Source organism: Anabrus simplex, chromosome 1, assembly GCF_040414725.1.
Source record: "Anabrus simplex isolate iqAnaSimp1 chromosome 1, ASM4041472v1, whole genome shotgun sequence".
NCBI lineage: Eukaryota > Metazoa > Arthropoda > Insecta > Orthoptera > Tettigoniidae > Anabrus > Anabrus simplex.
The window spans coordinates 27152621-27424692 of NC_090265.1; the positions used below are offsets into that span (position 1 = coordinate 27152621).

A 272072-nucleotide genomic window follows, 5' to 3' on the forward strand; every position below is an offset into this window, starting at 1 on the left:
ACTCTTGCTACGAGTTACACGTGTTATTAGTCAGCAAATAGTTTTCGACTATCCAAGGACATTCTCATTGGAACAGACTATCTCATCAAGATAGGATCGAATGTGTATATAGGACTCTCATTTTGTATAAATGTATATACGCCACAGACCTTCAGTCTACCTTTTAATATCAGCATTAACTGCGTGTCATTAATCGAGCTTCAAGAAAAATTTAGTTATATTTCTTGTAAATACTGTATAAAACTATTGAAGCAATAAACTTTATGTTGTGTTACTGTATACTAAGTTCCTTGTATACAACAACACAATAAAAAATAAACTGATTAGCGCATAACTATCAGCTCTCAATATCAAGCCAACAAACACCTCATTGCAATCACATTCCAACATTTACGATAGCAAAACAATATGAATAGAAAGGGCACTAGGAAAGTTTTGCAATACGCAAAAACGGTTGGCTGGACACTCCTGTTATGGTGAGGGATGAAAAGACGGGTGAAAACCGGTCTAGAAGACAACAAGGCGCGACCTTCACACCAGTTGTTACCAAGCAGTGGGACTGAAAGCAAGTTAAGATATCAGTGTGGTCTAAAGGTGGATATCGCGTAATTATCCGCTACAATTTTGTTCGTGGATTAACTGTTGACCAGTGCCTGGAGGAAGACTCCTGTGCTGGGGAAAGACTGTCCACATCGGACAATAATTTTCAGCTGGTACAAAGAGTTTCAGAGGGGAAAGTTTGGGGTTGAAGATGATCCTCGTTTTGGGCGACCGTGTGAATCAGTGACTGAGGAAAACATTGAAGCTGTGAGGAAAATGTTGCAGCAAGAGAGGCGGTTGACATATCGGCAGATAGAAGAGACCCTCCACATCCCTGCACCAGCTACTCATTCAATTCTGCACGACCATCTCCATGTTAGGAATGTTTGTTCCCTTTGGGTGCCCCATTCACTTTCAGAGGAACAAAGGGCACATCGAGTGAAATGGTGTCGAAAAATGCTAAAACAGTTTGAAAATGGGACTTCACGTAACGTCAATAGCATCGTTACTGGTGACGAAACTTGGCTTTATTATTACGATGTCCCAACAAAATCCCGGAACAAGGTGTGGCTGTTTGAATATGAGGGTACTCCTGTGGCTGTGCGAAAGTCAAGGTCAGTGAAGAAAAGGATGATTGCAGTATTCTTCACTAAACGGGGCATCCTGGCTCGGGTTGTGCTAGAAACACACAGGACAGTTACTGCGAAGTGGTACAGTGAGACTTGTCTGCCTCAGGTCATCCAGGCTCTCAAGCAACTCCGTCCAAGGTCACGGCTCAACACTTGGCTCTTGCATCACGACAATGCTCCAGCACATCGTGCTAATGTAACAATGGATTTTCTTGCCAGATCAGGATTGCCTGTTCTTCATCACCCTCCATACAGTCCTGATCTTGCCCCATGTGACTTCGCACTCTTCCCAGAAGTGAAGATGAAGTTGAAAGGGGGCGGATTTCATCCAACGAGGAGCTTCTGGCAACATGGGATCAAGAGTGTGAAAATGTAACCGAAGAAAAGTGGCAGAGTTGGTTCAGTGACTGGTTTCGACATATGGAGAAGTGTATTGAGTGTGGTGGAAAGTAATTTGAAAAAGTCTAAAGCGTTCACTCACATTGCAAAACTTTCCTAGTGCCCTTTGTAAAACTGGAAATGCGGTAAATTGCGGTATGCAGCTTCCTGTCAATGACTTAGGATACCAGCGCTCCAGCGGCATTATGGTGAAACTTTCCAATTACAGCTTTCTGCTGGGCTTCACAAGCGATTGTCAAGGCCGGTGTAAGGAGCGCAGAGAGGGATCCAGTCCGCCGTGGTCTATTGCATAACTTCCTTAACCCTCCGACCGGCGGGCATTGCTATAGGTGGGCCGGCGTAAGGTTGAACATGACAGCTGAGCACAATGTTGGTCACACTGCAATGGCGCACGAAGCGAAGTTGCCGCCGCAACAACAGCTGATTGCACGACACGTGAGGTTTTTAAAACATGGGAGAAATGTTTTTAATATCATCGCGTTGATACACAATACAAATGAAGTCCGCCTACAGAAATCGAACTTTCAACTCACATATTATTCATCACACAAAATGATACGAGATAAATATACTACGAAGTTCTTATTATCGCGATGTTAGAGAATATATGGTGCAAAAGCATCACCATTTTCATTGTTATAATTTGCGGTAAATTGTTTCCGCTATAGTATGTATAGCCGAAGTGATCGTCCACCAAATGAACATAATTACTTTAAATTTGCCGTGCTAGGTATTGTTACTAAAGTGTTCATCTCGTTAGGTAGGCCTACATGGTGTGTTGCACTTTGTTCGCGCGCGCGCCTGTCCATGTAGGTAATACCGGTATTTGATTCGCCGTTCTTTCATCTTGTTTAGCTTTTATAACTCTGTGTGAATGTATTAAAAGTGTTTACTACTAAAGGTTATTGTTGTAATCAATTTGTGGATATAACTGTGGTTATTTCCTCCAATCAGCTCGTGCATTGTTTCTAACACAAGCCGAGCGAGGTGTTTCAAAGACGCAGACTGAAATTGTGTCATAACTTACGTTAATTATTTGTAAATCATTTCCATGAGTTTGTGTATCCACTGGAGGTAATAAAACACTTTCTGACTGCATTTCCCGTCATTAAAATTCCTGGAAGAAATGTATGTGGCACAAAGTGCAACGCGCGCCCACTCTGGTAACAAATAAATATGGTTATAGTAAAGCGTATATCAAAATAAAGGCAGAAATAAATAACATTAAATTGAGTGAGGGTGGCAGAGAATGTTTATTTCCTTAATTTCTCTTTAACCTTGAAAACCGACTTAATTATGAATATCCTGATTGACCATCTACTTGGGTAAGGGAACCTCCATTATTCATGTTCACGTCTCATGATATGAACTAGTCATGTTGGCAGCAGTTATGTGCCATTTAAAAAGAAGAACAGGGCGGAAAATTTGCTTTTTAGTGCACAGCCTTATGTGTCGAATACTCTACTTCCCACTTATCGCTTGCCTGGCCAGCAAAATGTTATGGAAAAATAACAAGCACGAAACAAAAATCCGCTAAATTCATTTCTCATAAATGAAAAGGAGTGTTTCTATCTACCAGAAGAAGTATAACCACTAAACCCCTACATGAACATTATATTTTTTTAAATCTCCTGCTGCACCTGCCATAATTTCTTATGAGAAAGTGTTAAGGGTACCTGGACATCAAAAACCTGCATGTAACTTCAGTCTGTCGAAATCACTCATTATAACCAGAGATGGGAAGCAAGTGAGTAGTACAAGTAACTGAATTACTTGTAACGATTACTTGTTTTAGTAATTTTTACTCGTAAACGTTACACTTCACAAAGTGTAACTCTTACTCGTAATTTACTTCTGGAAATAAAGTACAATGGAGAGCCTCGGAACTTTGGACCCCAGTACTCGCTCATCGCAGGTTCTTGTGGTGGACGACACGGTCACCACTACTAACTAATAGTTACATTAACATTCTAATGAGTGAGACATAAACACTTTCAGTCTGTCAAACACACAAAATTTCAATATAAATTGTAATACTATAAACATACACACTACTATACAAAGAATCACATGTTTCGTTCTACAAGAACGTCCTCAGATTCTATCAAATCACTTAAATCATGCGTATATATGTACAGAGTGTCCCAATAAAATGTATAGACTCTTCAAACGACTGTAACACTAACAATGATTATAATACAGAAAAGTTACAAAAATCAAAATAATGTGAACAAATGTGGAAACCAGCTAGTTATCGAAAGTGTTCGAATTTTTGGGCATTGTGGTCTAAGCATGGCTAATACCGCTGACTGATTGAATCTAATACGTTCTTAATTATTTCAGTTGGTATTTCGGCACAATGGTTGCTCTCAACTCATTGATTGTAGCTGGTTTTCTGGTGTAAACATTGTCCATGGGGGTCAAATCCGGTGAGCGTGGAGAGTACTCGATACTTCCTCTTCGTCCTACCCATCTGTTTGGCAGGTGGCCGTCAAGATAGGCCCTTACATCCCGATGATAGTGGGGAGGTTCTCCATCCATCTGGAAGTACCATTCTTCGTTCCTAAACATCTCTTGGACGCGTGGCATAGAGTATTTTTTGTAGCAAGTTGATGTAATTTGCACCATTAATGGTATCATCAAAAAAGAAAGGTCCAATTAAACCAAATGCTGACAAACCACATCACACTGTAACTCCAGATAAGTTCACATGGTGTTCCACTGTCACATGAGGATTATTAGCTGCCCAGTACGTGCAATTGTGACGATTAATGGAACCATTTAATTTGAACGTAGCCTCATCACTTCAAACAATCTTGTATGGGAAATGATTGCCCTCTGAAGATTTTGCTTGGTACCACTCACAAAATTCAATTCTCCTGTCTAATCATCTTCATTAAGAGCGTGGACTAATGCAGGAATAACACTTCTCCATTGGGCAGGCTTCAAAATGCGATGGACGCTCGATTTTGGAATTCCTGTCTCACGAGCCGCTCGCGGAACAAATTTTTTAGGCGATTGCTAAAATCGCGCCATGATTTCTCTTTCTCTTGTGGCGCTGGTGTATGATCGTGGTCTTAAGCCTCTTACTGACATCCTTAACAGCTCCTTCTTCCTCAAACTTATCTCCCAAACGAGTAATTGTGAATCTCGTTGGTGCATCGCGTTGAAACTCCATTCTAAACCGTCTTCGCACTTCACTTGTCTTCTCAATCTTCCAGTAGCACTTTATAATGTTTTCTTTCCTCAAAGTTCAGTCTAAATCCAGCCATTGTTTCAAGCAGCCACGACTAAAAAAAAAAATAGTATGGTTGTTATGAACTGTCAAAGATTGTATACAATTTATTGGGACACCCTGTACAGTATTGTTTACGTTGCGTAAACTTGTTACTGATAAAGAGTTTGCTGATTAATAAACAAGTTTTAACAAATAATGATGATTTTATATGTACTCAACCATCATTATGTTCATTATTTTAATACCATACCTTGTGCGAAGATATATGACAGGCCCACAAGAGGGCACGCAGTTCCGGCTGGCGCTAACAATGGACCTTTTCGCACAATTTCGATTAATTCTTTTAATATCTACAACCGTCATGTGGGTAGAGTGGGCATGTATCCATTCAAAGAACTGGCCCGGCTCGTGAGTTTTGAGACTGGTCCAGTTAAAGAAACCTAATGAGTCCTCTTCTTGGAACTTGTCAATTTTGATACTCGTGAGTTTTACGAGGGCTGATCAACAAAGACTGAGACTGGTTTTTTCCCACAGATGTTTATTACTCCATTTCAATGTTTACATGATCTTTTTTCAAAGCAGTCCCCTCGACGACGACGACAACGAACCCGATCTTTATGGCTTGTCGACCGATACCGGTCTTGAATGTCCTGTCTTGAATTTGTCCCCTGACTGAATGGTTTTTGGTTGCGGGTTTGTAGATGGCGTTTTGTTGTCATGGCTGACCAGTGTGTGATCTAGTGCAGTGCGCTGTCCAATTCAGGATACCTTGGGCCTCTTGTATTTGAGGTCTTCGGTTTCGTAGTTGCCGAGTGATGTAATTAGAGGGTTACCCGCAAGGGGTAGCTTCGTGTAAAATGTTTCAGCCATCCTCCGCCTTCTATCCCTAAGGGTTGCAATGTGACATTGCGCACGTACCAATCGGCACCCGTGATAAGGCGAAGTGCCCGGTTCTGAACGGCTTGCACCCTATTCAGGTGCCAATCGGCGGCAATGCCCCAAATAGGGCAGGCATACTCCAGTAGCGGTGGTACAAGTGATGTGTACAGTACGAGTTTGTTTCCTGAGGATAGGCTGTTTTCAGCTTTCAATAATGGAAGTAATTTAGAAACCCTGTTGTGGGTCATGGCCGAAATTTGTGGTATATGTTGCCGAAAGGTCAGTCCTAGGTCCAGGGTGACACCTAGATATTTCGTACTCGAAGACCATCTGATGACGTCTCTAAAGAAGCGCAGACCGCCCTCGAGCCGGCCCATAGGTTTAGTGAATAGGGTGGCATGGCGCTTGTTTACATTGATTTTGATTCCCCATTTCTCTACCCAGGGCTCGAGAATGGAGAGGCTTTCCTGAAGGTACTGTAACAGTAAATATGGTACTTTGACGAGCATGAGTTAGACGCAGGGCGTGTACCATTCTGATTGAAGTGCTTACAGAGGAAGAGGTATTTTTGAAAAATTTCTTAAGTTTTTTTTAAAGTTCTGAATTTACTAACAAAGTTCAAAATTATATCACCTTCATGCAGCAAATATGCAGGAAATGATCCTTCCCTCATCCAGGCTGGTGATGTACGCTCTCCTCGTACTGCCATCAGTCTCCTCTCGGCACCAAGGAACCACGATTTCTCCCACGATGGAAATTCTCGAAGTTATGGAATATCCATACGACGACCAGAAGATCGAGATAACGTAGTAATGTGAACATTGAGATTTGGCTGCACGGAGAATGACTTATGACTGTACACAGTAGCACCTGGGACACGGAAAGAATTTCTTGAATAACAGATTTGAGTGTTGAACGAAAGAGTCACTCGTAGTGTAACGTAATAAAATGTCAATAAAATTGATTAAAGAAAACGTGATACTTGAAACAGTTTGAAATTATCACACACGAAATATTTGTTTAGGGCCACGTGCAATTTTAACTCAGTCACTTGAAAAGAAAACGTTTCACTTGTAAACCGATTTGGTTCATTAATTTGAAATTAGATGAAATGGATTTCACTCTTCCACAGTCCGTGGTTTGATCACACACATAAAAATACTGTCTATTGAAAACCCATAGTTTAAATGCACAGTTCATTGCTTAGTCATGAATAAACAATTAATTTCATGCTAAATATACACCTTAAACACAGTCTTATGTCTACCATGAATGCAAAGTTCGAATACGTAATTCACTTCTTAGCACAGTTCGATGTCTACCATGAATGCACTGTTCAATTACGTGTTTCATCTCTAAACACAGTTCAATGCCTACCATGAATGCACGGCCTAAATAGATATACACAGTCAGTCATTAACACACAGCTCATTGTCTATAGCGAATGCACAGTTCAAACAAGCGTTCACAGTCTATCATTTACTCACAGTTCAATTGAATGCGTAGTACACGGATTGGAACTAATCACAGTCAAATCTCTACTCTGAATGCACGAGATATTGCGATGACACAGTCATAGATTGAAATCAATTCATTAATTAATCACTTGTCACAATCTGAAAAGTTCTAAATCTGACACACAAAATTTGCGAAATACACTGACTGACAGAGCAAATGCAACACCAAGAAGGAGTGGTCAGAACTTTATGCCAATTGCAGGGTAGACTGACGTCACTGAGGTATGCTCATGATGTGAAATGCGCCGCTGTGCTGCGCACGTAGCGAACGATAAATGGTACACGGCGTTGGCGAATGGCCCACTTCGTACCGTGATTTCTCAGCCGACAGTCATTGTAGAACGTGTTGTCGTGTGCCACAGGACACGTGTATAGCAGTGGCGACTCGTTTGGGAGGCGCTAAGGCGCGCGCCCCCCACGGGGTTCCATTAAATTCGGGAATTTTAATCTTAAATATTAACAAGGGATATATTTTACTATAAGATTATTATTATCAAGGGCGCGAGTTGTACTGTGCTGCGGCGCGATGCGCTGCTGGCCCTACGCAGGAGGGCGCTCTCTCACAGCGGACCAAATACTCCCGAGTCTCGCTTGACTGGCCTTGAGGGAGCCAATCAGAGGCGCAGTAGAGAGGTGCTGTTCTACGGAGATTCCGGCGCGTTTCTGCCGCGGCCCATCGTTGCATCCAACCTACCCGAAACATTGGTGATCTGATTTCTATTTAACAGGGGTCAGTTTATGCCATTTCTCTCCTAAAACTAGGAACTATTTTACTGAGGTACTTACCCGAGTTAAATGTGCCGGTATACATTTAAAATAGTCTTGTAATTTTTAGGATTATTAACTAACGAAACGAGTAACGACTGTAACTACTGGCTCCTCGCACTTGACTCATGTTGGCCATACTCACTGGAGAGCGTGATGTTTAGCTGTGTGTTCATGAATGATCTCGTGAGGTGACTGTGACGAGGTGAAATTAGGAGAAAGGTTGTGATTTATATGTAGGCGTAGTGTTATGTTTCCTCTTCGTACAGTATGATTACCGTCGAACATATTAAAGAACTAACGTTTTCTTCCTCTTTCTATCGAGAAGAAAGTCGAACTGAAGGAGTGTTTTAGGCCGACACCAGACTTCTTGTTGAAAAAGAGACTAAGAAAAATGAAAATAGGGTTTTCCAAAGACAAATTAGTTCTCCTGACGTATATAACAAGAACTCGCGGATATGTGAAAGTGCTATCTCAGAAACCTTTTACTGCTTTCCTTGCCTGCTATTCTCCCGTTCTAGGAAAGGAGATAAATGGATCACCACAGGGGTGATATCAATAGTACCATGGACTTTGAAATGCTTGGTGAAGTCAATGTCGTGTCTTGTGTAAGTGATCACTACAATGAAACTATTCGTAAACATAACTCGATGGTGGACAAGAACAGGCAAATATTATTATTATTATTATTATTATTATTATTATTATTATTATTATTATTATTCATAATAATTATATAATGTAATAATAATAATAATAATAATAATAATAATAATAATAAATCTGTATGTATGTTCAGTCTTCAGCACTAATGCTGGTTGGATCCTCAACAGCTCTGCCATCAGCTGTCATAGATGGCCTAGGCATCACTGAAGAGGCATACTACGGAAATGAGGAGTGAGGTAGTTTCCCGTTGCTTTCCTCACTGAGCCAGAAGTTGCTGTTACATATCAGTCTGCCAAGCCCACTGAAATGCACGCACCAACCGACCCTATGAGCAAAATTTTCACACCATTCATAGCAGGGACTGGCTGCAGAAGGAATGGACTTACTAGCATCGCTCATACCTCAGTCACTTTCATATTGTCAAAGCCAAGGATAAGACAGAGACAGGGCAGTTAAAGTAACAAAATTGCTCTAGCCCACACCAGAAGACATAGTGCACTGTAAACACTAGGTCCTGCCAGAAAAGGCATATAATAATAATAATAATAATAATAATAATAATAATAATAATAATAATAATAATAATAATAATAATAATAATAAAAACAATTGCATATGCATTGCACCTTATAGTGTTCGAAGTGTGTATCTTGATAACATGTTTTGAAGAACTTGAGATATTTTGTGGAATTATGAAACTAAGGTGCGCCCCCCACTGCTGATATCCACGAGCCGCCACTGGTGTATAGCTAAGAATGCCAGGCCGCCGTCAACGGAGGCATTTCCAGCAGACAGACGACTTTACGAGGGGTATGGTGATCGGGCTGAGAAGGGCAGGTTGGTCGCTTCGTCAAATCGCAGCCGATACCCATAGGGATGTGTCCACGGTGCAGCGCCTGTGGCGAAGATGGTTGGCGCAGGGACATGTGGCACGTGCGAGGGGTCCAGGCGCAGCCCGAGTGACGTCAGCACGCGAGGATCGGCGCATCTGCCGCCAAGCGGTGGCAGCCCCGCACGCCACGTCAACCGCCATTCTTCAGTATGTGCAAGACACCCTGGCTGTTCCAATATCGACCAGAACAATTTCCCGTCGATTGGTTGAAGGAGGCCTGCACTCCCGGCGTCCGCTCAGAAGACTACCATTGACTCCACAGCATAGACGTGCACGCCTGGCATGGTGCCGGGCTAGAGCGACTTGGATGAGGGAATGGCGGAACGTCGTGTTCTCCGATGAGTCACGCTTCTGTTCTGTCAGTGATAGTCACCGCAGACGAGTGTGGCGTCGGCGTGGAGAAAGGTCAAATCCGGCAGTAACTGTGGAGCGCCCTACCGCTGGACAACGCGGCATCATGGTTTGGGGCGCTATTGCGTATGATTCCACGTCACCTCTAGTGCGTATTCAAGGCACGTTAAATGCCCACCGCTACGTGCAGCATGTGCTGCGGCCGGTGGCACTCCCGTACCTTCAGGGGCTGCCCAATGCTCTGTTTCAGCAGGATAATGCCCGCCCACACACTGCTCGCATCTCCCAACAGGCTCTACGAGGTGTACAGATGCTTCCGTGGCCAGCGTACTCTCCGGATCTCTCACCAGTCGAACACGTGTGGGATCTCATTGAACGCCGTTTGCAAACTCTGCCCCAGCCTCGTACGGACGACCAACTGTGGCAAATGGTTGACAGAGAATGGAGAACCATTCCTCAGGACACCATCCGCACTCTTATTGACTCTGTACCTCGACGTGTTTCTGCGTGCATCGCCGCTCGCGGTGGTCCTACATCCTACTGAGTCGATGCCGTGCGCATTGTGTAACCTGCATATCGGTTTGAAATAAACATCAATTATTCGTCCGTACCGTCTCTGTTTTTTCCCCAACTTTCATCCCTTTCGAACCACTCCTTCTTGGTGTTGCATTTGCTCTGTCAGTCAGTGTATTTCAATTAGTTGGCAAGGTGAATATTATTCACAATTTATCACTGTTCGGATTGTTTAATCAATCATGGGTTATAAACACTCGTAAGAAATGTAAGTTTGAAACATCTGTCCGAATAAATCACCATTAAAGTTTAAATCAGTCTTAAATGAGGCTAGATTCTATCACTCGTGAATCACGGAAAATTTTCAAGTCCACACACAGTGTTACAAAGTTTTAAAGTCGTTGACTCGGTAAAATAAGACTATCACTTGCAACTCGCGGAAATATTTGTAAGTTCGAATGTGGAGTTTAAGTCTTGAACTCGGCGAAATGAGATTATCACTCGCGTAGCGTCGAAATTCTTTTAAGTCCGAACTCAGTACTGTGGAGTTTAAGTCTTTAACTCGGCGAAATGAGACTATCACTCGCCTAGCGTCGCGGTCCCCACGAGCCGACCGACTATGGCATAGAGGATTCGTGTTCTCGCCTGCTGCTCGCACGAACTCCACACACACTGTTCTGCTGAGGGAAGCAGCTCTCAATTTATACACGATCCAAGGCAAAATATGTCTTTACATTTCGCTCAACAATTTCGTAGTCTCTTTCTGGATTTTTACCGAACCTTGTAGGAATGGAGATAAAATATGGGGCTACATGATGATGTGGTTGATTTTATCCAGCTATTACTGTGAGGAAGGCTATTAGCCGAAGAAACTTTTGGAACATTCCATACTGACCGTAGGCTCTCTGTGTCACGGGGAGGCAGGCTGTGACGTCAACCCGCTCTACGTCACACGCACAGGTTGCTCTCTGCCCCTGACCGTCTTCTGCTGCTGAGCCGGCGCGTAGCGCGAAGTTTTAAATTTTAATTGCGGAGACTTATTTCTGTACCGCTGTTCCCGGTTCAGTACTGTTCGACTCTAGGTGCTTGCCATGAGACCGAGGAGAGAGCCGTGTCGTTAGCATGTATATATAACTTAGCCTTTGGAGGTTTGGGCATGTCGGATATATAGATTTTGAATAGGATAGGAGCGATCACGCTGCCTTGGGGTACTCCAGCTGTGATTTCCCTGGCAGTTGAAAAGCGCCTTCCTTACAGAGACGTGAAATTTCCTCTCAAGGAGGTAACTCTGGATGAGAGTGGTTAGATAAGGAGGGAAGTCGAATTCTTTCATTTTGTAGATAAGACCGTGATGCCAGACCCTGTCAAAGGCTCGTGAGATGTCGAGGAAACAGACTCCGGTGTACCTATTGTCAGTGTAATTCTTGGTAATGTCTTCCACTAGTCTTAAGAGTTGGTGAGTAGTGGCGTGCCTCTTCCTGAAGCCGAATTGCTCGTCCGGCTCAAATGAAGCTCGTCAACAATCGCCTGGAGTCGGGATAGGAGGATCATTTCAAAAAGAGAGGAGTGAGATAGGCCTGTAGTTCTGTGGGAACGTCGGATCAGATTGCGGTTAGGGTAACATTATCCCTTTCGCAACTTTCCAGCTACCAGGAAAATGTGCGAAGCGAAAAATGGCGTTAAATAGTTCGGACAGAAAAGTGATTGTCTTCTTGGGAAGGTTCTTTAAAAATACCGCTGAGATCTCGTCCTGGCCGGGGGTTTTCCTGTTTTTAGCCTTTTTATGTGGGACAGGACATCAGACGGTGAAAGGAATTTGAAGTCAACAGGCGGGTGAGGGTCGTCTGTTTCAAGCAGATTTTCCTCCACCTCGTCGATAAAGTCGTCATTAGAAGGTTCGTTGGGAGCGCACGTTGCTTTCAACGTGTCTGCCAGCGCCTCAGCCTTCTCCTTGTCTGAGTATGCTAGTCCCTGTTGTCCGTGGAGTGTGGGTATGCCTGTCCTAGTACCTGTAAACCCACGAGCCATGCGATAAACAGAGCCGTCAGTAGTGCTTAATTCGGACAGCCTTGATTGGAACGCAGCTCTACGATGGTGTTCCAGCATGATCCGTAGGTTGCGTCGTTGACGATGCCAGAGGTATTTGAGACGCAGATCTCTGGTTTCATTCCATAGCCGACGTGTCCTGTTTTTAATTTTGATTTGCTGTAGGATCTCTAGTGGGAGAGTCCTAGTCTTCGGCTTATAAATTGTCGGTCCCACGGTGGAAGAGGTAGCTGCATTCCGTACTGAGTTGGAGAAACAAGTAGCAAGCATGTCGACATCATCCTTGGAACGATTGCTGGGATTGCCATTAATGATGTCATTTAAGGTACAGCGAAAGAGTTGCCAATCTACAGATCGGAGATGTAAAGGAATTATTTCAGCTTCGTGGGTAGGCGCAACATCAAGTTTGAGTAGCACTGGTTTATGATCAGAATCTAGGAAGTCTTGAGTGAGTAGGCTGGGGTATAGCTTTACATTCCTGGACAGGGCTATGTCTAGGTATTCGGGAAGAACTTTGGAGCGGTAGGAGAAGTATGTGGGTTTATCAGTAGAATGAATTAGGACGTGTTCCTATCGCAGTACCTGGCAAGGATTTCGCCTCTAAACGTAGTCATTCGACTATTCCATCTGGTGTGCTTGCAGTTTAGGTCTCCCGCGAGAATTACTCTTGGTTTAGCTGTCAGTAACTTATTAAAGTCCTCTGTATTAAGCGCTACTTTAGGCGGTAACACGAAGCAATCGTTAAGGGTCCTTTTTTTCAAGCTGCTTTACGTCGCACCGACACAGATAGGTCTCATGGCGACGACGGGATAGGAAAGGGCCAGGAGTAGGAAGGAATCGTCCGTGGCCTTAATTAAGGTACAGCCCCAGCATTTGTCTAGTGTGAAAATGGGAAACCACGGAAAACCATCTTCAGGGCTGCCGACAGTGGGATTCGAACCCACTATCTCCCGATTACTGGGTATCGGCCGCACTTAAGCGACTGCAGCTATCGAACTCGGTGGCATTTGATTCAATCAGCCATTCAGCTATCTTACAAGCCTTAGATGAACAGGGCGTTGAAGTGGCTTTTATCAGAGTTCTCATTAACATCTACAATACCTCTTCAGCCTTTGTTAATGTCGGTGAAGCAACTTCAGAAGCTGTTCTCAGCTGTTTTGGAGATGGCAATGTCGAAGTTAAATTGGGAAGGAAAGGGTATAAGGGTCAATAGCAGAAGGCTTAACAACTTTGAGATTTGCTGATGACATTGCATTACTGGCAAACGACAATGACGAACTCCAGATATTAGTTACTGGTCTTGCCATGGAATGTGAGTAAGTCGGCCTGAAGATGAACCTTTCCAAAACAAAAATCATGTCCAACAAGTGGGTCACAGCAGGAAATGTGCACATCTACAACACGCCGTTAGAGGAGGTGAAGGAATATATCTATCTGGGCCAGTTGATGAACAGGATATACTGTAAGACCAGAAATTTTCGAAATTTTTCGGCGCATTAAGCTAGGATGGCAGGCGTATGGAAGAAACTCGACTGTCTTCCAGTAAATATGAACAGAATAGTTTATGATCAGTGCATTCTACCTGTGCTGACTTATGGCTGTGAGACTTGAACACTGAACTAATTTACCAAAGGAAAATTTGGAACAGCGCAGAGAGGCATGGAAAAGTCAATGCTGGGTTTTAAAAGGAAAGATAAAAAGAGAACAGATAACATCAGATCAGTCACTAAAGTTGATGACATTCTTGAGAAAATAGCCACCTTAAAATGGCAATGGGCTGGACATATTGCTCGAAGGGAAGATGACGGACGAAGCTTTAGTGTTAGAATGGAGTCAAAGAGATCACCAAAGGCCTAGAGTAGGACCGCCAGACAGATGGGACAAAGTCATCAAGAGAATAGCTGGTGCTTCCTGGCAGAGAACTGCTCGAGACCGTTCCACCTGGAGAGTTCTGCTAAAGACTTAACTGAGTTCACGACTTAAAGAGGCCACATCATGTAATGATAGAATTGGCTGCTGCTGCTGGTGGTGGTGATGATGATGGTCAAATTTGCCAAGCAAACTGACCACCAGTTGTTATTAACTAAGACATGGTAAGAAAAGAATTTATAACTGTGAGTGTCATGCGCAGAAACACCATACAGAGCTGTGATGTTCCTCAAGCACCACCCTCCGCACCCGCGTACCTCAAGGCGAAAAACAAATGGAAATGAGAAGGGACTGGAATCAACAGTTAATTTCCCGCTTCATTGCAGAATTATTCTCCGAAGCGGATTCAGAATTCTGTGCAAGAAAATACCAAAAGTGAAACCGCCGCAAAGAGTGTTTTTAAATCAACTAGTGAATGAAATAGGAAAATACGTGTTTACACCAGATGGGCGTGTTTTGTTTTATAAAATGTACAGGAGCACATGAGAAAAACATCACAAACCTCTCACGACTGCGAAAAACAGATTTCCCCAGGTTCTTCGGGGGCAAAGTGCTAGCACTACATGCAACATCTTTTCTTTTTTAACAACTGGCTTTACGTCGCAGTGACACAGACAGGTCTTATGGCGACGATGGGATAGGAAAGGACTAGGAGTGGGAAAGAAGTGGCTGTGGCCTTAATTAAGGTTCAGCCCCGTCATTTGTCCGGTGTGAAAATGGAAAACCGCCTTGAGGGCTGCCAACGCAAATCATTATGTCCATATTATACAGCGTGTTTCAAACATACACGGCATAATTCAGAGTTGGATTCCTCACAGGTAGGTAAGGGTAAAAGCAGGGATGCAGTGGTGCCGGAACTGAGTTCGAAACCTGCCTGGAAAGGGGGAACGCAGTCTGAAATCCATTTCCTTTTTACTTGGCTGAAGTTCCTTTGTTTTATAATATGCTAATGTTTTAAACCTCCCACACTGAACTCCCCTATCTAATCAGTATTGACAATTGTACTTTTACCTGCACTGCTTCATAAATCTGTGATACTAATTACTACTTCAAACACCCAAGTGCGAGAGAATATTTTTAAATTGACGTAAATATCTTCATTAATGTTTAGCTATTATTAATAATCTTCTTCTTCCACTTTCCCACATCTGTAGGGTCGCGGGTGCGAACTATATAGCACATGTGGATTTGGTCCTGTTTTATGGCCGGATGCCCTTCCTATCGCCAACCCTATGGAGGGATGCAATCACTATTACGTGTTCTCTGACCGTTCAGCCAGCAAGTAGGACTTCTGCTATTATTATTATTATTATTATTATTATTATTATTATTATTATTATTATTATTATTATTATTATTATTATTATTATTATTATTTATTAATTTTCATTTTTTACCAGATACTCTAAAAAATTAATAAGACCTATAGTAACTAATTGATAGTGCTAGTGGTAAATATATCTCAATATAGAAACCAGCTACAACTTACAAAACTATTTTAAATAGGTGATCAGTGATCACCCGTTGAGTTAAGCTAACAAAGCACAATTTGTTCTAACGTTTAGCTATAGCTGTGGTGTGCTGTTTTCTTGCTCTTCTGATTTTGCATTTTCTTCAAATAAACAGAGGTATATTAACATATACTGTATAAATATTTACAACTAATTTAATACAATGATCTTCCTGTTTTAATTGGTTCGAAGCCCTTCTAAGCAACCCGTTCCGTGGATGTTCATATTTAATTTTGTCATTTCACGAGTGAGTCTGAAACCTATTTCTATTTCCACTACAACCCTGGGTAAACGTACGGCAATGCGTACTTTCCCAGATATCAGAATCTGTCGTGGTAGTGTGGGCTAGCGGTGATTATTGTTTTACGAGGAAGCACAACTAAACAACCATCCTTTACAAAACACTAACCAGAGAGAGAAAAATGGAAGGGATCCGACACTTCGAAAATGAAATCATCGGCTAATGAAAGACAAGGACGTGAAAATGAAAAACTCCCCAGGATTCACAAACCTAATACCGTCGGGGTCGGAAAAGAACAAGAATTGACCGAGGGAAGTCGGATAGGATAGATGAAAGCGAGGAGCCTAGCACTAGTAAGTGGAAGCAATGGCAGGACTCAGCTGATGGCCCTGTGGTCGCCAACCCACGCTCCCAAGTTTAGAGCCGGTGGGGCCCCTTTTACTCGCCTCTCACAAGAAGAGCTGTGCTGTGAATAAAACAGGGATATATTACTTTAAAGTCCATTGTTACAATCACCAGAATTGGGTTTGGTAAAATATTTTAATTTAAAGTCTCTTTTACTTACTTTATATAATTTTGCCTTAAATTTAAGGGCATTTCATTGATCATTTTCAGTGATTTTTCAGGTCAACAACATCCGGCCCCTAGTTATGACTGTAACTCTGTTCGTTCCAGCAGCAGGCTCGCAGTAGCGTAGCCAGGTGGAGGCGGAGCAAGGAAAAGGGTCCACAAATCGCAGGAAAATATTTATTTGCGTCTTCCTCAAAACTATTTTTGAACCTTATACTCGAGTCACAGTTTGCCCGACTGGTCAGCGTTGAGGCATTCGGTTCAGAGGGTCCCGGGTTCGATTCCCGGCCGGGTCGGGGATTTTAATCGCGTCTGATTAATTCCTCTGGCCCGGGGACTGGGTGTTTGTGTTTGTCCCAACACTTTCCTCGTCATATTCAGACAGCACGCTACACTACCAACCACCACAGAAACACGCAATAGTATGTACTGTATATCCCTCCATAAAGGGTTGCGTCAGGAAGGGCATCCAACCGTAAAACATGGCCAAATCTACATGTGAGACACAGTTCGCACCCGCGACGCCACAGATGTGGGAAAAGCGGAAGAATAAGAATAAGATTCTCGAGTCACAGTTTACTGCAATGAAGTGGTACCATACAGGTGTTCATCAATTCACAGAGAACAAAAGTTGTTATGGATGTTATGTCAATATGTTCTGATTTGCGTAAAAATTTTCTATCTTGTGTAAAAGGAAAAAGGAAACATTAATATTTTAAAGCCCAAATACCAATATCACGGATTGCACCTACAGGCCAAATGCGAATTGTGAAGTGATATGGATGATGAACCTTTGGGCAAAATACCACTGGAATTAAAAAAAATAGTATTGTACCGGGAAATTTTTAGTAATGCAACAATTAATTTCATGAAATAATCAATAACTCACGAAATATGCGCGCATATTACTTGACATTTTGAAGGTAACTTATGCTTATAAAATTCAGAATAATTGTGTTAGTGGTAAAAAAATTGTAGTGATATGAATAGTTTCAAACTTCAATCATACCTATACTTATACTTCATAAATAAAAATGTGAAATTATTGCTGTACACACGTATATGTACATATGTATATAATACATAAAGAACATACAAAACTCATAAACAATTATCAAAGTTTCACATTATGTTCTTCGCTGGGCTGTTCCCAATCCCAGCGCGTTGTAAGGCTGACGCCAGACTTGAAATGTATCATCACGAACATTTCCGCTCTCGTGTGCACCCTGCCGCGGCGATATTTTGTACACGAGGATATTACCATTATCTCTCCAGGGATAGCCGCTGTTTGCTTACACAATTTTGCCGTTCTTGCTCTCGCCATCCCGTTTAGTACTCGACTTCACTGTTTTCCTCAGTAGACATTGCACCTTCCGGTATATAGCAAACACTTTCTTCACTACTTGGGCACCTCAGACACATACCTTGATGCTCCCTTCCTTTCTGCAGGTGGTCACATAACTTCGTGTCTGAGTTGCTTCTCTTTCTTATTCTGTGCTCTCCTCCACCCCACTTCTCTTTCAAAGGAACCCCTGCTGGGATCCTATTAGCGTCCTTAATATTACTCATCATCCCATAATACACTTGGACCACGGGGGTCTGTGGTTGATAATCCCCATGAACGGTCTTAATGGATTTAACTGGCTCTACTTTCCGTTCTTGATTTATATTTCCTTGGTTGGAAGATTTCTCTAGATCGCCAGGACGACCGGCTACCCTATCGTCTTTTACATTACGCCTAGATGGATCATTAATCCCCTCGGACTGAGTATCGAGTGGATCTCTATCGAATTGATCTCTATCGAACTGACCTGGAGGCCGTTTTGCTGGTCCCCTCTCCTTCTGCTTGGGTTTCTCTTTCTCTTTCTGGACAATAGCACCGCATGGTATTACTTTATATAAAAAGAAAGCAAAGAAAATGCATAATAGAACAATTGCAACTATTGCGCCGACGTATGGCCAACGGTTGTCTTTCTTCCTCATGTCGTCCTTGGCAGAATAGGCTGTCTCAAATGACTCAGGTTGTTGAACTCTCCAATCGTCGTCTTCACATGGAGATGCTCGAGCTTCCTCACTGCTGTCGTCTGGTCCAAAGATTTCATAATGGTCGTCACTTTTAGCTGACGACTCTGCCCGATCACTAGAATCTCTGACTGAACTATCCAACTTCGTATTGAATATTTGTTCTTGGAGTTTGTCTGGGTCAGCGCTCAGTTCACCGTAATCGCTATCATGGCTTATGCCTAACCGCTTCATCGTTTCCAAGATTTTTAGAACTCCTCCAAATGCAGGATACCACTTTTCATCTTTCAGATGAGGCAGAACTTCTTGCAGTAGCCATTTACGGAATTTCCAATTAAACTTCATAATATCCTTCTGAGGAACCCCGCGAGATATTAAACACCGTGTACCCGCTACGTAGTACCTCACGACCAAATACTGTGAGGATGGAGCGTCTAAACTATGTAGACTAAGAGTCTTCAAAGGAACGGCAACGGAATGCGGCGTTTTACGATCGTCAAGGAAAGGGATGGGTATAGCTATGCTGTTAGACTGAGCGTTTTCAGTTTTTATAGCCTTTTCGTTTTTCTCATACGTTATAAAATCAGCACATGCATCTGTACATTTTGGTGGAGGCGTAATTTGTAACGGATGGACTCGAACGTGGTTATGATACATATTTATTGGCGCCCTCCATTTCGCGCCATTTGTTTTCAGAATTGACTTCATATCTTCAAAAAGTTCAAACAGTTTATTTGCTTCTTCATATCTAATAATCCCAGTATAATAAGCCTGTTTTGTTACTGGTAGGAGGTAAGCTCGCAAGTAGCCTCCTATCGCGTCAGATAAGGCTAAAACCATAATGTGTTGAGATGCACCCGCCGAGGATGAACGAATATTTTCAAAACAGTTCATCACATACCTAATAAACACTGACACATAAAAATCGTTCCGTATTTTTAGTATAGATTTAGGAATAAGTTCTTGCATGATGTATCGCGCACTTAATAATGAAATACTATCTTTGGTCCAACAAGTTTTGTTTACATCAGCGTCATGAAACAACACGGTGCCAACGTTAATTGCAAGAGGATCTGGGCGAACGTTATGGATAAGTGAGACGACTATTGTTATGAGCACAATAAATTGAAACATAATAAATTTGCGAGTACTCACAGGTGCATTTGCTCCTGTCTCTATTTTGACATTTCATGCGGTAATTTATTGTATACTTGGCATCCGCACTCACGGAAAACATTGTTAGTCAGCGCCTCCTGAGACAAAGAGATTAGAAGGCCAGTATCTGCTAATACAATATCTTAGAACCAGGCCACTATGTAATATGGAATGAGTTGACACCGTTGAACTACACAAGGATAACTGGAGTTACTGATGGCTACGAGAGAAGTAAAGCCTCTTATCAACTAGTCATGTCTGGTGCTGCACGGCAAGAACACGCTAAGCGCTTATGATGTGATCTACTGCAACTTGTGGAATTTCAAAATATCAGAACACTCCCTCATGTTTTTGGACCTTACCCTCATGGAGAGATGCTGCGGAACGCCAGGCATAACACTATTTGGTCCTTTATAGCAAATTCCCTCAGAAAGAAAATATATAGGGTCGTCGAAGAGGTATCCGGACTTGCCGATAACGGTAGTAGTAGGATAATTGACATCATAGCCTACAAGGAATCAGGGGGTGTGGGATATATAATAGACACCGCAGTTCGTTTTGAAATCTCCATTGACCAGCCAGAAGACGTTGATATAGAAAATAAGCTTATTTATGAACCGACCATAATTTATTATAAAGATACATTTGGATTGAAGGACATTAAAGTGATGGGATTAATGATAGGAGCTCGAGGGACTATACATCGTTTCTTTGTGAATTGTTGGAAGCAGTTTAGAGGTTCCGGAACTAAAAATTATGTCTTTGTTAGCTTTACGAGGTTCCATTTCATTACCGAGAAGTCATTGCTATATGTTATCTTATAATTTAAATACATTACAAGACTAATGTAATCAACAAATATATTGTAAACCAAAATTATATTTTCATTTGGCTCGTTATGCTTTGTCCATTATGGCAACCTTCAACTGTGGGAAGTTTTGTAAACAATAACATTTAAAAAATAAATAAATAAACTGACAGACATTCGTTAAAATATCATACCACATTTGGTTCGCTTAGATGGCTTATTTTTATGTTATGGACAAGGATATTGTCTTGTGTCTACTCAATTACGATTTAAAATATTTAGTCAGTTTACTGCCCAAGTTTGGTTACTCCCACCTCTACCGCCTCAAGGGCAGTGTTCTGGAGGGCGAGACGTTTGGTCCGGGATACTACTGGTGAACTGGAGAGGAGGATTAACTGGAGGAAAATAAGTGGAGTACTGTGTGATAAGGTCAGTTGAGGTAATGAAAACTCTACAAATCTGTGGTGAGACCTGCGATTCTTTATAGTGCAGAAACTTGGCCGATGACAAAAGCTCAACGGAGAGAGATGGAAGAGGCAGAAATGATAATGTTAAGACGGATGAGTGGAGTTACAAGAATGGATAGAATAAGGCATGATTACATCAGAGGGTCAGCGAAAGTTGGACCCATAGGAAAGAAGGTTCAATATTAGGCTAAAATGGTATGGGCATATGCAGAGAAGAGGGGAGGACTACGTGGGGTAAGGGTTGGAAATCTGGAAGTTGAGGGTCGAGGTCACAGTACGAGAGTAGTTACTGACCTTGGCCTTATACACTGATCAGCCAGAACATTATGACCACCTACATAATAGCCGGTATGACCACCTTTGGCACGGATAACAGCGGCGACGCGTCTTGGCATGGAAGCAATGAGGCCTTGGTAGGTCGCTGGAGGGCGCTGGCACACTATAAGGACAGATAAGTCACAGAATTCCCGTAAATACCGGAGAAGGGGGCGATGAGCTCTGACGCCACGTTCAATCACATCCCAGATGTGTTCGATCGGGTTACGATCTGGTGAGTTGGAGGGCCAGCACATCAATCGCAACTCGTCACTGTATTCCTCGAACCACTCCATCACACTCCTGGCCTTGTAATATGGCGCATTATCTTGCTGAAAAATGCTACTGCCGTTGGGAAACATGATCGTCATGAAGGGGTGTTCGTGGTCTGCAACCAGTGTACAATACTTCTCGGCCATCATGGTGCCTTGCACGAGCTCCACTGGATCCATGGATGCCCTCGTGAATGTTCCCCAGAGCATAATTGAGCCGCCGCCAGCTTGTCTCCGTCCTGCAGTACAGGTGTCAAGGAGCTGTTCCCTTGGAAGACGACGGATTTGCTCCCTCCCATCGGCAAGATGAAGGTATCAGGATTCATCAGACCACGCAACGCTCTGCACTGCGCCAACGTCCAGTAACGATGGTCACGTGCCCATTTCAGTCGTAGTTGCCGATGTGGTGTTAACACTGGTACATGCATGGGTCGTTGGCTGCGGAGGTTCATCCGTAGGTGTGTTCGATGCACTCTGTGTTCAGACACTTGTATTCTGCCCAGCAATAGAGTCTGATGTTAGTTCCTCCACAGTTCGCCGCCTGTCCTGTTTTACCAGTCTGCCCAGCCTACGACGGCCGATATCTTTAATGAGGGGTGGGCGCCTAACCCCTCGACGTTTGGACATGGTTTCACCTTGGTTTTGCCACTTGGTGAGGACACTCACCACAGCACTCCTGGAACACCCGACAAGTCGTGCAGTTTCCGAAGTGCGCGTGCCGAGTCTTCAGGCCATCACAAAAGGCCCTCCGGTCAAACTTACGTAGATCGCGCGCCTTCCCCATTCTACACACGGACAGCACGCCCACTGATACCACATGAGCCGTGCGTGTGTCTGACTAGCAGTCATTCCTCGTCAGGTGACGTTACTATCGCCTGGACGGGTTTATATTGATAGTAGGTAGGTGGTCATAATGTTCTGGCTGATCTTGGTATGTCTATACCCTACCCTCTCTGGCTGTCTCGTGATAATTCTGGAACGTTATGTGTCACAGCCAGGTGGTGGGTATCGCCCGTGCTGTTACGTAACTTGAGGTTCGTTCTACGTGTTTATGTTGTGGTCTGCATCTCTTAATCTATGTATGATAGGCATCCAAGAATTGCTGATTTTATGTCCTTCTGAATTCATATTGCTCGGATGTTTCTTAATTTCGATAGCCTTACGAATTTTCGTTTTGAGTTTCCAGGGGATAACTGCTAAAATCTTGGTTCTCTCAAATGATATTTCGTATTTTGTTTCGTAGGAATGCTTGGCTACGGTTGAAATATCTATGTCCAGGTTCTTGGTGTGTCAGATATGTTCTTGAAGGTGGGTAGAGATCAGACGTTCTTTGGTGAGCCCCAAAACAGCGACACTTCCTTACATCAGAAACACGATATAAACACCATCTATAAACCACACCGGAAGTTAACCCGTCATAAGACATGATAGAATTACAGGCTCCTGGAGTCTACTATATTGAATGTAACTGCGAAACGTGTTACGTTGCGAAAAACCGAGCTCGATAGCTGCAATCGCTTAAGTGCGCCCAGTATCCAGTATTCGGGAGATAGTAGGTTCGAACCCCACTGTCGGCAGCCCTGAAAATGGTTTTCCGTGGTTTCCCATTTTCACACCAGGCAAATGCTGAGGCTGTACCTTAATTAAGGCCACGGCCGCTTCCTTCCCACTCCTAGCCCTTCCCTGTCCCATAGTCGCCATAAGACCTATCTGTGTCGGTGCGACGTAAAGCAACTAGCAAAAAAAAAAAAAAAAAAAAAAAAAAAAAAGTTGCGAAAACGAAACGTGGGTTCACGATCACGGTTCTCCTAGCTGAACACTTACTTGAGTTAGGCTCCTCACTTTCACCTATGCTATACGACCTCCCTTGGTCAAATCTTGCTCTTTTCCAACTCCGACGTTATTAGGCCTAGGCTTTCGAGTCCTAGAGAGTTTTCATTTTCACGCCGTTCGTGGCCCTTCTTTTGATGGTGATTCGTTCTTTGAGCAGACCCCTTGGTGTTATTGGACAAGAGCAGGCTACGTGCCGGCACCGGGTTCCCCCCTCTCCCTACCTTATTATCATAATTATCTCACATCCAAACGCGCAAGTCGCCCATGGGAGTCAAGTAGAAAGACCTGCACCAGGCGAGCCGAACATGTCTTCAAACACTCCCGGCACTAAAAGCCATGCGATAAGTAAACCTCGAGAAAGAGCCAGCAATTCCCACAGTGAGACGAAGAAGCGTGTAAGAAGATAAGGCAGATAATGTTCAGTCTTTTACGATAAAAATGTGAGCCCATTCAACGTGGTTGTAAATGATGATAGACCTACTGTAGGTATTCCCTCCATATTAAAGCGACGATTGACCTAGAAGTGCATTTTAAAAATATTGCCTAACTACCAGTAGCAGAAAAATTAAAGTTGATAATAGGATGTGGAGTCCAAGACGATCTGAAGTGTGACAGATGAATTTGAAACTCTGGTACCGGTAAGTGATCTTAGTAGTTATGAAGAGAGTAGTAGAGTCTTTATTTTGGGGAACCTTCTGAAAAGAGGAAGAAAAAAAAAAGCCCTTGTGTTAGCCTTTGAAAGTAGCGTTAATAATTAAAGTGATCTGTGCGAGTGTAGTGTTCCTTCGACAAAAATTATAAATGTGTAAAAGTTGCGGCCAATATTTTTATCAACTATACGAATGTCTTAGATGAAAAGAAAATCTCCAAAGAAATTGCTAAGAAACTTCAAAAGCAGGCAACAGGAGGAACTGGTTGTTGGATGAATGCAGTCAACTTCAATATTTTAGTGGATGATAGATGATGTGCTAAAGGGCGTGCTGCCTTAACTCCTCGCCATGTTCCCTTTGGCCCGATACAGAAGCCATGTTTTTTCTGCACTGAGGTCAAGGACGAAGCGGTGTCCTCTTTGGACAGGACGGCTGCGATTGCCGCGACATCTTGCGGTGAACTTTTGTGTTCAGCTGTGTAAAGGCGGTAAGGAACATGTCTTTGAACAGCTGTTTCCTAGCCGTGCACTTATAAAACTCACTGTGATAAAGACGTGTAATCACATATTTCCTTGCTTTATACAACAAAATTGGTCTAAATTATGTAGGACTACGGTAATCAAATTTTATAAAAACCGTACTTGGAACACTTGATTGTACAAAATACTGTTACGTGCCAGCCCCGTGGTAGCTCCTTTCGGTACTTCGAGGAAGGAGCTGGTGACTCAGACGACCTGTAATCACCCAGCCGGCTTGTGTGGTGGGGTCGGCCTTCCCGTGTATTGTTCTCGTCGGCCGGCTTACCTGTGAGTCTCTTGGAGACTGCCGCTAGTGACATCGCGAAAACCCTGGGCCAAATCACGCGACCTACAAAAAAAGGAGGCTAACCGCGGACAGTCAGAGTTGGACTCCGTGGGGGGTGGGGGGGGGGGAAGGGGGGGGGTTCGGTGGCTGGGCTGAGGGCGACAGAGGTGTTGGCTGTCGCACCGAGGTCTAAACGAGGTGCTGTTGTTGTGGTGTCGGAGAGACCAGTGAGTGTGTAACTGGAGGCGACAGAACGGTAGGCTGTACGGTGTGTTCGTGTAATTCTGTGGATTGAGAATCGCCGTGAGCCAGCGAGGAAACGCGCTATCGTGAGTGCGAGGATAAATGGACCTGTGTTAATGTTCGTCGTTGTGAAATATCGTCCTACTGTTGAACTGTTCAGTCGTTCACTGCATCGGACTGTGTGAAGTACATCTGTGGAGCCAAACCAACGAACAGTCGTCGTGTGATGTATAGCCAGTGCAGTGGCGTATCCTGGAATCTCCACCAAGAGGCATGCAACTAGTAACCATGCAGTAACACAATGTATTAAGTAAATTTCAATACTACTCACCCTAATTACATGTAGGTGAACTCGACTCTGCGATTCTTTTTGCAGAATTCCTTGGTGACGTCACCGTAGAAGTCCTCGCGTGTTTTCATCTCAACAAGAAGATCCTTCTCTATAGACATCATTCCTAATGCAGAGAGACGATTTTGACTTTAAGAATTGCGGACGAAAGATTTTATTCGCTTTACGACCGAGAAAGAGCGTTCAACAGATCATGATGTAGCGGGAATAGCTGTAATCAATGTGCACAACTTATAAAGCTCGGGAAGACCGCTGTGGAGACCACTAGTCAATAGGAATTTATGGATTCGAGCCACAGTCTTATCTTTGAAGTGTTCAGAAGTGAACATTGCCCTCAATTCGGATTTAAGTCGTACTATATCAAAATATTTTCCACAAACTTCAATCATTTTACTGAATTGCTCTTCAGGAAAACCCACCATTATGAACGTATTTGAGGACAATAGATAACTGCGAAAAGTTCGAAAAATCAGAAGTCTCATCGATCATAATTCCTCTGAATTTAGCTTCCTCAACCTGAATCTTTATTTCAGCGGTCATTACGGTGCAGATGCTTTGAATTAAATCGTTCTGAATGAGTGGAAAGAGTCCTGTAAATACACTCGCTGTTGTGAAGTGACTGACTAATTTATCATCAAACTCGGCTAACAATTTAATTAGTTCTGTGTAATTCCCTCTGTTGTTGGATTCACTAGCTTCATTGTGCCCACGGAATGGTAACTCTTGCTTCCCCAAAAAGCATGTCACCACAGCCAGCTGTTTCAGAACTTCCCTATTTTACTTAACGACTTCGTTGTGCCTTACAACATGCTCCTGCTTTTGCTTATCCAAATGCAAATCTATCCTAATTTTACCAAAGGTACCTAAGGATATCCATGCGTGGATACGACAGTCTGATTTCTCATGCCTCACAATAGCAGTGTGCAGATTGATTCGATCTGCATATCCATGTTTCTTGCTGTTCCAAGGGGAATTTTCAGCAACAAACAATAAGCAAGGCCAACATAATAATTTGTTTAGTGACTCAGAGCCGCACAGCCAAACAGTTTTACTGTAAGTTTCTGGATTGAACGTGCGAACGCAATTCTTGTTTTCTGTTTTTAAATTTGCGAGGGAAGGGAGAGGACTCCCGGCTTTAACTATTTGAAACTTTTCATCAAACGAACGTCCAGTAAATGGCTTTTCAAACAGATTACAATTATATCCGTTTTAGAAATGAAATGGCGTATGGCTTTTAGTGTCGGAGTGTCCGAGGACATGTCCGGCTCGCCAGGTGCAGGTCTTTTGATTTAATTCCCGTAGGCGACCTGCGCGTCGTGATGAGGATGAAATGATGATGAAGACAACATATACACCCAGCCCCCGTGCCAGCAAAATTAACCAATGGTGTTTAAAATTCCCGACCCTGCCGGGAATCGAGTCCGGGACCCGTGTGACCAAAGGCCAGCACGCTAGCCATTTAGCCATGGAGCCAAACATCCGTTTTAGACTCATCCATCGTTAATACCACATATGCATAAAATATAACAAAACACCGAAAACGACGAATTGTACAGGAACCGCACACACAGAATGAACTCATTAATCAGCAAAACACAATAAATGAACTCACTAGTCAGCCAGAACTCAAGCACTGGAGGTAAGTCACCCCAGTGGCATTGGTCGGTTTCGTCATATTGGGTTCTCGCTGGGGGGTAATCCGTGGGTCTCGTTCGCTGTAACTTTCTCCAAGTTGCTAACAGATGGCAGACGGTAGCCCGTGTATGGGGTGACAAAGTCTGACCAAGTTTCAATTACAGCGACATCATTCGGAGGGTTTCAGAACTATGTCTGCCACCGAATGCAATTTTAAGATTGAATGCCTTACATCCTTAACTCCTCCATTTGTTGTCTCTATCTTTCTAGAGTGGAATAGGTGGCGAGACTACACCAGCACCACACGTAGTCAAGCAACGGAACTAGTACAGTTGCGCGTAACTTTTGAACTTCTGAGAGATGAAATCGTTAATACACTGACTGACAGAGCAAATGCAACACCAAGAAGGAGTGGTTCGAAAGGGATGAAAGTTGGGGAAAAAACAGAGACGGCACGGACGAATAATTTATGTTTATTTCAAACCGATATGCAGGTTACACAATGCGCACGGCATCGACTCAGTAGGATGTAGGACCACCGCGAGCGGCGATGCACGCAGAAACACGTCGAGGTACAGAGTCAATAAGAGTGCGGATGGTGTCCTGAGGGATGGTTCTCCATTCTCTGTCAACCATTTGCCACAGTTGGTCGTCCGTACGAGGCTGGGGCAGAGTTTGCAAACGGCGTCCAATGAGATCCCACACGTGTTCGATTGGTGAGAGATCCGGAGAGTACGCTGGCCACGGAAGCATCTGTACACCTCGTAGAGCCTGTTGGGAGATGCGAGCAGTGTGTGGGCGGGCATTATCCTGCTGAAACAGAGCATTGGGCAGCCCCTGAAGGTACGGGAGTGCCACCGGCCGCAGCACATGCTGCACGTAGCGGTGGGCATTTAACGTGCCTTGAATACGCACTAGAGGTTACGTGGAATCATACGCAATAGCGCCTCAAACCATGATGCCGCGTTGTCTAGCGGTAGGGCGCTCCACAGTTACTGCCGGATTTGACCTTTCTCCACGCCGACGCCACACTCGTCTGCGGTGACTATCACTGACAGAACAGAAGCGTGACTCATCGGAGAACACGACGTTCCGCCATTCCCTCATCCAAGTCGCTCTAGCCCGGCACCATGCCAGGCGTGCACGTCTATGCTGTGGAGTCAATGGTAGTCTTCTGAGCGGACGCCGGGAGTGCAGGCCTCCTTCAACCAATCGACGGCAAATTGTTCTGGTCGATATTGGAACAGCCAGGGTGTCTTCCACATGCTGAAGAATGGCGGTTGACGTGGCGTGCGGGGCTGCCACCGCTTGGCGGCGGATGCGCCGATCCTCGCGTGCTGACGTCACTCGGTCTGCGCCTGGACCCCTCGCACGTGCCACATGTCCCTGCGCCAACCATCTTCGCCACAGGCGCTGCACCGTGGACACATCCCTATGGGTATCGGCTGCGATTTGACGAAGCGACCAACCTGCCCTTCTCAGCCCGTTCACCATACCCCTCGTAAAGTCGTCTGTCTGCTGGAAATGCCTCCGTTGACGGCGGCCTGGCATTCTTAGCTATACACGTGTCCTGTGGCACACGACAACACGTTCTACAATGACTGTCGGCTGAGAAATCACGGTACGAAGTGGGCCATTCGCCAACGCCGTGTCCCATTTATCGTTCGTTACGTGCGCAGCACAGCGGCGCATTTCACATCATGAGCATACCTCAGTGACGTCAGTCTACCCTGCAATTGGCATAAAGTTCTGACCACTCCTTCTTGGTGTTGCATTTGCTCTGTCAGTCAGTGTATTTGATTTGAAACAACCTAAAATCGTACTTCAGACAGTTCTTTGTGTTATCATAAAGCATGCAATGAATGCCTTGCATTCAAGGAGAATACGCCCCTGAGCCAGTGGCACTGTGTTCAAATCCAGCTCCCTATGCACAACGGCTGTAGAAGGTTACTGGACTTTGGGAAAGTAAAAGTTAGGATTAGCGCCCCAGGCAAAGGAACGGGCTGGACCCTTGCAGCGCCATTAGGTAGAAACATTTGTAAATAGACTGGTAATTAGTGTGGCCATTCATAACTGGTTAGAATTGCTTGTGTTTAAACATGTATGTGTGTGTGTGTGTGTGCGCATTTATTAGGCCATCCTGAAATAAATTAGAGTAATCAAACAGATGGAGTTTTATTCATAACAAAAGAGTAGCGTTACAAAAATGTTGCAAAGTTTGGGTTGGGAAGAACTGAGAGAAAAAAGAAGAACTGCTTGACTAAGTGGTATGTTGATAGATGTTGATTCCCATAGGGAATCTGGAAGTCTTTGTTCCGAATGAGTAAATTTATAATACCAATATAAATGGTCCGTTATTGGACATTATAAATTTTCCAGCTAACTCATTCCTGGTTGCCAGCGTTTCGCCCTCGTGTGCTAGGCTGGGCTCATCAGTTGGTACCTAGCACACCTACCAAGACGCTGGCTAGTGCATACCGTGGAGGCCACTGCGTAGGCTAATTGTAGCCACCGGCAGTGCCAATGCACTATGAGAGACTTTGTCTCATTATCAAAAATTGATGCCTGCTTGGCCATCAGATGATAGATGTTGATTCCCATAGGGAATCTGAAAGTCTTTGTTCTAGGGCGAAACGCTGGCAACCAGGAATGAGTTAGCTGGAAAATTTATAATGTCCAATAACGGACCATTTATATTGGTATTATAAATTTACTCATTCGGAACACAGACTTCCAGATTCCCTATGGGAATCAACATCTATCATCTGATGGCCAAGCAGGCATCAATTTTTGATAATGAGACAAAGTCTCTCATAGTGCATTGGCACTGCCGGTGGCTACAATTAGCCTACGCAGTGGCCTCCACGGTATGCACTAGCCAGCGTCTTGGTAGGTGTGCTAGGTACCAACTGATGAGCCCAGCCTAGCACACGAGGGCGAAACGCTGGCAACCAGGAATGAGTTAGCTGGAAAATTTATAATGTCCAATAACGGACCATTTATATTGGTATTAAGTGGTATGTTTCGAGCTGTCAGCGGAGAGATGGCGTGGAATGACATTAGTAGACGAATAAGTTTGGAGTGGTGTTTATAAAAGTAGGAAAGATCACAATATGAAGATAAAGTTGGAATTCAAGAGGACAAACTGGGGCAAATATTCATTTATAGGAAGGGGAGTTAGGGATTGGAATAACTTACCAAGGGAGACGTTCAATAAATTTCCAATTTCTTTGAAATCATTTAGGAAAAGGCTAGGAAAAGAACAGATAGGGAATCTGCCACTTGGGCAACTTCCCTAAATGCAGATCAGTATTGATTGATTGATTGATTGATTGATTAAAAGTACATTATTTATATTTTCTTTTTAATTAGTGCACATATTTTGTATGGAGGGATGAGATCAGGTAAATGAAACACAACTTATTACTTTCTTTGTACCAATAGAGTGTTTAATAGGCTAACATTCATAAAAATCGACATACTGTACAGAAAAACGTCAGTGTAGGTTATATGTACAGTACCGGTATTTAATAACATTTATTAAAATGAGAACACTGTACAGAGACACGTCAATTTAAGCAAGATGCACAGTTACAAACTATCCACTTCATGCCCGTATGGATATGACAATCTAAGAATCAAATAATTATTTAGTCACCTAATCGATACCTTTATTTGCCTTTGGCAATTGTATAAAATCATTAATAGTACATGTTTCAACTGCTTTGTAATCATCAGCTACATTCACGTATGCTTAGGTATTAAAAAAGGTGAAAGTATGCACTATATATGTTCTCGTCTTATCTTTCTTAATCTCAAAAATCAAAATCTCTTTATTTGCAAATGAGGTGTCTACCTCGGTGGCAAATGGTACACTAAAATACATTATTGTCAAGCACTAAATATTAAATTAACAAGAGAAGAAAATTTTTCCTATAATACAATATTATACAATTTACGCTAACAATGTTTTCTATTAAACACACAGCTCATCCTTAATAAATTTATATTGTTTACAAAATTCTACTTATAATATCTCCTGTACTACTTACAAATATAGTCAACTGATATACAGTATGTGGAATTACTTCAAATGAACCTATACAACTGGTATAACATTAATATTTACATTGCATTTATTTATTTACTTTTTTTTTTTTTTTTTTACCCGTTCTGGATCCTAAGTAGCATAACGACCTGCTGCGTCTTAACCAGAGCCCCTTTTGCCACCACTTTTCAGAGTTCCTGAAGGGCCTTCACAGCTACCGTAGCGGTCCCAGGGCCCTCGAAGTCCCCACTGTACTTCACCCCTACAGGCAGTCCCCTACTTTGGCTGTCCAAACTCCTTAGACCAGGGGATGGAATTAATTTATTCACACACATATTTTTATTTACAATAACCTGCACTGGTCGAATGCCCTCTAACACTTCCTTTATTTTCTCTGTTGCTGTTTATTCTCTTCTTGAATATCTGTACAGATTTTGGAAAAGGATCAAACACTACCCCTGGTAAACTGTTCCACTCCTTCACACCCTTCCCAAGGAATGAAAATTTACCCCAATCGCTTCTGCTAAAATTCCTTCTAATTTTATATTTGTGGTCAGTCCTGCCGATATAATTATTTTCCAACTGAAGCCTCTCACGGATATCTCCCCATGCTTCTTCTCCTGTATAGGCTCTATATAATCCTATAAGTCTAGTTTTCTCCCTTCTCTTACTTAAAGTTTCCCACCCAAGTTCCTTTAACATTTCTGATACACTACTCTTTCTCCTGAAATCCCCTGTTACAAATCTTGCTGCTTTCCTCTGCACACTATCTATTTCTTTTATTAGGTATTCTTGGTGAGGATCCCAAACACTGTTTGCATATTCCAATAATGGACGAACCATACTCAAGTAACTTTTTTCTTTTAATTCTTTGTTGCATCCTTTAAGTAGCCTCATTATGACATGTAATGATCTGTATGCTTTCCCAACAATGTCATCAATATGACCCTTCCAGTGCAAATTACTTTCAAATCTCATACCTAAGTATTTGCACTTGCCATCTTTTGGGATAACTACCTCATCCAAAGTATATTCAAATTCAGTTTTAAAGCTCCTGTTTGTAAAAGTTGTAACAGTTGATTTGCCTCCATTAACCTTCATATCATTTTCTTCAACCCATTGTTGGATACTTTCAAGGTCCCTTTGTAATTCTGAACAATCCTCAATGTTGTTTATTTCTCTATAAACAATTATGTCATCTGCATACAATCTTATTTTTGATCTTATATTGTTCCCTAAATCATTTGCGTATATTAAGAAAAGTTATGGACCGATTATACTACCCTGTGCAGTTCCCTTCCAAACTTTCTCTTCCTGAGATTCATTATTTCCTACTTTGACTTTCTGAACCCTTGAATTTAGAAATGCTTTTATCCAACGTGTAACCCTTATGTCCAATCCTATTCCCTCCAATTTCTTTAATAATATTCCATGTTCCACTCTATCAAAGGCTTTGGAAAGATCTATGGCTATGCAATCTAACTGACCTCCTGAATCCAACTGATCTGATATGTCCTGCTGAAATCCCACCAGTTGTGCCTCACAAGAAAATTTCTTTCTAAATCCATACTGGCTCCTCATGAACCAATTTTTATCATCACATATCCCTCTGATGTACTTCGATATTAAACTCTCCAGTATTTTACAAACTATACTGGTCAGGCTGATTGGTCTGTAGTTCTCTGGTTTCCTTTTATCACCCTTTCCTTTATAAATTGGTATTATTACAGATTCCTTCCATTCCTTTGGTATTACACTATTATTTATGACATAGTCAAAGAGAAATTTCAAATAAGGCACTATGTACCACCCCATTGTCTTTAATACCTCCCCAGTAATTTGATCACTTCCTGCTGCTTTTCCTTGCTGAAGCAGTTGGATTTCTCTGAAAATATCTTCGTTTGTGAATGAGAAGCTTCTTGTTTCCCTCTGTCTCTCTCCCTCTCTATCTTCTGTTTCGGTTTCCAACTCTTGACAATCATCTACTGAATCTCTAAATTCCCTACTAAATAGGTTTGCTTTCTCAGTATCTGTTAAATAGTGTTCACCCCCTTCTCCCACCATTGTAGGGTTTTGGATTCCTTTTCCTTTTTGATTCCTGATATATGAATACAGCTTTTTCCATTTCCCTTTGTGGTCATTACCCTCTTGAAGTATGCCATTCATATAATTCTCTTTTGCTTCCTTTTTCACTCTATTCAGTTCCCTCATTAGCTGTTTTCTAGTTTCTCTACTCTCCCTACCCTCTTTGATTTTCCTGTTTACTATTCTACATTTTCTTTTTAATTTTCTTATTTCCCTTGTATAATAAACAGGATCTGAGGTCATTTTACCCTTCTTAACAGGTACAAATCTCTTCTCTCCTTCCCAAATGATTCCTTTAAATTTAGCCCAAAGTGTATCCACATTATTCCCTTCACTTATCGAACAACTGAATTGTGATTTAAGGTAAGTCCCAAATTCATCAACTTTAGTTTTTCTGTACAATTTCTTGTCTTGTGTAACCCTCTTATTAAGCCTTTTTGGTACGAGTCCTACATCCATTATTACAGCCTTATGGTCTCCTATTCCTTCAATTACCTCAGTTTTATCAACAATTTCCCATGGTTTAACCAAGAATACATCTAGTAAGTTATTGAGACGAGTCGGTTCTTGTACTACTTGTGTAAATCCTCCCTCCCAAATTAACTTATTTGCCAGTTTCTGTTCATGGGCTTCACTTGCAGCTCCTTTCCATTCAACTTCAGGCAAATTTAGATCTCCCCCAATTATTACCATATCATTATTATTGTTTTTACGAGTATAATCTATTATTTTTTCAAAGATTTCCATGTCTCTTTCCTCTCTTCCAGGCCTGTATGTTCCTATAATTCCCACCTCCTTCATATTATCACAAACTAATTTTATCCCTAATATTTCATCCCTTTCATCGGTAAACCATTCATGTGAACAGTAAGTTTCCTTCACCAGAATCAACACCCCCCTCCCTTTTTATCTCCTCGGTCTCTACGATAGACTGTGTACCCTTCTGGAAATACTTCTCTATTACCCACCCCTTCTTTCAATCACGATTCCACTCCTATCACCACATCAGTCTCATAAGATTCCATCAATGTACCGAATTTTAATTGTTTATTTACTACACTTTGACAGTTTACCAAGAGCAATCTCAGACCCCCTTCCTCCCTAAAACTTGACTGTTGCAATTGGGTAACTTGAAATTCCTTACTATCCTGAGTTTCTTTTTCTAGTTGACTGAGCCAGCTTGAAGTACAGCTGGCTCTTTCTACTAGTTTTCCTGGTCAGTATTATAACTCAAGGGAGTTGCCTGTTTTACAGTACATACCGGTATCTTAAGATTAATAAAATCTAGAACAATATTTGCTATCTTTCGTTTACCTGAATTGTGTAGATGGAGGCCATGTTTTGTATAACAGTATCTCTCAAAACTGCTGCATTCAATAACCTGAGTATTCCGAAAATGTTTACAAATTTTAACAATATCTGTATTGACCTTGTCCACTTCAATGTTCACACACGAGTCTCTACTCAAATCATGCCTGTGGGGCACGTTCACTACAAAAACGTTAGTGTGGGTCAGCTTCCCTAGTGTATGTTTAAGTTGTGATCTTACATTCTTGGCGTCGCCGCGAGCTACGTCGTTCGTCCCACCGATGATAAGCACTGCATCGCCGCTCCCGAAGTTCCTAGTTGCTGCTTCTACGTTTTCCACAACACTGCTGATAGAAGCTCCTGGATATATTTCTCCGGTTGCTGCTATATTCTCGTCGTTAATCACTCCCGCAGTTCCCCTTCCTTGGCTATCACCAAACACAGCTACCTTCGCTGATTTAGGCCTAACTGGGTCTTGAATCTGAATTCTAGGCCTAAATTTTAAACTCGGCACGGCAACGGATCGCGATGATTTGGTTTCATGCGCGCGATCTCTTTCTTCCAGGATTAAATTATTTAGGGCAGAAAACCTATTTCTAATGTTTATTTCCGGAAATTCAGTTGTAGATTTCTTCTTAGCCGGCCATCCACGAACTACTTGACACCACGTGCTCGAGTTTGTTACTTGTACCGGTATATCACTCGAAGAATGGTCAGTCCAGTGGCGGTTTCTGGTATAGCGCAATGGAGCAATGAACCTCCAGTTTATATCACATTGTACTTAACTACTTAATTTTCACAACTGCCTTGTTAATCTCTAAGCCTTTGCTAAGCTCATCTATCCGTAATATACTCGTACTGACTTTCAATTCAAGCGTGCCGCGCGAAGTCCTGGCTGGATACTCGTCTGGAATGCACCCCCTATGCAAAGCCACATCTCCGTCCGTACCTGGGTGAAGGGTGTGGTGAGGTGCGGGGAGATGCCGACCAGCACGTAGACAAGACCAGGATATCGCAGAAAAGAATATCCGTGATTTACGCATGCGCAGTATGTCACTCTCTCTCTCACCCGTCTTCGTAATCGCAAGACGTGTTGTTGGGGTTAGAAAACTAGTACATGCCTGCCATCTGTTGCCCTTACAGGAATTTAACTACGGCAGCAGAGAATAGTACGTAGTTAACACAAGTGTTGGAAGGCATCATTACTACCAAAAGTCACATTAAACTGCCAAATTCCGATTGATATTTTGCCCCAAATATATTACTAATACTTACTGAATATCTATTCATTTGCCTTCTTTGGAGTAATTACTTCTTGGAGAGAAACTTAACTTAAAAGTCATTGAGGCAAAAAATAGCGGGAAGATAATACCAATGAATATGCTAACTGCCTAGCCCACACGAGTTAGTAAAATTAAGTTACCAACGTTGTCAACAGTGCGAACACACATCCCGTAAGTTTCCTTCTGTTTTTTAAATGTGATACTAGTGTTTATAAAACTTTGCAGTATTTATCATAATTCGTTATATTATTGTACGCTGTGCAAGCGTGTCAGTGTACTGTTGTGCCGTACAGAAACTTAATTTTGAGAACATAAAGAAGTTACAATCTCATGTTCGTGTGTGTGTTTTTGTGCATTGTGGTTGCGTCCACAATCTTTGTGCTCGGAAAAGGTCAGGAGCTACAAAATGAGTATGAACAGTGTCCAGATACCTAGAAAGACAAAAAAATTTTCTCTCTCTCTTGAGCGCAAACTTGAGATTAAGAATGCCGGCCGCCCACTGCCTGATCTTGATATAACGATGCAGATTACAAGTAGCGAAATCGTGCGTAAATTCAGAATGGATATAGGCCCTATGCAAAATAATCGAGTGGATGGTGGGTGCGAAATTACCAACAGGATGTTTTGTTTTCCCTGTTTATTTTTTGTGAGTGATGAAAGCGAAGGGACTTGGACCAAAGTCGGTGTGGTAGTATGTGGGGGCGAAGGGGGGGGGGGGCGTCGGCACAAGAATTCTTCCTTCTGTTGAACCCCCAGTGACGAAAGTCACGCGCCGCCACTGGGTCAGTCCCAAATTCTAGCGATCGCAGTCTTTCTTTTAATTCTTGATTTTCAACTTTAGGAGTCTCATTGTCCTTTTTTAGAATGTTTATAATTTCTAATGCACTTTTATATTCCTCATCGACTGTTTTCGGTGCTTCGTCAACGCCGTCCCCAACAACAACATTCCGAACACACTGCTTACAAATCCAGTCAACATTTTCATTAGTTTTTACGTCTTTAGGGCAATTTCCGCACTTATAATGCCACCATCGATCACATGAATCACACAACATTCCATTTTTCACTAATTTTCGACATTTTCCGCACTTTTCGTCACATTTTACGGTTAATTTACTCGGAGAATAAAACACTACGTCGTCATTACCGGGCGCCATTTTGAAAAAACCCTCCAGGGTTGGCTTTTCCCTCGGACTCAGCGAGGGATTCCACCTCTACTGCCTGAAGGGCAGTGTCCTGTACCTTCAGACTTTCGGTCGGGGTACAACTGGGGAGGATGACCAGTACCTCGCCCAGGCGGCCTCACCTGCTATGCTAAACAGTGCCCTTGTGGGGGATGGGTTTGGAATGGAGAGACAAGGAAGAGGGAAGGAAGCGACCGTGACCTTAGGTAACATCCCGGCATTTACCTGGAGGAGAAGTGGGAAACCACGGAAAACCACTTCCAGGATGGTTGAGGTGGGAATCGAACCCATCTCTACTCAGTTGACCTCCGGAGGCTGAGTGGACCCCGTTCCAGCCCTCGTACCACTTTTCAAATTTCGTGCCAAAGCGGGAATCGAACCCGGGCCTCCGGGGGTGGTAGCTAATCACGCTAACCACTACACCACAGAGGCGGACGTAATTAACTTTTTAAGTTTTTAACTTGTTAACTTTTAAAAGTTTTTGACTTTATACCTTATTTTTAATTAGTGCACTTATTTTGTGTGAGGGGAGGTCAGTTAAATGGGACATAACTTAATATTATTTTCTTTGTACCAATAAATTATCTAATAACATTCACTGAAATCGATATACTGTACAGGATTCAGCTAAGGGGCCCGTGGTCGCCAACCCAGGCTCCCAAGTCAAGAGCCACTGGCACCCCTTTTAGAGGCCTCTTACGATAGGCAGGAGATACCGCCCCCACCCACAGGGAGTATTTTCCTGCACAGTATGATGTTACTAAACACTGTACATTTTGCTTAAATTGACGTGTTGCTGTGCTGATTTCAATTAATCTCCGGCTCCATGGTTAAATGGTTAGCGTGGTGCCCTTTATTCCAAGGGGTCCCCGGTTCGATTCCTGGCCGGGTTGGGGATTTTAACTTTCATTGGTTAATTCCGATGGTTCGGGGTCTGGCAGGTCGCCCATCAGGTGTCAAATCGAAAGACGTGCAGCAGGCCTCTCCGGAGGCAACAACCCATTATTTTATCTATTTATTTCAATGAATTGTACATTATTAAATACCGTACTGTACATCTAGCTTACATGGACGTGTTTCTGTACTGTTAATTTTTAATGAATGTTATTAAATACCGGTGTCCGCCTCTGTGGTGTAGTGGTTAGTGTAATTAGCTGCCGCCCCCGGAGGCCCGGGTTCGATTCCCGGCTCTGCCACGAAATTTGAAAAGTGGCACGAGGGCTGAAACGAGGTCCACTCAGCTTCGGGAGGTCAACTGAGTAGAGGTGGGTTCGATACCTCCTCTAAATGGTTTTCCGTGGTTTCCCACTTCTCCTCCATGCAAATGCCGGGATAGTACCTACCTTAAAGTCACGGCCGCTTCCTTCCCTCTTCTTTGCCTGTCCCTTCCAATCTTCCCATCCGTCCACAAGGCTCCTATTCAGCATAGCAAGTGAGGTCACCTGGGCGAGGTAATCGTCCTCATCTCCAGGTGTATCCCCGACCCAAAGTCTCGCGCTCCAGGACACCGCCCTTGAGGCGGTATAGGTGGGATCCCTCGCTGAGTCCAAGAAAAAAAAAAACCGACCCCGGAGTATAAAGAAATTAAGAAAGAAAGAAAGAAGATTAAATACCGGTACTGTGCATATAGCCTGCACTGACGTTTTTCTGTACAGTGTGCCGATTTCAATGAGTTATTAAATTAAATAACATTAGTTGTCTATCTCATTTATCCAAATCCCTTCCACTAATTTTTTTAAAAAAGGATAAGCAATATATTTTTTAGTGTTCGACTCGTTGGCTGAATGGTCAGCGTACCTTCGGTTCAGAGGGTCCTGGGTTCTGATTAATTCTTCTAGTTCGGGGACTGGGTATTTATGTCCATCCCTACACTCGACTCTTCATATCCACACGACACACTACACTACCAATCACCGCAGAAACACGCAATAGTGATTATATATATATATATATATATATAGTATATATAGTTGGCGTCAGGAAGGGCATCTGGCCGTAAAACAGGGCCAAATCCTCATGTGCGGCGCAGTTCGCACCCGTGACCCCACTGATGTGGAAAAAGTGGTAGGCAAAGCAGAACAAGAAGAAGAAGAAACAAAATATTTTGTAGTATCAAGTGTTCCGAACACGTTTTTTTATAAAATTTGATTACCGAACATAATTTAGACCAATTTTGTTATATGAAGTAGGAAAGTATGTGAATACACGTCTTTATCACGGCGTGTTTTATAAGTACCGGTACACGGCTAGAAAACAGCTGTTCAAAGACACACCCCCTTCTCGCCAGTACACAGCAGAGAACAAGAATGTTTACCGCAGAACGTCGTCGTGATCGCAGCCGTCCTGTCTACACCGCTTCGCGTGGTCGCGTGGTCAAGGTGGTCTTGCAAAAGGACAGACGTCGATGTTTAATTGGTTTGAGCTGTGATTTTTCCTGCTTCATAATTTGTAAGATTTGGGAGTACGGCCCACGGAAGCTGTCACGAAGGCAGTGTCGGAAGTTTTGGTCGGATGTTATATCAAAGCGAGCAGTTGGATATGCTGATTTAAATTCTCTAGTCATAGCAACGTAAACAAACATGTAATACGGTTCCAAACTTCCTTGTCAAAGCATCATATGAAGGAGTATATTTTATTAAGGCTAAATAGAGTAAGATATCATGACAGTACTGTTACTGACGACAAAGGATAAGCCTTATTACAACCACGGGCGTAAAATCTACAGACGTAAGTGTTTAGGCATGTTTGTTAGTATTACATATTTAATTATTTTTGATTTTATTCTTTTGGAGACATGAATAACAAGGCATGTTAGTTTTTTGGGGTTATGTTGTATGAAAGGAGACAAATTACCGGAACTGACATTCTGACAGTTTAAGAACAGGAGTGAATTTTTCCGACGAAAGACGCAAATATCTTTGCAAAAATTCCAGATGTTTTTGGCAGTAGGTCCTGGCAGATCTCTCCTCTCATCTAATTTAGGTACCGTATAGTTTCACATCATTTTTGCATGATTTTCACCTTCCTGAACTACCACTGGCAGCAGTTTATCTCTAAACTTTTAGATCTGATTATTATATTACCTTATGGATAAAAAACGCCATACATAAAAATATGTTTTAAACTTGAATTATTTCATTCACCTCCTTTAAAAGTAAAATAATTTTTTAATGCAGTAACTTACATGATTTTCGTTATTCTGTAAATGAATATCCAACTTGTAAGATGTATTTTTCAGCAATCAGACTGAAAATATTCACTCCAAATTAAACCTTTCATCCTGCGTTAAAGCCTAAACTGTTGGGTAGGAGATAGGGATTTGCGCTCGGATGGCCTTCATTTAAACCGCAGTGGTACGTATAAGTTAGGAAATTTGTTTGGAAGGGTAATAGGGAGGTACATTCAGGGAAACGGGATGGCTTAGGGGGCGGTGATAAGGGAACAGGGAACTGGAAATCAAGTAGGGATGACATAAAATTGTTAGTGTTGAACGGTAGAAGTATTGTAAAGAAAGGAATAGAATTAAGTAATTTAATAGATATATACACACCAGATATTGTAATAGGAGTTGAATCATGGCTGAGAAATGATATAATGGATGCAGAAATTTTCTCACCGCACTGGAGTGTGTATCGTAGAGATAGGATAGGAATGGTGGGAGGGGGGAGTGTTCATTCTGGTGAAAGAAGAATTTGTAAGCTACGAAAAAGTTAAAGATGAGACACATAAAATTCTAGGTGTAAGGCTCATTTCTAAAGATAATAGGCAACTTGATATATTTGGAGTGTACAGATCGGGAAAGGGTAGCACTGATGCGGATTCGGAATTATTTGATAGGATAATCAGCTATGTGGGAAACAATGTGGAAAGAAATGTGACTGTAGCGGGAGATCTGAATTTGCCAGATGTCAATTGGGAAGGAAATGCGAATGACAGGAAGCATGACCAACAAATGGCAAATAAGTTAATATGGGAAGGACAGCTGATTCAGAAAGTGATGGAACCAACCAGAGGGAAAAATATCCTGGATGTGGTGCTGATAAAACCAGATGAGCTCTATAGGGAAACTGAAGTAATAGATGGTATTAGTGATCATGAAGCAGTTTTTGTGGTAGTTAAAAATAAATGTGATAGAAAGGAAGGTCTTAAAAGTAGGACTGTTAGGCAGTACCATATGGCTGATAAAGCAGGCATGAGGCAGTTTCTAAAAAATAACTATGATCGGTGGAAAACGGTAAATAAAAATGTAAACAGACTCTGGGATGGGTTTAAAGAAATTGTTGAGGAATGCGAAAACAGGTTTGTACCTTTAAGGGTGGTAAGGAATGGTAAAGACCCACCTTATTATAATAGAGAAATAAAGAGACTAAGATGGAGGTGCAGACTGGAAAGAAATAGAGTTAGAAATGGCTGTGGAAGTAAGGAGAAATTGAAAGAACTTAGTAGAAAATTGAATTATGCAAAGAAGGCAGCTGAGGATAGCATGATGGCAAGCATAATTGGCAGTCATACAACTTTTAGTGAAAAATGGAAGGGTATGTATAGGTATTTTAAGGCAGAAACAGGTTCCAAGAAGGACATTCTAGGAATAATTAATGAACAAGGGGAGTGTGTATGTGAGGATCTTCAAAAGGCAGAAGTATTCAGTCAGCAGTATGTAAAGATTGTTGGTTACAAGGATAATGTCGAGATAGAGGAGGAGACTAAGGCCAAAGAAGTAATAAAATTTACATATGATAACAATGACATTTACAATAAGATACAAAAGTTGAAAACTAGAAAAGCGGCTGGAATTGATCAGATTTCTGGGGATATACCGTACTAAAGACAATGGGTTGGGATATAGTACCATATCTGAAGTACTTATTTGATTATTGTTTGGTCGGAGGAGCTATACCAGATGAATGGAGAGTTGCTATAGTAGCCCCTGTGTATAAAGGAAAGGGTCATAGACATAAAGCTGAAAATTACAGGCCAGTAAGTTTGACATGCATTGTATGTAAGCTTTGGGGAGGCATTCTTTCTGATTATATTAGACATGTTTGTGAAATTAATAACTGGTTCGATAGAAGGCAATTCGGTTTTAGGAAAGGTTATTCCACTGAAGCTCAATTTGTAGGATTCCAGCAAGATATAGCAGATATCTTGGATTCTGGAGGTCAAATGGACTGTATCGCGATTGACCTGTCTAAAGCATTTGATAGGGTGGATCATGGGAGACTACTGGCAAAAATGAGTGCAATTGGACTAGACAAAAGAGTGACTGAATGGGTTGCTATATTTCTAGAAAATAGATCTCAGAGAGTTAGAGTAGGTGAAGCTTTGTCTGACCCTGTAATAGTTGAGAGGGGAGTTCCTCAGGGCAGTGTTATCGGACCTTTATGTTTTCTTATATATATAAATGATATGAGTAAAGGAGTGGAATCAGAGGTAAGGCTTTTTGCGGATGATGTTATTCTTTACAGAGTGATAAATAAGTTACAAGATTGTGAGCAACTGCAACGTGACCTCAAAAATGTTGTGAGATGGACAGCAGGCAATGGTATGTTGATAAACGGGGTTAAAAGTCAGGTTGTGAGTTTCACAAATAGGAAAAGTCCTCTCAGTTTTAATTACTGTGTTGATGGGGTGAAAGTTCCTTTTGGGGATCATTGTAAGTATCTAGGTGTTAATATAAGGAAAGATCTTCATTGGGGTAATCACATAAATGGGATTGTAAATAAAGGGTACCGATCTCTGCACATGGTTATGAGAGTGTTTAGGGGTTGTAGTAAGGATGTAAAGGAGAGTGCATATAAGTCTCTGGTAAGACCCCAACTAGAGTATGGTTCCAGTGTATGGGACCCTCACCAGGATTACCTGATTCAAGAACTGGAAAAAATCCAAAGAAAAGCAGCTCGATTTGTTCTGAGTGATTTCCGACAAAAGAGTAGTGTTACAAAAATGTTGCAATGTTTGGGTTGGAAAGAATTGAGAGAAAGAAGAAGAGCTGCTCGACTAAGTGGTATGTTACAAGTAACTATTCTCATTTTGGTTCCGTATTGAAGTTGACGTATGTCTCAAGTATTATAACAATATTATAAGTCCACCTGTTTAATACAGTACAGGTGGACTTATAATATTGTAATAATACTTGAGACATAAGTGGTATGTTCCGAGCTGTCAGCGGAGAGATGGCGTGGAATGATATTAGTAGACGAATAAGTTTGAATGGCGTTTATAAAAGTAGGAAAGATCACAATATGAAGATAAAGTTGGAATTCAAGAGGAGAAACTGGGGCAAATATTCATTTATAGGAAGAGGAGTTAGGGATTGGAATAACTTACCAAGGGAGATGTTCAATAAATTTCCAATTTCTTTGAAATCATTTCAGAAAAGGCTAGGAAAACAACAGATAGGGAATCTGCCACCTGGGCGACTGCCCTAAATGCAGATCAGTATTGATTGATTGATTGATTGTTGTGGAACATGTTGCATTAATGTTTTTATTTTATTCTTGATTGCTTTACTGCTTTAACTGTCACTGCCTTCACTCATCAATCAATCACCACTGATCTGCATGTAGTGCTGTCACACAGGTGGCATATTCCTTGCCAGTTGTTTATGTAATCATTTCTTAAATGCTTTCAAGAAAAAGTTTGAAATGTATCCAACATAGGGAATTTGATCCCGGCCCTTATTTCTAATCCCGGGATTTTGGGATTACACTTGGTCAATCCCGGGATTGAAAATTACAAATAAAAAATAAGATATTCCTACAGAAATCAGCTGTTTAATCAGCAAATCAAAATTTGGACAAAATCAACATATTTTGCGGTATACACCTGGCTAATCTAATCACTAACTAATCAGACTTAGAGTCAGATTAACCAGATTTAAAATCACTCAGTTTCTATGTTAAAATTATTCTCTTCCAAGAATCAGTGAGATCTCTTTAAACTTACATAAATTTTAAAAAACCCCTTATGTAACAAACTATGCAAATAAACTTTGAAAATTAACAACAATCTCTCTGAACATAGACTAAATAGACAACTTTCATGTAACAACATATTAAGTAGGTAGAACATTTCTTAGCTAAAAGTATTTAAAAATAATATTAATCAGTCACATTTCACATTTCTCGTAAATATAAAGAAAACTAATTTAATAGGAACACTCCAATTTGATTTGCGAAAATATGATCTGAGAAATAATAATGCGTCCAGTGTCTCATCACCAACTCTGCTTCTCAAATTGTTGCACATGTATGCAGCTGCTGAGAAAGCACGTTCAGGTTCGATGGAAGTTCGAGGAATCGTTAGTAAATACTTATAATCCTGCTCTAGGTTATAGCTCCGAGTAGAATTTGAAGACTCGCATAGGTTCAATTCCTTCTTAACAATTCTGGAAAATTCATTTTCATTTAATGCTTCAGGAGACATAATTTTCCTGCTGTTTTCTATTTCCAGCTGAAGCTTTTCTTTGAGCATCAAATAACTTTTTTCTGTATTTGTAGACTCAGTTTGCATATTTTGTTCTTCCTCTTCACCATTTTTTTACCATTTAATCTCTCAATTAAGGAAACAATCTGTTTTTTTATCAGGACTTTGCTCGTACTTGAAAATGTATGCTTTATTTCATCATCGAACGCCAACGCCACATTGTCACAGTGAGGATTTTGTACGTAGCAGAATGCAAGATCGAGGCTAGTGTATGAGCTTACCAGGGAGACCTTCTTAATAGAGGATCTGAGATGCGAGCTCATACTTCAAGCTAGTACCAGCTTCAAACAGCTTATACAAGATCTGCATGAGAAGAAAAACAACATACCAGAGGACTTCTATGCAACATCTGCTATGCAAGACAGGACCTAGATGGAAGCTAATCATGATACGCGACACTTGACTACGAGATCGGCGATCCATGGTTTCCACCACAAGGTGTGCTGCAACAAATTATTTCATGAACCAAATGACGAATGTGTGTGTGAGTTGTGCTTGGAATTCTGTGATAGATACCATATTGTAAAATGCAGGAATAGACAGAAATCCATCGTAGCTTATAGCAAAGAAAAGTAATGTGTATGTAATGTAATGGTATTCTGCACGGCATGTGCTCATTTTTCAGTAATAAAAATAAAATAATATGCCACTCAACTCATTTCTTCGGCGATCTTTCATGCACTTTTGTAAATGTATCTTGAATTTAGAAGCGAACTTGGAGCTACTGTCATTTAACTGCTTTAGAAGAAACTTAAGGGCAGCATCAGCTGTGCATAAATTCACATCAGTGCGGCAGAGTGCTTCTACAGTTAATTTGATTGGAGCCAAAATTTCAATGATTTCATCGATGAGCTCGTAATTGGACTCTTCCAACTGCACTGGATTATTCAAATCTATAAGCGCCTTTTTGACGCTAAATTTCAAGAAGGTATTCACTCATCTCACTCACACGGGAGAGGAAATGTACTAATGCACGCATTGTGGTCAGACTTTCATGCACATAGGGGATGAACAATACAGTCATGCGCTAAACGAGAACAGGTATTTACACACCGAAAAGACGCATAAATAACGCACTGAGAGTTTCGCTTCATGCAGTCTATTTTGCAAATTTTTAAAAATGATATCAATCCCAAAATTCCCGGGATCCTGAAAACTACGGGATTGAAAAGTGGTCGGGATCCCGGAATCCCAGTTTTTGGCATCCCGGGATCAAATCCTCTAATCAAACATCTTCCTTTCCAGTTAATAAATTCTCTTCCTTTAAACAAATATCTGCCACAATTTGTCTTCCTGAATTTCTGTTATCTTCATATTATGAACTTTTCTACTTTTAAAAGCTCCTATCGAGCTTATTTGTGTACTAACATCATTCTACGCCATCTCTCTACTGACACTTCTGTATGGTTTAGTCGAGCAGGTCGTCTCCTTACTCCCAAGTTTGCAACATTTTTGTAACATTACTCTTTTGTTAAAAACCACCCAGAACAAGTCGTGCTGGTGTCCTTTGGATCTTTTTCAGTTCCTGAACCATTCTTAAGAGGCACTGTAAAACTTCAGTCTTTTGTTCTCTTTAACATTTTTGTAAAGATTTTTGTAAAGATCCTCAATTTTCTTCTTCCACCATGGACTGACTATGTGTTCATTTCTGCTGGAGCTGTACCTTAATTAAGGCCACGGCTGCTTCCTTCCCTCTCCTAGCCCTTTCCTTTCCCATCGTTGCCATAAGACCTAACCGTGTCTCTGCGACGTAAAGCAAATTGTGAAGAAAAATATTGTTCCTCTTCTTTTCTTGTTCATTCTGAACTATAGAGTCTCCCACAACCAGATGTAGTGTCAGATCTTTATCGCTCTCTTACTATAGGCTACAAGATTTTATTTTGATTTCTTTATCAAGCCCATTCGGTTGGATTTATTTCCCAAGATATTTAAATTTTCTGCTCCTGAGTGTTTGTATCCGATGTAATCTGTGGTTTGATTGGAGGTCTTAAGTCCTACTTTCTTTGTTTTCTTTCAAATAATTGTTATGTTATTATAAAAAAGGTAAAAATATGACATTTTGAAGGAAAACATCTCGTATAGTTTTATTTTATGTAAAGTAGCTTATTAAGGGTGAGAAAGCCTATCTAGGCTTTATGACTGTTTTGGTTGTACTAGCCTTTCACTCCCAGATGGGTTCAGATTTTCCTTGACTGTGTGAAAGGGACAAAGGGACGTGCAAGTTTTAAAAAGTTTTATGTCTATTATTTTCCTTGTCTCTTCATAGTGCATGATAAATGTGGTGTACGCAGCATGTTTATTAGTCCTTTATATTTGGTTGAGAGGGAACAGGCATTGGGGAGGTTGGGTATATCGTAGAACAGTGTCACAGCATATATCGTGGAAATGATGCGTTTATGTTTGAACGCAGGAGGTCGGACGTGGTGTATCGCCGGTTGTGCCCTTGCAGCCTGTATCACTGTGTTGACTTGGTTCTGGAGCTGGTACGTTCCAGAGATGTGTGTGGTCAACATTCTACAGCCAGTTCGAAATGTGAGCCGGGAATTCCTTAGCGTTGCTCTGGACACTGGCTTAATCCAAGATGGACGTATACATTACCTGAGGTACGTTGTTTAATCTGAAACACTTCTTTCTGAGTCTCTCATTAATTGGGTAATTATAAGAAAAATTCTTATCCACAATGTCGACACAATGTCCTCTTCTTCTTATTCTTCATTGCCTTAGCGTTTTCTTGCATATCGATGAACACCATCTTACACGATTTTGCACATTTCACTTATTCCAGGAAAAAAGCAGATGGCAATTTTTTTTGGTTTTGTGATTTTTGCACTAACCTCTACTGAACAAATAGCCAAATTTTACTTCCAGATTATTCAAGAATATAAAACAGTTCCTAGTTTTCTTGAGTTTTCTTGTTAATATTCTGAATATTGTTAATAAAAGTGGCTTCAACCAGGTAAGTCAGTATTTCTTATGTGTAGTATATTTTCTGTGGTTATTGTAGACATGGACATAATTATTTTGTATTTGAAATATTGGCAGTGAATTTACACAGCTGCTTCTGTTAAAGAGAACTATTAAATTTTACCAGCTGACAATACACACACGTGACTGGTCCACATAAGAAAATAGTGCATGGTCAATATAGGGCAAGTCAGTTTCATTCACGATCCAAAGCAAATACCGGTACTTCATTATTCAAAAAGTTGTTTCACATAACACAGAATGGTGGAGACTATCCTCATTTTTTCCGTATTGAAAGTCTGTTAAAAGGAGAACAATAAAATTTTGATTTCCACCTATTCAGTGCATTAAAAGCAATTATGAAATTAGTATCTCATCCTTATTTTATTGCTTAAATGTTAAAACATAGGACACGTTTCATTCATATTTTGAACATCTTCACCTATAAATATTCTTACAAGGTTAAATTGATGGAGGTGACATTCTACTCACAGCCATTACCAAAGAGGAACTACAGAGCTGCGTTCAAAGATGGAGTCAATTTGGCCTGGACCTGGAATCTAACCTGAGCACATTCCAATCAAGGTCGATGGTAGTGAAAACTAGCTACTTCCAGTATTCAGGATTCTGCCTGCCGAGCAATGATGGTATTGATCAGGGACTAAGGGCAGCACGGCTTCAACAGAAAGGAGTCGCAAGAGCACTCTGTATGCCGGTCCACATGAAGCGCACTACGACTATGAGCTTGTCAGTCACCAAAATTGTCGAGTGACCTCTGGGCATCATGAAGAATGTCTATGGAGTTTCTTTCCAACCAACAGAGGATGAGAGTTGTTCCTATTGAGCAAAAAATGAGAGAAGGGTGCCTGAGGTGATATGGATATGTCCTAACAGTTCCGATGGCTACACAACTGCACCACCACCAAGACAATAGTAGCAGGTCATGAAGGTCATCAACTAAATCACTACCGGGCGAGTTGGCCGTGCGCGTAGAGGCGCGCGGCTGTGAGCTTGCATCCGGGAGATAGTAGGTTCGAATCCCACTATCGGCAGCCCTGAAGATGGTTTTCCGTGGTTTCCCATTTTCACACCAGGCAAATGCTGGGGCTGTACCTTAATTAAGGCCACGGCCGCTTCCTTCCAACTCCTAGGCCTTTCCTATCCCATCGTCGCCATAAGACCTATCTGTGTCGGTGCGACGTAAAGCCCCTAGCAAAAAAAAAAAAAAAAAACTAAATCACTCATCCCAGGGATTAACAAGATAAGTAAAAAAATCAAACGTCTCAGGGGAAGCATTTATTTTGTTTTTAAACAATACAAAATCACAGATTCACCGAATGTAAAAAGGAGAACAATAAAACTGTGATTTCCACCTATTCAATATGTCAAAAGCAATGATAAAATTAGGATCTCACCCTTAATTTAATTGCTTAATTGTTAAAACATAGGACATGTTTCGTTCATATATTGAACATCTTCAGCTATAAATATTCTTACAAGGTTAAATTGGCAACATTGTTCTAGAACTTACACTTATGGTTTGTCATTAACAAACTTATCCATACTAAACTTTAAACAACCTCTTAAATATAAAACGTTTATATATTACGTCGTCTTATTGAAAATTATATGACTATTGAGATTGAAACTTTAAAACCTTATTCTAATATTTAAAATACATCTCTGTGTAAATACATTTACAATCTGTTAAATTGCTAAATGTTTTAAAAATTGTTGTATACAAATTAAAACATTTTGTTACAATTGGACGTAAACTTTTTCTCACGTTGTACCATATGGAATTGAAATCTTAAGTAGATGACTGCTTGTAGTTTCGTTCTATGACAAGTAGAACGACAAGCAGTCATCAAACAGCTGAGTGCACTAGCGTAAATACAGGCAGGAGTAAGAGGGATATGTCAACAGTCAAACGGAGCCAGTTCTTCAATAAGGTGATATGCATCTGTGTCTTTAAAGAATAGTGTGAACTGTGTCTTATCAAGTAACTTTCAATTCAGCAAATCACTCTAAAACTTTACAGCAACTTTAATTCTCATTCAATATGATTCCGAACTCCTACATTCCAGTTTTTCAAATGACTTGCTATTTCTTAAAGCCAGTGTAATATTAAGTTGTACCGACAAACTTCCTACGACAAACTACACTGGCGTCAACAACAATTGCCCAGCATTTTGGAATGTTTTTTCTTTATCTTTTATATTCATTAATGTAATCTTTTTCATATTCTTGGACCTCATATTAACGTGTTATTCTACTTATGCATCAAACTCTGACTACGGCTTTAAGCCATCAACTGTCACTCATAATTATAAGATACCTCCATTTTTAAGTGTACCACCTAAGAACCTACTATTTTAATATCATTTAAATGTATTGTATATTTTTAATGAAATGATTTTATATGCTTTCCACTATGTATTTAAATTTAATATTGACTAAGGCTTCAAGCCATCTTCTGTAATACTGTACCATCCTCTGACGTCCTTTTCATCAAGTGAACAACACACGTTTTCATCACTACGATAGAGTTTTAGTTATTTCATGAACATTTGTATAATAACTGTAGAATATTTGGAAACGTTGTCTGACAGAAATAATAAGGTTTTGATTAGTGACTGAAGATGCCTCAAAATATGAGGTGAAACATGTCTCACTTTTGAAAATTGTTTTAAGTTAAATGTCAATATCTTATATTGTATTGGATAGGTGGAAATAAAATTGTAAATATTTTCCTATATACTTAACATACCATTTAATCGAGCAGCTTGTCTCCTTTCTCCCAATTCTTCCCAGCCCAAACATGGCAACATTTTTGTAATGCTACTCTTTTGTCAGAAATCACCCAGAACAAATCGAACTGCTTTTCTTTGAATTTTTTTCCAGTTCTTGAATCAAGTAATCCTGGTGAAGGTCCCATACACTGGAACCATACTCTAGTTGGGGTCTTACCAGAGACTTATATGCCCTCTCCTTTACATCCTTACTACAACCCCTAAATGCCCTTATAACCATGTGCAGAGATCTGTACCCTTTATTAACAATTATATTTATGTGATTACCCCAATGAAGGTCTTTTCTTATATTAACACCTAGGTACGTACAATGATCCCCAAAAGGAACTTTCACCCCATCGACGCAGTAATTAAAACTGAGAGGACTTTTCCTATTTGTGAAACTCACAACCTGACTTTTAACCCCGTTTATCATCATACCATTGTCCACCGTCCATCTCACAACACTATTGAGGTCATCCTGCAGCCACTCACAATCTTGTAACTTATTTATTACTCTGTACAGAATAACATCATCTGCAAACAGCCTTATCTCTGATTTCACTTCTTTACACATATCATTGATATACATAAGAAAACATAAAGGTCCAATAATACTGCCTTGAGTAATTCCCCTCTTACTTATTACAGGGTCAGATAAAGCTTCGCCTACTCTAATTCTCTGAGTTCTATTTTCTAGAAATTCAGTCACTCTTTTTTCTAGTCCATTTGCACTCATTTTTGCCAGTCGTCTTCCATGATCTACCCTATCAAATGCCTTAGATAGGTCAATCGCAATACAGTCCATTTGGCCTCCTGAATCCAGGATATCTGCTATATCTTGCTGAAATCCCACAAGCTGAGCTTCAGTTGAATAACCTTTCCTAAACCCAAACTGCTTTCTGTCAAACCAGTTATTAATTTCGCAAACATGTCTAATATATTCAGAAAGAATGCTTTCCCAAAGCTTACATACAATGCATGTCAAACTGACTGGCCTGTAATTTTCAGCTTTATGTCTATCACCCTTTCCTTTATACACAGGGGTTACTATAGCAACTCTCCATTCATTTGGTATAGTTCCTTCAACCAAACAATAATCAAATAAGTATTTCACATATGGTACTACATCCCAACCCATTGCCTTTAGTGTATCCCCAGAAATCTTATCAATTCCAGCTGCTTTTCTATTTTTCAACTTTTGTATCTTACTGTAAATGTCATTGTTATCATAGGTAAATTTTAATACTTCTTTAGTGTTACTCACATCCCCTATCTGAACATTATCTTTGTAACCAACAATCTTTACGTATTGCTTACTGAATACTCCTGCCTTTTGAAGATCCTCGCAGACACACTCCCCTTGTTCATTAATGATTCCCGGAATGTCCTTCTTTGAACATGTTTCTGCCTTAAAGTACCTATACATACTTTTCCATTTTTCACTAAAATTTGTATGACCACCAGTTATGCTTGCCATCATGTTATCCTTAGCTGACTTCTTTGCTAGATTCAATTTCCTAGTAAGTTCCTTCAATTTCTCCTTACATCCATGACCATTTCTAATTCTATTTCTTTCCAGTCTGCACTTCCTTCTTAGTCTCTTTACTTCTCTGTTGTAATATAGTGGATCCTTACCATTCCTTACCACCTTGAAAGGAACAAACCTATTTTCACATTCCTCAACAATTGCTTTAAACCCATCCCAGCATCTGTTTACATTTTTATTTACCATTTTCTGGCGATCATAGGTACTTTTTTAAAACTCCCTCATACCTGTTTTATCAGCCATATGGTACTGCCTAATAGTCCTAATTTTAATACCTTCCTTTCTTTCACAATTATTTTTAACTACGACAAAAACAGCTTCGTGATCACTAATACCATCTGTTACTTCAGTTTCTCTATAGAGCTCATCTGGTTTTATCAGCACCACATCCAAAATATTCTTCCCTCTAGTTGGTTCCATCACTTTCTGAATCAGGTGCCCTTCCCATATTAACTTATTTGCCATTTGTTGTTCATGCTTCCTGTCGTTTGTATTACCTTCCCAATTGACATTTGGTAAATTGAGATCACCTGCTACTATCACATTCCTTTCCATATCATTTCCAACATAGCTGATTCTTATCAAATAATTCTGAATCAGCGTCAGCGCGACCCTTTCCCGGTCTGTACACTCCAAAGACATCAAGTTGCCTATTATCTTTAGAGAAGAGCCTTACACCCAGAATTTCATGTTTTTTCATCCTTAACTTTTCCGTAGCTTACAAATTCTTTCACCAGAATGAATACTCCCCCTCCTACCATTCCTATTCTATCTCTACGATACACACTCCAGTTCCATGAGAATATTTCTGCATCCATTATATCATTTCTCAGCCATGATTCAACTCCTATTACAATATCTGGTTCCGGCAGCCCTGAAAATGGTTTTCTGTGGTTTCCCATTTTCACACCAGGCAAATGCTGGGGCTGTACCTTAATTAAGGCCACAGCCGCTTCCTTCCCACTCCTAGCCCTTTCCTGTCCCATCGTCGCCATAAGACCTATCTGTGTCGGTGCGACGTAAAGCAAGTAGCAAAAAACAATATCTGGTAAGTAAATATCTATTAAATTAATTCGATACCTTTGTTTACAATACTTCTACAGTTGAGCACTAACATTTTTATGTCATCCTTACTTGATTTCCAGTTTCCTGTTCGCCTAACACCGCTCCTTAGGTCACTCCGTTTCCCTGAATGTACCTGCCTATAACCCTTCTAAACACGTTTCCTAACTTACATGTACCACTGCGGTTTAAGTGAAGGCCATATGGGCGCAGATCCCTGCCTCCTACCCACCCATTAGGATCTAGAAATCTCACTCCCACTTTCCCACATACCCACTCCGTAGTCTCATTTAAATCCCCAATCACCTTCCAGTCAGTATCCCTCCTACAGAGTATTCCACTGATAACAATCTCCGTTTCCTTAAACATCATCCGTGCTGCATTTACCAGATCCCACACATCTCCAACTATGTTGGTACTTATACCTGCTTGCCTTACATTGTTAGTACCAACGTGAAACACTACCACCTTCTCCTTTCCCTCTTCCTTCTCTTCTACTTTCCTCATCATCTGCCTCAACCTAATTCCTGGATAACACTCTACCCTGGTTCCCTTTCCTCCACACACTTTCCCCACATGTCTAACGATGGAATCCCCCATAACCAGAGCCTCAACCCTACCCACTTCATTTGATCCCCTCCCCTCCTGGTCAGCCCTATCTTCTCTCACTGCTGCAGAAGCTTCCTCCTCCTCCCTTTTCTCCATGACCCTCTTCCACCTGTTTTTTCCTTTCCACTACACTACACTTCCCTTTCCTACCTTTTCCACACATCTCAGCAACAGTTCCCTGTTCCTCATCTTCCGTCGGTTGTTGTACGTGCAGTGACTCGTACCGATTTCTAACAGACACCTGTCCTGAATTCTGATTCTGAACAGAGCCTTTAGCCTGCAATCTCCTTCCCGAAAGTGACCGAAAACAGACGTCAACAACTACCGAGGAATATCACTTTTATCTGTCACGTATAAGATTTTTTCTAAACTCCTATTGAACAGACTGACACCGCAAATTGACCACAAGTTGGGAGAGTATCAGGATGGCTTCAGGAGAGGGCACTCTTGTCAGGACCATATCCTGAGTCTAAAAATGATAATCAAATATTACATTGTGTGGCCAAAGAACATCTTCATCTCTTTCGTTGATTTTCAAAAAGCATACGATTCAATAGATAGAGACACATTGATGGAAATTTTGAGAGAATATGGCATCGATCAAAAAACACTCAACTGACTTAGGTTAACACTAACAAACACTATATCCAAAGTGAAATTTCGAGGAGAGATCAGCAAACCCTTCCAGATAAAAACAGGTCTGAGACAGGGTGACAGTTTATCCCCAACACTCTTCAACGTGGTTCTAGATAAGGTCATGAAAACACTGTGGAAACATAATGACTCAGGTGCTATAATAGGTAGTAAAAATAAACATGTCAAACCCAAGTGTTTGGCCTTTGCTGATGATTTGGCACTCTTCGCTGAGACAGAACAGGAAGCAATAACACAGATAAATGAACTACAGGAGATAGCCGAGAAAACAGGTTTAAAAATCTCCTTCACGAAAACAGAGATGATGAGCACGGACAGGAATTATGTGAAGAGAACAGTGAAGACGAAATATGGCGAAGTGGAGGTCACAAATCAGTTTAAATACCTGGGAGATATTATCAGCAGCAACGGGATGGATAAAGAGGCCATGGAAAATAGAAGACTTAAGTTGGAAAGGCTAAACATTGCCACCAAAGCCATTTACAACAAAAAGAATCTCTCCATCAATGCGAAACTAAGACATTATGATGCTGTGGTAAAACCAGTGATTCTGTATGGGGTGGAAACAGCAACACTAACGAACCTGGAAAAACTACTAAAGATTGAAAGGAGAATATTGAGGAGGATTTACGGCCCAAGGGTGGTAGAGGGAAACTACAGATTACGCTCAAATAAGGAGATATACAAAAGAACAGAAGACCTGGAAACAACAATAAGGAAAAGACGGTTGCGATTCTATGGACACATGGTCAGAATGGATCCAACAAGGTTAAAGAAACAAATTTTTAATAAAATATACTACTTGAAGAGCCAGGGGGGATATGCCAAGCAGATGAAGGAAGAACTCAAGAGGTTAGGAATTGCAGATGAAGAATGTCATGATAGAGACCAATTCAGGAAAAGACTTTCCATCATAAAAGTTCTGGTTGAAGAAAAGAAAGAGCGTAGAGGGGGAAGATGGACTGAAGAGAGAAGAGCGCAACGTTCTGAAAGAATGAAGGCACTGTGGAGAAAGAGGAAGGAAGAAGGGATGATTAGAAGGAAGTGAAGTGGTATTGGCATGGTCCTAAGTTTGGCCGGTTCGCAAGAAAGAAATAATAATAATAATAATAATTGTTACCGTGTTTTTGCGGTAGTTAGAGGTGAAAGAAGGTGCGGATGTGAACGGGTCTCAAGCTACAAAATTAGAGTTCATGTAAAATTTAACAAGGTTATATTCTCTTTCCAAAATTCAGAAATAACACGAAAGACAGGTACAGAGTAGCAAGGCAATAAAAGTACAATTACAGTATTTACAGGACTTGGGCTTCGAGCCCCAACCTCATAATTCTTGAGCAATTAGCCCAGTTTTACCCCAAACACAAGTTTCAACAGAGGGGCAGAAAACCCCATTCATGCCTAGGTGCACTTGCTCCAAATTACACAGTAAGGCCTCCTTGAGGCGCGCAGAAAACAAAATTTTCAAGAAAGAGCAACTTGCTCTCAAATTTTAGGCCTGTCAAAGGCCACACCTAATTCCACCTTCAAGCTGTCCTCTAAGGACATATACACAGGGGTAAAATACCCAACCTACGGAGGTCTATTAGGTGAGAAAAAGATTAATTACATGACCTCTAAAATAACAATTTGAGAGGAGGCGAACTTGCGCTCCTAATACACTTTGTTTAAAACCTACTTGGCACTAGGCCGTTAATACAAGGGCTAATCCCATACTAAAGAGGTGACTTAAGAAAGAAAGAATTTACATCACGTTAAAGAAGAATAGGTTGAGAAAAAAAATAAGTTCACCTCAAAACAACATGAGTGGGAGCTCGAGAGGGTTAAGCACTCTCTATCCCGATATGCAGTTTAAAGATAGAATAGATACCAAGGGTCTTTACATTTTAAGGAAGGTTACATTATGGAAAAACTTCGGACCCGCCCCGAGAGTTAAACTGCTGAGCTAGCAAAGAAAGAAGTTATTAATCGGCCATTACCTTGTTGTTGACCGCTGCCGAAGAAAGAGGCGCTTCCCGCCCCCTGCTATGTACTTTACACATTAAAAGATGGAACAGAAGTGGTGCAGAGACCCAAAAATCAGCAGTTTATATACTCTCGCGGAAAGTTCGAGGCGTTTTAGGGAAGAAAACACCCGCCCACAATCACAGGGGATTTCAGGAGAAAGAGTAGTGTATCAGAAATGTTAAAGGAACTTGGGTGGGAAACTTTAAGTAAGAGAAGGGAGAAAACTAGACTTACAGGATTATATAGAGCCTATACAGGAGAAGAAGCATGGGGAGATATCCGTGAGAGGCTTCAGTTGGAAAATAATTATATCGGCAGGACTGACCACAAATATAAAATTAGAAGGAATTTTAGCAGAAGCGATTGGGGTAAATTTTCATTCATTGGGAAGGGTGTGAAGGAGTGGAACAGTTTACCAGGGGTAGTGTTTGATCCTTTTCCAAAATCTGTACAGATATTCAAGAAGAGAATAAACAGCAACAGAGAAAATAAATGAAATGTTAGAGGGCATTCGACCAGTGCAGGTTATTGTAAATAAAAAAATGTGTGTGAATAAATTAATTCCATCCCCTGGTCTAAGGAGTTTGGACAGCCAAAGTAGGGGACTGCCTGTAGGGGTGAAGTACAGTGGGGACTTCGAGGGCCCTGGGACCGCTACGGTAGCTGTGAAGGCCCTTCAGGAACTCTGAAAGGTGGCAAAAGGGGCTCTGGTTAAGACGCAGCAGGTCGTTATGCTACTTAGGATCCAGAACGGGTAAAGAAAAAAAAAAAAAAAAGTAAATAAATAAATGCAATGTAAATATTAATGTTATACCAGTTGTATAGTATCATTTGAAGTAATTCCATATACTGTATATCAGTTGATTATATTTGTAAGTAGTACAGGAGATATTATAAGTAGAATTTTGTAAACAATATAAATTTATTAAGGATGAGCTGTGTGTTTAATAGAAAACATTGTTAGCGTAAATTGTATAATATTGTATTATAGGAAAAATTTTCTTCTCTTGTTAATTTAATATTTAGTGCTTGACAATAATGTATTTTAGTGTACCATTTGCCACCGAGGTAGACACCTCATTTGCAAATAAAGAGATTTTGATTTGATTTGATTTGACTTTATTGGTTAGGGATAAGCAGCATATTCAAGTTGGGGGAAGATACATCAGATTGGTCAGAAATTAATTAAAGAAATTCGGGATTGGCTAAATACAAAACAAGGGGAAAGAGAGGGGTATACAGCCAACTTAAACAATAACAGAAAGAAATTTAACAAGAAACAAACTTTTGAAACAAAAATTTCTCCAAAAAACAGTTCTTTCACATCGCACTAGGGTGCACCATTGTAGTTTTTCGGTAGTGTCCTCTAGAAGAGAAAGTTCACACTTCTTACTGCCGGTAAAACAAAAATACATCAAAAGTGGCACAGTTCAAAAACTCCAAACTTTCCAAGTACAGTAGAGTCTCGATTATCCGACCTAAACGGGACCTGGAGTACGTCGGATCACCGAAAATGTCGGATAATACAGAATAACTTCTAAAATGAACTGAAACAATCAGCAAGGCTATACTCTAGTACTAAAACAAGGACATGTTTTACGGTACTCTGTTTATTGAATTATCAGTTCAATTGTACAGTACATGGAGTATTGAACGAAAACATTCCAGATGTCTTACGAAAAGAAACTTTTCTCCACAGATATTAAGCTGCCTAATGCCGTACAGTTTTTTCTATCGATCAAGCCAACCAGCACTGGCAGGAAAATTAGGGCCCCCTTCGTTAAACTCCTTCTGGAAATACACAGCCTTTTCCTGCAGAATGGGGCCAGATATTGGCTGGTCTTCTTCCCGGTGTTGAGATAACCAAATAAATAGTGCTTCACTTACTTTCTCGTACTCACATTTTTCATTTCTTCTCTGCTCCGGTAGAGCACCACTTTTCAATTTCTTCCCTCTGTTTTTCCAGTCTCCCACTGTAACACATCCAACACCATAATCTGAAGCCACATTTTGAAGAATTTCCCCTTTGTCCAGTCTCTTTAATGCACTCAACTTGTCTTCCATAGAAACAATCACTTTCTTCCATTTACTCGCTATACTCACAGAGGATATGAAAACTATAACATCCTCACCCAACCAATACTACAACGAACAATGACTGAAGGCTCACTGCACCTGACCTTGAGAAAAAACTGTCCTACCGCCAGCGGTCAGGCCAGTGCTTGTCCCATGGTCGCACCCTCCACAGTGGGTGTGCCTGAATTTAGTCTCCACCAAAAGTTCAAATTAAGTTTACCATTGTCGGATAACACGGAATGTCGGATAAGCGAAGGTCGGATGAGCGAGACTCTACTGTAGTGACATCTTCTGAGAAACTTGAAAATTAATACCCTCGATAAAGTTCAGACTTCCTCCAGCAGAGGAGTTTCAACTGGCGCACATTTTAAATTAGCGGCGTGGAGGTGTACCGCCCGGTACAGACCTCCCCCCCCAAAAGTTCCTCCAAGGGGTAACACAGAAGAACATAAACTTTTGTTCGAAAATAAGGTCCAAGTTTTGATGTTGATATGGAGATTAATTGCAGAAGTATTTATAAGATTTTCTTAATTTGGTTTGATTCAGTTTCAAAATTTTTGTTGTAACTGGTGAAGTAAAGTCTTTATGTTTGTAGAAGTTGAATTCAGAAGGAAAACTTTAGTTTTTAAAGTTGAGGAAAATTTTCAAAGTCCACCAAATATTGCTGTTGAATTCCCAAGAAAAGGTAGTAAAGTTGAACTGGAATGTCCATATAGCTGGATATGTACTTCAAACATTGATGATTTTAACGGCCAGACCAGCCGCCACTGCTTGCGTTCAGAGGAGGCCGCCCGGGCCCCTCAAGTACCCTGAGATACCGCTCGCCCGCACTATGAGGGGAGCAGAGGTGTAGAAGCACGCCGCGCCCGTGGTGAACATATACAGGCTGCGGGCCAGTAGCAGGTCGTGCGCCGCACATCAGCCTTGGCCGGGAGGAGAGCTCCGGCTCGCCGTGCACATGCCGTCCTCGCTGGGGTCGAGGGGGCCCTTCCTCTATCCCAGTCGCTGCACGGCGCCGCGCGGCTGCGGGGGCACTGAAACATTAAAGCTAGGCGGCAGAATTGTTGGACCATCATCCTTTTTTTTTTTTGAGGGCACAGGCTTGTGGAGAGGTTGAGGGGCCAGCGGCGTGCAGATATCCATGGCATTAAATAAGCCACTGTGTAGAGTGGAGCAGGAGACGGGAGCGTGGTAATGGCCGTGGCAAGGACAGGATGGCAGTTTAACGGTTCGGGGCAGGTTTTACAAAAATGCATACATATAAAACAAAATATTATAGAAGGGGCAGAAAGCCTTAAAAGTGAAACTCAAAAAAAATATAACCTTCATATTCCTTTCAAGATAATATGAGGCAAGTTAGCACAGAAATTATACAGGTTTCACCTGCGACAGGTGAACCCTAAATATCCTCTCGGTGGCTGGATTACTTAATAACAACGTAACCGGCGTAAGGAAATCGAGAATGATACACGGCCCATGAAATCTGGGGGCAAGCTTGCCCGCGGGAACAAAATTCTTGACCATCACTTGGTCGCCTACCTTCAAACTGGTGGGTCTCCGTCCACGATCATACCTTTCCCTAACCTTTTCATGAGACACTTTAAGATTGGCTTTAGCCTTCTTCCAAAGATCTTTAATGTTGTCCGGATCTATTGTCTCAGGTAGAATGTCACTCAGAGACCAGAGGTTAGAGAGCGGCTAGTTGGGAACAAACTTGAACATCAAAGAGTCTGGAGTAAATTTATGTGATTCATGAACCGCCGAATTCAAAGCAAAAGCTAACCAATGCAGGGACGTGTCCCACCTGGAATGATCTTCATGATGACAGGCAATAAGCGCGGACCTGAGATTACGGTTAACCCGTTCAGCCAGAGATGGTTGAGGGTAATAAGCAGAAGTAGTCACATGAGAGATGGACAGGTCAAAGCAGAATTTACGAAAAAGATTTGATGTAAACGCCTTAGCATTGTTAAAAATTAAATAACTGGAGGTTCAACCTATTCAATACTCAAAAGAAAGAAACGTAGCAATCACATTTCTATTTAAATGGGACCGGTTTCGACCTTAGTCTAGGTCATCATCAGCCATAAAAAACATGTAAAATGTTTAAGAATGTTGGAGGTCAGTTTTTCACTGTTAGGCACAAAGACACGACATCACATTCTGTTCTGCACAAAGTCACAACATTAACAATCAACTTGCGAAGATCAAAAAGGCTTGAATTCGCAGACGAACAGATCTGTAGATGAAAGCCGCCAGCTCCCGGTGACTACGTGGCACACTCAAGGTCACGCGCTGCGGCCAAACACCAAAGCAGAGTGGAGAACGTTTCGAAGGTCCAGAACCTGTCACGGCTGCGGGAAGCCAAGTACGTATATAAAAATGTACGATGCCAATTAGTATAACCGAATGAGCACCCGTACTCCAGCTAAGATCTTGGTAAACAGTTGATTTGAAAAAACAATTGTAGAGAGAAGAAAAAAAATGTAGTAAAAAGCGCAATATCGGAAAACAAATGAAAACTTATATGCACAGTGCGCTATTTAAAAAATTTTTTTTTTTTTTTTTTTTTTTTTTAGGTTATGATTGAAGTAGTCGAAGTTGGCGCAAGACAAAAATTTTTGAAAGAGGAGAATAAATTAAACGAGGAAGAGTGAATTTTTGTCTTGCGCCAACTTCGACTACTTCAATCATAACCTAAAAAAAAAAAAAAAAAAATTTTTTTTAAATAGCGCACTGTGCATATAAGTTTTCATTTGTTTTCCGATATTGCGCTTTTTACTACATTTTTTTCTTCTCTCTACAATTGTTTTTTCAAATCAACTGTTTACCAAGATCTTAGCTGGAGTACGGGTGCTCATTCGGTTATACTAATTGGCATCGTACATTTTTATATACGTACTTGGCTTCCCGCAGCCGTGACAGGTTCTGGACCTTCAAAACGTTCTCCACTCTGCTTTGGTGTTTGGCCGCAGCGCGTGACCTTGAGTGTGCCACGTAGTCACCGGGAGCTGGCGGCTTTCATCTACAGATCTGTTCGTCTGCGAATTCAAGCCTTTTTGATCTTCGCAAGTTGATTGTTAATGTTGTGACTTTGTGCAGAACAGAATGTGATGTCGTGTCTTTGTGCCTAACAGTGAAAAACTGACCTCCAACATTCTTAAACATTTTACATGTTTTTTATGGCTGATGATGACCTAGACTAAGGTCGAAACCGGTCCCATTTAAATAGAAATGTGATTGCTACGTTTCTTTCTTTTGAGTATTGAATAGGTTGAACCTCCAGTTATTTAATTTTTAACATCAATAATTTCAATACGGAACAATGAAATTTTTATCTTTAAACGCCTTAGCATTATCAGACACAATATATTGGCACGGACCAAAAGAGGCAAAAATAGAATTTAAGCAAGTAATGGTGGACTGAGTCGTAGCCAGCTTAGTCGGAAATAACCAGGAAAATCTTGTAAAACCATCTACGCATACAAAGATGAACTTGTTAGCATTTCCCTTCGACTGGGGGAAGGGTCCTACATAATCAATATACAGGCGTTCCATGGGGCGCGACGCTTGATGAGAAGACAAAAGGCCTACCTTGGTGGACATGGTTGGTTTACTGAGCAAACAAGATTTACAAGCTTTTACTAGTTCACGGATTTCACCGTCCATACCCTTCCAGATGAACCTTTCACGAATCTTTTCACGAGTTTTAAAGATTCCAAGATGCCCCGCTAATGGGGTCTCATGATAGTACTTGAAGATCATAGGCACAAGAACAGCTGGAACGACAACCTTCATCATCTTATCATGCCTCGAAGGGCAACATAGAACACCATTCCTCAGAACATAAGGGACAACATGTTCCCCAGAAGAAAGGGTTTCCATTAGCGGAGCCAGCGTCGGATCTTCACGTTGGTATTTCTCGATATCCCTAAAGAGCATGGGAGCATCTGTTAAGATGGCATTAACATCAGATAGTATTGACTCGGAAGGTGATGAACTGTCGACCGGTTCATGGGTCTCGACGTCGTTGGAAAACATACGGCTGAGTCCATCAGCAACAACATTTTCGGTACCTCTGATATGCCTGACATCGAATTGGAAGGCAGAAATTCGGATGGCCCAACGGGCTATACGACCAGTACGATGCGGCCTACCTAAGACCCAGCTTAAGGCTTGATTATCTGTCTCCAGTTCGTTTGACATGTTCCAGATAGAGACGGAACTTTTCTAAGGCGAATAAGACTGCCAAACCTTCAAGCTCATAGATAGAATACTTGGCTTCTTGAGCCGATAGAGTCCTAGATGCATAGGCGATGGGTCGCCTCCCTAGTTCAGTCTCTTGAAGAAGGACTGCAGCTACTGCTGACGACGACGCGTCGGTTTGGACGATGAATTTCTTCGAGAAATCAGGCATAGCAAGTACAGGGGCATTACAGAGAGCTAATTTAAGATCTTCAAAAGCGGCTTGTTGAGAAGGTCCCCACTCGAATTTGATGCCTTTCCTACGAAGAAGGTTCAAGGGCGCCGCTCTATTAGCGAAGTTAGGAATGAACTTCCTGAAGAAATTCACCATGCCAATGAACCTGGCGATACCTTTGATGTCCTTGGGAGGTTTAAAATCACGGATGGCCTTTGTTCTAGAATGATCGACTGCAACACCATCAGGTGACACAATATGCCCTAGGAATGACATAGAGGGCTTAGCAAAGGCAACCTTGGACAACTTGACAGTTAACCCAGCCTTACGAAGGCGATTGAGAACTTCTCGCAGATGATCTAGATGTTCTTCAAAGGTCTCCGAAAATACAACGACATCATCCAAGTAGTGATACAAGTACTCAAATTTGATGTCGGAGAAGACCCTATCTAGCAGCCTAGTGAGTACAGCTGCTCCCGTGGGGAGTCCGAAAGGCACGCGGTTGTATTCGTATAAATTCCAGTCCGTGGCAAACGCTGTAAGATGTTTAGACTCTTCCGCAAGGGGAATTTGATTGTAGGCCTGATTCAGGTCCAAGATAGTAAAGAACTTGGCCTTACGAAACCATGAAAAACAAGAATGAAGGTCAGGAAGGGGCACAGATTGTAACACCACCTTCCGATTGAGAGCCCTATAATCAATGACAGGCCTGAAGCCCCCTTGGGGTTTCGGGACTAGAAAAATAGGTGACGAATACGCCGACTTAGAGGGCCTAATAATACCATCCTTCAACATCTGATCGATGATTTCTTTCAGAGCCTTCATTTTAGGCGGAGATAGCCTATAAGGTGGAAAACGGACAGGAATTGAATCCGTGACCTCAATTTTGTATTCAATAAGGTCAGTAACACCAAGAGTATCAGAGAACACCTCTGGAAATGACTGACATAATTTACGAATACTATTAGCCTGCTCCTCAGGTAGATGTCTAAGGTCTAACAACATCTCATCCTGGGTAGGCGAAATAGATGAACATGATACAGAATTACACTTTAACAAGGGAATTTTACAATTGGACGCAAATTTGAATGTGCACGACTTACTCTGAAGATCGAGCACAAGACCAGTGTGAGAAAAGAAGTCAGCTCCCAATATGATGGGGCAAGACAGGTGCTTAGCCACAAACAATTTGATTTTCCATGTAAATTTAAAAATACGAATTTTGACATTTACAGAACCTAGGATTTCCACTGGAGATGAATTAGCCGAAACATATTGAACAGGAGATGAGACATAGTCAGGTAGTTTACAAACAGATTTCAATTTAGAATACCATTCAGCCGAAATAATCGAACAAACACTGCCTGAATCTAAAAGAGCTGTTACAGGTTCATTATTTAACTCAAGTTTGAGAAAAGGGACCGGTGCGGGGGTATCCGCCGCAATCCTAAGACATTCTTTGGGGCATTCAAAAGATAGATTTGCAGATTGAACATTCCCTGAATTTACGACCTGTTTGCCAGGGGCTGAGCCTCGGGAAGATGGATTAGTCGACTCAGCCGAAGCCACTAGTCACTTTTGATTGTTGTTGGAAGTTGCACCTGAAGTTGAGCAGGAGGGGGTGCTATTCGAATTGGGACAATTCTTGGCGATATGTGAGAAAGCCCCACATTTAAAACAGCCTTGTGATGAACCAGTTCCATTCCTTGTCCCACTAGACTTGAGCAATGGGCACTTGCTCCGAAGATGGTCGGGCGATCCGCAAGCATAGCATTTACGAGGTGTGACTGGTCGGCGAGGAGGAGGAGGAGGCCGAGGATTACCAAAAGAAGGAGGGGGTTCTTTCGCGACACGCAAAGAATCGGCGTATCTAACTCCTTCCGCTGAGACGGCCAATGCTTCAAGTTCAGAGAAGGTTTGCGGGCACGCCGCGAAACACAAATATGACCTATAGGATGGTGAAATTCCTTCTACAATAGCCTGTACAATCTGATCTTCAGGAAAATGAAGGGCAAACACCCTAGTATAGAATTTAATATCTTGGATGAAGTCTGCTAAGTTTTCATCCAAACGCTGTACACGATAATAGTACTTCTGAATAAGGGAGGACCTGGCCCTAGCCGGGATGAAGTTAGCTAGCAAGTGGGCGTGGAAATCCTCAATAGATGATTGCTCGGCAATGGCTCTTACTATTTTGTCTGAGAGAATACCAATTGCATAGGGATAGATGATTTGCAAAATCTGACATGGGGAAAGAGAAAACACAAGGGCATGATCCTGAAATTCAACTAAAAATCTTAAAAATGAAATTACGTCACTGGTGGTATTAACGGAAAACTTAGAGATACCTCTGAGCAACATTGCCAATGGATGAGGCAAGCTGCTAAACCCGGGTGACATAGTAGGTAAAGGTTTCAGTGGCAAGGAAGTTAATTCAGAACGTATATTATTCAACGATGCACGGCGTTCAGACTCATTGTCCAATGGGGCAGAGATAGTTTGAGCAGCAACGGTTATCCTATTGGCTTCTCCCTTAGGAGGCTCTTCCTCGCTACCTACATTCATCGTGGTGGGTTGATCAATTTTGGGAGGAACTTCCCCAGTTAACAATTGAGTGACCTTGCTAGATAATTCAGAAATACTTTCAAGCAACGTACTAGCTTCCTTCCTCTGAACGTCATTCAACTTCAGAGACAACAGATCATTAACTCTATTTGAAAAATGATATAGCCTGGCTTGCACACGCTTAATTTGATTAGGAGAAGGATCATTTTCGTCAAAAAAACTAACTACCGATGCTAGCCCAGTAGTATTCTCGGTGATCGTGGAAAGAGAGTCATCAATTTCTTTCTCTCCCAAATTGGGGATGGAAATGGGCAAATCAAGGGACTCTCTAAGCTTGTTGGTGTCTATCGCAACCGTGCCTCCAGATTGCACATTTCTGATAGTTAACTCATAGATCAACTCCTCCTTGTGCAAATAGTTAAGATGGAGAACATCGCGAGGGCCGGGCATGATGACAGAACAATTTTGAAAAAAATCAGAAAATTCCAGCAACTGAGAAAATTGTTAGAGTTCGAATCAAAACAATGTTTAGCCGTCAAAAGGGGCTAAATAGAGACCCATTCAACCACGCTCTGCTACCACTTGTTACCGTGTTTTTGCGGTAGTTAGAGGTGAAAGAAGGTGCGGGTGTGAACGGGTCTCAAGCTACGAAATTCGAGTTCATGTAAAATTTAACAAGGTTATATTCTCTTTCCAAAATTCAGAAATAACACGAAAGACAGGTACAGAGTGGCAAGGCAATAAAAGTACAATTACAATATTTACAGGACTTGGGCTTCGAGCCCCAACCTCATAATTCTTGAGCAATTAGCCCAGTTTTACCCCAAACACAAGTTTCAACAGAGGAGCAGAAAACCCCATTCATGCCTAGGAGCACTTGCTCCAAATTACACAGTAAGGCCTCGTTGAGGCGCGCAGAAAACAAAATTTTCAAGAAAGAGCAACTTGCTCTCAAATTTTAGGCCTGTCAAAGGCCACACCTAATTCCACCTTCAAGCTGTCCTCTAAGGACATATACACAGGGGTAAAATACCCAACCTACTGAGGTCTATTAGGTGAGAAAAAGATTAATTACATGACCTCTAAAATAACAATTTGAGAGGAGGCGAACTTGCGCTCCTAATACACTTTGTTTAAAACCTACTTGGCACTAGGCCGTTAATACAAAAGCTAATCCCATACTAAAGAGGTGACTTAAGAAAGAAAGAATTTACATCACGTTAAAGAAGAATAGGTTGAGAAAAAAAATAAGTTCACCTCAAAACAACATGAGTGGGAGCTCGAGAGGGTTAAGCACTCTCTATCCCGATATGCAGTTTAAAGATAGAATAGATACCAAGGGTCTTTACATTTTAAGGAAGGTTACATTATGGAAAAACTTCGGACCCGCCCCGAGAGTTAAACTGCTGAGCTAGCAAAGAAAGAAGTTATTAATCGGCCATTACCTTGTTGTTGACCGCTGCCGAAGAAAGAGGCGCTTCCCGCCCCCTGCTATGTACTTTACACACGAAAAGATGGAACAGAAGTGGCGCAGAGACCCAAAAATCAGCAGTTTATATACTCTCGCGGAAAGTTCGAGGCGTTTTAGGGAAGAAAACACCCGCCCACAATCACTTTATTGGTTAGGGATAAGCAGCATATTCAAGTTGGGGGAAGATACATCAGATTGGTCAGAAATTAATTAAAGAAATTCGGGATTGGCTAAATACAAAACAAGGGGAAAGAGAGGGGTATACAGCCAACTTAAACAATAACAGAAAGAAATTTAACAAGAAACAAACTTTTGAAATAAAAATTTCTCCAAAAAACAGTTCTTTCACATCGCACTAGGGTGCACCATTGTAGTTTTTCGGTAGTGTCCTCTAGAAGAGAAAGTTCACACTTCTTACTACCGGTAAAACAAAAATACATCAAAAGTGGCACAGTTCAAAAACTCCAAACTTTCCAAGTAGTGACATCTTCTGAGAAACTTGAAAATTAATACCCTCGATAAAGTTCAGACTTCCTCCAGCAGAGGAGTTTCAACTGGCGCACATTTTAAATTAGCGGCGTGGAGGTGTACCGCCCGGTACAATAATAATAATAATAATAATAATAATAATAATAATAATAATAATAATAATAATAATAATCATCATCATCATCATGATAATTCCCGGGCACTGTTGGTGACCCTTGTCCACTCTGTTTCATTGAGACACATGGCCTCAAGCATTTCAGTTTGATGGCAGAGTAAACTGAATCTCTCTTGGATGTCGGAAATGAAAATAAAAATCCACAGCCTTTTTCCACTTACTCGACCGGGTCAGGAACGGAACAAATGGAGCCCCCATCTGGCGGGGAGGATAGGAAATGTGCCGGCTGCGCTCCTCTGGGGTAATGATTAATGACTGACAATTGAAACGTTAAGGGAGAGTGTTGCTGGAGCGAAAGATGACCAGGAAAACCGGAGTACTCCGAGAAAAACCTGTCTCACCTCCGCTTTGTCCGGCACAAATCTCCCGTGCAGTGACCGAGGTTTGAACCACGGTGTCCAGCGGTGAGAGGCCGACACGCTGCCGCCTGAGCCACGGAGGCTTCTTTTGGATGTCTGTTGCTTTTAATTAAGTTTTGTACGTGTTTACCAGATATCTTTTACATGCCGACATCATACGACATGGACTTTTTTCTGCCCTTCAAAAATCCGACTACCTCTGCCGGGTTTGATTCTGCTGTTTTGGGATCCGAAGGCTGACACTGCTGCTGATAAACAAAATTTAAACATGAATATTTCTAAATTTCTAAACAATTTTTGTCATTTTATAATTTAAAATATATTATATAGAATCTGATGTTATTTCAAGAACAAAACATATCATTTTACAGGTATGTTACATGTGTTATAATAGTGTTTGATAGACTGAAAAGCATTAACGTTATGTTGACTGAGTTGACACTCGAAAGTATGGCTTGACCTTTAACAAGAACAACAATAACAAAGAACGCTTTGTTCACCAATAATGGTGCATTATTAAAAACATTGGGGACAAAAACTGAAATATTTGTGATTCCATGTAAAATTTTTGCTGGACAGGCTGAAATTGAAAGAAATTTTCTCGGGTACACCCATTTTTCTTTGTCGGTAACACTCCAATCAATCAGAGATGTGTGATAGAGCTCACCAGTCGGACATACTCGTAGCTTGATGCGAGTTAAAGCTTCATCACGTGACCTGAAACCACTGGCATATTTAGATATGTCCCTCATATTTAATGAACATGATTTACATGCATAAACTATGAATCTAGCAAATTTGTAATAGACGGAGCAAGTGGCTGCGAAGTTTGGGTCGCGTAGCTATCAGACTGGGGTTCTTACCCCACTGTCGGCAGCCCTGAAGATGGTTTTTCCTGGTTTCCCATTTTCACACCAGGCAAATCCTGAGGCTGTACCTTAATTAAGGCCATGGCCGCTTTCTTCCCGCTCCTACCCCTTTCCTATCCCATCATCACCATAAGACCTGTGTTGGTGTGATGTTAAAAAAAATAGTAATATATTTCTATGACTCATCACAGTTTATGCAATAAGCAAAACAGTAAAACTTTTCACATTGATGGCGATATATCCATATAAAACAACTTAGAAGAGTACTGTAAACTTAGATAATTTCTGTTACTATATCTTATCTGCCACAAATATAACCAGAAACTGAACTGCTGTTATTATTATAGTCAGTGTTGAAGGCAGGGTAACAATCAGAACCCTGATTTAAATTTGAAATAATAAGGAAGGAAAGAATATTCCAGTTACACAATATATAAAACGTTCTATCTACTCGACCGATTTGTTTCATTTTTGTTTTATTCTTTTCAGAATTACTTGCTGGTGAATAATGAGGCATTGATAGGTCTCTAAGTTCAGCCAGTTCCAATCATTACACTTCAGTAGTTGCAGGAGAAGGCTTACCCTAATGCGCAGTACATTCTGCACTTAACAGGTCGACTAACACTTTCATTAATATTCTGATATGTGTGATTTTCACCCTGAGTAATGTCATTGCGTGCAGCCATGTTTGATTACTACCTGTGAAGCTAGAGACTATATACCTGATCACGGATGAATACTGTTCCTTGCTAGATACTCTTTCATTCTCTAACCTTTCTCAGCTTCCAAATATATTCAACAGATGGGAGAGTGTTCCTAATAATTTACATGCTGTTAAGAGAAAAAGGACCGGGCGAGTTGGCCGTGCGCGTAGAGGCGCGCGGCTGTGAGCTTGCATCCGGGAGATAGTAGGTTCGTATCCCACTATCGGCAGCCCTGAAAATGGTTTTCCGTGGTTTCCCATTTTCACACCAGGCAAATGCTGGGGCTGTACCTTAATTAAGGCCACGGCCGCTTCCTTCCAACTCCTAGGCCTTTCCTCTCCCATCGTCGCCATAAGACCTATCTGTGTCGGTGCGACGTAAAGCCCATAGCAAGAGAAAAAGGTCTACGTACAAACAGATTCCATCATGACATACGCCTTAGACGTTATCTGGGAGCACCTCTTGAAAGATAATCTACCTACTCTAGAAAGAGTGAAGGCCATGGATCTTATAAAAGTTCTCTGCCTGGCTAAAAATGTTCCTTTCAGACTACCGGTAACCTATGAGCTCACAAGACAACCGTTCTGTATAGAAGAACTAAGATTTAAAATACCGTTGCCTTCTACGACACAATGTCAAGCTTTACATCAGGAACTGCAGGATAAAAAAGAATTGAATATATGGATAGATATTAACCAAACAGATGGCATGATGACATCAGAATGGATGAATTCTGATTACAAACTGCGGCATACCATAGCGCGCTTCTTATTAAATGTTCATAAAACCATTGAAAAGGCAGGCAAAACAGTATGACTATGGCAGCATATCACAATGATTTACGACTGCTGTGAAGCAGCATGGGTCCTCGAGTAATTTATGACAGTGTTCACTGTTGTCTGCTTGGTAAGGATATTAATACCCGATACGTCTTTCCTTGGTGTCAAGTTACCACAATACAATAACTTCCCATGTATATGTGTCAGTGTTTCTTATGATGATGATGATGATGATGATGATGATGATGATGATGATAATAATACCTCTGTAAATCAGTGGTAGAATGTCTGCCTCCAGATCCCAAGATAGCGGGTTCAAACCCAGCAGAGGTAGTCGGATTTTTGAAGGGTGGAAAAAAGTCCATTCAACACTCCATGTCGTGCGATGTTGGCATGTAAAAGATCTCTGGTGACACATTTGGTGTTTACCCGACAAAATTAATTAAAATCTCCACCGTAGACGCCCAAGAGAGTTTCGGTTTACTGTGTGTGCCATCTAGTAGGCCTAGAGTAAAGCAGAATGTTGAAATTGACGAGCAGACAGCCAGATGGCATCAAATTGAAATGTCTGCACACGGTAGCTGAGGCCATACTATTATTATTAAGATCTGATTACATGGCAATATTTCTAGAGATGAAAGAAATACACAAAACATACTTCTCTTGCGAGTGTAAGTGACATAAAGGATGCATTTCATGTCATATCAGTGAAGCCATCTCTTTTCAGTTTCAACTCAGTTAATTTATAAATGTTAGGCTCTTCCGTCTGCCGAAACTAACTTTGAGTAAATACATTCATAAACTACCTGAAAGAGAAAACATATGGTTTGGCCGGTACCAAAATACGTCTCTCCTTGAAACATGGAAACTTCATTGTCCAAGGAAACTGCACAAACAGTGAAAAAGTTGACTTCTAAACTGATTAGGATAGAAGGCACAGAAACAAGACAGAGGGAAGGAGGAAGTACAGTGAAGACAGCTATTGAAGTGTTGCAAACAGAACGCAAAGTCTTAGAAGTAAGAAGCTGCGCAGTGGATCTCCAGGCTGTTGTGTGACTTGTACAGTGGCCCTGTAAGATGCTTCTTGTTAAACAAGTTAATGATTTAGAAGTATTTGTTTTGATGAATGACGACGATTATGTTTTTCACTACATGTGATAAAATTCATTTTTGGGTCCATATTGAAAATATTTGTATTAAATAACACTTGAATGTTTTATTATTCGTCCACCTATTCAATACAATACAGCATAGCAGGTCGTCCGGCCCGTTGCTAAACCTGGGGAGACTAATCCTTACTTTCACTTCCCCAAGTCGAATCACCTCATATAGCATGTATTGTATTGAATAGGTGGATGAATAATAAAACATTCAAGTGTTATTTAATATGTTTTTCATGCTGATTATATGCAAAATATTGGCTAATGAGAAGAGTTTCCTTTTCTATTGAATTTATGCCGTAAGTTTTCACTTTATGTTCATTCCTTGATATGTTTTCACCATTTCAGACTTCATGAAATATCTACTTTTTATTTATATTGTTATGAATAAAACAGTGTCTATTTTATTACTCTAATTTATTTCCAGGATGACCCAGTAAATGTACACACACAATTATTATTAACCATGAATGGCCACACTTATTAATTACTGTCTTTTTACAAGTCTCTCTTCCTTACGGTATAGCAGGTCGTCCGGCCCGTTGCTAAACCTGGGGATGCTAATCCTTACTTTCACTTCCCCGAGTTGAATCGCCTCATATAGCATTTGTGTGTGGAACACTGGATCTGAACACAGGGCTATGGGCCACTCAACACGTGACGACTGTTCGTTCGACTCCACAGGCAGTCCAGTAATTCACAGTCACATGCAGTGAACAACCAAATAGCAACAGCTCAACAATATTCAACAGCAAATATAAACACAGGTCCATTTACCCTCACACTCATGAGCGCGGCTTCCCTCGCCGACTGACAGCGACCCTCGGTCCACGGAAATGCACAAACACTCGGTAATCTCGGGTAGTACACAGTCTCTTTGACTTCAGTCTGGCTGTCTGACACCATAACAACTCCTAGTTCAGATCTCGGCGGGACACTAGGGACAGCCAACACCTCTGTCATCCTCAGTTCAGCCATCGAACCCCAACACACTTGAGTCCAACTCTGACTTCACCATGGATCCCGTCTCCACTCTCACTGACTGTCCGTGACTAGCCTTCCTTTTTATAACTCGGGTGATGTGTGCCAGAATATTCGCAAGCCTGTTGGTGCATTAACAAAGAAAAAGACAAGTTAATCTGTGCAGGGAAAATTATTTTCAATGTAGATCCTGTACATTAAGAAATCTCATTTTTTTTGTCTAGAAAGAAGAGCAGTAAATATGTGTGACCTGCTATGGTGGTGGAGATGTGCCTTTTGCAACAGATATAGCAAAATTTTTGCCAGAGTTTTAAGTTGACCAATGCAAAATTGTTTTGTGTTCAGTATACAGGGCCTCTCGTATAAACTACAACCGAACGCATGGTGTTTGTACTCTGCGCTATGGCAGTTGCCTCGGCCGAACTTGGCCACCCGGCTTTAAGTGTGTGTACAATCTTGTATGAAATCTTACCTTATAAAAGATGCCGGAAGCATCGTCCTTCCTGGTTTATACAGGAATTCTGGCTGACGCGAGTGAGTTCTGCTGCTGTAATGTTTTCTTTCAATTCCTCCAATATGTGAGGCTACTTGGTGACAGTCCCCAAGACAGGAGCACGAGAAGTCGTGGCAGCTTGTAGGTGCTACACTAAGCTAAGTCGTGATAAACAGTGCGAGCTCTCTGAAAGAGATGTGTACTTACAGTAAATGTGTAACCAAAGCGCAATTGCACTACCAATTTGAAACTTCAGAGCCCCACCTTCATTCACAAGAATCACCATGGATGGAAGCAATGTATTTTTAAAGACTTGAGCTTGGCACATGCGCATCGACCGTGCTTACCCTCTGTACCCCTTACCGTGCGTGCGCGCGACTTCTCGTCGGAGGACCGTAGTGTCTATTGTGCGATGCGTAAACACGTACAACCATCATTTAGAATATTTTTATTATTTGTCCGAAAGCATCATCTAATTCACAGACAATATGGGCTGCAAGAAGGGCGAGCCTCCACCTGAAATAATGTAAAAGTTTAAGAACTTACAAAATAAATAAAACTTTAAATTAAACTCACAACAATAATTCTAAAAGTACAAGAAGTTTGTAAAATATCAGTCAGTGTCACTATAAAATATCCACAAAAATTCACTTGACACATTAACAGGTAATATAAATCCTAAAAGAAACTTTTCAAAAAAGTACCAGGGCAACACATGGAGCAATTTCATATCAAGACCTGTTATTTGACCTATTTATAATGAATGTTATAGGAGCACCATGGGCCCTCTAGCAGAAAGCTCTACTTGTGCTAATTTTGTGAGTGATTTATTTGATGACCCTTCAAGATTCGCGCCAGTGTCATGTAGCTTTTTCTCTGTTAAAACTGTTCATGTGCGCTCATGCTTTTTATTGAGCACTGAGCTTCACCAGGAAATTGCTGAACAGATGCATCAAGTACCCATCGAGCCGACTCGTACTTAAACTTTTACATACAAAAGTACGGTGTTGCAATGATAATTGTCTCACCGTGTTAACAGCTGAGATTCAGACTGGTGACTGGTGCTCGTGCACGCTGCTTGCACGCCTCCAGTACTGCAGCTTATGTTTCGGAGAGTAACAATGCCGCTTGATCGGTCTTAGTTTAATTGAGAGACACTGTATCTTCAGATAATTGTAACCCATAATCGCAGGTTTTTAATTCAGTTCCTCATTATTACGGTTTTTTTTTTTCAGTAAATATACAGTAAGTCACTCGTTAAATTGTGATGTTTGAAAAAGACTGTATCTAACCAGTCTACCCATACAGTATATCTCAAAAACGTAACATGTAACAGATGTGAAAATTGGTATTTGGAATCTCCTCTAAAAGTAAAGAAACATAGATGATTTGCTTTTGGAAAATCCACTTAACGGGAACTGAGAAAGGGGGTGAATTTTTGAAATGAGCACATCTACAGTAGGCTATGTCTCAAAAACTTAATATGTTACAGACATAAAATGGTATATTTAATCTGTTATAGAAATAAAGAAGCATGTATAATTATTTTTGGAAAAATCATTTGGAGGGGCGGTGGGGGGCGGCTGAAAACTGGGTTGGGGTGAATTTTTTAAGATGAGCATATCTACAGTACATTTCAAAAACTTAACATGTTACAGATGTGAAAATTGGTATTTGTAAATTTAAAAAAATAAAGTAACCTGTATTTTTTGTTTTCGGAAGAAACACTTCAAGGGAGTGGTAAAAAGGACTGAAAAGGGGATTGAACTCTTTCTAAGAGGTTACTGTTATCTCAAAAACTGTATATGTTACAGACGTGAAAATTGGTATTTGGAGTCTCTTTTAAAAATAAAGAAATACGTATTACTGTATCTTGTTTTTGGAAAATCCACTTAAGAGGAGTAAATGAATTGAAAAATTAGTAGAATTATTTGTATAAGGAAAGTTATGAACAAAGAACCTAAAGATGTTACAGATGCGAACACTGGTATTTGGAATCTCCTTTAAAAATAGACACGCATTTTGGAGTGTGGAGGTGAGAAATAGAAGTTGAAATCTTTTCATGAGGATTTCTTTTTTAAATGCTATTTGTTTGGGGCGTCGACCCATGTGGATCTTTTGCCCATGCTGGCACCATATTGTATGAACCTGCGTGTAATTGGAATGGTGGTAGTGTGGAATGTTGTGTGTGAGGAAAGAAAGATTAAGGATGTCACAAACACCCAGTCTCCAGGGCAGGGATATTAATCATTACAATTAAAAACCCCTGACCCAGCCGGAAATTGAACCCGGGGCCGCCAAGTGACAGGTGGATGCGTTGCCCCCTACACCGTGGGGCCGGACTTTCTAAAAAATTGAAGATAATACAGTCACGATAATTGGAATTTGGAAGCTCCTTTAAATCAAGAAACATGTATTTTTTTTGTTTTCCAAAAATACAGGGGCGAGGGGGTGGAAAGAAGTGAAGAAGAAGTGTTATTTTTTTTTTGAGGATAGTTAAATCTCAAGACCTAGCGCAATATGTGGACAAAATTGACCAGATCAGTGACAGGATAATTAAAGTTAGACTTGGACTTGAGAGTGGAATCAAGAATTTTATACAGGTTTAAGTACCCCAATCAGGGAATTCAGATGAATGATTGGAAGAGTTTCTATAAGAAGTAGAAAGTTGTATTGAAGACAAAGAGGTTATAATAATGGGATTGGAATATCTTACCAAGGGAGATGTTCAATAAATTTCCAATTTCTTTGAAATCATTTCGGAAAAGGCTAGGAAAGCAACAGATAGGGAATCTGCCACCTGGGCAACTGCCCTAAATGCAGATCAGTATTGATTGATTGATTGATTGATTGATTGATTGATTGATTGATTGATTGATTGAGACATGAATGCACATGTTGGAACAGACAGACATGGAAAAGAAGAGGTAATTGGCCCCTGTAGTTATGGAAACCAAGATGAAGAAGAAGATTTAGTAATAGATTTTTGTAGAAGGAATGAATTAATTGTTGGCAATATGTGGTTTAGAAAAAATAACTAGATACGGTTAGGGAGATAGAAAGACAAAGACAGTGATTGATCTTATTCTGGTGGAGAAGGAGAAATGTAGACAACTGGAAGATGTGACAGCAATGCCAAGAGCAGATTTCAAAGGAAAATGGTGGTAGCCAAATTAAGACTTGGTAAAATAACGAAGTTAATAGACAAAAGGGAAAGAAAAATAAAGGGATGCAAGTTAAAAGAGAAGGAAATAAGGGAAAAGTTTCAAGAGGATCTGAAGAAAGAAATTCCCAAAGATGACTTGAACAGTATGGAAGAGGAATTGACATGTTTCAGAAATGGATTTGTGAAGTGTGCATTAAACACCTGTGGAAGACTATCAGGGAGGAAAAAGGAAAAGGAGACTACTTGGTGCAACAGCAGGGTAAAGGAAGCAGTTAAAGAGAAACAAATGGCTTGGAGAAAGTTATAGGCAGCAACAGTACAGAGAATTGGCAGAAATATAAAGAAGCCAAAAAGGTATGTAAGAAAATAGTACAAGAAGAGAAACTGAAGAGCTGGGAAAGTTTCACAGAAACTTTACAGGAATAAAGGGGAGTAAAAAGGTTTTGTATGGTTTGGTGAAGAATAGTTTACGAAATAGGGAAGATACAAAATTTGTAAAAACTGAAACAGGGCAGATATTGACGCAAAGAGATGACATACTAAAAAGATGGAAAGGATACTTCTCAGAATTGCTAAATATTAAATACAGTGAAGTAGAAGAGACGGAGAAAGAAGAAGAACAAGAAGAGGAGATATCAAAGTTAGAAATAGTGGAAGCCATACAAAAGATGAAGAGCGGTAAAGCAGCAGGAGTGGATGATGTTAACTACGGAAATGATAAAAGCAGCAGGACCAATAGGGCTACAGTGGCTGTATAGATTATTTAGAATAATCTGGAGGAAGAAGGTGATCCCAGAAGAGTGTGGAAAGAGTTTAATTATCCCAATATTTTAAAAAGGTGATAAAGAGGAATGTAATAACTACAGAGGGATCATCCTTATTGCCCATGTAGCTAAGATAGTTGAAAGAGTATTGGAAGGAAGACTGAGGAGGAAGCTAGAAGGAGAAATAGAAGAAGAACAGTACAGTTTTAGGAAAGACAGATCAATGTTTGACCTGATCTTTACATTAAGACATATGATGGAAAAAAGATGGGAGTTTGGAAAAGACATAGTGATGACATTTATTGACATTGAGAAAGCTTATGACAGTGTGCCCAGACAGTTGGTATGAGACAATTAAGGAAAAAACAAATTAACAGAGTGGAAGTGCAAACGATAAAAGCTATGTACAAAAATTGTGTTAGTAGTGTGCAGACTAGTATAGGAAAAACAAAATGGTTTAAAGTTGAAACTGATCTCTGACAGGGAAGTATACTATCCCCCATACTATTCATCATAGTCATGGATGAAATTCATAAGAACATTAAACAGAGATTGGGAAGACAGGCAACAAAAGCCATGTTGTTTGCAGATGATATAGTGATATGGGGTGAGGATAAAACGGAAGTGCAGAAACAAGTAGATGTATAGAATCAAGAGATAGAAAAATTTGGGATGAAAGTAAGCACAGAGAAAAGTAAAACAATAATAATGACAAGGGGAAGGAAGGAAGGAAGGAAGGAAGGAAGGAAGGAAGGAAGAAAGAGGAAAGATAAAACTGAATGGTAGAATTCTGGAGTGGTTAAAATTTTAAGTACTTGGGAAGTGTGATCCCAGAAGATGGAAAGATAGCTGAGGAAATTGGGAAAAGAATACAACAAGCAAACAGCTTCTACCAGAGTGTAAGGGGTATTTTGTGGAACCAAGATGTCCCAAAGAAATGTAAGGAATTATATTCAACCTATAATGAACCCATACTAATCTGTGCAGCTGGATCATGGAGTACAACAAAACAAGAGGAGAGTAGAATACAGGTATCAGAGATGAAATTCCTAAGAGGTATCGAGGGCAAGACCAGAAAGGATAGAATTAGAAATTAAGACATAAGGAAAAGGACAGGAGTCTTGAAACTTCAAGACAGGATAGAAACAACAAAGCTAAAGTGGTATGGGCATATGATGAGAATGGGAGAAGAGCGAGTGCCAAATAAGCTTTTTCAGAGAAGTTAACAGGAAAGAGACCACAAGGAAGACCCCCAAAAGAGGTGGACCGATTCAGTGTGGGAGTGCATAGAGAAAGGGGAGGAAAATCAGAAGATGTACTTAAAAAAAGGAGAAGAGTGGTGGAGAGACAGGCAGCGATGGAGGTCCTTGATTCACAACCCGACCCGGGAAGCTGGAAATGGGAAATGAAGATGATGATGATGATGACTTATATCTCAGAAACTGAAGATGTTACAGATGTGAAAATTGCTGTTTGGGATCTCCTTTAAAAATAAAGAAAAACATTTTTTTTGAGGAAGAAATGCGCTTAACGGGGAGGGAGGATGGGGGGTGAAAAAGGAGTTGAATTCTTTTTATGAGATACTAGCTGATGTACCCGTGCTTCGCTACGGGATTCTCAGAAAGACTGACTTTGTGGTTTTCTTAACCTGAAATCAACATAGGTCATTACAAAAACGTAAGTATGAATGTAGCGATTAAAAGCAATGCTATCATATAAAATACTCGATCAAATGGAATACCGCACGTTTTATCACTTTTAACGAACAGTGCTGCAGTTAGATTGCGGTGCCAATCTAACAGTCCAAAGTTCCAGAGCTGGGATGACCAGGCCGCAGATTGCCATGAACACTCATCTGCCATTATTCCGCTAAATATGCACACTGTTCATTCCAATCAGTGCCTCAGAGTAGGGATTGAATAGCCCGAATGCTATGATGATCCAGTGTGTTACATACCAGTAGTATCAGAAAATTTATAAACCAGGGGAATGTCATGCTAAAGAAGAAAGTTATCTAACTCCCCAGCTACTTCCCATCAATATTCAGACAGGCTGTTACACTCTGTACGACTGGGCGAGTTGACCGTGTGGTTAGTGGTGCGCAGCTGTGAGCTTGCATCCGAGAGATAGTGGATTCGAACCCCATTGTCGGCAGCGCTGATGATGGTATTCCGTGGTTTCCCACTTTCACACCAGTCAAATGCTGGGCCTGTACCTTAATTAAGGCCTAAGGCACTCCTAGCCCTTTCCTATCCCATCGTTGCCATAAAACCTATCTATGTCGGTGCGACGTAAATCAAATAAAAAATACTCTGTACGCAGCAGTAATCCTATCTACCGGAGATGAAGGGCAACAGACGACACACAGCACATCACGACAAACAATGGTCAATGTAATGTTATTGTTGATCAATGTTATGAGCTTTCTATATTGTAGGCCTTCACATTTAGTTTTCTTTCGACTCTGTGATTTGTAAAATATTTTATACCATAAACTGTAGTTTCTTATTCTCCGACTTTACTTACCGATTTTCATTAAATACTGTTTACCCATTTCTGGTCACTCGGCGCTGATATGGACTTCGTAACAAAAATCCATAATCATGAATATCTTTGTGATCATAGCCAGTACGGTAACAATGTATAAGACATGAATAATAGGAAATTTAATACTATATAACCCTAGTTATGTAGCATTCATCGATTACACCTCTAATAAGAAATATTTGAGAATTACATTTTAGGCCTTCCCCTAAACTACCATTTGACTCAGCGTGAATAAAATAATTTATAGCGTAGACTACAGCGACTTATTTCCTGACTTTGCATACCGATTTTCATCAAGATAGAACTACTAATAACAACAATATTTGAGAATTATATTTTAGACCTTCCCCTAAACTACCATTTTTCTCAGCGTGAATACAATTATTGATAGCCTAGATTGTAGCAACTTATTCCGCAACATTGCATACCCATTTTCTTTAAAATACGACCACTAATAACATAAATAGTTGAGAATTCAATTTTAGGCTTTCCCCTAAACTACCATTTCACTCAGCGTGAGTAAAATGATTTATAGTCTAGATTGTAGAGGCTCATCCCCCGACTTCACATACCGATTTTCATTAGACCACTAATAACATAAATAGTTGAGAATTCAATTTTAGGCCTTCCCCTAAACTACCATTTCACTCAGCTTGAGTAAAATGATTTATAGCCTAGATTGTAGAGGCTCATCCCCTGACTTCACATACCGATTTTCATTCAATTCTCTTCAACCGTTTTCTCGTGATGCATGGACAGACAGACAGACAGACAGACAGACAGACAGACAGACAGACAGACAGACAGACAGACAGACAGACAGACAGACAGACAGACAGACAGACAGAAATTACGGAAAAGTAAAAAGTGCATTTTCTTGTTACTATGGACATGACTGATACAGAAATATCATTATTTTCAAATTCTGAGCAATGTACAGACAAAACTCTTATTTTATATATATATATAAAAACTGAAGATGTTAGAGACTTGACCTTTTTTATTTGGAATTTTCTTTCAAAGTAAAGTAACACGTATTCTTTTGTTATCAGAAAATGCATTTGGTGAATGAATAGAAAAATTAGTTGAATTATTGGTATGAGGATACTTATATGTACAAAAGCTCAAGATGTTACAGATGTGAAAATGGGTATTTGGAATCGTTTTAAAAAATAAAGAAACATGTATTTTTTTTCCACAGAAAATCCACTTGGGTGGGGGTGTGGGTGGGAATGGGGGAAGGAGTGATAAAGGGGTTGAATTCTTTTTATGGTGATACTTATGTCTCAGAACCTGCAGATGTTACAGATGCAGAAATAGGTATTTGGAATCTCCTTTAAAAATAAAGAAACTTCTTTTCTTGACTTGAGAGAAGACTGTTTCTCACGTATACAGTTCTATGCCTCATGGTCATCTTAGTCCCAACAGGCAATACCACAAACGTGGTTTAGAAAGAGTTTCTGGGGTAAATGAAACTCAATTTTTCGGTGAGTTTTTATACTTTAGGGATTTTTAGATAATGTCTTAGTACAGTACTGAGGAACAATTACTTTTATCAAATTATGAAATCCATGCGAGCGAAGCCGCGTGTAACTGCTAGTATGGAATAAAGCTGTACCAATGAAGGCTAAAGAAGTAATGTACAAGGGATATTACTTACCTATCTATATATATAAAATAAGAGTTTTGTCTGTACATTGCTCAGAATTTAAAAAGAATGGTATTTCTGTATCAGCCATGTCCACAGTAACAAGGAAATGCACTTTTTAATTTTCAGTCTTCTCTGTCTGTCTGTATGTATGTATGGGCATCACGAGAAAATGGCTGAAGATAATTTAATGAAAATTGGTATGTTAAGTCGGGGGATGAGGCATTACAATCTAGGCTATAAATAATTTTATTCACACTTCACTTCTAAGATATGAATCCTGTACGGGGAGGATATTCTTAAAGCTGGAAACAACACGTTTCAACCCAGAGGAAGAACTAAATAGGTCAAATATGTATGTTATTAGTGATCCTCTCGATAAATACTATGTAACTAAAGTTATATACAATTACATTTCTGATCATTTATGTCTTACACAGTTTTACCGTACTGGCTGTGATAATAGAGATATTCCTAAATTTCAATTTTTGTTCCTAAGTCCACATCAACCACGAAGAAAACAGGTGAATAGAATTTAATAAAAATTGGTATGTAAAGTATGACAAGGAAAATTATGAAGATGATTATAAAAAAATGAAAAAAATCATATAGGAATGAAGAATAAGACAAGAGGAAGTCATGGAAAAAGGAAGGACTGCCTCTACATTAGATGCTCTAATAACTCTCAGAGTCTCTTCTGCTGCCACTCACCTCCTGCTACGTCCTGACTAAAACAGCACGGCTGAATGTAGCTGGGGAGTTACTATGTGCTAAAGCTAGTAATGACATATGCAGCAGAAACTTGGATAATGACTCAAAGTAGCTGAGATGAAGACAAGGAGGGATGGAGTGAGAATGAAGACTTACAAAAAGAGCTAAATGTGCAAAAACTAAACAATAAACTGGAACAGAAAAGGTAGACGTGGTTTGGACATGTCAAGTAGATGAAAGAAGAAAGACTGCCAAGACAAGCTCTGGAAAGACAGATGATAGGGAAGAAAGGACAAGGGAGACTGAGATTACAAGGGATGGACTCTGTGAAGAACAGCATATGAAACGGAATCTGGACTGGAACACAGTGTTGGATGAGGAATGATGGAAAGAAACTATATTTGCCCCCAGCCAGTGTCAGCTGGAAAAAGGGAATGGTGATAATGAGTAAACATAATTTAGAATTTTTTCATGATCTTATGGTAGACAAAAATATTCTGCATTATCATGCTACTAGATGTTAGATTATTATTAATAGGAAAAGCACCCGAAAGGGCATATACAATATGGTTACATCAAATTTGAAATTATTCTTTGCTAATTTGTGTGATGCTTTTGGTCCTTTTTGAACATAACACAATATGGTATTTTTCGCAGCACTTTCCACAGAGCGAGCATATGCAATTCCCGTTTGGTAGGTGAAATTTCTTATTGCTATATAACTTGTGGTGGTAGCCATGAATGGCTAGTCTTGTGATTGTGTGTCTTTGTTCTTCGTTAGCGTTTGTCCATGATCTGTCTTGCATTGCATCGGTACTGTAAAATTCCAAGTCAATGTCCATTAGTTTCCTTTGTCTAGCAGCTAGAAGTGCCTGGTAAGCGTCAGTAGATGGCAGGCTGTGCTTATACCTGATATCCTCTATGAAGAAGGTCCCTCTTGCTAATTCATAGGCAAGTCTCGATGGTGCATACTTCCCTATTCGCAAGCAGTGCTTTATGAATCTTGCTTTCACCTTTTCAATTCTCTCGAGGTTCTTGTACGTTAGATTTCTCCATATTAGTTCTATGCCATATGTTATTATTAGTGTTATTGTGGCGTCAAAAAGAGTCATAGCTGTATTCAGCGATAAGCGATGAAGGTTCTTGAGTCCACATATGTATTTAATAGCCGTTGTTGTCCTTTCTTCCACATGGTAGCTGAATGATCGACCCGTTTTCTGCTGGGTGATGCCTAGGTATTTAAATTTATTAACCACTTCCATCTCTTCATTGTTCAATAACAGTGTGTCCTTTGGTGATGCTGTACCCCCTTTCCTGAATGTCATCTGTGCTGATTTCTTCATGTTTATCTCAAAACCATTCTCCAGTGCCCATTTTGCCAGGGCTTTTAATGTCGTCTGTAATTCCTCTTTGTTGGGGCCCGCTATGACCATATCGTCGGCGTACATCAGGAGGGTCATCTCCATTGTATTTCGTAGGATATTGGTGATGTTTGCAGTGGCTATATTAAACAGTGTTGGGCTAATGGGGTCCCCTTATAGTACATCATTTGTCTGTCTGATTTTGTTAGGGGTTGTTATTCCATCATCTACTACAATGTCGTTGTATGTCAAGATGTCTTCTATTATTTTACTAATGTAGTGTGTCTTTCCATTCATGTCTTCGATGTTTTGGAGTAGTTGTTTTCTGTCTATAAGATCAAAAGCCTTTTTGTAATCAATGAAGACTGCGTAGTATTTTCCCTTGGGCATTCTTAGTGCTGATTCTGTCTCATCCAGAAGAAATTTTACAGCTTGTGTTATGTTTCTACCCTTCCTGAACCTGAATTGGCATTCTGGTATTTTTGGGTCTACTTCCTGTTCAAGTCTCCTCGTTAGTATTTTAGTATAGATTTTGAAGATGTTATTTTCCAGTGCTATTCCTCTGTATGAATTTGTGTCATTTGTTTCCCCTTTACCTTTATATAGCATTTTAATCTTCGCAGTTCTCCAGCTTTCCGGTATTGTCCCTGATTGCAGGCATTTGTTGAAGAGATTGGTCCATAAAGGAAGTAGTATTTCCAATGAGTCTTTTAAGATTTCCATCCAAATATTATCTGGCCCAGGGGCTTTCCTACTTTTCGCTTTAGTGATGACGTCTGTGATCTCTTCTGGTGTTATCGGGGTGGATTTTGAATCCGTTCCTCAGTTGTGCTTCTGCACACAGCTACATTAATGTTCTGTTGATTTAGTATTTTCTTGAAGTGTTCTTCCCATTCTTTCATCGGTATAACTGTGGCTTGTGTTACATTTCGTTTCCTCAGGGCAATGAATGGGTCTTTCTTTGCTGCTTCTGCGATTCTATTCGCTTCTTCTTCCATGAATGCAGTTTTCGTTTCCTTCAAAAGTTGCTTGTAATTTCTCCTCTTAGTTGCATAGGTTTTAAGATCTTTATCTCTTCCTGTCGTTTTGGCTGCGTATAACGCTTCTAGTGTTCCTGTACGCATTTTGTAACATTTTTCATTAAACCAGGGCTGAGCTCTACGTTGTCTTGGTGGAATAAGAGCTTGTTGGAGTATGTTATTGATTACTTCTAGTGCTCCAGTTGTGTTTCCCTCATCTATGAGCTGCACTGAAGTTTCTATTTGCGTCTCGTTTTGTTTGAGGATATTTATATCAATCTTTCTTGATGGTCTGTCGTTGGTGGTCTTAGTCATGTATTTTGTCTGCATATTTTCTATTTCAAATGTAGTTTCAATGGGAATATGTTTTCTGACTGGTGCTGCAGAAGACGACCATAAACCTTCTTGGGCCAGATTTCGGACATATTTTCCTCTATAAAATACTAAATCAATTGAACTGGTGCCGTTGTGTGCGAAGTACGTTTTGAGTTCTGGGTCATTTACAAGTTTGAAGCCTTCCTCGCTGAGTGTTTCCAGAATCAGTTCAGTCTTGTTACTGAGTTTATCTATTCTGCAGTTAAGATCTCCTGCTAAAAGGACTGACTCATCATGTTTCACCTCCGTCAATGCTTTAATTGGATGTTCTATTGCATCTTCCGTTGTCCAGTGTGGAGGCATGTATAGGCCTACTGTTATGAGAAGTGTTGTTCTTGTTATTAGCAGATTGTCTTCTTTCGTGGCGTTGGTTATCTTTCCAGTAGTCAGTTTGAAGAAATATGAAACACCTTCCTCCGGCCTACCGTCGGTAGACTTTGCGAATGAATGTGTACTGTAAAATCCTTGGATGTTAGATTATTAATACACTGTGTCACTGAGCACTGAATATGAAAAATACCCCTATAATTGTAATTACATTTCTGTGTAAATGCCCATGACAGTGAGTATCGAGATGTGAGCTCTCTTACATCCATGGTTTCCTTCATTTTAGATGTAGCAAGCTGCAGCAGATTGCTGCTGTGCTGGGACCAGCTTACCTCCGAGTAGGTGGCACTGCTGCCGACTGCTTGTTGTTTGACACAGGCGATGAACAACCCAAGTCACAGAACACCTCTATTGAACTTCTTGACGGCGGTGCTTGTTCATACGAAGGGCTCGACTGTAAGAAGAGGCCAGCCGAGTTCAGAATGTCAGGTAAGAGCTTATACAGTAGATCCTCTCATATTGATCACTTACAGGTCCAGGACATGGTCAGTACATCGAGGAAAATTTTAAAACCTATATTATAACATTTTAAATGTAGCAAACATTTGGTACTTAGTTTGGTGATTTTTAAAACAAAAAATAAAACCTGAAGTACTCTATTCTTTTATAATTAGAACAATTGTTTTTGTTCAGATTGCACTATTGTGCATGTGACTCATGTTTTGCCACCAGAAGATGCTATGGGTAGCATTCCCACCTTCGGTCCTCCCTGAAATATTTTCCGTTGTTTGCCATTTTATCTTCAGATTAATTCTGTGACTCTAACCTCATAACGTGTCCGGGGCCCATTTCCTATCTATATCTTTGCCAAACCATTTCCCTAGAAGCCAAATGTAAATAATTTCCAACACCCCTAAAACCTGAAGTAAAAGAAAAAGATTCAAGTTTTCGTCTGGGACAGTTCCCTACGGAATACTTGCTCTGTGAAAAAATACTCTTTAACATCGCCACGAGGAATGAATCGTTGATCGTACTTTTCTAGCCGCTGCCGACAGATCTCGATAGTAGCCTCTAAAATGAATCGTTGACAATGATTGTTGACCTGTCACATTTCCACTTGTGAATTAAAAACAGAAACACAAAATATTGGACGATTATTTCCCGAAAGTGAACTGAAAGGAAGTCATGCGAAACACAGTGTGTTTTTAAATAAAGTTTTGTAAGTAAGTTCTCAGTTTCTGGTGAGTTACATGTAAGTAATACAGTGGGCTTTCAAATGTCATATGTAGCATGTTTTTAAATGGACTAAATGTGCACTTTCTGGTAAGAACAAGTGTATTTTGGATTATCCGTACTTCCATACAGTCTCGGGTCTGCATTAACCTGGATATACATAAAATCAGCTTCATGGTCCGTATCACACTTTAATAGATTCACAACTATTTTTTATTTTCCACCTTGTCGATACCTGGATATTCGAGAGTTTGCTGTAGTTATCCAATAACTCGTCGTCGTTCAGGCAGAATTCACTAAGTCAGAAATCTTACATCTGAGTTATAGCTGTTTTAATGTTTCAATCAACTCCTAAAATCAGGTTTGCATTATTAGTTAGTATTAATATGTTTTTTGGTGTTGGTGCCACTATTACTTCAACTTACTTCCATAATTTCACTATTTTTGCAAATTTGAAGTACCAAATTTAAAAGAAATATAATAATTTTTTGACTTAGTGACTTCTGCCAGGGAAGGAAGGAACCTCTTCGTAGGTTGTTTTAAAGACAAAAATAAAAAAGTACTGGCTCACAATAAATATGTAGGTGCATGAAATTATTTTATTATTTCTTTGAACTATTTCTAATAACTACACAGTATGATTCAGAGAAGGAAAGTGTGACAATAAAAAGAAATTTAAAACACTCATGTCAGTAAATCAATAAATCTTTCTGACGGTTATGTGTCATGTTTCACTCATTATCATTAGCTTCACACTCACTTTCACTGTCAACACTTGGTTCGGGATTTCGATCCCTCACTGCACCTGAATGGGGTAAGGAGCGGTACCATGCTTGAAATTCTGTTGGAATAACTCCCTTATTGCAGAGACTAATAAGATCCTTGTACTTATGTTCTGATATAGGGAAAGTAGTTTTGTAAGCCTTCTGAAGGATGGGCATCTTTCTTGGGCGATCTCGGCCAAAAGTATTTATCTCAGAGTATCTTCTAGAATGACCATATCGATATTTGAGAAAACCCGGTGCATCCTTTTCAAATCTAAAGCACTTTACTTTCAACCAGTTTACTTTATTTCCATCACTGTCCTTGGTTTTGTTACCCATACAAAGGGCACTAGGAAAGCTTTGCGATGTGAGTGAACACTTTAGACTTTTTCAAAATAATTTCCACCACACTCAATATACTTCTCCATACGTTGAAACCAGTCACTGAACCAACTCTGCCACTTTTCTTCGGTTACATTTTCACACTCTTGTTTCCATGCTGCCAGAAGCTCAATCAATCAATCAATCAATCAATCAATACTGATCTGCATTTAGGGCAGTCGCCCAGGTGGCAGATTCCCTATCTGTTGCTTTCCTAGCCTTTTCCTAAATGATTTCAAAGAAATTGGAAGTTATTCCAATCCCTAACTCCCCTTCCTATAAATGAATACTTGCCCCAGTTTGTCCTCTTGAATTCCAACTTTATCTTCATATTGTGATCTTTCCTACTTTTATAAATGCCACTCAAACTTATTCGTCTACTAATGACATTCCACGCCATCTCTCCACCGACAGCTCGGAACATACCACTTATTACATGTAATAAATATCATTTTTGGTCCGTATTGATGATATTTGATTGAAATAATAACATTAAGTTATTTATTAGACCACCTAATCAATACAAAATCGTCTTGGATGATTTACATAAATTTGTTAGCTAATAGTGGTACATGTTTCGCCTTCCCTGAAGGCATCATCAGCCATAGTCTTAACCTTAAATTAAAAATAAGCGTCTAAATAACATGTAGTAATGAAATGAATTTTAAAATTCATGGCTGATGATGCCTTCAGGGAAGGTGAAACATGTACCACTATTAGCTAACAAATTTATGTAAATCATCCAAGACGATTTTGTATTGATTAAGTTATTTATTAGACCACCTAATGTTATTATTTCAATCACATACCACTTAGTTGAGCAGCTCTTCTTCTTTCTCTCAATTCTTCCCAACCCAAACTTTGCAATATTTTTGTAACGCAACTCTTTTGTCGGAAATCACCCAGAACAAATTGAGCTGCTTTTCTTTGGATTTTTTCCAGTTCTTGAATCAGGTAATCCTGGTGAGGGACCCATACACTGGAACCATACTCTAGTTGGGGTCTTACAAGAGACTTATATGCACTCTCCTTTACATCCTTACTACAACCCCTAAACACCCTCATAACCATGAGCAGAGATCTGTACCCTTTATTTACAATCCCATTTATGTGATTACCCCAATGAAGATCTTTCCTTATATTAACACCTAGATACTTACAGTGATCCCCAAAAGGAACTTTCACCCCATCAACGCAGTAATTAAAACTGAGAGGACTTTTCCTATTTGTGAAACTCACAACCTGACTTTTAACCCCGTTTATCAACATATCATTGCCTGCTGTCCATCTCACAACATTTTTGAGGTCACGTTGCAGTTGCTCACAATCTTGTAACTTATTTATCACTCTATAGAGAATAACATCATCCGCAAAAAGCCTTACCTCCGATTCCACTCCTTTACTCATATCATTTATATATATAAGAAAACATAAAGGTCCGATAACACTGCCCTGAGGAACTCCCCTCTCAACTATTACAGGGTCAGACAAAGCTTCACCTACTCTAACTCTCTGAGATCTATTTTCTAGAAATATAGCAACCCATTCAGTCACTCTTTTGTCTAGTCCAATTGCACTCATTTTTGCCAGTAGTCTCCCATGATCCACCCTATCAAAGACTTTAGACAGGTCAATCGCGATACAGTCCATTTGACCTCCAGAATCCAAGATATCTGCTGTATCTTGCTGGAATCCTACAAGTTTAGCTTCAGTGGAATAACCTTTCCTAAAACCGAATTGCCTTCTATCGAACCAGTTATTAATTTCACAAACGTGTCTAATATAATCAGAAAGAATGCCTTCCCAAAGCTTACATACAATGCATGTCAAACTTACTGGCCTGTAATTTTCAGCTTTATGTCTATCACCCTTTCCTTTATACACAGGGACTACTATAGCAACTCACCATTCATTTGGTATAGCTCCTTCAAGCAAACAATAATCAAATAAGTACTTCAGATATGGTACTATATCCCAACCCATTGTCTTTAGTGTATCCCCATAAATCTTATCAATTCCAGCCGCTTTTCTAGTTTTCAACTTTTGTATCTTATTGTAAATGTCATTGTTATCACATGTAAATTTTAATACATCTTTAGCATTAGTCTCTTCTTCTATCTGGACATTATCCTTGTAACCAACAATCTTTACATACTGCTGACTGAATACTTCTGCCTTTTGAAGATCCTCACATACACACTCCCCTTGTTCATTAATTATTCCTGGAATGTCCTTCTTGGAACCTGTTTCTGCCTTAAAATACCTATACATACCCTTCCATTTTTCACTAAAATTTGTATGACTGCCAATTATGCTTGCCATCATGTTATCCTTAGCTGACTTCTTTGCTAGATTCAATTTCCTAGTAAGTGCCTTCAATTTCTCCTTACTTCCACAGCCATTTCTAACTCTATTTCTTTCCAGTCTGCACCTCCTTCTTAGTCTCTTTATTTCTCTATTATAATAAGGTGGGTCTTTACCATTCCTTACCATCCTTAAAGGTACAAACCTGTTTTCGCATTCCTCAACAATTTCTTTAAACCCATCCCAAAGACTGTTTACATTTTTATTTACCCTTTTCCACCGATCATAGTTACTTTTTAGAAACTGCCTCATGCCTGCTTTATCAGCCATATGGTACTGCCTAACAGTCCTACTTTTAAGACCTTCCTTTCTATCACATTTATTTTTAACTACCACAAAAACTGCTTCATGATCACTAATACCATCTATTACTTCAGTTTCCCTATAGAGCTCATCTGGTTTTATCAGCACCACATCCAGGATATTTTTCCCTCTGGTTGGTTCCATCACTTTCTGAATCAGCTGTCCTTCCCATATTAACTTATTTGCCATTTGTTGGTCATGCTTCCTGTTGTTCGCATTTCCTTCCCAATTGACATCTGGCAAATTCAGATCTCCCGCTACAATCACATTTCTTTCCATGTCGTTTCCCACATAGCTGACTATCCTATCAAATAATTCCGAATCTGCATCAGTGCTACCCTTTCCCGGTCTGTACACTCCAAATATATCAAGTTGCCTATTTTCTTTAGAAATGAGCCTTACACCTAGAATTTCATGTGTCTCATCTTTAACTTTTTCGTAGCTTACAAATTCTTCTTTCACCAGAATGAACATTCCCCTTCCCACCATTCCTATCCTATCTCTACGATACACACTCCAGTGCCGCGAGAAAATTTCTGCATCCACGGATGCAAAACGCCGTCCTTACAGCTTCATCTTCACTTCTGGGAAGATTGCGAAGTCACATGGGGGCAAGATCAGGACTGTATAGAAAGTGATCAAGCACAGTCAACCCTGATCTGGCAAGAAAATCCATTGTTACATTAGCACGATGTGCTGAAGCATTGTCGTGATGCAAGAGCAAAGGGTTGAGCCGTGACCTTGGACGGAGCTGTTTGAGAGCCTGGATGATGTGAGGCAGACAAGTCTCACTGAACCACTTCGCAGTATCTGTCCTGTGTGTTTCTAGCACAACTTGAGTCAGTATGCCCTGTTTAGTGAAGAATACTGCAATCATCCTTTTCTTCACTGACCTTGACTTTCACACAGTCACAGGAGTACCTTCATCTTCAAACAGCCACACCTTGTTCCGGGATTTTGTTGGGACATCGTAATAATAAAGCCAAGTTTTGTCACCTGTAACGATGCTATTGACATTACGCAAAGTCCCATTTTCAAACTGCTTTAGCATTTTTCAGCACCATTTCGCTCGATGTCCCCTTTGTTCCTCTGAAAGTGAATGGGGCACCCAAAGGGAACAAACGTTTCTAACATGGAGATGGTCGTGTAGAATTGAATGACTAGCTGGTGCAGGGATGTGGAGGGTCTCTTCTACCTGCCGATATGTCAACCGCCTCTCTTGCTGCAATATTTTCCTCACAGCTTCAATGTTTTCCTCAGACGGTCGCCCAGAACGAGGATCGCCTTCTACCCCAAAATTGCCCCTCTGGAACTCTTTGCACCAGCGTAAAATTGTTGTCCGATGTGGATAGTCTTTCCCCAGCACAGGAGTCATTTCCTCCAGGCACTCACCATTTCCTCCTCACCATAACAGGGGTGTCCAGCCAACCATTTTTGTGTATTGCAAAACTTTCCTAGTGCCCTTTATATAAGGTGACTTCTGCTTTCTTAAGATAAATCACAAATTTTACACGTCAAAATTATTGCAAACTTACGGATATCAACCAGCTTCTAACACAAATAGCAGCTTTCTGGCGACTGAAAAGACATTATTGTAATAATGATGCAGCCACACTGTAATCATTACGGCCAACAATGGACAGAGTTATTGTTATAACAGCTGCATAATAAGATGTGAATTCTACTGAGCAATAATCAGAGGAAGAACCTGCACCAAGCAGAAGTCACTAAGTGGACTAAGGAACTTCTGCCTGACTAATAAACTGGAAAAATGCACTTAGTGAAAATAGCGAGTGCAGTTTGCAATGGAACGCTTCTCAATATGACTTAATAAGTTCTACCAGCCCATAGAGCATCATTTTGTTAGTATGGTTTTGTACCTTTTCTGACTTAGTGACTTCTGCCTGAACGACGACAAACTGAAAACGACATTTCACCTAACGCTATGATTTAAATAGCGGAAGAGTTGCATAATTTTAAAAGTTTCTTTTCAGTCTTTAATGAAATGACATGGTTTTGTAGGTCTACTAGTCATTACACTATTCTTGATAAAATATTAAAAACTGGGTGAGTTAGCTGTGCAGTTAGGGGCAGGCAGCTGTGAGCTAACATCTGGGAGATAAGGGGGTTCGAAGACCATTCTCGGCAGCCCTGAAGATGGTTATCTATGGTTTCCCATTTACACACCACGCAAATGCTGGGGCTGTACTTTAATTAAGGGCACTGCCGATTCCTTCCCACTCCTAGGCCTTTCCTATCCCATCATCGCCATAAGGCATATCTGTGCCGTTGCAACGTAAAGCAAATTGCAAAATATATATATTAAAAAAACTTCCAGTGCTCGATAAAGATTACTTACAGAAGTTAACTCATTTGAAAAAGTCTCTAATGTTTATTTATTTATTCATTCACAAAGCACAAGATACAGCTACACAGAGCAAATTTCACATGCACTGTCAACAGACTATTTAACAAACGTAAACTTTCATAATAAGATATAGCAAACATAACAAAATATAACAAGATCTGGTACACAGCCTACTAATAACTGTCCAAATCGAAAACCATGAGAATGTCCATGTTCATAGCCAGGTTGTCGTGGGTCAAGATGACGGTATAATCCCTTCCCATCAACTTATCTTTAAGAGACTATTTACACCCCTCTCGAATATGCTTTTATTTGATGCTATATCAAGCTCTTGTTTCTTATTAATATTGTTAAAGAGTGTTGGGAGACGGATTAGGAAAGATCGTTGAAGTATTAAGTGCTGAGTGTGGGGAATGTGGAGAAGGTCTTTGGTTCTGGTGGAGCGGGAAGGAACACGGAGAGAGAAGAGTGAGACAAGATGTTCCGAGCGGTAATGTTCTTTTGTTTCAAATTTCTCATACATCCCCATATTTCTTTATCCACAACACAACCACAGATGCTGCTGGATGCCATTCGATGCATTTCAGTGCAAGCTCAAATGTTTCCTTGGCTGCAATGTGCCTGAGCTTTTAATTTCTTTATATTAATCTTCATTGTCCGTATTGTCTTCACTAACGTCATCGTGGAGAACAGCAGCGGTGAAGCTCTTCAAGCACAGGGGTCAGGCAGTAACAGCTCACTCGTTCACTTATTTTGAATGCCGGACACATTTTAGGCTGTGGCGCCACCTTCATCCTCGAGGTGGAAATAGTGTTCTGTTGTAGTGAATTTTAGTTCTGATGGTAATAACCATGCAAGAAATAAACCAGGTTTTTAGTTCATAGTTTATGTATAGGCTTCTTAATGCGGTTTTTCCGTACTGGTTTAACGTCGCACTAACACACCGAAGATTTTCAGCTACGGAAAAGTATGGGAGAGTGCTTGAGTTGGGAAGGAAATGGCCATGGCCTTAATTAAGGTACAGCCCCAGCATTTTCCTGGTGTGAAAATGGGAAACCACAGAAAACCATCTTCAGGGCTGCCGACTGTGGAATTCGAACCCCACATGTCCCGAATACAAGCTCACAGTTACATGACCCTAACCACACGGCCAACTCTCTCTCTTTTGTTTTGTTTTTTTCAGTTATAATCTGTTATTCTCTCTTCTTTTTCAGATATTTTCTAAATTTCATTTCTTCATAAATTAGTTCCGACAGACTGAAGATTAGAGATGATCATGAATGCCGAAGTTTCTTAATTTTTAATAGACGGTTGTCTCTGGAATCGGTTCCCTATAAATCCCGTGGATGTTGAATATGGGAGCTCTTTACATGCCGAGCAGACAGATGAAAATGGGTTAGAGCAGGGTGAAGAATGGTGGACCGACTTCTTCAACAAGATCGCTTGAGGACAACATAGCACAGGGGCGTGAGTGACTGGCTAGTATCTTGATTATTATTATTCAAAAGGCCCGTCTGGTGGCTGTGATCGTTAAGGCGTTGAAGTCTAAAAGGTCTGACACCGTGATTCGAGTTCCATTGGTTGAAAAAATTTTCACCATCAGAATGTTGACTGGCAGGGTAAAGGAAGTGGTGCTATACAATTTATAATCACTAGATTGCATGTCAGAAGCCTGGATTAAATTCCGAACCTCTCTGCAGTGCTCGAATGGAGTGAGGGCATATGATGCTGTTGATAGTGATTTGTCCGTTGGATGGAGACGTTAAGCCTTGAGCAGACCCCTTGGTTCTATTCGACAGGAGCAGGCTATGTGCCGGCACCAGGTTTCACCCTACAATCATATATGACATCATTCATTTCATCTCATCAGGTTGACATCAGGAAGGGCATCCGGTCATAAAAACCCGCCACGACAGATTCATCTCAACCCATACCCGACCCCGTAGAGAAGCGGGACAAGGGTTGGACAAACAACGTTATTCTTTGAAAAGGCATGACTATTCAAATTAGAGGCCACCCACCTTCTGGGACATATTATGAAAATCCTTGAACACATTCTTGATATAAGATTATGAAACACCATCAGCATCTCAGCAAACCAGTCTGGCGTCATTAATAACTGCAGAACAGCAGATGCAATTCATACTCTTTGACTGCTGATGGAAAGATGCTATGAGAAATGAGACAGTGGACATGGCTTTTCTTGATTTGGAAAAGGCATTTAGCAGGAGCGTTCCTTGAAAGCGAGTTAATATACACTGACTTGCTAGGCCTGTCGGGACTCCACCAGAGCCCCGTTAGTTGCAATCTTTTTCAGAATTTCTGTAGGGCCTTCACAGCTACCATAGCAGTCTTGGGACACACGGAGTCTCCACCGTACTTCACCCCCGCAGGCTACTCCCTACCTTATGACTAGAGACGGGAATTATAGGCACGAATAGGTTAGAATGCAAACGTATTTAACCAAGGCGCAGGTGCATGTTACCCGCATGACGGTTCTGCGGTGAGATTTGCATATATATTATCGGTCTGGACAAACAGAACCCCAAAAATTTGTGGAATTCCCCGACATAACTGTAGAGCGGCTGGATTACACTTGCGCCTTCTTCAAATACGTTTGCATTCTAACCTATTCGTGCCTATAATTCCCGTCTCTACTTATGACGTTGCCCATCTCCCATGACGTGGACAAGGGGATGGACTTGTGGAATTTCTGAGAAGCAAGATAGGAGTGCCAAGAATGGATAAGATAAGAAATGAGAAAGCCACTACAGAACAGGATAGAGGCATCTAGATGGTATGGACACATGAAGAGAATGACAGAGGAAAGGATACACAGGAGGATGCACGCAATGGAGGTAACAGGAAAACGACCAAGAGACAGGTGGATAAAAGGAGTGGAAGGGCGTGTGCAGAGAACAGAAGAGGACTGTGCAAGAGTGAAGAGGGAGAAGTGGTAGGAAGACAAGAGGAGATGGAGAGGCTTATGTTCCAAGAGACCTGGCCAACGGCTGGAAACTAATGATGATGATGATGATGATTGTTGTTTAAAGGGGCCTAACATCTAGGTAATTGGCCCCTAAACACAATGTACCTGAAGCCTGTGTCAACTAGCACTGTGCAGCTGTGTTGGTGTCCAGCAAGGATCAGATTTGTCCCTGTTGCTCTTCCTACTCTGCATGAATGCCATCACAAATGACATCCAGATGAGACATCTGTGGACGTTGTCATATTCGTGATGTTATGTTAGCTAAGGAATTATACAAGAGCCTTCAGCAGCAGTGGAAGATAAGCCACGCAGAATTTAGGTTGAAATTAAATTCAAAGAAGATAGAATTCCTGGAATCCGGCAACCAAAGTAACTGCACATTTTTGTACCCTTCTTCAATTGGTCCATGTTATTACTTGTCTCATCTGATAACCATTGTTTTGCAATGTAATTTTTTTTTCATCTTTTCCTAAAATGTTTTAATCTTGCTTCTCATATTTCAGGACAAGAATGGATGGAAATAAACCAGTTTGCTCAGAATGCTGGGTTGACGCTAATCTTTGATCTAAACGTTCTGCTTCGAGATGGACAAAGGTGGAACACTACAAATGCCAAGGAGCTGTTGGAGTTTTCTGCTAAATATGGTTTTGTAGTTGTATGGCAACTGGGAAATGGTGAGTGTAGTATATTACAGACTGTATGTGTGTTGTATGTTCAGTCTTCAGTCCGAAGGCTGGTTGGATCCTCAACATCTCAGCCATTAGCTGTCATAGATGGCCTAGGCATCACTGAAGAGGCGTACTAGGGAAATGAGGAGTGAGGTAGTTTCCTGTTGCTTTCCTCACTGAGCCAGAAGTTGCTATTACCTATCAGTCTACCACGCCCACTGAAATGCATGCCCCAGCTGATTCTATGAGCAATATTTTCACACCGTTCATAGCAAGGACTTGCTGCATAAGGAATGGCATTACTCGGTCACTTTCATATTACAAGTAACAACTCTCATTATTGTTCCGTATTGAAGATGACGTTAGGCATAGATATCAAGGATAATTTAATAATAAACCACCTATTCAATACTTTCCACGTTTAATGTGGTTATTATCTACATGATTTTATGTAGACTTATTTAGGTCAGGTACATGTTTCACCCATTATTTTGGGCATCTTCAGCCTGTAAACAACCTTTAGGTCAAGGTTTGGGACCTTTTTAACCAATATAAACATACCAATATATACACTAAATACATTATATACATTATATACAATATATACAAACATTAATGAACTCTTAAGATGGGTAGGGTAACATAAGTTAATACAGTTAAGTTTTTTGGTCCTAATCTATCTAATATGAAAAATGTCCAAAACTAAAATGGATCTTCTTTTTGGTAAAGAGGATTACATATCGGGGTTTATGTGACCCCTATATCATATTAATGTTCTTGACGTACTGTGTCTGTTGACAGGATGTGTCGTCAACAATAAGTGGAGATTTGAACTGATTGTTGCTTGTAGGTTGGTCAAGATTGAAAATATAAATTTAAATTAAATGTGTTTTAACTTGGCAGTTCTATTCTGGTTAACTTAAAATGTTCAAAAATAAAATGAAATGGATCTTCTTTTTATAAGTCTTGAGAAAGGGAAACATTAATGAACATCAATGAAGGCTTATTTGACCCACGATTTTCATTTTCATGTTCTTGACGTAACTAATATTTAAATGTGTTGTCATGCACAAGTGGAGATTTAAAAAACCGACTGGTTAAGAACGTTGTGAATGAAACTGTTAGCGTCTTGACTTTGGGTCTCATGTAACGTCAAGGAATTGACAAGAGTACAATATTAAGCTGTTTCATAGTTTTAGGCTGCTGCTTAATTGAGAAGGAACATCCTAGACACTTGATACAGTCTTGTATGAATATTGTTCCCGTTGATGTGTTGCTTGGTCTTTGGGGGGGATCTTAAGAATATCTGTAATGAAGTAGAAAAGTAATATTGAATTAAAAATTTAGAGCACGCGTTGTGATAAAATGTATTAAATTAACACCTCTTAACTGTAAAATGACTTACTTGTTCAATTAATACTAGATGGACCTGTCTGTTCCGGCAGCGCCTGTCTTATCAACATTTCTACTCCTGGTGTTGTACTGGTGTGGTAATGGAGGGGCGGGGCATGGAGGGAGAGTGGGGGTAGGCTGGTCTATGGGCGTGTGTGCTGTTCTGGAGGGGAGTTTCTAGAAGCGATATGGGCGGGTTTAACTTTTGGCATGGTGGATGAAGCATTTGAGTGTGGAGATTTAAATAATTGAGGGATTTTGTTTTGATCTGAATTCACGATATTAATTAATCTAGGTGTTAATTCGTACAAAGGATTTTTAATTTCATTGACGTCGTTGAGATTTTTATTTTTATTGTAGGTTTGGTCTAAAAATATGTGTAGATTTTCCAGTTCATTCATTAATTTCCCTTTACCTATGCTTCTAATGATGGTAAGATCTTTCTGTATGTATGTAAAGTGATGGCCCGTTTCTCTCATGTGTTTGCTCATCGCTGAGTACTTATTGTGTTTTTGAGCGTTATAATGTTCAAGATATCTCGTGTGAAAGCTCCGGCCAGTCTGTCCGATATAAGAAAAATCACATTGTGTACATGTTAGTTTATATATGCCGGACCTTGAATAATGGTTGCTATTGTGATTGACCTTGTTGTGGTTAAAAAATATGTTTCGATTGGTGTTTTCTGTCCTGAAGGCTATATTAATATTGTGCTTTTTAAAAGTATTTGCGATCTGATGGACGGGTGGGTTGTTATATGTAAATGTGGCGAAACTAGCTTTTTTAGGTTTTTCTGGGATGAGATTAGTGGACAGTTTAATTTTGATTTTATTAATCAAACGGTTGACCATATCTATTTTAAACCCGTTGTTGAGCAAGATTCCTTATGTACTTCAGTTCAATTTTTAAATTGTTGGGAGAAAGAGGAATTTTTAAAGCTCTATAAATTAAATTATAGAAATAGGCTTGTTTTTGGGACTTGGGGTGTAGGGATGAATTCATAATAGTTAAGGGAGAGTGTGTAGGTTTCCTGTATATTCGAAAATCAAAGGTATTATGTCCGCGTGTAATAGTTAAGTCCAAAAAGTTTAAAGAGTTCCTAACCTCATCCTCTTTAGTAAACTTAACATTGGGATCAACTTTGTTTAGGGACTCCAAGTTCTCGTCACTATTAGTGACATTTTTGTCGAAAATTATGAAAGTATCGTCTACAAATCTGAGCCATAAACATACGCCTTTTATTTGTGTTATAATTTTTGTGTGTTCTATTGTGTCCATATAAATGTCTGCTCAGATGCCAGAAAGAGGGTCGCCCATCGCTAAGCCTTTTTGTTGGTAAAACGTTCCATTGAAAGAGAAAAAGTTGTTGCTTAAGACAAAATTTAATATCTTCATGAATTCTTCAATTTCCATCTTACTAAGGCCGCTGTGTTTATTGATATTATCACTGATGATTCTTACAGTTTCTTTGGTAGGGATGTTTGGGTACATATTTACGACGTCATAGGAGCACATTGAGTGATTGGGTTGCAGCTTAAACTTGTTTAAAATTTCGCAAAAAGTGAATGAATTTTTTAAAGGATGTTTATTATTGAATACGTAATGTTTTTTGAGGAAGCCGTGAATGAATTTTGATACTTTATAGGTGGGGCTGTTTCTGCGGTTTATGATAGGGCGTATTGGAATGTCCTTCTTATGAATCTTTGGTAAGGCTCTGGCTGTCGGAATACTAGGGTTCATGTTAAAAAGTTTTTGTTGTTCTTGTTCATTGAAAAGAAAGTTAAAACTTCTTATTAGAGTTTTTAGATTTCGCTGAATTCTCGTGGTTGGATCTTTGTTGACTATTGTGTATATTTTGTCCTTAAAAAAGTCTTCTGTTTTTTTAATGTATGTGTTTTGATCTACGAGAACTGTGGATCCTCCTTTGTCCGCTTTTGTGACAATGATGTTGTTGTCGTCTATTTTCTTTTTTACATTCTGGATCAATTTTTTGTGGTCGAAATTTGAATTTGCGTTTATTTCTTCCACTAATTTTGGTAGTTTCTTTTTTACCTCAAATCTGGTATCATTTTGTGTTTCTAAAGGGAGTTTAGAAATGTTAGCCTCGATCTCGGCTACTGTATTGATAATATCCGTTTCTTTTTTCTTGCTAGGCCAGTTATGTTTTAAGCCTTTATTCAAGATCCCCATTTCTTCTTCAGAGAACTGTACATCTGTCAAATTAACTACTGTGGGTGTATTGTTCTGTGAGGGAGTCGCTTTTTGCGTGTCTGAACTACGTTTTGGTAACCGTGATTGGGATGCTTTTAATTGAGATAGTTTCTTGTCGAGAGTAACTTGCTTCCTATCCAACAAAGCAATCAATTTATTGTCCACATGTAGTTGGAAGGAGTTCCATTCCATTCTAAGCATAGGTAAAGGGAAATTAATGAATGAACTGGAAAATCTACATATCTTTTTAGACCAAACCTACAATAAAAATAAAAATCTCAACGACGTCAATGAAATTAAAAATCCTTTGTACGAATTAACACCTAGATTAATTAATATCGTGAATTCAGATCAAAACAAAATCCCTCAATTATTTAAATCTCCACACTCAAATGCTTCATCCACCATGCCAAAAGTTAAACCCGCCCATATCGCTTCTAGAAACTCCCCTCCAGAACAGCACACACGCCCATAGACCAGCCTACCCCCACTCTCCCTCCATGCCCCGCCCCTCCATTACCACACCAGTACAACACCAGGAGTAGAAATGTTGATAAGACAGGCGCTGCCGGAACAGACAGGTCCATCTAGTATTAAATGAACAAGTAAGTCATATTACAGTTAAGAGGTGTTAATTTAATACATTTTATCACAACGCGTGCTCTAAATTTTTAATTCAATATTACTTTTCTACTTCATTACAGATATTCTTAAGATCCCCCCCAAAGACCAAGCAACACATCAACGGGAACAATATTCATACAAGACTGTATCAAGTGTCTAGGATGTTCCTTCTCAATTAAGCAGCAGCCTAAAACTATGAAACAGCTTAATATTGTACTCTTGTCAATTCCTTGACGTTACATGAGACCCAAAGTCAAGACGCTAACAGTTTCATTCACAACGTTCTTAACCAGTCGGTTTTTTAAATCTCCACTTGTGCATGACAACACATTTAAATATTAGTTACGTCAAGAACATGAAAATGAAAATCGTGGGTCAAATAAGCCTTCATTGATGTTCATTAATGTTTCCCTTTCTCAAGACTTATAAAAAGAAGATCCATTTCATTTTATTTTTGAACATTTTAAGTTAACCAGAATAGAACTGCCAAGTTAAAACACATTTAATTTAAATTTATATTTTCAATCTTGACCAACCTACAAGCAACAATCAGTTCAAATCTCCACTTATTGTTGACGACACATCCTGTCAACAGACACAGTACGTCAAGAACATTAATATGATATAGGGGTCACATAAACCCCGATATGTAATCCTCTTTACCAAAAAGAAGATCCATTTTAGTTTTGGACATTTTTCATATTAGATAGATTAGGACCAAAAAACTTAACTGTATTAACTTATGTTACCCTACCCATCTTAAGAGTTCATTAATGTTTGTATATATTGTATATAATGTATATATTGTATTTAGTGTATATATTGGTATGTTTATATTGGTTAAAAAGGTCCCAAACCTTGACCTAAAGGTTGTTTACAGGCTGAAGATGCCCAAAATAATGGGTGAAACATGTACCTGACCTAAATAAGTCTACATAAAATCATGTAGATAATAACCACATTAAACGTGGAAAGTATTGAATAGGTGGTTTATTATTAAATTATCCTTGATATCTATGCCCACTTTCATATTGTCAAAGCCGAAGGTAAGAGACTGAGACAGAAGACTGTAGACCCTAGGTCTTACGATTGGGGAATGAGCTCCCTCTGTGGATCAGTGATAGAGTGTCGCTGTCCTCATCCCAAGATAGGGGATTTGAAACCTGCAGAGGTAGTCAGATTTTTGTAGGGCAGAAAAAAGTCTATTGGACACTATGTTGTACAATGCCAGGATGTAAAAGATCTCTGGAGACACATTTCGTGTTTACTCAACAAAATTCATCAAAACTCGGCCATAGACGCCCAAGAGATTTGGTTTACTCTGCCTAGTAGGCCTAGAGTAAGATGGAACATTGAAATTTACAAGCAGTATTATTATTATTATTATTATTATTATTATTATTATTATTATTATTATTATTATTATTAAAGAAATAGTGGATCAATTATTTCCTAATAATTCAGAGAGGATTGATGATGAGGGAGGAAAGGATCCAGAAAATGTGCCTCTCTTTACATCTGAAGAACTGATGACAGCTTTTAACTCTTAGAAAGAAGAAGGCTCCTTGACCAGATGGTATTCCATCAGAAGTACTAAAGGTGATAGGTGAATTCTACTCTGACCTGCTGCTGAGAATGTACAATCACTGTTTGAAAGCGGGTGCTTTTTGTATTCACTGAAAAATAGCTCAACTGGTTTTGATCAGTAAAGATAAAAATTGGGGTTATAGACCTCAATGTATGTTGGATATATCTGGGAAATGACTAGAGAAACTTCTACAACCCAGAATACTTACAGCAGCTCACTTAGCTGGGGATCTATCTGATTGTCAACATGGATTTCGCAAGGGTCACTCAACGATTGATGTGGTCAGGGAAGTTGTGAAGATAGCAGAAAGAGCACAATCAGGCAATCCTTATCCTAGGAAAATGACACTGCTTGTGACCTGAGATGTAAAGAAAATGCATTAAGTTCAGCAAGATGGAGTGATATGTTGGAAGCGCTTCAAGAAACTTTTAATTTGCCAGAGTATCTTATGCACATATTGAGAGACTAACTGCCTCTGTGGATCAGTGGTAGAGTATCGGGCTCGAGATCCCAAGATACCTCGTTCAAACCCGGCAGAGGTAGTCGGATTTTTGAAGGGCGGGTAAAAGTCCATTCGACATGGCACGATGTTGGCAGTAAAAGATCTCTGGTGACACATTTGGTGTTTACCCGACAAAATTAATTAAATCTCAGCCATAGATGCCCAAGAGAGTTTCGGTTTACTCGGTCTGCTATCTAGTAGACCTGGAGTAAAACATAATGTCGAAATTGATGAGCAGGCAGCCAGATGGCGTCAAATTGAAATTTATGCACACGGTAGCTGAGGCCATACGATTATTATTATTATTATTATTTTTATTATTATTATTATTATTATTATTATTATTATTATTATTATTATTATTATTATTATTATTATTATTATTATTATTATTATTATTATTATTATTATTACGGGGATACCCATGGATCAGCAGAGGTGGAAGAAAGTGCCGGGGTGAATGGGTCTAACTACAAAATCAAAGTTAATTTAAAACTGTAACAAAGGTTATATTTATTTCTCTCTTTTTAAAAAACAACAAGTAACAATGTAACAGGTACCAGTAGCAATAAACAAGTCTAGGAAAGACAAGATTGGTGGTATAAACAGAACTTGGGCTTCAAGCCCTCACTTTACACTTCCTGAGCTACACCCTTAACTTTACAAAGATCATAACCTTACTTACGGGCAGAAATCCCCTAATACCTGGAGCACTGGCTCCCAACTCAAATTATTAAGCATTCAAAAGGCATTCAGTAATCTTACTTTGAAAACGAGCTAACAGGCTGTCAGTTTTCAAGCCTATTCAAGGCAACACCCAAAATATCTTATATCTTTTGGCCTTCCATGGCCCAGCTTACAAAATTGAAACAGGGGTATCTTGTACCCAACCTATAAGGCCTTTGTGTACAAGAAATAACAGTTAAATAAATTGCCCGAACACAAAATGAAAGGAGTCGAATACTTGCACTCCTAGATGTGAATTTTAAAACCTAAAGGGCACTAGGCCAATGAAACAGGGGCTATTCCCAAACTATGGAGGTGACTCGTATAATAAAGAAATTTAACACATTACGGAAAGGAAGGAAATCAGTTACAAAACGTAGTCACCTCAAACCAAAATGAAGGGGGCGCTCGAGAGGGTGCATCACTCTCTATCCCCGATTTACAGTTAAAGATTTTGTGAACTTTTTACATAAGCCGGCAGAGAATTACATTTGTAGAGAAGTAGGTTACACATTTAAGGTTTCGGACCTCTCCCTCAGGTTAAACTGCGGAGCTAGCAAGATATAAGATGTTAACTGGCCATTACCTTGCTGAAGACCTGCTGCTTGAAGAAAGAGGCACCTCCTGCCTCCTGCTTGACACACACACTAAGTTAGATGTTGATCAAATGGCCAAGAGCCGTGAAAACCTGCAGTTTATAAACCCTTGGGGAAGGTTCGAGACCTTTCGTAAATAATCAAGACACATCCACAGAATTTTATTGGTGAATGAACAAGTTACACTCAAAATCGAAGAAGAAACATGGAATTGGTTGAAAATTAATTACAGAAATTCTTGATTGGCTAAATTCAAAACTAGCGGAAAGAAAACTATTACCAACCCAAAAATGAATGAACGAAATTTAGTAAAGATAAAACTTATGAATACAAAGTTTCTTCAAAAAGGTTCCTTCACTTCGCACCAGGGTGCATGATCAAAGTTTGTTAGTGGTGACGTCTTTGAGAGAATGTCCAAACTTCTTGATGAACGGAAAACAAAACAAGTTGAAATTCACACAGTACTGGAAATTTCACTATACCAAAATTACGGTAGTGACATCTTCTGAGGAAAATTTTGAGTAGATCTTGTTCCAAGTTCTGTGTTTCTCCTGTAGAGGAGTTCTATTGGCGCAAGATTTAAATGTGCGGCGTAGAGGTGTACCTCCCTGTACAGACCTCTTCCCAATAAATGTCCTTCCAAGGGGTGACACAGAAGAATTTTTTTTTTTAAATTTTTGTTTCAATTTGGAGAAAACAAAAATTTCAAAGTTTTTTGTTGATGGGTAGAAACCAGTTAAACTTCAGCTTGAGAGTGTCTTTGTTGCCATAAATACATGTGAAATACATACGAATATTTTTGACGGCAAGTCCTGCCGCCGCTGCCGATATCCAGTTGAGGTCGCCCAAAAGCCTCAAGTACCTTCAGATACACCTCTCCCGCTACTTTGAGAGGGGTAGTCGTGGTGAAGGACGCCGCAGATCAGAAGTGTATTTACAGTCCCCAGATGAGTTGGTGGTAGGGGCGCCGCACTTCAGCCTTTGCCGGGAGATGGACTCCGGCGCACCATACACAGGTAGACATCACGGGAGTGGAGTGGGCCCGTACCCCACCTCAGTGGTGGTACGGCGACGAACGGCTTCGGGGACACTGAAACAGTAAGATCTTGGCGACAGAAAAATGGTATTGGTAACTTGAAAACAGAAGGTATGATCTTTATTGGTGGTGCTGAGAACCGGGCGGCATGGAAGGTTTTACATGCCATACGTGTGGATGTGCATGAGGCGGGGGTTTGGTAATGGCCACTAAGAAAGTGACAGTAGGAAAACCAGAAGGGAAGATCGTACATCGAGTATACATCTAGAGAGCAAAAAGCAACCAAAGGGCATAAGGCCTTAGATTTAAAGAAAAATATAACCCTCAAGCTCCTGCTAAAATGTTGATAGCTAAGTTAACAATGACGTTACACAGGTTTTATTTGCGAGATGTGGACTCTAAAGATCCTCTCCGTGGCTGGATTGCTCACCAACAATGTAACTGGAGTCAGGAAATTTAAAATGATGCACGGCCCAGGAAATCTGGGGGTAAGCTTGCCCGCGAGAACAAAGTTTTTTACCATGACATGATCACCTACTTTTAAATTGGTGGTCCTCCGTCCACGATCATATCTTTCCCTAACCTTTTCATGAGAAGCTTTAAGATTGGCCTTAGCCTTTTTCCATAGATCTCCAATGTTATCGGGATCTTTTGTCTCTGGTAGAATATCATTGAGTGACCAAAGGTTAGAGAGCGGCATGTTAGGCACAAATTTAAACATCAAGGAAGCAGGAGTGAACTTATGAGATTCATGAACTGCCGAATTCAAAGCGAAGGCTAACCAATGCAGGGATGTATCCCACCTGGAATGATCATCATGATGAAATGCAATGAGCGCCGATCTCAGATTACCGTATGATTGACCCGCTCAGCCAGAGATGGTTGTGGATAGTACGCCGAAGTAGTTACATGAGAGATGGACAGATCAAAACAGAATTTACGGAAGAGATTGGAGGTAAATGCCTTATCATTATCAGAAACTAAGTATTGACATGGACCAAAAGAAGCAAAGATAGCATTTATAAACAAGAAATGGACTGAGCGGTAGCCAGCTTAGTCGAAAAAAACAGGAAAACCTCGTGAAATCATCTACACATACGAGAATGAATTTGTTGGCATTCCCCTTTGATTGGGGGAAGGGTCCTACGTAGTCGATATAGAGGCGTTCCATGGGGCGCGATGCTTAATGAGAAGATAATAGCCCTAGCTTAGTGGACATGGTGGGTTTACTAAGCAAACAACATTTACAAGCTTTTACCAATTCATGAATTTCACCATCCATACGTTTCCAAATAAACATTTTCCGGATCTTTTCTCGAGTTTTGAAGATGCCTAAATGCCGCCCTAATGGGGTCTCATGGTAGTACTTGAAGATTATAGGTACAAGAACAGCTGTAACCACAACTTTCGTCTTTTGATCATGGCTCGACGGGCAACATAAAACACCATTCCTCAACACAAAGGGGATAATATGTTCCCCAGAAGAAGGGGTTTCCATAATAAGAGCCAGTGCTGGATCTTCACGTTGATATTTTTCAATATCTCTAAACAACGTGGGGGTGTCAGTTATAATGACATTTACACCAGGAGTTATGGCTTCGGGAAGAGAAGAACTATCTTCCAACTCGGAGGTCTCCACATCATTAGCAAACATGCGGCTTAATCCATCCGCAACAACATTTTCAGATCCTCTTATATGCCTGACAGAAAACTGGAAGGCCGAAATCCTGATGGCCCATCGGGCTATACGACCCGTACGACGCGGTCTAGCTAAGACCCAACTTAAAGCTTGGTTATCAGTTTCTGGGTCGAACTTGACGTGTTCCAGGTAGAGTCGGAACTTCTCTAATGCAAATAAGTGCCAAACCCTCAAGTTCGTAGATGAAATACTTGGCTTCTTGAGCCGATAGTGTCCTAGATGCATAGGTGCTGGGTCGCCTTCCAAGTTCAGTCCCTTGAAGAAGCACAGCAGCCACTGCCGATGACGACGTGTTGGTTTGAACGATAAATTTCTTCGAGAAATCAGGCATAGCAAGAACAGGAGCATTACAAAGAGTTAATTTCAGGTTTTCGAAAGCGGCTTGTTGAGAAGGCCCCCACTCAAATTTGACGCCTTTCCTACGGAGTAAGTTCAAGGGCGCCGCTCTGTTAGCGAAGTTAGGAATAAATTTCCTGAAGAAATTCACCATGCGTATGAATCTGGCAATACCTTTGATGTCCTTAGGAGGTTTGAAATCACGGATGGCCTGTGTTCTAGAATATAATAATTTCGTGTGGCTATTTCTAGCCGAGTGCAGCCCTTGTAAGGCAGACCCTCCGATGAGGGTGGGCGGCAACTGCCATGTGTAGGTAACTGCGTGTTATTGTGGTGGAGGATAGTGTTATGTGTGGTGTGTGAGTTGCAGAGATGTTGGGGGCAGCACAAACACCCAGCCCCCGGGCCATTGGAATTAACCAATGAAGGTTAAAATCCCCGACCCGGCCAGGAATCGAACCCGGGACCCTCTGAACCGAAGGCCAGTGCGCTGACCATTCAGCCAACGAGTCGGACGTGTTCTAGAATGATCAATAGACACCCCATCGGGCGACACAAAATGCCCTAGGAATGACATGGAAGGCTTAGCAAACGAAGGTGATTAAGGACCTCTTTCAGATGATCAATGTGTTCTTCAAAGGTCTCAGAAAATACGATGACATCATCAAGATAATGGTATAAGTATTCAAACTTGATGTCAGAGAAGACCCTATCTAGCAGTCTGGTAAGCACAGCCACTCCTGTGGGGAGCACGAAAGGTACGCGGTTGTACTCATACAAGTTCCAATCCGTGGCAAACGCTGTTAGATGTTTTGATTCCTCGGCTAGAGGTATTTGATTTTACGCCTAGGTCTAAGATGGTGAAAAACAAGAGTGTAGGTCGGGAAGAGGCACAGACTGTAACACCACCTTCCGATTTAAAGCCCTATAGTCAATCGCAGGCGTGAAACCACCTTGGGGTTTCGGAACTAGGAAAACAGGCGATGAATACACCAACTTAGAGGGTCGAATTATACCATCTTTCAGCATCTGATCTATGATCTCTTTGAGAGCCTTCATTTTAGGAGAAGATAGCCTGTAATGAGGAAACCTAACTGGGATCGAATCAGTAACCTCAATCTTGTATTCAGTAAGGTCAGTAACACCAAGAGTGTCGGAGAAAACATCTGGAAATGACTGACACAACTTATGAATACCCTCAGCCTGCTTCTCAGGTAGATGTCTAAGGTCTAACAACATCTAATCCTGGGTAGGCGAAATAGATGAACATGACACAGAATTACATTTTAGCAAGGGAATTTTACAATTACTGGCAAATTTGAAAGTGCACGACTTGCTCTGAACGTCAAGCACTAGACCAGTAACAGACGTGAAATCCGCTCCCAGTATTACTGGGTAAGACAAGTTCTTAGTGGCAAACAATTTAACTTTCCAAGTAAATTTAGAAATCCGAATTTTGGCAAAGATGGAACCTAAAATTTCTAAAGGAGAGGAATTAGCCGAAACGCATTGAACCGAAGACGAACAATAATCAGAAAATTTACAAATAGACCTTAATTTGGAATACCACTCAGCCGAGATAATGGAATAAACACTCCCTAAGTCTAATAGAGTGGTAACCGGTTCATCATTCAATTCAATTTTGAGAAATGGTACAAGTGCAGAGGTCTCTGCCGCAATCCTAAGACATTCTTAAGGCATTCAAATGCAGGGTTGGAAGAATTTCTACCCTGTTCCGAGCCTGAGCTTTCGGATTAATAGGGGCTGAGCTTTGAAAAGATGAACACACTGACTCAGCCTGAGATACTAGTCATTTCCTATTATTTGAGTTGGTGGAGGTTGCACCAGAAATTGAACAGGAGGGGGTGGTATTGGCATGAGGGCAGTTCTTGGCGAGATGATTAAATGATCCACACTTGAAACATCCTTGTGATGACCCTGCTCCATTCTTTGTCCCATTTGATTTTATTACTGGGCACTTGTTACGCAGATGATCTGCCGACCCACAAGCATAGCATTTGCGGGTGTTGAAAGTTCGGCGAGGTTGAGGCCGAAAAGTACTCGAAGACGGAGAGGGGTCCTTAGCGACTCGTAGGGTGTCGGCGTACCTAACTCCTTCGGCTGAGACAGCCATAGCCTCTAACTCAGCAAAAGTTTGAGGGCGCGACACAAAACACAAGTATGACCTGTAGGGTGGGGAAATGCTTTCCACAATTTCCTGCACAATATGGTCTTCTGGAAAATGAAGAGCGAAAACCCTGGTGTAGAACTTAATGTCCTGGATGAAGTCGGCGAGATTTTCATCCAGTCGCTGTACTCTATAATAGTACCTTTGTATTAATGATGACCTAGCTTGAGCCGGAATGAAATTAGCTAGCAGATCGGCGTGGAAGTCTTCTATATGTGATTGTTCAGATATGGGCCTGACTATTTTGTCTGAGAGGACACCAATAGAGTAAGGGTAAATAATCTGAAGAATTTGAGAAGGGGAAAGAGAAAACACTAGAGCGTGATCTTGAAACTCAACTAAAAACCTTAAAAATGAAATGACACCACTAGTAGAATTGATCGAAAATTTAGAAATTCCCCTAAGCAACATAGGCAAAGGATGAGGCAAACTACTAAAGCCAGGTGACATAACATGTAACAGCCTAGGGGGTGAAGAAGCCTCAGACACAGCATTATTTAAAAAGAAAGGTGGAATGGATGTCCGACGCTCAGGTTCATTTCCTAATGGGGCAGAAGTTTGTTGAGTAGCTACCAATTTTCTACTTTCTACGTTCTTGGACGAGTCCTCCTCACATACGATGTTTACAACAGTGGCCTGGTCAGTTTTGGGCATAGCAGACCCAGTTAACATTTGACTAACTTTACCGGACATTTTAGAAAGACGTTCAACAAGAGTACTAGCCTCCTTCCCCTGAACTTCATTTAATTTAAGAGACAATAGATCGCTAACTCTATTGTAAAAATGGAACAATCTGGCCTGCACTCTTTTCAGTTGGTTTGGAGATGGATCACTTACTTCAAAAAGCTAACTACAGTTGCTAACTCAGTAGTGTTGTCGGTGATGGTGGAGAGAGCCTCATCAATATCCTTCTCTCCCAAAGTTGGGATACTAATTGGCAATTCAAGGGATTCCTTAAGCTTGGTGGTATCGGCCGCAACCGTGCCTCCAGATTCAACATTTATAACAGCTAATTCATAAATCAATTCCTCTTTGTGCAAGTAGCCGGGATGGAGGACTTCGCGAGGACCGGACATGACGACAAAAATTTACAAATTTAGAAAATAGGAAAGGAAAATTCCAGCGACTGAATCAATGGTTAGAGTACAAATCGAATCTAATATTTAGCCGTCAAAAGGGGCTTAATTGAGACCCATTCAACCACGCTCTGCTACCACTTGTTACGGGGATACCCGTAGACCAGCAGAGGTGAAAGAAGGTGCCGGGGTGAATGGGTCTAACTACAAAATCAAAGTTAATTTAAAACATTAACAAAGGTTATATTTTTTTCTCTTTTAAAAAACAAAAGTAACAATGTAATAGGTACCAGTAGCACTAAACAAGTGTAGGAAAGACAAGATTGGTGGTATAAACAGAACTTGGGCTTCAAGCCCTCACTTTACACGTCCTGAACTATACCCTTAACTTTACAAAGATAATAATAATAATAATAATAATAATAATAATAATAATAATAATAATAATAATAATAATAATAATAATAATAATAATCGTATGGCCTCAGCTACCGTTTGCAGACATTTCGATTTGACGCCATCTGGCTGTCTGCTCGTCAATTTCGACGTTCCGGTTTACTCTGTCTGCCATCTAGCGGACCTAGAGTAAACCGGATCTCTCTTGGGCGTCTATGGCTGAGATTTAATTAATTTTGTCGGGTAAATACCAAATGTATCACCAGAGTTCTTTTACATGCCGACATCGTACGACATGGAGTGTCGAATGGACTTTTTTCCGCCCTTCAAAAATCCGACTACCTCTGCCGGGTTTGAACCCGCTATCTTGGGATCCGGAGGCCGGCACTCTACCACGGATCCACAGAGGCAGCTGTTACAAAGATAATAACCTTACTTAAGGGCAGAAATCCCTTAATACCTGGAGCACTGGCTCCCTACTCAAATTATTAAGCATTCAAAAGGCATTCAGTAATCTTACTTTGAAAAAGAGCTAACAGGCTGTCAGTTTTCAAGCCTATTCAAGGTAACACCCAAAATATCTTACATCTTTTGGCCTTCCTTGGCCCAGCTTACAAAATTGAAACAGGAGTATCCTGTACCCAATCTATAGGGCCTTCGTGTACAAGAAATAACAGTTAAATAAGTGGCCCATACACAAAATGAAAAGATTCGAATACTTGCACTCCTAGATGTGAATTTTAAAACCTAAAAGGGCACTAGGCCAATGAAACAGGGGCTATTCCCAAACTATGGAGGTGACTCGTATAATAAAGAAATTTAACACATTACGGAAAGGAAGGAAATCAGTTACAAAACGTAGTCACCTCAAACCAAATTGTAGGGGCGCTCGAGAGGGTGCATCACTCTCTATCCCCGATTTACAGTTAAAGATTTTATGAACTTTTTACTTAAGCTGGCAGAGAATTACATTTGTAGAGAAGTAGGTTACATGTTTAAGGATTCGGATCTTTCCCTCAGGATAAACTGTGGAGTTAGCAAGATATAAGATGTTAACTGGCCATTACCTTGCTGAAGACCTGCTGCTTGAAGAAAGAGGCACCTCCTGCCTCCTGCTTGACACACACACTAAGTTAGATGTTGATCAAATGGCCAAGAGCCGTGAAAACCTGCAGTTTATAAACCCTTGGGGAAGGTTCGAGACCTTTCGTGAATAATCAAGACACACCCACAGAATTTTATTGGTGAATGAAAAAGTTACACTCAAAATCGAAGAAGAAACATGGGATTGGTTGAAAATTAATTACAAAAATTCTTGATTGGCTAAATTCAAAACTAGCGGAAAGAAAATATCACAGGTGAACAATGTAGTGGAAGTGGAAAATGTTTATCGTTGAACGTTATAGGATCACTAGAGGTCAAAATTAGAGTCCATGATTTCACCTGGAAAATGCCAGCACTAGTGGCAAAGGATTTATCATGCCAATTCATATTGGGTGCAAATTTTATTGTTAAAACAGGCATGATTTTGGACCTCCAGTTCAACAGATTCCATTTTAAATTTTGTGCAAGAATCTTTGAGCTGTGTGATCGCTCACCTAATCTGTCTTGTCACATTAATGCTGTTCCTGAAGATTCTGATGAACCCAAGGCTTTTGATCACTTACCCGAAGAGCAGGCCAATCAACTTAGGAAACTCTGCGATAACTTCCCTGATGTCTTCACCGACATGTTAGGTGTCACCAGTGTATTAGAATACAAAATTGAGGTTATGGATAACATACCTGTTCGCTCTCTTGCGTACCGGTTGTCACCTCCAAAAATGAAAGCCCCGAAGGCTATCATTGATCAAATGCTCGCTGACGGAGTGATACGTGTTTCCAAGTCAGCCTATTCTTCTCCCATGTTTCTGGTCCCTAAACCGCAAGTTGGTTATCGGCCTGTAGTTGACTATCGGATGTTAAACCGCAAGGTAGTCAGTCCTCCAATCTGCCCCACTTCCTGATTTGCACTCTTGTTTTTCTTAGTTCGCTAATGCAAAAAATTTTCACCACCTTTGATTTAAATCAGGCCTTTTACCAGATACCTCTTGCCGAAGAATCCAAGGATCTCACAGCATTTGTGACCGATTGGAACCTATATGAATTTGAGCATGTCCCTTTTGGTCCGGCAACTGGAGTGGCTGTCCTTACACGGTTACTACATTATGTCTTATCGGACATCAAGTTCAAGTTCGTTTATAATTACCTTGATGATCTCGTAATTTTTAGTGAAACCTTCGAGGAACACCTACTCCATCTCGACAAAGTGCTTGAAAGACTGCGTAAAGCAGGTCTGACCCTCAAGGCATCCAAGGTTTCCTTCGCACAACCCCAGATGTCCTTCTTAAGACATATTGTGTCGGGGAGGGGTGTCTCAATCGATCAGTCTCGTACAGCCACCATCCAGAATTTTCCCCCTCCAAAGGACGTCAAGGCTGTAGCCAGATTCATTGGCATGGTTAATTTCTTTTGCAAATTCATTCGCAATTTTGCTGAACGTGCAGGCCCATTAAATGCTTTGAGAAGAAAGGATGCCAAATTTGTGTGGGGTAATGCCCAACGTGAAGCCTTCATGGACTTGAAATCTGCCTTATGTAACGCTCCTGTACTGGCTATGCCAGACTTTTCTAAACGCTTCATCCTTCAGACGGACGCCTCTTCCTCAGGCATATCCGGTGTTCTTCTTCAGGAATTTCAAGACGGGCGTCGTCCTATTTCTTATGCTTCACGTGCCCTGAATCCTGCTGAGCGAAATTATTCCATTTATGAGTTGGAAGCCTTGGCTGTTGTCTTCTCATTAGCACGCTTCAGAATGTACCTGGAACATCTTCCTTTCGATCTGGAAACTGATAATCAGGCGTTGAGTTGGGTACTGGCGAAGCCGCGAAAGACCGGTTGTCTAGCACATTAGGCAGTGCGCATCTCAGCCTTCCAATTTGAAGCCCGTCACATTTGTGGCACCGAAAACGTTGTGGCTGATGGCCTCAGCAGGATGTTCTATCCAGGCAGCTCTGACCCTCAATCGGAGCCAGCAGACCCATCTCCCGAACAAGTATCAGCTTTTGTCAATGTAATTCTCACCGACTCTCCCTTCCTTTTCAAGGATATAACCAAACATCAAGAGGACGATGTTGAGTTAAAAGCTATTATCGACAGGATTAAATCCGGCGAGCATGTTAAGCCCTACATCCTTAAGAATGGTGTCCTGTGTTGTCCTGTTCGCGGTCGCAGAGACCCCAAAATTGTAGTCCCAACTAACCTGGTCCCGGCTCTCTTCACATATTTTCATGAATCCCCAGTGGGCGGTCATCTGGGCATTTTCAAAACAAGAGAGAAGATTCGTAACCACTTCATTTGGAAATCAATGGATAGTGAGATCCGTACCCTTGTCAAGTCCTGTAAGATTTGTAATATCAACAAACCCGCCCCGAATACTCGTCTAGGTATCTTGTCTTCTGAGCAAGCTTATCGCCCAATGGAAAGACTGTTCATAGACTACATCGGGCCCTTCCCGAGATCTCGGAATGGTCATCGTTTCATACTTGTGTATGTTGACGCCTTTTCGTGTTTTATGTGACTGTTCCCCACTCGGATGGCTAACGCCAACACCACCATCTCGTGCTTGAAACAGATATTTGCTACATTTGGACCCTGTCAATTCTTGGTAAGTGATAACGCAAGAGCCTTTACTTCTGCCTAGTTTCGGAATTTCTGTTTTGATCTATCCATTGCTCATGTAACCACTACCCCGTATTACCCGAAGCCAAATTATGCTGAGAGAGTGAATCGTAACCTGCAATCTGCCCTCATTGCTTATCACTCCTCAGACCACTCCAAGTGGGATTCCTCACTGAATTGGTTGTTGTTTGCATTTAACACTGCTGTCCATGAAAGCCACAAGCAAACCCCTGCTTCGTTAATGTTGGCTTTTACTCCGAATTCTCCTCTATCTAATCTGTGGTCAATTAATGATCTTCTGCCTGATGATGCCAGCCCAGAAAAGATTCGAGCTAACTGGCACCGTGCACGAAAGAACTTGAAGGTTTATTACGCTAAGGTCCAGCGTAATTACAACCACGGGCGAAGGCCGCACGATCTGTCTGTGGATGACCAGGTATTTATTAAAACACATCCTGTTAGTAGTGCTGCGGACCTTGTTATCAGTAAGTTGGCCCCCAGATTTCAAGGTCCCTGCACCATCTTAAAGTTCCTCACCCCGGTGACATTATTGGTGAGCGATCCCGAAAGGAAAAGGATCAGCAGAGTCCACCTCTCCCAGATCAAGGTACCTTAAGTCTGGTAGGGAGGGGTAAATGCCATTGTTTGTGACCATGTAGATTTAGTTTATTATAAGGTATTTATGAGGTTTTAGTTATAAGATAATAACAAGTTTTATTGTAAGTTAGTTGTAAGTAGTTGTGTAAGTGAATACTTTAGGTATCCTCTAGTGTAATAGATTTAGTGTTATAAGTTAGGTAGATTTTAGTTTAGGGTCACTCCTTGGAATTTATCCCCCTTACTTTCAGGTTTAGGGTGAACTCCTATAGGTTCCTTTCACCCCCACATTAATCTTGTCAGATGAATTATAGATAGCAGTGCTTACCCCGGGGCTAGTGCCCTAATATCCCTGGTGTGCGAGGGAGAGTCCCTACTGCATACTCATTAAGCCACCCTTTGGGTGACTGCGCAAGATCTTTGAGCCCAGCAGCATACGTTCCTTAAGTATTCCCCTGTCTGCTGCGGTTTGTTTATGTTACAGTGGCTGCAGTAACCAGCTTCTTCGGACAGCAACCTGAAGTGCCAAGTCGGGAGGCACACTCTGCGCCTAGGGTGCTACCATGCCGCACCATGATCCTGTGACGAACGTCCTAGTGGAGGCAGTCGGACTGGACGGTGTCTCACCCATCTGCTTATCTGGTGCAAGATACCACTGGACTGCAGTTACATAGCTGCCTGGGTCGGACTGAAGTTGAATGGAGGCTGGCGGCAAACGGCCGTGTCGGCACCGCATCATCAGCGAGAACCTGTGGCCTAGCTGTGCTGTGACTGGTGTGGAAAAGTGGTGCAAAATACTTAGGCCGTAATCACCCCTATAAGGAGGCTTTGAACGCTGTTTAGCAACAAAGTGAGAAGTTCCTAGCTGACTAACATTTGGCAGAAAGAAAGTGTGTACATCCTTTGGTGGACAGTCTAGAAATTGTCTAAATAATTGTAAAAGGTTCAGAAGGCATTTTGAAGTGTGGTGTTACTATCCATGTAGATTTTATGATATTTATTGAATAGGTGGATCTATGAACACCTTTGTAATTTTTGAAAATTATGTGACAGTTTGGTTTGTTTTGCTTTGATTACTTAGAAAGTCTACTTCAAGAAATCGTGTGTGCTAGAGTAATGTATCTTTACTATCTGTACTGTGTGAGAACGTTTTATTGCTTTCTCCCCAGTGAAACTATGTTAATGGTCGAGCGTGGCTCGACTTTCGAGGGGAGGAAGATGTCACAGGTGAACAATGTAGTGGAAGTGAAAAATGTTTATTGAAGACTTTATTTGTAAAGTGTGGTTATATATTTTATTTGTAATGACCTAACCTGTACTGTGTAATATTTGTAACATATGGTATGTGTAAGTAGTAGATTTCAGTTCTGTACTTAATGGAAGTATCCAGAAAGTTACATGAATTTTTGAACAGGGTGTGTTGCCTTTTGTTGGTTATGTGTTCTGGAAGGCATTTTCTAACTATTCTGGAAATGGAAGATTCGCGAATGTGCGTATTCGAGAAGTTTAGTTAAAGTTCGCGACTGAAAGTAGGAATTGTGATTGGTGAAACTGGGTGGGGATGGGCGGACTCATGCTTTCTGATTGGCTACTCCAAGGCCAGGGTTTACCTATATATAGAGAGCGAAGCTGCGTTCTTGATAATTCGGACTTGTCTTGATCTTGTCTTTGCCTAGTCTGCCTTAGTCTGTCTTGGTCTGTCGGAAGTTTTACGTTGTGTGCAGCGCTTCGCTACCGGGATGGGCCACCTTCGGGTAAGCACTCTTGAATTCCCTTCCAGCTAAAATTTCCATAATGTTCGGTTGCTATTTCATATAGGAGTCTGCCCTAGCCTAACCTAGATTCGCCAAATTAATTATTTATGATGCCTTAGCCTTTCAGCTGGGCTTGCCTGTTTGTTTTCAAGGCATTCCCATTTCTTATTTCACTAAATATGTAGATTGTAATTTAATATATTTACCTTGGGGTTTGCCTCTGGTAGTTCAGTGTCACTTGATGTACGCTAGAGTTTAGGAGAGACCGAGCTCGATAGCTGCAGTCGCTTTATTTTTTTAATTTATAATTTTTCCCCCGTAAAGAATGGCTAAGGAGCGCGAGTGTACTTATTGTGGGTGTGGTGAGGCGTTGAGGGGTATGAGAGAGGAGTTGGAAAGTTTGAGGGAGATAATTAGGATTCTCACAGAAGACAGGAAGGAAGATAGGACTCCCTCAAACAATGTACAGGTTACAGTAGGTGTACAAGAGGGAGGGGAAGGAAAGGGAGGAGTTGTAGAAGACAGGTGGTCTAATGTTCTAAGGGGAAGGAGATTGCAGGCCAAGGGCTCTATTCAGGATCAGAATTCAGGACAGGTGTCTGTGCGAAATCGGTACGAGTCACTCCAGGTAGAACAACAGAGGGAAGATGAGGGACAGGGAACTGTTGCTGAGATGCATGGAAGTAGGAGGAAGGGAAAAGGTAGGAAAGGGAAATGTAGAGTAGAGGATAGGAAAAGACAGGTGGAACAGGGTTATGGGAAGGAGAAAAGGGAGGAGGAAGTAGCTTCTGCAGTTATCAGGAAAGATAGGGCTGACCAGGAGGGGAGGGGATCAAATGAGGTGGGTAGGGTTGAGGCTCTGGTCATGGGGGATTCCATCGTTAGACACGTGGGGAAAGTGTGTGGAGGAAAGGGAACCAGGGTAGAATGTTATCCAGGAATTAGGTTGAGGCAGATGTTGAGGAAAGTAGAAGAGAGGGAGGAGGGGAAGGAGAAGGTGGTAGTGTTTCACGTTGGTACCAACAACGTAAGGCAAGCTGATATAAGTACCAACATAGTTGGAGATGTGTGGGATCTGGTAAATGCAGCACGGGTGAAGTTTAAGAAAGCGGAGATTGTTATTAGTGGAATACTGTGTAGGAGGGATACTGACTGGAGGGTGATTGGGGATTTAAATGAGACTATGGAGTGGGTATGTGGGAAACTGGGAGTGAAATTTCTAGATCCTAATGGGTGGGTAGGAGATAGGGATCTGCTCTCGGATGGCCTTCATTTAAACCGCAGTGGTACGTATAAGTTAGGAAATTTGTTTGGAAGGGTAATAGGGAGGTACATTCAGGGAAACGGGATGGCCTAGGGAGCGGTGATAAGGGAACAAGGAACTGGAAATCAAGTAGGGATGACATAAAATTGTTAGTGCTGAACTGTAGAAGTATTGTAAAGAAAGGAATAGAATTAAGTAATTTAATAGATATATATTTACCAGATATTGTAATAGGAGTTGAATCATGCCTGAGAAATGATATAATGGATGCAGAAATTTTCTCACGGCACTGGAGTGTGTATCGTAGAGATAGGATAGGAAAGGTGGGAGGGGGAGTTTTCATTCTGGTGAAAGAAGAATTTGTAAGCTACGAAAAAGTTAAAGATGAGACACATGAAATTCTAGGTGTAAGGCTCATTTCTAAAGATAATAGGCAACTTGATATATTTGGAGTGTACAGATCGGGAAAGGGTAGCACTGATGCGGATTCGGAATTATTTGATAGGATAGTAAGCTATGTGGGAAACGACATGGAAAGAAATGTGATTGTAGCAGGAGATCTGAATTTGCCAGATGTAAATTGGGAAGGAAATGCGAACGACAGGAAGCATGACCAACAAATGGCAAATAAGTTAATATGGGAAGGGCAGCTGATTCAGAAAGTGATGGAACCAACCAGAGGGAAAAATATCCTGGATGTGGTGCTGATAAAACCAGATGAGCTCTATAGGGAAACTGAAGTAATAGATGGTATTAGTGATCATGAAGCTGTTTTTGTGGTAGTTAAAAATAAATGCGATAGAAAGGAAGGTCTTAAAAGTAGGACTGTTAGGCAGTACCATATGGCTGATAAAGCAGGTATGAGGCAGTTTCTAAAAAGTAACTATGATCGGTGGAAAACGGTAAATAAAAATGTAAACAGACTCTGGGATGGGTTTAAAGAAATTGTTGAGGAATGCGTAAACAGGTTTGTACCTTTAAGGGTGGTAAGGAATGGTAAAGACCCACCTTATTATAATAGAGAAATAAAGAGACTAAGAAGGAGGTGCAGACTGGAAAGAAATAGAGTTAGAAATGGCTGTGGAAGTAAGGAGAAATTGAAGGAACTTACTAGAAAATTGAATCTAGCAAAGAAGGCAGCTAAGGATAACATGATGGCAAGCATAATTGGCAGTCATACAAATTTTAGTGAAAAATGGAAGGGTATGTATAGGTATTTTAAGGCAGAAACAGGTTCCAAGAAGGACATTCCACGAATAATTAATGAACAAGGGGAGTGTGTATGTGAGGATCTTCAAAAGGCAGAAGTATTCAGTCAGCAGTATGTAAAGATTGTTGGTTACAAGGATAATGTCGAGATAGAGGAAGAGACTAAGGCCAAAGAAGTAATAAAATTTACATATGATAACAATGACATTTACAATAAGATACAAAAGTTGAAAACTAGAAAAGCGGCTGGAATTGATCAGATTTCTGGGGATATACTAAAGACAATGGGTTGGAATGTAGTAACATATCTGAAGTACTTATTTGATTATTGTTTGGTCGAAGGAGCTATACCAGATGAATGGAGAGTTGCTATAGTAGTCCCTGTGTATAAAGGAAAGGGTGATAGACATAAAGCTGAAAATTACAGGCCAGTAAGTTTGACATGCATTGTATGTAAGCTTTGGGAAGGCATTCTTTCTGATTATATTAGACATGTTTGTGAAATTAATAACTGGTTCGATAGAAGGCAATTCGGTTTTAGGAAAGGTTATTCCACTGAAGCTCAACTTGTAGGATTCCAGCAAGATATAGCAGATATCTTGGATTCTGGAGGTCAAATGGACTGTATCGCGATTGACATGTCTAAAGCATTTGATAGGGTGGATCATGGGAGACTACTGGCAAAAATGAGTGCAATTGGACTAGACAAAAGAGTGACTGAATGGGTTGCTATATTTCTAGAAAATAGGTCTCAGAGAGTTAGAGTAGGTGAAGCTTTGTCTGACCCTGTAATAGTTGAGAGGGGAGTTCCTCAGGGCAGTGTTATCGGACCTTTATGTTTTCTTATATATATAAATGATATGAGTAAAGGAGTGGAATCGGAGGTAAGGCTTTTTGCGGATGATGTTATTCTCTATAGAGTGATAAATAAGTTACAAGATTGTGAGCAACTGCAACGTGACCTCGAAAATGTTGTGAGATGGACAGCAGGCAATGGTATGTTGATAAACGGGGCTAAAAGTCAGGTTGTGAGTTTCACAAATAGGAAAAGTCCTCTGAGTTTTAATTACTGTGTTGATGGGGTGAAAGTTCCTTTTGGGGATCATTGTAAGTATCTAGGTGTTAATATAAGGAAAGATCTTCACTGGGGTAATCACATAAATGGGATTGTAAATAAAGGGTACCGATCTCTATACATGGTTATGAGGGTGTTTAGGGGTTGTAGTAAGGATGTAAAGGAGAGTGCATATAAGTCTCTGGTAAGACCCCAACTAGAGTATGGTTCCAGTGTATGGGACCCTCACCAGGATTACCTGATTCAAGAACTGGAAAAAATCCAAAGAAAAGCAGCTCGATTTGTTCTGGGTGATTTCCGACAAAAGAGTAGCGTTACAAAAATGTTGCAATGTTTGGGTTGGGAAGAATTGAGAGAAAGAAGAAGAGCTGCTAGACTAAGTGGTATGTTCCGAGCTGTCAGCGGAGAGATGGCGTGGAATGACATTAGTAGACGAATAGGTTTGAATGGCGTTTATAAAAGTAGGAAAGATCACGATATGAAGATAAAGTTGGAATTCAAGAGGACAAACTGTGGCAAATATTCATTTATAGGAAGGGGAGTTAGGGATTGGAATAACTTACCAAGGGAGATGTTCAATAAATTTCCAATTTCTTTGAAATCATTTAGGAAAAGGCTAGGAAAGCAACAGATAGGGAATCTGCCACCTGGGCGACTGCCCTAAATGCAGATCAGTATTGATTGATTGATTGATTGATAAGTGCGGCCAATATCCAGTATTCGGGAGATAGTAGTTTCGAACCCCACTGTCGGCAGCCCTGAAAATGGTTTTCCATGTTTTCCCATTTTCACACCAGGCAAATGCTGGGGCTGTACCTTAATTAAGGCCACGGCCGCTTCCTTCCCACTCCTAGCCCTTCCCTGTCCCATCGTCGCCATAAGACCTATCTGTGTCGGTGCGACGTAAAGCAACTAGCAAAAAAAAAGAAAAAGATTAGGAGAGTACGTTCACTTCACTGTAAATTGTATTTGCTTTTTACGTTGCTTTTAACCTACTAACTTGCATTGTACAACTGGATTTGTAACTAGATCTATAGTTGGTTTGAAACTTGTAGTGAAGCCATTATCAAAGAACCTCTAAGATATGTGTGTCACGGAGCTTATAGTTCGTAAGTTGTAAATTGGTGGATTTTGTTTCGGAATGTATTTGTAAAATTTCTCTTGTAAATAATATTTTTCAAATTTAAGGATCACGGCGAATTATTTTGGAAACCGCCACCTAAGCCATGTCCATGCCTTCAGTAGGTCAGAGTTCCTAGGTTTTCCTTTCTCCTGAAAAGTAAGGATTTTGGAATGTGTACCCTTTTCAACTCGCCGATTCAATTACAATTGCTCACGTTTTCCGAACTACCCCAGTTAGGAGCTATTGATCTTTTCTTAAGCCATTCCATTTCCTTTTTTGGCGTTCATTACACAAGCAAGCTGAAGAAATGTTTATATCAGTATAAGCGAATTTCCAGCTGTCTCATTTAGTGTTGCCACTGCCTTTTCGATATGCCGTGCTACTGTGCGACTTTCCGGAAAGTTTTGCTCGTAGATAACCAGCAGAAGCGATCATAAAGGCGGTGAACATGCGAAATACGTCAGTGAACTGCAGGAAGAGATTCCTACTCCTTGGAACGAGTGTATACGTGCTGTGTAGTAATACAATGCGTATACCTCATTTATTAGTAAGAAAAATGTAAAACGCTTATACAGGGTTTATTCACTGTATAACTAAACAAGAGTTAAACAACGGTATAAGGACTTTTTATTAGTAAGGCCCTTACTTTACAATTGTATTTCAGACATAATTAGTGACGATTATGAACTGTGTTAATTCTCAAACCCATGAACTGTGTATATAAGAATGTTTTCTGCAGCATGGACTGTGAATGTTAATTTAACATCGTAACATCAGTGTAAGAATAGAACTGTGCATTACGACAGTGTGTAGTATTAATATCTGTGATACATGTGAATTCAATAGTGCCAATTGAACTTTCCGTGTTCCGATATTTCCACCAAGAACAACGGAAATCTTGGCAAAAGTGCTATGAGATCCTGCTACATCAAACGTCGCTTCCTACGAGTGATTTACATGGTTTCTTCAGTTATGGTACCCATCGAGGGACGTTGACGAGGGAGATTGACGTGGTATCTTCACTGAACATCGCCGGTGCTCAGTTCGAGTCTTCGCCCGCACTCCGCGGAATGTTCCAGACACCAAGTCACCAACTTCAACACTCGTAAGCAGATCTTCTCATACCGGGCGAGTTGGCCGTGCGCGTAGAGGCGCGCGGCTGTGAGCTTGCATCCGGGAGATAGTAGGTTCGAATCCCACTATCGGCAGCCCTGAAAATGGTTTTCCGTGGTTTCCCATTTTCACACCAGGCAAATGCTGGGGCTGTACCTTAATTAAGGCCACGGCCGCTTCCTTCCAACTCCTAGGCCTTTCCCATCCCATCGTCGCCATAAGACCTATCTGTGTCGGCGCGACGTAAAGCCCCTAGCAAAAAAAAAAAAAAAAGATCTTCTCATATTCTGAGTAGTAATCACAACTGACTGTCTTTTTACAAAGCACTTAGTCCAGTACAGTGCTATTACAAGTGCTTCATGTTGGTATTAATTCATAATTTTATTGCCATTTAAAAGAAGTTCACATTTTGCTATAAATTCATTTTCAAAGTTATTAATTAATTTGAATTCACATTACCTAGATGAACTTTAGGATTTTCAAGTGCTTTATTAATTCCATCTTTAAAAAAAAAAAAATTCAAACGAACTGAAAGACATTCAGCAAGAGATTAAATATTTTATTTAATTTTTCCATGACAAGTGTGTGTTCATTTTTGTGGTTTAAAATTTAGAAAGACTGTAGGTCAGCACCATAAATAATGAACTGATCCCAGGTGCAAATTGTTATTTTGTGTTTACATTCAAATTAGAAAGACTGTAGGTTATTCATGTTCTATGGAAGAGTGATAATTATTCTTGATATTCTCAAGCAAACAGACTTCAAGAAGATCATAACACTTTGATTTTACATTTGTGACAAATATTAACTACAAATTTGAGTTCTCCATTCAGATTGCAGGGTGATATATCTGTGGCTATTATTAATAAATTTTATATAAAAAAAAGAATTACCATCTATTATTCGTCTTGCGATACTATCCGTCTCTGTACCTGCTCCAAAAAACACCGGACACTACCTGAGATCCTTCCCATGCTCAAACCCCACAATAATTTCCCGGTACAATATATACACGCTAATGTAATGAAAATGGCATTGGAACAACACAGTGAGCACTAAACACGTCAGCACTTGACTACACTGAACCTTACGCTGATAAAGCTCTCAGTGGCCTGCAAAGGAGAGGGCTTGTGGTGCTGAGAAGCGCATCACGGCAAAGTGCTTAGCGGGAGACAGTGCAGGCGGCTGGATGAGCGACAGTCCCCGGAATAATTTTTTTTAAAATATCCCTGTAGTAGATGTCAGAGTAGTGATTTTAGTTTCAACAACGCTGATAACCTGCCATACCAGAACTTAATGATTATCTTCCTGGCCTTTTTCTAATTTATTGGGGAGTCACCACTCAATGTGGATTTGACTCAATTTTACGGCTGCGTATTGTCTTTGGAGGGATGTATTTACTGTTGCCTTTTTTTTTGCAGTGGTTTGTACGTAGATGAAGAGAAGTGGATTAAAACACAGACACCCAATCTCTGAACCATAAGAATTAACCACACACAGTTAAAATCTACGGCTCAGCCAGGAATCGAACCTAGGAACCGGATATTTGACCAAACTAAATATAGGTATAAACAGGGCGTAATTATAAAATACAGTCAAACTTCCAGGACACATTACTCACACATAGAAGAAGAAAATATGTTATATGGACATGGTTCCAGAAATACTTTGTTAGAACTCATTTTGTACAACTCTACATAGTACTTTAATCATGGGAAACACACAGAAACAGAACATACCAACACATCACATGAAACTACTTCTTCTTCTTTTATGACCGCATAGGATCACTTTAGTCAATCCATCGTTCAGGTCTCTTTGAAGGGATTGTTCCGGCTTTGCGATCCTCCCAGTACTTCTTCACACACTCCGATCTTCATGCCCTTACCTCGGTTGAAAATATGCATGTTATTGGTTTGTTTCATGTAAGGGTAAAGCGGAGGTTTGTATTCTTGAGTTTTGTATTCAATTTTATCCTATTTGTGGTGTCTTCTGTTGTAAGGCCTATTTCCTTCAGATCCTCCTTACTTCTCTGATTCATTTACATCCTGTTGTGGTATTTTTTGAGACGAGATTGTGTTGTACTAGTTGTTTCAGAAGTCTCGAATCCTGCATCCTCATGATATGTCCAAAGAATCCCAGTCTCCTCTTACGCATAGTATCTGTAATGGGTTCTAGCTCTTCGTACTCGATTTTGTTAGGTATTATCCACCACTGTCCATCTTTCTGGTATTTTTTGTTGATGCAGGTTCTTCCAATCCTCCTTTCAATTTTCTGAAGTCTGTCAGTCTTTGATTGTTTATTCAGGTGAAAAAGTGTTTCTGCTGCATATGTAGCTTCTGGTTTTATAACTGTGTTTTAGTGTTTTATTTTTGCATTTATTGATAGACATTTCTTTTTGTAGATATCCCATGTTAATTTTTGTGCTTTAGCTAATCTATTTGTTCTTGTTTGGATTCAGGTTTTTTCATTTAGGTTATGTGTTATTACTTCTCCAAGATATCTAAATTGAGTTACTATTTTGATTTTATTACCATTTATGGTAACTTCTTTTAGTTGTGTTGATTTTTGGGGCATAATTTCAGTTTTTTCAAAGGATATTTTGAGGCCAGTTTTATTTGCAACGTTTTGAAGTTCTGATATCTGGGTTTTTGCTTCTTTTATGTCCCCTGCTAGTAATGCTAAATCGTCGACGAAACCCAGGCAATTTGTTTTGATTTTTCGGCCAATCTTTATTTTTGGGGGACATTTCCTAAACCATTCCCCAATTACCATTTCTAGAGCACAAGTAAAAAATAGCGGTGAGAGCCCATCTCCCTGCCGTAGTCCAGTTTTTCTTTAATCCAGATAGAGACAAGTTGTTGATGGAGGGCAACTTTTGCTGATCTTCCTGCATATTTCCAGATTTCCGCAAAGGTCTGATCTTCTCACCCCTACTTCACTTTTGATTTGGTGTTAGTGAGAGTCAATTTTATCACGCGTATTAATTTGGGGTGTAGTCCAAGGTGACTTAAAATTTTAAACAGGGATTCTCCATGAATGCAATCGTAAGCTTTCTTGAATCTACAAATGTTATCACTATATCCATTATCAACTTAAGACTCATGATCTGATCAGGACAGCTCCTCCAGGTTCTGAAACCTCCTTGATATTCTCCTAGTTCTTTCTCAAGTTGTAAACTTATCCTATTAAGGATGATTATTGAAAATATTTTGTATGTTATATCTAGGAGTGAGATTCGCCTGTAGTGGTTAGGGTCGGTTTTGTCTCCTTTTTTGTACAGTGTGTGAATGAGGGCTGTTGTCCAGTGTTCTGGCAGTTCTTCTTTAATCCAGATAGAGACAAGTTGTTGATGGGGGGAAACTTTTGCTGATCTTCCTGCATATTTCCAGATTTCTGCAAAGGTCTGATCTCCTGGCGCTTTGTAGTTTTTAAATTTATTCAGTGCTTGGTAGACTTCCTTTATTGTGGGGGGGATTGATGTTTTCTGGTGGTGTTTTTATTGGGGTGTTGGTGTCCAAATGCAGGAGTTCTGTAGGTTCCTCACAATTTAGAAGCTTGTTGAAATATTTAGCCAGAATTTCTGCATTGTCTTTATTGTTATGAGGCAGCTTACCATTTTCATCCTTCATCAGTAGGGTCAGGAGTTCATATTTTTGGAGCTGTTTTTTTAAGGTTGTGTAGTCCCTTGATTGAGTTTTATTGAATTCTTCTTCAGTTAATTGCAGTGTGTCCTTATGATGCTGTCTTTTTATTCTTCTTAAGACTTGGGTAGCTTCTTTTCTCTGTTTTATTAGATTTTAATAGGATATTTCTGATTTTTGGGACTGATGTAATAGCCATGCCTGATGTCTTTTATCTTCTGTTTCATCACATTCGCTGTTCCACCATTGGTGTTCTTTACGTAGTTTAATTTGAGCCAGGTCTTCTGTAATTTGTTCAAGGTTGTATACTAAGTCTTCAAGTTTATCTGTGATTTTTATTTTTTCAGTTGCTTTTTGGTAATTTTCATTGTTGATTAGCTTGGTAGAATCTATTCTTCTTTTAGTTTCAGGGGCTTGCTTTTGTAGTCTCCTCTCGGGAGTGAGCTTAATTTTTATTTTAACTATGTAGTGATCTGAACCTGTGTCTATTTTTCGGAGGACTTTGATGTTATAGATCTCTTTGTGGTGGTAATTGCCTATGCAGATGTGATCCAGTTGCCATTCTCCTTTAGTGTAGTCAGGGTGTTTCCATATTTTGAGTTTTTGAGGTTTTCTCTTAAAACATGTAGATTTTGAGATAAAATTATGGTTTCTACACAGGTCAACTAGTCTCTCTCCATTTTTATTTGTTTTCTTGTGTGCTGGCTATTTTCAAATGATGTTACGGTATTTTCTCTCTCTACGTAGTTGAGCGTTGAAGTTGCCTATTAATAATTTTACATGGTGTTTGGGGATGTTATCTATGGTCTGGTCCAGTAGGTCCCAAAATTCTTCTGTTTCCTCATGGTCTTTTGAAAAGTTGTTTTTATCATTAGTGGGAGCATGGGCATTTATTATAGTATAGATTTTATTAGATGCCTTTAAGGTGAGCGTTGAGAGTCATGGAGACTGTGATTTGAATTCTTGAACTGAGTTTATTATTTTAAGGTTGACCAAAAATTCTGTTCCAAATTGTGGGACATTCATCATCACTCTCTTACGGGATATACCTTTATAAAGTCTGTACCCTTGAGATTCCAAGGCATCCTAGTCAGTGTTTCTAATTTCTTGTAATCCCATGATAAGAATTTTGTATTGGTCCATTATGTCGGTGATTACTTATAGTTTACCGGTTTGCATGGGTGAGTTTTTATAGTGTGTAGAGAAGTAAGTTATCTGCTTTGATTTGATTCTTGACTTTGTCTCGTTCGTGTATGTGGTACTGGGGTATTTCCATGCCTCCGACTTCATGGTATCTTTTAAGTGGCAGTCCACCTTATCCGAATGCTGCCTTCTCTGAACTCTTGGTTCTGCCGGTGGAGTATTTCTTAAAAGACCTTTCATGGTTGACTGTCAAGGTGTCACCTGTGTGGGACTAGGTCCCGAATTACAACTCTGGATGTGATCCAGTGAGGTGATAATGAGGCCACTTCTCTGGAGTACAGACGCCTTGTGCAGCCGCTCCTAACCTGAAGAACAGACGCTACCTAATGGATTCCAGTGGCATTTCCTCATTCGTCCGAAGCCGTTGGCCTCCTTACGGAGTCAGGTTATTTCCCGCTGCCCAACACTTGGCGTTGGCAGTTTTACAGCTGGGTGCCAGACCAGCAAACCCTCCTCCTTTCTCATTCCGGACTTGGAACCGGACAATGGCGGAGTTATGAAACTCTCTCATCTTCCATTTCCTTTTTCTTTAAGAGCTAATTAATTCAATTTCTACATTCAATCATCAGGTTCCTTATTGACATCGGAGAAAAAATACTTCATACTTTATAAGGATGTAAGATAGCAAAGATTACATCTTCAACTGTCAGTCAGCCTAGAATCTGTTCATCATGTGTGTTCATAAACAAAAATTTTTGACGAAGTTTTAATCCAAGAAGTTTTTAAACAAGCAAACAATCGACCACACAATTTTTATAGAATAATGTGCTCATTTATTTTAATTTGTTAAAAAACATTTTAATGTGTTTATCCTGTTTTTAACACGTTACTACCATGTGATTCAAGTAATTGACTGAAAGTATCTGGGGATGGCCACAAGAAGGCCGAAACATGTTCTAGTTCAGGTATGACTTCTTAATTGCTAAATGTTCATAGAACCTTCATAATAAATTAATTTTAAGAATTCATTTTTTAATATAGTATAATAATTTGTTTGCTACCAGAACCAAACTCTTTCCAACACGTGTTTCAAACAACTGTCAGTGGTTATCAGCTGGGTGAAGACTTTGTCATGCTGAGGAATCTCCTGGAATCGTTCCCTCAGTACAGAAGTAGCAAGTTAGTTGGACCCGACGTCACGCGACCCAGAGACCTTGAACAAGGATCCATTGCATACCTCAGAGATTTTCTTTCCAGTATCGATGATCAAACCCTGAATGCCATCACCTGGCACCAGTATTACTTGAACGGTAGAACAGCCACCGTTGCAGACTTCATCAGTCCGCAGACCCTCAACGTCTTGGAGCAACAGATAAAGGCTGTGGAGGAAGTAGTAGCTGATTTTTTTCCAGAAGTTCCAATATGGCTCTCGGAAACGAGTTCTGCATATGGAGGAGGCGCTCCCGACCTCTCGGATCGCTTCTTGGCCGGGTTCCTGTGGCTCGATAAGCTGGGTGTCGCTGCCAGGCTGGGGATTGATGTAGTGATCCGCCAGAGTTTACTCGGTGGCCACTATGCTCTTCTGGATGATCACTCCTTTGAACCTCGTCCGGTGAGTACCAGACAATCTTCATTTAAAGACTTATTTTCTACAGGGCCTTTATTTTATGACTGCGTGCAGTGACACCATTCAAGCCACAGCAAGTTACTACACTGATATTCACCCACTGGCCGGTAAAATATACACTACTCAGCGTCAAATAACGGTCATAGAAGGATGTTCCTGATTAGGGTTTGCATGTTACACATTTTTACAAGGGACTACCCGTTTTTGAGACTCTTCTCCCAAACGCCATTTAGGTTTGCTAGTTTGTTAAGAAGGAAGCCATACTTTTCAGTGTTGACTCAGTTTAAATGTAAACTTTCCAGTCTGCCGAACACACAATAACATATCTGTAAAAAACCACATTATTAAACAAGGATTATTCCTTGTAATATTTCTATTGAAATTGTGTTTTTGGCAGACTGGAAAACTGTTAAGTTTACATTTGTAGTTTTGCTAGATCCACCAGTTCTTTTGTCTACCATCAAATTAATATTTATCTTTTTAATTTATTTTGATCCGTGATGATGGTTGTTGTTTAAAGGGGGTCTAGAATCTAGGTCATTAGCCCCTAATGGAATGAGATGAGATGAAATGAAATGACAATTTAAAAGTCCAAAATCATCCACTGACCGGAATTCAAAACGTGATGATGAAAAGTGCATGGATGAATATGATTTTGAAGACAATCCGTGGATCCGACCCAGAAACTATCTTAAAACAATTGCTGACCAAGGGACTGCTTCTAAGGCACATTCTTGAAACAATGATGCTTGATGTCCAGGTCAACGGCCCCTCATAATGCTACTTGTCGCTAATAAAGTAGAAACATGGTATTTGTCATATTGCAGTAACGTAGACTCCCAGTGTTCCACACATTATGGTACTACTCACAAGTTTCATACGTAAGACAGACCTATGGTGTTTCTCCCATAATTGTGCCGCTCATAGGCAATGCAAACCAATGGTGTTCCTCACAGAGCTGTACTAGGTACTGTAAACCCACAGTGAAGCCACTCTCTGCTGTTAGTGATCACAAACCTGTTGTGTACCTAATATAGTGGTACTACTTGCAAGTAAAGGCGACCCATGGTGTTCTCCGCATGATGGTACTAATCACAAGTAGTTTCATGGCTCTAATACAATCATCCCTTGGTCACCCCTTTTAGTTGCCTCTTACAACAGTTAGGGGATACTGTGGGTGTAATCTTCGTTTGCAGCCCCACCCACAGCGGGTAGAGAGAGAGAGAGAGAAAAGAAGGGATCTGTCACTTCGAAAAATGAAGTATCGGATGAACAAAGATAAGGGCCACGAAGGATGTGAAAATGAAAGACTCCCTAGGTTTCGAATGCTCTAATACCATCGGTGTTGAAAAAGAACAAGAGTTGGCCAAGAGAGGTCGGACAGGATAGAAGAAAGTGAGGAGCCTGGCACAAGTAAGTGGAAGCAATGCCAGGACTCAGCTAAGGGCCCTGTGGTCGCCCAACTCACGCTCCCAAGTTGAGAGCCCCTGGGGCTGCCTCTTATGACAGGCAGGGGATACCGTCTCACTCATTATGTAAAAAAAATCACTTTCTGTGACTGTTACGTGAATAACTATTACGTTTCTTGTGTCCTAATGAGGAATCATCATCATCCACAGCTCCTGCTGGGTTGGCACCTTCCTCTATCCGACCTAGGTTTGAGCATCCCCTCGATAAATGTTAAAATAATTGTATTTAATGCTTAGAATATTTTTTAATCTTCAGGATAAATTCTCTTATTCAAAAAATATTATTTAGACCTACACTTTAAACCTGGAAGCTGCAAATTAAATATTTTTATTGGTAAAAGGAAACATAACTGGTCGGTACTTAAACATTGGACGGGGCCGATGACCTTCGATGTTAGGCCCCTTAAAACAACAAGCATCATCATCATCAAACATTGGACGTGTTTGTCAACAAGTTGAATTGACTATTTCTAAACAGACTGTGAACGGACCATATTATTTTTAGGAAAGTGATACATATTATGTTAAATAACAAAAAATAAGAAAGAAATGCCAATCTCATTTTAGACTTTTCTAAAAGTATATTTGGGAATAACACTACAGACAACGGCGGCGTCCTTTGGTATACATATTCAAGAAAGAACGGCAGCAGCAATCAGAGCCTCATACAGCATCCAAAACATTTCAAACCTTTCAATCAGCACGGCGATGAGACTTTTCAAGACAACAGTTGCGCCAGTGATAACACATGGAATTGAGATCGTGTGGGAAAAGCTGAAGATCGGAGACCTGATGAGAATAGAAAGAATAAAAGCAATGTTCATGAAGAGGATTACCCGAGTCGGAAAGACAGTGCCATCCCGGATGGTATATGAAATGCTGCGGGAGACGTATTTCATAGAAGGCATACGATCACAGTTCTACCTACAATCAACGGAAGCAAGCAGGGCACTAGTAAAGATCAGGGAAAGGAAGAAAAGTGAAATCGACCTCGACTTCTACGCCTCACCAGCGATGACGGACGATAGATGGACTAGAGAGTGCAACACACAGCGCCACGTGATAACACGACTCTCCATACATGGGTTTCACCACAAGGTATGCGTAAACCAGAAGTTCCATGAGCCAGACGAAGATTGTAAGTGCATTTTGTGTGGACAGAAGTGTAGTAGATATCACATCATAACATGCACGAAAAGAACCAGGACAATTACAGACTATAGCAAAGACTAAAATGTGAAATTTATTTAATGCTCAAACTTGAGTGTACATTTCTCTATTATAAAAGTATTCCAAGAGCTACGTTTAGCAAGAGGAAGGTGGTGGAGCGGGGAAGCAATCTCACAGAGGGATAGGGAATACAGCATGTTGCTGAGAATACACACAAGCAACTTATCAGGTATGACTCATACTGTGAGGTTTTCGAATATCCATACCCGATGTAACGGCTATCTGGATACCCAGGTTTTGTTATCAGTCTAAGCTCAACCCAGCGAGATCTGGAAAAGAGAAATTGGTGTGTGTCATTGAAACAATATTGTGAAAAATAAAAGAATCAGAATGTTATAAGAATTATCAGGGATGAAAGGAGTCAAATAACACTTTGCAATTTTTTCAGTAAAACAAAGCATTAATAAAAGTCAAAATTGAGTATATCAGCTTAATAAATAGAATGGTTTTCTGTATAATTTAAATATTGTAATAAAAGTGAGTGGGTAACCTCCGTGATTCAGGCGGCAGGGCACTGCCCTCTCACCACTAGGTTTCGTGGTTCAAATCCCGGTCACTCCATGTGAGATTTGTGCTGGACAAAGCAGAGGCGGGACAGCCTTTTTCCTGGGTACTCCTGTTTTTCCTGTCATATTTTATTCCAGCAACACACTCCAATACCATTTCATTTCATCTGTCAGTCATTAACCATTGCCCCCGAGGAGTGCAACAGGCACATTTCCTAACCTCACTGCCAGATGGAGGGCTTTATTCATTCCATTCCTGACCTGGATGAAACTGAAAACAAGTTGTAGGTTTTCATTCAATAAGAGTTAGTCTTTGGAACATGCTTTTTCACTGTTTGAGCACAGCTATGTTCCATGGATTCTTAATTGAACATTGAAAGGTATGAATATGTGCATTTGTAAATGAATCATATTATTTAAACTCATCATTTTTAAGAAATATGTAAGATCATTCACTCTACCCTCCCTTGCAGCCTGTAGAAGTTATCATCTCTGAAAGGAAAGCAGTGCAATTTATTCTCGATTTCTGACAAATGAGTAGTATTACGAAAATTTTGCAGGCTTTGGGCTTGAGAGTAAGGTGATGAGCTACTCTACTAAGTGGTATGTACAAGAAAATAACAAAGGTATTTTATTGGTCCACCTATTCAATACTATCCACTTTATGTGGTTACATTTATATACAGCTATAGAGTTTTACGGTACATGTTTCGCCCTTTCCAGAGGGCATCTTCAGCCTTTAGTCAGTCTTAAAATATTGAACTTCAGTATTAAGTAAAATGTGAAACAAGAAGCTAGATAATTAACAATACTAGCTAATACTAGTATATAAAGTCACTTAAAATATGGACAATACTACATTAAAACTGTGATAACATAATAGATTAAAACTATCACAACGTCAGTCTAAAACCATGCGTCTGAAACTAAAACTAGATCTTCATCTTTCTAGAACGTGTTGAACTTGTATATTCTCGAATATGTAATTTCAAGAAAGTCACAAAAGATCTTGCCTAAAGTTAAAGTTTGTGTGTTCAAACTGAATAAAGATGATTGCATTTGTACAAGAATATAAATTTTTGAGTGAGTTGTGATATACGTAGTTGGTGCTATCGTATATAATGGGTGAGTATGCAACGGATATAACAGTTACACGTATAAATAATACCTTCGAATTCCAAATCTATAGAAAACCTACACAATCCTTAGTAACCATAAATAGTTCTTCATTACACCCTGGTTCTCATAAACAAGTATCCTTCCATAGTTTAATCTATCGAGCTCTGAAAATTTGTTTGTCCCCTAAAAACTTAAACGTTGAATTGAGCTACATAAGAAATCTTGCAAGACTTATTGGATTTAAAGTTGAAATGGTCAATCGACTAATTAATAAAATTAAGAATAGTATGTCCACAAATCTAGTGCCAGACAGAATTAAAAAAACTAATTATGCCACTTTCACGTATAATAATCCACCTGTCCATGAGATCGCAAATACTGTATATAAAAAAACATAATGCCAGTTTAGCTTTTCGAATGACTGATATGAACCAGACCTTATTTTTTAATCATAATAAAGTAAATTATGGCAGTAACCGATATATGGGATCTGGAGTGTACAGATTAAGTGTACGGATTAACATGCACACAGTGCGGGTGTTCATATGTTGTACAGACTGGAAGGAGCTTTTTTACAAGATATATGGAGCATTTCAACATGGAGAAGCATAATAAATTCTCAGCAATGAGCACACACATGAGGGAGACAGGGCACCGGTTCACTTCACTAGAGAAGGACTTGACAATATTTAGGAATATGGGAAGAGGTAATCTCCTAAATGAGGTAGAAAGTTTATATATATATTTTTTTGGATCAAGCTTATAACAAGGATAAGAATCTTAATGATGTCACGGACGTCAAAAGCTCATTACATGAGTTCACACCCGAGTTATTGAATATGGTTAAATCAAGTAAAGATATACCCCTGTATATTCGATTCTATACGTTCAAAGACTCCTTCCAGCTCTCCGAATATCAGACCCGCTCCTGCCAATCATAGTAGCTCCCATCCTTCAACAGTCTGACACATAAAGCTCCACCTACCCCCTCCTTCCCCTCCACGTTCCGTAACCCCTCCCACTCCATGTTTCCCACCGCCTCTGCCACATAGATACAACACTAGGAGTAGGACCAACAGACAAGCTAACACTACTGGGAGGACATGTGTAACATCTAGATTTACATAGAAATGATGGTCCATTCAACTATCTGGTACTCTCTGCAAAGGGCCTTACATCCAATGTGACAACACGGTTATCTTCAGTTCACCTTTATCTTATTAACAGCGATTCCAGCTAACGCCGTATGCCTTATTTTATAACTGTCTGTATTGACAAACTTTGCTTACTCACCTGTTATTTACGATAGCACCAACTACGTATATCACAACTCACTCAAAAAATTATATTCTTGTACAAATGCAATCATCTTTATTCAGTTTGAACACACAAACTTTAACTTTAGACAAGATCTTTTGTGACTTTCTTGGAATTACATATTCGAGAATATACAAGTTCAACACGTTCTAGAAAGATGAAGATCTAGTTTTAGTTTCAGGCGCATAGTTTTAGACTGACATTGAGATAGTTTTAATCTGTTATGTTATCACAGTTTTAATGTAGCATTGTCTATATTATAAATGACTTGGTATACTAGTATTAGCTTTACATTGTTAATTATCTAGCTTCTTGTTTCACATTTTATTTAATACTGAAGTTCAACATTTTAAGATTGACTAAAGGCTGAAGATGCCCTCTAGAAAGGGCGAAACATATAGCTGTATATAAATGTAACCACATAAAAGTGAATAGTATTGAATAGGTGGACCAATAAAATATCTCTGTTATTTTCTTGTATAATTACTTCCAATATGGAAAAATCATGAGGATAATGACTTGTAATAAGTGGTATGTTCCAAGCTCTCAGTGGAGTGATGGTGTGGAATGTCATTGGTAGACGAATAAGTTTGAATGGAGCTTTTAAAGGTAGGAAAGATCATAATATGACGATATTTTTGTATTGAAGGGGATAAACTGGGGTAAGTATTCATTTATAGGAAGTGGAGTTAGGCATTAGAATAATTAGTCAAGCAAAATGTTTGATAAATTTCCAATTTCTTTGAAATAATTCATAAAAGCATCTGTTCCCAAATAGGAAGGTTGTTGGTTCACATACCTCTGCTGTCCAGTTGGTTATTTCTGTTCTGTACTTAACATCTCTTGCCCCAGTTTATTACTGAAAATATACATCACCTAAAATGACAGACTGAAACAGTCTACTTTGTCTGGTCATTAATGCCAATGATTCCATTATAAACTAGCTCAACCTCAGAATTAAATTATCATAGATATGTAAACAAAGAGTTTTACAATTCTTTGGACACACTAAGCAACGTGGGAATGACAGCATAGAAAAACTGATCATTCTTGGAAATGTTCTGGCAGGAGAGATTGTGGATGAGTTCCCACTAGAAGGTCGAACGTTATCAAAAGTGTAACTCAGTTGAACATCTTTGATGCAGCACATCTGGTTGAGGACAGCAAGAGATGCAGACAACTGACCAATAGCCTTCTCGGATATCACGGTCCTCAGAACTATAAGAGAGAGATAGTGTATTTCAACATTACTGCCACATTAGACGCTTATCTTCCTCTCTGAATGATGAAAATGTACTTTAGCTATTCCAGCTTGAAACAAATCAAAAAGTAATTAACATGAGGGAGGCAGTTGACAGGTTCTCTGCAGTAATCCTGTAACCCCGAAAGCATGCAATAGGGATATTAACAGCTCAAGTTTTAAGATACAAAAGTATATCATACATAGGGATTCTTACGGAGACATAAGCTATACAATTTAATTACAAACTAATCTTTATTTTTTCATTTTAGAAACTAAGACAAATTTAAATTAGTTCTTACATTTAATTTGTTTAAAAGAAATTAAGATGGCTCTACAGAATTCAATTAATGTTTTATAAACACAAATTTAATTCAGTATTTAAAAGAAATTAAATAATTATGTTCCAAGTTACTTCAGCTAATATTATTATTTGGACAAAAGTTGAATTTCTTACGAACGAGTTGGTCATGTAGTTAGGCTCGCCTAGCTGTGAGCTTGCATTTGGTAGTTGGTAGATTCAAATCCCACTGTCAGCAGCCATGGTTTTTCCATTTTCACACCAGGCAAACGCTGGGGATGTACCTTAATTAAGGCCATGCTTGCTACCTTCCCAATCCTAGCCCTTTCTCAGCCTTGCCGATTTCAGATAACAGAGTAGCGTTAAAAAAATGTTGCAAAATTTGGGTTGGGAAGACTTGGGAAAAGGAGTTGAGTTGCTCGACCAAATGGCATGTCTTAAAAACCAATGAAGGTATATGTTAATCCACCTATTCAATACTTACTTTAAGTGTTAGTATGTATTTGTGTTAAGTGTTAGTATGTATTTGTATATGTATTAGTATGTATTTGTAACCACATATAAGTGGACAAAAAGTATTGAATAGGTGGATTAACACATACCTTCATTGGTTTTTAAGTCATAACAACTTTCAATACGGATTAATCATGACGTTTATAACATGTAAATGGTATGTTCCGAGCTGTCAGTGGAGAGATGGCGTGGAATGACATTAGTAGACGAATATACCAGGCAAGTTGGCCATGCGGTTAGGGGCGTGCAGCTGTGAGCTTGCATCCATGAGATAGTGGGTTTGAACTCCACTGTCGGTATCCCTGAAGATGGCTTTCCATGGTTTCCCATTTTCACATCAGGCAAATGCCAGGGCTATACCTTAATTGAGACCACGGCCGATTCCTTCCCACTCCTAGCCCTTTCCTGTCCTATTGTCACCATAAGACCCATCTGTGTCGGTACGATGTAAAAGAAGTTTGAGTGGCGTCTTTAAAAGTAGGAAAGATAACAATATGAATGTAAATTTGGAATTCAAGAGGACAAATTGGGGCAAATATTTCTTTATAGGAAGGGGAGTTAGGAATTGGAATAACTTACTAAGGGAGATGTTCAATAAATTACAATTTTCTTTGCAATCATTTAAGAAAAGGCTAGGAAAATAACAGATAGGAAGTCTGCCCTAAATGCTGTTCAGTAGTGACTGATTTCCATCCTTGAGTTGCTGAAAACCTTTGATGTTTTAGTGCGCTATTAAACCACTATTATAAAAATCATACTTGAAAGAATTGAAGAGTATGATTCCAAGCCGTACAGTTTCAAAAACTCAATATTACTCATCTTCTGAAACAGGTTCCTCTACATTTACTTGCATGAGTGAGCACCTCGTACCAAGTAAAAGTGTTGAAGAAGGTATTGGATATATTTTGCTATTTTTCTTGCTAACCAATGAACGTAGCTCATCTGACTGTTTGCTTGAAAAAAGCCCTAAATATTTGGCAACTACAGTCGAAATCGGTTATAACGACCCCAAAGAGACCACCAATCAAGATCTTTATAGCCGATAGTCGCACAAACCATTTCTTTTTTTTTTCCTTCCAAAAAATCTCATATCTGCAAGTAACTGAAATACGTTCTGTATTTACAGCTTGATACATTATTCGTGGAGTAGGACTGCTTTCGCTTGACCGGCGCATTATTTGCTTTTTGCTGCTTAAACCATCTAAGTTAAGAGTCTTCAATATCTCATGCTCAGATGATCTGGCTCTCTGGATTTTTTAAAGATTTTACTTCAAAAAGAGACTTTTTTCTCTCCTTCCTTCCAAATTGTAGACATCGTTCAGTGAGGTACTCCCAATTCCTTTGTGATGCTGACATTTGTATCCCCATATTATGTGTGACTTTTCTTCATTATTAAACACTTTCGTTTTCTTTTGCATCACCTTCACAGCGATGCTTGCCATGATTATTTAACAGACTGGTTTGAAATCTACAATAATACAATTTGTTTTTCGTCGCACCAACACAGATAGGTCTTGTGGTGACCATGGGATAGGAAAGGCCTAGGATTGGGAAGGAAGCAGCCGTGGCCTTAATTAAGGTACAGCCCAAGCATTTGCCTGGAGTGAAAATGGGAATCCAAGAAAACCATCTTCAGGGCTGCCAACAGTGGGATTCGAACTCGCTATCTCCCACATGCAAGCTCACAGCTCAGCACCCCTAACCACACAGCCAACTCGCCTGGTGAAATCTACAATAATAAGTGTTACATCGTTGTCAGCAATTCCCAAATGTGTAATGTTACGGGGTTACCCGTGGATCAGCAGAGGTGATAGAAGGTGCCGGGATGAAGGGATCTAACTACAAAGTCATTTAAAATTTTAACAAAGGTTATATTTTCTTGAAACAACAAAATTTAAACAACTTAGTGAAATAACAATGACACAGCAATTTATAACCAAGACTTGGGAGGATCCCAGACATCAGAATTTAAACATTCTTGGGCTACAAGCCCCTAGTTAACAATTTTGAGCTCCTAGCTCAACTTTATAAAAGATTACAATTTTACACAAAGGGCACAAATCCCCTAATACATGGAGCACTTGCTCCCAGTTCACAATATCAAGCCTTCCAGAGGCATTCTTACAATACCCGAAAAGAGCTGACGTGCTCTCAGTGTTCCCAGCCTACTCAAGGCAACACAATGCACACCAAATTGAATGGAGGCGTGTACTTGCACTCCTAAATATGCATTCTTAAAACCTAAAAGGCACTAGGCCGATGAGACAGGAGCTATTCCCAAACTATGGAGGTGACTCATATAAGAATAATTTAAGACATTAAGGAAAGGAAGAAAACCAATTACCAAAATGTAGTCACCTCAAACCAATATGAAAGGGAGCTCGAGAGGGTAAATCACTCTCTATCCCCAAATTACGGTTACAGATTTTATAAAATTTTCACATTAACCGGCAGAACTTACATTTTAGAGAAGTAGGTTACATATTCAAGTTTCGGACCTATCCCTCGGGTTAAACTGCGGAGCTAGCAAGGAATAAAGATGTTAAACGGCCATTACCTTGCCGAAGAACTGCTGCCAGATGAAAGAGGTACCTCCCGCCTCCTGCTTCACATACACACACTTAGATGTTGATCAAATGGCCAAGAGACGTGAAAATCCGCTGTTTATAAACCCTCGGGGAAAGTTTGAGACCTTTCATGAATGATCAAGACACACCCACGGCGTTTTATTGGTTAACATCAAAAGTTACACTCAAAATCGAAGAAGAAATCCAGGATAGGTCGGAAATTAATTACAAAAATTAGCGATTGGCTGGATTCAATACTGGCAGAAAGAAAAGATAGATATTGCCAACCTACAAATGAATGAATGAAATTTAGTAAAGAAAAACTTATGAATACAAAATTTCTTCAAAAAAAGTTCCTTCACTTCGCACCAGGGTGCATGTTGATAGTTTTTGTAGTGACATCTGTTGCAGAAAGTCCAAACTTCTTGATAAATGGTAAACAAAACACGTAGAATTTATACAGTACTAGAAACTTCACAATCACAAAATTAAGGAGGTGACATCTTCTGAGGAAAAGTTGAAGTAGGTCTAGTTCCAAGTTCAGTGTTTTTCCTGTAGAGGAGTTCTTATTGGCACAAGATTTAAATGTGCGGCATAGAGGTGTACCTCCTGGTACATGTAACAAACAGAAATTAACATTGGGCGTTATAGCTGATACATTTATCAGAAAATGTGTTCAAAATATATCGTTTTATACGATATGTCATAATGAGATTTTTTAATGCAGTGTTTGTATAGGATTTACACAGGACTGTTAGATTTAGCTGTTATATCCAATACATCATTAAAAGTGATTCAAAACTAAGTATTTTTTTATTTTCCACCTTGTCGATACACTCAATTGCTTAAGGCAACTTATTGGTTAAAAGTGGTATATGTTTTGTACATTATTAACATCTTTAGCCACATAACACTGTTTAGATGAAAAATTCATGTAATGACAAAGTATCAATGCTTTAGAGGAAGTGTCCTTAAAATTAACATAAGAAGATTGACAATATTAAAAACAAAATACTTAAGAGAAATTATATAAATTCTTTCTACAATTGAAAGCAGTTGTCAAGGAAACACTTGTATAATAATCCATAGAGAATATGTCCTAATAATTATTCTTTTCTTAAATGTTCATGAAAAAAAAAAAAAAAAAAACACAGAAAATCCACTTTCACACCGACCACTATCAGGAACAACTCGAAGATCAGCATATTATAGTTACGTTAACAGAGCATTTAGTTCCTTTATCCAAATCTGAAAGGAATAAAGAACTGTTGTTTACCCAACAACAAGCCCTCTGGAATGGTTTCAACAATAACATGATGGATAAAATAATTAATAAATTTTCAGAGAAGCGGCAATCTAAATTAGCAGTCGAACCTAGAAAAGCTGAGAAACACATCAAGTTCACATATAATAATCCAAACATACACGTAATAACAAATTTATTTAAGAGAAAAAATATCAAAATCGCATTTTCCACCAATAACAACATGAAACAGAGTATTTTCAACCTTGATACAGTAAATCTCTTGGAAAAAGATCATTTTTTTGATTCGGGAATATATAAACTTACATGTTTTGAGTGCAAGAATACATACATAGGACGATATGGCCGCAATTTTAAACTAAGATATTTAGAACATGTGAATGTTGAAAAACAAAGAAGATTCACAGCTATGGGAACACACATGACTACCACAAGTCATAAATTTACCAACATAGAACAAGACCTGACCATCATAAAAAAATTAAAAAAGGGCAACTTAATGAATACGTATGAAGATCTATATATTCATCTAGACCGACTTATAAAGAAAAATGATAACCTTAATGAGGCTATAGAATATAAGAACCCATTATATGATAAAATTCTGGTATATTTGAAAATGCTCGAAAAACATCACAAGAAAAGAATTGGAATTTATCCGCCTCCAGATAGCCCTACGACGTATTTCTCTTCCTTTGAAGCTGAAGATAACAACAAGGAAGTTCATGACACACCAATATACCCCGCTCCTCCACCTCCTCAAGTACTATCTGCGCACATTTTAGCGATAGATTTACACCCTAGTGCTGAATCGGTCGACTTCGGTTATCTTTCGAGATTCGTATTGGCAACCTTTGAAACACAAACTAAGAATCGCTTATCATCGCTGTGCGACATCTGGCGTACACTTTACGTACTCGTACTGTTGTTGTTTACACAGCGAAGCTAAACTATAGAATTCATGCTAGGAAGACGTTTCGCATCGGGAAATATTATATAGTATTATGTATTATGTGTGTGACACAGTTGTTGGCGTTAAGATAATAAAGGTTTAGAAAATTCATATTGATCGATCATATTATCGATTCAATTCAGATTTCATTTCCATTCAGTTGGCAGTATTTACCGGAACCGGCAGTGCTCCCTTCTTACTCCTCACTGAGTACAAAAATCTATCACTAAAAAGTGCATGTACTGTATGTGAACAAGAGATAATGCATCATCACTACTACACCAGACACAAGACCGTAAGAAAATGACAGGAGATACTGTTCCAGAGGAATGCAGGTTTAAAAAGAATTGACAACTAGGAATTAGTAATATTTCATCTGCAATCGTAATAGGAATCCATATTATGAAATCTGGATTTCTTCATTTCAACAATTTCTTATAAATGTATAATTTTTAATTTATAAATTGGCCCTCCCTTTTTTTTTTTTTTTCATGAACTTGTTTAAGAAAAGAATAACCATTAGAACATATTCTCTATGGATTATTATACAAGTGTTTCCTTGACAACTGCTTTCAATTGTAGAAAGAATTTATATAATTTCTCTTAAGTATTTTGTTTTTAATATTGTCAATCTTCTTATGTTAATTTTAAGGACACTTCCTCTAAAGCATTGATACTTTGTCATTACATGAATTTTTCATCTAAACAGTGTTATGTGGCTAAAGATGTTAATAATGTACAAAACATATACCACTTTTAACCAATAAGTTGCCTTAAGCAATTGAGTGTATCGACAAGGTGGAAAATAAAAAATAGTTGTGAATCTGTGTAAGTGCAATACGGACCATGAAGCTGATTTTATGTAATTAAAAGCGATGTTGCTATAAATGGTTTCGACGGTATAAAGTTCCATTTCCATGCTGTACAATTTTCTAATCTTTTACATATGTAGTAGGAGTAAGTGATAAAGGCAATTGATCAGAGTTACCGTACAGAGTTCATGCAGCAAATTCCTCAGTTGTAATGTTAAAGATTCTGCTAGAGGTGAAAAATAGAAGTTTTCTATCTGAAACAGCTAATATAGATCTCTGTTTTCAGGACTGGTGGCTGTCAGTGTTGTTTAAGGCATTTGTGGGTCACATCGTGTTGAGCGTGGGGTCGCAGTTACCTCATGGCTCTGTTCGTCTGTACTGCCACTGCACGCCTTCAAACAGCCTGAATAGTAATCTCACTTCCATCACTATTTATGGGTTGAACCTCAGGAGCAAAACTGTCCGTGTCGAGTTACCGCAGGTTCCAGACTTTCGCAGTCCCTCAGGCTATAAATCCGGTTATGTTCTCACTGGAGAATACGGACTGACTTCCAAGTAAGTGAACGTTTCTTATTCTTGATAGCCCTCTCAGCTTACTGATCGCTCTCCTTCAACATGTTCGACTTTATCCCTGGGAATTTGTGATCTCTGCAGATCCTTCCTCCTCCTGTGGTTGGGGGCAATACAGTAGAATACATCCACACTGTCTCCTGCGTGTTGTTAGAGGGGACCCCATGGAGCCTGCTATTAGCTGAGTCTATCCCCTAGCATGTGTCAGGCTCCTCACTTTCATCTTTCTTACTCAACCTCCCTTGGTCAACATCTGTTATCTTCCCACCCGAACAGTGTTAGGCCCAGTGTGTCTTCAATTTTCACGCCGCTCTTGGACCTTCTTGTGCTGATACCTTAATTCTTCAAAGTGTTGGAGCTCTTCCATTTACCCTCTGATTAGTGTCAATAGAGTATGGTTGCCCAGTTGAACTTCCTCTTAAAACAATAATTACCACCGTCATCATCATTGTTCCATCATATTTTTGATTGTCCCAGTGCCAGCTCACCTTCAGCTGTCAGCCACTCAACTCTATGTGCAATATGTCCATCTCTCCTTCCAAGTGTCTGTATCATCTCAGATGCTCGTGAAGCTTTTCCTCTACCAGAGTCACTCACAAAGAGTGATATATAACTCCGCTGCAGATTCCATCCATGTGCGTTATCCCACGAGCCCATCACAACATTTGTATTTCAGCAACATTCAGTATTCAACACTGTATACAGTATTGATTTGGTGGGAACATCCAATTTTATAATTGTAAAATGAAGAAATTGAGTGACAGGAATGCAAACTTTGCTACACCCATCCAAGATCTCCCCACACCCTAAGCTGCACGGAGTGTGGTCGTATTTTCTATGCAAGAATTGGCCAGTACAGTCACCGGAAGTTTAAACACAAACTGCTGTGAATTTAAGTGAAAACTGTAAACTCCATTTCACTATGATAGACTGCTGGGGAAGTTCACCCTTTGAGGTGTCTCGTGGCTGTCTTGGGAGTCTGTAGTTACGGTTGTGTTCAAAGGATGACAGGAGTAACCAGTTCGAAGGCGAAAGCAATGTGTCCACTATGCTACTCGCTACTCAACTAAATTTTCAATTGCTTTGAAATTGTGAAAGGCCTAATGGCTGAGGGAATATATACTGCAGAGGAAGCTCTTGCCCTCATATTGGGCAATGACTTTGAAGGTGAGGATGAAAGTGATTTATCATCTGATTCTGATGACGAGCAACTTCAGTCACATCCTCAGGCATGTTTTCTACCCCAGCTACTGCTTTGTTGGCTGAAACTTAAACGATTTGACTGAAGGTGAAGATAGTGAGGATGAAAATCAGGCGCCTGAACCACCAAGCAGACAACTACATTGAAAAAAGGAGAACCTGAATCTGAAGAAACATAAGTTTGATGCAGCTAATTCCAGATTCAAAACTTTAGTGGATAGTGTTAAGTCCCTTTCATCTATTTTTAAGACGAGTATCATAACTCTCTTGTGCGAAGAGACTTACAGATACTTTTCTCAGAAGGCGGTTGCAGGTATAGTTCCATAGAGGGTCCAGGAAGAATGGAGGGATGTGAATGTGACTGAAATTTTTATTCCACAATATTTATTATGATGAACATAAAAAAATCAAGCATGTTCGAATATTGAACTGAGAATCCAATTTTTCAAACACCATTTTTTCTACTGTAGGTTGCTACCTTGAGACCAGTTTCAGAATATTTTGAGATTTCTCCATCTTTGTAATAATGACAAGCTTCATAACAGTGACTCTTTGTACAAACTGCGGTCTATAATCAAACATTTTAGAGAGCAATATGAGGAACATTTCTATCCCTATGAAAATTTGCGCATCAATAAAAGTCTTCTTTAATTCAAGTGCAGACTAAAAATCAAACAATATATTCCCACTAAAAGAAGCCACTTGGAATCAAGACATTTTTAATTATGATGTCATGACCCATTATATGTTATATTTCATTGTTTATTGCAGCTCAGCTATAAACATGGGCATCTCAGGAGACACTGTGGCTACATTGATGGAGCCATATTTACGGATAGGACACACCCTGTATTGCGACAACTGGTACATAAGGCACACCTTGTTTTGTTGGCTGTATGACAGGACAACCAATGCTTGTGCTACAGTGAGGCACAGTAGAAAAGGTATGCCTACAATGGCGGAAAAGTTGAAGAAAGCGGAGCTCGCTTTCCGCTCTGCATCAGGATTACTGTTGGCGACAAGAAAGAAGTTTGGATGCTCTCGACATTTCACCGTGCAGAAATGGTGGAAACCTCAAAGGTAGATCGTAAAAATGTCAGGAAATGATTGAAAACTTTGTCATTCGTAGATTACAACAAATCAATGGGACCTGTGGATAGAAGTGATATGGTAATGAAGGCGATGGAAAGCATAAGAAAATCTTCTAAGTGGTACTGCAAGCTGTTTATTCATATAACAGATATGACACTTTTCAACTCCTATTGCCTCTATAACAGATTTTTTAAGTTATGGGAATCATTCAGGAAATACTTGAAAAATGCCGTGTTGAAAAAAGACAATCCGGTGGAGGAAAGCAATCTGATCTTCCTTCAAGACTGACAGCAGGACCTCATCTTCCTGACAAATGGACTACCAAACGTACAGAACTTGTATTGACTGCAAAACGCAGAAGAAGAGGAAGCAAACGAAAATATGTTGTAAGGAATGTAATGCGCCTTTCCCTGCTTTAAAAGTATTACACTCAGAAGAACTTCTAAAAGAATAATTAACTTATGACAAACAAATTAATGTAGGTAAACAATTTGTAATTTGAAATTAATGTTTGTGTAATTAATAAAATTGAAATAACTTACCTGAACATAAAATTTACAATCAAAAAACCAGGTTTTGAACTCCTCCAGAACTATCAACAAATTAATTTAAAAACCACCTAATCGATACTTTATTGTTTTGCTTTGGGCACACACAGAACATGTTTCGACCACTTAGTGGTCATCTTCAGCTGTATAAGGATAGATTAGATGAAAACATTTGGACAGTAAGCACATTAAACCTTAAAACTATGCCCCATGGGATCCTAAAAACTATTGCTCTAGGTGCTCTTAAAAGAAAGGAGGGGGAGGGGTTTTGGGGGAGGTTGGGGGGTAAGATAATATGTGTGGATGATACTTAAATTACAATTTGCATCTACAATTGTGTTTAAAAAACTTATCAACTAATACACAAGCGTCTATGGTGATACACTTTTCGTAATAACACTAGGTGGCATGAATAAAAAAGTCAATGTTTGTAACAGTCTTCAGGCATTTGTGAGAAGGATACTTAAATTAAAATTCGTGTCTACATGATGTTAAAAAACTTATTCACTAATAAACTTATTTGAAAAATATCTTAAAGCGTCTATGGTGAGGCACTTTTTTAAAAACACTTGGTCTTGAATAAAAAGTTATGTACAGTATATACCAGTCTTTTGGGTATTTGTTGTTTGTATTTTGTATTGAGTATCTTCCTTAAATATTACTCTTTAGGTTATGGTAAAAGGATGTGTTGATTGTTTGATTTGCAAAAGTCCTATGGTAGCTTCTCTGTTATATAAAATGGCGGTCTTCTCATTAGGGCAGCTTGCCTCACGATCTGCAACCAGAGAACAGTTAACCGTCTATGGCTTAAAAGAGAAATCAAATTTATGTATAGGAAGAAATCCTTCCTTAATCGAAAACTTTACCTAGCGCACCTTTCAGCGTCAATGACTTAGTACCACTAGAATGGGATTCCGTGCAAAAATACAGCAGAGATAAAGTAGAGGGTCTAATGGACAAGAAACAGGCAACATTGAATAAGAAATTAGAAAACCTAAAAAACAATGCCCCAACAAAACAAAATAAGCCACAACCTAAAACATCCTTCAATTGTGAAAAACTCCCACCCCCTGTCAAAAACTTGTCAAACACGACTTTTACAGAACAAGAACTACAAATATTAGGCAAAGGGCCAAATCACAATTGGCATAGTATCAATAACAGACAAGAGTTAATACAAACTTTAGCAGAAACAGAAACGGCCATACAAACCCTTCCAGTCGACATTCAAAATGATATACGGTAACAGAGCAAAGAAAAAAATTCCCTCCGTAATTAAAGGTTTACTGACTAATTCTGCCAATACAAAGATTGAGAAGGATCTTCAGTGTAAAATTAGACAAAGTGACGTAGTTATAATGAAAACCGATAAAGGCGGAACAGTGGTAATATTAAATGGAACCGAATACATGAAGAAAACAGAAACTTTTTTCAATAGCAACAAGTTTAAGGTAATTGAGAAAGACCCCACCCTAAAAATTCAAAGGAATTTGAAAGGTATACTGAAGCAAAGCACCTTCCTTTTAAACGACCAAGAAATTCAAAAACTCATAAATATGAACCCAGGACTTCCTAAAGCTATGCCTAAATTGCATAAAAAGGACATACCTATTAGACCTGTAATTAATTTTCGGAAAAGTCCCACATACAAAACCTCTCAATTTATTCATACGTTTTTGACTCAGAACGACGTTTTTTAATACCAAAACCTCGATAAAAAAACTCCAAGGAGTTTTGTAAGGCTGTTAAAGATTACAAATTAACTTCCTCTCACGTAAGAAGTTCCTTCGACGTTAAAGATATATACACAAACATTCCTATAAAAGACACTATTAATATTATAAAAACGAATTTATTAGATCACAAACGCATCAGTAAACCCGAAATAGAAAACTTCATAACTATCCTGGAATTCGTATTGAGCCATAATTTCTTTTCTTTTAATAATAAAATATATCTGCAGGACGGACTACCAATGGGAGTGCCGGCTTCCGGAATTTTAGCTAACATATACCTTGATCACTTGGAACACACTCAGATAGTAGGCCACATTAAAGGATAGATCTCTGGCTACACTTTGTTGACGATACTTATGCCATAATAAATAAAGAACTTAATGACAGTCAAAGTATTCTAAATACCTTAAATAGTTTAGACCCAAACATTAAATGTACAGCAACAGAAGAAGAAGAAGAAGAAGAAGAAGAAGAAGGTACGCTCAATTTTCTAGATATTCAAACTATTTTGAAAAACAAACATTTCCAGTTTAAAATACACAGAAAACCCACTTTTACACTGACCACAATTAAAAGCGATTCTTTACATCACGTTTCACACAAGAAATCCGCATACTATAGTTTCGTCAACAGGGCCTTTGAAATTCCTCTAACAGAAGCAGACAGAAAGAGGGAACTATCTCACATTCATCAACAAGCTCTACATAACAGTTTCAGTTTGAAATTCATCAACAAAATCATTACTAAATGCAAATATCAGCAACAAATTAAACTAAAGCAGCAGTCGGAGAAGGCAGAGAGGTACGTCAAACCAAGGATTTATGACATCATGAACTTGTTCAAGAAACACAACACCAAAGTAGCTTTCTCAACCAACAACAATATGAAACATAGATTCTTTAATAACAACAGAGTTAATAAACTTAAGGATGATGAATTCCAGGAATCTGGCATTTATAGGCAGACATGTACTCAGTGCAAAAAAACCTACGTGGGACAATCAGGAAGGAGCTTTATAATTAGATATCAGCAACACATCAATGCAGAGAAGTACAGAAGATTCTCTGCCATGGAAGCTCATATGAAAGAGGCAAGCCACAAATTCACATTTTAAAGGAGAGAGGAAAAACGTCAGTTGTAGAAAATTTTTGCTGCATTATGACTTAGGCGATAAATGTTCATCATTGTTCTTGGTATATTTTGTGTAATTTTCATCACTGAATACATTCATTAATATAATTTGCACTTAAAATAGTTAATTATTATTTTATTGCCATAAAAATAAAATGGCAATGGACTTGTGTTTATATGGCTCTAAGTTTCATAAAATGACTAAAATGTGACACGTTGGCTTTGCTCTCAGGTACAGAATTATTGTCTGCATATACTCCATTAATTTAGTTTCCATATCTCCCCCTCTCCTCTCGTCTTCTGTTGATTATTGTGATTTGGATCATTAAGTTAACAAGACATATTAAAACATATGTGATGTTAATAATGTAGTATGTGTTTTGTCCTTCTGTGGGACATCTTCAGCTGCACAGATTGTTGGATAAGAGTGTTCTCTAGATGAGTGCCAGAAAGTCTAATGCTGAGTTTCAACTTCATGATCTTCATCCTGGAGAAAAACTGCTCACAGAGATCTGATGCTGCAGTAGAGCATGTGATCTGATTGCCGGAAATTTGTTTTCTTCAGTGTGTATGTGTGTGTATATTAATGTCCAACCCTTGTCCCGTTTCTCTAGAGAGTCGGATATGACGCGAGATGAATCTTTGTAGCAAATTTTTACGACCGGATGCCCCTACTGTCATCAGCTTCATCAGAGGAGTTAACGAGATGAAATGAACGACATGATATATGACATTAGGAAAGCAGAGGGTGAAACCGGGTGCTGGCACATAGCCTACTCCTGTCTGTCGAATAGCACCGAGGGGTCTGCTGTAGGCTTAACATCCCCATCTGCTGGACGAATCAATATCAACATTGTCTCCATAAGAATACTGAGGAGAGGTTTGGAATTGAATCCAGACTTTTGGCATGCAATCCAGTGAATGGCAATTGTATACCTCTCCTACCCTGCTGGCCAACATTCTGATGGTGAAAATTTTTTTTCTCCAACGGGACTCGAACCGGCTAACGACAGTATCAGACCATTATATTATTATTTTTTATGGTAGAAGGATACAAGTTTACAAACAATGATTAAAAAATTATTTACAGCTATATTCATATTCGAGTAGTCTTAAAACATACAAAATGAGACTTAGATCATATAATGTAATGGTATCAGAGTTGAATGCCCAACATGCTTAACCACTTTACAGATTCTGGCTTCACGGATGTCCTGCATTGTTCCGTTGAACTTCCTGAGTAGACAATCCATAGTGGTATGATGGAGAGTCTGAGGCATATCGGCACAGTCACAGTAAGGGTTCAGTTACCCTTCACTAATGCTTCCAGTATTGACTTCTGCCATGTTGGGTTCTTATTTGATTTAATGATGTCCAGACTTTTCTGGGTAGGTTGAAAGCAGGAGGGCGGTTAACTGGATCCAGGATTAAGCCCAGTGTGTCTGGGTTTGAAGAGAACCACATATTGCGCCATGTTTGATTCACGTTAAATTATTTTTGGATCAGTCTCTCCTGTAGTACCCATGATGGTTTCCTTGAATTTAACCTAAGGCATTGATGTGAACCGTCCTGAGGTATTGGCAGGAGAGAATTTTCACGGCATTTAAGACAATCTCTTTTCAGTGCCATTTCTCTTCTAAGATGAGGGGAGGAATGTTAGAGAGTACTGGTAGCCATTCTAAGGGTGTAGACTGGATGCTTCCTTGATATGGATGGTGTTATGCATCACTTGACCAAGCGCCAAAAGTAGATTTAGAGATATTGACACAAACGCAAAATCCTTTGTATTAATTCACATTTCCTGTTAAATGTGAGGTATTCTATACCGAAATGAAGACAGAAATATAAATTTTCTTCTTAATGTATAAAATTTAGGGATATTGGAAGTATATTGTCGTAATCTGAGATAATGGTGCTTGGTCACTTGATGCTTTATTGCGGTTACCTTAGTTTTTTGTTTTGCATCACTTGACCAACAAATAAATTTGTCATTTAGTGATCGAATGGACTTCAAAAAATTCAGTGCAGTGTAAAATATGATACTTGTTAACTAATGTTATTGCTTATTTAAGTTCAGGATTAAGTTAGGCATAACAGAATACAACAGGACATAGAAAAACATGAATTTTAGAATATAGTATAGAAATTACACTGGTGTAACATAATGCAGGATTTTAAGAATTTTAGAGTTCAAAATCCATATTTCCACAATCATACCCATCTATATCATCGTCTATTCCAGGATCACTAAACAGGTCCTTATAGAAAGGCTTAGCATCATTGGGAATTAGCTTCATGAGGGAGCGCAATACCTATAAGCTGAGACTGGTTTGCCATTGGGCCATAACAGAGTGAGCAGACAATGTAGAGCTGATCCATTTTCATTCTGAAGTCGGCGACGAACTTAAATAGATCAATGAAAATTTAAGTACATTTAGTAACGCATTTAACATACCTGAAATTCGTTTACTGCAGTCAAGTGTTGTTGGTTAACTTTTGGTGGAGAGAACCTTCAGTTGCACGTTTCTTATCAGATTCTTCCAAACCAATTGGAACAGCTTCCTCTGTTGTATTATTTTCCTTGAATAGTGGTTCATCGATTACAAAAAAACATATTTTAGGGAAAGCTAGCAAACGTGCATACACATTTTGAATTCCTTATTTACAAGTGTGTTTAACAGGATATTGTATCGTGACATATGATATCTAATAGGTGTAACGGTAACGGGCCGCACCAACTTACCGCAAATTCGCATAATGTAACCAAAGAATTTCGGTCATCTGTCAATGAACTCAGCTTTATGAAGCTGTTCGTCGACTGCCAGTGATCTGCGTTTATTGAAATGGGCATAGCGTTTGCAGGTGTGATGGAACCCTCTAAAATATCCTTGGATTCCTAAGATAGGAACGTATTTTAAATACATAAAACAATACCTATAAGCTCTGATTTGTGAATTAACAGAAGATTATTGAAGCATCTGATTCTTCGCTAACAAGAGAATTCGCTTAGACCGAGATATATGATGATAATGTTCCATTGCTATGTTCTTAGACTTAAGCACTTATTACCAAAATGAGGGATTTCAGTGAATAAAGAAATGAGACATTGCAGAGAAACAATGCAAATTTGAAAGCTGTGTAACAAGGAAGAAAACCTGCGCGTGAATCTGCAACACGGGAATCCACATTTAGCATCATACGACCAAGTGACTGCACACGTGTCGTGTGGTCATTTGATGCATAATTCAGACTCAGAAATGGTGGTTGGTCACTTGATGCAAAACTTCAATTTAATGATTGAGAGGTTGGCCTTTGGTCAAAATGCATTTCCTGCGAAATCATCATTGAGAATAAAAGTCCAAACTATAACCTATGTAAAGTTTACACCTTTAGCTACCAGATGGGGCAATAATCTAAAAATATCCATTTTGGCGCTTGGTCAGTTGATGCATAACACCATCCATATAGTCCTCATTGTGTCATTCAACTGAGTAATACCAATATAAATGGTCTGTTATTGGACACTATAAATTTTCCAGCGAACTCATTCCTGGTTGCCAGCGTTTCGCCCTCGTGTGCTAGGTTGGGCTCATCAGTTGGTACCTAGCACACCTAGCAAGACGCTGGCTAGTGCACACCGTGCAGTAGGCTACTTGGAGTCACCGGCAGTGATAGATAGATAGATAGATAGATAGATAGATAGATAGATAGATAGATAGATAAAGCCTTTATTTTCTGTGGCCAAGTTAGGGCTCTTGGCCCTTTCTTACACTTAACCACACACATTATTATTATTATTCCATACAATGACATTAACTTAAAATACTAAGAACTACAAATAACACTAATTTTTAAGACAAAAATATGAATATATACATGCAAAGAAGAATGAAAGAAAAAGTAACTGCCTACATAATACAGGTTTGAGGAAAAAGAAAAAAAAATCAATACACAACAAAAGAAATAAGAATGTACAAATACTAATAAGCTTAATAAAAATACTAAATGAAAATTTAACTAATTGTATCCTTGCAAGACTAGATCTAAGTTAAATACTGTACTTACTACTAGCTATTTTTAGACTACTTCTACTTCGTAAATACAATTAGGATGTTTTTAATTTAATTTAAATTATTATATTAAACCAATATTTATTTTATTGTGCAATAATCTCATATCATTTTCACACACAATCACTCGTTCCACTCATACAGGTACTGTACCTTGCTGGAAGCACTTAACGAGGAACTGCTGGTAGGAGGTTTTAAATATACTTTTTGATGCAGCATCCTTGATGTCTTTGGGAAGAGCATTCCACCATCCCGAAGCGGTGATAGTAAATGATCGATGGTATGTGGTTGTTCGGTGGACAGGTATTTCTAGAAGGGACACTGAGCGAGTATCATGGAGATGTAAAGAACCAAGGTGACGAAAATTGCTGGAGAGATAAGCAGGGATGTCTTCCGAAAGTACCTGGTACATAAGAGTATCTACATGTAGTTTACGCCTGTCGTCTAGTCGTAACCAAGATAATTGTTTATAGTAGGGAGAAACTCGAGCGTCATACCGTAAATCCATAGCATATCTAAGACAAGCATTTTGAGTGCGTTGTAGTTTCAAGCTTAATTCTTTTGTTATATCCGTAAGAATTACATCACAGTAGTCAAAAATGGGAAATAATAATGACCGAACAAGTTGAATTTTTAGTGATCGAGGGAATACATTTCTGAAACGTTTTAAGGGGTGCAAGCCACAATAAACCTTTTTGCAGATATTCTTAACTTGCGCTGACCAGTTTAGAGTTTCCGTTATAATAACACCAAGGTTAGAAACCGATTCACAATAAGGTATAACAGTACTATTTAAAGTTACGGGAGGAATGCAATTTTGTTTTAAAATGTGAAGATTCTTTGATGTACCGATGATAATGGCTTGCGTTTTATGGGGATTTAATTTAAGGTTGTTTTTAATTGCATAGCTATCTATTTGCTCGAGAGACTTTGTCTCTTTACCAAAAATTGATGCCTGCTTTACTATCAGATGATATAGATGTTGATTCCCATAGGGAACCTGAAATATTTGTCCCGAATGAGTGAATTTATAATACCAATATAAATGGTCCATTATTGGACATTTTAAATATTCCAGCTAACTCATTCTTGGTTGCCAGCGTTTCGCCCTCATGTGCTAGGTTGGGCTCGTCTGTTGGTACCTAGCACACCTACCAAGATGCTGGCTAGTGCACACCGTGGAGGCCACTGCATAGGCTACTTGGAGCCACCGGCAGTGCCAATGCGCTATGAGAGACTTTGTCTCTTTACTAAAAATTGATGCCTGCTTGGCTATCAGATGATATAGATGTTTTTCCCATAGGGAATCTGAAATATTTGTCCCAAATGAGTAAATTTATAATACCAATATAAATGGTCCGTTATTGGACATTATAAATTTTCCAGAGACTTGTCTCTCATAGTGCATTGGCACTGCCGGTGGCTCCAAGTAGCCTATGCAGTGGCCTCCACATTGTGCATTAGCCAGGGTCTTGGTAGGTGTGTTAGGTACCAAATGATGAGCCCAACCTAGCACACGAGGGCAAAACGCTGGCAACTGGGAATGAATTAGCTGGAAAATTTGTTGTTGTTGTTTGAGTCATCAGTCCATAGACTGGTTTGATGCAGCTCTCCATGCCACCCTATCCTGTGCTAACCTTTTCATTTCTACGTAGCTATTGCATCCTACATCTGCTCTAATCTGTTTGTCATATTCATACCTTGGTCTACCCCTACCGTTCTTGCCACCTACACTTCCTTCAAAAACCAACTGAACAAGTCCTGGGTGTCTTAAGATGTGTCCTATCATTCTATCTCTTCTTCTCGTCAAATTTTGCCAAATCGATCTCCTCTCACCAATTCGATTCAGTATCTCTTCATTCGTGATTCGATCTATCCATCTCACCTTCAGCATTCTTCTGTAACACCACATTTCAAAAGCTTCTATTCTCTTTCTTTCTGAGCTAGTTATCGTCCATGTTTCACTTCCATACAATGCCACGCTCCACACAAAAGTCTTCAAAAACATCTTTCTAATTCCGATATCAATGTTTGAAGTGAACAAATTTCCTTTCTTAAGAAAGCTCTTCCTTGCTTGTGCTAGTCTGCATTTTATGTCCTACTTACTTCTGCCATCGTTGGTTATTTTACTACCCAAGTAACAATATTCATCTACTTCCTTTAAGACTTCGTTTCCTAATCTAATATTCCCTACATCACCTGCCTTCGTTCGACTGCACTCCATTACTTTTGTTTTGGACTTATTTATTTTCATCTTGTACTCCTTACCTAAGACTTCATCCATACCATTCAGCAACTTCTCGAGATCATCTGCAGTCTCAGATAAAATAACAATATCATCGGCAAATCTCAAGGTTTTGATTTCCTCTCCTTGGACTGTGATTCCCTTTCCAAATTTCTCTTTGATTTCCTTTACTGCCTGTTCTATGTAAACATTGAAAAGGAGAGGGGACAAACTGCAGCCTTGCCTCACTCCTTTCTGGATTGCTGCTTCTTTTTCAAAGCCCTCGATTCTTATCACTGCAGACTGATTTTTATACAGGTTGTAGATAATTCTTCGTTCTCGGTATCTGATCCCTATCATCTTCAGAATCATAAATAGCCTGGTCCAATCAACATTATCGAATGCCTTTTCTAGATCTATGAATGCCATGTACGTGGGTTTGTCCTTCTTGATTCGATCCTCTAAGATCAGACGTAAAGTCAGGATTGCTTCACGTGTTCCTACATTTCTTCTGAAGCCAAATTGATCTTCCCCCAACTCAGCTTCAACTTGTTTTTCCATTCTTCTGTAAATAATACGTGTTAAAATTTTGCAGGCATGAGATACTAAACTAATAGTGCGGTAGTTTTCACACCTGTCAGCACCGGCTTTCTTGGGAATAGGTATAACAACATTCTGCTGAAAATCGGATGGGACTTCTCCTGTCTCATACATCTTGCACACTAAATGAAATAACCTTACCATGCTGGTTTCTCCTAAGGCAGTCAGTAATTCAGCGGGAATATCATCAATTCCAGGTGCCTTGTTCCTATTTAGGTCACTCACAGCTCTGTCAAACTCTGACCTCAAAATTGGGTCTCCCATTTCATCAGCATCAACAGCCTCTTCATGTTCCAAAACGAAATTATCTACATCGTTACCTTGATACAACTGTTGGATATGCTCCTGCCATCTTTCTGCTTTGTCTTCTTTCCCTAGAAGTGGCTTTCCATCTGAGCTCTTAATATTCATGCACCTAGATTTCCTTTCTCCAAAGGTTTCCTTGATTTTCCTGTATGCAGCATCGACCATACAGCCTTCGACATCCTTGCACTTCTCCTTCAGCCATTCTTCCTTAGCTACTTTGCACTTTCTATCCACTTCATTCTTTAATCGCCTGTATTCTTTTCTGCCCTCTTCATTTCTAGCATTCTTGTATTTTCGTCGTTCATCAATCAGGTCTAGTATCTCCTGAGTTATCCACTGATTCTTAGTTGATCTTTTCTTCCTTCCTAACATTTCTTCAGCAGCCCTACTGACTTCATTTTTCATGACTCTCCACTCTTCCTCTACTGTGTTTCCTTCGGCCTTTTCATTTAGTCCTTGTGCAACATGTTCCTTGAAACAATCCCTCACACTCTTTTCTTTCAACTTGTCTAGATCCCATCTTTTTGCATTCTTTCCTTTCTTCAATTTCTTCAATTTCAGATGGCATTTCATGACCAACAAGTTGTGGTCAGAGTCCACGTCTGCTCCTGGGAAAGTTTTGCAATCCAACACCTGGTTTCTGAATCTCTGCCTAATCATAATGAAGTCTATTTGATACCTTCCAGTGTCTCCAGGTCTCGTCCACGTATACAGCCGTCGTTTGTGGTGTTTGAACCAAGTATTGGCGAGGACTAAATTATGGTCAGTGCAGAATTCAACCAGCCGACTTCCTCTTTCGTTCCTTTGTCCCAATCCAAAATCTCCTACTGTGCTACCTTCTCTTCCTTGGCCTACCACTGCGTTCCAGTCTCCCATCACAATTAGATTCTCGTCACCTTTGACATATTGTATTAAATCTTCTATCTCCTCATATATTCTTTCAATTTCTTCATCATCCGCTGAACTAGTAGGCATATAGACCTGCACTATTGTGGTGGGCATTGGTTTGGTGTCTATCTTGGCGACAATAATTCTTTCACTATGCTGGTCGTAGTAGCTTATCCGCTGCCCTATTTTCTTATTCATTATTAAACCAACTCCTGCATTACCCCTGTTTGATTTCGTGTTGATAATTCGGTAGTCGCCTGACCAAAAATCCTGTTCTTCCTGCCAACGTACTTCACTTATACCAACCACATCTAACTTTAGCCTATCCATCTCCCTTTTCAGATTCTCTAACCTACCACAACGATTCAAACTTCTAACATTCCACGCTCCGACTCGCAGAATGTCAGTATCCATCTTCCTGATGATCGCCCCCTCTCGTGTAGTCCCCACCCGGAGATCCGAATGGGGGACTAGTTTACCTCCGGAATATTTTACCCGGGAGGAAGCCATCATCAGTACATCATTCATACAGAGAGAGCTGCATGTCCTCGGGAGGTGGTTACGGCTGTAGTTTCCCGTTGCTTTCAGCCGTGTAGCAGTATCAACACAGCTAAGCCATGTTGAGTATTATTACAAGGCCGTATCAGTCAATCATCTAGACTGCCGCCCTTGCAACTACCGAAAGGCTGCTACCCCCCTTTCGATGAACCATTCGTTAGTCTGGTCTCTCAACAGATACCCATCCGATATGGTTGCACCTGCGGCTCGGCTATCTGCATCATTGGGACACGCAAGCCTCCCCACCGCGGCAAGGTCACATGGTTCGCAGAGGAGGCTGGAAAATTTATAATGTCCAATAACGGACCATTTATATTGGTATTATAAATTCCCCACTGTCGGCAGCCCTGAAGATGGTTTTCCGTGGTTTCCCATTTTCACTCCAGGCAAATGCCGGGGCTGTACCTTAATTAAGGCCACGGCCGCTTCCTTCCACTTCCTAGGCCTCTCCTATCCCGCCATAAGACATACTTGTGTCGGTGCGACATAAAGCAAAATAGCAAAAAAATACACTGACTGACAGAGCAAATGCAACACCAAGAAGGAGTGGTTTGAAAGGGATGAAAGTTGGGGAAAAAACAGAGACGGCACGGACGAATAATTGATGTTAATTTCAAACCGATATGCAGGTTACACAATGCACACGGCATCGACTCAGTAGGATGTAGGACCACCGCGAGCGGCGATGCACGCAGAAACACGTCGAGGTACAGAGTCAATAAGAGTGCGGATGGTGTCCTGAGGGATGGTTCTCCATTCTCTGTCAACCATTTGCCACAGTTGGTCGTTGGTACGAGGCCGGGGCAGAGTTTGCAAACGGCGTCCAATGAGATCCCACACGTGTTCGATTGGTGAGAGATCCGGAGAGTACGCTGGCCACGGAAGCATCTGTACACCTCGTAGAGCCTGTTGGGAGATGTGAGCAGTGTGTGGGCGGGCATTATCCTGCTGAAACAGAGCATTGGGCAGCTCCTGAAGGTACGGGAGTGCCACCGGCCGCAGCACATGCTGCACGTAGCGGTGGGCATTTAACGTGCCTTGAATACGCACTAGAGGTGACGTGGAATCATACGCAATAGCGCCCCAAACCATGATGCCGCGTTGTCTAGCGGTAGGGCGCTCCACAGTTACTGCCGGATTTGACCTTTCTCCACGCCGACGCCACACTCGTCTGCGGTGACTATCACTGACAGAACAGAAGCGTGACTCATCGGAGAACACGACGTTCCGCCATTCCCTCATCCAAGTCGCTCTAGCCCGGCACCATGGCAGGCGTGCACGTCTATGCTGTGGAGTCAATGGTAGTCTTCTGAGCGGACGCCGGGAGTGCAGGCCTCCTTCAACCAATCGACGGGAAATTGTTCTGGTCGATATTGGAACAGCCAGGGTGTCTTGCACATGCTGAAGAATGGCGGTTGACGTGGCGTGCGGGGCTGCCACCGCTTGGCGGCGGATGCGCCGATCCTCGCGTGCTGACATCACTCGGGCTGCGCCTGGACCCCTCGCACGTGCCACATGTCCCTGCGCCAACCATCTTCGCCATCTTTGCCACAGGCACTGCACCGTGGACACATCCCTATGGGTATCGGCTGCGATTTGACAAAGCGACCAACCTGCCCTTCTCAGCCCGATCACCATACCCCTCGTAAAGTCGTCTGTCTGCTGGAAATGCCTCCGTTGACGGCGGCCTGGCATTCTTAGCTGTACACGTGTCCTGTGGCACACGACAACCTGTTCTACAATGACTGTCGGCTGAGAAATCACGGTACGAAGTGGGCCATTCGCCAACGCCGTGTCCCATTTATCATTCGCTACGTGCGCAGCACAGCGGCACATTTCACATCATGAGCATACCTCAGTGACGTCAGTCTACCCTGCAGTTGGCATAAAGTTCTGACCACTCCTTCTTGGTGTTGCATTTGCTCTGTCAGTCAGTGTAGATATTATAAATTTACTCATTCGGGACAAATATTTCAGATTCCCTATGGGAATCAACTATATCATCTGATAGCCAAGCAGGCATCAATTTTTGGTAGAGAGACAAAATGTCTCATAGTGCATTGGCACTGCCGGTGGCTCCAAGTAGCCTACGCAGTGGCCTCCACGGTGTGCACTAGCCAACGTCTTGGTAGGTGTGCTAGGTACCAACTGATGAGCTCCACCTAGCACACGAGGGCGAAACGCTGGCAATCAGGAATGAGTTATCTGGAAAATTTATAATATCCAATAACGGACCATTTATATTGGTATTATAAATTTACTCATTCGGGACAAATATTTCAGATTCCCTACGGGAATCAACGTCTATATCATTCAACTGAGTGTCGATTTTCTTTGTGTGAGCTCTCTTAAGCCATACTGGACTGTAGTATTCAGCTCCTGGGTAAACTATAGCAAGAGCTGTTGTCTTAAGGTAGATGCAGTTGTACCCCTGATAGTTGGTGTAGGATGTTGTTATGGGTTTTGACCTTTGCAAATGTTCTCTTGAGATGTTCTCTACAGGTCAATGATCGATCCAAAGCTCTGCTTTTGGATCCTAGCAATTAGAAGATACATTACTATTTAAGACTTATTTCCTATCCATCATGATATATAGTCTCGAGAGTTGCATCATACCTAAAAGAGAAGTAAGTCAGCTGCAAGCTGTTGAAATGAAGTTCTTTAGATCATCTGTACATAAAACAGGGAAGGACAAAATTAGGAATGATCAGATACTGAAACAGGAACTGCCTGTGATTGAACTGGCGACCGTGCAGTCTGTTTCATCCTTTCAATTTGTGCACGTTGTAGGCTATGATACAACGCTTCCAGCGAGCGAGCTCGTGGCTGCTGCTAAGACACGACTACAACATGAGGCCCACACATCAGAGGGAACCATCTGGAAGCTTTTTTATATCTCTGCTTCCAGATAAGATATCAACTAACAGACAATGGGACCATATAGCTTACAATAACAGATAGCTCATGTCCAAATTTTTTTATTTAAGGAGATATTGCAATGTCAAGATATCAAGTAATTTCAGTGACGTGTATGCTCAGGATCAAGCCCGGGTATATAAGACGAGTGAGAGGACAGTATAGGGATAGTACAGCACAGTACAGCATAGTAGAGACCTGCTGCATGGGGTTGTGCCAGCAGTAAAGTTCAACTTTGTGCGAGAGTGTCGAGTCCGAACGTCGAACTAAGTACCCAGTAGGTATAGCAGGTACAGCCGAGAACTCTAACTCCGACAGCGGTATACATCCTGCATTCTAAGTTTTTCCAAATACGTTTCGTGTGACTTATAATATACAAGCGTTAGACATCAGACATGTTAATACAGTGTGTGATAGAACTGTTGATTAACTTATACATTATTAATACGACGAGTCTACCTGTTAACTTCTATGAGTAAATTAACCAGTTAGGACTTTGCTTGTAGAAACTACATGCCTAATACTGCATGGTTAGAATTATAGTCAGTGCCATTAACTATTTAATATTTCGTGGTGATAGAGTGATAGTAGACTGTTTCTCAACGTATCTGGAACGTAGACTGAATCCTACACTAGGATCACGTGTGAAGTTGAATGAATAGACTTCATTTCAATTTCCTTGAACTGCATTAACCTGACAATCAGAACTTGGTGAAGTCAGGGTACTGTGAAGATTCAATTATCTTAGCATAGACTTTGTTTGAAACTTATTTAATTGCATTAAACTGGCGAGTGGAACTTAGAAAATTTAGTGTCTCATGACAAGTCATTTAGTGGACTTAGTGCAAATTACTGAGCATATTAGACGTCCTACTTGAAACAAACAGTGCAGTATCACTCGAAGTGGTGTGTTTAAACCAGCGCCCCATGCATACTCCGACCGCCCGTGTTGTCATGTGAACTCCTGCCGATGGAGACGTAGTAACTCCGAGGGATACATGGTAATGGTGTTTCTGATCTATGGTTGACGTGGTAACTTCGAGGGACATGGTGATGGTGTTCCTGATCCATGGTAGACATGGTCCTATAGTCTGTGAGGACACAGTCAAACGGAGCCAGTTCTTCAGTAAGGTGAGAAGCATTTGTATCATCAAAGAAAAGTGTGAACTGTGTCTTATCAAGTAACTTTCAATTCAGCAAATCACTGTAAAACTTTCCAGCAGCTTTAATTCTCATTAAATATAAATTTTATAATTATATAATTAAATATAATATTCCAATTTTTTTAATGACTTGCTATTTCTTAAAGCCAGTGTAATATTAAGTCATACCAATGAACTTTCTAACGAGTGGGAACATTGAAACTTAGCCACTTCCTTAACATTCCTATGAATTAAAACTTTGTTTATCTGCATATTACGTTAGTTAGTTAGTTAGTTAGTTAGTTAGTTAGCTAACTGAAGAATGAACTTTAGCTCGAAATTTGATAGGCATATCAAGATTGAACTATATTTGCTTGCACCAATTAATTTTGTTAGTTCCATTTTCAAGAATGATCCTAATTTTTCAATGTTGTCATTTATAAAATTCAACAATGAACTTTCTTTATTCAAGTTAATTAATTATATCAAGAAGAGATTTTATTAATTTCATTGGTGAACTTCGTTCTAAATATTTGTCGCCAAAAATATCGACACAATCTATTATCGGTTTATTGAGTATTAAGTGTGGATGAGAGTCCAGTTTGACAAATATTCAAGGAAATGATAGGCCATTTGTCTACTTTGACTGATTTTAATAGTTTATGTGGCCAGCATATGCAATCTTTTACTCCCTCTCTGTACAATCTCCTAACATAAGACCACACGCCCTGCGAAACCCTCATGCTCAATTACACGCGTCAATGAGTGCGTGTCAGTTACTGGTACAATAAGAAGAGACCTGCAGGTCACCCTGACCATGGAAGAAAGTGTTGCAAGGCTGAAGTGGCTAGGACACGTTAAGCAGATGCAGATGACTCAAACACCAAAGAATTATTTTGAAAAAAAAAAATATTTCCAGAACAAAGACCAATTGGATGCCCTAGATAAAAGTGGTTAGATCAGATAAGAGAAGAGAAACATGGGATGCCCTAGAAAGAAAAGAAGCATACCAGGACTGTAATAAAAGGAGGCACATTGTTCTTAAACATCCTACCTGGCTCGCTGGAAGGAATTAATGATGATGTTTACTATGAGACATTCATATACTTGACGCCTTAACAGTCATGGCCACCAGGCAAGCTTTTTTCCCCTCAAAAACAATTTACTATAAATTCTTGCTCCACCTAGAGGATGCCCAAAGACAAAATAAAGTGAATATTGATTAAAAAAGAAATTGTTTGTAAAGAACTAAAAAAATAAAAAATGATTGTGAAATTACATCTTCAGTTTTAAAAAATAATTAATGAAGTAAAAACAACAAAAACATTTTAAAAGTTACAAGAACAACTTCAGATTTTTTTTGTTTTTTTGCTAGTTGCTTTACATCGCACCGACACAGATAGGTCTTATGGCGACAATGGGACAGGAAAGGCCTAGGAATGGGAAGGAAGTGGCTGTGGCCTTAATTAAGGTACAGCCCCAGCATTTGCCTGGTGTGAAAATGGGAAACCACGGAAAACCATCTTCAGGGCTGCCGACAGTGGGGTTCGAACCCACTATCTCCTGGATGCGAGCTCACAGCTGCATGCTTCTAATCGCACGGCCAACTCACCCGGTAGAAATAATCCTTACAAAACTTAAAATAATAAGTATGATTCTGACTTGAGGCCAGTTGATCTTATTCCGATGAGTACAGATGATGTCTCAAAATGAGGATAAAGCCCCTGAGAGCTTTTAGCCCCCAGTCCACGAGTTCATCAGCGCTGATCCCGAAGACTCTCATGATTTCCACTGCCTTTTTGGGGATCGTTCCCCTGGCATCAATCATAAAACCTATCACCTGAATATCCGTAGCTGGTATTTTCTGGGTAATATGGCAACATGGCACTGTAGGCAAATTGCCTGGTGGCCATGATTAAGTTTTTGAAGTGTAAATGGTCTGAAACTGTGGTTAGCCAGTTCGAGTCCCGTTAAGTGAAAAAATTTCACCATCAAATGTTGATATGATATAGAGGGAACCTGAAATATTTGTTCCGAATGAGTAAATTTATAATACCAATATAAATGGTCCATTATTGGACATTATAAATTTTCCAGCCAACTCATTCCTGGCTGCCAGCGCCTCGCCCCAGTATGCTAAGTTGGGCTCACCAGTTGATAAATAGCACACCCACCAAGACGCATGGCTAGTGCATACTGTGGAGGCCACTGTGTAGGCTACTTGAAGCCACCGGCAGTGCCAATGCACTATGAGAGACTTTGTCTCATTACCAAAAATTGATGCCTGCCTGGCCATCAGATGATATAGAGGGAACCTGTAATATTTATCCCGAATGAGTAAATTTATAATACCAATATAAATGGTCTGTTATTGGACATTATAAATTTTCCAGCCAACTCATTCCTGGCTGGTATTATCAGAGTGTTGGCCGGCAGGGTATGGGAGGTGGTGATATAGGATTTCTGATCACTAGATTGCATGCCAAAAGCCTGGATTTAATTGCAAACCCCTCCGCAGTGCTCATATGGCGTGAGGACATATTACCTGTTGATGATGATTTGTCCGTCGGACAGAGATGTTAAGCAATAGGCAGACCCCTTGGTGCTATTCGACAAGAGTAGGCCACGACAGATTCATCTCGCCCTGTACCTGACCCCATAGAAACGGGGCAAGGGTTGGACAAACATGGCACAGTAGGCAAATAGATGTTTCTTTTCGTCGTCAATTTTGGCTGGTCGAGTTAGATGCAACTCTTTATCTTATCACAGATAAGTGAAAAGAAAGTATAAAATGGTTCAACCTTTCAATACTATTAAAATAAGAAATGTAAGTTTACATTCCTATTTAATTAAAATTGGTACCGGTTTCGACCAGTATTTTTGGTCATCATCAGCCGATCACAAATAGGTGTAAAACAATGCACATATAAATAAATTGCAAAGTATAAGAAATTATGTAAGTTGCTAATAGTGAAGCACTAAAATTGATGCCTGCCTGGCCGTCAGATGATATAGAGGGAACCCGAAATATTTGTTCCGAATGAGTAAATTTATAATACCAATATAAATGGTCCATTATTGGACATTATAAATTTTCTAGCCAACTCATTCCTGGTTGCCAGCACCTCGCCCCAGTGTGCTAAGTTGGGCTCACCAGTTGGTAAATAGCGCACCTGCCAAGACGTATGGCTAGTGCATACTGTGGAGGCCACTGCGTAGGCTACTTGAAGCCACCAGCAGTACCAATGCACTATGAGAGACTTTGTCTCATTACCAAAAATTGATGCCTGCCTGGCCATCAGATGATATAGAGGGAACCTGAAATAACTTCATTGATCTAACTTACGAAACTTTTGGAAGCACAGTGCCGATCTACTCTTCAAGAACTTGCTCCGTAATACATTTATATATTTGATCTGCGACTTTCTTCATAATTTTTAGATCTATCGAAAAGCAGTGCTAATTCCTAAAATTATACAGTGCCTCATGGACTGCAGCTGATCTCTTCAAGAATTTACTCCGTGCTACATTTAGATACGTATTTGATTCTGGACTTCTTCACACACAGTGCTCTCTAACACATGTAACTTAAGAGACTTTTAGAAGCACAGTGCTGATCTACTCTTCGGGAACTTATTCCTTAGTACATTTGCATATTTGATCGGCGACTTCTTCATAATTTTTGGATCTATCGACGGGCAGTGCTATTTCCTAAAATTATACAGTGTCTCTTAAACTACAATTTAACTCTTCAAGAATTTGCTCAGTACTATATTTGGATACATATTTGATTATGGTCTTCTTCCTGTACATTGTTCTCTAACGCTTATGTCTTACAAACGTTCATGATTGACACGCAGTATCCTTAAAATTGTACAGTGCCTTATAAACTGCAGCTGACAGTATCATCCAAACTTCATATTTTTACCTGTGCATCTTTCAACGCACAGTACTCCATAAAGATTTTAGTGCTTCACAACCTACAGAATTCTTTATACTTCGCAATTTATTTATCTGTGCATTGTTTTACACCTATTTGTGATCAGCTGATGATGACCAAAAATACTGGTCGAAACCGGTACCAATTTTAATTAAGTAGGAATGTAAACTTACATTTCTTATTTTAATAGTATTGAAAGGTTGAACCATTTTATACTTTCTTTTAACTTATTAGTGAACTCACTTCAATACGGAACAATTTGAAATTCTTATCTCTTAATCTTTATCTTATCGTTAGAGTAAAACTTCAAAAATTCCACGTTACTAAATTTCTCCTGTAAATCACTATTACACTGCGATTTAAAAGTTCCATTTGTATATTGCTGGGAGCATCCTCTACATTGACATTAAATGATGTAGAAAATAGCTTTAGTAGTTTTTCATTGGATCTAAAATCCTGAAACCTGTTACTGAAATCAGATCTTAGAATCGGGAGTGCTTCACTGTACTTCACATTGGGACAATATGGAAAAATGTGTCAAGTCTCCTCTTAGGAGCTGAACCTCCCACAAGCAAAGTTTAGTTTCAGATGTCTTCACTGGGTCAAAAAGGTTATGTAACACAGTATTCTTAACTTGTAGTCGATTATTCAAATTGATGAAGTGTAATGAAATATCTGTGAAGTATCCAACATTTGCCATCTAAGTAGGTAGGACCTTCAAACTTCCTTTATTTGCCATGAATGTTCAGATCTCTTCTTTTAGATAAAAACAAAAACCTTTCAGAACCATTCCCTTATTGAGCCAGTACACCTGTGTACAATACACATCTCCATACTCTGCATCATATTATTAAGGAACTTTTGAATTCCCTGCAGTTTGTACTTTGGGACCTGTTAAAATTTACACACATTTTTGCACATAAATTATCTTGGCAGATAATGCAATGACACTGCATCAGTTAAAGCATTTTTTATTTCCTAATTAACACCATAACATTCTTCCACAACAACAGCAGAGAGATTGTTCCATTTTAGGTCAAATCAATTTAAAGTTGAAGTCAAAACATTACAGACATCACTGTCCTTTGTAGTGCTTTTCATTGGAAATAGAGCTGCCATTTCTTCCATAATATTAAAGTTGATACTATTGATTCCTCGGATAAAAATTCCTGTGTTAGCTAATATTAGTACTCTCCTCTAGAGAATAAAATGTATACAGTAAAGTAGAATCCTTAAGTATGTTTTCAATATCTAGTTCCTCAATTCCTCTAGCCACAGTAACTCCAGACATACTCACTTTCAAAAACAAATGTTATGTGATGGACATAGAATTTCCACTGCAGACCCTGTGTACTGCTTTACAAACCCACCATCAGTAAAAGGGTTTAAATTTGTAGCAATCTGTTCAGAAATAATATAAAACTCTCACTTGTAATTCATTTTCAAGTAAAAAGGAAACCATTGTTGTTGCAATTTTTTCTTTATATCAGACACTTTATTTAATCATAGTTGTCCTTCGATCACGTTCATCTTAGAGGCATGCTTGGTGTTGTAATATTACTTGAGATAATACTCTTCCATTACCAAAACAGATTCATTGCAAATTAAGCACAGTGGTTTCTCTTTAATATTAACGATAAAGTACGAGTCTGTCCATTATGCTTGGAACACTCAACATTCATTAGCAATTTTCTGTTTCTTACCCGTCCTCATAGCCATTATTATGCTAGAACAGATAACTCAATGAACACAGACTAATGTTAACGAGGTGAAGCAGACTGAGACTGTACTTAAACTGGCCACTTCCGAAGAAATTTTAGAGCTAATGCCAGTATTGCCTTCAGTATGCCTCTTTCTTCTTCGTTCCTTGTCTTATCTGTCCATTTTATTCTTCGCCTCTTGGGACACCGTGACCTTGATGTCAGTGTGCGGGCTTGTGTGTTTGTTGATCCCGAGGGCTGTGCCAGCTCAGGGTTACCCTTGCTGGATTGGCCCTGGAGTAGAGCCAGACTAACAAGGTGTCCCCCAGATTGTCTGAGCCATCTTTCTTTGTTACTACGTCTACCTTTTATACCGTAACCTCCATAAATTTAATGTCTCTGAACTAGCCATCCTCTCTGCCTCAAGGCAGTGCGAGTGGATCTATGTGTGGAGGTTTCATCCTCCACCAATCATAAGTTTCAGGTTGTGGTGAGGTGATGCGTGGCTACTGGGATAGCAGTCACTAGCAAGCCACCTGCAGATACCGGGCCACCTCCGGAAGTATTAAGCCTTACCTTGGCATGCAGGGCTCTGCTAAGGGTTGACCTTTTATTTCCTTAGCTACTCGTAGGACCAAAAACGTACCTGGGTTTTAATTTTAATTCTAAGGGTGTTGCCATTTGAATGGCATCTTTAAAAACAAGAAGTGGCATTACGAGATGAATATGACAAATGGCTGCGTTGATTCCTGGTTGTACCAGTGTTTCTTGGAAGAGAGTCCATTCCTCATCAGTAATGCAGTTGAAGACATTGTTCTTGGTAAAGTTGACAAAATGTGCTAGCTTCATGATGGATCCATGTTAATCAGGACATCGATGGGTGAACAGAGTTGACGGCTACTTGAGGCTAAGATGTTCGGTAGTGTTGTAGTCAAAATTGAGAAGCACTAATCCCTGAACTCAACAGGGATTTGATTAAGGCTTCCGATGACTGTATGATTGAAAACCTTGCATATTAGGGTGTTACAGACATGAGGAGGTTAAGGAGGTACGTTGGTGATAAGCTGCTTGAAACAGTCACTTTCATTTTGACCTTGAAACCCAGTCACTGCCCGAACGAATCAAAGTTGTGATATGCCACTTGATGATTAAAATCAAGAACCTTCCACCTTTCAGTGCATTTATTATGTTGTCAAAGAATGAAGCTCGTTTCTTTGACAACATAATAAATTCATTGAAAGTTGGAAGGTTCTCGATTTTAATTAGATAGCGTTAATGTGGATACTTAATAATAAAGTTCATTAATTGTTGTATACGTTGTATACAAGGAACTTGATATACAAGGCACAACATAAAAGTTTATTGCTTGGAAATTTTCATACAATATGTACACAAAAAGAATGAAACTTGTCTTGAAACTTAATGAGCTGCACACGTTCAATGCTAACATAAAGTAGTAGACTGAGGGTCTGAAGAGTATTTACATTTATACAAGTTAATATTCCTATGTACATTCAGTTCTTATCTTGATAAGATAGACTGCTCAAATGAAGGAATGTCCTTGATAGTTGAAAACTATCTGTAGTTAGTATAATGACAATTGGAACTTGTAGAAAGTCCGTATTAGCAGAATGCTAGTAGGAGGCGTAGAACTTGCAAGGAACTTGCGTTAAGGTTCATAAATAGCAGAATGCTTGGATTGAAGTCGGAGCACTTGTAGGGGACTTGTGTGAGTAGCAGAATGCTTGGATAGGATGCTTGACGGTGCTACGGAAGGCAGGATGCATGAGGCAATGTCCTGAAGTGAAACCTCCCGGCCAGAATCAGTCCACCTGTTCAGAACACTTATTTAAGAGGGTACCTCCGTGTCTGACTTGCGGTGTAGTCTGGTCGTTGGACACTGTGGGAGTGCCTGGAGAGGCGAGAACGTCGCTCAATTTATAGCGCTGGCTGACGTCACAGACGATCACGTCAGCGCACTGCAGTCCGCCTCGTGGTCTCTCGAAACGTCGATGATGGGCGGGCTGCAGAACTTGTAGGCCTCCCCTCCTAATTACGCCGGTACGGCGCGAAGCGGCGACGGTGCTGGCGGTGGCAGCAATGCTGGGCTGGAGAGTCGGCCGTGTCTGTTGTGTTGTCCGGAGCCTGTTCTGGGTGAAGGAGCGTAGAATCGTCCTGAAAAGAACCCATGTTGATTAAATGGTCCAGAGCTCGTTCTGCAATGGATTTCTTAGGTGTGACCAGGGAATCAACAGGAGGAAATGGACAATAGTGGAGGCGGATCTGGTCCTGGTGGCGGCAGATGCGTTTCTCGGCGGTCTGTATGTCGTAGAGACGATGGCCCAAGGTACGGCAGATGATACCAGGTATCCAGGGAGGATTGGACTTGAAAGTCCGGACATATACTTTGTCGGTGGCGTTGAACTTTGGTTGCGAGCGCTGCGGCTGGGCAGGAAGAGGCTGCAACAAAGAAAGCAAAGTGCGATGAGGGCGTCCATGGAGTTTGTGAGGTGGAGTGAGGTTGTCGGTACCAGGCATAGTCCTATATCTTCCTAGGAGTTGTAACAATGCCTGATCCTTAGTTAAACCTGAAGATACAGCTTTCTTCATGCTTTTCTTGAATGTCTGGACAAAACGTTCAGCGTCACCATTAGATTGTGGGTGAAAAGGCGGTGCCAGAATATGCCGAATGCCTTTATGAGTACAGAAGTTCTGGAAGTTAGTGGCAGTAAATTGAGGTCCATTGTCTGAAATGAGCACTTGAGGTAAACCTTTAGTAGTGAAAATCTTCTGAAGTGCGCGAATGGTAGCTTCTGTAGTAGTAGAATGCATTTCTATGACGTAAGGAAAGTTGGATAGAGAATCTATCACTATGAGCCACATAGAGTTGAGAAAAGGTCTGGTGAAGTCTATGTGTACTCTTTCCCAAGGAGAAGTAGCAGGAGGCCATGGAGCGAGGTCAGATGACGGTGCATTTCGATGTACCTGACACGGGTCACAGTGGCAGATGAGTTTCTCGATGTCGGCGTCAATACCGGACCAAGAACAGTGTTGACGGGTGAGTTGCTTGGTGCGTGATATTCCCCAATGACCTTCATGTAAGAAGTCGAGAACTTGCTTGCGCAAACTAAGTGGGATAACCACTCGGAATAGGGTGCCTGTTTCTAATTGGATTACTCCGGTACGAGTCGTGAGACAATGCTGAAGGCGATGATATGGTGCAAGGCTGGTAGGAAGCTTGTGTTGAAGAGGCCAACCGTTGCGGATATAAGTACGAACTGTAGCTAGTGTACTATCCTTATCAGTCGCTTTGGCGATGCAAGTAGCGTCAATGGGAAAACTGGAGACTGTGTCTTCAAGTTCAGTGTCTAAGTGAAGACATTCAGATTCTTGAGAATCGAAAGTAGTATCAGGACCTACAGGTAAGCAAGAGAGAGCATCAGCATTACAATGCTGGGATGTGCTACGATAGGCAATCTGATAGGAGTAGTCAGAAAGAAATATCGACCATCTCTGAAGTTTCCTTGGAGAATGTTCAGGGATCTTATTACCAGGATGGAGTAAGTGAACAAGAGGCTTGTGATCAGTGATTATGAGGAAATGGTTGCAATATAGATACTCGTTGAAACAGTGAATACCAAAGATAATAGCTAATGCTTCTTTCTCTATCTGAGAGTAGTGACGTTGATGGTCGTTGAGTGTCTTGGAAGCGAAGGCTATAGGACGTTCTTGTCCATGACGATCCTTCTGGGAGAGAACGGCGCCGAGTCCATAATCAGATGCGTCCGTGGCGAGAGTGAGGAGCTTACCGGGCTGAAAATAAGTAAGCTTGACAGCGTGGACAAGGGCCTTGTTAATGGTCTGCCAGGCATGTTGACATTGCTGAGACCAATGAAATTTAGCACCTTTCTTGCGTAAGGCGTTCAGAGGAGCTGCTACTGAAGTGAAGCGTGGAGTGAACTTGTTATAATAGTTTGCTTTTCCGATGTTCTGCGGTGCGGGCATGTTGACAATGGCAGAGACGTTCTGTTCGCTATGTCGAATGCCATTCTTATCAATGATATGACCTAGATATTGAACTTGAGGTTGAAAGAATGTGCATTTAGCGAGATTAGCACGTAGGCCATTTTCTTTCAATTTGGTGAGGAGCAGGCGCAGATTATGCAGGTGATCTTGATGATCTTTGCCAGTCACAAGAATGTCATCAAGGTAATTAGCACAACCGGGAATGGAGGTGGTAAGCTGTGCTAAATATCGCTGGAAAATCGCAGTGGAGGAAGATACACCGAAAGGTAGGCCTGGAGCTGTAGAAGTCCAAGAGGGGTATTCATTGTGAGGCACTGCTTGGATTCTTCATCTAAAAGTAGCTGTAGATAAGCTTCTTTGAGATCCACTCTAGAGAAGAGCTGTTCACCGGCTAAACGGCGAAATAAGTCCTCAGGATAGGGAATCGGAAAAACATTGGTTTCAATCTGAGAGTTGATTGTAGAGCGAAAATTACCACAAATGCGGATATTGCCATTAGCTTTTTTAACTACGACGAGTGGAGTAGCCCATTTACTGGAATTGACGGGAACTACTATACCGGCTGCTATCCGTCTCTGTAACTCTTGAGTAACTTGATCCTGAAGTGCAAGTGGGACTGGACGTGCTTTGAAAAAACGAGGCTTGGCTCCTGATTTCAGCTGGATATGAGCTGTGTAGTCTTTGGCTGTGCCTAAGGTAGAGTCGAAAACTTCTGGAAATTGCTTTAGGAGATCCGTGACATCAGAGGTAGGTTGTAAGGCAGAGACTACATTGATGTTGCCATGTACTTGGAAGCCAAATAAATTGAAAAGATCCATGCCTAGAATATTGGATGCAGTGTAGTTATTGGCTGGAATAGTGATTTTTCCTTTAATATCAATTTTTTTCTTGTTAAAAGTAACAAGTTGGACGTCAGCAGGAGAGAAAGATGGCGAACCTAAGTTGTGATATGTAGCAAGATTGATGATGGAGAAAGGTGATCCAGTATCTAATTGAAAATCAGTAGAGTGATCGGGGAAAATGATCGGAATGATGATCTTACTAGAATTTCTTGTAGGAAGAATGAGGTTGATTTGATCAACTTCCATGTCCTGTCGTGTCTTCAGAATAGTTTTCTTCGCTGGATGAGTAATGGCAGGGCGGGACGTACTTCGACAGACAGTCTTGATGTGTCCTACTTTATGACAGCGATCACAGGTGGACTTGAAGAAGCGGCAGTCACGGCGTTCGTGATGCTTAAAACATCCTCTGCAGGAAGGCAGGAGCTGAGGAGTTTTCTTAGGAATGCGTGTTTTCCTATCTTCCATTCTCTTCGTAGAAGAGCGAGAATGAACCTGTCGGGAACGCTTGGAAGGGAGCGAGCTGACCTGGCTGTGCGAAGGAGCAGAATGCTGGCGGGCCATATGAGATACGTGAGCGACTTCATGTTTGGTAGCTATTTCAGCGGCAGTCTTAGTAGTCATTTCATAGACTGTGGCAATACGCTGTACTTCTTCTAAAGAAGGGTTCCTACTCTTGACAGCGTCGAAACAAACTTTGTCTTGGGGAGTATGGAGAATAACCATGTTCCGAATGAGTGAATCAGTGTAGGGCGTGCGACAACCATCCTTAGAACAGATAAACTTGCAACTCTTGGCAAGGCCACGTAATTCCGCAATCCATTCTGTGTGAGTCTGTTGTGGCTTCATTCTACATTGAAAAAATTTATAGTGAGCTGCTACAATGTGGGAATCCTTAGCATAATGTTCATTTATGCGAGCTAGGAGCTGTGCGAAAGGAACTTCCGAGATCTGTTCTTCGGGGCTTAATTTCTGCAGTAATTCACAGGTAGTATTGCCTACAGAACTGAGAAAAAGAGCTTGTTGGCGCTTTTCGTCCGTGATGGAGTGACAGATGAAATGCTGTTGAAGGCGAGCGAAATACACTGACCATTCTTCTTTCTCTGGGTCGAAGGCAGAAAAGGCAGGAACGGTGGTGTTCTGTGCGGAGGAAGAGAGAGCCTGTATGGCTGTAAGTAATGCTGACTGCTGCTGTTGCATGAATTGCTGTTGTTGCTGCTGCAAAGCCTGCAATATAGCTGCTAATTGCTCCGTACTAGCCATGTTGACGGATGAGACAGTGAGCACAACTTCCGAAACAGTGTGTAGGGGAACCAGCTGGAAGCGTGACCTTCAACGATCGCCTGGGAGTGAGAGAGAAAGAGCGAGCACAGAGAGAATGCGCTGAAGAACAGGTGCTGTGTCCGTGCCGTGAAATGTTGGCCTGATGTCCTCAGTTCGAATGGGGCGTACACTGGGAATAATGTCACTGCACAAATATGAAATGTTGGCAGATTGTTGGTGTGCCTAACTTGTCTCTCGTCGCTATATTGTTGATATGGCGTAACCACTTGTAACGTTTTTTTTTCGTCGTCAATATTGTTGGCGATACCTACTTGTGACGTTTCCTTGTCGCCAATATTGTTGTATTGGCGGTACTCACTGGTAACTTTTCTTTGTCGCCAATATAGTTGTATTGGCGGTACCTGCTTGTGACTTTTCCTCGTCGCCAATATTGTTGTGTTGTATACAAGGAACTTGATATACAAGGCACAACATAAAAGTTTATTGCTTGGAAATTTTCATACAATATGTACACAAAAAGAATGAAACTTGTTTTGAAACTTAATGAGCTGCACAAGTTCAATGCTAACATAAAGTAGTAGACTGAGGGTCTGAAGAGTATTTACATTTATACAAGTTAATATTCCTACGTACATTCAGTTCTTATCTTGATAAAATAGACTGCTCAAATGAAGGAATGTCTTGGATAGTTGAAAACTATCTGTAGTTAGTATAATGACAAGTGGAACTTGTAGAAAGTCCGTATTAGCAGAATGCTAGTAGGAGGCGTAGAACTTGCAAGGAACTTGCGTTAAGGTTCATAAATAGCAGAATGCTTGGATTGAAGTCAGAGCACTTGTAGGGGACTTGTGTGAGTAGCAGAATGCTTGGATAGGATGCTCGACGGTGCTACGGAAGGCAGGATGCATGAGGCAATGTCCTGAGGTGAAACCTCCCGGCCAGAATCTGTCCACCTGTTCAGAACACTTATTTAAGAGGGTACCTCCGTGTCTGACTTGCGGTGTAGTCTGGTCGTTGGACACTGTGGGAGTGCCTGGAGAGGCGAGAACGTCGCTCAATTTATAGCGCTGGCTGACGTCACAGACGATCAGGTTAGCGCACTGCAGTCCGCCTCGTGGTCTCCCGAAATGTCGATGATGGGCGGGCTGTGGAACTTGTAGGCGCGGAGGACACACACAACATTAATTATGCCACTTGATGTTCACCCATACATTCCAGGTCCAATGAGGTGGGAAGCTTACCGGGCGAGTTGGCCGTGCGCGTAGAGGCGCACGGCTGTGAGCTTGCATCCGGGAGATAGTAGGTTCGAATCCCACTATCGGCAGCCCTGAAGATGGTTTTCCGTGGTTTCCCATTTTCACACCAGGCAAATGCTGGGGCTGTACCTTAATTAAGGCCACGGCCGCTTCCTTCCAACTCCTAGGCCTTTCCTATCCCATCGTCGCCATAAGACCTATCTGTGTCGGTGCGACGTAAAGCCCCTAGCAAAAAGGTGGGAAGCTTTGACACTCATGTTTTGTAGTGAGACCCACCATAAAAATGAGACCACCAAGCAGTTTGAAACTGTGAAATCTTTCATACAAGACCCACACACACAACTGTTTTGCTACTTTCTTCAGAGTTCACTTCCTGTTTTTAACTCTGAGAATATATTTCTGCAACAAGATGCTCCAGCCATACATCTTCTTAGGAGGAAACTTACTGGTCTTTTAACTGATCTATTGGTCAGATTTGTTCAGCCATGTTCTCTTCAGTCAGAATCTACTTCCCTTTTGAGTGTTGAATTCAAGAGGAGGAAATACCAGAAAGCCAATGAGGACTTGGTAATTGGAGCAAAAGCTAGGGCATACTTGAAAGATAATGACTGTGATGAAGAGATGTTTTATAATTCTGTCAGAGAGTTTTATTTGGCAGCTTGCAGTTACATTACGAGGAAATTTCCCCTTGATGATGAATTTCTTCATCATGCCGAAGTTGTAGATATCTCTCTCAGAATGAAGGTTTCCTATTCATCTCTTGAATATTTTGTACGAAGATTCCTAACTTTGGTCAAGCAAAGTGAACTTGACAAACTTGAAGAGGAATTTGCAGTTTACCAGTGTGATACTTTCCCTGAATACATTGTACATGGACCTAACATTGATGTGAATTGGGGCAACATTGCAGAGCTTAAAAATGAAAGTGGACAAATTAAATATAAAACCTTAAGTAATGTTGTATTTGCAGTACTAAGTGTACCTCATAGTAACTCTCCCACAGAAAGAGTTTTCAGTGTTGTTAGGTAAAATCAGACAGAATTCAGGCCTATGTTGAGTACATCTACACTGGAATCACTTATGGTTCTGAAGACGAAAATGTCATCTCAGGGTGAAGTATGTTTCAAGAAAACCTATACCAAAAAGCAGCTGCTGGGTGCGAAACAAGCTACAAAGAATTTTTTATCGCAGAACTAACAGGTAATAAGCATATTTTATTGTGTAATATGATATACTTTAGAACAGATTGCTGTAGGAAAGGGCAAACTGGGTGCTTTGTATTTAACTCGTAAACGTTTTGTCGAGGGGGGGAGAGTTAAAAATGGGATTACTGATAACCCAGTTCAAAGATTTATTTTTTTTTTTTGTGAACATGACATAGAAAGAGGGTTTCCTCCCTAGTTGGGGGAATCTTTCCTCTTGCCCTGGTTGGGGAGGACTTCCCAGCCAAACATGACATATAGCTGAGACAGGCTACACTTTTAACAACAAATCCCCTATAAAGAACTCTGTTGATTTTTGCGATTTTTTAAAGAAATTTAACTTACTACCTAACCACATCATGTGCTCCTATGATATCACGAACATGTATTCTAACGTACCAACAAAACAAGCAGTAAACATTATCAAGGACAACCTATCCAGACAAAGCAATCTTAACACCCCTGAAATAGACGAATTCATCAACATTCTAAACTTCGTACTAAAGAACAACTATTTCACTTTCAATGGCAAAATTTACCACCAAGACAGCCTGGCAATGGGAGATCCCTTATCAGGCATCTTGGCAGATATATACATGGACTCGTTAGAACACCATAAAATAACTTCTAAAATAAAAGGACTCAGCCTGTGGCTCAGATACGTAGATGACACATTTGCAATAATCGACAGTAATCTCAACAATAGCAATGATATTTTAGATTTTTTAAACACCCTTGATCAAAATATCAAGTTCACCAAGGAGGACGAGGTCAACAGATCCATTAACTTTTTAGACTTAACAATAACACGCAACAAGAACACATTTGATTTCCAAATTTACAGAAAACCCACCCACACTCCAATAACAATCAAAAATTCATCTATACACCCCAACTCCCATAAACAAGCTACTTTTTACAGTTTAATTTACAGAGATTTAAAAATCCCACTATCACCTAAGAGTCTAAAAACAGAAATTCATTATATTAAAAGCTTAGCAAAATTCAATGGTTTTAAAATAGAAATAATCAACCGAAAAATTAATAAAATCAAATATAAACTAGCAACAAACCTCGTCCCTGACAAACCTAAAAAATCTAAATTCGCCACTTTTACATACAATAATCCAGGCATCTACCAAGCAACAAACCCTCTAAAAAAAAAAAAAAAAAAATTAACATTGCCTTCAAGACGACAAACACCAACCACAGCTTATTTTTTAATCACAATACACTTAACATAAACAATAGTATTTACTCAAACTCAGGCATATACAGGCTCAAATGCATGCAATGTGAAAAATCATACATTGGGCAAACAGGCCGAAGCTTCCTTACTAGATACCAGGAGCACTATAATGCCAATAAACATAATAAATTTTCAGCCATGAGCTCTCATATGAAAGATACAGGTCATCATTTCACAACTATCGAACAGGACCTAACAATCATCAAAATAGTAGGAAAAGGAAAATTAATGAATGAATTAGAAAACATTTACATATATCTGGATCAACATTACAACGAAGACCTAAATCTCGATGATCCCGTCGAAATAAAAAATCCCTTATACGAGACTTTACCCAATTTATTACAATCTTTAAATCCAAATTTAAATAAAATCCTTAAAAATCTTAAACTACTTCCAATAAAGATCCCAACTTCACCTTAAAGGTAACTCCCTCCGTCCCCGCCCCTGCTAATCTTCCACAGCCAATAGCCCGTAAGCTCAACCCTCCGTCCACCTCCTCTTCTCCATCACACCCCTCTTCCTCAGTTCCACATCTTCAACAGCCAATAGCGCACAAGCTCAACGGTCCGCCCATTTCCTTCCCTCCATTACACCCCCCTCTCTCAGTTCCACACAGATACAACACACGACATTCAAATCTTACTCGTTCCAAGACCATACAGACAACCAGTTCATACTGCAAAAATCGAGAATGTAAGTAACTGAATATACATCATTCCGCCCAATTAACCGTTTTTTCCCTCTAAACTTCATATCTTTCATTCTCTTTTCATTACAGATTCTTCACCATATATTCTTCAGTAGTTAGTCTATATTCAAAACCACAGCCAACAACAAGTAAGAATGTTCCCATTTAACTATCAGTATACAAGTTAACAAAGATCTATATGGCAACATTCAGTTATGAACTCTTTATAACTCCTTCAACAAGATTACGGAGACTGCGAACCCACTACGTAAATAACGAGACTAATGGAATAGTTGGATCCAACTTTATAATCTATATAGCGCCATACTACAGTTAAATATCACGACTTTTCAACAAGAAAGTTTCAGTGTCATCTCAAGCGGCTACTAAGTTCCATTAACCTTCTCTCCAACATGTAAATCAAGTTGCTTCCAGCCGAATTTCACTCGAACTTTGATACGGCAACTTTAGCCATAGACCTTCTTGTTATTATGTGGTTAAGGCCTAGTTTGTCTAATTTATAAAATAATTTTTTTAAATACTAGTGTAATATCATACCAACTTCAAAAAAATTTTCTTCATAAACATTTTACATGAAGTTTTAATTGTAAATTATTATTTAAGAACTCATAACAATTTCTCACATTGTATAATTTCACTCTAATCTTATATTCTCATTTTATATTTTTTACCATGACAATCAGGATCCTGATTTTTATCTTTGACTGTAAAAAGGCTGATGATGCCCTTTTAAAGGGCGAAACATGTCCCTTCAGATTTTAATTTAATAGGATGTAAGTCCTAATTTTGTAAATTCTATTGTATTGAATAGGTTGATCCTAATAAATTTTGGTAATATCTTAAATTGACGTACATTTCAATATGGACCAAATGCGAAATTTGTAACATGTAATGATTGCCAACATACGGGGAATTGGATATGGTGCTTCAAGAAGAGGAAGGATATGAACCCCATGTGGGTGGGGATGGTAGAATAACACCCACGGTATCCCTTGCCTGTCATAAATGGTAACCAAAAGGGGCCTCAAGAGCTCTGAAGTAGGGAGCGTGTTGGCGACCACGGGGCCCTTAGCTGAGTCCTAGCATTGCTTCCACCTACCTGTGTCAGGCTCCTTACTTTCATCTATCCTATCCGACCTCACTTGGTCAACTCTTGTTCTTTTGGACCACGAAGGTATTAGGTTGCAAATCCTAGGGAGTCTTGCATTTTCACACCCTTTGTGGCCCTTGTCTAACGTTTGGCCAATATCTTCATTTTTGAAGTGTCAAATCCCTTCCATTTTTCCCTCTGATTAGTGTTAATGGAGGATGGTTCCCTAGTTGTACTTCCTATTAAAACAATAATCACCACCACCACCACCACCACCAGAGGATACGAATAACATTTGCACTGGAGCAGACTTGGACAAGGAAGATTACTACTTCTGCGAGAATGACGTACAACATAACGCAGTCTTGTCAGAGTGGTGCTCGCACAAAGCCACACAGACTGACTGCAGAAGTCCTACCAGTTTGAATTATCCAAATGAACTTCATAAAATCAATCAATCAATCAATCAATCAATCAATCAATCAATCAATCAATCAATCAATCAATCAATACTGATCTGCATTTAGGGCAGTCGCCTAGGTGGCAGATTCCCTATCTGTTGTTTTCCTAGCCTTTTCTTCAATATTTTCAAAGAAATTGGAAATTTATTGAACATCTCCCTTGGTAAGTTATTCCAATCCCTAACTCCCCTTCCTATAAATGAATATTTGCCCCAATTTGTCCTCTTGAATTCCAACTTTATCTTCATATTGTGATCTTTCCTACTTTTAAAAACACCACTCAAACTTATTCGCCTACTAATGTAATTCCACGCCATATCTCCGCTGACACCTCAGAACATACCACTTAGTCGAGCAGATTGTCTTCTTTCTCCCAATTCTTCCCAGCCCAAACTTTGCAACATTTTTGTAATGCTATTCTTTTGTTGGAAATCACCCAGAACAAAAAGAGCTGCAGTTCTTGAATCAGGTAATCCTGGTGAGGGTCCCATACGCTGGAATCATACTCTAGTTAGGGTCTTACCAGAGACTTATATGCGCTCTCCTTTACATCCTTACTACAAACCCTAAAAACCCTCATAACCATGTGTAGAGATCTGTACCCTTTATTTACAATCCCATTTATGTGATTACCACAATGAAGATCTTTCCTTATATTAACACCTAGATACTTACAGTGATCCCCAAAAAGAACTTCCACCCCATCAATACAGTAATTAAAACTGAGAGGACTTTTCCTATTTGTGTAACTCACAACCTGACTTTTAACCCTGTTTATCAACATACCGTTGCCTGCTGTCTATCTCACAACATTATCGAGGTCATGTTGCAGTTGCTCACGATCTTGTAACTTATTTATTACTCTATACAGAATAACATCATCTGCAAAAAGCCTTACCTCTGATTCCACTTCTTTACTCATTTCGTTTTTATATATATATAAAAAAACATAAAGGTCCAATAATACTGCCCTGAGGAATTCCCCTCTTAATTATTGCAGGATCAGATAAAGCTTTGCCTACTCTAATTCTCTGAGATCTCTTTTCTAGGAATATAGCAACCCATTCAGTCACTTTTTTGTCTAGTCCAATTGCACTCATTTTTGCCAGTAGTCTCCCATAATCCACCCTATCAAATGCTTTAGACAGGTCAATCGCAATACAGTCCATTTGACCTCCTGAATCCAAGATATCTGCTATATCTGGCTGGAATCCTACAAGTTTAGCTTCAGTGGAATAACCTTTCCTAAAACCAAACTGCCTTCTATCGAACCAGTTATTAATTTCACAAACATGTCTAATATAATCAGAAAGAATGCCTTCCCAAAGCTTACATGCAACGCATGTCAAACTTACTGGCCTGTAATTTTCAGCTTTATATCTATCACCCTTTCCTTTATGCACAGGGACTACTATAGCAACTCGCCATTCATTTGGTATAGCTCCTTCAAGCAAACAATAATCAAATAAGTACTTCAGATATGGTACTATATCCCAACCCATTGTCTTTAGTGTATCCCCATAAATCTTATCAATTCCAGCCACTTTTCTAGTTTTCAACTTTTGTATCTTATTGTAAATGTCATTGTTATCACATGTAAATTTTAATACATCTTTAGCATTAGTCTCTTCTTCTATCTGGACATTATCCTTGTAACCAACAATCTTTACATACTGCTGACTGAATACTTCTGCCTTTTGAAGATCCTCACGTACACACTCCCCTTGTTCATTAATTATTCCTGGAATGTCCTTCTTGGAACCTGTTTCTGCCTTAAAATATCTATACATACCCTTCCATTTATCACTAAAATTTGTATGACTGCCAATTATGCTTGTCATCATGTTATTCTTAGCTGCCTTCTTTGCTAGATTCAATTTCCTAGTAAGTTCCTTCAATTTCTCCTTACTTCCACAGCCATTTCTGACTCTATTTCTTTCCAACCTGCACCTCTTTCTTAGTCTCTTTACTTCTCTATTTTAATAAGGGGGGGTCTCTACCATTTCTTAGCACCTTTAAAGGTACAAACCTATTTTCACATTCCTCAACAACTGCTTTAAACCCATCCCAGAGACTGTTTACATTTTTATTTACTTTTTTCCACCGATCATAGTTACTTTTTAAAAACTCCCTCATGCCTGTTTTATCAGGCGTATGGTACTGCCTAATAGTCCTACTTTTAAGACCTTCCTTTCTAACACATTTATTTTTGACTAAGACAAACCAGCTTTATCATCACTAATGCCATCTATTACTTTGGTTTCTCTATAGATCTCATCTGGTTTTACCAGCACCACATCCAGGATATTGTTCCCTCTAGTTGGTTCCATCACTTTCTGAATCAGCTGTCCTTCCCATATTAGCTTATTTGCCATTTGTTGGTCATGCTTCCTGTCGTTCGCATTACCTTCCCATCTGACATTTGGTAAATTCAGATCCCCCGCTACAATCACATTCCTTTCCCACATAGCTGATTATCTTGTCAAATAATTCTGAATCCATGTCAGCGCTACCCTTTCCTGGTCTGTACACTCGAGAGACATCAAGTTGCCTATTATCTTTAGAAATGAGCCTTACACCCAGAATTTCATGTTTTTCATCCTTATTTTTTTCGTAGCTTACAAATTCTTCTTTCATCAGAATGAAACCCCCCCACCATTCCTATCCTATCTCTACGATGCACTCTCCAGTTCCGTGAAAAATGTCTGCATCCATTATATCATTTCTCAGCCATGATTCAACTCCTATTACAATATCTGGTAAGTATTAAATTACTTAATTCGATTCCTTTCTTTACAATACTTCTACAGTTCAACACTAACATTTGTATGTCATCCCTACTTGACTTCCAGATCTCTGTACCCTTATTACCGCTCCCTAGACAACCCTGTTTCCCCAAATGTACCTCCCCATTACCCTTCCAAACAAATTTCCTAACTTATACGTACCACTGCGGTTTAAGTGAAGGCCATCCGAGCGCAGATCCCTCTCTCCTACCCACCCATTAGGATCTAGAAATTTCACTCCCAGTTTCCCACATACCCACTGCATAGTCTCATTTAAATCCCCAATCACCCTCCAGTCAGAATCCCTCCTACACAGAATTCCACTGATAACAATCTCCGCTTTCTTAAATTTCATCCGTGCTGCATTTACCAGATCCCACACATCCCCAACTATGTTGGTACTTATATCAGCTTATATCTGATCGCATATAACAAGGGATTGCTCTATAGCTCCTGGCACTTTTAGCAAACACATGCAGGAACAGTGTATTGCTTGTTGGCGCTGGAAGGGTTTAAACAATATTTGTATCTGTAATTATTATTAAACTGCTCAATAGAAGTACTGGAATAAGGGCGCATAATTTGAGGCAGTGCTATGAACCTTTTCAGTTCAGATATGTTCATAATGTATTTGTCTGTTTATTTATATCTGTGTGGATGTTTCCTTCTCTCAGATACTCAAAGGAGCTCCACGAGATAACACATTGCCTCTTAAGCTTGTATCATGTTTCAGGTCAGTGCTGCTGAATGGGAAGAAGTTGATGCTCAATCCCGATGGCTCTCTTCCTCCATTTGTTCCAGTTCATTCTGATATGTCTTCTCCACTGATATTTCCACCGTACTCGATGGGCTTCTGGGTTTTGCACAACCTTGTTGTTCCGGCCTGTCTTCCGTAAATGTGTTCTTGTTAACTACTCTGTGATATTTTGCTAAAAGTGAATTATAATTAATTAGAGATTTTGTAATAAAGCTTTACCATTTGCCCTGTAATGTTTGAAAAAATTTTGTCCCAACACCTCAAACCTGTTGTTCTGAACTGCAAGGGAATAGACATACATGCTTTAAGTTGTAAATGAAGTAGGTTGGTGTAGTCCTATCTCCTTTCTTCACTTGAGATGATGGATGAATGTCAAGTTGTGTCACATCTGAATGTGTCCTAATTTTAGAGGGTGGTTGCCCTGTTGTATAGCATTTTTTAGATACATACAGCTCGGTAAGTTGGGTAGCCTAAAGTAACAGGTGTTTTGGAGAAGTACCTTTTCATTCCAAATTCTTGATATGCCGGCAGCCTCTTTACTTTACCTGTGCAGCGGGACAGTCTACTCTTACTAAACCTAAATGTTGCAGGTTCGTATTAAAACAAACGACTCACTAGATTGTGGTTAAACTACAGGGTCTCTCTTATGAACCCAGACCGAGTGCATGGTGTTTTGTGCTTTGCACTACAGCAGCTGCCTCAGCCCAAACTTACATCACGCATGGCCGCCCTTCTTTAAGTGTGTATACAGTCTTAAATGAAATCTTACCTCATATACTAGAAGTGTCATTCTTCATAATGAGGGACTTAATAAACACCATTAGGATTTTCTGCACACCAGTAGCGAGAGTTACGGCTGTTCACACGCGACAATTAAGATGAAACCAGGCCTCATCCGAAAAGAACACAAGCTGTGGGTCAAATAAACGATCATTCAGTACTGCAAGACATCACTCACAATATCTCATTCTTGTGACTGGAACAGCAGGTTTTAAACAATGGGCCCATGTAAACCTGTACGGTTTGATGTGTAACAGCTTTGTAGCTCTGTGTGTAGAGGTAAGCAAAACCCCTACTTGTTGTGCTAATTTTGTGAGTGATTTATTTGGTGACCATTCAAGATTTGCACCAATGTCATCTAGCTTTTCCTCTGTTAAAACTGTTCGTGTGCATACATGTTTTTTATTGAGCACTGTGCCCTTATTTTCAAATTTATTTTCAAATGAAGGGCTGAGAACTATGGTGGGCCAAATCTACCAACCATCAAAACTGAGTCAATGCCATCTGGAGGTTCATGTCTGACTCAGGTATTATCTCTTCAACTGAGCAATCTCCAGGTTTTCCCATATATGTGCTACAGGGACACAAAATATCAACCAAATTGAACTAGCCGCTGGGGGTAGTGTCGTAGTGGGCCAAGTCCTCATGACCAATCCCTCGCTTTCTCTGAGTCACATGACATGCGTAGTATCATGGAGAACATCGGCCACGAGGAGAACGTAAACAGTGACACAAATTCGAAGGAAAGAAAGAGAAATGATAAAGGGTACATGTACATGTGGAGTGAAGATTAGTGATGGGCTGCGAGTGGACTCGCGAAGACTCGAGTCTGGGATCGAAAAACTCGAGTCCGGACTCGAGGCCGAGGACGCTGGCAGCGTTATCTGCGAGCCGTGTATGGAAACTACACGATGCTTAATATTTTAGGTAGGCCAAGGACAAGTATTGGGCCTGTTTCCAAATAATGCACAGTGATATAATATACAAACTGATGTGCATTATGCCGTATTTACATGAATGTATAGGCCTACACAACAAAACCATATTGTAACGTAAACTAAGGAATGTATGGACACAGATGCTTACGAGCTACAGTCCGGCTGTATGGCTAAATGGTTAGCGTGCTGGCCTTTGGTCACAGGGGTCGCAGGTTCGATACGCGGCAGGGTCACGAATTTTAACCGTCATTGGTTAATTTTGCCGACACGGGGGGTGTGTGTGTGTGTGTGTGTGTGTGTGTGTTGTCTTCATCATCATTCCATCTCATTATGACGAGCAGGGCGCCTACCGGTGTCAAATCGAAAGACCTGAATCTGGCGAGCCGAACATGTCATCGGACACTCCCGGCACTACAAGCCATACGCCATTTCATTTTACCGGCGCACAGCGTGAAATTGTAGAGATCAGGCAGGACAAACGTACATTTTCGACTAATCTATTTATATTATAAAGGGTTGTACGCTCGTGACTATACAAAGAATACCTGACCGCAAAGCTTTAAAAGCTGTGTGTGGTATATCTGATCTCTACAATTGTGTGAACATTGCGCCCCTTACCGAACCTTGCGTCTCGCACTGCCAATTGTCTACAGTGTGTTCAGATGAATCTACATAACAAGCGACTGTGTTAAGATATTTTTAATGTGAAATAGGGATGGTCCGCCTCTGTGGTGTAGTTCTTAGCATGATTAGCTGCCACCCCCGGAGGTCCGGGTTCGATACCCGGCTCTGCCACGAAATTTGAAAAGTGGTACGAGGGCTGGAACGGGGTCCACTCAGCCTCGGGAGGTCAACTGAGTAGAGGTGGGTTCGATTCTCACCTCAGCCATCCTGGAAGTGGTTTTCCGTGGTTTCCCCACTTCTCCTCCAGGCAAATGTCTGGATGGTACCTAACTTAAGGCCACGGCCGATTCCTTCCCTCTTCCTTGCCTATCCCTTCCAATCTTCCCATCCCCCGCCAAGGCCCCTGTTTAGCATAGCAGGTGAGGCCGCCTGGGCGAGGTACTGGTCATCCTCCCCAGTTGTATCCCCCGGCCCAGAGTCTGAAGCTCCAGGGCACTGCCCTTGAGGCGGTAGAGGTGAGATCCCTCGCTGAGTCCGAGGGAAAAACCGAATCTGGAGGGTAAGCAGATTAAGAAGAAGAAGAAGAAATAGGGATACAGCTAGATTGCTTTGTTTCTTAATCTGCTTACCCTCGCGGGTTGGTTTTTCCCTCGGATTCAGCCAGGGATCCCACCTCTACCTCCTCAAGGGCAGTGTCCTGGAGCTTGAGACAATGGGTCGGGGGATGCAACTGGGGAGAATGATCAGTACCTTGCCCAGGCGGCCTCACCTATGCTGAACAAGGGCCTTGGTGGGGGATGGGAAGATTGGGAGGGATAGACAAGGAAGAGGGAAGGAAGCGTACAATGAATAGTTAAATCATGTTCCTAATCTTTACTCCGTATCTCAAGTTACCAAAGGCTAATCTACTGGGCGATATAATGCAAATATGCAAACTCGTATCCTCATCCCGAGGTGGTGCAGCTCCTTTCGGGGAAAACCCCCATTGCAGGTGAGCTGCATGTACCATTAAAATCACATGCCAGCCGTCCTGACATTCTAAAATTTCTGGCGGCACCGGGATTCGAACCCACGTTTCCAACGATGGAGTTAATAACACTGCCCGTTACGCTACAGTGGTGCTGTAAGGAACGAGCCCAACTAAATATAGACAAAGAGAAAAGGAATAATGTCATTGTGTGACAAACTAAACGAATGGCATTTCGAAACAAATATGTTACGGTCTTACACTCGCGGTTTCATGTTATGGTCATCATTTACGTAGCTGTTGTAATAGTACTTAATGATTGGGGCATTTCTTCCGACTGCTCGGCAACAGGTCGCAGTTACGAGTCGTGACGTCACCGTGGAGACTCGAGTACTTCGCACGGGTTACTCGGCGAGGCTTGGACTCGACAGACTCGATTCTCGCGAGTCCAAGCGTTACTCGCGCACATCACTAGTGAAGATACAGCATAAAGGGACCCAACAGAAGTAGGTTCACGTATTCTGTATTATCTGAGGAATGTCAGCACAACAGCAACCTACAACCTTAGTTAAGGAATGTAGGCAAAGTAAGCACTTTAGTTTGAAGAAAATGGAACAGAACGATTTTGTGAACATTAAGGAGCTCCATACATTGATGGATAGAGAGTAGGCTGATAGACAGCTCTGCATTCAGGAGACAGGCAGGGGCTGGTCCCCATCGTCGGATGTCGGAGAATGGTTCTCCACACACGAAGGTGAATGCCGGGACAGGCCACTGCAGCCAATCCCCTCACATCACCTTCACCTCTCCAAATCTCCAACTGTAAATCTCCTTGGCCTGAGAAAAGAGGCCTGCTGTACCCCTCCAAGGTATGGAATGAAAACATTGTTTTGTAGTAGTAATTGCTCCATACACTCCCTTGTCATCCTCCTCTGTTCCGTTTCTCTGGTGTAACACACTTATGAAAATGACCATTGGAGAACTTCAAGTTTCATAGCCTAGTCATTTTGCAATAGAGTCCTTTCTGCACTTCTATTACAATATATCTACTATCACTTCTACTTTGCATGAAGGGAATTCAGAGCCAAGTCCACAGTTTACCCACATGACACTTGACTGTTTGAAATGACAGATGTTGACATATTCATGTGGCAGTTTAAACAAAACAAAATTACAGTGGTTGACTATATCATTATTTAGCTCATCAAAACCACAATGATTCCTCCCTTGAACGGTAACATTACTATTGCAGGCATAACACTACACAAGTATTTTAATTCTGTTCCAATCACACTGCTTATTTTAAACTCCTATCTTTAAAATGATTCAGCCACCAAATTATTAGCACATTTTAACAATTACAACCAAGACAAGGAAATGGCCAAGTTGTTCGCTGATAGATGTGCTCTTGTCTCTTCAAAGCAAGGAAAGACACCCACAAGTGTTGACTAATGCTTTATGGGGAAATACAACGAGGCAATCATCGCCTAAAGCTCAAGTTACCTGTACAGGCCGTTGTTAACAAGTTGTCATCTTTGTCATCTTGACTTCTACAGAGGATACTAGGAACTCCTTTACTCACTGCAGCCTTCAAAGATGCCCTTTCATTTAATACAGGTAATACTTTAATTCACTTAATACAACCTCAGATACCACCAGAACACATAAACCACATCAAATTAATACTATCACTGTTATGCAGGGGTGTGACGTCTATGTTGCCAGTGCTGCTGCCAGCAACATACGGAAAAAAGAAAAAATCGAGTGTATTCCTTATTATACAATTTGTATTTTCTACCAACAATCTAAATCCACCAGATTCCCGTAACATGTCAGTAAAGATACGATTGCTATCTAGCGCCAAAGAATTGAAATGATACATAGTACATACAAAAAAACGTCTTCATTGTTTCTGATTTACGCCACTATTGACTGCAGCACTTCAACAACAAACTTGTCCAGGCTGGGCACCTTCAGTGCCATGGTGAAAGTGTGTCGCAGTTGGTTTCTCGCCTTATTTGCCGGTTAGACACAAAGACATACAGTATTTCAGTTATAATTGTGATTATTAATTCAGTAATAGTAATTATAATGAAAATCCACAGCCTGTTTCCAGAGATTCGATCAGGTCAGGGATGGAGTGAATGAAGCCCCATCTAGCAGCGAGGACAGGAATTGTGCCGGCTACCGAAGCCTGTCGCACTCCTCTGGGGAATGATTAATGACTGACAGATGAAATCAAATGATACTGGAGTGTGTTGCTGGAATGAAAGGAGACAGGGAAAATCTCACATTGAGTAACCAGCATTGGAATCACAGAACCCAGCGGTGAGAGGCTGGTGCGCTGCCACATGAGCCACGGAGGCTCCACTAATTATAATAACAAAACCAATTTTCTTTGGTGCATTAAACCAAATCATATTTGCAGGTTGAGTTGCAGTCGTTATTTACAGTGACAACCTGGATTCATCGATATCTTATGACTGGTGTGGAAAGAGGAATGACCTTCAAGCTCAGGGCACGAAGAGGTATGAGCAGAGACTCGTTGCAAAACAATGGCGAAAGGGCACGAAGGGGTACGAGCACAGGCTTGTGGCAAAACAAGGGCGAAAGTCACCAGTGGCTGTTTAAGCTACCTGCACATTATTACCGACGTTCTGCTTCACTCTGCCAGACAGCTGAATAAACTGGTCCTCTGCTGGCTGATCTATGGCTGAGTTTCAATTAATCTTGTCGAGTAAGCACGAAATGTGTCATCAGAGATCTTTTATAAGCCAACATCGTAATAATAGTAATAATAATGTTATTGACTTTACGTCCAACTAACTACTTTTTTACAGTTTTCGGAGATGCTGAGGTGCCGTAATTTAGTTCCACAGGAGTTCTTTTAAGTAACAGTAAATCTACCGACACAAAGCTGACGTATTTGAGCACCTTCAAATACCACCAAACTGAGCCAGGATCGAACCTGCCAAGTTGGGGTCAGAAGGCGAGTGCCTTAACCGTCTGAGTCGCTCAGCCCAGCGCCATCATCATACAACATGGAATGTGGAGTGGTATTTTCAAACGTTTGACTACCACTGTTGTGTTTGAACTCGTGATCTGATCCACAGAGGGAGCTGTCTAAATGTTAAGAAAGGCAGGACTTGTGGGGCCAGTCATTCTGCAATGGCAAGCTACCTCAATACAGCACTAAATTCCTTTAACAGAAAACAAAAGAGGGCAGGATTTAAAACAGTTTTGGACTACAACTTGTTGGGAAGTATGCTGACTACATGTCTCCGCACAGAAAGTTCAATGAAACTCTGTCTTCAACCCCAGAGAGCTGATTGAATCCTCAGATAGTAGTTGAGGATTATGTAGGAAGCTGTGGAAATATGTAAAAATCCTAACAATTTCAACAGGGACACTGGCTATCAATTAAGTAATTTGTAGTTGCCAGCCATCAGGGATTTACATAGCTAGTTCTCTTCCCTGTCCTTTCACTACTATAATTTTGTTTCGATGCTTCCCAAATTTGTACTCTCATCACTAGATGGTTCAGTCTAGGATATGCGCTATGTGTCATACTTTCATAACCTGCATACACCTATTACGGTACTATTCTCACTTCTTTTCACTCCTGTGTCTCCAACCTTGTCATGGTTTGTCCTCCTTCCACCTGTCCCCAACCCACACCCAATTTCCTCTTCTTTCCATCTTCGGCTCTATTCTTCCATCCCATCAGTCTTTCGTTGAACTTTTTTTTTTTGATTTCTTCTACCACATTCTTCCTCGATTCATCTGATGATCTTGCTGTTTACTTTGCATGCACATACAATGGAACCAGCAACCTCTCATTTGGAGCTAAGATGGTGTCGCCACTTCACACTCGGAAGGCTAGTGCGCAGTGAGCCAGCCATCTATTGATCAACAAGAGTACCACTTACTAAAGACCCACGGTACTTGCTTGTGAACAGACAAGATTTTGTTCTAAAGATGTCGAGCAAAGTTCTCTGTGAAACGTAAAGAATTTTGCCTTGTTTCCTTACATGGCAAAAGCCCAACAGCTTATTATAATGTCAACAATACATCAAGTCTTATCAATACTTCTATAGTCCACTGTATCAAAACAAGATGCCAGTATAATTGGTCCATTATTGGAAATCATAAATTTTCCAGCGAACTCGTTTTTGGTTGCCAACATTCTGCCCCAATGTGCCAATATGGGCTCATCAGTTGGTAACTAGCACATCTACCTATCAAGATGCATGGCTTGTGCATGTAGCGGAGGCCACTGCACAGGCTACTTTGAGACACAGGCAATGCACAATGAAACATTTGGTCTCTTCTTTTACAAAAAAAATACCATCAGATACAGATTTTGATTCCCATAAGGAATGGTATTGAATAGGTGGACCCTTCTGTACCCTTTGATAACGATCAGGTGTCAATACGGACCATAATAAAATTCATAACTTATTTCAAGAAAAAAAGACTTATTTATAATTAGGCCTAAAAACTAAGATCTCCAAAATTGGAAAAGATATTAACTTTCTCAAACAATGCATAACCAATAATCTAACTCCCAATTTTCTGAAATCTACTTTTAAAAAACACAGATCTACACTCCAGATAAATAAAATTCAACTTAAAACCAATAAAATATGGATCGTCTGCCTCTGTGGTGTAGTGGTTAGTGTGATTAGCTGCCACTCCCAGAGGCCCGGGATCGATTCCCGGCTCTGCCACGAAATTTGACAAGTGGTACGAGGGCTGGAACGGGGTCCACTCAGCCTCAGGTCAACTGAGTAGAGCCATCAGCCATCTTTGAAGTGGTTTTCTGTGGTTTCCTACTTCTCTTCCAGGCAAATGCCGGAATGGTACCTAACTTAAGGCCACGGCCACTTCCTTGTCTATCCCTTCCAATCTTCCCATCCCCTGACAAGGCCTCTGTTCAGCAAAGCAGGTGAGGCCGCCTGGGCGAGATACTGGTCATTCTCCCCAGTTGTATCCCCTGACCCAAAATCTCATGCTCCAGGACACTGCCCTTGAGGCGGTATAGGTGGGATCCCTCGCTGAGTCTGAGGGAAAAACCAACCCTGGAGCGTAAACAGATTAAGAAGAAGAAGAAAATATGGATCAAAAACAAAATTTTATACAGAAAGAAAACACACCTTAACAAAAAGCTATTAGACACTCACTCAGAGGTAGCTAAAAACCTTTCGAAACCTCAATGGGATTTCTTTCTCCCATAAGGAACTTGAAATTTGTAAAAGAGACCAAATGTCTTGTAGTGCATAATGCAATGGTTTTGTAACTAACCAGACCCAAGACAAATGGCTGTCACTATCCAGCATGTTTAATTAATTCAGCTTTTCACCACTATCCAACGTAGAATTAATCCAGCCTTTCGGCACACATCTAGTGATTAGAAACACTTCAATATCAGGTACTCTGAACATGTTAACGCCATTAAATACAACAGCACATACAAGACTCCAAGCATAGTTTCACCAGTATTGACAATGACATGAATATACTTAAAATCATTAACAAAGGCCCCCTCTTAAACATTACTGAAAATTGCTTTATCCACCTTGACCAGTACTTCAACCCTAATTTCAATTTAAACGACATTTCTGAAAAACCCAATATCCTTTTTGACTTCCTCATTCTTCTTCTCAAAAATTCCAAATTCCAAAACCCCAATTCTATTTTCCATACCTTACAAAGTTCCCACCCACATTTTCTACCTCCAATAACCCACCCTAAACTACCCCTCCTTCATTTCCCTATCTTATCCTTCCTCAATACCATCTAACTTCAATTTCTTTTATTCTTTCTCTTATTTCACTATCACTCTTCCTCTGTTAATTTATTCTACCTTCTCTATTATATATATATATATATATAAAAAAAAAAACATCGACCTTCATTTCGGTTCTCCTCTTTCAAATTTTAACTCTTGTCTTGCGCCAACTTCGACTACTTCAATCATGACCTAAAATTTTTTCAATTTAAAAAATAGCGCACTGTGCATATAAGTTTTCATTTGTTTTCCGATATTGCGCTTTTTACTATATTTTTTTCTCTTTACAACTTTTTTTTCGAGTCAACTGTTTTCCAAGAACTTAGCAGGAGCACAAGTACTCATTCAATTATACTGATTTGCGTTGTATATTTCTATATATACGTACTTAACTTCCCGCAACCGAGACAAATACTGGACCTTCAGGATATTCTCCATTCTACTTTGGCCTTCGAGACCGCAGCGCATGACCTTGAATGTGCCGCGCTGATCACCGGGAGCTGGCGGTTTGCTTCTACAAATCTATTCGTCTGCTACTTCAAGTTATTCATGATCTTCATATATTATTTGATTGTGTTGTGACTTTGTGCCTGACAGTGTGTGGAAACTGACCCATTTGACCGTTCTCCAATATTCATAAACATTGTGAGACTTCGCCTATCATTGCGTGTGCCATACTACCATTCTTAATATTACGTACTGTTTTCTTTTAAGTGACTCACAATTTCTACCCCCATCGTTATTTTATGTTTCACTGTATACCGATCCAGAGTTCACTTAATCTTTTTCTTTTTCATATGCATTGTTTTACATGTTTTTAGGCTGACGATGACCTGGACTAGGGTCGAAACCGGTCCCATTTATAGTTACTATTAAATAAGAATGTAATCACTACATTTCTTTCTTTTATGTATTGAATAGGTTGAACCTCTTTTTCAATTATTTAATTTTTAACCTTAGAAACACCAGGCGAGTTAGCTGTGCAGTTAGGGGTGCGCAGCTGTGAGCTTGCATCTGGGAGATAATGGGTTCCAGCCCCCTGAAGATGGTTTTCCGTGGTTTCCCATTTTCACACCAGGCAAATGCCGGGGCTGTACCTTAATTAAAGCCACGGCTGCTTCCTTCCCATTCCTAAGCCTTTCCTATCCCATCGTCACCATAAGGTGCTACGTCAAGCCAATTCTAAAAAAAAAAGTGACTAGAAATTGCACACCACCACCTCTCCTACCCTGCTGACCAACATCTGATGAATTCTTTTTTCCACGAACGGGACTCGAACCGACTAACCACTATGGCAAACCATGTAGACTTGACGCCTTAAACGATCTGGCCACTTTGAATCTCTCACCAAAGATCACTAAAAAATTTATAGAATCCATATGAAGATCCCGCTTGCTTCTCAGGGACATTTTTAAAGAAATCCTACTCGTAGAGTGATGTACAGAGGTCTCTCCATTTTATGACAGACAAGAAATTGATTTTCAATTAATGAAAACAGTTATGTTTTACATACATGGATAGAGGAAAGAAATCTGATTTTGTATCTCAAGGAATTAATGCAACTGCTGAGTGCTTACCTTCCCGTCCCACTGCAATTTGGACACTATAAAATTGTAGACATGTTATGGGCTTATACCGTGTCAAGAAAACAAGGTGAAACTCTTTACGTTTTTCAGAGAACTTTGCACCAACTGTTCACGAAGAAGTCTTTTACAATAACAATCATCATCATTTTACAGCTCCAGTTTCCCGGGTACTGTTGGCAAGCCTCATTCATTCTGTCTTATTGAGATAAGTTCTGTTGTTAATGACATCCTCCAATGTCCTTTCCTGAACTGCAATGTCCATTCTGTGGGTTCTTGGTCTTCCCACCATCCGTTTCCCTGCCACATGTTGTTCCAAGTTAACGTATGCTGTCCTTGTAGGCTTCATCCTCATTACATGCCCAAACCACCTCAGTCTGGACATGCTGACCCGATCTAAAAATGATGTCTCAATCCCAGCTTCCTTTATTACCAGATCATTCATAACTTGTCCAGTTTGGTTTTTTGAATTGTGAACCTAAGGAACTTCATCTCGGATGCCTGCAATCTCGATGAGTCTTTCTTAGTGAGGGTGCAGGTTTCAATACCATAGGTTAAGATTGGTATGAAGTACTGATTGAACATGACCAGCTTTGATTTTGTTGGTATTTTGGGATTCCAGAGGAGTGTTCATACCTTGCTGGACCGAGCTCGATAGCTGCAGTCGCTTAAGTGCGGCCAGTATCCAGTAATCGGGAGATAGTGGGTTCGAACCCCACTGTCGGCAGCTCTGAAAATGGTTTTCCGTGGTTTCCCATTTTCACACCAGGCAAATGCTGGGGCTGTACCTTAATTAAGGCCACGGCCGCTTCCTTCCAACTCCTAGGCCTTTCCTATCCCATCGTCGCCATAAGACCTATCTGTGTCGGTGCGACGTAAAGCCCCTAGCAAAAAGGTGGGAAGCTTTGACACTCATGTTTTGTAGTGAGACCCACCATAAAAATGAGACCACCAAGCAGTTTGAAACTGTGAAATCTTTCATACAAGACCCACACACACAACTGTTTTGCTACTTTCTTCAGAGTTCACTTCCTGTTTTTAACTCTGAGAATATATTTCTGCAACAAGATGCTCCAGCCATACATCTTCTTAGGAGGAAACTTACTGGTCTTTTAACTGATCTATTGGTCAGATTTGTTCAGCCATGTTCTCTTCAGTCAGAATCTACTTCCCTTTTGAGTGTTGAATTCAAGAGGAGGAAATACCAGAAAGCCAATGAGGACTTGGTAATTGGAGCAAAAGCTAGGGCATACTTGAAAGATAATGACTGTGATGAAGAGATGTTTTATAATTCTGTCAGAGAGTTTTATTTGGCAGCTTGCAGTTACATTACGAGGAAATTTCCCCTTGATGATGAATTTCTTCATCATGCCGAAGTTGTAGATATCTCTCTCAGAATGAAGGTTTCCTATTCATCTCTTGAATATTTTGTACGAAGATTCCTAACTTTGGTCAAGCAAAGTGAACTTGACAAACTTGAAGAGGAATTTGCAGTTTACCAGTGTGATACTTTCCCTGAATACATTGTACATGGACCTAACATTGATGTGAATTGGGGCAACATTGCAGAGCTTAAAAATGAAAGTGGACAAATTAAGTATAAAACCTTAAGTAATGTTGTATTTGCAGTACTAAGTGTACCTCATAGTAACTCTCCCACAGAAAGAGTTTTCAGTGTTGTTAGGTAAAATCAGACAGAATTCAGGCCTATGTTGAGTACATCTACACTGGAATCACTTATGGTTCTGAAGACGAAAATGTCATCTCAGGGTGAAGTATGTTTCAAGAAAACCTATACCAAAAAGCAGCTGCTGGGTGCGAAACAAGCTACAAAGAATTTTTTATCGCAGAACTAACAGGTAATAAGCATATTTTATTGTGTAATATGATATACTTTAGAACAGATTGCTGTAGGAAAGGGCAAACTGGGTGCTTTGTATTTAACTCGTAAACGTTTTGTCGAGGGGGGGAGAGTTAAAAATGGGATTACTGATAACCCAGTTCAAAGATTTTTTTTTTTTTTTTGTGAACATGACATAGAAAGAGGGTTTCCTCCCTAGTTGGGGGAATCTTTCCTCTTGCCCTGGTTGGGGAGGACTTCCCAGCCAAACATGACATATAGCTGAGACAGGCTACACTTTTAACAACAAATCCCCTATAAAGAACTCTGTTGATTTTTGCGATTTTTTAAAGAAATTTAACTTACTACCTAACCACATCATGTGCTCCTATGATATCACGAACATGTATTCTAACGTACCAACAAAACAAGCAGTAAACATTATCAAGGACAACCTATCCAGACAAAGCAATCTTAACACCCCTGAAATAGACGAATTCATCAACATTCTAAACTTCGTACTAAAGAACAACTATTTCACTTTCAATGGCAAAATTTACCACCAAGACAGCCTGGCAATGGGAGATCCCTTATCAGGCATCTTGGCAGATATATACATGGACTCGTTAGAACACCATAAAATAACTTCTAAAATAAAAGGACTCAGCCTGTGGCTCAGATACGTAGATGACACATTTGCAATAATCGACAGTAATCTCAACAATAGCAATGATATTTTAGATTTTTTAAACACCCTTGATCAAAATATCAAGTTCACCAAGGAGGACGAGGTCAACAGATCCATTAACTTTTTAGACTTAACAATAACACGCAACAAGAACACATTTGATTTCCAAATTTACAGAAAACCCACCCACACTCCAATAACAATCAAAAATTCATCTATACACCCCAACTCCCATAAACAAGCTACTTTTTACAGTTTAATTTACAGAGATTTAAAAATCCCACTATCACCTAAGAGTCTAAAAACAGAAATTCATTATATTAAAAGCTTAGCAAAATTCAATGGTTTTAAAATAGAAATAATCAACCGAAAAATTAATAAAATCAAATATAAACTAGCAACAAACCTCGTCCCTGACAAACCTAAAAAATCTAAATTCGCCACTTTTACATACAATAATCCAGGCATCTACCAAGCAACAAACCCTCTAAAAAAAAAAAAAAAAAAATTAACATTGCCTTCAAGACGACAAACACCAACCACAGCTTATTTTTTAATCACAATACACTTAACATAAACAATAGTATTTACTCAAACTCAGGCATATACAGGCTCAAATGCATGCAATGTGAAAAATCATACATTGGGCAAACAGGCCGAAGCTTCCTTACTAGATACCAGGAGCACTATAATGCCAATAAACATAATAAATTTTCAGCCATGAGCTCTCATATGAAAGATACAGGTCATCATTTCACAACTATCGAACAGGACCTAACAATCATCAAAATAGTAGGAAAAGGAAAATTAATGAATGAATTAGAAAACATTTACATATATCTGGATCAACATTACAACGAAGACCTAAATCTCGATGATCCCGTCGAAATAAAAAATCCCTTATACGAGACTTTACCCAATTTATTACAATCTTTAAATCCAAATTTAAATAAAATCCTTAAAAATCTTAAACTACTTCCAATAAAGATCCCAACTTCACCTTAAAGGTAACTCCCTCCGTCCCCGCCCCTGCTAATCTTCCACAGCCAATAGCCCGTAAGCTCAACCCTCCGTCCACCTCCTCTTCTCCATCACACCCCTCTTCCTCAGTTCCACATCTTCAACAGCCAATAGCGCACAAGCTCAACGGTCCGCCCATTTCCTTCCCTCCATTACACCCCCCTCTCTCAGTTCCACACAGATACAACACACGACATTCAAATCTTACTCGTTCCAAGACCATACAGACAACCAGTTCATACTGCAAAAATCGAGAATGTAAGTAACTGAATATACATCATTCCGCCCAATTAACCGTTTTTTCCCTCTAAACTTCATATCTTTCATTCTCTTTTCATTACAGATTCTTCACCATATATTCTTCAGTAGTTAGTCTATATTCAAAACCACAGCCAACAACAAGTAAGAATGTTCCCATTTAACTATCAGTATACAAGTTAACAAAGATCTATATGGCAACATTCAGTTATGAACTCTTTATAACTCCTTCAACAAGATTACGGAGACTGCGAACCCACTACGTAAATAACGAGACTAATGGAATAGTTGGATCCAACTTTATAATCTATATAGCGCCATACTACAGTTAAATATCACGACTTTTCAACAAGAAAGTTTCAGTGTCATCTCAAGCGGCTACTAAGTTCCATTAACCTTCTCTCCAACATGTAAATCAAGTTGCTTCCAGCCGAATTTCACTCGAACTTTGATACGGCAACTTTAGCCATAGACCTTCTTGTTATTATGTGGTTAAGGCCTAGTTTGTCTAATTTATAAAATAATTTTTTTAAATACTAGTGTAATATCATACCAACTTCAAAAAAATTTTCTTCATAAACATTTTACATGAAGTTTTAATTGTAAATTATTATTTAAGAACTCATAACAATTTCTCACATTGTATAATTTCACTCTAATCTTATATTCTCATTTTATATTTTTTACCATGACAATCAGGATCCTGATTTTTATCTTTGACTGTAAAAAGGCTGATGATGCCCTTTTAAAGGGCGAAACATGTCCCTTCAGATTTTAATTTAATAGGATGTAAGTCCTAATTTTGTAAATTCTATTGTATTGAATAGGTTGATCCTAATAAATTTTGGTAATATCTTAAATTGACGTACATTTCAATACGGACCAAATGCGAAATTTGTAACATGTAATGATTGCCAACATACGGGGAATTGGATATGGTGCTTCAAGAAGAGGAAGGATATGAACCCCATGTGGGTGGGGATGGTAGAATAACACCCACGGTATCCCTTGCCTGTCATAAATGGTAACCAAAAGGGGCCTCAAGAGCTCTGAAGTAGGGAGCGTGTTGGCGACCACGGGGCCCTTAGCTGAGTCCTAGCATTGCTTCCACCTACCTGTGTCAGGCTCCTTACTTTCATCTATCCTATCCGACCTCACTTGGTCAACTCTTGTTCTTTTGGACCACGAAGGTATTAGGTTGCAAATCCTAGGGAGTCTTGCATTTTCACACCCTTTGTGGCCCTTGTCTAACGTTTGGCCAATATCTTCATTTTTGAAGTGTCAAATCCCTTCCATTTTTCCCTCTGATTAGTGTTAATGGAGGATGGTTCCCTAGTTGTACTTCCTATTAAAACAATAATCACCACCACCACCACCACCACCAGAGGATACGAATAACATTTGCACTGGAGCAGACTTGGACAAGGAAGATTACTACTTCTGCGAGAATGACGTACAACATAACGCAGTCTTGTCAGAGTGGTGCTCGCACAAAGCCACACAGACTGACTGCAGAAGTCCTACCAGTTTGAATTATCCAAATGAACTTCATAAAATCAATCAATCAATCAATCAATCAATCAATCAATCAATCAATCAATCAATCAATCAATCAATACTGATCTGCATTTAGGGCAGTCGCCTAGGTGGCAGATTCCCTATCTGTTGTTTTCCTAGCCTTTTCTTCAATATTTTCAAAGAAATTGGAAATTTATTGAACATCTCCCTTGGTAAGTTATTCCAATCCCTAACTCCCCTTCCTATAAATGAATATTTGCCCCAATTTGTCCTCTTGAATTCCAACTTTATCTTCATATTGTGATCTTTCCTACTTTTAAAAACACCACTCAAACTTATTCGCCTACTAATGTAATTCCACGCCATATCTCCGCTGACACCTCAGAACATACCACTTAGTCGAGCAGATTGTCTTCTTTCTCCCAATTCTTCCCAGCCCAAACTTTGCAACATTTTTGTAATGCTATTCTTTTGTTGGAAATCACCCAGAACAAAAAGAGCTGCAGTTCTTGAATCAGGTAATCCTGGTGAGGGTCCCATACGCTGGAATCATACTCTAGTTAGGGTCTTACCAGAGACTTATATGCGCTCTCCTTTACATCCTTACTACAAACCCTAAAAACCCTCATAACCATGTGTAGAGATCTGTACCCTTTATTTACAATCCCATTTATGTGATTACCACAATGAAGATCTTTCCTTATATTAACACCTAGATACTTACAGTGATCCCCAAAAAGAACTTCCACCCCATCAATACAGTAATTAAAACTGAGAGGACTTTTCCTATTTGTGTAACTCACAACCTGACTTTTAACCCTGTTTATCAACATACCGTTGCCTGCTGTCTATCTCACAACATTATCGAGGTCATGTTGCAGTTGCTCACGATCTTGTAACTTATTTATTACTCTATACAGAATAACATCATCTGCAAAAAGCCTTACCTCTGATTCCACTTCTTTACTCATTTCGTTTTTATATATATATAAAAAAACATAAAGGTCCAATAATACTGCCCTGAGGAATTCCCCTCTTAATTATTGCAGGATCAGATAAAGCTTTGCCTACTCTAATTCTCTGAGATCTCTTTTCTAGGAATATAGCAACCCATTCAGTCACTTTTTTGTCTAGTCCAATTGCACTCATTTTTGCCAGTAGTCTCCCATAATCCACCCTATCAAATGCTTTAGACAGGTCAATCGCAATACAGTCCATTTGACCTCCTGAATCCAAGATATCTGCTATATCTGGCTGGAATCCTACAAGTTTAGCTTCAGTGGAATAACCTTTCCTAAAACCAAACTGCCTTCTATCGAACCAGTTATTAATTTCACAAACATGTCTAATATAATCAGAAAGAATGCCTTCCCAAAGCTTACATGCAACGCATGTCAAACTTACTGGCCTGTAATTTTCAGCTTTATATCTATCACCCTTTCCTTTATGCACAGGGACTACTATAGCAACTCGCCATTCATTTGGTATAGCTCCTTCAAGCAAACAATAATCAAATAAGTACTTCAGATATGGTACTATATCCCAACCCATTGTCTTTAGTGTATCCCCATAAATCTTATCAATTCCAGCCACTTTTCTAGTTTTCAACTTTTGTATCTTATTGTAAATGTCATTGTTATCACATGTAAATTTTAATACATCTTTAGCATTAGTCTCTTCTTCTATCTGGACATTATCCTTGTAACCAACAATCTTTACATACTGCTGACTGAATACTTCTGCCTTTTGAAGATCCTCACGTACACACTCCCCTTGTTCATTAATTATTCCTGGAATGTCCTTCTTGGAACCTGTTTCTGCCTTAAAATATCTATACATACCCTTCCATTTATCACTAAAATTTGTATGACTGCCAATTATGCTTGTCATCATGTTATTCTTAGCTGCCTTCTTTGCTAGATTCAATTTCCTAGTAAGTTCCTTCAATTTCTCCTTACTTCCACAGCCATTTCTGACTCTATTTCTTTCCAACCTGCACCTCTTTCTTAGTCTCTTTACTTCTCTATTTTAATAAGGCGGGGTCTCTACCATTTCTTAGCACCTTTAAAGGTACAAACCTATTTTCACATTCCTCAACAACTGCTTTAAACCCATCCCAGAGACTGTTTACATTTTTATTTACTTTTTTCCACCGATCATAGTTACTTTTTAAAAACTCCCTCATGCCTGTTTTATCAGGCGTATGGTACTGCCTAATAGTCCTACTTTTAAGACCTTCCTTTCTAACACATTTATTTTTGACTAAGACAAACCAGCTTTATCATCACTAATGCCATCTATTACTTTGGTTTCTCTATAGATCTCATCTGGTTTTACCAGCACCACATCCAGGATATTGTTCCCTCTAGTTGGTTCCATCACTTTCTGAATCAGCTGTCCTTCCCATATTAGCTTATTTGCCATTTGTTGGTCATGCTTCCTGTCGTTCGCATTACCTTCCCATCTGACATTTGGTAAATTCAGATCCCCCGCTACAATCACATTCCTTTCCCACATAGCTGATTATCTTGTCAAATAATTCTGAATCCATGTCAGCGCTACCCTTTCCTGGTCTGTACACTCGAGAGACATCAAGTTGCCTATTATCTTTAGAAATGAGCCTTACACCCAGAATTTCATGTTTTTCATCCTTATTTTTTTCGTAGCTTACAAATTCTTCTTTCATCAGAATGAAACCCCCCCACCATTCCTATCCTATCTCTACGATGCACTCTCCAGTTCCGTGAAAAATGTCTGCATCCATTATATCATTTCTCAGCCATGATTCAACTCCTATTACAATATCTGGTAAGTATTAAATTACTTAATTCGATTCCTTTCTTTACAATACTTCTACAGTTCAACACTAACATTTGTATGTCATCCCTACTTGACTTCCAGATCTCTGTACCCTTATTACCGCTCCCTAGACAACCCTGTTTCCCCAAATGTACCTCCCCATTACCCTTCCAAACAAATTTCCTAACTTATACGTACCACTGCGGTTTAAGTGAAGGCCATCCGAGCGCAGATCCCTCTCTCCTACCCACCCATTAGGATCTAGAAATTTCACTCCCAGTTTCCCACATACCCACTGCATAGTCTCATTTAAATCCCCAATCACCCTCCAGTCAGAATCCCTCCTACACAGAATTCCACTGATAACAATCTCCGCTTTCTTAAATTTCATCCGTGCTGCATTTACCAGATCCCACACATCCCCAACTATGTTGGTACTTATATCAGCTTATATCTGATCGCATATAACAAGGGATTGCTCTATAGCTCCTGGCACTTTTAGCAAACACATGCAGGAACAGTGTATTGCTTGTTGGCGCTGGAAGGGTTTAAACAATATTTGTATCTGTAATTATTATTAAACTGCTCAATAGAAGTACTGGAATAAGGGCGCATAATTTGAGGCAGTGCTATGAACCTTTTCAGTTCAGATATGTTCATAATGTATTTGTCTGTTTATTTATATCTGTGTGGATGTTTCCTTCTCTCAGATACTCAAAGGAGCTCCACGAGATAACACATTGCCTCTTAAGCTTGTATCATGTTTCAGGTCAGTGCTGCTGAATGGGAAGAAGTTGATGCTCAATCCCGATGGCTCTCTTCCTCCATTTGTTCCAGTTCATTCTGATATGTCTTCTCCACTGATATTTCCACCGTACTCGATGGGCTTCTGGGTTTTGCACAACCTTGTTGTTCCGGCCTGTCTTCCGTAAATGTGTTCTTGTTAACTACTCTGTGATATTTTGCTAAAAGTGAATTATAATTAATTAGAGATTTTGTAATAAAGCTTTACCATTTGCCCTGTAATGTTTGAAAAAATTTTGTCCCAACACCTCAAACCTGTTGTTCTGAACTGCAAGGGAATAGACATACATGCTTTAAGTTGTAAATGAAGTAGGTTGGTGTAGTCCTATCTCCTTTCTTCACTTGAGATGATGGATGAATGTCAAGTTGTGTCACATCTGAATGTGTCCTAATTTTAGAGGGTGGTTGCCCTGTTGTATAGCATTTTTTAGATACATACAGCTCGGTAAGTTGGGTAGCCTAAAGTAACAGGTGTTTTGGAGAAGTACCTTTTCATTCCAAATTCTTGATATGCCGGCAGCCTCTTTACTTTACCTGTGCAGCGGGACAGTCTACTCTTACTAAACCTAAATGTTGCAGGTTCGTATTAAAACAAACGACTCACTAGATTGTGGTTAAACTACAGGGTCTCTCTTATGAACCCAGACCGAGTGCATGGTGTTTTGTGCTTTGCACTACAGCAGCTGCCTCAGCCCAAACTTACATCACGCATGGCCGCCCTTCTTTAAGTGTGTATACAGTCTTAAATGAAATCTTACCTCATATACTAGAAGTGTCATTCTTCATAATGAGGGACTTAATAAACACCATTAGGATTTTCTGCACACCAGTAGCGAGAGTTACGGCTGTTCACACGCGACAATTAAGATGAAACCAGGCCTCATCCGAAAAGAACACAAGCTGTGGGTCAAATAAACGATCATTCAGTACTGCAAGACATCACTCACAATATCTCATTCTTGTGACTGGAACAGCAGGTTTTAAACAATGGGCCCATGTAAACCTGTACGGTTTGATGTGTAACAGCTTTGTAGCTCTGTGTGTAGAGGTAAGCAAAACCCCTACTTGTTGTGCTAATTTTGTGAGTGATTTATTTGGTGACCATTCAAGATTTGCACCAATGTCATCTAGCTTTTCCTCTGTTAAAACTGTTCGTGTGCATACATGTTTTTTATTGAGCACTGTGCCCTTATTTTCAAATTTATTTTCAAATGAAGGGCTGAGAACTATGGTGGGCCAAATCTACCAACCATCAAAACTGAGTCAATGCCATCTGGAGGTTCATGTCTGACTCAGGTATTATCTCTTCAACTGAGCAATCTCCAGGTTTTCCCATATATGTGCTACAGGGACACAAAATATCAACCAAATTGAACTAGCCGCTGGGGGTAGTGTCGTAGTGGGCCAAGTCCTCATGACCAATCCCTCGCTTTCTCTGAGTCACATGACATGCGTAGTATCATGGAGAACATCGGCCACGAGGAGAACGTAAACAGTGACACAAATTCGAAGGAAAGAAAGAGAAATGATAAAGGGTACATGTACATGTGGAGTGAAGATTAGTGATGGGCTGCGAGTGGACTCGCGAAGACTCGAGTCTGGGATCGAAAAACTCGAGTCCGGACTCGAGGCCGAGGACGCTGGCAGCGTTATCTGCGAGCCGTGTATGGAAACTACACGATGCTTAATATTTTAGGTAGGCCAAGGACAAGTATTGGGCCTGTTTCCAAATAATGCACAGTGATATAATATACAAACTGATGTGCATTATGCCGTATTTACATGAATGTATAGGCCTACACAACAAAACCATATTGTAACGTAAACTAAGGAATGTATGGACACAGATGCTTACGAGCTACAGTCCGGCTGTATGGCTAAATGGTTAGCGTGCTGGCCTTTGGTCACAGGGGTCGCAGGTTCGATACGCGGCAGGGTCACGAATTTTAACCGTCATTGGTTAATTTTGCCGACACGGGGGGTGTGTGTGTGTGTGTGTGTGTGTGTTGTCTTCATCATCATTCCATCTCATTATGACGAGCAGGGCGCCTACCGGTGTCAAATCGAAAGACCTGAATGTGGCGAGCCGAACATGTCATCGGACACTCCCGGCACTACAAGCCATACGCCATTTCATTTTACCGGCGCACAGCGTGAAATTGTAGAGATCAGGCAGGACAAACGTACATTTTCGACTAATCTATTTATATTATAAAGGGTTGTACGCTCGTGACTATACAAAGAATACCTGACCGCAAAGCTTTAAAAGCTGTGTGTGGTATATCTGATCTCTACAATTGTGTGAACATTGCGCCCCTTACCGAACCTTGCGTCTCGCACTGCCAATTGTCTACAGTGTGTTCAGATGAATCTACATAACAAGCGACTGTGTTAAGATATTTTTAATGTGAAATAGGGATGGTCCGCCTCTGTGGTGTAGTTCTTAGCATGATTAGCTGCCACCCCCGGAGGTCCGGGTTCGATACCCGGCTCTGCCACGAAATTTGAAAAGTGGTACGAGGGCTGGAACGGGGTCCACTCAGCCTCGGGAGGTCAACTGAGTAGAGGTGGGTTCGATTCTCACCTCAGCCATCCTGGAAGTGGTTTTCCGTGGTTTCCCCACTTCTCCTCCAGGCAAATGTCTGGATGGTACCTAACTTAAGGCCACGGCCGATTCCTTCCCTCTTCCTTGCCTATCCCTTCCAATCTTCCCATCCCCCGCCAAGGCCCCTGTTTAGCATAGCAGGTGAGGCCGCCTGGGCGAGGTACTGGTCATCCTCCCCAGTTGTATCCCCCGGCCCAGAGTCTGAAGCTCCAGGGCACTGCCCTTGAGGCGGTAGAGGTGAGATCCCTCGCTGAGTCCGAGGGAAAAACCGAATCTGGAGGGTAAGCAGATTAAGAAGAAGAAGAAGAAATAGGGATACAGCTAGATTGCTTTGTTTCTTAATCTGCTTACCCTCGCGGGTTGGTTTTTCCCTCGGATTCAGCCAGGGATCCCACCTCTACCTCCTCAAGGGCAGTGTCCTGGAGCTTGAGACAATGGGTCGGGGGATGCAACTGGGGAGAATGATCAGTACCTTGCCCAGGCGGCCTCACCTATGCTGAACAAGGGCCTTGGTGGGGGATGGGAAGATTGGGAGGGATAGACAAGGAAGAGGGAAGGAAGCGTACAATGAATAGTTAAATCATGTTCCTAATCTTTACTCCGTATCTCAAGTTACCAAAGGCTAATCTACTGGGCGATATAATGCAAATATGCAAACTCGTATCCTCATCCCGAGGTGGTGCAGCTCCTTTCGGGGAAAACCCCCATTGCAGGTGAGCTGCATGTACCATTAAAATCACATGCCAGCCGTCCTGACATTCTAAAATTTCTGGCGGCACCGGGATTCGAACCCACGTTTCCAACGATGGAGTTAATAACACTGCCCGTTACGCTACAGTGGTGCTGTAAGGAACGAGCCCAACTAAATATAGACAAAGAGAAAAGGAATAATGTCATTGTGTGACAAACTAAACGAATGGCATTTCGAAACAAATATGTTACGGTCTTACACTCGCGGTTTCATGTTATGGTCATCATTTACGTAGCTGTTGTAATAGTACTTAATGATTGGGGCATTTCTTCCGACTGCTCGGCAACAGGTCGCAGTTACGAGTCGTGACGTCACCGTGGAGACTCGAGTACTTCGCACGGGTTACTCGGCGAGGCTTGGACTCGACAGACTCGATTCTCGCGAGTCCAAGCGTTACTCGCGCACATCACTAGTGAAGATACAGCATAAAGGGACCCAACAGAAGTAGGTTCACGTATTCTGTATTATCTGAGGAATGTCAGCACAACAGCAACCTACAACCTTAGTTAAGGAATGTAGGCAAAGTAAGCACTTTAGTTTGAAGAAAATGGAACAGAACGATTTTGTGAACATTAAGGAGCTCCATACATTGATGGATAGAGAGTAGGCTGATAGACAGCTCTGCATTCAGGAGACAGGCAGGGGCTGGTCCCCATCGTCGGATGTCGGAGAATGGTTCTCCACACACGAAGGTGAATGCCGGGACAGGCCACTGCAGCCAATCCCCTCACATCACCTTCACCTCTCCAAATCTCCAACTGTAAATCTCCTTGGCCTGAGAAAAGAGGCCTGCTGTACCCCTCCAAGGTATGGAATGAAAACATTGTTTTGTAGTAGTAATTGCTCCATACACTCCCTTGTCATCCTCCTCTGTTCCGTTTCTCTGGTGTAACACACTTATGAAAATGACCATTGGAGAACTTCAAGTTTCATAGCCTAGTCATTTTGCAATAGAGTCCTTTCTGCACTTCTATTACAATATATCTACTATCACTTCTACTTTGCATGAAGGGAATTCAGAGCCAAGTCCACAGTTTACCCACATGACACTTGACTGTTTGAAATGACAGATGTTGACATATTCATGTGGCAGTTTAAACAAAACAAAATTACAGTGGTTGACTATATCATTATTTAGCTCATCAAAACCACAATGATTCCTCCCTTGAACGGTAACATTACTATTGCAGGCATAACACTACACAAGTATTTTAATTCTGTTCCAATCACACTGCTTATTTTAAACTCCTATCTTTAAAATGATTCAGCCACCAAATTATTAGCACATTTTAACAATTACAACCAAGACAAGGAAATGGCCAAGTTGTTCGCTGATAGATGTGCTCTTGTCTCTTCAAAGCAAGGAAAGACACCCACAAGTGTTGACTAATGCTTTATGGGGAAATACAACGAGGCAATCATCGCCTAAAGCTCAAGTTACCTGTACAGGCCGTTGTTAACAAGTTGTCATCTTTGTCATCTTGACTTCTACAGAGGATACTAGGAACTCCTTTACTCACTGCAGCCTTCAAAGATGCCCTTTCATTTAATACAGGTAATACTTTAATTCACTTAATACAACCTCAGATACCACCAGAACACATAAACCACATCAAATTAATACTATCACTGTTATGCAGGGGTGTGACGTCTATGTTGCCAGTGCTGCTGCCAGCAACATACGGAAAAAAGAAAAAATCGAGTGTATTCCTTATTATACAATTTGTATTTTCTACCAACAATCTAAATCCACCAGATTCCCGTAACATGTCAGTAAAGATACGATTGCTATCTAGCGCCAAAGAATTGAAATGATACATAGTACATACAAAAAAACGTCTTCATTGTTTCTGATTTACGCCACTATTGACTGCAGCACTTCAACAACAAACTTGTCCAGGCTGGGCACCTTCAGTGCCATGGTGAAAGTGTGTCGCAGTTGGTTTCTCGCCTTATTTGCCGGTTAGACACAAAGACATACAGTATTTCAGTTATAATTGTGATTATTAATTCAGTAATAGTAATTATAATGAAAATCCACAGCCTGTTTCCAGAGATTCGATCAGGTCAGGGATGGAGTGAATGAAGCCCCATCTAGCAGCGAGGACAGGAATTGTGCCGGCTACCGAAGCCTGTCGCACTCCTCTGGGGAATGATTAATGACTGACAGATGAAATCAAATGATACTGGAGTGTGTTGCTGGAATGAAAGGAGACAGGGAAAATCTCACATTGAGTAACCAGCATTGGAATCACAGAACCCAGCGGTGAGAGGCTGGTGCGCTGCCACATGAGCCACGGAGGCTCCACTAATTATAATAACAAAACCAATTTTCTTTGGTGCATTAAACCAAATCATATTTGCAGGTTGAGTTGCAGTCGTTATTTACAGTGACAACCTGGATTCATCGATATCTTATGACTGGTGTGGAAAGAGGAATGACCTTCAAGCTCAGGGCACGAAGAGGTATGAGCAGAGACTCGTTGCAAAACAATGGCGAAAGGGCACGAAGGGGTACGAGCACAGGCTTGTGGCAAAACAAGGGCGAAAGTCACCAGTGGCTGTTTAAGCTACCTGCACATTATTACCGACGTTCTGCTTCACTCTGCCAGACAGCTGAATAAACTGGTCCTCTGCTGGCCGATCTATGGCTGAGTTTCAATTAATCTTGTCGAGTAAGCACGAAATGTGTCATCAGAGATCTTTTATAAGCCAACATCGTAATAATAGTAATAATAATGTTATTGACTTTACGTCCAACTAACTACTTTTTTACAGTTTTCGGAGATGCTGAGGTGCCGTAATTTAGTTCCACAGGAGTTCTTTTAAGTAACAGTAAATCTACCGACACAAAGCTGACGTATTTGAGCACCTTCAAATACCACCAAACTGAGCCAGGATCGAACCTGCCAAGTTGGGGTCAGAAGGCGAGTGCCTTAACCGTCTGAGTCGCTCAGCCCAGCGCCATCATCATACAACATGGAATGTGGAGTGGTATTTTCAAACGTTTGACTACCACTGTTGTGTTTGAACTCGTGATCTGATCCACAGAGGGAGCTGTCTAAATGTTAAGAAAGGCAGGACTTGTGGGGCCAGTCATTCTGCAATGGCAAGCTACCTCAATACAGCACTAAATTCCTTTAACAGAAAACAAAAGAGGGCAGGATTTAAAACAGTTTTGGACTACAACTTGTTGGGAAGTATGCTGACTACATGTCTCCGCACAGAAAGTTCAATGAAACTCTGTCTTCAACCCCAGAGAGCTGATTGAATCCTCAGATAGTAGTTGAGGATTATGTAGGAAGCTGTGGAAATATGTAAAAATCCTAACAATTTCAACAGGGACACTGGCTATCAATTAAGTAATTTGTAGTTGCCAGCCATCAGGGATTTACATAGCTAGTTCTCTTCCCTGTCCTTTCACTACTATAATTTTGTTTCGATGCTTCCCAAATTTGTACTCTCATCACTAGATGGTTCAGTCTAGGATATGCGCTATGTGTCATACTTTCATAACCTGCATACACCTATTACGGTACTATTCTCACTTCTTTTCACTCCTGTGTCTCCAACCTTGTCATGGTTTGTCCTCCTTCCACCTGTCCCCAACCCACACCCAATTTCCTCTTCTTTCCATCTTCGGCTCTATTCTTCCATCCCATCAGTCTTTCGTTGAACTTTTTTTTTTTGATTTCTTCTACCACATTCTTCCTCGATTCATCTGATGATCTTGCTGTTTACTTTGCATGCACATACAATGGAACCAGCAACCTCTCATTTGGAGCTAAGATGGTGTCGCCACTTCACACTCGGAAGGCTAGTGCGCAGTGAGCCAGCCATCTATTGATCAACAAGAGTACCACTTACTAAAGACCCACGGTACTTGCTTGTGAACAGACAAGATTTTGTTCTAAAGATGTCGAGCAAAGTTCTCTGTGAAACGTAAAGAATTTTGCCTTGTTTCCTTACATGGCAAAAGCCCAACAGCTTATTATAATGTCAACAATACATCAAGTCTTATCAATACTTCTATAGTCCACTGTATCAAAACAAGATGCCAGTATAATTGGTCCATTATTGGAAATCATAAATTTTCCAGCGAACTCGTTTTTGGTTGCCAACATTCTGCCCCAATGTGCCAATATGGGCTCATCAGTTGGTAACTAGCACATCTACCTATCAAGATGCATGGCTTGTGCATGTAGCGGAGGCCACTGCACAGGCTACTTTGAGACACAGGCAATGCACAATGAAACATTTGGTCTCTTCTTTTACAAAAAAAATACCATCAGATACAGATTTTGATTCCCATAAGGAATGGTATTGAATAGGTGGACCCTTCTGTACCCTTTGATAACGATCAGGTGTCAATACGGACCATAATAAAATTCATAACTTATTTCAAGAAAAAAAGACTTATTTATAATTAGGCCTAAAAACTAAGATCTCCAAAATTGGAAAAGATATTAACTTTCTCAAACAATGCATAACCAATAATCTAACTCCCAATTTTCTGAAATCTACTTTTAAAAAACACAGATCTACACTCCAGATAAATAAAATTCAACTTAAAACCAATAAAATATGGATCGTCTGCCTCTGTGGTGTAGTGGTTAGTGTGATTAGCTGCCACTCCCAGAGGCCCGGGATCGATTCCCGGCTCTGCCACGAAATTTGACAAGTGGTACGAGGGCTGGAACGGGGTCCACTCAGCCTCAGGTCAACTGAGTAGAGCCATCAGCCATCTTTGAAGTGGTTTTCTGTGGTTTCCTACTTCTCTTCCAGGCAAATGCCGGAATGGTACCTAACTTAAGGCCACGGCCACTTCCTTGTCTATCCCTTCCAATCTTCCCATCCCCTGACAAGGCCTCTGTTCAGCAAAGCAGGTGAGGCCGCCTGGGCGAGATACTGGTCATTCTCCCCAGTTGTATCCCCTGACCCAAAATCTCATGCTCCAGGACACTGCCCTTGAGGCGGTATAGGTGGGATCCCTCGCTGAGTCTGAGGGAAAAACCAACCCTGGAGCGTAAACAGATTAAGAAGAAGAAGAAAATATGGATCAAAAACAAAATTTTATACAGAAAGAAAACACACCTTAACAAAAAGCTATTAGACACTCACTCAGAGGTAGCTAAAAACCTTTCGAAACCTCAATGGGATTTCTTTCTCCCATAAGGAACTTGAAATTTGTAAAAGAGACCAAATGTCTTGTAGTGCATAATGCAATGGTTTTGTAACTAACCAGACCCAAGACAAATGGCTGTCACTATCCAGCATGTTTAATTAATTCAGCTTTTCACCACTATCCAACGTAGAATTAATCCAGCCTTTCGGCACACATCTAGTGATTAGAAACACTTCAATATCAGGTACTCTGAACATGTTAACGCCATTAAATACAACAGCACATACAAGACTCCAAGCATAGTTTCACCAGTATTGACAATGACATGAATATACTTAAAATCATTAACAAAGGCCCCCTCTTAAACATTACTGAAAATTGCTTTATCCACCTTGACCAGTACTTCAACCCTAATTTCAATTTAAACGACATTTCTGAAAAACCCAATATCCTTTTTGACTTCCTCATTCTTCTTCTCAAAAATTCCAAATTCCAAAACCCCAATTCTATTTTCCATACCTTACAAAGTTCCCACCCACATTTTCTACCTCCAATAACCCACCCTAAACTACCCCTCCTTCATTTCCCTATCTTATCCTTCCTCAATACCATCTAACTTCAATTTCTTTTATTCTTTCTCTTATTTCACTATCACTCTTCCTCTGTTAATTTATTCTACCTTCTCTATTATATATATATATATATATATAAAAAAAAAAAACATCGACCTTCATTTCGGTTCTCCTCTTTCAAATTTTAACTCTTGTCTTGCGCCAACTTCGACTACTTCAATCATGACCTAAAATTTTTTCAATTTAAAAAATAGCGCACTGTGCATATAAGTTTTCATTTGTTTTCCGATATTGCGCTTTTTACTATATTTTTTTCTCTTTACAACTTTTTTTTCGAGTCAACTGTTTTCCAAGAACTTAGCAGGAGCACAAGTACTCATTCAATTATACTGATTTGCGTTGTATATTTCTATATATACGTACTTAACTTCCCGCAACCGAGACAAATACTGGACCTTCAGGATATTCTCCATTCTACTTTGGCCTTCGAGACCGCAGCGCATGACCTTGAATGTGCCGCGCTGATCACCGGGAGCTGGCGGTTTGCTTCTACAAATCTATTCGTCTGCTACTTCAAGTTATTCATGATCTTCATATATTATTTGATTGTGTTGTGACTTTGTGCCTGACAGTGTGTGGAAACTGACCCATTTGACCGTTCTCCAATATTCATAAACATTGTGAGACTTCGCCTATCATTGCGTGTGCCATACTACCATTCTTAATATTACGTACTGTTTTCTTTTAAGTGACTCACAATTTCTACCCCCATCGTTATTTTATGTTTCACTGTATACCGATCCAGAGTTCACTTAATCTTTTTCTTTTTCATATGCATTGTTTTACATGTTTTTAGGCTGACGATGACCTGGACTAGGGTCGAAACCGGTCCCATTTATAGTTACTATTAAATAAGAATGTAATCACTACATTTCTTTCTTTTATGTATTGAATAGGTTGAACCTCTTTTTCAATTATTTAATTTTTAACCTTAGAAACACCAGGCGAGTTAGCTGTGCAGTTAGGGGTGCGCAGCTGTGAGCTTGCATCTGGGAGATAATGGGTTCCAGCCCCCTGAAGATGGTTTTCCGTGGTTTCCCATTTTCACACCAGGCAAATGCCGGGGCTGTACCTTAATTAAAGCCACGGCTGCTTCCTTCCCATTCCTAAGCCTTTCCTATCCCATCGTCACCATAAGGTGCTACGTCAAGCCAATTCTAAAAAAAAAAGTGACTAGAAATTGCACACCACCACCTCTCCTACCCTGCTGACCAACATCTGATGAATTTTTTTTTCCACGAACGGGACTCGAACCGACTAACCACTATGGCAAACCATGTAGACTTGACGCCTTAAACGATCTGGCCACTTTGAATCTCTCACCAAAGATCACTAAAAAATTTATAGAATCCATATGAAGATCCCGCTTGCTTCTCAGGGACATTTTTAAAGAAATCCTACTCGTAGAGTGATGTACAGAGGTCTCTCCATTTTATGACAGACAAGAAATTGATTTTCAATTAATGAAAACAGTTATGTTTTACATACATGGATAGAGGAAAGAAATCTGATTTTGTATCTCAAGGAATTAATGCAACTGCTGAGTGCTTACCTTCCCGTCCCACTGCAATTTGGACACTATAAAATTGTAGACATGTTATGGGCTTATACCGTGTCAAGAAAACAAGGTGAAACTCTTTACGTTTTTCAGAGAACTTTGCACCAACTGTTCACGAAGAAGTCTTTTACAATAACAATCATCATCATTTTACAGCTCCAGTTTCCCGGGTACTGTTGGCAAGCCTCATTCATTCTGTCTTATTGAGATAAGTTCTGTTGTTAATGACATCCTCCAATGTCCTTTCCTGAACTGCAATGTCCATTCTGTGGGTTCTTGGTCTTCCCACCATCCGTTTCCCTGCCACATGTTGTTCCAAGTTAACGTATGCTGTCCTTGTAGGCTTCATCCTCATTACATGCCCAAACCACCTCAGTCTGGACATGCTGACCCGATCTAAAAATGATGTCTCAATCCCAGCTTCCTTTATTACCAGATCATTCATAACTTGTCCAGTTTGGTTTTTTGAATTGTGAACCTAAGGAACTTCATCTCGGATGCCTGCAATCTCGATGAGTCTTTCTTAGTGAGGGTGCAGGTTTCAATACCATAGGTTAAGATTGGTATGAAGTACTGATTGAACATGACCAGCTTTGATTTTGTTGGTATTTTGGGATTCCAGAGGAGTGTTCATACCTTGCTGGACCGAGCTCGATAGCTGCAGTCGCTTAAGTGCGGCCAGTATCCAGTAATCGGGAGATAGTGGGTTCGAACCCCACTGTCGGCAGCTCTGAAAATGGTTTTCCATGGTTTCCCATTTTCACACCAGGCAAATGCTGGGGCTGTACCTTAATTAAGACCACGGCCACTTCCTTCCCATTCCTAGGCCTTTCCCATCCAATCGTCGCCATAAGACCTATCTGTGTCGGTGCGACGTAAAGCAAATGGCATACTTGCTGGTAAAAGTGAGAGCTCTTCTGCACTCCATTTGCCACCTCCTTAGTGGTTAGTGTATCTCGAGATATTACAGTGCCGAGGTACGTAAAACTTTCCACACTTTCTAGTGGATGTTTCCTAGCATGATGTTTGCTGGTCATCCCTCTCTGTTTATTGCCATCACTACTGTTTTGAGTTCGCTTATCTTGAGATTGAACTCCTGAAACTTAACCTTCCATTCACTGAGTCTTGACTGTACTTGTTCCTCACTTTCTCTCCAGATCATAACATCATCAGCAAAGGCCATTGCATTGAGTTCACCAGAGATTTTCTTGATGTTCTTCATTATGTCATCCACAATAATGGGGACAGTGCACCACTGCCTTGCTGGACTCCACTTTCGGTCTTGAACCAGGATGAATGTCCGTCACCCAATCGCACACAGCTGGTACAGTTCTCATACAGCATCTGAACTTTCCTCACCAGTCCCTCTGGAACATTCCTTTTTCTCAGGCATTCCCATATCTTCTCTCTTGCAATGCTGCCATATGCCTTATCAACGTCAAGAAAAGCCATAAACAGATCTTTGCCTTTTACAATAATGAGGGTTTGAATTTAAGATTGCTTTACCGTTGGATCTGTAGTGGTACTGCGCTCATTCGTCACCAGGTGGCTCGCTGTATGCTGGCACAGCGCTCCAAGTAGGATTGATGACAGCATCAAGCTCCAATTAAGATGTTCATCACACCGTGTGCACGTGAGGAGTAACAGAGAAGACATCAGACAAATCGGGGACAAATGTGGTAAAAGAAATTAATAGAAACTAATAAAATAAAATGCAATGAAAGACACCAGGATAGAAGAGAAGGGAGCTGAAGAATAAAAAGAAAGTAGTGGAGAAAACCAGAGAATGATGTGAGATGGTGTGAGAGGAGCAGGGGGCATAACTGGTGTACACATAGCTTGCATGAACAATCTGGTGATGACAAATGTACGAATTAGGGAAACACCAAAACGAAATAAAAATATAGAAAGGACAGGGAAGAGAATATTCGACATAAATCCTTAATGGCTGGCAACCACATATTACTTAATTGATAGCCAGTGTCTCTGTTGAAATTGTTAGGATTTTTATGTATTTCCACAGCTTGCTGTATAATCCTAGACCTGTTGTGTTCAGTGTGGGTAAGAGCTCGGAGATCTTGGAACATGACATCACGACCCGACGACAGGGCGTGCTCAGCTATTGCCGACTTGTCTGGCTGGTTGAGACGGATATTTCTTTGGTGTTCCTTGATGCCAGTTCCAGTGGACAGTCAAGATTTTCTTCTGAAGACATGGAGCAAACTTCTCTGCAAAACGTAAAGAGTTTCACCTTGTTTTCTTGACATGGCATAAGCCCAAATCATGTGTACAAGTACGGGCCATGAAAGAATCAATGTTAACAATATAAATTGAATGGTCGTTGATATACTAAGAGCATGTTAACATCACATCGATGACTAAGAGGATTTCTTGAAAAATCATACACTTATCTCAGATACAAGGGTGTATTAAACACAGTCTCAGCTCAGGTTTCAGAAAAAGGAACGTCTATGCTAAGAGAAAGAGCAATTCCTTATTGAACTTGAGGAACAAATAACAGAGGAGAACACAATCATTATGGGTGATCTGAATGCCCAAGTTGGTAAAGAAAGACTAGACTGTGAAAACATCGTTGGCCCCCATGGCTATGGTAACAAACTCTGAAGGAGAGAACCTGATTGATTTCTGTGTGCGAAACAACTTAATCATCCAGAACACATGGTATCAGAAGAGGGACAGCCATAAAATAATGAGATACAGCTGGGATGGAAAGTTCAAGACTATGATCGACTTCATCATCACTGATAGAAAAGCGGGTCAGTATGTTACAGATGTTAAAGTCATACCCAGCGAGTGCCTAGATAGCGACCATCGGCTATTAATCGCTGACCTAAAAGATGTTCATGTACCCAAAATTAAACAAAAGAAAATGCCAAAAATTACGACATGGCTGTTGAAGGACATGGAGAATAAAGGAAACTATGAAGCAAAGGTAACAGCTAAATTATCCAAAACTGAGAAAGGGGGAGTAGAAGAAGAATGGTCCTTATTCAAAGAAACCCTTGTAAAAGAAGCCACGGAAATTTGTGGAAAAACAAGTGCCACACAAAAAGAGAAGGAAACACCTTGGTGGAATGACCGAGTGAAGACAGCAGTAAAAGATAGAAATATAGTGAAAAGAAAATTAGACCTCGAAAAACAGAAAACAGATGATAGACGAAATGAATTGGAAATTGAACAACTAGCACAGGAATACCAGAAAAAGAAACTGGCTGTAAAAAGACTGATTCAGGAAGAAAAGGAAAAGTGCTGGGATGACTTTATTACAAGGATAGAGGAAGACTGTCAAGGAAGTAGGAAACTACTATACAAAATAGTAATCAGTAAAAGAAATGAAAATATAAACATCCTTGCACTGGAAACAGATGATGGTAGCTTAGTACAAACAGAGGAAGGGATCAGGATGAAATGAAGAAGTACTTCAACATGCTGTTAAATGGAGATGGGGGCAACACCACCACCAATGATTGTAGTGTAGATGAAGCCAAAAACAACAAATACCCATTAACATGGCTTGAGGTAGAAACAGCACTAAAGAGCATGCGAAATGGGAAGTCCCCAGGCTTTGATGATCTCAGCTCAGACATGATAAAGGCAGCTGGAATACCAGGCTTGAATTGGCTATATAGTGTTATCAGTGATTTGGGAAAGTAACAAAATTCCAGAAGATTGGAGTAAAGGAGTCATCATCCCACTGTTCAAAAAGGGCAACCGACGGAAATGTGGAAATTACAGAGGCATCACGCTGTTGTCACACTCACTGCAGCTGCTGGAAAAGATCATAGAAACAAGACTTAGGAAGATAGTGGAACTTTTGTTTGAGGAAGAACAACACGGGTTCAGGAAAGGTCGAAGTACTGTGGATCTTATCTTTGCAGTAAAGATGCTGACAGAAAAGTACTGGGAATACAGAAGAAATCTTGTGATGCATTTGTGGACATTGAAAAAGCATATGATAGTGTTCCTCGAAACAAGATATGTGAATGTCTGGAAGACCTAAAGGTGTCAAAGTACTTAATTGACAAAGTCAAGATGCTATACCAGAAGTGCTACTGCTGTGTCCAGATAGGCAACGGACGATCAAAATGGTTTGAAACAAAGAGAGGTGTCCAACAAGGAAGTGCTCTGTCACCACTCCTGTTCGTAATAGTAATGGACAAGGTCATCAAATCTATCAAGAAAATGGACAATGAACCAAATGCCCTGGTATTTGCTGATGATGTGCTTTTATGGGGAGAGACAGAAGCTGAAGTTCAGAAGAAACTTAATGAATGGAACAACACATTCAAAAATTTTGGACTGAAGATGAGCAAAACAAAGACAATGGAAATGACCATCAACAGGGAAGGAACAAGCTCAAATATATTTCTGGAAGGAGAAAAAATCGAATCAGCCTCCCACTTCAAGTACCTCGGAAGCACAATATCAAAAGACAACACTGTTAGGCAGGAAATACTCAGCAGGACACAGAAAGCATCGAACTTCTACAGTCAAGTCAGAAATCTCCTCTGAAACGGCAAAATACCACAGAAAGCAAAAACAATCATGTACCACACTTACTTCGTACCAATCCTCACGTACGGTTTAGACACATGTACCCTACTAAACAAAGACTTCAGTAGAATCAAAGCAACTGAAATGAGATTCATTAAAACCATGAACCAAACAACCAGAAAGGACAAGATCAGAAATGAAGTAAATAGGAAAGTAGCTGGTATTGAGGTTCCTATTATCAGTGTCATAAAGAAACTCAAGACTTCAGTGGTATGGGCACATAATGAGAATGAATAGGGAAAGACCTGCCAGAAAATATTTTGACCTTAATCTCGTAGGAAGAAGACCACAGGGAAGACCAAGAAAACGTTGGATAGAGACTGCAACATCAGATGTGGAGGGGAGAGGATACAAATGGGAGGATGTACTGGATCAGAAGGAGATGGTGAGCGCTTGTACACCACACCCGGGAAACTGGAGTTGGGAAATGATGATGATGATATGCTAAACTCAGTAGTCCAACCAGAAGTGCAGATTTAAGGATAAGTAACTAACAATCTTTAAGTTTTCCACTTTTTGGTTTGTAAAATCTGGGATTCCTAGAATAAATTGGACAGATATTTCAAGCTGTTCTCACTCTGCAATAATGAAAAATTTAAAGAATACTAATCTATACCAATAAAATATAGAAATTTGTTAGAGGCCACTCAACCGATTTCAGTAATTCTTTCACCATTAGAAAGATTATTTCTTGCAGTCTATTACAGCCTATATACAGGGAGAGGCAGCAGTAAGTTACCACACCATACAGAGGATGCTGGGGGAAGACACTGCCGGCAATCCATTGCGAGACTCACTGGTAAGCTGCAGCAGCGCACGCAGGCTTCAGTTTCATTATGGTAGGCCTAAATTATGAATTTAGTTGAATGTAGATCTTGCCTTTCATCAAAGCAGCTGTTGAGAATTCTGCCCATCGTTCTGAATACAGATACTGCATTGTTCTAAACTAATTTTCATGATGATGATGCTTGTTGTTTAAAGGGGCCCTAACAACTAGGTCATCGGCTCCTAATGGTATGAAATGTAATGACAATTTAAAAGTCCGAAATCATACATTGACCAGAATTCAATACATGATGATGATGAATGAATAGATGAATAAGAATTTAAAACAATCAGTGGATCGGACCTGCAATGCCCTACATTCCCAGAAACTATCGTAAAACAATAGTATTACTGACCAAGGGACTGCTTCTAAAGCATAATCCTGAATCAATAATAATAATAATAATAATAATAATCGTATGGCCTCAGCTACCGTGTGCAGACATTTCAATTTGACGCCATCTGGCTGTCTGCTCGTCAATTTCGACGTTCCGTTTTACTCTAGGCCCCCACTAGGTGGCAGACCGAGTAAACCGAAACTCTCTTGGGCGTCTATGGCTGAGATTTAATGAATTTTGTTGGGTAAACACCAAATGTGTCACCAGAGATCTTTTACATGCCGACATCGTACGACATGGAGTGTCGAATGGACTTTTTTCCGCCCTTCAAAAATCCGACTACCTCTGCCGGGTTTGAACCCGCTATCTTGGGATCCGGAGGCCGACACTCTACCGCTGATCCACAGAGGCAGCTATCCTGAATCAATGATGTTTGTTGTCTAAAGGGGTCAATGCAGGTCACTGACCCCTCATAATGGTTCCTATCGTTAGTAAAGCAGGAACCATGGTATTAGTCGTGTTGTGGTACTAATCAAAAGTAGCATAGACTCGCGGTATTCCATACATTATGGTACTACTCACAAGTAATGTACTTCTCACATTGCAACGCCACTTACAAGCAACGCAAACCTATGGTGTTCCTCACATAGGTGTACTAATCACAGGGACTCGTACTATCCCATGGTGGGTACTAATCACAGGCAACGTAAGCCCGTGCTCTTCCGCATGCAGTGGTACTAATCATGGGTACTGTAAAACCCATCCTGATTCACGCTCTGTTGCTACTAAAGTTAGTTAAGTTAGTCTGAATAGAGAATCCCACCTTCCAATACTTGTTTATTACTGCTGTAATTATGTAACATAATCCAGCTTAAAATCTAATTGGCATAAATAAAATAAAAAGCATTTATGATGATAACGATAAGATAAAATGTTCCTTCATACTGGGTTAAAACCTCAAGTCAATGTTTGAGTTTGAGATAAAAAATCTGATGTAAGGTATCTTCTTTCTTCATAAGCTGGAGAAGTATGTACTTTTAATATCTTGAGGATAGACTTAAAATGTAAAATTTTATGTTTTTAAGTTTTAAGATGTTTATGCCAATTTTTGTATCTTTTTTTAGCTGAAGATGTTCCACATTGGGAATGAAACATACTTTTTAAATAATGTAATCAGATTTTAAGCTGGATTATGTTACATAATTACGCAAACTAGCAATTAAAAAAAAGTATTGGAAAGTGGGATTCTCCATTCAACCTAACCTTACTTGAGATGATGCCAATATGAGTCAAAAGTGAGATTTATAAGCTGTTGCTACCAATCAGAAACCTGTTGTGTACCTAACATAGTGGTAATACTGGCAAGTAAAGGCAACCCATGGTGTTCCCCACTCGGTGGTACTAATTTCAAGTAGTCTGATGGTTCTAATTCGATCATCCCTTGGTCGCCCCCTTACTACAGACAGGGTATACCATGGGTGTATTCTTTGTCTGCGTCCCCCACCCACAGGGGTTGTGTGTTTGGTCCGCGAGAGCTATTTTATTTCCCTCAAGTCTGCCAGCAAGCCGGTTAGAACCCCCATATCCGCCACCTGGGACACGCCACGTAGGAGTATCACCTCTCCCTCTGCTACGCCAGCGTAGCAGGTTCGTGGTGTAGCATTTTCAGTCCCTGCAATTCCCATCTGTGTGAAATACCACACAACTTCACCAATTGGCATGAAAATTTCCTTGGGCTAATGTCCATTCTTGCTCTAATATCTGCACACTTCTCTTCTGTGGTTCTCTCTTTTTATTTCACAATAGACCCGTTTCTGAATAACTTGATAATGTATTGTCTCATAGGCAGTTCAGTGCCACAGAAATGACGTAAACAGTTTTCAAAACTACTCTGTCATACGATCATCTGTTGTACAATACTATATGTCACCACACTGATAGTTAACCCTCTACTGCATGAATTATTTTTCGTTTTCGTTTGGTGAAGAAAATTTCAAGCTTTAATGTTCAACATACGTTCAGTGTATTCGATGTACCAGCAATTCTTAACTGGGGCCAATAGCTTAACACTCATATGTGATGTGGATTGCCATAGTTGAATATATATACGATTTTTCACGATTTCACGCTAAGCTTTTAACATTCAAAGACCGAACATTACTACCTACTGGCCATGGGTACGTACTGCAAGGCGCAAGTGCAACTTGCAGAACCATAGGTCGGTAATGTCTTTGAGGTTGAGCCAGAGGTACTCCTGAAGCCTGTGGTAATGTGATGGGGAGGGCCCACGTAAAATAAACGGTGGTTGGTTCGCGTGGATGTTGGTTGTAGGGCTGTTTTGACTTATGTTATGTATATATAATAATAATAAAAAAAAACAAGGCATCACTGGGATATGTGTTTAATTGATTGTACAGTTGAAGGTGTGCCATAAAACTACCTCTGCCTACAATATTTGTCCATTTAAACAGGTGAAAAGTTATTTGTTGCCGAAAGGCAACAGTATGCAGTAGAGGGTTAACACACACAATGTTCAATGATGATATGAGTAAAGAAGTGGAATCAGAGATAAGGCTTTTTGCAGATGATGTTATTCTGTATTCAGTAATAAATAAGTTACAAGATTGTGAGCAACTGCAAAATGACCTCAATAATGTTGTGAGATGGACAACAGGCAATGGTATGATGATAAATGGGGTTAAAAGTCAGGTTGTGAGTTTCACAAATAGGATAAGTTCTCTCAGTTTTAATTATTGCATTGATAGGGTTAAAGTTCCTTTTGGGGATCATTGTCGCACCGACACAGATAGGTCTTATTGTGACGATGGGAGAGGAATGGGAAGGAAGTGGCCGTGGCCTTAATTAAGGTACAGCCCCAGCATTTGCCTGGTGTGAAAATGGAAAACCACAGAAAACCATTTTCAGGGCTGCCGACAGTGGGGTTCGAACCCACTATCTCCCGGAAAGATCTTCATTGGGGTAATCACATAAATGGGATTGTAAATAAAGGTTACAGATCTCTGCACATGGTTGTGAGAGTATTTAGGGATTGTAGTAAGGATGTAAAGGAGAGGGCATGTAAGTCTCTGGTAAGACCCCAACTAGAGTATGGTTCCATTGTATGGAACCCTCACCGGGACGACTTGATTCAAGAACTGGGAAAAATCAAAAGAAAAGCAGCTGTCTGGGTGATTTCCGACAAAAGAGTAGTGTTACATAAATGTTGCAAAGTTTGGGCTGGGAAGACTTGGGAGAAAGGAGATAATCTGCTCGACTAAGTGGAATGTTCCGAGCTGTCAGCGGAGAGATGACGTGGAATGACATCAGTAGATGAATAAGTTTGAGTGGTGTCTTTAAAAGTAGGAAAGATCACAATGTGAAGATAAAGTTGGAATTCAAGAGGACAAATTGGGGCAAATATTAGTTTATAGGAAGGGGAGTTAGGGATTGGATAATTTACCAAGGGAGATGTTCAATAAATTTCCAATTTCTGTGCAATCATTTAAGAAAAAGCTAGGAAAACAATAGATAGGGAATCTGCCACCTGGGCGACTGCCCTAAATGCAGATCAGTAGTGATTGATGATTGATTACTTCTTTAGGAGAAATGTTTCAACTAGAAAAAAATATATGTAAATTTCTTCATTACACAGAAAAGCAAAGAATTATGGATATTTTTTTTGGCTTAGAAGACAAGAGAGCGAGTAGATTCTTTGGTTGTTTCCCCTCTTAGTAGCCTCTCACAACATGCAAAGAGAACAGATAATGCACCCATTCACTCAACACACAGGGGATATTGTTACGATAAATCGAAAGATGTTGCATGATGGTCTACGTCCAACAATATGGCAGGTGATCCAGCACGTAACATTCCCATGGCATATCACAAGACTGCCCCACCTATCAAGATCTACGTCCAACAAAGTTGTCACTCATTTAGTACACAATTTTATGGCCGTAAATATTCGCAGGATTCGTATTATGAGAAAAAAAATCTACTCCCTTCGGTGATGTTACTGTGGATAAGGTCAAGAAAATAGTGTTGTTCTTATGACATTATCATTTAAGAAAAGGCTAGGAAAACAACAGACAGGGAATCTGCCACCTGGGCGACTGCCCTAAATGTAGATCAGTATTGATTGACTGAACAGGGTTGCAACATATCGAATGGCTCTGCTCAACAGCATCACGGGTAAACTGTGACGTATATATTGGAGAAACTCAGTACTTAAGTTCAAAATAAAAGAAGGAAGAAACAAAGCTGCAATTTAAAAAAAATTCTAATGTACTAGGGTTGTAAAGGGGGTGGGGGGAGGCAGCTTATTTATGTTTTTACACCAACATGGGTAAACTACTGCACATACGAAACCTTAGTATTTAAGTATGAAGCAAACTGGGAGAAAATAGACAACATATAATTGTTATAGGCGAGGGGTGCTACTGTGCCGTCATATCGCCCCACGAAAAGAATGGTAACAATTAAATGTGCTTGTGAAAAAGTCGGGTAAATATGGCAAAAATAAAATGCGCTTAAGAAACTAAAGCTTCATAACAAAACCAAGCACAGATAAAAATCAGTAATGAATTTCTGTACCAGTACAAGTCATGCCGTGATGTATCGTTGCGCACCACACCATCAAAATCTTCCGTAACAACTGCTGTACAGTACAAGAATATTAGAACATACATACAAATAAACAGATGACCTTCTCTACAACAGTGATAAGTTGTCGGCAATTCACAGCGTAACGGATTGCACGAACCAGAGCAACTCAGAAGGAAAATGAAGGCAACAAAACTATGGCTGTCCCACCATCGTGATTTCTACCCCCGAATGTATTTATGAAATAGAAAAACTTCAGAAGTTATTTTGATAACTCACGGGCAAAAACATGCCCCATCCATTTTCTTTCTTTCATAATACAATGTAAAGTACATAATAATATTCCTTAATTATGAGGAATTATGAGTAAGTAAGAGGGGATTTGTTCACTCCTTGTAGGTCCATAAGAGCAGTACTGTTTTCTTAACATGGAATGAGCTATAGACAAAAACACCAGTCAAAGTGGAAACTCGTTTAAAACATGGCGCCATTTGTACCTACTGTATATAGAAGATAAATAACGTGAAGAAGATGATGACGGCACTGGCTGCCTGGTTACCACAGTGTCTATGCTAAACTGATGATGCTATTTCCAGATAGAACCCCAGCCCAAAACATATCCATGTTAATATCTGTTGTACAATACTATATGTCACCCACACAATGTTCAACAAGTGTAGGAATGAAACACTAAAACAAGCATTCAAACTAAACATTCATGTGCCTGACCGCACATGCTACCCCCCACTAATCAGGAACAAAGCAAGCAATTTTTTGCCAGTCCACCTACGCAGCAGCACCGGCTAAGGTGCTTGTAACTTTCCGCTGCCTCTCCCTGTACAATCGAGCTAGCTTATGAGGAAGGTTTCAAATAAAGTAGATCGAGACAGGAAAATTATGAGAGCAGAACCCTTAAAAGAGAATGCCCTTCCCGACTGTTAAAAACTAATGATACAGATGTTGATTCCCATAGGGAACCTGAAATATTTGTCCCGAATGAGTAAATTTATAAATATAATGTCCAATAATGGACCATTTATATTAGTATGTTAAAACTAAATCAAACAAACTCCATAACACAACAGCCATGAAGGGCTATCACCTACCGAGCGGCTGCTGCTCAGCCTGAAGGCGTGCAGATTACGAGGCGTCATGGGGTCGACACAATGAATCCTTTTCTAAAAGAATTTTTTTTTTGAGAGTCCACCTTTTCAAACATTATGTTTTTATTGATTTACATCAGAATTTTCACATTATTGTTATGTCTTAAGCGGGACACGTTTCGCCTATTTTTTTTAGGCATCTTCAGCTGCTGTTCCTACTATGTAAGATCAAAATAGCCAGGATCCTGGGTTTTGTTTAATAATAAAATACTTAAAATGGTTAAGCTGACATGAATTCTTTTGACTAAAAATATTTTTGTGTGTATTATATTTTCTGTAGAAACGTCCAGCTGATGTGAATTGTTATGACTAGTAACTTGTGTTAACATGTACCATACATAAAACATTTAGCTTGCATACAAATGCTCTGTCTAAAAAAAGGATGAGTTTACAATTATTGTACATCTGATACTTTAAAAAACTTGCGATGACATTGGTTAGTTTAGGTTATTTGGTCTGTGATATCCGTGTGATATACGTTGCTCAATACGGACCCAACGATGAGATTTATAACTTGTAACAACGAATCCTCTCAGCCGTTATTCTTGGCTTTCTACACCAGGGCTGCTATCTGACCATCAGATAGTTCAACCGGAATCATGTAGACTCAGTGGACCTCGAACCAGCCCTCAGATCCCAGTAAAAATCCCTGACATGGTTGGGAATCGAACTCAGGGCCTCCAGGTAAGAGGCAGGCACGCTACTCCTACACTCCAGCGCTAGCTTCTGAACTATGCAGCCCACCAAATGAACTAAGAATTCAATGCTCTACAAAAAAAATTGCACACATTTTCTTTCTACTCCTGCAGATTTCTGGGAAAACTGCTTTTCTTTGTTTTGGCACATCCTTTCAGATAAAACCCAAAATATGTGGTAAACTGTTAGTCTTTCAAACAGCAGCAACATGCATATAGGATTTAAAATTAATTATCCTATAAAAATATTCATACGCATTTTCTTCGTAACTCCAGAAAATTGTACTTGTGTGTGTTTCAAGCTTGCATGTCCAGTGTGGAGACTGAAATACTATAGATAAAATACACTGCCCAATATTGCAATAACCTCCAAAAATTTTCAGAACATTAACAATAACAGCCAGGTCAGCCAGAATGAAGAGGTTTTGGGAAAGGAAGAAGATGATGCAAGCTAAATCTTCAGTTAATTCTTTGTTATGCTTAAAATAAATACAAAATTTTTGATATTTCACCTTCTCAATACTAAAATATCATTTTATGTTTTTACAAAAACATTACAATGACGTTAAAAGGTACTAGTTTCGGTCCACTGTGGACCATCATCAGCCTAGCCAAATTACAACAGTAAAAGACATAGTGATAAAAATAGTATGGAGAAATGAGAGAGGATCTAGAAGGATGGGATGGTGGTGGAATGACAGATAAAAGTGAAAAAAACGTATTTGCGAATAATGATAAAAGTAACAGAAGTGTTCACAATGACAAGTAAAATCTTGTGAAGTCACGTAAAAACTCTTGATGAGATAGTCTTTGGTTGGCAGTTGCTCCTCTGTTGCACGATTGACATATATAACTACGTATATGCTTCTAGAAAGTTGTAGATGTAAGTTCCACTTCTGCGTAGAGGGAAGAATTGTCCGATGAGACTAGCACCAGATTAAAATTGACAAAGTTGAACCAGTTCTATGGTGGAATTAAAGGCTTTCTGGGTTGAGCAGAAGTAGTCTCAGTTCAATCGGGACCCCATCGGACAATTCTTCCCTCTCCGCAAAAGTGGAACTTACATCTACAACTTTCTAGAAGCATATACGTAGTTATATATGTCAATCGTGCAACAGAGGAGCAACTGCCAACCAAAGACTATCTCATCAAGAGTTTTTACGTGACTTCACAAGATTTTACTTGCCATTGTGAACACTTCTGTTACTTTTATCATTATTCGCAAATACGTTTTTTTCACTTTTATCTGTCATTCCACCACCATCCCATCCTTCTAGATCCTCTCTCATTTCTCCATACTATATTTATCACTATGTCTTTTACTGTTGTAATTTGGCTAGGCTGATGATGGTCCACAGTGGACCGAAACTAGTACCTTTTAACGTCATTGTAATGTTTTTGTAAAAACATAAAATGATATTTTAGTATTGAGAAGGTGGAATATTAAAAATTTTGTATTTATTTTAAGCATAGTCTCAACTCAATACGGAACCTAACAATGAAGTTTATTACTTTTAATAATTCTTTGTTAACGTAAATGTATTTGGATTTGATTTAAGTGCTCCAATGTGGGTGTAAAAAAACCGAAGCGACATGCATCTCGTCTCCAGGGATGTGCAAGAAAGTGTTGCAACTGACAACCTTCATGTGCTGTTTGCACAAAGCACTGTCATTAGCCTATCTCATGGGGATCTAGACACGAGCTACTATCAGTTGAAATTCATATTAAACTGTAAGAAATTCCCTGTGTGCAAATCCGAAGGTAAACAATTAGTGTATCATAAGGATAAGAATTAGAAATGTCCCTAAGCTAGCATCGTAAGAGCATGCTACAGCACTGCCCTTACTCAATTCCTTAGATGATGCTACCAGCTGGTGATAAAAATACCCAAGGTAGTCTTTCTTTAATGGTCTGTACAAATCCTGGCTTGTGACAAAACCTATTGTTCTAACACATCAGGGGTGTTTAGCATAGTTTCTCTCGTAGGGAGTGTGGTCTCATGCAGCAGAGCCACTGTCTCTTAGCACACCATTAGTCTAAATTGTTTAAGAGATTTTTATTGTTCCTCTCTTGGTGATTAAATCTGTGTTGAAGTTTGGGGTTGACACCATTTTGAAATAATTTCAGCCAATATCAATGTTCAGACAGTTACTTTGGAAAATGTTGCTCGCTTTGTGATATATATGCTAAACTAGTTAGGGTCGGTGGGTGGTTCTTCAGAAGTGGCAATGAACACTTGCAATTTTCCTACAAGTCATACAAAGAAAGATTTAAAGGATTCAACTTCCTATATTTTACTGTATTTTTGAAGCTCATGCTGAAACTTTACCTTTAATTTGCGTACCATAAATTTATCCCGCAGTACATCGTACCACGTACACATCCTGAGAATACACAGCAGTTTGTAAGTATGGCACGAGGAACAAATATTTGAAATCATTTAAAAATTAGTTATGATGAAATGTGCAATCTTACCAGTGAAGCAGATGCAAGCTCATTTTAAAACTCTATTTTTTTCTATATCTCTGAATCGGTTTTCATAATATCTGGATTACAACAACTTTAAAGATTCAGATATTATAGCATCATTCAAATAATAAATTTGGGCCACGTATAGGAAAACACAAAAAGTAAAATGTGACGTGCTTATGTGGCAGCTAGCATTCCACTCACCATTCCTAGTTTTCTTTTTGTCATCATCACATTCTAGGAAGGTAACTAACAGAACTACTGCAGTGTTCTCCCCAGAAATTTTCATCAGCCAGGAGGCAGAAATGAGTAACCAGGCGGTGAATACCCCGTAAGAAATGAATACTACAAAATTTCAATCTATTCCCCTTAGGGCATTAACAGTAGTATCAGATAGGTTAGTGTTATCACTAGGGCCCGGATGTTTATGACCTAAAAGTGTATTAAAATATGACAATAAATATGACTTAAAAAATTTTTGGTCACATTTTCAAAATCTTGCTGCTGTTGAATTAATATTATATTGAAAATATACTCTTAAAATCTAGAACATTCAATATAATGAATGAGTAACAATATTAATTTTATTCCATTTTGAATTTATTTAATTACTCAATCCTGAGGTAACTCTCAACTCTGCACAGCATGAAATAAATGTCACATTTTGAAGGACGATCAGAAAGAATTACAATAGCAAATTAGAAAAATGTTCAAGTTTTCAAATAGGAACGATCTTCTATTTGCACGCAACATTGAACTTGTAATGGGAAAAAGATCGCTCAACATCGCAGAATGTTATTGGGCCATATCTGAAATAGGTCAGATCATTAGAGTTCAATTAAGTTTCTCAATGCTAATACCTTGCCAAATTTAAAACAATTTTGTACTGAATGATATTAAGTAGTCATGTCTACGAGTGGTTATCCTGTTCATATATTTAAGTTTGTTTGAAGACTAATATTAAAATTGATAACTATTTGAAACACATTAAAAGTTTACAATACATGGTAAAACACATTGCTATGTACATATGTACTATCACCTTTCAAGTTTTACAAATAAAACAAAATTTTGGATCAATTCGTCAGATAAAAAATAATATGCTTGAATACAGCTGTATAAGCTCTTGTAATGTTGTGTTAGGCTTTATACCTTGTCAAGTGAAGAAACATGTGTCGGAAGTTAGATTGACATATACATAATGAAATGTAACTTAAAAACTGTGTTGATTGACATTAAATATGAACCATGTAAAACACATTAATTGCACACAAGGCAAAAGTACATTCCAAGATGCAAACGTCTATTGATGAATTAAATGAAAAGTATAAACATTCATAAAGGTATGTGTTGAGCTCATACAGGGCACTTGTTTCATTGCATATACATGCTAAGTTCATATGGGGCACTTTGAATCATTACATAATGTTTATAAAAAGTCCAACCACTGTGTAGCTTGCATATTTCTAATATAGTTAAAGTGTTCAGGTTTGAAGATGAGTGTGTGCTGCTGGAGTTGTTAATCTTGAAACCGTTAAGGCAGGATACTGTACACTGGTGTGTAAAAAACAGTTGTTGAAGGTGGCTCTTTTCCAGTCTATGACAAGTCTTGGCCAAGCAGCCAAGCTGTACACTTCCCAACCACTCAACAGCAATAGTTATCAGGTGTCATAGACCAGAAAAGAGCTACCTACAGCAACTGTTTTTTACACACCAGTGTATCCTGCCTTAACGGTTTCAAGATTAACAACTCCAGCAGCACACACTCATCTTCAAACCTGAACACTTTAACTATATTAGAAATATGCAAGCTACACAGTGGTTGGACTTTATATAAACATTATGTAATGATTCAAAGTGCCCCATATGAACTTAGCATGTATATGCAATGAAACAAGTGCCCTGTATGAGCTCAACACATACCTTTATGAATGTTTATACTTTTCATTTAATTCATCAATAGACGTTTGCATCTTGGAATGTACTTTTGTCTTATGTGCAATTAATGTGTTTTACATGGTTCATATTTAATGTCAACACAGTTTTTAAGTTACGTTTCATTATGTATATGTCAATCTAACTTCCGACACAGGTTTCTTCACTTGACAAGGTATAAAGCCTAACACAACATTACAAGAGCTTATACAGCTGTATTCAAGCATATTATTTTTTATCTGACGAATTGATCCACAAACTTGTTTTATTTGTAAAGCTTGAAAGGTGATAGTACAAATGTACATAGCAATGTGTTTTACCATGTATTGTAAACTTTTAATGTGTTTCAAATAGTTATCAATTTTAATATTAGTCTTCAAACAAACTTAAATATATGAACAGGATAACCACTCGTAGACATGACTACTTAATATCATTCAATACAAAATTGTTTTAAATTTGGCAAGGTATTAGCATTGAGAATGTGTAGTCTAATGTAAATGTATGACAGCTGAAGATGACTTTGTGAGGAGTCGAAACCAGTTCTGTTTTTGAGAAAAAACTTAATAAATTAAGTATTGATCAGGTGGATCTCTCTCTCTTTCTATGATAGGCCTATATGTTAGATATCAATACGGAACATAATGAAATGAATTAATCAAGGTCTTACGGCGACGATGGGACAGGAAAGGCCTAGGAGTTGGAAGGAAGTGGCCGTGGCCTTAATTAAGGTACAGCCCCAGCATTTGCCTGGTGTGAAAACGGAAAACCACGGAAAACCATCGTCAGGGCTGCCGACAGTGGGATTCAAACCTACTATCTCCCGGGTGCAAGCTCACAGCCGCGCGCTCCTAACCGCACGGCCAACTCGCCCGGTAAAAGATAATTGTAAGAAATTACAGACAACATGGTCGTGGAATGACATTAGTAAACGAATAAGTTTGAGTAGCGCCTTTAAAAGTAGGAAAGATCACAATATGAAGGTAAAGTTGGAATTCAAGAGGACAAAATTGGGGCAAATATTCATTTATAGGAAGGGGAGTTAGGGACTGGAATAACTTACCAAGGGAGATGTTCAATAGATTTCCAATTTCTTTGAAATCATTTAAGAAAAGGCTAGGAAAGCAACAGATAGGGAATCTGCCACCTGGGCGACTGCCCTAAATGCAGATCAGTATCGATTGTCTTTGAGACTACTAAAAGCAGGTATGTGAAATGGATTAAAAAGATAAAAATATGACAAAATCACAAAAACATAAAAGCAGCTAAAATATGACTTTATATGACTTGTGAAAATTGCATAACTTTAGTTGCCGTAGATAAAACTGTGCTTAACTTTTATTTTCCATGGAAATAATATAAAGAAATAAAATATGACATGTCATAAACATCCGGGCCCTAGTTATCACGAATAGAACATAACAGATCATTTTGAACTTCTAGTATTCTGTTACCATTGACGATTTCACGGCCAATACTTATATAGGCTTTCTGGGCTTATGCTGTGTCAAGAAAATAAGGTGAAATTTTTTAAGTTTCGGATTTGTAACGTTGGGTAGAATCAAGTGCTCGCTTGTGATACCATGCTGATAGAGTCACCACTTGCGCACAACACTACGCGATAATCAAGCTAAACATTTCAACTCTGATGCAACAGATGCAATTATGCTGACAGTAATTAAGATTTATCCTTTAAATTAATAGTTTGACAGTATTTACATTTTAATCTGGAGCACCAAATCTGAAATATGTATTAATATTATGTAACTAACACATATGTAAGTTATGTTAGCCGGGCGGTCTGTAAAAACGCCCACTGAAATGGTCATAGGGAGAACATTGTACTGTAAACTATTGCTCACACTCGCAGTACTAAAAACGAACACGTTCAGCGTACAACAGCTAGTACCAAGTTTGCTACTCAGGAATTAACCAAGGCAAGGTGTAATGCACATGTGCATCAGCCACCTATTCTTCCCACCACAACTGTCCTAAGCAACCTCCAGACCTAATTCCCCTTATTAGCAATCTCAACTTCCGACTGACAGATAAGTAAATGAAGTGTCTACTGCTTTTCATATTATTAACATTTAAAACAGGCCTACTTCCCACAATGAACATCTGTCACATTACAGAGAAAGGAATATATAAAATAATTTTGTGGAAGAGATTACAGTAACACAATACACAAGAAGTCAACTTCAACTTCTTTATAAGGAAATGCACTGGAAAAACTTAGTTGCTACACACTTATTTCACTTTCTGAATATTCGCGACTGCAACAAGACTTCAACATCATGAGATGGACAACAGGCACTGGTATGATGGTAAACGTAGTGAAAATACAGGCTGTGAGTTTTACAAAACAGGAAAAGTCCTTGCAGTCTTAATTACTGTGTTGAGGTGAAAGTACCTCATAGGGATCACTGTAAGTATCTTGGTGTTAATATAAGAAAAGATATTCATTGGAGTAATCACATAAATGGGATTGTAAATAATGGGTACAGATCTCTGAACATGGTTATGAGGGTATTTAGAGGTTGTAATAAGGATGTAAAGGAGAGGGCATAAGTCTCTGGTAAGACCCCAACTAGAGTATGGTTCCAGTGTATGGGACCCTCACCAGGATTAGGGCTGCTTGAATAGTGAACTGGAAAAAATTCAAAGAAAAGCAGCTCACTTTGTTTTGGATGATTTCCAACAAAAGAGTAACATTATGAAAATGTTGCAAAGGCGAGGAAAAATTGGGGCAAATATTTGTTTATAGGAAGAGTTAGGAACTGGAAAAATTTACATACGCAGATGTTCGATAAATTTCCAAATTCTTTGAAATCATCTATAAACAAAGGCTAGGTAAACAAATTATAGGCAATCTATCACCCAGACGACTGCCCTAAATGCAGATCAATGGTGACTGATTGATTCAACCTTATGGATTCTGTACCGTAGTTATCGCAGACATGTATCTCAAGACTGACAGGTAAGTAAATGAACGGTGTCCACTGCTTTTCAGATTATCAACATTTATAATACTTCCCACAATGAACATCTTTATCACATTACAGAAAAAAGGAATGTAAGAAAACATTTTGTGGAACAGATTACAGAAACAGTACACAACAAGTCAACCACCTAAAGGTGGAAATGCACCAGGAACATTTCACATTTGATAAGTACTGGTACATGAAGAAAACTTGGTTGTTACACATTCACTTCCCTTTCTGAATCTTTGCATCGGTCCATAAAATATCGCATTGCAGATCAATCAAAGTCACATTCATGCAGATCCCACAAACTCTTCATAGTCACCAAAGGGAAATAATATCATTTCACATCAAATAACTTAAAACATGCCTAGAAACTTGGGCGAGAGTGATATGTACATATTTTTCCACATTTCATCTGTACAAATTACATTTACAAATACTGTGCATATAGATCATTATAATTACAAAACAAAACCACCACAATACTGTGAATAAAAGTTAATTCTAAATCCTAAGGAAACATTACAAAATGTACACTATTCTCATACCATCTACACCCCAATCTACCTTACCAAATAACAGACTTGTTACTCAGAGGCACTAATTGTGATAGTTTTGCCTTTCGGATCATCAAATCGATCCATAGTTTTAATATCTAAAATCATTGTAAGACCCCATATCATAATTAAAGCCAAAATGGCTGTAACAAACAGACCTGACCAAATTGCAATTGAGAAAAACCATACACAGTCATACGCATCTCCAAACTTCATATCCTGAACATTTGGTTGAATCTGTACATTTGTTAAATTAAAAGTAATTGAACCATTCTTGAATACAATTTCTGAACCACAATGATAAGAGAAACCTACAGGAGCATATATATCCGATGAAGTTCTCAATAAAGTCATATTTCCATCCTCCTCGTACTCAACTTCCTCAAGATTCCAGTAATTTTGACCTGACACTGGAAATCTTAGCCTGACAGTTCCTTTACGAGTAGAATTTACAGTAAACATAACAACCAAACGCTGATAACCCATTCGATCATCTCTGGTAATGTCATTACCAGTGATATTAAATGCTTGTGATGGATCTGATGTCATAGTATTAACACGAGGGGGAACAGGTGAATATAGAAAAATTTTGTTATCCTTATCACGCCAGAATGTTGCATTGTTTCCTTCCTGAGTGTCATCAACAGCTAAAAGACTGCGTACACGACGAACTGAAGGTTCTTCATTAGGTTCTATTCGGGAAGAATGACGAGCTGTATACACTGCTATCAAGTTTCCATATTTTGACAGGAGATCCTGATAAATGGTTGATATTGTGCGATCATGTCGCCTCAAGAAATCGGGCCTGTTTTCTTCTTCTTCAGCATCTCCAAGTCTAACCAACAAAACCATTCCACGCTCATTCACCCGATGACTGTCTAGATCATCAGTAGATTGATATACATGCCATGGGTATCCAAGTGCCTTTAAACCTTTCAGAGGGGCGTGTACCGAAGGAAGAAAGTCCACTTTTGCAGCCTGGGCTGTCAGATTCTCCAGTTGAGGAAATGTGCTATGCTCTTCAACGTCCTCCCAACCAAAGTCTTCAACGCTCAAGTTATCTTCAAGAAATACAGTGATAACTGGCTTCGACTTCGACTCACGAGCAGCAATCATTCTTTGTAGGTGATCTGTAAACTCATCAGGACTCAGTTGCGAAAACGGAGAAAGATTAGGCACCTTGTGTGAACCATCACCTACAATATCCCAAATTAAAACTGGAACTTGTTCGGTTCCACAAACACTTATTATTAACACGAGAAACTTCAGAACGAAAAACACTCGACAACTGCACACCACCGCCATTCTGAATAGATCATATGACTGGAGACCAGAAAACCATGACCTAAATCAAGCAGAACGTCATGGAGTTTCATACTCTCTCGACAGGAAGCAAAGAGGTTAAGAGAATTACAGTGAACGATACTTATCGATTTAATTATTGTAATATCTTGTTTAATTATTGTTTGCTTCATTTTTTAATAACAAGAAATAAATGCGCACTATTTTTGCAAGAGATAAGGCACATTTCAACTCATACAGTACTCTATTATGGATTTACCATGATCTGTACTGTACATTTACTGTAGTAACTTGGTAACGTTCACAGTACCAGTCCGTTGCCTACGTTATCGTGGTTATAGCAAGACCGATCATCAGACCGAATATAACAAAAAACATGGCGGCCGAAGTAGCTGGATTGCTGGTATTGGCTAACACGATAATATCAAGTACATATTATAATAAACGGCGGTAAATTAACATGATAATGTAACATCATAGGGAAAATCACTTTTACACGCATGAAAACGCTTCGTAAACAAGAATCACGTATATTCCACTAGAAAAGAGACCAACAAGCTGGTTATTTAGAAATTTTAATTCGTCAAATAACGTTTTTTCTTAGATTGCACTTCGCTGGTTAGTTGAAAATACATGATAAAACTGTTAAAATTACACTTCTAACATCATTTTGAATGATTCCAAATAAATTAAGGTACAAAATTCCTCGATTTATTCGCTGTCATGAGAACTGTGAAACACAATTTGTTGCCTTAGTTTTGAAGTGGTGGACAATATCTTAAATTCAGCGCCCAACGAATAGGAAATACACCCGAAATAATAATGTTATTGGCTTTACGTCCTACTAACTACATTTGTTACAGTTTTCGAAGACGTCGAAGTGCCGAAACTTAGTCCTGCAGTAGGCTAGTTCTTTTACATGTCACTATATCTACCGACACGATGCTGACGTATTTGAGCACCTTCAAATAGCACCGGACTGAGCCAGGATCGAAACTGCCAACTTGGCGTCAGAAGGCCAGCGCCTTAACCGTCTGAGTCACTCAGCCCAAGTACACCCGAAATGATTGTTAATCCAACGAACGGCCCTGTTAATGCTAACATAATGTTGACATATGGCATAACAGCACTTCACACAATGATAGTAACTTTAGTAATGAAACGTTCAGACACTAAAGATATAATAGGATTTTACCCATTAAAGAACATGGGTGCAAAACTGTATTGACTAAACATTGATATTTAACCACATGCACGAGCTTCAGTTCGGCGCAGTCTGCTTGATAACAGATAACCACAACAGAAGGTGTTGTTAGGGTAAAATCTTACGTTACAAATCCAACTAATCCCTCTAAGTCACTATTTCTTCTGTGCAACAGTATACAGATTGCCCCAACTGTCACACTTATAAGTTGTTATACTCCAAGATCCAGCCAAATATTTCCGCAGGCAAAGCACGGATTATTGTAAAATACACTTGCACCGGCATCTAAATCACTCGACAATTTGAAGCACACAGACACTGACGGAGTAACACAATATCAATTATATTATATCTAAATTAATATTTTTTGAGGAACACGAACAGTTTGGAAGTAAAGAAATGGCTACCCTAACCTCAGACTTATTCTCAAAATGATGTATGCACGCAACAGTTTTGTCATGGACTTCAAAATAATCACGATGTATATTCCTAATCCATTTCTCTCTTAATGTTCTATTCCGTAGGAAACTTAAGAACAGTTGTATGAGAGGCATTACCATAGTTAGACTAAAACCTGGTCCAGCTAGTGCACTCATGTTCTTTAATGATTGAAAACACGATCAAAACAAGCATATTCTCATATTACTGCGTACAATTACAGATCGTATGTGTCCACTGACTCATATAAATATTCTCGCACACTTATATTCTACAAAGAAGCTAACATTTATCGTCAACTTTCATAAAATTACACAGACTACATACGACAACAACAAACCAAAACAAACCTAGATCTCCAACAATTCCGGCTACTCGGTTCGCCATCTTTGAACGATCGAGAGTAGCATTAAGGTGGAGTCGGTCTTGGTTATAGGTCTACCGTAACGAATAGACTCCATCTCTAAAAGTGGTGAGGGGAGTAAAGAATACAGGGAGCTGCCCGCTACACTACTCTCTGTGGCTATCGCTTGAAGCCAACGGCCACGCCCCTCATGATTACCAAAACATGGCCATTCTTACGTTGTGGATATATACAAACTAAGATATTTTCTCGGGAGTAGGGACATTTCGAATCGTTCAATTAAGTACAATCGTTTTTAAAATAACACGGTGATTAACTGTAACAAAATTTTCTGGCAAACAGACCTACTAATGCTTTCGTACTGAGGTCTAAGGAAGCGTTTCTCACGACCCACAGCCTTAAATCCACTTTCTCGCTAGTTGACTATCGGTACTAAATAATAAACCGAGTATCTAAAAAACAGGAGATGCAAATCTTCACCAGATATCTGTAAAGATAAGGAGTAGACTATTAATAAGGGCTTACCGCAATCTGAATGCTTTACGGGAATGCGCAATAAATCACCAAACTGGGCATAGCACATTGCTTACTAAATATTTTGGTGTGGTGGTGGTGATTATTGTTTTAATAGGACGTACAAACACCAAGTAAATCATCTTCTGACACAAGTGGAAACAATGCAGGACTCAGCTAAGGGCCTCTTGGACGCCAAACCATACTCCGAAGCTAAGAGCCCCTTAAGCCCCCTTTTAAACACGTGGTAGTAAATGAAATGGCGTATGGCTTTTAGTGCTAGGAGTGTCCGAGGACATGTTCGACTCGCCGGGTGCAGGTCTTTTGATTTGACTCCCGTAGGCGACCTACGCGTCATGATGAGGATGAAATGATGATGAAGACGGCACGTACATCCAGCCCCCGTGCCAGAGAAATTAACCAATGATGGTTAAAATTCCCGACCCTGCCGGGAATCGAACCGGGGACCCTTGTGACCAAAGGCCAGGAAGCTAACCATTTAGCCATGGAGCCGGACACACGTGGTGGTGATTATTACTTTAAGAGGGACCGTCCCCTATTAACACTAATCAGAGAGTAATGAAGATATCGGCCAAAAAAGACAAGGGCCATGAAGGGCGAGAAAATTAAAGACTCCCTAACCCTCGAATACTCTTATAGTCTCGGGGTCGGAAAAAACAAGAGTTGACCATCGGAGGTCGGACATGAGATTAAAATTAGCCTGGCACAAGTAAGTGGAAGCAATGCAAGGGCTCAGCTAAGGGCCCCGTGGTTACCAATCCATGCTCACAAATTGAGAGCTCCTGGGGCCCCTTTCAGTCGCCTTTTACGAAGGCAGGGGATACCGTGCGTGTTGTTCTACTACCCCCAATTCCACAGGTACTTTTAAGAACAGGCAGGAGATACCGTGGGCCTTATTCTATCCACACCTATAGGGGGATATATATTTTAGAAGTGGTTGTAGTAATTATTATTTTAAGAGGAAGTACAACTGGGCAACCCTCCTGTATTAAAACTAATTAGGAGGAAAATGGAGGGGATCCGACCCTTCGAAAAATGAAGGTATCGGCCAAAGGAAGACAAGGACCACGAAGGGCGTGAAAATGACAAAAACTTTCTAGGCCTCGAGTGCTCTAATTCCGTTGGGAATGCTTCGAAAGTAGTAAGTACTGCATTCTCCTTCAAAACAAATTTCTTCATGGACCGATCAAACAATTCCGGTTTGAAATATGCTGAACATATTCTGGTGAGGGGAGAAGGTATCCAATTTTCCCTTCTAATGGTCTTAATCCACTCTGTTCTCCTTTCTTCGTGGACAGGAAGCATCAGGAAAAATTGACGATAAACAACAAGTCAAACCTAAAAATTCTTACGAAAAGTGGACGGTGCTTCTGAGACTCCGAAATACTAGCGCATTAACAATGGAGGTAATATAATATGCTGTACTACATATTACAAGCCATACTTAGAATCTGACCTGTGAAATGTTATTCCAGGAATACTTTTGGATTTCCGATTCGTGCAACCGTATGCACAACACGATCTTGTAAGAGCTAAGGCCTAAATTATCAACTAAATATTAGTATCTTTTTTACGTTTTAGCGTGTCGTACAGTGTTTGCACCTGAAAATTCTCGCAATTACAATTTGCATTCACCGTATTTACTTCAATGAGTTGTGACAGAGTTGATTATTAAAAAATAGCACGAGTTCTCGCGCCTATTTACGACCACGCCCCCTATGTAGACCACTGTAAAGGCATCTTCCTGTATTCTTTACTTCCTGGTCCAAGGCTTGGATGTTCTATGCCAACTGCAGCGCCGCAGTCGCTACCAGTCAAAACTAGGGGCGTTATGCATAGCAAATACAGTAGAGGCAATACGCGACAATCAGCGAGATATCAATCAATCAATACTGATCTGCATTTAGGGCAGTCGCCCAGGTGGCAGATTCCCTATCTGTTGCTTTCCTAGCCTTTTCCGAAATGATTTCAAAGAGATTGGAAATTTATTGAACATTTCCCTTGGTATGTTATTCCAATCCCTAATTCCCCTTCCTATAAATGAATATTTGCCCCAGTTTGTCCTCTTGAATTCCAACTTTATCTTCATATTGTGATCTTTCCTACTTTTATAAACGCCATTTAAACTTATTCGTCTAGTAATGTCATTCCACGCCATCTCTCCGCTGACAGCTCGGAACATACCACTTAGTCGAGCAGCTCTTCTTCTTTCTATCAATTCTTCCCAACCCAAACATTGCAACATTTTTGTAACGCTACTCTTTTGTCGGAAATCACTCAGAACAAATCGAGCTGCTTTTCTTTGGATTTTTTCCAGTTCTTGAATCAGGTAATCCTGGTGAGGGTCCCATACACTGGAACCATACTCTAGTTGGGGTCTTACCAGAGACTTATATGCCCTCTCCTTTACATCCTTACTACAACCCCTAAACACCCTCATAACCATGTACAGAGATCGGTACCCTTTATTTACAATCCCATTTATGTGATTACCCCAATGAAGATCTTTCCTTATATTAACACCTAGATACTTACAATGATCCCCAAAAGGAACTTTCACCCCATCAACGCAGTAATTAAAACTGAGAGGGTTTTCCTATTTGTGAAACTCACAACCTGACTTTTAACCCCGTTTATCAACATACCATTGCCTGCTGTCCATCTCACAACATTTTCGAGGTCACGTTGCAGTTGCTCACAATCTTGTAACTTATTTATCACTCTATAGAGAATAACATCATCTGCAAAAAGCCTTACCTCCGATTCCACTCCTTTACTCATATCATTTATATATGGTGTTTTGGTGGTAGGTAGAGGTGTAAGAAGGTGCGGGCGTGAATGGGTTTCAAACTACGGAATCAAAGTTAATGTAAAATTTAACGAGGTTATATTTTCTTTTCAATATTAAGTAATAACAAAGAACAGGTACTTAGTAGCCGAAACACAATTTGAAATGTACAATTACAGGGGTTACAGAGTTTGGGCTTCGAGCCCTGAGTTCACACTTCTTGAGCAACTAGCCCAACTTTCCGATATACAAATTTTAACAAAGGGGCAGAAGACCCCAATCAAACCCTGGAGCACTTGCTCCAAATTACACAGTAAAGCCTCCTCGAGGCATACAACACTCCGTTTCCAAAAGAGCCACACGCTCTTTAATTTAAGCCTCTCCCAGGCCACACCAAACTCCACCTTCAAGTTGTCCTCAACGGACATAAACACAGGGGTAAAATACCCAATCTACTGAGGTCTATTAAATGAAAAGCAGGTTAATTAAATGACCTCTAAAACAATTTGAGAGGAGGCGAACTTGCACTCCTAATACACTTTGTTTTTAAAACCTACTTTGGCTCTTAGGCCACTGATGCAAGGGCTAATCCCATACTACAGAGGTGACTTAGAAAAGAACAATTTGTTTTACGTTATCGAAGAATAGGTTGAGAAAAAATAAGTTCACCTCAAAACATTATGAGTGGGAGCTCGAGAGGGTTAGCACTCTCTATCCCAGTATGTAGCTTTACAAGAGAATAGAAGAAAAGAGTAGTTACATTTTAGGAAAAGGTTACATGGTAGAACGCTTCGCACCCGCCCCGAGAGTTAAACTGCTGAGCAAGAAAAGAAAGAATTTATTAATCGGCCATTACCTTATTGTTGACCGCTGCCGAAGAAAGAGGCGCTTCCCGCCTCCTGCGATGTACTTAATACACTGAAAGATGGAACAGAAGTGGCCCGGAGACCCTAAAATCAGCAGTTTATATCCTCTCGCGGAAGGTTCTAGGCGTCAGGGGAAAGAAAACACCCTCCCTCAACGTTTTTATTGGATAGGACCCAGCAACATATTCAAGTTGGGGGAAGATACATCTGATTGGATAGAAATTAATTTAAGAAATTCGGGATTGGTTAGGTTCAACACAAGGGGAAAGAAGGGGTGAATATTGCCAACTAAAACAATGACTGAAAGAAATTTAACAAAGAACAAACTCTTGAAATTAAATTTTCTCCAACAAAATAGTTCTTTGACTCCGCACTAGGTTGCACTATTGTTGATCTTCAGTAGTGTCCTCTAGGAGAGAAAGTTTACACTTCTTACTTCAAGCGAAACAAAAACACATCAAAAATGACACAGTTCAAAAACTCAAAATTTTCCGCGTGGTGACATCTTCTGAGAAGATAGAGAATTGTGTAGATAAAGTTCAGACTTCCTCCAGCAGAGGAGTTTCAACTGGCGCACATTTTAAATTAGCGGAGTGGAGGTGTACCGCCCGGTACAATGTGATTACCCCAATGAAGATCTTTTCTTATATTAACACCTAGATACTTACAATGATCCCCAAAAGGAACTTTCACCCCATCAACGCAGTAATTAAAACTGAGAGGGTTTTCCTATTTGTGAAACTCACAACCTGACTTTTAACCCCGTTTATCAATATACCATTGCCTGCTGTCCATCTCACAACATTTTCGAGGTCACGTTGCAGTTGCTCACAATCTTGTAACTTATTTATCACTCTATAGAGAATAACATCATCTGCAAAAAGCCTTACCTCCGATTCCACTCCTTTACTCATATCATTTATATATATAAGAAAACGTAAAGGTCCGATAACACTGCCCTGAGAAACTCCCCTCTCAACTATTACAGGGTCAGACAAAACTTCACCCACATCGAGGGACAGCTATTAGAGCCCTCTCTAGCGTGTAGACCTGAGAACTACTGATTCTGCCATAAGAGCATGTGTATTTTTGTGTGAAGTTTTTGGTGTTATTTGTGTGTTTTCAGTGAGTTGAAATAATTAAATAGTAACGTGTGTCATTCCTTGACATCTCCTCTCAACATGAGGGAAAGGTATGTACTGTGTTTGGCTGCAGTAACTATGAAGTAGAGAAGAATTCGCGGTCTTTCTTCCGCTACCCCCGTGACAAGGAAATGTAAGTAATATTGTGTTTGCATATACAGTATATTCCTCCAGTGACAAAGATATTTTTGTAGTACTTCATAATCTTCTGACCTGCTCAACCCATATTTTAACTGGCTTAAAATATAATAAGCATATTTTACTGTATAGTGTAGCAGTTAACCTTCAATACCGATGTGTTGTTGTAGGTGTGATCTGTGGGTTTTGAAATGTCTCAGAAGTGATTTGGATAAGGTATACAAGAAAGAACATATCCTCATACCAAAACCAATATATAAACATTTACAGTGCTAGTAGGGGAACAGGATTCATTACCCGACACGGTCTGGAACTCGAAGATGTGCAGAGTCACCCTTCAGGAAGGATCATATCTGGACACATTAATGACACTACCCTAATAAATACTTATGCACCATCAGGGAACCACAACCGTGTTCAACGCAAGAAATTCTTTCAGAACGACATACTCCAACACCTGCATAATATAAAAGAAAAAACAATCCTCGCCGGGGACTTTAATTGTGTTCAACGAATAGAAGATTCGACGGGACAAAATTATGCGGCCAACCCTGCCTTAAATGATCTTATAACCTCCTTGAACCTGACCGATGTTGTGGATAAGTTGCATGTGCCCCTTCCCCACTATACCTACATCCAGTATAATTCTTCCTCCCGCATTGACCGTATGTATGTTTCCCGAACACTCATTCAGCCTAGAATTTACGAGGTGATCCCCATTAGCTTCACCAATCATCGCGCAGTTGTATGTAAAATAAATTTCCCACACAAAGTCTACTATATAGGGAGAGGGTACTGGAAAATGATATGCTCACTACTACAGGATGATCAATGCACAGAAGCTTTTATAAGACAATGGAACAAATGGCTCCTTCAGAAATGTAAATTTAGCGATAGTGCAGAATGGTGGGACCAGTTAATCAAACCGGGGATAAGAAGACTCTTCAAAAATATTGCGTATCAAAAGGCCCAAGAGAGACGCGATACAACTGACTTCTATTGCAGGTAAACTGTTGACGGTACAGCAGAGGACGCTCACAAAACGTAACCCTGAAGGATCAAACGGCAATACATGATGAAGTTGCAAGTGTCTATTATATAGCACGTACACAGCGAGAGCAACAACGCCGGTACATTCATAAAATAAGATCGTCCGATGGAAGAGAGGTGACGTCACAGGAAGACATAAGAAGAGGAATCTCCTCATTTTATCAACAATTATACGCCAGGGAATCTATCGATGTACACGAAGTCAATACCTTGCTTCAGTCCTGCGATGCCCACCTTACTCCAGCAAGTAAAGAATTGCTTGGCAGGGACATTACTGATGATGAAATTCAAGCCATCATAAAAATCTTCCGTCCAATCGCTCTCCAGGAATCGACGGGGTCCCCTATGAATTTTATAAACAGTACTGGTTTGTTATTGACAAGGAATTCTGTGACGTTATCCGCACTATCTTGAGACGTCGTGCCCTATGTAAAACGCACTATGAAGGTGTCATAGTTCTCATCCCCAAAAAGAAAGGAATCCTTCAGGTGGAGGACTTCAGGCCAGTTACTCTACTATGCAGTGATTATAAAATACTAACCAGAGTGTTATCCCGTCGTCTGAAGACTGTCCTAATAGATGTAATTGGAACCGAATAGTGTTGCAGTGCTCCCGGACGTACAATATTGACAAATCTAAGAACACTACGTGATATCCATCTGCAAACAGACTCATAGCCAAGTGACCACCTGAGCCTCTTCCAATTCCCTGACACAGTGATCGATTACATTCGAATGATCGATTGCCACTCTATATCTCGAATCCTTGTTAACGGATTCCTCTCGACGCCCATACCGATAGAAAGATCAGTAAGACAGGGATGCCCCCCTCTCCATGTTACTCTTTGTCATAGGCCTGGAACCATTTATTAGGACACTTCAACCAAAGCTACAAGGATACAGAGTGAATATACATAACTTTTCAATGTGTGTTTACGCAGATGACATATCGATATTAGTCAGAGGTGAACAGGACATTCAACATATCTCTCAAGCTCTCAGCACATACAGCGCCGGTTCAGGGGCGAAAGCCAATCCCAGGAAAACTACTTTACTTAACTTAAACGATGGGACAGACATCGTAGAGAAGGACTGGTTTAACATTGTTGATGAGTTGAAGGTCCTTGGTATTACATGGAAAAAGACTGCGCTCGCTACTTTAGAAACCAACTGGGCTACTGTTATTGCTAGTGTTAGGGGTGTGATGATGAACTCTTGTACACGAAATGTGAATATAACTCAGAGGATTGTGGTGACAAACATTTATGTTCTCTCAAAGGTTTTGTACTTAGCTCAAGTGTTCTCGCTACCCAACAACTTTGAAAGCCAGCTCTCAAAATATATTGGCTGGTTCATATGGCAAGGCTATCTATTTAGAGTACAACAGGAACAACTGTATCTCCCATGTAAACTTGGTGGATTAAGACTCATCGCACACGGAACGAAACGCCAAGCTCTACTTCTTAACAATGATATTTCTATATTATTACAGCCGGATAATTTCTCAAAGGCACTGTACAAAGACATTTAGAGCCCAGATAACGGTGACTCCAGTTCCCTGCCGAAAATATTTAGAGATCACCAACTGAAACTCCAAAAGTTCGTTGATGAACTACCGTCTGGAACGAATGCTACTACCAAGACCATCTACATTATCACATCGTATTTGGTGTAAAACCTTCAATTAGTATGTTAAATATATTTTAATTATAGTTTATTTAATGCTAAATTATCTTTTATTAAGTGTTAAACATGACTAGTATATGGTTTCTCTGTAAATATGTAGTATAGAATTGTATAACCTCAAATACGAATTGTGTATAACCTCAAAATCTATAGAGTCGAAAGCGGTAGAAAATTCCATAATGTTCGTATGTTAGACTTATTGTGTTATAATTTGGTATATATGAAAGGTTCTGGTAAGTTACTATAACGTTTTATTATCCAGATACATGTAGAGACATTACGAATGTTGTAGATATTTCCACAGTGTTTTTAAATACTGAAGGAAAGTTCGAGTACCCATTCGACTAGCTGGTCGAACGATGTTTCGAGTGCGTTTCATTAGAGTGTTGTAAGAACTCTTCCAGAAGTCGATCATTCTTGATGGTTGATCGAGTAGTATAAATATCGAGCTGTCAGTCAGTGAAGGCTAGTTCTAGGTTCGCAATTCTTAGTTCTAAGTTCTTAGACCTTGGTTCTTGGGACTCAGGCAAGTGATGGTGTGGGAGTGACTGTTGGGCTCCGAGGTGGAGTATGTGTATTGGACTCATGTGAGTGAGGCGGTGAATTCAAGAGAGAGTATGTTATAGTGCGCGCGTCAGTGTTGTTGATATCTGTACTTGTCAGAATCGACTTCAGGGTACTCCGCTATTGAGTGTTGTATATAGTGTTATTTGCTACTGTGTGTTGTGACGTACAGTGTAAATAAAGTAATATGTATAAGGAAGTGAACGTGTTCTCGTGTGATATTTATTTACGTGAAATAAAATCGCATCGCAGAACGATACTATATTAAGACGAGCACTTCACCCCGCGGATTGAGTCCACGGCACTCTACACCCACTGGTCAACGGTGTGGGTCAACTTTAGCCGTATGAAACTCTCGTCACACGCACGTTCCCAAATATTCCTTTTCCTAAACAATATGGTACCAACAGCACAACGTCGCCACAGAATACATCTGGAACAATCGCCTTGGTGTACGGTGTGTGGTCAGATGGACACAGTGATACATCGCTTGACAACATGCACACATGCCATGCCATGCCTCATGAACCTTCCTCTTGGAAACATCGATGACAGGAAACTGATTCGACTGTCTGTAATGGCCTTTCCTCAGACAAAACAGCAAGCGATTGTGTGGCTACTAGGTCACTACATTACATACATGTTGGACAGTATTGATGGTGTCATACTACCAGCTCTCTTGTACCACCTAAGGAAAGAGACATGGAAACTGAGTGAAAGTGGACAGCTAGAAGACAGATATGGCCATTACTTGAACTGTCTTGATATATAATGTGTCTTGTGTTTTTATGTTTAGTTTCGAATTAACACCTTGAAGGTAGCAGTGATTTTTTAAAATACCTGACAGTGCATGAACATATGAACTATTTCAACACTATTTCACCAATACCTGTCAAGTACAAATTTATTTCATGTATGAATGTAAATATTGAAGTATAGAATAAATAAACTTAAAAAATAGCTCAGTGAGACGAGGCAATGCCATAAATGCCGGTTGTTCGGACGCGCCGATGTTCGAGTCGCGTTCGCGCCAATTTTTTTCAGTTAATGTATCAAATTGTATCCAATGTACACCTCCACTATGCAATGCACTATTTTCTGTCTTACCGTTACTGTTGCCTTTATTTAAACATTCAAACATAACATGAACTTCTTACAGACGTAAAAGACCACTTTGTTTCGTCCATGGCACAAATAAAGCCAATACGTAGAACATAATAGTGGATACAGTAACATCGTCTCTATCCAATGCGGTACAAGGAAACACAATACAGTACAGTATGTAGGCTACACTGGATTGCCTATTATGCTACGCACAATCATTCCATAGTGTACGTGTAACGTCCAATCTTATCTTCACAGAGCCGGTACGTACACTTACGAGCAACGTTCACTTCACAGCGATGCTCAAAGCTACCACCTTGCATTTGCAAACACTTTGCCTCTCGCTGGAGCATACTTTGCCGGTCCCTACGCAACACACCTGCATCCACCATTGCCGATGCAGCATGCACGTGAGCTATTAGGCCTTGTACATTCATGGGTGGAGTACTTTAAACATGTTCCTTTAAATGTTCCCGCAAATAAAAATCTAGTGGATTAAGATCCGGGGAACATGGAGGCCAGAACATTGGACCTCCACGACCAATCACTTCCCTGGAAACGCTCCATTCAACCAGTTACACCCAGCCATTCCAAAGTGTGGCGGTGCAAAATCATGCTGGAACCATAGCTGTCGCCGAATACCAAGTGGAACGTTTTCTAAAGCGTCAGGCAAATTATTACCCAGAAACGTACGACAGCGGTGCGTATTCAACTAAAAGTACTCCTTCCACGATTCCAGCCCGCAGGTTTATGTCAAAAGCCTGCCTGAAAGCCACGTTCACGGGTGACATATAGGTTGTGGTCAGACCAATAATGGCTGTTGTGATGGTTGAAAATACCTTCCTGAGTGAAGCTACATTCGTCACTCCATATCACATTCTTTATAAAATGTTCGTTATCTTCAACTTGTTGCAAAAGCCATTCACAGAACTGTGCTCGTTGAATGCAGTCTTCTGGCCGCTGGTGTTGAGTTAACGTGTAATGATATGGATGCAGTTTTTCGTCGTGCAACACGTCAACAACGAGTGTTTGAGATACCTGGAACTGCCTTGCAACATCACGGGCACTTCGCCGGGGTGACTAGTGAACGGCTTCAAGAATGTCGTCCTCTGTTTGTGGAGTACGTCTAGTCCTTGGACGACCTCTGTCCACTACTTGTGGACGAAGATTACCGGTTTCCCGCAGGCGTTGGTCAAGGCGACGAAAAACATTCTTATCGGGATGGCGCCTTTGAGGGTACCGTGCTACATACTCACGAGCAGAAACAGAAGCTTGGTTATCGGATTCGTATTCGTCGTTTCTGTACTCCATCAGGACCAGTTATGGTTGTGCAGTGCGTGGTTAGTCGACTCATGCATTCAGTTCAATGGATCACACTGTCATGTGTTCGATTATTGTCATGTGACAACAGGATGTCATGCTTACAAACGCAGTTACACGTCGGGAACTAGGGACCTGACGTCACACACACAAAGAAAAATCAACCTGCCGTAGCTCTATGGTGCATTCCGATGCGCTGCAGGATGTGACAGTGATGCCAGCTTCTCGTTTTCGATTTGTTTTCCAACAGCACCAGATCCGATTTGGCTATAGAAAATTTTGTCTTGCAATGGGAGGCGGAATCGCATGCCATCCTCCAAGTACGGCGTTTTTTGTTCACTCCGTATTTAGATAGTGCCGTATCTTGCCTGCTATATACGTGTGTATCTTTGTGTGTGTGTCTTTCGTGTGCATCTATTAGAGCATAGTGAGATAAAATAGTACTAATAATAATCATCTGTATAGGCATTTTGCTTTGTTGGTAATCTTTGAGTAGTTCTTGCAAATTTCAAACTTGCATTTCCATTTCTCTTTGTGTTTATGTAGTATCATTAGGATACGTCTGAACGTAGTTTAAAATTATTGTAGTGTACTGAAGTATACGAGTAATATCTTATTAGAAATTAGCCTGCTTATTCTATTATTGTAAAATATTTGTGTAGTATAATAGAGGTATCCGTAGAAACTCTCTTAATATAATTCCGTTGTTTTAATTAGGATAGGCTTAACTGCAGCTTAGAATTGTGTAATTCTTGTGTATTACTTTCGGTATTCGATAAGTAACGACAGTTTTTCATCCTGTTAAGGCGTTGTAAGGATAAAAATAGAGTACGACTAAGTAGTATTGTAGTGTAGTAGTATATTAAGTACCTTATTGTAGTGTGATCTTTGTGTACTATCCTAGATACTGTTTCTTTCCTTTAATTTTCTTGCACATAATAAGTTATTTTATTTCTTCTTTCTTTTCATATTCCATAAAGAACTGCTAAGGAGTGCAGTGTAAGAACTGTGGGTGTGGCCACACATTAAGGAGTATGAGGGAGGAGTTGGGGAGTTTGAGCGAGATAATTAGGATTCTCTCAGAAGACAGGAAGGAAGGTAGGCCTCCCTCCACTAATGTACAGGATACAGTAGATGTAAAAGAGGGATGGGAAGGGAAGGGGGAAATTGTAGAAGACAGATGGTCTAATGTTCTAAGGGGAAGGAGATTGCAGGTTAAGAGTTCAATTCAGGATCAGAATTCAGGGCACGTGTCTGTGAGAAATCGGTACGAGAGACTGCAGGAAGAACAACAAAGGGAAGATGAGGAACAGGGATCTGTTGCTGAGAAGTGTGGAACTAGGAGGAAGGGAAAAGGTAGGAAAGGGAAATGTAGAGTAGGGGGTAGGAAAAGACAGGTGCAACAGGGCGATGTGAGGGAGAGCAGGGAGGAGGAAGTAGCTTCTGGAGAAGTGAGAGAGGATAGTGCTGACCAGGAGCGGAGGGGATCAAATGAGTTGGGTAGGGTTTAGGCTTTGGTCATGGGGGATTCCATCGTTAGACATGTGGGGAAAGTGTGTGTAGGAAAGGGAACCAGGGTAGAGTGTTGTCCAGGAATAAGGTTGAGGCAGATGTTGAGGAAAGTAGAAGAGAAGGAGGAGGGGAAGGAGAAGGTGGTAGTGTTTCACGTTGGTACCGACAGCGTAAGGCAAGCAGGTATATGTACCAACATAGTTGGGGATGTGTGGGATCTGGTAGATGCAGCACGGGTGAAATTTAAGGAAGCGGAGATAGTTATTAGTGGAATAGTGTGTAGGAGGTATACTAACGGGGGGGGGGGCGAATTGGGCATTTAAATAACACAATGGAGTGGGTATGTAGGAAACTGGGAGTGAGATTTCGATATCCTAATGGGTGGGTAGGAGATAGGGATCTGAGGAAATTTGTTTAGAAGTGTTATAGGGAGGTACATTCAGGGAAACGGGGTGGTCTAGAGAGTGGTGATAAGAGTACATGGATCTGGAAGTCAAGTGGGGATGACATAAAAATTTTAGTGTCGAACTGTAGAAGTATTATAAAGAAAGGAATTGAAGTAAGTAATTATAATGTGATTGTAGCGGGAGATCTGAATTTACCAAATGTCAATTGGGAAGGTAATGCAAACGACAGGAAGCATCACCAACAAATGGCAAATAAGTTAATATGGGAAGGACAAATTTACTTCAGTCACTTGATCTTGCTAGAAAAAGGAAGTGGGTAAAAACTGTAAAAGACATGAATTTCACCCATTCTAGCAGAAAAGCGTGGTCACTTATTCGGACCTCGAAAATGTTGCGAGATGGACAGCAGGCAATGGTATGTTGATAAACGGGGTTAAAAGTCAGGTTGTGAGATTCACAAATAGGAAAAGTCCTCTCAGTTTTAATTACTGCGTTGATGGGGTGAAAGTTCCTTTTGGGGATCATTGTAAGTATCTAGGTGTTAATATAAGGAAAGATCTTCATTGGGGTAATCACATAAATGGGATTGTAAATAAAGGGTACAGATCTCTGCACATGGTTATGAGGGTGTTTAGGGGTTGTAGTAAGGATGTAAAGGAGAGGGCATATAAGTCTCTGGTAAGACCCCAACTAGAGTATGGTTCCAGTGTATGGGACCCTCACCAGGATTACCTGATTCAAGAATTGGAAAAAATTCCAAAGAAAAGCAGCTCGATTTGTTCTGGGTGATTTCCGACAAAAGAGTAGCGTTACAAAAATGTTGCAAAGTTTGGGTTGGGAAGAATTGAGAGAAAGAAGAAGAGCTGCTCGACTAAGTGGTATGTTCTGAGCTGTCAGCGGAGAGATGGCGTGGAGTGACATTAGTACACGAATAAGTTTGAGTGGCATTTATAAAAGTAGGAAAGATCACAATATGAAGATAAAGTTGGAATTCAAGAGGACAAACTGGGGCAAATATTCATTTATAGGAAGGGGAGTTAGGGATTGGAATAACTTACCAAGGGAGACGTTCATGGAATTTCCAATTTCTCTGAAATCATTTAGGAAAAGGCTAGGAAAACAACAGATAGGGAATCTGCTACCTGGGCAACAACTGCCCTAAATGCAGATCAGTATTGATTGATTGATTGATTGATTGATTGATTGATTGATTGATTGAAATTAGATTCCACATCCGTACCACCAAAGCAACATTCCCCAATCAAGGTAGAAACATTAGCAAATCACCTCGTTTCTATCTCTAAAACAACAAGGAATAAACTGGACACGAAAGGGGTTAAAACTGAGCTTAAACAGGCAAAGCGAGAAACCCAACCGCACGCCACCTATTCACAACTTTTCACATCACAGTAGGTCGACGAGGGATTAAAATCACTCAGAAATGGTAAAGCTGCAGGTCAAAATGGAATCTACCCAGAATTACTAAAAAGCTGTGGTCCAGCTACGAGAAGATGGCTCGCTGCATTCTTCAGCTACTTCAATCTTCAGGAAGTCAAACATTATTGCCCTTCTGAAAACAGGAAAGGATCCAATGCTCCCACAAAGCTATCGACCTGTAGCTCTACTCTGCGTCACCTACAAGTTATTAGAAAGACTGATACTGAACCGAATAGCACTGGCCATTGAATCATTCCTTCCAGTTGCGCAAGAAGGATTCCGGCCCGGCCTTGACTGTAGTGACAAAGTACTGTCCTTGACGACATGTCTGGAGGTTGGTTTTGAGAAGAAACTGAAAAGCTTCTCTGTCTTCTTAGATTTTACAGCTGCATATGACACAGTATTGAGGGAAGGTCTTATGCTTAAACTGATTAAAGCTGTTCCTTGCATAAAAATTAAAACACTAATTGACAGGATGTTAAGTAACCGACTATTTCAAGTTCACTCAGAACACAAGAGAAGCAAATTCCACAAAGTCAACTTTGGTTTGCCTCAAGGGTCGGTTCTATCACCCACTCTCTTCAACTTATACATCCACGAACTTCCTGAAATAGTGTCCCGAAAGTTCATATATGTGGACGATATTTGCTTTACAATTCAATGATCCAATTTCACAGAAGCTGAAATAATTCTTAATCAAGACCTTGAACTGTAGGTTGACTACTTTCAAAGATGGCATATTCATTCCAACCCACAGAAAAGAGTGACATCTTCATTCCATCTGAACAACGCAGAAGCGAACTACCATCGAAGGTTATTTTTCAAGGGTCATGAACTACAGTATTGTGCCAATCCCAGTTACTTAGGAGTAACATTGGATAGTTCTCTTACGTACAAAAACTATCTGAAGAAAACCACCAACAAACTAAAAAGTCGTAATAACATTCTCCAACGACTGGCTGGAACGTCTTGGGAAGCGGATAGAAACACATTACGGACAACATCTATGGCCTTGGTCTATTCTGCAGCAGAATACTGCTCTGGTGTCTGTCTTAATACTTAATAGTACTCACACACAGCTAGTAGATTTACAACTTCGCCAAATGATGCAGATCAAAACGGGTACACTTCGAGCTACACCGATCCAATGGTTACCGGTACTCAGCAATATGGTACCTCCACATAGCAGGAGACAGAAGGCCCTTTTTCAGCTATGGACCAGAATGCTGAAGAATGAACATCTACCTGTTCATGCGGATATCAGACAGAAATGCACACGCCTTAAGCCTCGCCAGCCTGCTTGGAAGACTGCCGTGAAGACAACATCCAGCGACTTCAACTCTACCTCTAAATGGTCAACAGAGTGGTCTTTATCCACACCTCGTACAATAGTGGATATCAATAATCCATACACAAAACTGGCAGGTTTCGATCTGCCACGGTGTATCTGGAATAGACTCAATCGCATGAGATGTGAAGTAGGTAGAACAGCATCTACCTTATACACCTGGGGCTGGTCGGTTTCTCCATACTGTGACAGTGAGGAGGTTCGCCAAACAATGAAACATGTAGCGCAGGAATGTCCACTCCGTGCTTTCACTGACAACATGGAAGACCTCAACCCAGCAACACCCAAAGCAGTGAAGTGGGTGACGGGTTTGGACATTCACATTTAGTGAGATGTACACTCAATGTGTATATATGAACTGTCAGAGTTGATAGGTAAATAATGATGTGAATATACTGTGTTTTCCTCTTGTTCTTTCAAACTTTGTTAATTGCTTTGACTGTATATATATTATAATTTGTATTTACTTTGTACTTATCTTTCACTGGTTGTGTACATAATTTATAGGTTGTCATTATTCGTCATACGTCAAATAAATAAATAAATAAATAAATAAATAAATAAATAAATAAATAAATAAATAAATAAATAAATAAATAAATAAATAAATAAATAAATAAATACATTATCATTATAGACTGTTATGCCTTTCAGCGTTCAGTCTGCAAGCCTCTGAGAATTTACTAAACGTCGCCACAATCCTCGATTTGCAACTAGTGTTGTGGCTTCATTTAGTTCTATACCTCTTATCTTTAAATCGTTAAAAACTGAGTCTAACCATCGTCGTCTTGGCCTCCCTCTACTTCTCCTACCCTCCATAACAGAGTCCATTATTCTCCTAGGTAACCTATCCTCCTCCATTCGCCTCACATGACCCCACCACCGAAGCCGGTTTATGCGTACAGCTTCATCCATCGAGTTCATTCCTAAATTAGCCTTTATCTCCTCATTCCGAGTACCATCCTGCCATTGTTCCCACCTGTTTGTACCAGCAATCATTCTTGCTACTTTCATGTCTGTTACTTCTAACTTATGAATAAGATATCCTGAGTCCACCCAGCTTTCGCTCCCATAAAGCAAAGTTGGTCTGAAAACAGACCGATGTAAAGATAGTTTCGTCTGGGAGCTGACTTCCTTCTTACAGAATACTGCTGATCGCAACTGCGAGCTCACTGCATTAGCTTTACTACACCTTGATTCAATCTCACTTACTATATTACCATCCTGGGAGAACACACAACCTAAATACTTGATATTATCGACCCGTTCTAGCTTTGTATCACCAATCTGACATTCAATTCTTTTGAATTTCTTACCTACTGATATCAATTTAGTCTTCGAGAGGCTAATTTTCATACCATACTCATTGCACCTATTTTCAAGTTCCAAGATATTAGACTGCAGGCTTTCGGCACAGGCTGCCATTAAGACCAAGTCGTCAGCATAGGCCAAACTGCTTACTACATTTCCTCCTAACTGAATCCCTCCCTGCCATTTTATACCTTTCAGCAGATGATCCATGTAAACTACGAACAGCAAAGGTGAAAGATTACAGCCTTGTCTAACCCCTGTAAGTACCCTGAACCAAGAACTCATTCTACCATCAATTCTCACTGAAGCCCAATTGTCAACATAAATGCCTTTGATTGATTTTAATAATCTACCTTTAATTCCATAGTCCCCCAGTATGGCGACCATCTTTTCCCTCGGTACCCTGTCATAAACTTTCTCTAGATCTACGAAACATAAACACAACTGCCTATTCCTCTCGTAGCATTTTTCAATTACCTGACGCATACTGAAAATCTGATCCTGACAGCCTCTCTGTGGTCTGAAACCTCACTGGTTTTCATCCAACTTCCTCTCAACGACTGATCGCACCCTCCCTTCCAAGATGCCAGTGAATACTTTGCCTGGTATACTAATCAATGAGATACCTTGATAGTTGTTGAAATCCTTCCTGTTCCCTTGCTTATAGATAGGTGCAATTACTGCTTTTGTCCAATCTGAAGGTACCTTACCAACACTCCACGCTAATTTTACTACTCTATAAAGCCATTTCATCCCTGCCTTCCCACTATACTTCACCATTTCAGGTCTAATTTCATCTATTCCTGCTGCCTTATGACAATGGAGTTTATTTACTATTCTTTCCACTTCCTCAAGCATAATTTCACCAACATCATTTTCCTCCTCCCCATGAGCTTGGCCGTTTGCAACACTACCAGGATGATTTCCTTTTACATTGAGAAGATGTTCAAAATATTCCCTCCACCTCTCCAGTGACTCCCTGGGATCTATTATGAGTTCACCTGAATTACTCAAAACACTGTTCATTTACTTTTTCCCTCCCTTCTTACTGTAAGATTCTTTATTACTGTCCAGAAAGGTTTCCCTGCTGCTTGACCTAGCCTTTCCACGTTATTACCAAAATATTCCCATGACTTCTTTTTGGATTCAACAACTACTTGTTTCGCTCTGTTTCTTTCATCTACGTACCTATCCCTGTCTGCCTCGGCCCTTGTTTGGAGCCATTTCTGATAAGCCTTCTTTTTACGTTTACAAGCTGCTCTCACTTCATCATTCCACCAAGATGTTCGCCCTTTCCCATCTTTACACACAGTTGTTCCTATTCATTCCCTTGCTGTTTCTACTGCAGCATCCCTGTATGCCACCCATTCACTTTCTGTATCCTGAACCTGCTTACTGTCTACTGTTCGAAACTTCTCACTAATCATATGCATGCACTTCTGTCTAATTTCCTCGTCCTGGAGATTTTCTATCCTTATTCGTTTGCAGACAGATTTCACTTTCTCTACCCTAGGCCTAGAGATACTTAGTTCACTACAGATCAGATAGTGGTCTGTATCATCGGAAAATCCGCGAAAAACTCGTGCATTCCTAACAGAATTCCTGAATTCAAAGTCTGTTAAGATATAGTCTATTATGGATCTGGTATCCCTAGCCTCCCATGTGTAGCGGTGAACAGCCTTATGCTTGAAGAATGTATTCGTAACAGCTAAACCCATACTAGCACAGAAGTCCAGCAAACGCTTCCCATTCCCATTAGCTTCCATATCTTCCCCACATTTACCAATCACCCTTTCGCCCCCTTTAGTTCTATTCCCAACTCTCGCATTGAAATCGCCCATTAGCACTATTCTATCCTTGCTGTTGACCCTGACCACGATGTCACTCAATGCTTCATAAAACTTGTCAACTTCATCCTCATCTGCACCCTCACATGTTGAATACTGTAACTTTTTTGATGATAATAATAAATAAAATCAATAATAAAATAAATCATGAATAAAAATATATAAAATTACTCAAAAACTTAATAAAATTAATAAGCATAATTAACCGAAATGTCCGTAGTATGGGCGCCAGAGTTCACCATAATGGATCCCTCGAATTTAGATAAGAGCATGATAAACTTTATATCCCAGGGTGTGTACATAATGCTGCGTACTGGTACATCTGCTGCAGGCCTTACCTAACCTCCTGAAAACGACTAATTAGGTAGGAACTGCACCTAGGTTCATCAATAACACTAATTCTAAAATAGCTAACTATATTCTTAACAAATTCCGTGCATGAGCACCTCATCAACATACAACATTATACATATAATACACACATAAAATATTGCTGGAAGACTCCATATTTACAACAACAACAATAATAATAATGAAAACCGTGGGGAAAACGAAAGTGAGAACTAAGCTACCATTTGTAGATAGTCCGATGAACAATGTACATGTATGAAGATAAATACCCTTCACTGTCTCTATGTCAATTCGACTTACCGATTCTCATAATCGGCAGTTATCACATCACACAGATACTGTACCTTGTACTACTGTGTTCACATATTTTAACCCTTGTTGTAAAGATATACAGGGTGTTAGGTGTATACGTGCAGATATTAAGCTAGCCGGCAAAGAAAAAGACATCTCACAATATATGCTATGTACTTTTTATCTTGTCCTATTAGTTTGCCCATAACTGAGTCAAATATTTCAGGACCTAATGTGTTTTGAACGGCCGTAGCAGGATATGCCGGTTACGTCATTCTGTCCACGCGTAGTGGAAGTACAGTAGCAGAGTCTAGGGCTTGTTGAACCTGTTTCCTATCGCAGGCCAACACATGTTGTTGTGCACTTCCCCTAAACGCTTGGCAAGTAGGAGAGGATGACTCACGTGCCAGGCCACTTGCTGTACTCGAAAACCGGTCTAGGGTACTCTGTGTGAAATGTACACAGGATCCTTACAGTGACTTCGAAGATACGCACCAGCATATACGTGCGAATAAAGTATTGTGTAGTTGTGTGTGATTTATAAGACGTCAATGGCATTACTCAGTGATCCAACCTGACAAAATGAAAGGAAATAGTTAATAAGTAAATGAAAAATGAGCGCAACATTTCTGTGCTTTTATTGCGACAGTCTACGATGAATTTCTGACAATAGACAATGCGAGTTGTCTATGCTTATTCATAAACTTTTCAGGTCAATGAAAGGACGGTGGACACTGAAAGAAAAGGCTGTAAGTATTCAGTCATATTGTTATTAATGAGACAGATTTCAAAAACCGTAGTTGCAACCATGCGTGAACATTGCTCGAAGGAACAATAGCTACTGTGGATTTCTTTTGCTAGATGCTTTACGTCGCACCGACACAAAAATGTTTTATGGCGACGATGGGACAGGAAAGGGCTAGGAGTGGGAAGGAAGCGGCCGTGGCCTTAATTAAGGTACAGCCCCAGCAGTTGCCTGGTGTGAAAATGGGAAACCACGGAAAATCATCTTCAGGGCCGCCGACAGTGGGATTCGAACCTGCTATCTCCCGAATACTGGATACTGGCCGCAGTTAAGCAACTGCAGCTATCGAGCTCGGTCTACTATGGAATTGCCGCCGGGCATTTCTAATAGAAGGCTTATTCTTCTTTTTCCTAATCTGTTTACCTTCCAGGGTTGGTTTTCCCTCGGACTCATCGAGGGATCCCACCTCTACCGCCTGAAGGGCAGTGTCCTGGAGCGTGAGACATTGGGTTGGGGGATACAACTGGGGAGAATGACCAGTACCTCGCCCAGGCGGCCTCACATTCTATGCTGAACAGGGGTGTTGTATAGGCCTTTCGGGGGAATGGGGAGATTGGAAGGGATAGACAAGGAAGAGGGAAGGAAGCGGCCGTGGCCTTAAGTTAGGTACCATCCCGGCATTTGTCTGGAGAAGTGAGAAACTACGGGAAACCACTTTCAGGATGGCTGAGGTGGGAATCGAACCACCTCTACCCATTTGACCTCCCGAGGCTTAGTGGACCCCGTTCCAGCCCTCTACCACTTTTCAAATTTCGTGGCGGAGATGGGAATGGAACACGGGCCTCCGGGGGTTGGCAGCTAATCACACTAACCACTATACCACAGAGGTGGACAGAAGGCTAATTACCGGACAGTAAGTGCCGATAGGTAATGTAACGGACCCGTTTAATTAAAACGTCCGTAATAATAATGTTACTACTACTACTACTACTACTACTACTACTACTACTACTACTGCTACTACTATCTTTACGTTCCACTAACTAATTTTCACGGTTTTCGAAGACGCTGAAGTGCCAGAATTTTGTAAAGCAGTACGTTTTTAAATGCAAGTAAATCCACAGACACGAGAATGGCGTATTTCAGCACCTTCAAATACCACCGAACTGAGCCGCCATCGAACCTGCCAAGGTGGGATCAGAAGACCAGCGCTCTATCGTCCGAGCTACGCAGACCGGCATTGTGGCTTAGAGTAAGTTGATCGTGCGGTTAGGGGCGCGCAGCTGTGAGCTAGTATTCTGGTGATAGTGGGTTCGAACTCCACTGTCGGTAGCCGGGAAGATGGTTTTCCGTAGATTCCCATTTTCACATCAGGGAAATGCTGGAACTGTACCTTTATTAGACTTCGAACGCTTCCTTCCCACTTGTATCCCTTTTCTCTCCCACTGTCGCCGTAAGACCTATTTGTGTCGGTGCGACGTAAAACAATTTGTAAGTACATGCTTCGGTAATTTCGGCGACATGTCTGCAATTATATTATTAATAATAATTCGGACCTGTTAAAAGTTCACTATTTTCTTTAGTGTTTTCTGACAGATTACGAGCTACGAAGTTTGAGTGGGGCGATTAACTTTTATTTTCATAATAGTCAGTAATAATAGACTAACACAGTTTTTATAATAATATTGTTAGTGGCTTTTCGACGGATGCAAGCTAATCGCACGGCCAACTCGCCCAATAATAATAATAATAATAATAATAATAATAATAATAATAATAATAATAATAATAATAATAATAATAATAATAATAATAATAATAATAAATATTCACGTGCCAATGGAGACGCGCGGTGTCGGAATTTTGCCCACTGGTATTCTTTAACGTGCCCGTAAATCTACCGATCAGAAGCTGTCGTATTTGAGCACCTTCAAATACCAGCGGACTGAGCCAGGATCGAGCCTGCTAAGTTCATGAAATCAGTGCTTGAACCGTCTGAGCCACTCAGCCTGGCAACGTTTATTTTGATACGTTGAATAGGCACTGCAAAATCAGCAGTAAGCTAGAAGGTTCTCATTTACATTTAAACATGTTCTCTTCGGTTGGAAGCACGAAATAAGGTACGTTTAATTAATTTATGTTTATAACATGTCCCTTACTGGTATGAAGTAAAACGTTCGATGTGTTTTGACATTTCAATTCCGATACTACTCACTTTGAAATTCTATCCCATGCATTCTTTCGTTGACGTAATAAACTTTATTTACGTACACGTCAACACGGGTTGTTTCTGCATACGGCGAGTTGGACTCCCAAAAGACCATGATACGGAAATCGCACTGTGGGAGAATATTCCACGTAAGCAGTTCGACAAAAGCACTAGACCTGTCACATGCCGGTTGTCTGCTGTTCTTAGCGACGGGATGTCACTGGACGGGTTCCCCACCCCTACATGGAACCGGTCTGTCTGACCTTGACCTGAATAACAGCTGTCAGGGTTGCGAATTGTCGTCCGTACTAGTACGCGAGTTACTTCGTAGTAGTAGTAGTAGTAGTAGTAGTATTTGAACAATGCCAGTGTATGAATACCACGAATACCATTATATGCTGCTAGTGTATCGTGTGGCAGAGCAGAACACGGGTCGCCCTTCATGAATCTATCGGGAAAGGCTTCCAGCAATTTATATTATGTTTCTTATTCCCTACGAGTTAAAACAGAGGACATTTTGCGTTTTAAGGGCCGATGACATTAAGACAGCAATCATCATCATCATCATCATCATCATCATCATCATCATCATCGTCGTTGTCGACGTCGTCGTCACGTATAAATATTCAATAAAGTAATCGTTTTATATTCATCATTACTGAAACAGGAACTATAAGTTAACATTTAACTTAAGAAGATTGCCTAGAGTGTTTTGTTAATTTACAAAAGGAAGTTTAACATTTCTTTTAATGCAATCTGTATGTTTTTGTTTTCTAAACTGTAGGTACATTATGTTGTTCACAGGCGTTTTCGTGTACGTTCGTAAATCCGTACTTTTCTATTCGAGATAGTCTTGTTACCGTCCACCTGGAATTACGGAGCCCGTACTGTATGTTAGTTCATTATTTTTCTACCACAGAGTGTTACGAATGCGACTGTAGTTCCCGCGACCACGCCACTCTTATGTTCGTGTCACTAATGTGCACTTTGTTCAGCTGTGTGCTGCTTGACTATGTGGCTCTCGTTACCTTCTTCTTCCTCTCCTTCTACTGCAGCCTTATGTCTTAACAGGTATACTGTATTCTACCGACATCATCTCAACACGCAGTAGCGTAATCTGCTGCGATTTACCGAGCTCGATAGCTGCAGTCGCTTAAGTCCGGCTCCATGGCTAAATGGTTAGCGTGCTGGCCTTTGGTCACAGGGGTACCGTGTTCGATTCCCGGGAGGGTCGAAAATTTAACCTTAATTGGTTAAATTTGCTGGCACGGGAAGTGGGTGTATGTGCCATCTTCATCATCATTTCATCCTCATCACGAAGCGCAGGTCGCCTACGGGAGTCAAATCAAAAGACCTGCATCTGGCGAGCCGAACTTATCCTCGGACACTCCCGGCACTAAAAGCCATACGACATTTCATTTCAGTGTGGCCAGTATACATTATTCGGGAGATAGTGGGTTCGAACCCCACTCTCGGCAGCCCAGAAGATGGTTTTCCGTGGTTTCCCATTCTCACATCAGGCAAATGCTGGTGCTGTACCTTAATTAAGGCCACGGCCGCTTCCTTCCCTGTCCTAGCCCGTTCCAGTCCCATCGTCGCCATAAGGCCTATCTGTGTAGGTGCGACGTAAAGCCAATAGCTGCTGCGATTTGTTATTAGCACCATCATAGTAAAATGTAATATAGTTGTGGCGGAATCTTCTTAGATAAGTTCGACATCTGTGGATTGTGTATAATTTGATAACTCATCTGTACTCATGAAAGCGACCGTCGGCCTGGCGTTCAGGTTAATAGCTACATGTCTCTAACGTGTAACCTTGTTTATGTTTCTTATATTTGTTGATGTGTATGTTTGATGTTTATACACAATACGAGATTACAGCTGACTCATCCCCACGAGCTTGACCTGGTTCTCGTTTTACGCATAGTAATCTGTAGGTAACTACTGCGACCGATGCTAACTCACGTGACATACATTTCATCTTGTTTCCTCTTAAACCACGCATATTTTACTATTTTCTTCCACGTATTTCAGCTTTTAATGACCTAATAATAATAATAATAATAATAATAATAATAATAATAATAATAATAATAACGTTAAGTGCTTTACGTCCCACTAACTACTTCTACGATTTTCTGAGACGCTGAGGTGCCCGAATTTAGTCCCGCACAGTTCTTTTTATGTACCAGAAAATCTGCCGACACGAGGCTGACCTACATTATTTGAGCACCTTCAAATACAACCGGACTGGGCCAGGTTCGAACCTGTAAAGTTGGAATCAAAAGGCCTGCACCTCAACCGTCTGAGCAACTCATCCCGGAAGGAGGCACGAAATGTAGGTACGTTTAATTTATTTAGTTGTATAACATGTCTAATATTCCTTTGAAAGTAAACGTTCGATGTGTTTCGATAATTCAATTCCGATGCTACTCATTTGGGCATCCCATAACTGCTTTCGTTGGCGTAAGGACCTGCCATCTTTCTTGTACCTTTACGCAATGCAAACGGGGATCTACTGTATTTCACGTCCCGGCGCGCCTATACCAACCAATAATTATATCACACGCTCGTACAGGTCCCGCACCAATTCAGGTTTTCAGGTCATTTCCATACTCAATAGACCACGGGGCTGATGACCACACATATCCCAATCCCTTAAAGGACATAACAGCAATTGAATCAGTATTAACGCTGAGAATTCGGTACATCCAGGGTCCGAAATCGATGATCAGGCTTGTCTGAAGCCCCTAAGACGGAAACTGAATACTGACAACTACGAAACCAGTCTGGCGAGAATGTAACGTAACAAGGCATACGCTACTGTAGTAGCCACCTTCAGCTGTTATCGTAGCTCAGTTGCTCTTAAACATAAAACCAGTTTGACAAGTATGATACGTAACATCTCGTGCACCGCATAGGTAGCGTTCAGCTGTTGTACGTAAACATAAACAGAAACCAGTTTGGCACGCATGGCGCGAGACTCGCCTGTTCTCAAAGGGAAGCTATTCATTCACAAGAACAAGGCATACTACCTATTCTAAAAACATCGTATCTCTTTGCTCTCGAAAATAACTTCCGAGAATTACTAAAAGCTTGATATATAGTGGTTCGTCACATCGTTCTCTATTGCTAGAAGAAATATCTGCAGGTATACACCTAACACCCTGTATACACACGTCTGTCGATCCTCAACATAAATTTATGGAAAGTCTGAAGCTTTCACCAACATATAATGCTAGGCCGCCACAAGTGCTACAATACTTAATGCGCAAGCACTCTCCACAATCATCCACTTTCCACGAACATAATAGGACTACGCTCCACGAACGTTTGAAGTCCAGTCCATTGCAGCCGTGTCATTCCAGTACCGTGTATCAGCACCACTTCCTTCCCGTACAGTGCGCCAGTTGTAGTTGTAGTTATCTTCCTTCTCGTTCCTTTACCTTCACCTTTACAATCACCTCTACAATCACCCTTACAATGTTTTTGGTTGCCGCCGTATGATCCACCTTTATAGACATCAACATCCCCCTCCTCTCAGATGAGACGTCTGGATTGGTGCTTGCCTACTAATCATGAGTGAACCACTTGTCAAGACCAAGCCCTGAACTACTTTTTCCTCCCAAGACAATAACAAACTCTGGGGTATATTCCATGAATCATCAAACTTTCCTAATACAACAACAAGCTCATCTCATCAGGCTGGGATATATACATGACTCATGAATTTCCCGAAACAAGTACATCACAACAAACACTGGGGTAGCCATATGACTCATTCAAATTACCAGAGTTATTAAAGCAATGTTTTCCCACTCGTGCAAAACAAATTACTCATACCTACATATGTGGATATCTTCTAGCTTGCCAATATAAATGGCAAAATATATAAATGAAATACAGATAATAATAACGATAATAATAATAATAATAATAATAATAATAATAATAATAATAATAATAATAATAATAATAATAATCGAATACTGACAATAATATCTCTAACTTCTACATATAATTCTGGGGTGTGATATATGTACTATCACAATACACGGACACAATTCTTGTCCTAATTCCTCCAACTGACAAATCTACCCACATCATTCGCTCATTTACGTGCCTAACAGAAACTATGTTGCGTGCAATGGTATTCCTGATAAAGAGCCCTACCCCAGACTCCGCCCTTCCCTTTCTAACACCCGTCAAGTACACTTTATAATCTCCCACCTCTTCCTCATTATCTCCCCTTACCCGAATATCACTTACTCCTAGCACATCCAGATTCATACTCTTTGCTGACTCAGCCAGTTCTACTTTCTTTCTTCCATAAGCCCCATTAATATTGATAGCTCCCCACCGAATTCCATTTCGTTCGCCAAGTTGTTTCCAAGGAGTCCCTTGCTTGTCAAATGGGAGTCGGACTCCATTACTCCCATAGGTCCGAGGCTTGCTTAAAGTGTTTTGAGCTCGGTAAATTCATGAAGCAGGATGCTGCCCTACTTGCACATAGTCCAAGTGAGGATCTCTCCTCTAACGGGTTATGGACCAAATAAATAAATAAATAAATAAATAAATAAATAAATAAATAAATAAATAAATAAATAAAAAACATGGGAAAAGACGTTTGGTGACTCCCCGTCGCGTTTCTGGGTTAACGTTAAGAGCTATGCAACTTAATACAATCTTACTCACAACATGTACACTACCTTACCTAGAATTCTGTATACAATGTAGAATTCTGTAGCGATGCACAGGTACATCAGCTAGTAATCTTATAAATACATGAAACCGTAAATACAACTTCTTTTTAAGTTATCTCTTCAAGAACAAAATAGGTTTTGGCCTAAAATCCGAGTTCTAGATCTTAGGGAGCTGTTGTCGTATGGGAAGTGCACATGTCCAATGTGCTCCTGTAACAAAACCTCATTGGATGGTGCTGCCATCTGTACGGATTTTTTGCCAACTCATACTGTTTTGAAAAAACAGTAGTCTTGGTTTTAGATTTCGGTCACTGTTTGGTATCCCGCGGTCTTTAAGCTATTTTCAATTACTGATATTGTGTCGTGTGTCATTGTTTACGTACTGTCTTCGAAAAAGTACAGAGTAATTGTGTCTGCCAATAGAGTTTTATACTTATTTGTTTCGATCAGGCAAGGCAGCTATGAACTCAGTAGATGCAACTGATCCCTTCACATACAGCTCGCCTAGGTGAGTGTCAAACATTTTACTTAATATGTTACCGTATTATTACTGTTAAATTTTGTGAACACCCAATTATCTACTTGACGAGCCGCCATTGCTCATCAGCGACTTTCCTTATTCTCCCGCTTCCAGCTAAAAGGCGGCTGCGCTTGCAGGTATAGTGGTACTACTACGGAACGTTTTCATTCCTCCCCTGAAGGGGGAGGCGGGCCACTTAGACGGTTACGCCGTCTCTCAGGCCGGGAGATTTGTTCGGTGAAGGAGATGTGCGGAGAAGGTGAGGGGGTAGGCGGCCGTGGCCTAGTGTTGATACAGTTTGCTGGCTGGACGTGGAGGTTTAGTAAGGAGTACTAGGGTGGTGTTGGGATGTAAGCAAGTGGAGGGTTGTTGTAATATTGGCGATGGATGTGGCTAGAAGACGGAGAAGATCTAGTATCGGGAGGGACGGAAGGAAGAAGCTAGTTTGGGGAATGGGTAGATGGACGGCTTGCGGGGGTGTGGTGGGTGGTGGGGGGGAGGGCGGGGGCGACGGTGAGAGTTGTTGGGAGAGGAGCGCATAGTATGGGGTGCGGAGCGAGAGTGCTCTACTCGGTGGTGCTGGCTGTAAATTCGGACGCCGGTGGTTATCAGGTGTTGTTCTTCTTCTTCGGAGGGGAGTTGTATCCGTACCATGAATGTTGGGCCGTTGCTGTTGTAAATGCGATATGTTCGGCTGGCTGGGACGCCTGCTGTTTGGAGTTCTTCTAGCATGTCTCTTGTTGTGATGGCTGGGTCAGTTCCTCGAATGACACAGCTCGGAATTGGTAGCTGTGGAGGTGCTGGTGGTGCGACGGTTGTATTTTCAATCATCAATCAATCACTATGATCTGCATTTAGGGCAGTCGCCCAGGTGGCAGATTCCCTATCTGTTGTTTTCCTAGCCTTTTCCTAAATGATTTCAAAGAAATTGGAAATTTATTGAACGTCTCCCTTGGTAAGTTATTCCAATCCCTAATTCCCCTTCCTATAAACGAATATTTGCCCCAGTTTGTCTTCTTGAATTCCAACTTTATCTTCATATTGTGATCTTTCCTACTTTTATAAACGCCATTCAAACTTATTCGTCTACTAATGTCATTGCACGCCATCTCTCCGCTGACAGCTCGGAACATACCACTTAGTCGAGCAGCTCTTCTTCTTTCTCTCAATTCTTCCCAGCCCAAACTTTGCAACATTTTTATAACGTTACTCTTTTGTCGGAAATCACCCAGAACAAATCGAGCTGCTTTTCTTTGGATTTTTTCCAATTCTTGAATCAGGTAATCCTGGTGAGGGGCCCATACACTGGAACCATACTCTAGTTGGGGTCTTACCAGAGACTTATATGCCCTCTCCTTTACATCCTTACTACAACCCCTAAACACCCTCATAACCATGTGCAGATATCTGTACGCTTTACTTACAATCTCATTTATGTGATTGCCCCAATGAAGGTCTTTCCTTATATTAACACCTAAATACTTACAATGATCCCCAACAGGAACTTTCACCCATCAACGCAGTAATTAAAACTGAGAGGACTTTTCCTATTTGTGAAACTCACAACCTGACTTTTAACCCCGTTTATCAACATACCATTGCCTGCTGTCTATCTCACAACATTATCGAGGTCACGTTGCAGTTGCTCAGAATCTTGTAACTTATTTATTACTCTATACAGAATAACATCACCCGCAAAAAGCCTCACCTCCGATTCCACTCCTTTACTCATATCATTTATATATATAAGAAAACATAAAGGTCCTATAATACTGCCTTGAGGAATTCCCCTCTTAATTATTACAGGGTGAGATAAAGCTTCACCTACTCTAATTCTCTGAGATCTATTATTTAGAAATATAGCAACCCATTCAGTCACTCTTCTGTTTAGTCCAATTGCACTCATTTTTGCCAGTAGTCTCCCATGATCCACCCTATCAAATGCTTTAGACAGATCGATCGCGATACAGTTCATTTGACCTCCTGAATCCAAGATATCTGCTATATCTTGCTGGAATCCTACAAGTTGAGCTTCAGTGGAATAACCTTTCCTAAAACCGAACTGCCTTCTACCGAACCAGTTATTAATTTCACAACCATGTCTAATATAATCAGAAAGAATGCCTTCCCAAAGCTTACATACAACGCATGTCAAACTTACTGGCCTGTAATTTTCAGCTTTATGTCTATCACCCTTTCCTTTATACACAGGGGCTACTATAGCAACTCTCCATTCATCTGGTATAGCTCCTCCGACCAAACAATAATCAAATAAGTACCTCAGATATGGTACTATATCCCAACCCATTTTGTTGTGAGGCTGGCTGTGCTGTGGTGGTTGCATCTGTTTGGTTGGCAGGAGATTGCTGAGGACTAGGTGGTGTGGAATTTAGGGAGGTGGTGGGTATTGATATTATGGGAGAGGGGTGGGTGGTCGTAGTGGTAATGATGGAATTATGGGGAGGAGTGTAGGCCGATGTAGTGATGGTAGTAGTAGTAGTAGTAGTTGATGTGGACGAAATGGAGATGGGGACGGTGGAGGCTGCTGGGTTGTTCTAGGTTGATATTCATTAACGGTGAGAAGGGTGGTAGGATTTTTGAACATTTGCTGCAATCTGTTGGCACCACTTCATAATGTTTGTTGTTGATCTGGGCGCCGCAGGCTTCGAGGACTGCTGTTTCGTAGATATGTCAGGACGTGCGTTGAACGCCGAGAAATTGATCGATCCCTGAGCCTGCGAACATCGTGGACTCGGGACCCGGACTTGCAAAGTTTGCTTAGGATGAAATTCTCCGGGAGGGCGGTGTCCACACTTGTGATGAGGCAGGAATACATGTTGTACTGGGGAGGCGGCAGCCAACTAGGCGCCTACCTATTTATTATTCTTAGGCCGATTGAGTTGCAGATAGATTTGAGACCACCCAGCCGAAAATACTTTGAGGTGTGATAGTTCGATCCCGAGTTTGGTTGGGAGATCCTCTCCTGCTGAATGGAGCGACATGGCGTATGGCTTTTTTAGTGCCGGGAGTGTCCGAGGACATGTTCGGCTCGCCAGGTGCAGGAATTTTGATTTGACTCCCGTAGGCGACCTGCGCGTCGTGATGAAATTATGATGAAGACGACACATACACCGAGCCCCCGTGCCAGCGAAATTAACTAGTGACGGTTCAAATTCCCGACCCTGCATAGCCATCACCATAGAGTCGGACTTTTCAATGCAATATATTTTTATAGTCCTCAAAACGTTTTCTGCCTCTTCTCCCACACCTGCAGGGTAGCGGGTTCGAACTGTATAGCACATGTGGATGTTGCCCTGTTTTACGGCCGAATGCCCTTTCTGACGCCAACCCTATGTGGAGGGATGTAATCACTATTACCTTTTACTTTGGTGGTTGGTAGTGCAGTGTGTTGTTTGAATATGAAGAGAAATGTGTCGGGACAAACACAAACACCCATTCCCCGAGCCAGAAGAATTAATCAAACGCGATTCAAATCCCCGACCTAGCCGGGAATCGATGTCATCGAAATTTACGTCCCACTAACTACTTTTACGTTTTTTGGAGACGCCGAGGTGCCGGTATTTAGTCCCGCAGGCGTTCTTTTACGAGACAGTAAATTTATCGACATGGGTATAATTTTATATGGTCTACGTCCTAGTAACTACTTTTTACCGTTTTCGCCGAGTTGCCGGAATTTAGCCCCGCACGAGGACTTTGCTCTGGGCGATTTCCGACAAAAGAGCAGCGTTTGAAAAATGTTGCAAAGTTTGGGCTGGGAAGAAATGGGAGAAAGGAGACGAGCTGCTCGGCTAAGTGGTATGTTCCGAACTGCCAGTGAAGAGATGGCGTGGAATGACATTAGTAGACAAATAAGTTTGAGTGATGTCTTTAAAATTTGGACAGATCAAAATATGAAGATAAATTTGGATTTCAAGAGGACAAATCAGGGCAGATATTCGTTTATAGGAAGGGGAGTTAGGGATTGAAATAACTTACCAAGGGAGACGTTCAATACATTTCCAATGTCTTTGCAATCATTCAAGAACATGCTAGGAAAGCAACAGATAGGGAATGTCACCTGGGCGACTGCCCTAAATGCAGATCGGTATTGATTGATTGATTGATTGATTGATTGATTGATTGATTGATTGATTGATTGATTGATTGATTGATCGATTGATTGATCGATTTATTTATTTATGTACTGATTGATTGATTGATTGTTTCTTCGTTTGTTTGTTTGTTTGATTGATTGATTGATTGATTGATTGATTGATTGATTGATTGATTGATTGATTGATTGATTGATTGATTGATTGATTGAACACATGACCGAAGAAAGTTAGCCTCCTTTTCCTGATGACGTCCGTTACTTTGCAAACCGTGTTTTGCACTTCTTTATTTTTTCTGACCTTCCATGTTCCTTTCTAAGTTCTTTCAGCCTATCCTTCGTTCCAGTTTCTTCAGTTCTCACTTTGAGGTTTTATTTCTCAAGCTCGGTGTTTCTGATGCATATACAACTGCCCCCGGTGTAGAAAGTCAAGAATAACGGCCGTGAGGATTCGTCGTGCTGACCACCCGACACTTCATAATCTGCAGGCCTTCGGGATGAGCAGCGGTCGCTTGGTAGGCCAAGGCCCTTCTGGGCTGTTGCGCCATGGGGTTTAGTTGCCTCTTATCGTATGTCTCAAGAGTCTTCGTGAAAGCTGACTTCATTTTAATTAATCTTGCCTCCCCATTATTCCTCATATCTAGCCACTCTCCTAAATGTTTGACTGTTTCGACCTTTTTTATTCACTAAACTGCCTCCCCACGGAGGTAGCCCTAAAGGACTCAGCATACTCACAAGAGATTAATAATAAGCTTTTAGATTATAAGTGTATGTACGTTGTGTATTCAGCCCGAAGGCTGGTTTGATCCTCCAAGCTCCAACAAAAGCGATCATAGATAGCCTAGGTGTCACTGAAGAGGCATACTAGGGAAATAAGGATTGAGGTAGTTTCCCTTTGCATTCCTCACCGCACCAGAATTGCTGTTACATACCAGTCTGCCAAGCCCACTGAAATGCATGCACCAACCGACCCTATGAGCGATATTTTGACACCATTCACAACAGGGACTGGCTGCATAAGGCATGGTATTAGTAGCATCGCTCATACCTCGGTCACTTTGATATTGTCAAAGCCAAGGAGGAGACTGAGACAGGTCAATGGAAGTAACAAATTGCTCTAGCCCATACCACAAGACATAGTGCACTGTGAACACTACATCTTACCAGCAAGGGCATAAATTATAAGTTTTGAACCATTGCTGAAATTTTATCTGCGACATAGAGTGCATCCATATTTTATTGTAAGTTCATCTCGCGTTCCGTGGCATGACAACTCACAGCGGGAAGCGAGCCACCAAACATCGAACGAGGTCGGAACATTTCGGAAGACCTCAGGTAATTAATAATGAAATTCTGGATCATAACCCTCATTGCGAGAGATTTCGGCACTGCCATTAACAAAGAAACAAGTAATTAAGAATTTTGGGAGATGTATTTTATTAGGCTCGGAGAGAATTTGGCATTTATCTTGGCCGAGAGGAACAGGCGTGTCAAGGTCATAATTCAAAATGCGCGGGACCCTCGTGCACAAAATTAATTAATTAATTAATTACGCCCGTTAAAGGAACGGGAAAAATCAGCAAACGGCACCATCGTGACTGGAAAAATAGGTGGAATCTCTAGGGTGAGTTTTAAAGAAATCGTCCAGTAGTCATCAAATGGAATGACTGCACAACAGTACATAACGCCAAGCAGAGCGTCCCTAGAGAATGCATAAATACCCCTCTCCTCCACCAAGAGCTTCAGTCATCATTCAATTGTCCAAGAGGTTGAATCTGCATCAGGCGACATTAAGAAGAAGGCTTAAAGTGTGCGAAATAGACTTGTTGGCTGGAGGGATGAATACATTACCGAGTAGTAAATGGTGAACGGAGACAAATAAGATATTTAAACATTGTATTCAGGATATCCATCCCGGTCGGGGAAGAAAATCACAAGTTAAATTATTGTAGGATTCCTGAACTTCTGCGTAGGGAGACAGCAGATTCATAGATAGCTCTTGTGAATTGTTGCGGACGACGTTATTTAGGTAATCAGTAAGGGAGAACTGTGGTAGTCTGGCGAAGATAAGCTTTTGTCTCACGGTCAGTCGCACCTGTGAAACACCTGGATAGGAAGGAATTGGAGATTTACGCAAACCACATTAGTTGAATTCTCGACACGAAGCGGGGCGGTTTAAATTGATGTGTATATGTACAGAATAAAAATGATTGTAAAGTGTTATATACAAAATTTACGTGTGTTGCTTCAAGACAAGTGCAGAATCAGTGTATTTATAAGGTAGTATTTAAGCAAAGAATGTGTCCTGCAATTATGATAGGCTAAGTCTCGAGGTGGCTGGCGTAAAATGAAGCCGAGATCACGCCACGCCAACGACGCAATTATAGGTCTGTCTAATTTAAAAATCATGTTTTGTAGTTAGAAATGTAAATGATTGTCGCTTTAAATTAATTAATCATAACATCGCGTTGTATATGTGGCGTGTGAAAAATTTAAGTGTTGCGACGACGAAGATATATCTTGCCGTTATTATAGTGTGGAGGCAAATTGTCTGTTATTTATGTCAGCACGCGAGATTTTAATATTTGTTGAAATTTCTCTAAAAAGTTAATAGTGAAGTAAATATTGCAATGAAAAACAATAAAATAATGTTCGGGCCGATAAAAGTTACAATAATGATCATGATAAAATAACCGTTATGAGTGTGATAAAGTAAAATAACAATGTATCCAATAATAATAATAATAATAATAATAATAATAATAATAATAATATGCGTTCAGCAGTAATGTCAAACGAGATTTGCTGTTTATATCGCAATCCAGCGAAGTGTGATAGGCATTTTTGGAAAACATAAAATTTGTGACACGGTGTATTTTTACATAGGAAATTACAGTATGCTATTCTGCTCCTGAGGTCTGGAAAAACTTCGAGGAGTTAATTATAAGGTCATTTTGAAATTGTTCGGTCATATGATTGCTTGTATTTAAAAAGTTTCTGTACCGGGAGGTACACCTCAACGCCGCGCATTCAAAATTAACGCCTAAATGAACTCCTCTATCGAACTAAAGTGGAAACTACTACAACGGGAACTTAGAAACTTTAATCAGAAAATGTCACAACCGAAATATTATGTAATTTTTGTTATTGCGCAGTTTCCTAACCTGAGTGAATTTTTCCTTGTTTTGTTTGCCATGCATCAAGAAGTTTGGACATTTTTCCACAGATGATACTACCAAAAGACTTTGATCATGCACCCTGGTGCAAAGTGTAAGAACTTATAATTTAAAGAAGTTTTGTATTTCTAGGTTTTTGTAACTGATTGATGTTCATTTATTTTTGGGATGGCAATATTTTCTTTTTATTTCCGCCAGTTTTGAATCTAGCCAATCACTAATTTCTGTAATTAATTTTCCACCCATCACAGGCTTCTTGTTCGATTCTGAGTGTTACTTTTCACTCTACCAATAAAATTAAGAGGGTGTGTCATGATTAATCTTGAATGATCTCGAACCTTCCCTGAGGGTTTATAAACTGCGGCTTTCACGTTTCTTGGCCACTTGATCGTCTATCTGAGTGTGTGTGTGTGTTAAGCAGGAGGCGGGCGGCCTCTTTCATCGGCAGCAGAACATCTATAAGGTAATGGCCACATAATTTTATTCTTTCTTGCTACCTCCGCAGTTTAACCCGAGGGAAAGGTCCGACTCTTTAGTATGTAACAACTTTTCTAAAATGTAACTTTCGTCCGGCTAATGTAAAAACTTCATAAAATCTTTAACTGTAAACCGGGGATAGAGAGTGAAGTACCCTCTCGAGCTCCCCTTCACCTTGGTTTGTGGTGACTACGTTTTTCTCTAACTGTTTTTCCTACTGTAATGTGTTAATGTAATTTCTACACGAGTCACCTCAGTAGTTTGGGAATAGCCCTTCTTTCATCGGCCTAGAGCCCTTTAGGTTTTTTAGTGTTCATAATCTTGGAGCGCAGTACGCCTCCATTCAGTTTGTGTTTCGGACCATTTACTTAACCTGTTCTTTTCCGCAAAGGCCCTATAGGTTGGGTACGAGATCCTCCTATTTCAAATTTTAAGTTGGGCCATGGAAGGCCAGAGAGTGTAAGATTTTTGATGTTACCTCGAGGAGGCTGAAAGGAACGGAGAGCCTGTTAGCTCTTTTTCAAGTTTTGTAATTGTAAAGGGTGCCTCTGGAAGGCTAGATACTGTATTTTGGAAGCAAGTGCTCTTGATTTGGGGGATTTCTACCCTTGACTTAATGGTTCCCTATTTTTAACTTAAATTGTATAAACTGGATCAGGTATCTCCGGAATTGTAAACTAGGGGGCTTGAAGCCCAG

The 272072-nt window shown here is 40.3% G+C and overlaps 2 protein-coding genes across 2 annotated transcripts; one reads left to right on the top strand and one right to left on the bottom strand.

Moving 5' to 3' along the window:
• The first annotated feature begins 39478 nt into the window (after nucleotides 1–39478).
• On the top strand, nucleotides 39479–182236 carry LOC136883533 (heparanase). Its single transcript, XM_067155903.2, has 7 exons — nucleotides 39479–39874; nucleotides 47043–47235; nucleotides 85012–85214; nucleotides 95631–95801; nucleotides 127868–128415; nucleotides 142007–142275; nucleotides 181980–182236. Exons 1-7 carry the CDS (start codon nucleotides 39808–39810, stop codon nucleotides 182140–182142), a joined length of 1614 nt encoding a protein of 537 aa, XP_067012004.2. The 5' UTR covers nucleotides 39479–39807; the 3' UTR covers nucleotides 182143–182236.
• Nucleotides 182237–231893: 49657 nt separating this feature from the next.
• VhaAC45 (Vacuolar H[+] ATPase AC45 accessory subunit) lies at nucleotides 231894–233766 on the bottom strand. Its single transcript, XM_067155916.2, has one exon. It carries the CDS (start codon nucleotides 233734–233736, stop codon nucleotides 232462–232464), a length of 1275 nt encoding a protein of 424 aa, XP_067012017.2. The 5' UTR covers nucleotides 233737–233766; the 3' UTR covers nucleotides 231894–232461.
• Between the last annotated feature and the right edge of the window lie 38306 nt (nucleotides 233767–272072).

Coding starts and splice junctions, on each gene's coding strand:
- LOC136883533 (XM_067155903.2), top strand. CDS start 39,808: ATGACAGTACTGTTACTGACGACAAAGGATAAGCCTTATTACAACCAC. Junction 95,802..127,867: donor TGTATGGCAACTGGGAAATG/GTGAGTGTAGTA, acceptor GTTTGCTACCAG/AACCAAACTCTTTCCAACAC. Junction 142,276..181,979: donor GAATACGGACTGACTTCCAA/GTAAGTGAACGT, acceptor ATCATGTTTCAG/GTCAGTGCTGCTGAATGGGA.
- VhaAC45 (XM_067155916.2), bottom strand. CDS start 233,736: ATGGCGGTGGTGTGCAGTTGTCGAGTGTTTTTCGTTCTGAAGTTTCTC.